General features: G+C 42.9%; 12 protein-coding genes and 1 long non-coding RNA gene across 29 annotated transcripts; 9 read left to right on the plus strand and 4 right to left on the minus strand.

Moving 5' to 3' along the window:
• The first annotated feature begins 232 nt into the window (after positions 1-232).
• On the plus strand, positions 233-42949 carry sh2d3ca (SH2 domain containing 3Ca). Of its 4 annotated transcripts, XM_018754223.2 has the most exons (13): positions 233-332; positions 3816-4719; positions 11598-11637; positions 33308-33436; positions 35622-36049; positions 36506-36583; positions 38238-38362; positions 38618-39105; positions 40030-40145; positions 40474-40645; positions 40764-40875; positions 42047-42259; positions 42531-42949. In XM_018754223.2, exons 1-13 carry the CDS (start codon positions 314-316, stop codon positions 42704-42706), a joined length of 3000 nt encoding a protein of 999 aa, XP_018609739.2. In that variant the 5' UTR covers positions 233-313; the 3' UTR covers positions 42707-42949. The 4 variants fall into 4 exon arrangements, with proteins under 4 accessions (XP_018609739.2, XP_018609747.2, XP_018609755.1 ...); XM_018754231.2 differs by lacking the exon at positions 36506-36583; XM_018754239.2 differs by lacking the exons at positions 233-332; positions 3816-4719; positions 11598-11637 and adding an exon at positions 16627-16924.
• LOC114910709 (uncharacterized) lies at positions 20673-32128 on the minus strand. Its single transcript, XR_003797757.1, has 3 exons — positions 32043-32128; positions 21858-21981; positions 20673-20706 (listed from the first exon to the last, which is right to left on the minus strand). It is a non-coding gene; the product is annotated as an uncharacterized LOC114910709 (long non-coding RNA).
• An 11969-nt stretch (positions 42950-54918) lies between the features above and the next one.
• Positions 54919-67040, plus strand: urm1 (ubiquitin related modifier 1). Of its 2 annotated transcripts, XM_018749386.2 has the most exons (5): positions 54919-54959; positions 59306-59376; positions 65662-65743; positions 66412-66460; positions 66700-67040. In XM_018749386.2, the coding sequence occupies exons 1-5, from the start codon at positions 54925-54927 to the stop codon at positions 66766-66768; spliced, it is 306 nt and encodes a 101-aa protein (XP_018604902.1). In that variant the 5' UTR covers positions 54919-54924; the 3' UTR covers positions 66769-67040. The 2 variants fall into 2 exon arrangements, with proteins under 2 accessions (XP_018604902.1, XP_018604893.1); XM_018749377.2 differs by lacking the exon at positions 66700-67040 and having other exon boundaries at positions 66412-66650.
• Positions 67041-89271: 22231 nt separating this feature from the next.
• cercam (cerebral endothelial cell adhesion molecule) lies at positions 89272-99575 on the plus strand. Of its 2 annotated transcripts, none has more exons than XM_018748420.2 (12): positions 89272-89806; positions 90729-90839; positions 91071-91188; positions 93339-93473; positions 93791-93995; positions 94319-94438; positions 94590-94666; positions 95047-95153; positions 95256-95388; positions 96166-96293; positions 96505-96708; positions 98489-99575. In XM_018748420.2, exons 1-12 carry the CDS (start codon positions 89604-89606, stop codon positions 98718-98720), a joined length of 1773 nt encoding a protein of 590 aa, XP_018603936.1. In that variant the 5' UTR covers positions 89272-89603; the 3' UTR covers positions 98721-99575. The 2 variants fall into 2 exon arrangements, with proteins under 2 accessions (XP_018603936.1, XP_018603944.1); XM_018748428.2 differs by lacking the exon at positions 89272-89806 and adding an exon at positions 89854-89888.
• A 6279-nt stretch (positions 99576-105854) lies between these two features.
• sardh (sarcosine dehydrogenase) lies at positions 105855-160360 on the plus strand. 3 transcript variants are annotated; one of them, XM_018748994.2, is made up of 21 exons: positions 105855-105918; positions 108746-109075; positions 109286-109464; positions 109786-109965; positions 112770-112893; positions 113422-113522; positions 115376-115480; positions 119897-120026; positions 123060-123146; positions 128233-128323; positions 130418-130559; positions 134439-134522; positions 134628-134741; positions 135253-135391; positions 135894-136007; positions 137885-138032; positions 147799-147892; positions 155690-155852; positions 156267-156435; positions 156536-156671; positions 159657-160360. In XM_018748994.2, the coding sequence occupies exons 2-21, from the start codon at positions 108760-108762 to the stop codon at positions 159780-159782; spliced, it is 2742 nt and encodes a 913-aa protein (XP_018604510.2). In that variant the 5' UTR covers positions 105855-105918; positions 108746-108759; the 3' UTR covers positions 159783-160360. The 3 variants fall into 3 exon arrangements, with proteins under 3 accessions (XP_018604510.2, XP_018604503.2, XP_018604493.2); XM_018748987.2 differs by lacking the exon at positions 105855-105918 and adding an exon at positions 106136-106346; XM_018748977.2 differs by lacking the exon at positions 105855-105918 and adding an exon at positions 106136-106241.
• Positions 160361-160883: 523 nt separating this feature from the next.
• On the minus strand, positions 160884-173908 carry dbh (dopamine beta-hydroxylase (dopamine beta-monooxygenase)). The gene is made up of 12 exons (XM_018751671.2): positions 173477-173908; positions 168900-169046; positions 167586-167843; positions 167189-167365; positions 165346-165448; positions 165065-165231; positions 164836-164979; positions 164362-164400; positions 164008-164067; positions 162633-162760; positions 162066-162225; positions 160884-161571 (listed from the first exon to the last, which is right to left on the minus strand). The coding sequence occupies exons 1-12, from the start codon at positions 173798-173800 to the stop codon at positions 161440-161442; spliced, it is 1839 nt and encodes a 612-aa protein (XP_018607187.2). The 5' UTR covers positions 173801-173908; the 3' UTR covers positions 160884-161439.
• A 4820-nt stretch (positions 173909-178728) lies between these two features.
• On the plus strand, positions 178729-198679 carry fam163ba (family with sequence similarity 163 member B, genome duplicate a). Of its 2 annotated transcripts, XM_018749593.2 has the most exons (3): positions 178729-180181; positions 194404-194519; positions 196048-198679. In XM_018749593.2, exons 2-3 carry the CDS (start codon positions 194427-194429, stop codon positions 196465-196467), a joined length of 513 nt encoding a protein of 170 aa, XP_018605109.2. In that variant the 5' UTR covers positions 178729-180181; positions 194404-194426; the 3' UTR covers positions 196468-198679. The 2 variants fall into 2 exon arrangements, with proteins under 2 accessions (XP_018605109.2, XP_029108487.1); XM_029252654.1 differs by lacking the exon at positions 178729-180181 and having other exon boundaries at positions 194135-194519.
• Positions 198680-199626: 947 nt separating this feature from the next.
• Positions 199627-212367, minus strand: LOC108936339 (ADAMTS-like protein 2). Of its 3 annotated transcripts, none has more exons than XM_018755678.2 (19): positions 212105-212367; positions 210100-210195; positions 209277-209419; positions 209054-209129; positions 208352-208454; positions 208090-208235; positions 207793-207916; positions 207546-207626; positions 206947-207122; positions 206117-206438; positions 205039-205222; positions 203182-203288; positions 202927-203053; positions 202393-202606; positions 202038-202193; positions 201590-201760; positions 200854-201030; positions 200609-200753; positions 199627-200513 (listed from the first exon to the last, which is right to left on the minus strand). In XM_018755678.2, the coding sequence occupies exons 2-19, from the start codon at positions 210157-210159 to the stop codon at positions 200392-200394; spliced, it is 2634 nt and encodes an 877-aa protein (XP_018611194.2). In that variant the 5' UTR covers positions 210160-210195; positions 212105-212367; the 3' UTR covers positions 199627-200391. The 3 variants fall into 3 exon arrangements, with proteins under 3 accessions (XP_018611194.2, XP_018611186.2, XP_018611204.2); XM_018755670.2 differs by having other exon boundaries at positions 210100-210202; XM_018755688.2 differs by lacking the exon at positions 207546-207626 and having other exon boundaries at positions 210100-210202.
• Positions 212368-218727: 6360 nt separating this feature from the next.
• swi5 (SWI5 homologous recombination repair protein) lies at positions 218728-222938 on the plus strand. Of its 2 annotated transcripts, none has more exons than XM_018751264.2 (5): positions 218728-219609; positions 220697-220745; positions 220858-220979; positions 221084-221178; positions 222299-222938. In XM_018751264.2, exons 1-5 carry the CDS (start codon positions 219542-219544, stop codon positions 222352-222354), a joined length of 390 nt encoding a protein of 129 aa, XP_018606780.2. In that variant the 5' UTR covers positions 218728-219541; the 3' UTR covers positions 222355-222938. The 2 variants fall into 2 exon arrangements, with proteins under 2 accessions (XP_018606780.2, XP_018606771.2); XM_018751255.2 differs by having other exon boundaries at positions 218732-219609; positions 222401-222938.
• A 1052-nt stretch (positions 222939-223990) lies between these two features.
• On the plus strand, positions 223991-238062 carry slc27a4 (solute carrier family 27 member 4). Its single transcript, XM_018755283.2, has 13 exons — positions 223991-224402; positions 226166-226327; positions 227016-227410; positions 230392-230550; positions 230678-230747; positions 230840-230931; positions 231663-231772; positions 231900-232109; positions 234759-234885; positions 234984-235121; positions 235202-235366; positions 237302-237448; positions 237622-238062. The coding sequence occupies exons 2-13, from the start codon at positions 226167-226169 to the stop codon at positions 237777-237779; spliced, it is 1932 nt and encodes a 643-aa protein (XP_018610799.1). The 5' UTR covers positions 223991-224402; position 226166; the 3' UTR covers positions 237780-238062.
• A 4760-nt stretch (positions 238063-242822) lies between these two features.
• On the plus strand, positions 242823-246613 carry ptgdsa (prostaglandin D2 synthase a). Of its 3 annotated transcripts, none has more exons than XM_018751060.1 (7): positions 242823-243026; positions 244450-244589; positions 244706-244782; positions 245186-245296; positions 245884-245985; positions 246089-246156; positions 246241-246613. In XM_018751060.1, exons 1-6 carry the CDS (start codon positions 242934-242936, stop codon positions 246109-246111), a joined length of 546 nt encoding a protein of 181 aa, XP_018606576.1. In that variant the 5' UTR covers positions 242823-242933; the 3' UTR covers positions 246112-246156; positions 246241-246613. The 3 variants fall into 3 exon arrangements, with proteins under 3 accessions (XP_018606576.1, XP_018606585.1, XP_018606594.1); XM_018751069.1 differs by having other exon boundaries at positions 246089-246117; XM_018751078.1 differs by having other exon boundaries at positions 246092-246117.
• Positions 246614-249590: 2977 nt separating this feature from the next.
• ambp (alpha-1-microglobulin/bikunin precursor) lies at positions 249591-267283 on the plus strand. Of its 3 annotated transcripts, none has more exons than XM_018748156.2 (19): positions 249591-249760; positions 250448-250590; positions 251706-251782; positions 252183-252299; positions 252607-252656; positions 258999-259050; positions 259140-259183; positions 259297-259348; positions 259472-259639; positions 259961-260137; positions 260556-260777; positions 261257-261430; positions 261588-261755; positions 262293-262466; positions 264055-264276; positions 264583-264756; positions 266257-266424; positions 266581-266748; positions 267124-267283. In XM_018748156.2, exons 1-19 carry the CDS (start codon positions 249650-249652, stop codon positions 267150-267152), a joined length of 2490 nt encoding a protein of 829 aa, XP_018603672.2. In that variant the 5' UTR covers positions 249591-249649; the 3' UTR covers positions 267153-267283. The 3 variants fall into 3 exon arrangements, with proteins under 3 accessions (XP_018603672.2, XP_018603678.2, XP_018603687.2); XM_018748162.2 differs by having other exon boundaries at positions 264058-264276; XM_018748171.2 differs by lacking the exons at positions 258999-259050; positions 259140-259183; positions 259297-259348; ... (9 more) ...; positions 266581-266748; positions 267124-267283 and adding exons at positions 252798-252841; positions 252932-253007; positions 253131-253298; positions 253714-253887; positions 254317-254455 and having other exon boundaries at positions 249595-249760; positions 252607-252708.
• Positions 267284-281925: 14642 nt separating this feature from the next.
• Positions 281926-284573, minus strand: nrarpa (NOTCH regulated ankyrin repeat protein a). 2 transcript variants are annotated; one of them, XM_018749312.2, is made up of 3 exons: positions 284497-284573; positions 284109-284359; positions 281926-283978 (listed from the first exon to the last, which is right to left on the minus strand). In XM_018749312.2, the coding sequence occupies exon 3, from the start codon at positions 283827-283829 to the stop codon at positions 283491-283493; it is 339 nt and encodes a 112-aa protein (XP_018604828.1). In that variant the 5' UTR covers positions 283830-283978; positions 284109-284359; positions 284497-284573; the 3' UTR covers positions 281926-283490. The 2 variants fall into 2 exon arrangements, with proteins under 2 accessions (XP_018604828.1, XP_018604820.1); XM_018749304.2 differs by having other exon boundaries at positions 281926-283983.
• Between the last annotated feature and the right edge of the window lie 1339 nt (positions 284574-285912).

Consider the following 285912-nt stretch of genomic DNA (forward strand, 5'->3'; position numbering starts at 1 on the left):
ATGTTTCTGAGGGATGTGCTTTTCAAGGTCTTCGGCATTTTGTCGTAGGTTTCATAAACGTGCAACGCGTTCTGTGGTGTCGTTCGTTTCCACAATTAGATTCAGTTTTTGGAGAAACACTTCTGCAGCAGTACATACTGCAGACCACACCTCCGCCCCCACCCTGCACAGGAAACAGGGTTGAGTGTGATGCTTTGATCGAGCACCCTTGTGTTTTTCATACATTGCTGTGGCAGAGCAGTTATTCAAGGAGTTGCATCAAGAACCAGAATCCGAAGCATACAGTGAGTTGTCCCACTCCCACCTTGGCGCCATGAACAAACGGAAGCTGAGTAAGTTTCTTTTGCTGACAGCATCCTGTTGTTAATTATCAGGTTTTGGGGTAACGGGTAGTGTGGTGATTCGAGCTACTGACTTGGCTTGACTCAGAGGTTGTTGATCTGAATCCCACCTCCTGCTATAACAACCTTGAGTAAAGTACTTGAGCTGAACTTCTCTAGGAAAATTGCTTAGCTCTATACAGGAGCCAACAATTGTAAGCTGCTCTGCACAAAAATGTCAGCTAAATGAATAAATGCAAGATGAAAGTTCTCGTCGGCCGGAGTGGGGTCTACGCCTGAGATTTTTGGCTTCTGCGCAAAAACAGCTTCTTACTGGATTATATCCTTGTCACTCATTCAAGCCGCCGTTGCTGGAGTAACACAAATGTACCAAGAAAACACGCTTATGGTTTTCACAGTGCTTTTGGTATGGGTACCTTCAGTAGTAATAATAATATGGGCTATATACACACATACAGTATGTACATAAATACATACATATAAAATATACAAAATAGTTTTCTGAAGCTGCAAGGTTGCTCTTCAGTGCTTAACATCAACACGAGTCAATAAAACACTTAGTTGTACATTTGTATGTCAGCATTAAATATCCTCTAGATGATCATACTGGCAGATTACACCATTTCACAAGATACAGTTTGAGAATCTATTGTGCGTGTATTTGGCACTCGGAGACCTGGCAGGAAAGAGCTTTCCGGATCTCAGTTTCTGCACCGTTAGGTTGAAGATGCACAGCTGGTCTCGGTTCTGCCGTTGCAGGGCTCACTTTTCATTGCCGCTTGAGAAACGAGCAGCTGCCACGGCTTTGAAGCGCCGAGGCCGTGAAAGCGTAAATCTCACGCAAAGTTACATCAAGCATAATGTGCTTTAGCACAGGAAGTGTAGCATGTCCTGTCATTAAACAAGGACTTGGCTCAGACATATGTGGGTCAGTGCATCAAGTACATTTAAAAATATGTCCAAGTTACAACACTAAACATACATCAGAAACTGAGTTTGGAATAATAAAATGAATATACTTAGTATTGCAGGAGTCAGATTACTACTAGTCAAATGTATTTAAAATATCCATCAACAGCCGCTTGTTCCAAGCGGGGTCGCGGCAAGTCAATGCCTTCCCTAGCAACACAGGGCACAAGGCCAAAGGGGGAGGGTACCTTTAAAATATAAATTTATACATTTTAATAGTTTATATGTAAACACAATGTGGCAATACAACTTAATTATGTAGTCAGATTTGATGGTCAGTTACAATGAGAAATATAACAAGTGCCATAATGTGGTTACTAGGGTACTGTGTAGGACAGCAGGGAATCATCTAATTTGTATGAGGCGGGCCCCAACAGAAATATTGTTAATGTTTCATGTTCCTATAGTTGGTCTCATGCTATTGAGAATGAAGAGTGATGTTCTGAAGGACCTTAGAAATCTAGGGGACTTTCTGTTGTACCCAAGTTCTAGTACTTAGGCCAGTAGGACTGATTGATTAACTCTTTATATACACATTAGTTCATTTTCATGAAATTATTATAATTCTTAAAATAAAACAATGTACATTTTATAAACAAAATATAATTCTGTACATTAGTGATATTGTTGTAAACCTCCAGAGCAGGAGATAGGACCCACATGCATGATCACTGGTTTGTTCAGCCTAAGGGCAAGGCAAAAGACATGTTTAGGGACAAATGTGAGTCAAAGAACTGAGAGGTATACCCTAGATTGTAGTCCAAAGCAGCAGGTGGAAGACAAGAGTGCAAAGACTTGGGAGCAAAGGGTTCAGAGCAGGGGCAGCAATGCAGGGAACCAAGGCAAAGGCTATCATCTACCCAGTTAAGCCATAGAGATGCCACAAGTAGGGAGTGGTGGAGTGGTGCTCTTTATACGTAGGTGCTCTGATTACTGTCAGGTGCTTCTCGTTGAGGTGCGAACGAGGTGACATCGTTGAGGTGCAGGCGTGGTCGTGACAGATATGTTTCCCAGTTTTTTATTTTCACAATTTTGTCACTCATATGTGATGTAATAGACTGCATCTGGCTAGGCCAAGAGACTGTTTTTTTTTCCCTTTGTTTCCCCTTTCTGTTGTTGAGTTACATAGTGCAGTAGCGTTATGGGGATTATATACTGCAGCTCACCCGCAAAATCAATAACTGGTTAATTACTATTATTATCCTCAATGAAAGATCTGTGTACAACCTGCTACTGAAGGGCTTTTTCACTATCTGCTTTAAAGACACTGGTCTTTGTGTTCAAACCAGAAAGGGCCAAATTTGAAATGTGAGGTGGTTTTTCAAGGAAATAACTCATCTCACATATTTTGCCCCTTGTCACAGATTCACGGGTTCAAAAGTAACGCTTTAAATATGAACAAAAAGCAAAGAACATCAAAGTCCACATTTCCACCAGAGGCATTGTACACATATTGCATGGTCCTGAATAAGTCTTTGCCCATGTGAACTGCCTGGTAGATGCTAATTGTCTTTTTTTTCTTGTATCAGAGAACCTATGGACTGCAGATGTGCGCATACAGAAGATAACTTTTTAATTTCCAGTATATAACTGAATTTTCATTTATAGAGAAGGGCTTACTTCCCAAGAAGACAGCCTCTGCTCAGTCCAAATAACAGATTCACTCTCTTTGCCAGAGAAACAGAGCTGGTACAATTGAGGACCTATTCAATTAAAAATTCCACTTAATGATTGTAGAATTGCCTGTGTCAATTATAACTGATAACTCATAGTTTATTTTATTTCATGGCTTTGCTTCTTGTAGTCTATCATCTTTACATTGTATTACATAATTGTCTATCAATTTTAAGATTATACAATATAGCTGTGACAAAACATACTGTGGCACACAGCACCATGGATTTGGATAGGGCAAAGAAGGACACAGAGACACCATTCATCTCAAATGTTTTATTGAACACTAGCACACTGAGAAATAATACACTCCTGCTTTCACCAGAATCTGAATCTCAAGGCAACCTTCCCAACTCTCCCCTAACACTCCCCTAGACACAGTCACCCCATCATTTCCTCCAGAAGTGCCCCCAGTGGTTGCACACCCACATTTTTCCCCATAATGCAACTATTTACATTGGCCAGGTTTCCCACCTAAAACAGTAACAGGTCATTACAATATGTATTCATCATACATACATAAATACAGTTTTTTCCTTTTATTTTATACAAAAATGCATAATGTTTCTCACAATTTTTTTCCAAGAAAATGGCTTGGATGCAATGTATCTTCTCTCAAAAAACATTGCATGGCTAATTTAACACAAATTGGGCAAATGCTGCCCACAAAAAACTTTTTATTATAAAATTTGTGCTAGTGTGATGGTGTAAAATTGTTCTTTGTGAAAAGAGAGAGAATTATGACCTTTTAATAATGTAATTAAATAAGAAAAAGCAGTATGACTGTTTTTGTTGTGATGCTGTTTAACTATGGCATGTTTCTTTCTCCAGGTTTTAAGTGGTTTGGCAGTTTTTCCAGCCTCTCCTTTCGTCGCTCAACTGAGAAATCGCAGTCCAAACTTGCTCCAAAGCACCATGGAAGTCTGCGTGAGACAGTCACCGAAGATAAGTCAATCGATGATATGGACATGTGCCCACGGAGCCCTGGCTATGCCCGCTCCAGCGACATGTACACCCATATTAGCACCATGCCTCGTTTCTCACTCAAGAAGAAGGACAAAAGCAGCAAGGGGTCCACAAAGAATAAAGGCAAGACAGAGCTGTGCAAAGGGCAGAGCCAGCAGCAAGCTGTGGACTACGTCTGCGAATCACCCCTACTGAGTGTCCTGTCAAGCCAGGGCTTTGCTGCTCTGGATCAACTCCCCCAAAAGCCGAACACCCACACACCGGAAAGGGCAGGTTCTACACAAGATGCCCCTGTGGTAGAAAACGCTCCCAACAGTAACAGCAACCCCAGTGTAAATAGCCATCCTGAAAGCGTGATGTCCGAACGCACACCACCAGTCAAGCAAGCTGCGGTGCCACCGGACCTACTTCTTAACCTTGAAGCCCTAAGTAAACCAGTACTTCCCAAGAAACCTGAAAGCAAGGCGCAGACCCTAGCACATCCAACCAACCCACAAGAGTCCAACCCAGACCCAGTTCACAGACCTTCTCCTCTGATGTTTGATGACAACAGAGTGATGATCACAGACGAAGACATCTGTCCTCAAGGGACACATGAAGGTTCACAAGCTGGCACTTGCTCAAACCTACCACCTAGAAAGGACTCATGTCCATCTGTCAAATATGCAGCAAGTTGGCCCACAAAGAAGGACCCGCAGAACCAGGAACTCTCTGGTTTCCTGAAAGAAGATCCTGTAGTGAAGACTCAGGAGATACATCCATTGGACGGGTGAGACAGAGCAGATATAGACCACATAGAACATCACATTTTTCAGTCATTTACGTCATGGGGCATCATGTGGTGAGCCGGACTTGTGTTTCGTCTTTGGCTCACGGAGAAATGAGGGGATGACAACAGCTGGTGTCTGCAAATTTTTTGGTTAACTCAAACTGAGAGAAAAACAGATTTTTCCCCAATTTCTACCCTGTTAAGCCACACCGACAGATCTTTTCGATCAAGAAAAAAAGCAGCACTTTAGATTCTAAAACCGCGACAGGCAATACGTTTACTTTGCATCTGTCATCCAGCAAAGAGGAGACGCAGATGATTAAATTTGAGAGAAACAGGAAGGTGATTCACTTTTGCTGGGCTGGTGTACACTCGACTTTAACTGTCAGCTACTGCAGCATCCTATCCTGCTGCCAAGGTTTGGGGGGATATCTCATTGTTTCTGGACATCTGGTAGGATGTTAGCCTCAGACCTACATGACACTCACTTCCTGGACATGGGACCAGGAGAAACACTCCAGCGCCAGTATGAAGGCTTGACCCTCCAAAAATAAGGAACCAAAGAGCTTGCATGTGCACTACATAGACGATTATGAACAATTCCATTATCTTAAATCGGTGAAAACGGATTCATTTATACATTCAGCATCAAAATAATATTAAAAGCGGAATTACTTAATTGAACTAATTTGAATAGCCAGGAGAGCCGGAAAAGCATAAACTAGTGTAGCTGATGTAGTGTGAGGTTGTCTTGTATTATAAAGGTTCTGGGTTCGAATCCTGCTCCCGCCCTAGTGGTCGTGACCAGGATGTCCAATGTTAACTTGTACAGTTACACACACACACACACACATTTTCAGAACCGCTTGTCCCATACGGGTCACGGGGAACCGGAGCCTACCCGGTAACACAGGGCGTAAGGCCGGAGGGGGAGAGGACACACCCAGGACGGGACGCCAGTCCGTCGCAAGGCACCCCAAGCGGGACTCGAACCCCAGACCAACCGGAGAACAGGACTGTGGTTCAACCCACTGCGCCACCGCACCCCCCATTTGTACAGTTACAGTAAAAAAGAAAAAAGTCCAAACATATAATGGGCACATTAAAAAGTTGATTATTTACGGCATAGGACAAAGGCATCACCTAAATAAATACAAGTGACGTCACTTTCTTGTCTTTATTTCGGTGATGCCTTTGTCCTATGCCGGTAAATAATCAGCTTTTTAATCGGATTAATTAGCGTGTTTGACCAGATATGGAAGGGCCAGGTGACGCAGGGTGTTCGGCTGTAATCGCTCCGGATGGGTGAAGCGCTACCCCCCCCCCCCCGAAACCTCCCCCCTTTCCCTGTTTGAGTTCAATGGGAACGAGCAACGGGTGGGACGGGACTCATTTTTGTACTGCCGCCGCGCGCCTCTGGTAGCGCGCGCTCCGGCTGCGTCAGAAGGGCGAAGGGAGGCTCGCGCCGCCGAGGACGGAGCCCGGGCGGGAAGCGGAGGTGTATGTGGACCGTGGCCGTGAGGTGCGGTACATATAACACGCGGAGTGTCGCGTGACCCCGTGTTGAGGCAAAAAGGTGGTTCTTTATAGTTTAAATACTTTTCAACATTTAACTTTAAGTAATATTATTATTATTATTATTCTAATTCTGTATGTGCTTCTATTTCATTAAGGCTTCGTGTGTGTGTATAGTAGAGCTAGGATAATTTTGCTTGCAGAATTCACATTTATTTTATTTTCTGTAATTCTTTTGTAATAGTAAAACTTAAGTTTCGAGTACTCTTTTTTTTTTTTTACTATGTCAGCACAAATTATCAGAACAAGTCAGTCGCGCACAGATACGAGTTTTACATAACTTTTTAGAAATACTCTGCTTTTCTCCGTCGGATAATGTATTATTCCGCATACGTCCGAATCCCGATACATGTCATGTGTGGATTAGAAACTCGATTTTACACGAACGTGATCCTGTCCCATCCATCCCTGAGCACCTGAGGAGGAGAAGGTCCTTTCGTGTGTGTGTGTGTGTGTGTGTGTGTGTGTGTGTGTTGTTCCAGCCACGGAACTCTGATTATCTTCCTTCTTCTCCAGAAGTATGGAAAACCTTCTTCTCCACACATGGCTACTGCAGGGATTTGATCCTGTCTAGTAGTGATGCAGAGAAGGGATCGGAGCTGGTGAACATCAGGGGGTAACCATCTCCTGGACTATACTGCGCTGTACTACACTACGGTTTGTGTTGCTGTGGCTTTACTCTCAGCGGAGACTGAAGCACTAGTGGGCGCAGGCATTGGGTCTAGACCCGCTCTTTACATGGAGTTTTCCTTTTTATCGTTTCCAGTGACATTTTTTTTGCTCTGGTTTTACTTGTGCTAGTCATATATTCAAAGGACGCTCCCAGTTTAAGAAGTTTTTCTGTCGGTTTGTAGGTCCACCGAAAACAGCGGCGATAACAGTTTGGGCTTTGTTGCTGTGGGAACCTGTTGGTTTGTGTGTTTGTGAGCGTGAGAGAGTGTGTGGATGGGAATTCATTCACCTTTATTGCAGAAAAGAAGGGAGGCGATGTAGAGGCTCGTGTTTTGCTCTACAGGTGCAGTTTTTTAGCTTCCATTTTCCCCGTTAAGCTATAATTCTTCTATGACTATTTAGCGCAGCAGAGTCTGAATGAGAAACTTCATTTGCAGCTGTTATATTTCGAAAGTCCATTAAAAACGGTTTGTGTTCGGAGAGGCTTGCTGACCGGCTTTGTCATGCCTTTTCCGCTGTTACTATAAAAGAACAAATAACCAAGATCTATTATTTTGTTTTCCTCCAGCTTCGTTACGAAGACAACGATAAAGTATGTTATTTCTGCCGGAAGTGTTCAGATCCACCCAAATCAAACTATCCATCTTTCTGAAGAAAATTTTAACTATTTGTGAAGCTTGTGGGAAACATGAACTGAAAAATTTCAGGTCTATATTTAATAGTGGGTCTATATTTACTACAAAAGGGAAATGCAAGGAGTGTGAACAGAGTGTGCAGTATGTAGATATCTTTTGCAGAGCTGCATTAGTGCTCCCACCCTGCCTCCCCCACCATGAAAACATTGTGCAACAGAAAGTGGCCGAGCCCTGGCGCTCTGCCCCGACCTCTGACATCTGGTGGCTTTGTTAGAGACAGCGAGTCACAGCAGGAAGTAAAAGAGTGATGGCTGAGATACAGGGAAAGGGACGTGACAGTGGTGAAAGTCCCTTTCTGAGCATGTTTTTGGGAGAGAAAGTGGGGTGCCCTAGGCATCTGGGCCAAGAGGGATGCACAGCTGGGTTCCCTCGCATGAAATAGTTCTCTCCAGGCGAACCTGTGGCACAGCTGAGGAGTGAAGCTGGTTTCCCCACTTAAATGGCACATTGTCTTCACTTCTGTTGCAGTTGCTTGGTGTCTGTCAGTGAATCCTACCCCCTTGCCATGAGACTTCTGGTCTTTCACATTAAGTTTTTCTGCAGGAAGAGTATTAGGATCCATCTTGCGGTGGGATCCAAGCACATAAAGCTTCTCTACTGTAAGTTTGTACAGTTTATTTCTCCATCAGGCCCCAGATGCTTGTATATATTTTTGTGAGCTTTTGAAGCTCATGTGTGTTCTCTGCTGAGAGTTGATACCCTCACTCAGTCACTCACTCAACAACTGCTTGTCCTATTGCACGGTCACAGTGGCCTGGACCCTGTCCGAGAAGCCTATTATAGTTCAGATTCTGCAAGTCTCAAACAAAACCTTTGTCCTGCACAAGTTTGTTTGCTTTACCTGCCCTTCAGTGGCCAAACAGTGTGCATTGCTTGTGCTAGTCCACTGTAAAAATTTTAAGGCTTTTGCTTCTTTTGTGGGAGTCTTTTAGTTTGTATGTCTTCTGCAATGTGTCATTCAAGTCAGTTCCAGGTACCAAGTGCTAGAGTACTGTTACTTTGTTCAGCTTCACTCAGGCTCATGGGTCCAAATGTCTTTCTGAGGGAGACGAGTAAGAGTGACCTACAGCAGCACTTTTGATGTGACTCTCCAGAAAAACACCAAGACTCTGGTGTGACAAGTCTGACTGATCTATGATCGCATACTAACATGGGATTTCACAGATGGATAAGTGAAAAGTATGAATGAAAGTGTGATATCCAAAGGCTCGGTGTTCTAGCAGGCAGCTCAGCCGTTCTGTGGGTCAAACGGAAACATACTGTGTTTTGTAAGATCTCATTAATATTGAATATTATGGCTTCCAGGATTAAATTATTTGACCTTGAATGTGAGTCTATTCTATACTGAAAGACTTCGTGCTTATTAAAAATTTGCATTAGCCTTTACCACAGCACTCTGTTCACCCAGTCCTCATTAGTGCTCCGCCTCTGAGATATGACCCAAATTTACGTTGTAGATATTCTTAATTCTTTCAAAGGGAAGCCCATTGACTTAGGGAATTTGTATGTATTTGTGCAGACATAGAGACAGACACAGGCTGTGGGAATGTATAAACTGCATGGAATGCTATGTGTATTCTTCATCTCAATGCATGCTGCACAGTTGAGCACCGGCTATGTGATGCTGGTGATATTAGACCTGAGTGTCAAATCCCACTGGGGAACTACAGCCTCATGCTGTGAAGCTCATTAGTTTTCTCAGTTGTAGGGTTTTATAGATCCTAGCATTCAGGTTTTAAAGTGTGTGTTTTGTTGAAAGTCAAACCTATACGACTCCCTTGCTGTTGGTAAAATGCATGTTCGAGTCAAGGTCCAAGTAGTCCAGAGGCTACCCCAAAAGTACACAGTGCAAGCCTGATCAGGGCACACCCTAGACAAGATGCCAGGCCATCCTAAGGTAGTCCCACACATACACAAAGTTATTTTCTATGGTCAATTTAGAGTCACCTGAAACACATCTTTGGATTATGGGAGCAATCGTAGCACCCTAAGGAAACGCGCATGAACACGGAAGACGATCCAAATTCCACACAGACTAAGCCAGAATCAAAAATATGCTGGAACAGCCAAGGTGAGGTAAGGCAGCAGCAGTACTCGCTCATCCTCTGTGCTGCCCAAACCTATGCCATGTGTAACTATTTGACAACATACTGTACATACATTTGCACACAACTGAATGCAAGAAATTAAAAAGCAAGTAGATAACAAAAGCAAAGTGCTATAAATTATCACTGTACATGGATAAAATTTTCAGCCGTATAATGCATGTCAAAGACTATAGTAGAGTATGATGAACATGCCACTGAATCAACCTCAACTCATAGCAACCACTTGTGCGGTTTGAGCAGCTGCGGAGCTGTGAGGCACCGGCTTAACCTGCTGTGCCACCACATCCTCCATGTAAAAGAAAATATAGAGTGGTGGGAAAAAATAACTGATTGTCAACCAGAACAGTGTGAATCCTTTATAGATTGCAGTCATAGCACTCCTGAAATGTATGTGGTGGAGTACTAGATTCTTCTCTCTGATTTAAAGTCTATTTATAAGGGATTAAGGAAGTAGAAATCTGCAGAACTTCACATTCAGGTTCGGTTTAGTTATTTATTTAGATATTTAGATATGGTGATTGTGTAGGCTGCAGAAGGAGTTTAGCTTCATGACACCACTTCCGAATCTATTTAACAGGGTGTGTGGCCGCATTATCATCTTGGCATCTGGGAAGATTGAGGAAAGATTCTTCAGAAAACAGTGCTGAGTCCAGCTTTTGTGCTCATCTTCCCAGGTTGTGTTTTTGCATTTAGGCCTGGGAGCATGGTGTCCACACAACAGCCCCCCCTTCTCTGATGTGCTGTTCTTTGACATATGCTTAGTGGCAAATTCGCTATATCAGCTTCAGCACCATGATCAGAAACTTTGGATACAAGTGGTTTCCTACTGCATCCTTACCGCAAATTTTACTATGAATTTAACATTGCGTGGCTTTTCTTGAAACTGGTTCGCTGTTATTAATTCAGTTCTGTGACAGATTATTGAGGGGCGCGGTGATGCAGCGGGTTTGGCCGGGTCCTGCTCTCTGGTGGGTCTGGGGTTGAGTCCTGCTTGGGATCCCTTGCAACGGACTGCCGTCTTGTCCTGGGTGTGTCCCCTCCCTCTCCAGCCTTGTGTGCTGTGTTAGGTTCCAGTTCTTTGCTATTTGCTGTCATGACTATTATCATTTTTCTCTTTGCAGCATTAAATAATGTTGCAGCTTTATCGATTGATGTGCCTAAAATCAGTACTTGATTTTTATCTCTCAAATTCTGTTCGCTGTTCCATGTTGCTTCAGATACTTATTTATCAAGGGGTAAGACATTTTATAGCTGACAAATATTCACAGCTGATCTTCAGTTCAAAAGTGAACTGAACCTGATGGACTGATGGGTCCCTGAACTGTGACTCATCTGTATAGTTGCCTTTAGCAATAAAAGGGGCAGCAGGTAGCATAGTGGTTAGAAGTCACAGGTTCAAGTCTTACCTCCAGCTGTAGAACTCTTGATCAAGGTACTTTGAATTGCTCCAGTAGAACCATCCAGCTGCATAAATAGGTAAATATTTGTAAGTTGCTTTGGAGAAAAGTGTCAGACAAATATAAAATGCTTCTCTCTCTATTATTTAAAGTCAGGTTACATAGTTATATTGTCTTATTTACATTATTTTGTCTACTCCGTGAATGCATTGGCTGAGTCCTGAACTGCAGGGTTTTTTGGGTAATCACACACACACACACATACACACGTACACGTACACGTACACGTACGTTAGCTGAAGCCACTTATCCCGAGCAGGGTCACAATGAGCCGGAGCCTAACCCGGCAACACGGGGCGTAAGGCCTGGGGGGGACACCCAAGACGGGTCTGGGTGATTATATTATTTTAATTATTTTCTTCTTTTAACAGCTGCTTGGATCCCATGGATGGCAAAGGTGACTATGTGAAGGTAAGTAAGACTCTCTGTTTCATTAGCAAAAATGGTAAGGGTATTGGTATTAAGATGGTTTAACTGAAGAGGAAACACCGAGAAAATAAACTCTGCAATGGATGTGGGGGTTTGTTTCAGACTGTGGCTGTCTCATTTGGTAAACCCAGGAGAGATGAGTCAATTTTTGGTTGCACTGTTCCTAAGCTGTAATTAAATTAAGATCAACAGCATAAAGCACTTTGGATTTTCTCTAAATCCCCTGGAATATTTGTGAGCCAGCAGGTTAACCACGGGAAACAGGTGCCAGCGTGTACCTAGTTACACTGTGCGGTGCGGTACAGTGCACTGCAGCGATGTGAAGGAGCAAGTTGTACGGCTGTAAGAGAGCTCCATTTTTTTATACCTATAGGTTACTATTGTTTGAAATGTATAGCAATTAATTATATACGATGCAGGATATCTCTCTAAATAGGAGAGTGTTATGCAACTTAATGTAGGTAAAAAAAATTCTCATCCTAACAAAAACTGTTTCACTAACAATGCAATGTCACTGTGCGTAAACTCTCTTATGATACTCCTGTCTGTGCTCTTCAGGAAAGTGTTTGTATTTCAGTGCTCTTTGAATTAGCATTAGATGCCAATCCTTGAGGGAGCCCATGTGGAGTCCCCGGCAGAGAAAAGTGGGGAATTCTGGGAAGGAGGTACTTTTGTCACTACAGTATTGGTGTCCTGCAGGCTGAGAACAAAGGAGGCGCACCGACCATGGGTTATTGGTCCTGTCTCTTTGTTCCACTCTGCTCTGAAACAGGAAACACTGGAGGTGGGGAGGAGGGGGGTCATTCAGTGTCTCGGTGGGAGGGACGGACGGGGAGGAATTGAGATGCTGGCCCTGACACTTGACTGATCGCTTCTTGGCTCGTGATCTGAAGCCACAGTATGAGAGAAGAGCGTTCCTATTGATGGACTCTGTGTGTCTGCCAGTGGGGGTCTCTCTACCAGTCCAGTAGGGATGTGTGATTCTCTCTGCTGGCCTGTGGGGGGTTTCTGTACCTCTACTGCAAAGCCTGTGTGATTCTGTATTTTTTTTTTTTCCCACTGAGCAGTTTTTTTTTTCCTACGAGTGTAATGACAGTTGTTATTCTGGCTGGTGCAGATTACCAACAGTATATTAGTCTAATAAGGAGTGCGTTTTTCTCTTCCATCAATGGTCTCTACATGCCAAATAAGTGATGCAATTTACTTCCCTGACCAGTAGGGACTATCTCTACTAGTCTAAAATGGGATGTCCGCTGGAAGTCTTCTCTGCCATTCTTGTAAGAGAAGTGATTCTCTCTTCTGGTCAGTCAGGGATGCCAGTCTAATAATGGGCTTGTCACCAGTGATGGATCGCTGTGTGAGTTTAGCGAGGCTTCAGTAAGTCTCTGTGTTCACTAACTGAGAGTATCACAATTGCTCAGACTTTTTAACCACCTTGTAAACAAGGGTACTACAGCCAGAGAGAAGATTTGAATCAGTGACCTTTGGAGCTGAAGGCTAAACACTATGCTACCAGCTGTTCCAGCTGTAATAGATCTCAATGGTACTGTATGTTTAAATCAGGAGAAGTATGTACTAGATTGTGACAATAAGGCAATATGTGTGCATGCCTACCTGCTTTCTTAATGAATCTTCATCAAAGTCACATGGTCCAGGTACAATAGCGAGACAATGATTTTTGGTGAAAAAACATTTTTTCCACCGAAAACGGTGGTGTGTTGAAGACTTTTTGCAATTACTTCTGTGGTGTTTAACACTATAATTGTTAATAATTCGAGATGAGTTTTTTTTTTTTCAAATGATCTGTTTGTGTATTTTCTGTAGAGTTTGCCTACTACTAATCAGAGCTTCTTCTTAATTTTCCTTATGGCAGTTCAAAGGCCCCTAAAGCATGTTAATCACCACAATAGTGACATTTTAATTTATTGATAATTCCCACAACAATTTTGCAAATATTTTCACTCTGTTTCTTCCAGTTTGTAGCTCACTTTAGTATAACTTCATTTCTTTCCGGTTGAATCCTAAGGAGAATCTGTGTGAATGTACAGATATGTCTAATGCACGTTAGTTCCACTAGATGGCGCTGCTGACCACTGACTTCCGGAGGGGTAGAGGGGTGTGGTGTTTGCCTGATATGACCCCACCATTCTCACACTTCGCAGTGTGTGAGAGAGAGAGCGAGCTCCCACTGAACATCAAACACAAGGTCTCTACATTTCTGGAGCAGCCTGCTTTCTGATCCCTGGTCAGATCTGGGCATGAGGTGAATAGAGGGGACTGGACACTGAGCCCTGGGCCTCTGCTTTCTGAGAAACCCCTAGCACTGGTGACAGTCCTCCCTGAACTCAGTGACCCCCTCCCCCAGGGCTCTTACACCTGACATTGGTGGCTACTCTTTTTTTCAGAATTACCACACTGATATTTTCTGAAGACGCTGGCTCAGTGTCTCATGGGAAAGCCTGAACCTTTCCACAAGAAAAAGTGTCTGTGGGGTAAGCAGCACACGTTTGGAGCCCAGAGCTAAGAGCTTGGAGGATGGAGTCAACCTGCATTCGTATTTCAGGGGCTGGTGCGCGGAAGGGGCCGGCAATGGGGGTACAATCTCTCTTGGAGATAATTAACATGTGTCCTGCGAGTGGCAAAAACTTGCTCATTCTCAGGGGACAGGGACATCGGGACCCAGCTGGTGATGGGGGGGAGGGGTGATTGCACACACACCCACACACAAGTTCCCCTTTAAACCATCGGCAGTCTGCAGAGGAAGTGCATTGTACATTTATGATTTGAAAATTGAATTTGTGCACAGGCTGCATTGATTGCAGCTAAAATTGACTGTGTTGGGGTTGGTAATATGCCTTATTTGCTTTAATGTTTCTTGATTAAATTGCCTCATAGTATTGGAATATCCATTTGCTGAGCCAGACAGCCCCTATCAGTGGTGATTTACTAATGTAGCCCATTCCTGAGGCTGGATTTTTTTTTTTTTTTTTTTTTTTGAGCATATTGCCAGCATGACGCTGAGCCCATCACCAGAATCATTACAGCACACAATCACCCATTACACCATGAGGAAAAAGAATATTGTACATAGCTGCTGGACAGATCTGGATTATGAGTTAATATGGAGCTTTCAGGGCAAAAAACATGAAGGGTGATGAAGGCAGTTATGACAAATGGCATCAGATTTGCCCCAAACACTAATTTACCCGCCATGCTGCTGCCCTACACTCATAGATGCTGTCATCTTACTCCATTGTGTTTTAAATCTGCCTCCAAGACAGTTTTGGTGTAATTAATTTTTAATTATAGCCAGACAGAGAGCAGAGGGATAGATAGTGAGTGTGCAAATGTGGAGGGGCATGAGGGTGGGGGGACTCACTGTGGGGGGCATGCTGAAAGAGGGGAGGAGTGAGGGTGGCGGGATAAATGAGTTCTTGGGGACAGGGTGAGCACAAGGAAAAATCCAAGGCAAAAAATAAGTAGGGCAAAGGAAAAAGAGAGGACATGCAGAGGGGCAGGAAGATAGGGAATCACTCTGTTCAAAAGGGTGTGTGTGTGTGTAAGGGAGAGAGCATGGAGCACTAGTGTGTGGGTAGGGTTTTAAGTGAAAGGGGGCGGTGTACTGGTTAGTGCTGCTACCTCCCCCTTGGAGGACCCAGGTTCAAATCTGGCTTCCTGCCATAGTGCCCTTGAGCAAGATACTTGCTCCAGTAAAAATTACCTTCCTTTATAAGGGGGTAAGGAGTTCAAAGTTGTTTTAAGGAAAAGCCTCCATTAAGTAAATAAAAATACGTAATGAATGCAGCTCGAAATGAGATTATTTAAAATCCAAGTGCATCTTTGAATCTTCTTGTTTTTCCTTCTTGGAAGGAATATGTTTGGAATGGTGGTGAGTCATGATTCTATGCATAAACATTACAGCAATATATTAAATATAGAATATATAATAGAATCTGGTGTCATCCTTAGATTGTGTCATGCTTGCTATGAAGAGAGGAGGAGAGAACACACATCCTATTGGAATTATTCCCACAAAGTGTAATCCACTGACGGATTAGTAAAACGTATGGAGGAAAGAGTCTTAGTGTTGATCGGTTTCTAGCATGTCTTTCTTTGTATCCGCTCTTAGATTCCTTCACGCATTCAAAGGCTGCCTGATTAACTCCCACCCTGTGTAGTCTAGACGAGGAATTGTCCTCAAACAAAAATGTGGGAATACCCACCCTTGTCTTGACTTCCGGGTTCTGCCTCGTCCCCTGAGCTCATTCGTGTACTGATGGGCCTGCTGGCGGTCTCACCGCTTCCACTGTGTTGCCATGGTGAAGTGCTGTTTAAAGGGGGGTGATGTCATTTGGTCCTGGGGAGATGAGGCCCCGCCCAGTGGTACCTTGCATGTGACAAATATGGTAGATGTGTATGACAGTATTACGACTACAACAGAATAGTACCAGCCCTTTTTGTTTTGTTATAACTTTTTGTTTTTTTTTTTTTGCACCCCCTGCAAACTCGCTGCAACGTTTACCCAAATGCTTGTGCATTCACACAGAGTGAAATGTTTTCATCCTCTCTCTCTCATACACTCAGACGTATACACACTCACTCTCTCCTCCATTCTTCACTGCTGTGTGTGGATTTCTCTCCCTGATTTTCTCTAACGTGCCCCCCTCCTGCATCCCCCAGCCCCCATGTTGGCCTTCTTTCAAGGCAGAATAAAAGACAGATTCCTTTGAGAAGGTGCTGAAACTATGTGGCACACCTCCTGCACGGACCCCCCTCCTTCCTTTCCCCTCTCTCTCTTTCTGCCTGTATTGTCTGTGGCTGGCAGTGCTGCCTGGGGGGTGGGTGGGGTCTGCCCGCATTCAGCGGTGTTCCACCAGTGCCTGCAAGCATATCTACTCCTCCTCCCCCCTGCTCCTTTCATCAGAAAGAGATGAGGTAATCTCAGCCAGCCTTGTGAGGCGTAGCGAGGGATTGAGAGAGAGAGAGAGGGAGAGGGAGAGAGGGCGAGGGAGGCGGGTGCGATGACAGCAGTGGCAGTCAGACTCTGAGCAGCAGCAGGAGCCGCAACCACACTCTCTTAGGGATGAGCGGGAAGCTTTAGGAGCGCCAGAGCCTTCAGAGAGGAGCAGAGCTGACCGCTGCCTCCCATCTGCCTCCCGTCAACTCCTCCCGTGGGCCGTGTGGAGCCATGACGGAGAGATGCAGCCTATGGAGCGCCCTGTCGGCCGCTGCCTGCTGTTTCTACAGAGGCTCCTTCATGCAGGTGCAGGTGAGAGGGGCTCTGCCCTCGGCACGCAGTGCGGGAGGGTTCAGGCTGTGGGGTTGCGGGTCGAAGGTTGCACACTGAGTGTGGAGGGCTTGTATGTGCACAGAGCAGACCGTTCCCGCTGGAGCAGTCCAGCCTGGCAGGATGACTCTGGCCAGAATGCAGTGTGATCAGCACTGTAACACTACACCTGGTGTGTTAGGATTACTTCCCTTTGTGGAGTTGTAAATGTAAATTGTACATTGTAACAGCTCAGGGGTGGTTAAACCACAAGTGACTGATCTGCAGGACCTTTATTCCTTAGACTGATAAGTGCTTGTTTTTGCTCCTTAAGTTCAACCGAAAGCCATGGGATAGGCATAAAATTTGGCTCGTATGCACCGGCATGACGGATGAGCCGACGAAACCTCCATTGACACGAGTTCTGCTTGAGGTAAAGAATGAATTTGCTTGGTCCAAGCAACTTGCAGCTGGATGATTACATTTATGTGCAGTTACTGTAGGTTCTGAGAAAAGTTACTGTTTAGCAGCAGTCATGACTCTGTGAGTGACCCTGAAATGCTCTACGCAGTGCTTTTCACCAGTGAAGCCTTACGCTGTTGTTGTCACTGCTGAAGGATTGGTTGTGTTGTGGCCTTAGCTAACACTTGCTGCCTGCCATGAGTTATGCAGGGCCCAAGGCATGTTGGTGTCCTGCGTATCACCATCAAGAAGTTGGGGGTTCCGCGTTCCACAGCTTATTAGCCAACATTGTTCTTAATAGTGAAAGAGAATGCCACTCTGGAGCATGCTCCACACTGCACGTTGTGAACTGACAGCTTAACGCGAAACCCCTGCCTCTAGACTACGGTTTCAGGATTACAGCTGAACCTTTGCTCCAAAGAATGATGTGAGAATTTCAAAATGCACTTTTTCTTTGTAGCACGAGGCAGCAGTTTAACACTGAAGCCTGGTTCCAGACAGCAACGAGCTTCAGCCAATGCACACTGCGGCCTGCCTGGCATTGTTCGTCCATTATGACCCAGGATTTCCCTGTCCGTCTCTAACCCGCCTATTGTCGCCCGCGTTGTTCAGGGCGATTTAACCCAAAATCCCCCATCTGCCCCTCTGCACTTTCACTTTGATAATTTGCAAATCTTAATCCCCTTCTTTCTCTGTCTGCCAGTGTCACACAATCCCCCTCCCTCACGTACCAGTAACATATGTGTATGTGCCAGCTACCCCTTTCACTACATAGCCCACATCCCCCGAGAACACCTACCTCCGCATCCCTGGAGCGGACCCATGCAGGGGGCACCCACATTGAGCCCCCACTGAAGATTAATCTCTTCTTCCCCCATGTTGGGCATCAGCCTGTCCTGTAACTCTTGAATGGCAAGCCATTGTTATGGCAACACAGTTATTTTCATGTTAACTGTATGAGGGGTTCTCGCATATTCACCATTTGAATGTGTGGGATGTAATCCTTTGCTCGAATGTTTCTCTCCTCTGTGAGCTCACTGCAAACTTTTTGTAGCAAATCCTCTTTGGGACTGTCACGTCCTCGGGGTTTCCACACTAAAGCAGCTGTTAACTGGATAAACTCAGCAGTTATCCTCGCCTAATTAGTTTCCCTTTAATACCGTTACAAAAAAACACAGCTGCTTTCATACAGTCGGGAGATCTTAACACTTACAGAGTACATTGCTTTGAGTTTGTTCCATGCCCTGCCCACTGATGAGTTTCCTAAGATTTGCTATCTGCTTCCAGTTTGCTTACAGGAATGGCCATCACTAGAAATGAATGCAATCTTCATCGTTGTACCAAACATGTTATTTACTATCATAGTTACTACAGCATTGCTGAACATGTAATATAACCCCATATATTTATGTTTTGAAGGACTTTAAATGAAGTAAACGTTGCAGCCAAGGTAAACATATTCATCCATGGTCCTGGAGAACTAAAATCAGGGACCCTTATTAGAGTAAAGAGAACTGTACGTTATGCTGGACTCTGCCCACCAGGACCAGATTTTAAAAGGCCTGTATTATACTTCTGAGTCTTAACCGAAGTGAGTAGTATTTTGACTGAAACTATCCATGTCTTCTATAATTTAAATTTTTAGCAAATAGAACAGTTGCCGCTTGCTAGCTCAGAGTCACACTGCTGCACTGTCAGTCATCTTTGCTGTATATGTGCACCAGGATAATTTTTCCTCAGCATCCCATGGTGTGTTATGTTCAGTGTCCTCATGTTTGTGCTTAAGCACATGGACAGATTGAAGGTAGCTGGCAGTGGTGACACAGGGGTACGGTACCATGGCTGGGTGTATTCTGTGTATGAGAGGGTGTAATCGCTGTCTGCCTGGGATTATAACTGGGTGTAGAAGGTGGATGCTGGGGTTCGATAGGTGCCTGGTGGAGTTCACGGTGCGATGTAATAGTTGTAGGAGGTGCGTGATGAGTTGTTGGTGTATGAAAGGGTGATGCCTCTACTTCAGTAAGAAATTCCCATTTGAAGCTTTTGTGCTCCCGTCTCTTTGAAGTTCCATTCCAGCCCTCTCAGGTCACAATGTCGGCCCCACCTGGGATATGAGCTCCACAGCCCTCCCCAGCATTCATAAGCAATTTGTAGCGCAGACCTTTTGAATGTGTGAATGGAAAATGGCATGGCGGTGCTGCGGTTTGCACTGCGGCCGCCCAGCGGGGACCTTGGTTTCATCCCAACTTTGGCATTCTTTCTCTCTTTGAGGACGGCACATATTTTCCCTGTGTGAATTCGCCTTGGTTGCACCTGTTTCCTCACCAGTTCGTTCATCTTCATCCATGCCTTGACTTTACAATATAAAATTTTCCTACTTTTTACCTGCTTGGAGTGGGTGCTCTGGCTGTTTTTGTGTTATACTTCCAGGTTAGTGTGTGATATTGACTGTAGATTTTGTATGAAGTTTGCAGTCTGCACTGGCTGTTTCAGGGTGTCATAAGGAGCGATGTCCTTCCACCTTGTTCCAGAATACTAATATAGTACACAAACCAATGGCTCTAGTGGCCATTGTTCCTCAGATGACAAATGGTTTTGTGTGAAGGTGCAGTATTGATAACCTCTGCTCTCTCCTTCAGTTTGATGGTATTGTGGAGGCTTTATTGAGATTTTATGGAGTTTAAGATTAGGACCAGCGCAGTGGTTCTCTAACAGCGCCCGTACTTAACCTCTGACCGTGCCTGACCATTTGGTGGAAACCTTTTACCTCTCGTCACCTCGTTGTGCCAGAGGACAGCTCCATGCTCAACACACAGTGCTGACATTGCCTGACCAGGGAGGTCGGGTACTAATTCCATGTTTTCTACACATGTCATTGACAGATAAGTGGATTTGAAAAGGCAGCTTAAGTTTTCAAGGCTGTTGTGACCCTACATGTTTATCATTCAGTTGTTAACCATGGAATTATAGGACAGAATGCAGCATCAAACATTACTGTGGGGGAAAAAAAAAAAATCAAAACATGTCAGAGAAATCATACATTACCAGTGAAATATCAAAATGCTTTAATGTGTAAGATACCAACAAAACATTGTCACGACAGGCTGAGAGAACCGGGATGGAAAGACCCAAGTGCGGAGTCGTTTGTCTGGAGTTAGAGGATCAGGCAAGTTCTCGGTATCCGGGACAGGCGGAGGGTCGGTCGATCGGCGGTCGGGGTCAGAGCGGGAATCCATGGGCGAGGTCAGGAGACGGAGCGAGGAGTCGGTCGAACGGCGATCGGCGTTGAAACGAAGATCCGTGGACGTGGTCGAGAAAAAAAGCTAGGGGTCAAAACCGGAGAACGTGAAATGAGAACTGGAGATGCGTATGAGCGAGGAGTCACAAGGAAGGGCGGTTGTCCCTGATGAGATTCCGCAAAGGTATGGGAGCTGAGGAGGGTCTTTTAAAGGGTGAGCGGTTAATCGGGTGCTGGAGCAGAGTCAGGTGTTGTCGATTGAGTTGTGGGCGTGGACGTGACAAACATTAACATTTTACAGTGTATAAAAATTAAATTAAATTAAACACCCCTTCTGAGGGGGTGCGGTGGCGCAGTGGGTTGGACCACAGTCCTGCTCTCCGGTGGGTCTGGGGTTCGAGTCCCGCTTGGGGTGCCTTGCGACGGACTGGCGTCCCGTCCTGGGTGTGTCCCCTCCCCCTCCAGCCTTGCGCCCTGAGTTGCCGGGTTAGGCTCCGGTTCCCCATGTCCCCGTATGGGACAAGCGGTTCTGAAAATGTGTGTGTGTGTGTGTGTAAACACCCCTTAAAATTACCAGTTAAAATAAGATAAGGCCAAATACAGATCCATACATTGACAGAATGATAAAGGTGAATTGCTAAACCTCTTAAAAAATTAATACTCTAATTTCTGCAGTAGTGGTAATTACAAGGGCATTTCCCTTCCCCATTTTAAAGCAAGCAAAATATTTGATCCTTATTATTATTTGTATTTCTTTAAAATTCAGTGAATGGTAATATGCCTTCACTGTAGGATTTCAGTCTGCAGACTCAGCAGAAAATAATGACATCATATCTTTTGGCTCAGATGACCTAAAAATGGAGAGATGCAAACTGGTTTTTGTTGAGCTTCTTGTGGAGCAAAGCGGCCAAACTGGGGCAACTGCTTGTCCAGGGTTATTTACTCAGCGATGCCTGCTGTCCACAGATGTGCTTCAGAGCTGAGGAGAAACTTTGGAGGCATATTTATATTAGTGCTGAAGATGGACTGATGGTCTTGGTTCATTGTGCTGCATTTGAAGGTGTGCTTCAGTATCTACGGGTGATCGTCCCCTTCCCCCCGTGCTCTCAGAAACTAGATAACAGGAGCTACCGCATGCATGCATCACCATAGCAACTGCTTCGTGTACAAGGGGACATCACCCATCCCCACTCCACCCCCAGCTTCCACAATAAGTGCTGTGTGTTCTCGTGTTACCTGGAGCCTCTGATCTTGCTACAAGTCCAGCCTGCATCTTCCAATCTTCAACTGGGGGGGGCTCTGTTCACTCCCTGGTACGTACTGCTGTACAGAGTGCACATCTGTACTCAGACCTATAGCACTGGCAAGAAAAGGAAAGTGATGGCTCGGGAAGTGCTTGTTTGCCATCAGGGCTATGCCTTTACAGGGATGCTGTCTGTCAGAGAGGACCCCGCCCTGTCAGGCATGATGGTACTCTGCCAGTGCCCCATCTGCACAATGCACAGCTCTGCATGAATGAAAGTGATATCTCAGCTCTCTGATGGCGTCTAGCTCAGGCACCCAATAGTAGCCATCCATTCCAGTCTCTCCCCCACCCATGATAGCAGTGACATCATCATCAGCCAATGGGATCTCACGCCATGGCTTGCTGCAGCCTTGGCCATAAGGTGGGGAGTGAGGGGAGGAGAGCTGGAAACAAGGTTGGCACAAGCAGGCGATGGGGACCAGACTTCCTCTGCTCCTGCTTTGGATGCACATTTTCCACGAGGTGGTGTTCGGTGGGCTGCTCTCTTTCTCCGGAACGTGTGATCTGTAACCTGCTCACTGGGATAACCTGACGTGAACTGGACCAGTCTCATCAGCATGTTACAGATGGGGAACAGCAGCATATGCCAGATCTGCACAAACGATTATTCTAAACATGTCGACACCAGCGTAATAATGCTAATGGTTTTATCACAGTTTTTCTTTTTCCCTCTCACATGGCAGTGTTCGTTCCTGTTGGTACAGTACAGACCCCTCCCTCCGAGTATTGATTAGGTATTGATGCGCGCTCTGCTGATGCTCTCTGCTAATGCAGCTTCCATCGCGGCAAATGAGTGCTGCACAAAGCCTCAAAGCAATACAAGAGACTCCTCAACTCTCCAAGTAAGCGTTGGTCAACAGACTCCATAACAGCAACAAAAATGCTGACATAGGTGTGGCGTGAGGCCTGTAACTGTCTAAAATATTTATTCAGAGAGCTATATGTACCAGAAGATGGACTAATCTCAGTGACATGGAGCACTCACACACACTGTCTGAAACTGCTTGTCCCAAGCGGGGTTGTGGTGAACTGGAGCCTTACCCAGCAACACAGGGCGCAAGGCCGGAGGGGGAGAGGACACACCCAGGGTGGGATGCTAGTCCTTCGCAAGGCATCCCAAGCTGGACTCAAACCCCAGACCCACCAGAGAGCAGGACTTGGCCAAGACTGCTGCGCCACTGCACCCCCCTTGTGGTGTGGAGATATTTTCATAAATTCACTTTTAGAGCTTCCTGAACAGCTGAAAGTCTGGCCATTTGGAAGTTCATGGTGTTTATGTGTTTGTTTTTTTTTTTTTTTTAGCTCCCAGGCATTGGGAGCTTGCATTCTCTACAGCATCACAGTAAGCTGGGCCTGTGAACCCATGTTTGATCTGTCAAGTGGTCCGAGCACAGGCACACCAAACCCTTATTCTCTTCAGCTGGAGGGGGGGCTCCAAAGCTCAGCGCTCAGTGGCTCTGCTCCCTCACCTCCCACTGACAATGCGAACAAGCATCCGCTGGCGTCACACAGCGTCAAAAGATAAATGGAAAAGAAAAAGGACAGAAAGAAAAACAGGAACACCTGCTCTCATTAAGCATTGCTTGCAGGGGCTTTAAATGTCACCTTGTGTCGCTCCATCAATCTGTCATGCGATGGTTGGGCACTTGTTTGACGCACGTGTGAGAGATGAGCGCAGCTGAGCTGATGTGAGCCTGCAGAGGGCTTTGGTGTCAGCGCCGGTATTGATGTTAACAACTCGCTCCACTTGCAGCGTGTGGGTGTGCATGTGGATAGTGTATCTTCTGGAAGGCCGCTTAGAGAGACATTGGCATGATGGAGAGCTGGTATATGCGATAGCCCCCCCCACCCCAAGATGGATTCCATCTCTCTGCTCTGTGCCTCTCTGCATGTTTAAATTTTTCTACATCTAATTTCTTCAGAAAGATTAGTCTTTTTCTACAGCTTCTTCTTTAATTTTTTGGCCTCCATAATTTGAGCCTATATATCTTTGAGAGAGCACAATTTATCTGCCGTTGACATTCATTGATTAATCAATTTGATGTGTCTCAAGGAAAAAAAAAGTCAGGGCTTCTTCAGGGATGATCTGTTCCAGCACCACTGGCCTTTGTGACGAAAAGAGGGATGCTCTCATCTGTTTTGCGTAGGCGGCGCAGAAAGGCATTCGAGGCATGCCGCACTCGCGTATCCGCTGCTGTCGCTGTGGAAACGGAGCGGACTTGTCCTCTGTTTCCTCCACGGTTGGCTGACCAGGCTGGCATGGATGCTTGCTGGAGAACCACAACCCATCAGTGTGATGACCTCCTGACCTCAAAAGCCAGCAAATTGGCCATTAATGGGGCAATTGGTCAGACAAAGGGGATGACATCAATGCTCATTTTCTTCACCTACAGTAGCTTTTGTGTTGTGCTTAGCCAGCCCACTCTTCCAGTGTTAAGTCCTGTCAGAGTTAAACTGGTTTTCCCTATATAGTTATTTTCTCACGTTATTGTAGTGATTCCCAACCAGTCTTTACAGCATTAACTAACAATTATGTGCAGTCCATATAGTTTTATTGCTAAGCATCAGCAGGTTTGTTTTACATTTACATTTATAATTTTTCATTTAGCAGACGTTTTGTCACTAGCAGGTTGGGTGTACTGTGAAACTGAATGTAGTGTTTGCTGAAAAGAATACCAGTTTGAACCTCATTTTGTCTTCATGAATAATAAACTGGCAGTCTAGCAGCTTCTAGGCCCACTGCCCCAAATCAGTCTTTGGAGCATTCAGAAGTGGTCTAGACGCTTGGCTTTCGGAGAAGCATGGCACATTCCAGTGAGACCGGCAAAAGGAAGTTCTACAGGGGCATTTGTTATTAAACTAACAGAAAAAATGTGCTGACTGTGTGCATCTGATTTCATTAGTTTTGACTGTAGCTCATGTTAGAGAGTTCCTGATCAGTTTCTGACCTTCCTGCAACTGTCCTCCTTCTCCACTTTGGCTTCCAGATGGCCCTCTTCTTACCCCAGCCCATTACTATTAATCTTTCATGTATTTGCAATACTTTCACCCTTATCCATGGTGACTCAGGCAACAGCAGAGTCCAGAGTGGAAGGCAAAATTCTATCTGCAAAGCACAGTATGGCAAAAGGCAACTGTGGAGCGGATGAGTAACGCCACGCCCACATCTGGTATAATCGCCCGCACCTGACTGATGTGCGTCCAGTATGATAATACTGTTTATACAGTACAGACAGTCAGAGGACTGGAGCATTTGTGGAACTTGTTTTGGTGTTGGGGTGCCTTGCAACGGACTGGCATCCCGTCCTGGGTGTGTCCCCTTATGCCCTGTGTTGCCGGGTTAGGCTCTTTCTCGCCGCAACCCTGCTCAGGACAGCCAGTTTCACTCTGTGTGTCTTGGTGTTGATGGAGATGCTTCCCACTGTTCCTGTTTTACAGTTGGATTATTTGATTTATTTTTTTTTTTTTTTTTGCATGCTTGTTTTATGTTGGGTGGGCATGGTGGCGCAGCGGGTTTGGCTCGGGCCCTCTATGTGGTGGGTCTGGGGTTTGTGTTCTGCTTGGGGTGCCTTGCAGTGGACTGGCATTGTGTGTGTGTGTGTGTGTGTGTGTGTGTGTGTGTGTGTGTGTGTGTGTTATGTATGCAAATAAAAACTTCTGCAAGTCCACCACGTATCACTTCATGCCTGGGCACTCCTCTGGACCGGACACGTGCCACAGTAGACATACCTACATAGGTACCCGATATACAGTTTAAAATGATTTCCTCAAAGAAGGCTAATACAGTGTTAACACAATTCGGGCCCGATATTTATGAGTTTTAGTCCTATGGACATGGAGTTCGTGGGTCTCAGAGGCAGCCTGCAGTGACTGGCTCTTTATCACAAGGAGTCAGTGCCTGATGCTGCGCTCAGGATGTTACCCAGGTGTCTAGGCTTCACGCAGTGTTTTGCCACACAGCGATGAACGCCTCAGTCAGCTGGGGGCGGGGTAGGTTTCCTTGGTGACAGGATCCCCAGGTGTGACTCGGCCAGGCTTAGAGAGAGGCAGCCCCCTTTGGGCTCCCTGATTCCACTTCCCACCCTCCACCCCCGATGGCTGCCTCTTCTCATCTATATTCATTGCATGTTTGTCCACTCTGGGCGGGTCAGATGGAAGTAAAGCACCCCCATAGTGCAGTTGCCAGGGCAGAGACTGATTGTCCCTGACAGAGGGGGTTTTGTGTTTGTGTTTATCAAAATGTAAACTGGCCTCCTTCACACGTAATTGGCATTTAACCATGATGGTCCACAGCTTTGGCTTAGTGACTCAGTATGACCTACTTCTTCACTCTGCTGTTTCTAGCAAAACATCACGTTCACCCACAGCATTTGTGTCCTCAAGTACAAAATTTCCTGTGTGACGTAGGTTAAGAGGGTGGACCATGTTTGCGGGGTGTATAATGAAGTGTATGCGGACTTAGAACAGCGGGCTTGCACTGTGTGCGCGCATGTGTGTTTTAGGTATTGTTCAGGGCGGAAGGCTTTGTAGTTGCGATTGTGTTTAAAACATTCTCATTGCATTACTTGCAGCAAATGGCTTGTTGTTTTTAAGGTAGTGCATCGAGTGTATTTTTAGCGGTCCGTCGTCTTTAGGGACCCTGTGTACCTGAGTGCAGTACAGTACAGCATCTGCACTGTTTCAGTAAGGAAACTTTATGCGTGTTTTTTCTGGCAGTTGAATGACAGGGACAGGCTGAATGACTGGTTAATGTGGAACTGGATTCATATAAACCTGTAACTGTAGAAAAAGCAAATTATTAACTATTCATGAATCCTTTTAGCGTAACATAGGATCGACTGTATGGCTAATTGTTCAGGTCTGATAGGTTCTGATTAGTGGGGCGTATATTGGCCTGCAGTGCATTAGGCCTGCGCTCATCTGATGCTGTCCTACTGACAGCAATTGCTCTCTGGATTGCCAGCTCATATTGCCAACCTGGCTGACGTGAGCCTCTGGAGACCATCGTGTTTAAGGTGGAGAGTGGGTTTGACGGGGATCAGACCCCTGGCGCGACAGCGCTGTCGGCAGTCCATCAGAGTGGTCCGACCGCCGGGCACCAGCCTGATCTGCGGTGGCATCGCTTTTAACCGCTCGCTTAGAACCGCCTGGTCTCTGTGACCCGCGAGGCCGAGGATCGGACGTCATGGGAACGGTGAAAGGGCTTGTAGACATAACCGTCAGAATTAATTAAGTCTGCGTATCTGTCTTTCTCTCAGAGGCACGTGTGTAATGTCTGGGGGGTGGGGCAGGGGAGGGGCAGACTGGTGTGCTGTGTTCTTTTTTTGGGGTTGTCTGATGTCTGTGATTTTCCCGAGTCCCCCTGATAATACTAAGACTCCCCTAAACAGATGGAGAGGTAAAAACCTTTCCCCCATCAGACATACAGAAACACGCGCACTTACACATACGCAGAAACATATACCTTTGCCGCATCTACAAATGCAGGCAACTGGATTTGTCTCTCTCAGAACTCTTGAAAAATTTCAAAAAAAGCTGCTAAATATCAAAAATCTCTTTGCTAAGCAAAGTGTAGCTTTCACAATCACAGATTATAACTGGTGGGATCCTGGCTCTGTTTTCTGTGATGCAAATGCTTTACACTCTGAATTGCACTTGTTTGTGTGTATGCATAAAAACTTGCAAAAATGTAGCAGTCCCACTTCTGATACTAAGGAGTGCATGCCAACCATTTTGTAATAAATTTAATATGCTAATATAAATTTGTCCTATACTTGTGTGCAAGTAGTTGTTTGAAAATTGCAAGTTTTTTCAGGTTTTTCCCACACAGTAGCCTAAATGTGGATATAAACTGTGGTTCTCGGTCTGTATAAAGGCCACCCACTGGCTCCTGCTCCATTATGCAAGTGGCCTTTGTTGCCCTCCTGCCCCCTCCCCCTCCTGGCTTGCCTTTTCTGCACTGGGCTCCTATTCAACGACAGGGACTCAAGCACCTTGTCCTGGTGCGCTGAAGTAATCCTGAACTGTCCTAATCCTTAAAGATCCCCATAACTACAGAACGCATCTTCGTAACACACATCTGTCCCTATTAATTCAGTGTTAAGTAAATGGAATCAACAGAGTTTTATATTGTCTGGAAGGAGGGGGGACGCGGGGGTGCCGTGGCGCAGCGGGTTTGGCCGGGTTCTGCTGCCTGGTGGGTCTGGGGTTCAAGTCCTGCTTTGGGTGCCTTGTGATGGACTGGTGTCCCGTCCTGGGTATGTGCCCCCCTCCTCCAGCCCCATGCCCTGTGTCGCTGGGTTAGACTCCGGCTCGCCGTAACCCCACTTGGGACAAGCAGCTTCAACCTGTGTGTGTGTGTGTGTGTGTGTGTCTGGAAACTTGTTACCATTTATAAATAGATCATTGCAAAACAGACATTTTAATTAAAGCAACACTGACAGTACAATTTTTTGCCTTATGTAATGTACAAAGTGCTTAGTTTTTGTATTGGAAAAAGCCGTGTTCTTAAATTAAATTGCACCTCTTGTGCTGGGAATGTGCTGAACACAGGCCACGGGAAGAGTGTGTGAGTCGCGAAAAATCCAAGTGTCAACAGTTCCAAGTAATTTTCCTCTCACTGAATTAACTCCAGCATCTAAATGGCGGAGAAGTTAATTTAGAGGTCTAATTAGGCGAATCGCTAATTAAGTGGCTTACATGCAAGTGGGTAGAAAGAACAGGAACAGATCAGGTCCCCATTAAGACTGTCTTCAGGTCTATGGACCAGCAGTGTGCCCATGGGGCTCTTCCATCGCTTGAGGAGACAAGTGATGACGCGGTCTTGTGTGATATCAATCAGCCCTAATAAGTGTGCTGGGCAGAGCTCCCAACTCTATTGCAGTGTGGACTCTGGTCCGGGGGTGTGCCGTGTTTCCACAGCAGTATCAGGCTTGTGTCGGGTTCCTTGTCTCTCATCGTGGGATGGTGCTTTTGACTGCCTGTGGTGTCATCAAACTCACAGTACAACCTTGGACTCAGAGTCATACGAAATGTCTCACATGGTACTATTGGATATCATCTAGGGTTATCCTTAAGGAATGCCATCTGCACTTATGAAGGCTGCACTGAACACCAGATTGACTGATTGCTGGACTCAGATGTCTCTTCTTATGATTGCTGGCAGAGGATCTTTTTAATGGAGGAAGCTGATTGTTCACTGATGCCAGAAAGTGAAGATCTGTGGGACTGACACATTTGTTGACAGGTTCACATCTTGGATTTTCATTAATTATACACCCACTAAAATATTCATCCACATCCTTCTAAACGCAGATCTCGAGGGCCCTTTTGATCATGCGCCCACCTCTATGGAAACCAGTGAGACGGGCAACTCTTTCCTGTGCTCCTGCAAACAAAGGGATCGATTCCCAGCCTGGGAGTCCTAGACGTGGCCTGTCGCTGCTGGCTGGCTGTGTGAGGGCAGACCGCTCATTCAGACCTTCGATGCCTGCACTCAAAAGTTAATATCACTCCCTCGCATCTGCTGCATTTTGTGTTGTCTGCGCTGGACCATGTTTGTAAAACAAATTGCCTGCTGGCACGTGGGTGAGCGAAACAGACGAGTCCTCCTTCTCCAGCAGGCCTGCAGGGGACAGACCAAGCCAGGCTTGTGCCGGGCCCAGCAAAGCTGCGAGGCGTCCTGGCCCGCTACTAGCACAGTGTTGCCATGGCGATCTCCTAGGGATGCATTCCTGAGGTTCAGGAATGGAGGTGTGTGAATGGCAACCACCCCCTCTCTCTGTAAACGCAAGCTCGAGGGTTTTAGGGGTTCATGCCGTGCTACAATTGTATGGATTCAGTCCAGAGTTCAGAAGGAGGGTCTGAGATTGGAGCCCAAGTTCTGGTACGATAAACCAGTAAAAATGGATTATGAGGACAAGGGCCACAGCTGCAGCGTTTGTGGCTATGCCTCACCTTCTAGTGTGTGTAATCAGAGGACACATTCTGAAAGACAGGCGCTGGACCCCAGAAGTGAATCTGCCCAGCCCCAATTCCCAGTGGGTAGCGCGACCCTCTTGGACACGGTCCACAGTACACACGCACAACACGAGGGAATGCCAGTCAGTGCAGAGGCTTCAAGTGCTGCAGTCTGTCTCATCATGCTAAAGTGTGCCGTGGGAAATATTCTGAACCTTTGTAGGATTAAGAATTGCCTCCTAAGGTCATAGATACAGCAGGTCAGAACAGTGATGACTTTCAGCATCTTTGGGCTCTTTTGGCTTTTATTAGTTTCATCTGTGGCTTTTAACGTACAGTGTTATTTTTAAATGGAACCAACCACCAGAAGCTGTTGTGGTGTGTTTACCAACTCAACTGAGGCATGTGCTTCTGTGCTGAGATGCATAAAAATGGGTATGAAACAAATTATGTGCACCAAAAGCTGTGAAACACAATTACAGCAGTATACAAAAGATTAATACCCTAAAAATTCCCCATGGGTGGGCTTCTCACAGGCAGAAAACCAATAACTTCACGCTTGACCCTGGCGTGGTTTTATTGCTTACTCTCTGTTTTCACGCCTGCCACACTGCACTCGTGGCATCGAATAAAATTGGAGTGGAAACTGCTGCAATTTCACTGGCCCTTTCCCCTGAGGGTGAGAGAAAGGCAAGGATCCAGCCAGTCTGTTTACTTTGGAGCAGAAAGGAGGAGGAAGCACTTGGTGACCCAGAGCAGAAGGTCCTGACCCGGGGTTTCGGCTGTCACCTGCATCTCTGCTTCACTCTGATATAGAAGCAGAGAACCTCAGTACTGAAGAGTGTGTTTTCCACTCTATCTACTGGTGACTGTGGTGTCACCATCCACCGTGGCCACTGGACTGTTTCGTCTTACTATGCAGTCATCTCACGTACTTACTGGAGACTCAGGTGTTACTATCCTCTCTATTTACTTGAAGACAGATTATTGCCATCCTCTGTATCTACTGAACTGTCTTGTGTTTTTCACCTTTTCTGGCATCATATACATATTCAGCACACAATGACTTACGAGTTGTGTCATAATGAGCAATGGCAGGTCTCATGTCCATGCATACCGAGGTGGTGCACCTCACTTGTAACTACTATAGCGAATGGATTTGTTGCCATCTCTTTTATCATAATTTGCAGCTGCCACTTTTGAAAAGATAAATGATCAAAGGTCACATTGTACCTCTTTCCCTGAAATGTGCTACATATCACAGAAAAGCTGACTGAATCAGCTCAGTGTTGGTGGCCTCAAAATGTCAGCATATTTTAACAGCACATATTGATACTGTATGTATTTTTATTTATTATGAATGATGCAACATATTAATAAGCATTATTTGATCTTACCCGTCCTCGGTGTGTCCCCTCCCCCTCCGGCCTTACGCCCTGTGTTACCGGGTAGGCTCCGGTTCCCCGCGACCCCGTATGGGACGAGCGGTTCTGAAAGTGTGTGTGTGTGTGTGTGTGTGTGTGTGTGTGTGTGTGTGTATTTGATCTTAACCCCTTCAGTTTCAGTTATGATATTTTCAGTATTCTCACTCAGTCACTCACTCACTCACTCACTCACTTTCATTAACAGCTTGTCCTTTTCCGGGTGGTGGTGGTCCAGAACCTATCCCAGAATCACTGGGCACGAGACAACGGGGCGGGAGTTTACGCCAGTCCATCACAGGGTAGCCACACACGCAGTCATACACTACAGGCAATTTAGAGTGTCCATTTCCGCCATACTGCACGTCTTTGGACTGTGGGAGAACACCGGACCACCAAAATGAAACCCACAGATATGGAGAGAACATGCACACTCCGCATAGACTGAGCTGACAACAGTCAGCATCCAAACAGCCCAGACACTGTGAGGAAGCAGCACTACCTGCTGTGCCACCATCCTTCCCTGATTTTAAGTATTGCTTGTTAATATCACCATGTTTGATGTATTAATACAGCGTTGATGGTTGTTAGCGTAAATCCTAAGCAGGGCCCCTTGTGCCACGCCATCCAGCCAACGCGGAACACCTGGGGCGCGACAGAGACCATCGCATTTAAGGCAGCGTCAGACCAGGAGCTGACGCGGAACCTTGTTCAGCCTTGCAATCTGCGACCTACCAGTATTGCCTTCACTCCTTCCCGATCCTGCCGTCCCTTCCTAGTCCCGTCTCCCTCCTCCTTAGTCTCAGCAGCTCCTTATGATTATCGACCCTTTGCCTGAAAATCGACCTTGTCTTTTGGATTATCCCCTGAACGACGTTTGCACCTCGGAGACCTCTTGCCTGTCCTTTGACCTCGTTTTCCGGATTTCCCTGAATAAAGCCCCTATTCCGCTCCGCACTTGGGTCCGCCACTTCCTTCCGGAACCGGCCATGACACCTTGTGCGCCCTTTGAAGTACTTGATATCAGTCACACTAGCAGCCTGATACGGTGGTAAGTTTTTACGGATGAAAGCGCTAAACAGATAAAATCAGGAGAAGAATGAAAGAAGTCTTCTCACTGTTAGCTGCGGGGTTGTGTTATAACCAGCCCTTCCTTCTGGGAGAGGGTTATTGCTTTTTGATCCTGTTGCTGTGCAGATAAATATAACTAAACAATGCTGGAGGGGTCAAAATGCCCGCAGCTGAATTTGCAGGGACCCCTTAGAGCATCTCTTCTTCCTGACTTGCTACCCTTAAGCTCAGGACACAGAGGCAGCTAGAGGAGGCACAGAGGGCTGAAGCCAATTAATAGAACATGCACCACTGATCTGTATAATGATGATGTGTGCATCCTGTCCCGTGTCCATAGTGCGAGGTACGTTTTTATTATCATCCAGCAAATGACCAAAGTATTTTAGAAGCCCTGTAATATAAGGATACTCATGTCTTTAAAAAGCAAAAACCCATCTTTTAATGCTTCCAAAATCTGTATTTTTTGGGGTTTTTTTTGGATTTGATGAGCTTGATCCCACTGACCAATCATTACCTTCTGCTCCTCTACACTGGACATTACACCTTTCTCTTTCCATCAGCCTTATTAGCTTATCTCTGGCCTCTAGTATGGTTAAGGCTGGCATTGAACTGACAACCAGAGATTTCCCACACTATCCAGCTCTCTGCGCCAGGTGTGAGCAATCCAGTGCTAAGGAGGTGTCGGCACACATCACTGCACACCGTGTCCTCTGTGCTGAAAACCACAGGCTCATTTGCAGGTTTTCTAACAGCTAAAGTAAAAGCATAGTCTAGGGTTCAGGCTCACTTGCAGATTTTGGCATTTGAATGATGCACGCGTGCTATGAGTGGACTCCTTTGGTGCTGGTTGCTGACAGCGTGTTACTGTTGATGTTGTGCGAGCTGTTGGCCATGGGTCTCACCTTTGTGTCTTTCCTCACTTACCACAGTTCTCCAAAGAGAAGTACCTGCTGGACTCTCCACCGGAGAAGCTGCGGAGAGAGCTAGAGGAAGAGCTGAAGCTGAGCAGCAGTGATCTGCGGAGTCATGGCTGGTACCATGGCCCCATCCCTCGGGAGGTGAGCTCTGACACTGCGTATAGTCCCACAGAGTCACACGTACACGCAAACAAACTTACATGTTGTGTACAGAGCAGTTTATGTATATAGAGACACCCACATCAGCATGCACTCTGTAGCTCTGCAATTAGTTGCAATGGCACACACACGTATGTTTGTTTTCCTGTCATAGTGTTGGTGTCACACTGATTTTTCATTCAGTGCACGGTACAATAAATGAGTCCTAACTTAGCAAAACATGTGAAACTTGACAGAAAAAGAAAAGGACCGGTTGATTCATGGGGACCTCCCAGAACATGTTTTTCGGGGTTACAAACACATACAAACACACACCAACACATATACAGTTCCATACATGCGGACTCATAGTCACATACATATGCAGATATGGCTTTCTAAAAAACCCCAAAGGATGCTTGGCTATACCAAATGTATCAGCAGTCATTCTGTAAAAAAAATTAACTAAACTGTAAACCGTGTGGCACGCTTATGAATCTGCAGTCGGCTCATAATTCATAGAAAGCAGGCAACACTTTCTGAAGTATGTATTTATGTAAGAGCACGCAAAGCTGACACTTTCCAAGAGCCTGTTTATCGTCCCCTTATCTTTTGAATATGCATGTCAAATACAGCAATTAGCTAAATAAATTAAAGTGGAGATTAATTAAATCTTCTAAGAAAGATGTTCATTTTATGGTGAATGAAATCTGTTAGACCTGTGACTGATTGCACGTTATGACACGTGTCAGTGTTGAAGTGATGTACAGCTGAATTGCGCCCTAATATTGCCAGATTCTCGCTGGCTCTTAAATGTACATGAGCTGTAAAGAGGCCCTTGAAGGCTCATCAGGGCAAATTGTTTTCATAGGACAAAACAAGTACATTGATGCTCAATTCAATGCCACAATAGGAATGCAAATAGCTAGCAGTGCAGTTTTTCAATGAGAGGTGCATTTGGACTGCGTCAATTGAGAGCGAGGCGTGAATCGTTTCAAGCAGCTCGGCGTTAAAGATGTCCGAAGGCCGCGCGGCGCGAGACGCCTGTGTGTCGAGGGACAGACACTTGGAGGAGCATCGCAGCACTGATGGTTCCACTGTGCATTTCACCGGTGCCTGTTTTCTCTTTGTAAGGCAGATTCAGAAAGTGCAAAAATAAGCAAATGGTTTTTTTTTTTTTTAAGATGTTCTTTATTATATTATTTCTTTTCATTTTGAGAAAGACTATTTTATACTGGCAGGTTTTAAGTGGCCAGCTTTGATGTTACATGCTGTGGAGTATTAGGCCAACAGATGAGTTCGTATCCATATTGTACTTTTTAACGTATGAAAATTATAATCTTGGTTTTTACTTGTCTCAGCAGTTCTTTAAGAGCTTCACTACAGAAAAACTCGGCTTAACTAAAATTAAACAGTATTTAGACTACCCAAAGAAGCTAAAATACACTTAAGTGCATGTATCTGTGTGCGTCTGTGTGTTCTTTTGGGTACCAATTGTGTCAGTAAAATTTTCAGGATGGAAATGCGATGTAACATCACACACACACACACACACACACACACACACACACACACACAAAGAGAATTACCGGAGACACACACACAGAGCGATTTGGGACAACAGCCAGTTTGCTTCACTGCTCCTTATTTGCATAATATATTCATACCCATATAAACAAGGAAAGCAGTGACTTCAACTCCCACCCCCACCTCTTTTTTAAAAAAAAAAATTGTTTCATTACCACGGTAAAACGCTCCCGCATGGGTCGAGTAGTTCCGCCGCGCTGTTGTTAGAGCGCCGTCTACTGGCCGAGCAGAATATCAGCGCATACTTCTCTCTCACACACACACACACACACACACACACACACACACACACACACACACACACACACACACACACAGGTATCCCCTGCATACTTTTCAGCTTCAGTAAAAACCAGTAGGTGGTTTAGAGAAAAGTCCAATGTTGTAAAGTACATGTTCTGCAGTAAAATTCTATCTTAATTTCAAAACGCGTGTTAAACAGTGGGAAACCAGGATCAATAAGCTGTCTTTGGAAGGCTTTGCTGTCACTGTAAATATGTCATCATACAGAAGTGCCTGGGCCTTTTCCTGAAGAATAGCTCATTAGACATGTGGTCATGTGCCGTTGACCTGCGCACTGACCCATGGCATTGACTGGCAGGTTTCCGAGACGCTGGTGCTGCGGAACGGAGACTTTCTGGTCCGAGACTCCCTGGCTAACCCAGGCGACTACGTGCTGACCAGCCGCTGGGACAATGAGGTGCTGCACTTCAGGATCAGCAAGGTGCTGGTCAAGTCCAGCGACTCTCGGGTCCAGTATGTGCTGGAGCGGGAGAGCTTCGATTCGGTGCCGGCCCTGGTGCGCTTCTATGTGAGCAGCCGGCGGCCCATCTCCCAGCAGAGCAGTGCCCAGATCTATTGCCCTATCAACCGCACCCTTCCCCTGCGCTACCTGGAGGCCAGCTTTGCCCTGGCAAACGGCAGGCATGGCTCCACCCACTCACCGTCCGGTCAGAGAGGAGCCTACATCAAGAGGCGAAGTGTCACCATGACGGATGGACTGACAACGGAGAAAATTATACCACACAGGTGAGCCAGAGCTGGTGTGGACAGTGGCTGTGAGTTTCAGGTGGAAGAGAACTGTAAATGTGTTGGAAGAGTATTCTGGACATCCGTGTTTCAAAAAATGCTGCAATCAAGACCGTTTCAGCATTTTATTTATTAGATGCGTGCAACTACGTTCACTTTTCGTTTACCTAGTTCCCTTGCCAACAGGGTTGGCTTTTAATGTATCTTCAAAGTTCTAGCATGCATCAAACATCTGGTATTGTAGCAGTTATCTTTGGACCCCAAGGCTGCAGGTTCAAATCCCCTCCAGCTGTAATGCCTTGAGCAAGGTACTTTTTCGAAATTGCTCCAGTAAAATTGCCCAGCTGTATAATTGGGTAAATAGTTGTAGGTAACTTAACGTTATCAGTCACTTTGGAGAAAAGCATAAACTAAATGAATAAATGTAAATGGTGCACATCCTTCTCGTCCACGTAGGGAATCTTGCTCCGAGGTGGCTAGCGGAAAGCCCAGCTCTTTTCCAGGAAGCGGGTCGGAGGTGAACTTGGGGAGCAGGTGGAGTGAGCTGAGCTTAGCACGACCCGCTTGGGTCAGGTCACCATTGTAGTGAAAATACTGATCCCCTCATCACCATATAGGGTAGATGTACACCGTCCCTAGCGTGTCACCTCACCTGGTCTGCTTTGCTCTGCATGTTTGTGTCTCACACTGTGACTTAATATACTGGTCCCTTGTGGTTACTGTAGTACTTGTTTTGGGGGTTGCAGAAAGAGGGAGTGAAATTGCTAAAACTGCTCTTCAAGTATCTTCAAACTCTCAGTAGTTACACTGCCAAAATTTCTTAATGGACTGAGAAACATTCTGAAAAACCAGCTTTGCTGTAAGAACTGTCTATTTTTAACATTTAGAGGACTAATATCAATAGATGATGGAAACCAATAGTGACTTAAGAGGACTGTATTATCAGTAGTATAGTGTATACAGCATGAGCCGCTTTACAAGAGTACACTGGCTCCTTCTGTTACGATTGTTTGTCAAAGAAGCAAACATTTTCCAAATTATGCATTCATTAGTAATTGCATAATTAATTGTAAATTGCAGTAATTAGTAATTCCCTTTTTTCTAAAAGTTCTGCTGCATTTCGGGATCTGACTTTAGGCTGGCAGTGAAACTCACACAAGCAGAATAAAAGACTGTCTTGATTCAACTCAATTCCATAATGTTTACAACTCATATCTAGTGTGCCTGAGTGGCGGTGATAAATAACAAGATGAAGAGTGTGGCGTATGTTTATGAGATGAATTGGTCCACATCAGCAATAGTTGGAGGAAAGATTTTTATTTTCAGTCATTTTAATGACACACTCTCATTCACATAATTGTTTTAATTAAAATTTAGCTTAAAGTTAAAAATGTTTTTAAAAGTTTGACATAGCGTTTGTCTTGTTGCTCTAGCCAATAATTTTACAATCTAACCTGTAGATAAACTGCAGGATGTCCGTATGAGTAAACTTTTTTTGACCGTGTACAAGGGGGATGCGGTGGCGCAGCGGGTTTGGCCGGGTCCTGCTCTCTGGTGGGTCTGGGGTTTGAGTCCTGCTTGGGGTGCCCTGTGATGCACCGCCCTCTCATTCTGAGTGTGTCCCCTCTCCCCCCCACACCCTGCATTACTGGGTTAGACTCTGGCTCACCATGGCCCCAGGGGCTTCAGCCAATGTGTGTGATTGTGTACGTAATAAAGTTCAGGATTGTTTTTGAAATTACAGGTTTTTTTTATTTTCAGCGATTTCACATTATTTTTAATTTTGATTGCTGTTTTAGGATAATGGGGAAAAAAAAATATTTTTATAGCTTTATCTGTAATTTTACAGCACTTACCAGGTAATAAACTGAGGCATATCTGTCTTATTAAAATTTTATTGATTGTTAGTTTGTGGTAAATCTAGGTTTACAAAAAAACCAAGTTCCACCCAGACTTCCTATCAAAATTGTGCTGGTATCGAGAGGAGCCAGTGTATAAATTCTCAAAACAGGAGGATGTGAAAGGCTTTCTGTTCATTTCTGAAATGTTGTTTTAGCAATTTCACTAAGTTAAATGATCATCATTGTCCTCTTTTCCAGATCTGAAAACACTGGGTTCTAAAATGTTTCCGAATGAGGAAGATCATATATCTACCTATGACTTTTTCTTGTGATGTTTTTCTTTGTAGCCCTTCCACTGTGCACCACAAGGATGCGATGAGAAACTGTGCACTAAGTATGGATCAGATCCAGGAGTTCCGCTGCCCTCTCTCTCCGGTTGGAGAGACCCCACTATCTCCAGCATACAGCTCTAGTGAGTCTCATGGGAAGGCAACTTGCAACCCTAAAAAGGCACCACACCAAACAGAACCTTAATTACTGCTAGTCCCTGTCTTTTTATGGAACTTCATTGACACAGTTTTGTAGCTAAGTAGCTCAGAAATTAGTTATGGGATTTATGCAGATGAGCCCTTCCATAAGTGATGAGAAATGCTGTTGGCTTGACTGTAAATTGTGTGTTATGTGTCTGTGTGTGTGTGTTATTGTGGCCCTCCCTTGTGCCCAATAGTTACCAAGCACAGGGTTCCGCTGGGGGGCACAGCACTGGGCGTGGTCCCCTCATCGCCCGTTCTGAGGCGTTCTAGTGAGCCCCAGCTCAGCCCCACCTCCATCAACAACATGCCCTGCCCCGAGCCAGCCGTCAGCACCCACTCTACCCCTGCCCATGGCTACCTCTCCGAGGGGGGCGGAGGAAGCTACTGCGAGCTCCGCCCAAGCCCTGCCCCCTCCCCAGCCCCACCGCCTAAGAGCTATGTGGAGCGCCTGCGAGTAGAGGAAGTCCGGGGCCCCCCGGCAAGCAGGGAGGAGGCCAGTGAACCCTTTGTGGTCCCTGTGTTGGAGACATCTTCCGCTTTCAAGCCTGGGCAGTACCACTCAGCGCTGATGCCCACTGAGAACAAGCCGTTGGAGATGAGCATCCTGAAACGGGTGAAGGAGTTGCTGGCTGAAGTCGACGCCAAGACTGCTGCAAAGCACATCACCAAGGCGGACTGCACGGTAGGAGCACAGCGCAGATCTCCTCACACCGAAAGGACGGGAACTATCGATGAGCCATTCAGCTCCTTCGAGAATTTATCATCATTTTAATAGCCAGGGCATCTCAAGTGTACTGTAACATTTCACCAATATATATATCTATATTAAAATATTTTTTGGTATGGTTTTATGTTGTCTTCCAGGATCATTAAATTTGGATAGCTTTCCATTAAAGGTATTAAACATTTTATAGTTTAGCTACATGGACATATAAATATTGTTAGTGTTGTGTGTTTTACAGTTATGTACTGCATAAGAACAGCTGAAATCAGCAGGAAAGTGCAGTTTATCACTCACGATGCTTGTAGGACAACGCAAAGGATTAAAACCTCAAATAGACTTGCTTCCATTGCTTTTGGATCGTTCAGCTGCAGCAGGTGCTAAGAAACTCACGTGGGGCACACCCCATCCTGCACAATCTGCGCGAGCCATGTCCTTATCCATCCTGCTGGGTTCATACAGTCCTAGTGTCGCTGATATACTGGGGGACTTTGCCCAGCACTTGCAAACGTTTTAATCTTTCATAATTTCAGTCCACTCCAGCACGCTTCAGCATTTAATTGAGACTCATAGACCGGTGTCCTCCCTTAGAAAGGTCACAAGAATGCAGTTTGCTGATGGATGGTGCCCTGTGATAGGGAGCGTAACTCGTTAATGTCACTGATCCAACACCATTGCCCAATGAGTCAGGATTAATAATCACCTGAACGGGTGAATGCCAGCAAACGGCACTCAGGGTCGTATGCAAAAAATTGACACGTGGCACCCAGTAGTATTTACTGTGAAAATTATTTGACAAAGAGCAAATTAAAAGCCAATTATCTGGTCACTGCAGTGCCTGGGAAGGAAGCACAGCTTAACAGTGTCGCCCTGTGTGGTCTCCAGGTTGCTAGGATACTGGGTGTTACCAAGGAGATGCAGAAGATGATGGGAGTGGCCTCAGGACTGGAGCTGCTGACTCTACCACATGGACACCAGCTCCGCCTAGACCTGCTGGAAAGGTGAGGGATCAAGAATGCCGGTATCGTATTGATCTCGCTGGGTACACCCCCAGTACTTTACCAACACGCTGCTTTGTAAACAACCCTACTGCAGTACTTCAAGTTTTGATACTGGGGTCTGATATCATGTCCTTCACCCCACTGGTGAAACTGATGCCAGCTGCTCTAGATCACTCACTCGCCTCGTTGGCCTTGGTAATGAGCATTTGTTTTTTCTCTCAGGGTTGCAGTAACTCTGATAATGTGGCACTTTTATGCACCAGGGGTAGAAGGGCAGTGAGCCTAATTTGGGCCCTTTCCCCACTTCCTGTCCTCTCCCCCACTCCAGGTTTTATACCATGTCCATCATGATGGCAGTAGACCTACTTGGCTGCACAGGCAGCACAGAGGAACGAGCTGCCCTCCTCCACAAGACCATCCAGCTGGCAGCTGAGCTGAAGAGCAGCCTGGGCAACATGTTCGGCTTTGGCGCCGTGATGCGGGCACTGGAGTTGCCTCAGGTGGGTGTGAGACCTCCGCTGGGTCATCCAGTTGCAGCACGTGGGAAAGTAATGGTGGTTAACAGTGACAGAATCGTACCTCAGACAGCTACTTTCCCCTGTTCTCACGCCCTCATAGATCTCGCGGCTGGAGCAGACTTGGATGGCACTGCGGCAGAGGCATACAGAAGGTGCCATACTCTATGAGAAGAAGCTGAAACCTTTTCTGAAGAACATAAATGATGGAAAAGGTACCACTGCTTGTTCTGACATCTCATGGTGTTGCTGAACTCTTAGTTCTGTTAATTGTTGTCACACGCAAGGTAGCCTGACAGCTGTGCAGCATCTGTGTTGCATTGGGACCAAATTATTCCTTTTGCATTTATTAATTTAGCTGATGCTTTTCTCCAAAGTGACTTAAAATATTAAGATTCCGAACTTACAATTACCTTGCGACGGACTGGCGTCCCGTCCTGGGTATGTCCCCTCCCCCTCCGGCCTTACGCCCTGTGTTGCCGGGTAGGCTCCGGTTCCCCGTGACCCCATATGGGACAAGCGGCTCTGAAGATGTGTGTGTGTGTGAACTTACAATTATTTACCCATTTATACAGCTGGCTAATTTTTTGCTGGAGCAATTTAGAGTAAGTACCTTGCTCAAGGGTAGTACAGCCAGAGGTGAGGCTCAAACCTGTAACCTTTGGATCCAAAGACAGCAGCTCTAACCATTATGCTACTATCTGTCCCCCAGGCCGTACTTTTAAAAACTGCCACTGGCTGAAATAAGAGTGAAAGTGGCTGGCTGCAAAATGGGCAAAAATGTAGTTTTACTGACTTAATAAGCCCTTTATATGAAGAAAGAGTATAATGTATATTTTCATAACACGATGTAGCAGTTTTCCATTGTACATGGACCCCATTATGCGGGGACTGAGTGCACTGTGTTCTGGGGAACTACAGCAGGTCCCCTCCTGGGCCTCACTTTAGCAAACTTGGTGATACTGCAATCCAAAGAAAAAGTCCTTAATTTCCCTTACTTTAAGTACCACAGGACCTGCTGTGGTGCTGTTCCAGTGAGAAAATTCCTGTCCCTGTTGTGTGAACCTCCAGACCAGTACTCCATCTAATTTCTAAATCTATGTGCATAGTAAAGACTTAGTCAAAGCTGGATGTCATATTTGCATCATGACAACCAGAAAAACTAAGCCTAGACCAGGAAGGTTAAATGACCCAAGACGATAATAGAACGTACTGGCCTGAAAGGAGCAGACATCCACGAGCAGTGTGAAAACTGGCTTTTATGTAAAATTTTTGATAATGAGAAGATGGATGCTTTCAGTTTATTCTGTGTTTTGCAATGTGGCCCAAGTACGCAGCGCAGAGGGAAGACTGTTCCTGATTCTGTGTTGCCTTGCCTCCTCGCAGAGAGCTGCGTGCTGTCCAACACATCCTTTCCGCACATTGTGCCCCTACTGTCCCTCCTGGAGAAAGGTGTCAGTGGGACAGTTGGGGAGGGGACGGAGCCATGGGAGAGCACAGAGACAGGAGTAGATGTGGTGATGAGCCACCTGGAGGCGGCACGCACCGTCGCTCACCATGGAGGGATCTACCACACCAATGCAGAGACCAAGCTGCACGGTAGGATCAATGTTTGTGTGTCTGTTTATAGATGCATCAATACAATTCGTGAATGACACCATTACTTTGTTTCTATTTTGCTGTGTGGCCAAGTATATTTTGAGCAACTGATATAAACAGTTAGCTGGAGGCCATAAAGCAGTTTAATTACATGAAACCTGCAGCCTCAAGGACTGAGAGGAACAGACCGGCTTCTCAAGCTTGTGTGGTATAGAGAAGCAGATTTGCATGACATGTTGGTCACAGTGAACACCTCTTTTTGTGTCCACAGGGTTCCATGAGAGACCGGAAGTGTCGGAGATCTTCTGCACCGAGTTTCAAATGCGGCTTCTCTGGGGGAGCCGGGGGGCAGAGGGGAGTCAGGCAGAGCGCTATGAGAAGTTTGACAAGGTTCTGACAGCCCTCTCCAACAAGCTGGAGCCACCGGTGAAGCACAGTGAACTATAGCAGATACCCTGAGTGCATGCAGTGCAACAAGCCCTGTCAACCTGTGCTGGCATACCCCTGGATGGGTCCAATGTGAGAGATGGGGGGAAAAACCCAAAGACAATGCACTGTCTACTGTAAGAAGATCTCTTTTGTATTTATTGCATTGAACAAAGGGGTCAAATTTCCACAGAGGTCATCTCTAGTGGTCCATCTAGCTGAAAGCTGGACAACACCAAAAGTAAAAAAAAAAAAAAAAAAAAAGAACAATCTGTGCAAAGAGACAGGTGTTCCTGTAAATACTTGGGTGTGTTCAATGTAACAGTCTGCCATACAAGAGAAAGGATCCAACTCCACAAATGTGCTACAGAGCTCTCACCATGTTGATGCCCCTTACACAATCCAATGCCACTGGCCCGTTTTCACCTGCTATGGACATTGAGCACAAGGTGGAAGATGGTTCATATACCATTGTTTCACGTGTCACTTAAAGGAAATGAGAGTCCGGTTATGAAGTTGCATGGGGTCTGTCAGTTGAGTTCTTCGTCTGCAGCAGCACTTCCAAAGGCCTGCTGCTCTCCCTTGCGCAGCGCTGCACCTCGCAAACACACAGCTCCGAGAGAATGTCTGAATGTATGTTGCCAAACTGCTGTAACTCGCCACAAAACTCTGCCAGCTCAGAAGTGCTTCAGCTCCTGGGCTGAGCTTTACTAGGACTTTGTTTTAAAAAAAAAAAAAACAAATAAGAAAAAATACTGTTCTTAGCAAATATCTGCACTCCCCTCTGTTCTCCTGCTTGTGTTTAGTCCAGCCTTGTTCCATTTTGTCACTTTGCCCGAGATGGAAACGGAGGAAATCGCACAAAATAATGCTCATGTCTCAGGATCCCCTTGAATGTCTTGTGAATCTTGTAAAACTGCTCCTCCTCCCAGTGTACACTGTAACAAGCATTTTGATATGCCTGTAAATAACAGTTTAACATATTTAATTTGGAATACAGGGATGACATGGTTTTCCATAGGCTGGGCCAATATCTACTACTCTGTTCTCACGCTGAGTCCCCCCAGCATTTGTTGGCGTGACTTTACGAGTTCTTGACCCTTGCCATCATTTCCAGGTTATGAACCAATGTGAATGTGATTCTTTGTAGGAGAGGACTAACATTAAGAGGACTGAAAAGAGTCCCCTGGGCTCCCTTTGTGAATTAACTTGCCTACAAATGGTTGGTTTCCTGATTTGCTTTTGCTTTTTTTTGCTTTCTGCTCCCGCTGCAACACGAGAGTCGTGGTCATCCTTGTCTCAGACGAGTGCTCAATGAAGGGCTACCTTTCATTTGGTGCCAATACCCACATGAAAGACGAATGTTACAGATTATAGCAGGGAGCAAGAGAGTGATTTTACAGGGAGAACTCTGTGGTTGGATGTCATCAGCATGAGCCCAACCAACCCCCTGCAGCACCGCACTGAGCTTCTTACACCGTTTCACTGTTCTCTCTCCCGTAAGGAGTCTGAGAGCCAGTTGGCCAGGACAGAATTCTGTTTCTTGTGTCGAGAAGTGTAACGCTACGCAAGTTTTTGCATGTCGTTTCTCACCTGTCTGGCATGCTTCAGCTGCAGGAGAGCCTGGATTTCAAGACCGATTCTCTCTAGTGATGCTGGATCTGTGGTGTGGCTCCCACCAAATTCAAATCGCTGATCTGTCATACAAACGCAACACCACCACTGATTTACTTCCAGTGCTCAGATCACGTTCTCTGCAGGGATGCCAGATCTTGACTCCTGACAGTCCTTTCCTCTTACATTTTGCTTCTCCTTTGACTGCGTGATTTGAGACGCTCAGCTAATGAATGTCTTTTATTGCTGATGGAGGTATTAGGGCATAAAAATGGAATTTAATTTTTTTTTACCCAGTATCATTGTTTGGTTACATGTGGAAATGCATCAGGCAACTGTGGTTTTGTGGTGTTTGTTGTTGTTTTTCTTTGGATTGCAGTAAGCTCGGGTGTAACTCTGCATACCATTCACTATGAAGATATGTTCATATCAGTGAACCCTTCAGGGGTTGTGTTCCACTGTGTTGCTGTGCATCATGGAACATGGATATATCAAGGGCCTGAGATGCTGGTCACGGGCCGCTCTTGTCATTAGTTAAAATGTGACACCAAAAAGCCCCATCCCCTCCCCCCAGTCACTTCATGCCTACATTTTTATATCGAGTAAAGTGACACACTATCAGAATCAGACTGATGGCAGGAAAGGAAAATCAAATAGGTGACACCTTCCCTTCCCTGACTGCCTTGGGTTTCTCTTCTGTGTACAGGCAAGATAATCAGGACTTCACCTTTGGGAGCATTTTAACATGAAGCCTACTGGTTTAGGAGGGTTATAGAAAATGTTCTTTGCCTCATTTTTTGTTGCACAGAATTCTAGGCATTTATTTCCTGTTGTAAATAGTCATTCGTAAATAATTTCTTACCTGTAAAATAACAGCACATGATCATATGATTTTCTTATGTATATATGTCATATTTTTTTCCAATTGTTTTTCCAAGAAATAAAATATTGTTTGCTGTTGTGTGTGAGTGGTTGTTGCGTTCCTGCTGCAGTTTATGTTGTCTTCTCACAAAATCTGCGTAATATGAATTGTGCCTACTTAGCAATGTTAGAAGTGCCTCGGGACTCTCGCACACCGCGTACTGCTGGAGCATTAGCAGTACAAGAGCGACACCGAAGCAGATTGCACACCAGCTGCATCCATCAACACACAATCTGATTTACGATCTGTGGGATAAATCAGTTTAAATAGGAGTTCCGGAATCATAGTTCACATCTAATTATTACTTTCTTCTGTCGGTGTTTTGCAAACATAAGCTTTTAATGTGTTACATAATAATTTTCACCATGATGAGGCACTGTCACTAAATATAAGTAGTGCCTGTAAAAACAAACTATTGAGAATTCTGGTAATTTTGTCATGTTATGGGGCTGTGTTTGGCTCCACATCACCACACTCTCATGCATTGTTTTCTAACAGCTGCACAGCCCTTACATAAAAGTTGTCACTCCTGACATAAAAAAGTCACTATTGACAGATGGCATAGGTATCAAAGCCATTCTACTGTTTTACATCATTCTCAGTCCAGTGACATCCTTGTAAAAGACCTTGATCACTAAGGGTGAAGACTTACTCCATTCCTGTTCTCAGTTCTGGGATGTTACTCTGCGATTTTTACTTATTCATCATCTTGACAGTCTTAATTTGTCGCAATATGCCATCCTAATGTATGTAGCTTACACTGCACTAATATAATTCACAAACTTTGGCATTTTGTACCAAAAAATGTAATTTTATAGCTTAATACAACGCTTACATTTACTTATTTAGCAGACGCTTTTCTCCAAAGCGACTTCCAGTGAACTCTACGTAATGTTACCAGCCCACACACCTTATTCACCGTGGTGACTTACACTGCTAGATACACCGCTTACACCGGGCCGCTCATCCATACATCAGAGGAACACACTCTGTCACTCACACACAGAGATTTTATGAAATCACTATGATTGTATTATTCAACTGATGGGAAATAGCCAGACTAGCAGCACTGATGGACATCAAGATTTTGAATTTGGGACACCAGGTGTTTATCTAACATCTGCTATAAGCCATTGTACAGAATAAAGCACCTGATGCGGAAATAAAATGATCACGTAACATGCAAAATTGTACTGAATAATAACCTTACTATATGACAAAAGGGCCTATATTTCCTTAAGTCATTGTAGAAGTTTTTAGTTGTATGGAACCCTGCTATATAAGTCAAAGTGTATAGATTTATAATCCTTAATAATCATCTCTGTGCTGTGATGAATGTTAAGAGCACCAACTGAACAAACTAAATGCATAATGGTAGTTCCCCTTTCACCCAAATAAAAACTCTCAATGTGTGATTATACGGACTTAAATGTGAATTCATGAATTTTTTTACAGATTTTTGCATGTTTTGCAAAGCATTTAAGAATTGAAATATGATTTGTCCCTATGTGTAAGCCATCCTAGAACACAAAAATCTCAACTGCGGTAACATAAAAACAATTTAATTCAAAACTAAAAATGTATTATTTGTTTTTGCTTTACTACATACGCTGTTCTTTGCTTCTTTTTGGAGGACACAAGTGAAATCAGAAATTCATGCTCTTAGTCGCATGGCCAGAAATGTCAAAATGTCAGCATGGTCTTTAAAACAGGATCCCAAAGTATAGGGAGAAGCCTACCACCTGTGCTGATGAGTTGTTCCATGGGAAGTGGTGCATCCTGGGAGAAGCCAAACTTGATACTGATGGTGAGTGGCGCACACTCTTTCTGCCACACACCCGCTATAAGTTTACAGTATTAAGTTACTTGCAATTGTTCACCCACTTATACAGATGGGCAACTTTACAGGGGCAATGTAGGGTAAGGACCTTGTTCAAGGGTACTAGAGCTGGAGGTGGGGATCAAACCTGTTACCTTTGGTTTCAAAGGCAGCAGTTCTAACCGGGACACTACCACCTGTACCATAGTTCATAAAAAGTGAAATAAGGCCATTGCTTCCCGGGGTGATAATGCAAGTGATCGAGGAGCCCACAACAGTGAGAGTCTCTTCATGCTGCCGTTCGTTTTGCGGCAGTGATTGCTGTTAATACCGTACCCGTATGAACGCATCGACAGCAGCGTTACGTTAGATATTTCACAAAATCTCAACAGACCGAGCAATCGGCTTCTAGCGAATTTAACACCCGCTCATTTCAAAGTAGCCGGGCTGCGCTGTGACAAAGGAGCCGTGCAAAGTCGAGAAGAGGCAGTAAAAACGGTGTTTGACAGCTGTGAGGGAAAGGAAATGAAGCTCAGACGTTTTAACTCCATTCGGTCTCAGGCAGCATCAGGAACCAACGACACAAGCGCTGAAACAGCCCACAAAACTAAAACCCAGCTCGGAGCTCCCACAGCCCCCACTTGTCCAGGGGCTGCGCATGATGCAGGGAAAAAGACCATTTTCACGTAGTGCGGGTGGGAGTGCTGCCCATGACCTGGGGGTCGTTAAGAGCTGAATATTCCTCACTCCCAGCTGTTAGAATTAGAAGCACAAAGCATTTCCAGCTGCCATGGAATATGCTGCCCAAAATCACAGTTTGTCTTTGGAAACGTCATCCAAGTAAAGTAGAACAATATTGCCTCTGCATCTAAAGGTGAAGCACAGCTGGACCATAAGATGGAATCTACTGGGAACCAGTGGGTTACAACTAGAGTCAAATCAATATTACAGGATCACTTGGACTCACAGAGTTCATTTAACTTAGCAAATTTTACCATGTATTGTATATAAAAACATCTTTGTCACAAAACATGATCTATAGTGGCTGTGGGTCCTACTGCAGTTTGGGTCACTAATATGTCTAGAGGACTAACAAAAGAGGTCTTACATCCATTGGAAATATGAGCCCAGGTCACTTTGAGCTCCACACAATGCAAGCAAACTAGTGAGAAGGAAAAAGAGCAAAGGTGATATGCAAATGCAATACTCAAACGTGTTATGTATGAGCAATTTTGAACATGTTGGGTTTAAGCCTGGATTTAAAGGCTACCAGAGCAATTCACAATCTTGAATTAGATTAAGCCAGGAATTTTTTGTGTTTGGGAAAAAAAATGGGTGGACCTTGTTGACTCAAGGATGATTTTTTTTTACTGTTCCCGTTTAAATTAATAGCAATTAGAAGTTCGTTTCATGAGGATTCACTTAAAGAGCAGGTTTCCAGATCGCACGGAGGCGCTTTGAGTGGTTGTAGTACTGCAGACATCCAGCAGGGGGCAGCAGAGCGCTAAACCAACCTCTCCTTATAGCGAAAGGCCTTAAGGACGGAGGGTAGCAACCAAAAGGAGGCGCTGTACCCCAAACACACACACACACAGTGCAGGCGTCTGTCTAGATGCACAGAGAATTGACCCTTTATTTAAATAGTAACTCACTGCTCTTTGCCCCTTTTCCCATGTGGATTATCACTCAGCAGCTGGCTGGCTACTGTTTACTCTTCCGCGAGTCCGACTTGGGGGTCGAACCCATGTTGGGAGGAACAGCCTGACTGTTCCTAACCAGGGCTATGGCACGGCAGCTATTCTGAACCATATCCAACACTGACTGTCAAATGTGCCCCAGCGGGATACATAACAAACTGATACCATGCACTGGAACTGATCACAGCGCCCAATCTTCTTCTTCTTCCCCGTCAGCCACCACATCTGATTCCAAATGAGCAGATGTTTGAGTTTTCAATGACAAAATGCCATTAATTTAAAAACTGCAGTTATTCATATTGATTCATTTTTTACTCTACCTTATTGGCAGGACCAAAACATTTTACAAAGCTTACAGAATGATCCATTTACCCAGCTTGATGTCGAAAGTCCAGATATCAATGAAACCTTTGACCCCCATGTTTAAAGAAATACCTACAAACTGTTGACATTCCCGAGAACGTCCTCTTCCTGCTGCATTTTTTTCTATTCCCTCTCTGTCGCTCTCCACCGCCCACAAAAGCTGGCCAACAGCTTGATCTCATTAGATTATTCATTCTCTTGGCAGATGCCCCGGTCCTGAGAGCTCCTCGGGCTGACCCATTTGTAGAGCACAATCTGGGTGCTTCTGTCAAGGGTACAACGGCAGCTTCCTGGCTGAGGATCTGAACAGCCACTCTTTAGTTCGCCACTTCCGGAGTTAATCGCTACACAGCTGAGCTTCCCTTCTGCGTGATCTTGTGATTCACTCAAAGCAGCTCCTCTGTGCACCCTGTGCAATAAAAAGCAGTATATTTCTAGGGTGCATTCTCAGTGCTTATCTGGCCCACTTTAGTACACTTGAAATGTACAGTACTCGCCCATTTTTCCATATACTTAGAAGAATACTGATGAAGTTTTATTCTTCAGCGTGGTAGCACAGCAAGTAGCACTGCTGTCTCACAGGGCTGGGGAGATGCAAGAGAACATGGGTTTGATCCCTGCCCAGTTTGTGTGGAGTTTGCATGTTCTCCCTGTGTCTGTGTGGGTTTCCGGTGGATGCTCTGGTTTCCTCCCACAGTCCAAAGACATACTGTTCAGGTTCACCCACAGTGTGTGAGTGACGGAGAGAGTGTGTTCCACTGATGTATGGATGAGTGACCCAGTGTAAGTAGTGTATCTAGCAGTGTAAGTCACCATGGTGAATAAGGTGTGTGGGCTGATAACACTACATAGAGTTCATTGGAAGTTGCTTTGGAAAAAAGCATCTGCCAAATAAATAAATGTAAGTACACACACAGAAAACAAAGCATAAAATATCTAGTGACAACTTGTGTAACACTAAAAATCTGCCTGATATCTTTGTTCTGTTCTTGTTGTTCCCAGCTGATCTGATCCAGTAGCTATGTCCAAACAGCATCAATATGCAGCTCATCCTCCCCACAATACAGGTTTAGAACCATTCCTGTTCCAAGTTCCTGATTTTTATGGTATTATTATATGAACCTGACCTGACCTTATAGCCGTAATGCCTAAGCGACCACTATTTTCTCCAGTCTTAAGTGGAATCCCAGAGAGGATGAAATCCGGAAAGAAAAAAGAGAGAAGTTATTGTTCAAATTAGTTTTATTTTCAGTTCAGTAGCCCTTTTCTGATCTTTTTATATTGCATCAATACAAACAAACCATGTTTACTCTGCAGAGCTTAATAACTTCAAGTTGGACTGCAAACAATTTTCTGATAAAAGAACTTTAAGTATATGAATCAAGTGTGCATTGAAAAGTATATTTCAGTGTTTTTTAAACTTTACACAAACTTTAAATAAATCATTAACTTTCAAATATTTTTACCACTCTATATGCAATATGTAGATTCCATATAGACAAAACAAATGTTTTTACTTTTCAGACACCGTCGTCTGTGAAATGTCTTTTGAAAATTATTTTTGATATAACTTTATATGTCAGAAATACCACATAAAGGATTCTGCGTAACAGAAGGTAATTCAAAGCAGAGGGCCAAAGACCTTTGAATAAACAAGGGTATAATTTTAATGATTTTCAGTTATAATATCTATATATTTTTGCCAAATATAAGATTAATATAATAGCATTGGGGGGCGCAGCTGCCTTGGCCGGGTCCTGCTCTCTAGCGGGTCTGGGGTTCGATTCCCGCTTGGGTTGGCTTGTGATGGACTGGCATCCCATCCTGGGTGTGTTCCCTCCCCCCTTACGCCCTGTGTTGCTGGGTAAGGCTCCAGTTCACCATGGCCTGAGCCATTGTGTGTCTGTGTGTATAATAGCATTCATCACATTTTTTTCAGTTCATTCTTTGTATCGTATCAGTCCTTTTTGTAGGGGGGTTAAAGGGGATGTTAAAAGTTTGTAAAAACATTTACATTTATTCATTTAGCAGATGCTTTTGTCCAAAGCGACGTACATCTCAGCAAAAGTACAATTTATGCATTACATTGAGAGAAGGAGACATAGCTGCACATAGTTCCAGCTACGCCTTAATTCATTGTTTACTGTCTGCAATGTCAGATTTATGCCTTATTAGCAATAAGAGGGCCTTCAGATTTGCGTGTCCCCCTTAATGACGTTCAAAAATGTCACGATGTGCCGCATATTTGCCACCAGGTGGCGGAAAAAGCACAGAAAAGAACAGGCTGCATCAGAGTCGGCCGGCGAATGCACACGTTGCACGTTTTGTAATTAACCTTCCGTTCTTGCAACTGATGGATGATTTCATTAAGTATAGTATATTGCTGTTTACTCTCATAAACTATGGTTGCCTCATAGGATTCAGCTTTCGCAGGAGCGGGCTCTGCAACACATCAGTAAACATTTGAATTAAAGTCGCATTAGGTGACGCTTTTCTCCAAAGCGAGTTACAAATAATGTTGATACCTACAATGATTTACCATATATAGCTGAGCTGCATACCATGCTCAAGGGTACTAAGCTGGAGGTAGTATTCGAACCTGTAACCTCCAGCAGCTCTCACTGCTGTGCTACCAGCTGTTCCCAAAAAATTTAAAAAATGTAAGAATTTAATTCTTAAAATTGAATTTTAAGAAGCTGCCATTTTTCAACTTTTACCGCAAGTCACAATGAAATGTAACTTGCTATTCGAATGCATCGCAGTTCGCGGAACGATGTCCATGACGTAGACTGTGATTTGTTTGCTTTTCCACGCAACCCACGTTCTACGCGGTACCTGTGCGGAAAGTACAGTGCGAATGCGGCGCACCGGCCCGTTTCCGCTCTCCTTCTCAGTGTCCGCGGCTCTCAGCCACTGAGCATGCTCAGTGCAGCGGCGCGCGCGCGAGACGAGGCTGCGCCAGCCTCGCGGGAAGGGAGGCGAACGAAAGGCAGGGTGCGGGATCAGGGCGGAGGGGAAGGAGCGGAGGGGGCGGGGCGCTGAGGAGCGGAGGGGGCGGGGCGCTGAGGGGCGGGGCGACGCAGCCAGCTGGTGAACCCACAACACGCAACAGCTCTAAGTCAGGAGTCCTTCCATGGACTTTTGGTGCGCCGTGACGTACGTCTTGTAGTGAGACCGCAGCCGTGTCCCCCTCACAGGTTAATAGCTGCATTTAGGAGACTTTCAGCAGAGAAAAGATGAGGGAGCACCTTCCTACCACACACAGACTGGGCCTGCTTTCTGCCTCTGGAATTACTGCTTTGCCCAACTCTTTGTAGAACTACTAGAAAATGACGTGAAGCCTTAAGAGCAAATGGCATCCAGTATATCTATTAAAATGTGAGGAAAGTTATTTCTTGCTCCAATGACAGCTTAGGGCATTTCATACCTCCCAGTGGCAGAACAGCTGGTAGTGTAGTGGTTAGGGTAACTACCTTTGGACCCAAAGGTTGGTGGATCAAGCCTCACTTCTGGCTGTAGTACCCTTGAGCAAGGTACTTACCCTGAATTGCTCCAGTAAAAATTACCCAGCTATAGAAATGGGGGTATAATTATAACCTTAACATTGTAAATTGCTTTAAAGCATCAGCTAAGGAATAAATGTAAATGAATTTCAGTGGGGTTATGGGTGAGATGTTTTTTTTTTTTTGTCAAGTTCTTTGCAAAAGTAACACATGGCAGCACGAGAGCAAATAAAGTGAAAATGGCACCTGAGAGCACAAATATGAAATTGCAGATGATCAAAACGACTAGACACTTTTAAAGTTATCAATTTCTCACCTGTTAATCTGTTACATTTTGAGCACATAAAAGTAACGCACTACGTCGATGTTTCTGTGAAAATCCAAGTTTGTATTTAAGTCTGAAGTGTTGCTTCTGTTATTTATATTTTGTATATGTTGTTCGACGGTGCTGGCTTGTTTCACTTTTCTCCACTTAAATAGAGAATTTATGCATTTTTTGCGAGAAGAATGAAAACAGTTTGAAACCAATTACATTTCTTCACTGCAATTAGCGCAGTGTTTTGCTTTCAGTTAATTCAAATTCCTCTCTCTGTGGTTATAAGGAGATTAGTATTCTTATGAACATGTGAACAGCAGTCATGTCAGAGAAGGGCAATATGTGTGGGGTCCTGATTGGGCTTTCATTTGTCACAGCAGTTTTGCATTTGTGCAAGTGCAGCTCTGGCCCGTGCATCGCGGCCCGTTCTGGAAAGTGGAGGATGGGCGCGTACCGTGTTTTGGCATAAGAGGGGATGACGGCGTAGCGTGATGGAGAGGGACAATGTGGCGTGTTTTTGGTGAGACGGAGGAGGAACACCGTGTCGCATTACAGCAAAGCTTAGCAAATGTGAAGTGACTGGGCGACATGTCCTGGTGGTTTAACACTTTGTTATCTAAATCCTGGGGGCTTACTGAACAGGGGCCAGCCTCAATCTCCATGTGATAAAAGCCCCCACCCCCCATCTCTCAGTGGCCCAGATTCACATTTTAATTTACTGTCTTGCTGCTGCTGCTCCGTGTCCTGCTTCATAGGGCCACCCAGCCACCCCAACTTGGTGCCTCTGGCAAGGTGTAGAAAAGAACACCTCCAGGCGGTGTCTGTAGACCGCATCTGCAAATGCAGAATGTGTGTTCCTCTCAGTTTCATGAACAGGAGGAATACACCATGCAAAACTGGCACCATGCCCATGCTGACAGTTGGTGATGTGTTTGCTTCGAAAGTTCGATCCGGTAAGAAAGTGCTGATGGAGGAGATGCTCGTTCTCCTTCACATTCTAGCGCAAGCTGACGGACGGCGGCGTCCCCTTGTCCCGCGGTGATCGGTCCGGTCACAGCCGAAAGCACTTGGGCGCCTCAAGAAGACGCAAGACACTCCCTATCACACCGTGAAACAAACAGGTGAGTGCATTGTTAGAGGTATAATTAAACAAGAATTTATTAAAAAAATGTGCTATACGTTTAAAATATCAGTGTCACGGCATTGAATGTGAAGCCATATGTCCTCATTTTACTGATACAATTAAGCTACTAAAATACTAATAGTAGAATTGTTTTTGGATGAAACTGCCAAATAAAGCAGTAATAATTATCAGTATGATAATAAAAATGACATAAAACTAGGCTACACTTTTGGAACTGAAATACAAGGAACTTCGGAAGAGGTTTGGAGTAATATGTCGTCCTGTTTACGATTCTTCTGATCGCGGTCCCGTGGTTCCCCCGCGGATCTTTTACCCCACCGTGTGCCTGCTGACCGTCAACCCTCTGCCCCCTGACTCCCCATTGCCCCGCACACCTCACCCTGACTCCACATTACCACATGAATGGACGCCTGCGAAGGAGCACTGCCGATGTGGAGACTGACAGAAGGCGCCACATTTGCAATTCAATCTCACCCCCAGTCAGGACAGGCCTGTCAGTGACATGACACAGGGGAAGAGGGCTTATTTTATGTGAAGGATGTGGGTCCGAATTGCTGTATTTGCCATGAAGTTTCATGCTGCCATTTACAGAGAACAGCAAACACGTAAAGGAACTTCCTAGGTAAAATGGAAGAGAAGGAAATTCTGTTTTGCATTTATGCAAACTGTTTATTTAGAATTTATACTCATACTGACTCTGCTGCTGGGCAAATCGAATGTAATTCTAAATGGAAAAAAATCCCACTATCAGCGAATGACTCGAAGTGTATGGAAGCGCTCGCTACGCAGGTTGTACGGAAAACCCTGACAGGGATACTTCCGGTGACGTCACGAACGAATTCCGGTAAAGTGGAAACCAACATGGCCGCCTCCATTGCGCTGCGCTTGGAGTTTGGGTGAGTAGAAATCGGACTTACTGCTTAAGCCGGTTACTTTAATTAACTATTTTTTAAGAAGAAAAAAATTGTGCGTCGATGACGTTCACAAAAAGTGTATGCAGTGATGCTGTAAAGGTGTCACAGCGATAGTCACTAACTTTTGGAAAACGCGTCAGAATAACTAAAATTTATTAATCATGATGATATCATGTTTCTTTTTTAAATTCCTGATTGTGAAATAATCTGAAATCAGTTGTGCTTGTGTTGAAACTATATCTGCTATTACTTACAGCCTGTGTTATGATTGAAGAGTATCTTTGTATCTCTAAGCACGCTCCCATAATAATACTAGAAATATATAAATTATTGTAAATACATTACTTGCACTGGGTGCTGGACATTAGATGCTTATAATGTAGAAAGGAGGAGACTCAGAGGGTTTAAGAAAAGATTAAGTAAACTGGTGTGATCAGGTTGACACACAGTGTTGATCATTCCCGTACTCACCAGATTCAGGTGGACTATAGTCCCACAGGTTAGATGGACACCATATACATTAGTAAAATATTTTGATAAGTTTGTACAGTATAGACTTTTTAGCAGGAGGAATTTAATTACTTAAATATTCTCAAACAAAAGTTTGGAGTTTCCTTATCATTATGTTCCGTGTCCTCGGTTCTTCTTGGTGGAAAATGTTGTTGAAGGATCAGGAGAGAAAGGTCACACCAGGAATGGCATCGGTGTCCAGTCCATTGTGGCTCTCATCTCCGGAGAGCCTTCGGGTTAAGGGTTTGGGTAAGCTTCTTTTTTCGATTCAGTTTGTGCTGTGCGCTCAGTGCTCAGTCCTTGAGTAAATATAGATGTAAAAAGGGAGCGTATTGGAGCTGCTTTTTCACTGTCCGGGGTTGTAACCAGTCAGTAGCTGAATAATCTGTGTACGTGGTGCTTTCTAGTCGAATAACAAGAAGCAGCAGTCTAAGGCACAGTTTTTTTTTTTGTCTGCAGTACAGTACCTCATCTATTACAGCATTCTTGCAGTGGAATACCTCATTCGTTCGTGAAAGTCAAGTGTGCATCCGTCGTTCTATATTTGCTATATTTTCACACATTGTATTTTCTATGAGATGCATGTTGCTTTGGAGAAAAGCGTCTGCTGAATGAATAAATGTACCGAAGTTAAGTTGGCAGCAGATTTTATCGAGTCTGCTGTTTCCTGTGCTGGTGTACTTAAGATAATTGTGCAGAACATTATGTGGTAGCACAGGTCCTTTGGCATGGGATTAATTAATGATTTTTGTAATTAAATCTATTTTGCCACTTGCAATCACTGAATTGGCTCTGTAGCCTATGATTGCTGTTGTAGAATAAATAATGTAGTTCAGTTAAGTCAGAGTTACTAAGTCAGATGCGTTACTCTTCTTTCCTCTTATTCTTCTTTTCCTTTTTTGTGTTAATTTTTTTTCTCTATCATTTTTCAGTTTGATTTTTAAATCTAAGTAGTGGGTGTAAATTCATATATAGGTACATTTCAAATTTTACTTAATTCTTATGCTACATAATTTTCTAAATCTGAGCAGTGGCAGATAGCTGCAAGGGAATTCAGGTTCATAAAGTATCTTTTGTCTTTAACGGTAAAGCCACATGAAGTTTCCTGAGCCCTGTTCTTTACATTTACTATGCACTTTTCAACAACGCAAATTCCAGTTGACACCATGTGTTAGTATTTAGCTGACAAATATTCACCCAATGTGAATTACTGTACTAGATACACTACAGACACTGAGTCTCATCTATGCACCGGTGAAACGCACTGTCTGATACAGACACACTGTAGGCCATTTAGAGTCAGCAGTTCACTGGAAAGCATGTCTTTAGACTGTGGGAGGATATCCACGCAAACACGGGGAGAGCATGCAAACTACAGACAGACTGAGCCGGGATTGGACCCACATCCTCTCGCATGACCTGGGTGCTGTGAGCATTTCCCGGATATTTACCTGCCACGTACTGTTTGTTCATCAAGCAAAGAATGCTGAAGTGCATTTCAGTGTTTTCTGATTTTTTTCCCCTCAGTAATTGCAGTCACCTGCAGTTTAATCCAAATTTGTTCTTTCATTTTTTGTACAGCATGTACATTAGTTCACCAGTATGGCCCCAATATTATACATTTACGTGATCAGCGCATAAAATTATTGCAAAATTAATCTACATTCATGTGTTCCTTCATCCTTTAGTGTCAGTTCACCTGAAACATGTCTTTGCACTTTGGGGGAAAATCATGTGGACACGGAGAGGACGTGCAAATTCTGCACAGAAAGCTAAATTCGAATGCACAGCCCAGGAGCTGCTAGGCACCCTTCCTATCTGCTGCACCACAATGCCATCCCCAAAATCATCTTTGGTCATAACAAACAATTGGCATCGTGTATTTTTACAATACTTTATTATTAACTGTCTTACCTTAATAATCTTTCTTCGCAATTAGTAGAAGTAACATGAAGAAATGTCTAAAATACCAATAAAGATCTCCCCCCCCCCCCCCCCCCCCCACATTGTAGCAATCCATTAAATGTGATGTCTGAGAGCGATGATATGTATGCATATGTAGTTGTGGGGTCTGTATGTTATCATTCCTGTATGCCACTTTTAATAGCGTGTTCTGTGTGACCTCACTGACCCCACAAACACCTGAACAGAAGATGGCACTCAGAGATGGCTTCCAAAGTGTGTGAGAATCGGTCTTCTTCGGCGATCTGCCCGTCCGTCCGGCGGCCGATCCCTGTGCCAGTAGAGCCTTATCTGGGAGACAACTGCACATTCTCCCCACGATGTGAGCCCCCTTTATAGGCCTTGCACCTGCTGCCGTGGCCTCACGCTCATGCTGTTCACCACGCAGAGACTAAGGCTTGTGTGACTGCGGCTGTCTGGCTGAATAGCGAGGGACTGTTCGCTGTGTGGAGGATGAACATCTGTGTAGTGCCAACCCCCCTTTACTCACCAAGTCCCTTTGCATTCCCTACCCCCAACACACAGCTGCAGGGGTTTTGGTGCTGACTGTGCCATGCGGTCTGGTGCCCTTGATGTATCAAGGAAGAGCTGAACAAGGTCTGTTGCTTGAGTTTGTAGAGGTGGCAGTTTGTTTTGCTCAAAGAAATCACATGCTGGCCTTTTAACTAGGCAACGATCACACTGTGTTTGTAGCAAAGGCTCAGGATTTGAACCCCCCACCTCCATCAGTGAAGTGGAGAACAGGCCTCACACCTTGGGCCTTCCCATGAGGTGGATCAATAGAGTAAGCTCTTCAAACTCATCTCGGAAGGAAATCCCGCAGGTCTATTTTCCTTTTTCTGTTTGTCCCTGCTTTCTCCTTCCCTAATCCAGACATCGTGCTCTTTGTAGCACAGTGGAGATTCTCACACTACTAGCTACTCTCTCTGATATACACACACACACACACACACACACACACACACACAGAGAGAGAGAGAGAACACACAGAGACTGATCTCCCAGCACACAGTGTCCAAAAGAGGATGTGAGTGACCATGAAAAACACTAAAACCATTTATCAGACTCGTATGAGCAATACTGGCCTATCAGCTACAAATTCTTAAGAGTTTTAGTTTGTTGTATCATAAAAGTCACAGGGACAGTAAAACAGACATATGCTCTTGAGCATGTATCCGGAAACTTGATGTGAGCCCGCTGTCTAATTGATCGCTGAGTACTTTATTTACAGGAGTGCCTTCTTTTATAGCTTTTGGGATTAACTCCTCAGTTATGATTTATTCTAAACACTTCTGCCTTGGCTTGCCTTGTTGTTATATAGATTAAGCATTAAAATGTTTAGCAGAATTAATAAATTGTATAAAATAACTTAATCAGTTTTTAAGAACTGATGTGGTATCTTCTAAGCTCTTCAAATACATACTCTCCAGAAGATAATGTAATAAAAGATGCAGTGAAAATGTAATTATGGAAAGGAAGAGCTTCTTCCAGATTGGAGAACGTGGAGATTATTTTGTTTTTTCAGTTTATGTATGTATGTAAAGGCACTAGAATTTTGGTAGCTCAGCATTTTAATGTGGAAGTTAAGGTCAAGCACCTTGCCTAAGGGTAGTATAGTAAGGATCCTCCCACGATGTGAACCAGCAAGTTACAGGTTACAAGTGCTTCTTGCTCTATGAGGTGTGATTTTCTTCTTGTTTTTTTTTTTTGTGGTGTTTAACGTGAACTGCTGCAATGTGCTGCTCTGTGATTCCCACCAGGGTTATCTGAATCAGATGAGTGTTTGAAAGAGGTTACTGGTTTCCGCAGCCTAACCCGTGCAGGTCACAGTTTTTAATTCTCTGTTTCCTTTGCAGGGGTGGGGCTGAGCTGCTCTTTGATGGAGTCCGGGAGCATCTGGTGACTCTGCCTGGTCAATCGGAGCCATGTAAGTACTGCCCTTCTGCCTGTATTTCATCATCCTCTTATAGTTGCTTAGTAGATGTTTTTATTAGAAGAAACTAAGATTATTTTTGCCCTTCTCTGCTGCAGGTTCATATTCATACAATTGGATGTTTTGCATTTTACCTTTTAGCTTCTCCCCGTGGAGTTGTGGCCAATTACCTGTTTGCCGTGTATCACTTCCACCAGCACAGAAACACAGAGCCTGTCCACATACCTCCGATGTGCATGGTGTGAGCCATCTGTCTTTAAGTCTGCAGGCTTCACGAGGTCATTAAGTGCTTGAAGCACAGCACTCTTGCCCCGTTTCTGCGCTCACCTCTGTAGGCACCTGATTTACCTTAGTCATTCCTCAAGAAGAGAGAAAATATCTCAACCATTTCACCCCGTCAAGGGTATACGTGCCAAATGATATTTGTATTTCCCCAGCCTCCTTGCTACAGATGGCTAGTGTGGCAGAAAGGGAATTTGAAATTTCCAGTTCCTTGCTGTAGGGTGTCCAGGAATATTTTGCTGAAGACACGTGAAGTACCTTTTTATTAAAATTCCCCAATTGTATATGGGTAAATAATTGTAACCTTCGCACTCTAAGTCTCTTTGGGGAAAAAGCATCAGCTAAATGTAATGTAGAGGATGGATGGAAAAGAAATTATGTATTCATGTTTCACTTTCAAAACTTTAAACAAATTCTGTTACAGAAGTGTATTTTTTCTTATGTATTACCTTCACTGTTGGGAAAATTAGTTGAACTGAAGGTCAGTACTGAATTTGTTGCCGCTTTAAATCCCCCCAAAAACTGTTGTTGTACCTTTTAGAAGGTTAAAGTGCTTCCACAAAAATCCAGCTGGTCAGATAAATACAAATGTAATAGAGTAAAAGTTCTGTAAATCACCTTTGATACAAGTGTCTACTTGATAGTTAATGTATTATCCAGCTGAGAGGTTGGGTGATTTTGTGAATCATGGCTACAATGATGGATAGGATGTTAGAGCTAAGATAGCTTATTGTGATTGTGTTAGCTCACTTACTAGTGATTTATTGAATTGGTAATGCAGAAAAAATAATAAAAACTATCTGAGGCAGTTGATAGTAGGTCTAGCTTGCTAAATATATCTACTAAGAGGCATGTTGGTAGATGGCCCTTCAAGATGCTATCGGTGAAATAATTGAAACACTTATACAAGGGCCAGAAATGTAGGAGGTGCTTTATTACTGCAGTATCTCATTCTTTTTGCTTGGCGTTGTGCATCCGAAGCAGTAGCATCTGATCAGATCGTGGGCTCTCCTTCCTGTTAGGTGTTGAGCATCAGGCCTTCTTCTGACCTTCTGGTGTAAAAGGAAGGATTTTCTATATTACAATTCCAGTCTCAAAAAGACACACAAATTATACAGGAGAGTCCTGCCCCCCTCTGTTCCTGCACACAGACAGTTGTGAACCCCACACACACCTCACCCCATCTAACCCAACCCCACACTTTCTGTCTGACCTCTCTGAGCCTGTGTTCACACGCTCCCTGGACAGCTGTTCAGCCGGTCAGCCTGCGCCCCTCTGTTTGGCTATCGCTGTTGCTCCATTGCAAATCGGGTTTAAAAAAGCACTGGACCCCCCCCTCCCTTTTACCCATCCACAACAATGGTCAGTTGCTGCCCCCCTCCCAACATCTGTGAGCTTCCCTCTGCTTTGCCATTGTCCCCCTAACTGCTCCATTATTGCCCCGCTTTCACTTGTAAATGCAGCCAGCGATACTGTTGATGGGTCTTTTATCCGTATCACCGGGGTCAGAGGAAAGGTAGGGGTGGGGGGCTCGGAAGGGTGGGTGGGGGGAGCGAGGACAATTGTGACAAAGAGTTAAGTCCTTTTTGTGTGCAATCATTTCGGACGCTTGGCAGGACAAACGACTTTCCCGCTTGCCCGCATTCCTTTAGCCCCCTGATGGGATGTTGGGGTGGAAGTGCAGCCGGACTCCTGGGTTCTTTCCACAGTCACACCCCTTGCTGATGCACGAACCGTGCCCTGCCCCTAGCGTACGAGCATGCTGGCATCTGCACCAGTCTGAGAAGAGTTCGTACTGTCCTGGTTCAGGCAAGTAGGCATGACATTACAGACATCATTTGACAGTTAAAGCTGAAAATGCAGATCTTTATGTTTTACATTTACATTTATTCATTTAGCAGATGCTTTTCTCCAAAGCAACGTACATCTCAGCAAAAATACAATTTATGCATTACATTAAGAGAAAGAGACGTGGCTGCAGACGTGATTCTTAAGTAAACCTAGTTTGTTACTTTCCACCTGATGCACTGATGTTCATCGCTCGAGTAGGTGCATAATGTCAACGTGCGCCTTAACAAGCCACAAAATACAATTTAACAAACAAATTAATGAAAATACCACCCAATTACTTTTAACTGTCTCCGCTCATAATGGTTCCTGCTTTACTGGTTGCAGTTAGTGGCAACATTGCGGTGGTTTTCATTTTTTAACTTATGTCTAAAGAGTGGATCTGTTGCTTACATACATGCAGGCAGGTTATACATATTTGTCTGCCTATATTTTTTCCGCATTCCTCCTCTCAAGAGAGAATTTTATGCCCTGAGATGGCAGTATGCGTGCTGTTTCATCGTTTCGTTTTTCATTGCTGATTTACATACAAGTGAATACGTCTTAAGTAGGTACTTTTCAAGTTTTAATGATCTACCACCAAATTTCTTGAAATTCCGCATTGAAGAGAGAATATGACCGTATCAATGAGATGGTTGGAGCACATGCTGCTGTTTAATACTGATTACTGTCCATGCTGGTGTATTCGTTCAGTGTCACCATCAGTGCAGCTTTCCAGTCACACTGCTATTCATACATCCTGGTGTTGACATTCTGGCCAGTGCTCTCCTTCTTGTGTTTAGCAGCCTACCTCATGTCTGGCACCCCAGTAGCTCAGTTGCCTTGGTCAGGAACCTTGGGTGATAGTGTGCCTGGTGGTCACCAGCTCAATCTGAGATGCCAAGATTTCAGAGAGCATATGGGCTTTTTTTTTTTATTTATAAACAGGTGCAATAAGAATGAAACAGAACAGGTCCTAGTGTCGAGATGGACGGACCACATGCTGAGCTGGGTTTCAAAATCCATTCCACCAACACCTTCTGCTTTAAATTGCATTGTTACAGAGACCCATTACGTCAGAGTTTTTACAAGTTTCATTCCACATTTTATTCTGGTCAGTCAGAGAGAGAGAAAAGCAGTAATGAATAGAGCAGTCTCGTCTGTGATTTTCCCCCCCACAGTGATATCCTGCTTTTCTTTATCATGGAAGTAAAAATTTTTTTTCCCCCATATTCCCTCATTTTAATACAATAGAATTTTAGCATATTTTCGTATCTCTGACAAGTTCTGCCCAGCGTCACTGTTTGAGTCAATTTCTGTCCATTTCATAGTCACAAGCTGCATGTGTGACTGTGTGACACTGAAGCCTCCTCCTTAGGTCCAGTGGCAAGAACATTGAGTGATATGTGTTATTTTAGCTTTTATCCTGACCTCAACAAAGCCGCTGCACACAACAAAAGGGTTGTCTCCGTGGCAATGGGGTTTCCACGACAACCCCAGCACAAAAGGTGACCAGTTGAGGGAATTTGAGGAGGGGGATGGAATGGGCGCAGCCGCCGACCTTGGTGGACCATCGAGCCGCCCAGGTCACTGATGAAGTTACTGGGGTGTGGGTGGGGGTTTGTACTGTGTGGCTTTAGACTGACATTGGAGTGTGCAAGTTTCAGTCCTTCTCTTCAGCCCCATCATGATTGATGACCTGCTGGGACCCCTGCTGCTGAAATTGTCCCTCCCCTTCTCACCACATCATAGAAACTTCCCTTCATGCAAACCCCAAAAAGAAAAATGATTTCACTCATACCCATCCACAAATAACATTTTTGCCAATGGAGGAAAGTCCTTTAGAGCTGTTCTGCAGATGCCCTCTTGATCCCATGCAGGATTATCCCAGCATGCACCTGGCTGCCATGAAGCAGTGTGATGTTTGGCCACCCCACATGACAGTGTGCTCATCAGGGACAAGGAGTCTGACAAAGGCAGGACAATGAAATCACAAAGGGTTAAGGAAAACCTCTTTGAACCTCCCCCATGTTTCAAAGGGAAATATGCGATTTGACTGGGAATTACTAAAAAAGGAAATGAAGAAGCCAGACTGATAGTGTCTGTTTTTAGCTTTGTCATTCTGTAAGTCAATATTAATTGCTTTGTGCTGCAAAGAGGTGCACATCATTCTTTTTTATAGGTTTGCAGAGTAAAGGCTCGGCCGTTGGAAAAGAGGCATTCATTACGGAACAGCAGGGTTTGACAATGATCCAATTAACCCGAAACTGCTTTCCAGACTTTGTCATAGGAATAAACAGAAATAGGCATTCTGAAGAACAAGTACATCAAAATCTGTATCTTTCTAGTGTATTTTATAAATGCAGTATTAAATGAATTAATTAAGAATATTTCTTTATATTTAAAGTATATATGTATTGATTGTGAAATTTTCATTGGCAACAGAGATAGTTATGGACTCTCATGCCTGCTTCCTCTACATTATAGTCAGTTACTTTTAAAGGTGCAAGTGTGAAGGCAAAGATTCATTATTTCTGAGCCAGATGATGTAAACTAACATTAAGGTAGGTACACATACAGTACACATATATTGTAAGTTTCCAAGAGCCTCATTGCTCCTTTTCTGGTGTTGGTTGAATTGATTACATCGTTCTTATTATTTAGCCATATGTAGAGAATTAGCAGTGGCTGTGGTGGAGTTGTGAGCGAGCTGCTGTACTATTGGCTATCGCCCTCAACAAAGACTAGTTCCTGTCTTGTTCGGGATCTGTATGACTGGTGGTTGGTGTCACAGTTTCTATTGTCACAATGTCATAGCCACAATGCTCCGCTTTCGCTATTGCCGTTTCGTTTGAATCGGGTCTGTGTTTCGACGATTGGTTTGCGTTGGGCCGGCCATTTTCCAACGCTTGGTCTCGCTGTCTTCCAATGATGGTTCTCAGACTTTGATGTAGGGTATGAGGCGTCAAGATGCTTCGGCTCACAAGCACACATGTGCTTGCTATTTTCTTATATTTGGAGTGGTTAGCAGGTACCCTTGGTTTCACCCCCCCCCCCCCTTCTTCGTCTTTCTGTCTTACTCTCAAACATACACTTAGGAACAAACTGGTTGGATCCGGCAGCCGAGGCTGGTGATGGTAGGATGGGGGCGGGGGTGGTGTATGGGCAGCCGCAGTCCCCATTTCACTCTCGTCTGCCATCGCAGGGCGCTGTGTCCGAATCCCACAAGCGCGTGCGCACGCGCACACACACACAAGCGCGTGCGCTCACACACGGCTATACTTAGACTAACAAGCAACACATACATACACAGTAGCAGTTATGGACAAAAAAACCAGCTCATTAGGAAATGCATAATGGTGGTGGTTTTGGAAGGGGAGATTGTTCTCTGCATCTAAATGTGGGAGGAGCTTCAGGAATCCTTTCCCTTCATTCTTCATGGATAATTTAGCTATATATCAGCCATTATTGAGGTTGAATTATGGGTTCTTAGAGTAAATGTACAGTGTTTTAAATGTAAATATTTAAAACATTAGGTTAAATTACTATATGTGCCTGTGTGTATATATAGTCCAAAATACTTCTCTCACACTTTGTTTGTATGAGCTTTTCATGTGTTTCTCCGAGCTCAGTTTTCAAAATGCTTGTCTGCTGAGAAGTCAAAAATAAAAGTTTGTATTTCATTGGTCACGGTTTTTTTTTTCCCCCCCTTCGGAACATTTGTCATTTGCACTGTCAAGGATGTAAAAATTCTTTTGTGTGTAATTTTCCTGACCTATGACCCCAGATGTGTGGCTATCTGATTTTCCCATTACTGCTAGATATTGAAAGAAGTTTTAGGGATTAAATAGTTACCAAAACATTTTTTGTCATTTTATACTGTTTTGTTTTTTAAATATTTGGATGCGTGATGGCCTTTATTGTTAATATGTTGCAAGCTTCTTATACTGATGCATACTCTGTCCCAAAAGCCTCTACTGTGGGCAGAACGGTCTCATGGCAGTCGGACAAAGCATAATGGCTACTCTGAGGTGTCAGCGGTGCTCTGCTCTGCCCTGTTAATCTCTGTGAAGTACATATCCTCCATGCTTCCTATTGCGGTGACAGGCAGCAATGTCGCAAGCCAGCTGGGCCAAGGTGGAACCCTAACCACACATCCATTGTTTCCAGGGGACATGAAGCAGCTACTAGCATGGATCAGAGGAAACCTGTTGAAGGAGCGCCCTGAGCTCTTTGTGCAAGGAGATACAGTGTAAGTTCAGAGCAAAATGTAAGTGGGTGACATTTTTCACATGGGTGTAGTTTCTGGTGTCTTGGCTCATTGTGTCACTGTCAAAGGTGTTACCAGCATGCTTGTGGTCAGAGATGCCTCTGACCCCACTGTAACTGTTGCTGTCAATTTTCACCACATCTAGGTATGCATGTGGGCAGAGTTTGAATTAGGAAAAATGGACAATACAAGAAATTAAGCCCCTACTTTCTGCAGTAGAATTAGGCATGTTCTGATCATATTTCTCTTAAGTTTAATGATGGGTTGTTCCCTTACATCACCTGACTGACTTTGGCACAGGAACCTTGAAATAACATCTGTACTTTTATATTTATAACAAATTCTTCATGGCAACACATCATTCTCCCAAATCAACATCAAGCAAACATAAAACTTTAGGGATTAGATTTGTGGTGCCCTTAATAGAAGGATTAACTTTTCACCACTGTCAAGTTTTATCTGAAGTCACAGAAAGACAGAGTTTTAGTTTGTTGATTTATGAAAATTAAGTATGTTGCATAACCTCAGAGTAATGTCTGGAGTAACATTATGTGAAGGTGCACTGTATTCTGGCATTTTGACAATGTTACTGATGGTATCATTAGTGGCAGTATTGTAATTGTCCACTCTTTTGAATGCATGTGTTGTAGGAGGCCAGGGATTCTGGTCTTGATCAATGATGCTGACTGGGAGTTAATGGTGAGTGTCATCCCTGGTACAGGTTTGTTTAATCTGGCAAACCATGTAGTGCTCATTCCCACACACCCTTCTGTCCCATAGAAATGTTGTTGTCTAGGTGATGTCAAGATGTAATAGTTGGTTACTGAGGACTTGATCTGTTGTTACCTAAAATATTACGAGAAGTAATATTCCAAGCCATCAGGTATGATGTAACTTTTTTTTTTTTTTTAAAATATGATTCTTTTTTTCTTTTTAAGGGTGAGCTCACATACCAGCTACAGGATCAGGACAATGTGGTCTTCATTTCAACACTGCATGGAGGGTAGAACTGGGAAGCTAAACATATTCTGAATAGACTATTCTCCTTCTGGTTCATATGTGATTTTTTTTTTTTTTTGCCACATGAAAATGAACTGGCCTTCACCTCCAAAACCTCCAGGATGGCTAACCAGACCTATTAGCAGAGGGTGGTATCAGACTGAAAAGTGTGTTCAGAGATTAACAAAGGTTCCATAAAGACTATGCCAGTTTTCATGGACATTATGATTGTCTACATTTATTTTTTTCTAAAACTTTTTTGCACAAAACTGTATGATGATTTTTTTTTCTTCAGTACCTTAAAAAAAACACCATTAAAAAAAAATTTCCTATGAGCATGTGACATGTTTTTGTTTCAAACCTTGTAGTTGTTAAATTTGAGCCTCTTAATGGATTTGCACATTATGAATCTATGTCATACTTAACACAATATGTGATAGTCTTCGCTGTCTGCTGTCTAAAAAAAAAAAAAAAAAAGAAATCCACTTTTTTTCCTTTTATTGTGAAGGATGTTCAGTCTCTCTAGTCTGTACCTTATGAACAGGTATTTTTATGCGAGTGACTTACATATACAAAGAAACGAAGAAGCGTGGCGCTTTGCTCCGAGGAATCTCTGAGGATGCCTTGCTGGCTGGTGTCTGCGGCCCACCTAGAATATTCATTAGAGGATGGGACAAGGCCTCTGCGGGGGGTCGCCGTTCTGCCTCAGGGTCTCCCCTCGGCCTCCGCAGACACCTTCCTCGGAAGTGGGTTCGATTCGCAACGGGAAGGCCTCCCATAATACCTACAATAACCCCAATGTACACAATGGGCCTAAAGGAAGAAATGTGGTGTCAGTATTTCAGCGTGAAGCTGAATGTGCCGTGTGTGGCGTGAAGGGGAAGCGCTTTGAAAGTGAGCCAGAGAAAGGCCCTCAGGCACCAGGCCCATTGAGCTGGCTGGTGGGCAGCAGTGCCCTTTATTTCTGCTAAACATGCCCATTGTTACACTAAGACAATTGGAACGTGGTTTTAAACAAGCATAATACACAACATCCTCTATCTTGTAATTTACTGGCAGTTTTTTTGCCCTATTTGCCGATAATTTTGTGCCAGGAGCTAGCACGTCGGTCTTTCATCCAGCCTAGGTGTAAGGGTTACTGGAGATTACGATTTCACACATAACGATTTTATTTTTTTCCCGCGCAAAAAAAAGTGAGGGAATAAATTTAATTATCCGAAATTTAAGTATTCTCAATTTGTTTTTCACAGTACACTAACGTTGCCTGCCGTGTTAGGAAGCGGGAAAACGTATCAATTTTTTTTTTTTTTTTTGACGCTGCAGTAATGTTAATTAATCCATACAACTGTTAGCTTAGCCATTAGCGCTAAGTATTAGCAGGAGAACACATAAAAACTGTATATGGGGTGTATAAAGCGTTTCTGGTACGGGATATTGAGCCCTGGGGAGCGTAAGTGTTAAATGTAAAAAGAGAACACTAGTGACAAGGTAATAAAGATGATTTTGGACGGTTTTATTCAGAAAGAGAAATAACCGATAGCGCAGTAGCCGTACCGGAGCGTTGCTGTTCCAAGACGTCAGTGAAAACAGATGTATACTGGAGAAAAAAAAAAAAAAAAAATACAATTTTTTAACGTAAAGATACGAAAGGCGGATGGTTACAAACAGGCCTAATTCGAAATGTTTAATTTAATATGGCGTAGAAAATATCAGAAGCCTAACTGAATATTAAAAACAGCACATCGGTGTAAAAATATTTCAGATGTGTACATTCTGTGTACATTCTTAAAATGGTTTAATTTTCTAAAACCTAAATGCACATCTGAATCGGTGAGAATGCCATTAAAACTACCTCTTTCCCACCCATTTACTGAGATAAAATTACCATAAACAATAGTTATTTAGAAGATATAAAACCGACAGGCTTTAGCAAAATTTCAAGCGACGCAATATGGCTGAAATACACTTAAAAAAAAAAAAACTAAACTGTACAAGTGATCAAAAAGTGGTTTTCTGCACATCCTTCAGTGTTGATGACGAGATGAGCCAAACAGTCCGGGTCCATGAACCAGGGAGGGAACGTCTCGCACCTGCAGCTCCCGTCTCCACCACACACACACACACACACACACACACACACACACACAGCCCGTGTACTGCCTGCATTCATAATCGCACTGTTACGAGCTAGAGCACAAAAATCCACGGATAAAATGATCATTTTTGCTGTTACTCGTAAAGAAAAAAAAAAAAAAAAACCTAACACATCCAGACCTGGAAAAAAATCGCACACTGCACTCCAGCGTCCTACAAACTGTCAGCTGAAATTGACGGGTTTGTTTAAACAGCGTCAGCAAACTGATCTCTCGCAGAAGCTGCTACTGGAGGTGAAATTTCAAACGTCTTCGCAACACTTCAAAGGCAACAGCAAACGCTATTCTTTTTCCACAAATTACACTAATAGTTGATTTAGATACAAACTAAATAGCGGTTGCACATATTTCGACTAACAGTATCAATCGAAAGGGGGGGAGAGAAGAAAAAAAAAAAAAAAAAAAAAAAAAACTGGCCCGTAAAAACAATTCCACAATCAAACGCACTGAAACACTGCAGCAGGACTTGGTTTAAAAAAATGCACCAAAATCACGGGCCCCTTTAGAGACGAATCACTACAGCTGTTCTATATACTGGCGTCCCTGCCGTGCCCTTCACTGCGCTCCGCATCGATGTTAATAAAGACATTGTAAATGATGCTTTTTTCGTAATTTCATTAGTGGGATTAACTGCAGGTGGTAGATCGGGCAGCAGAACCCTGTTGACACTGTTCACCTGTCAATACAGCGACACGAGGCCTACTCCGGGTCTACTCATGGTCTACTCATGGTCTACTCAAAGTCTACCCAGGGTACGGACCCTCATCTGGCCTTCCCAGCAAGGTGTTACCCTGAAATAACCATGTTCGAATGCATTCACACGATTATAATTTCGCATTTTAAGCGACATATATTTCTTACAGCTCTCTTTTCCCGTCTCTAACCGTTTCTAGATAATAAGAATGTGAGGGTGGACAGCTGTAACTGCAATATCTTGTACTCATTTACTGGACACTATTGTTCGTTAGAGAACTGACGCCTTAAAGTATATAGGAAGCTAGGAAACATCGCTTTAAGATTAAAACATCTTCATTATTTTATATAAATATCTGTGGAATATTCAGAAAAAGACACGACACTCATAAATCCTTAGCACCAATACATTTAAATATTTAACACAAATAGTCTATAATATTACTTATAGCCTACTTTAATCATAAAATTCCACAGTCCCTTTTTGTCCCAAACGGATCCAGTATCTAAAGTTTCCAGAGACAGTCCGTCCTCCTATGCTGCCAATTCACTGATGACTGAGATTAACATATAAACGAGAATATAATATCAAGATCTAACTCTTAGGAAAAAATATTTCAGCTCGCAACAAACATTTTGTAGAGTATAATATAGCATATAACGCTTCTTAATATTATTTAACGCAGTCATCACATTCACCTGCTGAAGCGACATCTGTACGTATCCGCTTCCTATACCATTTATTGTAAATTTCTTGTAAAACATACAGATGCTGAGTGACTGCAAAGCATAAACACATTTTTTTTTGCCCACAACTGACAACTATCATCATGAATGAAACGAAACATTCAATTTTAGATCGGCAGAATGATTAAAGCGTACATGATGTAAACAACACAAGGCTCACGTGGTCGGGGTGGCAACAAATTAATTGAAATGTGTCAAAAGCAGTAAACGTAATTGGGCCCTTTATTTTTTTATTTTTTTTTTTATGTTGCGTAATTTACATCCAGGCCAATATTCGTGGAATTACATTTTTCACACTTCTGAAATGTATACGTGCGTGGGCCAGTGATGAAATGATTTCTCTTCTCATACACATTTGACTGAAAATCCACCCAAAACTGCAGCGAAACAACAAGCACAGTCCGCACAATCGACGATATCAAGGCTGTAAAAATCAACACTTCAAGATTTTATAAGTAGCCTGTTTTAGGATTTTAACATCATTCGGAGGAAAATCCTGTCCCTTAAGTTAAATATAATAAACAGAAAGAGAGAGGGGAAAAAATAAAACGGGAAACAATTATGATATGGCGCATGACGGCCTATTTTATTACATTATTATAATATAAAGGGAGTATTAAAAGGCCGCAAAACAGTGCGTCACGACACAGGGCTCTCAATTCCAAAAATGCAAAGAAATAATGGACTTATAAGCAAAACTCCAATGCAGAGGTTTTATGTGAGGGTTTTCATCAGTGGAAGGTCTTACCTTCAAGGTAACTGTGTGCCACCCAGCTAGTGGGTGTCCAGAGCGGCCATTTGGCTGGACGCTGCGTGGGGGACAGTCCACACTGTGGGGCTCTTTGGAAATGACCCTAAAATATTAGTGTACACATCTACCGTTAGTCACCTCTAGCGAGACAACGACATCACAATCTTTGCCAGATTTCACTATAATCTCTGAGCAAACTTACACAAGCACCACCTATTTAAAGGCAGTTTTGTGGGGTTTTATCCCCTTTATCTGGCTGGATGTGTGAATGAACACAGAGCCTCATCTCACTATGCATCATTTTCACATAAAGCGGTTTCCTAAAAATTGCCATAAATACAAACACTGGTCGAAACAGTTGGCAAAAAGAATACATTCCTGAACACAGAATTTTTTGTATACATAAGTGTTTTAAACTCGAGGGGGCTTCATTAAATAAGCATCTTGATGTGCCTTTGACTTTTATTTATCATAAGGGTAAATACTTTGACGTAAGTGTTGGTGTGTGTGAATGTATGTGTGTTTACATGCATTCATGTCTTCCAAAACTGTGATAAGTGCAGATTCTATGCATGTATTAAACAGATCTGTGCGTCTCTCTTTTAATTTTCCCAGTTCTACAGCACACGACAAACATCTTGCAATAAGTTTAGCTTCTAAAATCGGAACAACACTAACATTTCGACTGCTTACCTGTACCCTACAAATATTAATTTTATTCTATAAGTTACATCTGTCATGCATCAATTTGGATCGACACGAAGAAGAATGGGAACCCCCAGCAACAGATGTCCAGGCACAATTCTTGGGTTTTCTCTGTAATTTCGCAAGAATTGCGTTTGGACAATCAGCTGCTAGGACTCTACAGAGATCCTCCTGAATTCTTTCATGAATTTTCACAGATTCCACACAAACAATTAAAGCACCAGCTTTAAAGTAAGGCTGGGTTCCTGTATATTCAAATGAATTTCTATTTCAGTCTTTTCTGGGGAAAAAAAAAAAAAAAGAAAATTTAACTGGCAAATTGATTCTTCAGCATGCAGCTTTTTTTCCCCCCTTTTTCTTTTTGTCTACGGGTACATTGTACGTCTCCGAATAGATGTTCTTCAAAAATGGTGAAAGGAAATAAACTTGCCTTCCTGGAAACACTGAAAACAACACATTTTGCCACCCACATATCTGCTAAAGCAAGACGACGGCAAATTTACACACTTGAGCTCAGACTTAGAACTTCCAAACACGTTCTTTACTCGGCGTATGCCTTAAGCCTTGCATACTCGATATAATAGAGCCAAAAGTTATTGACAGTTATTTCCAATCTCGACTGAAAAACGTGCATTCATTTTTCTAAGTGCTAGGCCCGTGCATCGTTTCAAATTTACATCACCCTATACAGCTGATGGTAAAAGGCAGAAGTATAAAGTGGGCATCTTTTAAGTTGTTTCGGCCGGGTATGAAATTTCCATCATGTTGCCAAAGCATGTTATGTTTCCAGAAAAGACGGAACAGAAGCAAACATCCCTGGCGAGATCATCATGCATTTTCTCTTCATCATCATCCTCTCTCTCTGAGTGGGTTTGTTCGCCGCTTCTCCTCTCTTCAATCACTTCGAGAGTCTCAGTTTCAAAACATCAGAAGAGAAACACGAAGCGGGGAAGTGGATGTCCGTCAAAGTGCCGACTTGTTCTGTCCGCATCATTTCGCCATTTCTGCACCTGTGTGTGAGGCGCGCATTCGTTCGCGTAGTCCACACACCAGAGGCAGAGCAGCACCACAGCGCCGCGACATGATCGCGCCGGATCCACGCGCGCTCCGCTCCCCGTAACAGCGCTAAATAACGCGGCTCTTCCGCGGCGCACAATGACACGGGCTTTTATTTGAAAAGCGCCGGAGATGGCTAAAATCATGATGATCATCATCATCATCATCATCATCATCGTGTGCTCGACTGCCATTAGAGGAACACTGCTGGAAACTGCATGATCTCCTCCAGCTCCCCTCGCTGTGCTCCGTATCCTCCGTGCAGGAAAATGGTAACACGCTTGAGGAAAAAAAAGAGGGACATGATGAGGAGCAGGTCGTGAAAACTGCGGACCCCCGGTGCCGACCTAACGGGACGGCTGCTGAGGAATGGCACTGGGCTCAGCTCTCTCCTCCGATGGCTTTTTCTCTGGCTTCGTTAACAATAACCGTGTTGCCGAGGAAGACGGCGAGAGGGAATGGGGATGATCTTCGCTTGGTACTGAATTTGAATAACACCACGGGGTGATAAATGTCCATTGTGCTGCTCGAGTAATGAATCTCCACTGTCTCCTATGGCACACAAGCCAGCAGCTGCGAACGAAGGACCAGCAGCCTCTTAAAGACACAACGGCCCCATTTTCTCAGCGCGATCGTCACAATTCTTACACTGTTTATTCAGCGCCAAGCCCTGCTGTCAACACTACATGACGTTTGTTTTCTTTGCGCTTGTTGTGTGCCGGAAAAAAAAAAAGAAAAAGTTGTACAACGCCGTAACAAGGCACCAGAGAACAAGGCGTTTTTAAACGTTCTTGACGAGTTCCGAGATTTCCCCTGCCACAGAGAAATAATGTTGCTTATCGAAAGATGAGTGCCATAACATTTTGAAGTCATTCGTTGTCTTGATGTTGCTTTTGGCATTGTTGCTATGAGTATTTACTCTGGACTTGCTTTCGTTGGCAAACGGCTGCGCAAGATGGTACATGATTCTCATGTACAAAACTGATTGATATTGTCAATAATAAGTAAAACTGCTTGACTTTACTCCAGTACGCAAAAAAAAAAAAAAAATGCATCGCTTCAGCAGCAAAACACCCGAATAACGTGCATATATTTATGGATATATAGTTGGAACATGTCTGTTCATGCCAATCTTTTTGTACCTTACTCTGTAAGCACCGGCATTTATATTTGTAGCACACATCACATGCTTTACTGGTCAAAAGTGCATTTCAGATATCAATCTTAAAGCTCTGACTGCTCGCCATCTATTATTTATACCGTGGATTTATTTAAATGACAGGTTGGTTGCAAGTAACAACACAGTTTTCCCAAACTGGTTTTCTTCATGAATACACTTAAAATGCCAACCCTTTGCCTAAATCAAATCACAGCAGTAGCCTAGTATGACATCATGTTGCAATTGCAACTAAAGTGCAGCGCTCAATAACTAAACTCTGGTCAAAAGCACGTGAAAGCAGAGCTACACGAGTCGAACACCTATTTCCTCATTCTTTAATTTCTCGAAATGCACGACACGGACCTTCATAAGAGAAGAAGGGCAACTGTCCGCCACTTAAGCATCTTATGACGTGATCACATTGATACACACGTAGCACTTGTTCCTTGCATGGTACACGACTAAAGGGAAATGACTTCTTGGGGACATTGGATACACCCTGGCTTCTTTTAAAACAGGATCATAACCGCACATCTGGGTGGGCTACTCTACTGTGCGTTTCACGAGACCAGATCCCTCATTCACGCCTGGAGAAGAGGCGAAGTGGACGCGTTTGATGATGCGGACTCTCACGATTTTGAGGACATGGCAGCAGCGCGTTTGCAGGGCTGCTGCGGGGAAAGCTGCGTGTCGTTTGCGTGCCATCGTCCGCTCTTCTCTTTGTAACAGGATCCCCGTCAGGTCCTGCATGAGGAATACATGCTGATCCGTGGAATTAAAAAAAACACGCATCCGTGGCTTTCCCCCTCCTTGCTTTGCGGAGAGACGTTAGCCTCAGTCTTGGAGGCAGAGCTCTAATAAATCATGTGGCTGCGACCGCCCTCGCTTTCTAGGCCCTCCCTCTTAAAGCACAGCTCTCTCCTTCTCTTTCATCCCGCTCTCTCTCAAGGAGGCGAGTTAACCTTTCCTTTACTGAGGGATAACTCCCCATTGCTCACTTTCATTGCTCATTTGCTTCTTAAAAAAAAGCAGCTCGCTTTCACCTTTTCACGGCTGTGTCACAATAATTTAAAGCGGGGGGGGGGGGCCGGAGCGCCGGAGATTATGGCCGAGTGCACCTCAGAACACGCTAATTATCCCCCCCCCCCCCCATCGGAAAAGGGGAGCTGCGGACAGGTTTCGTTACAAATGGCTCAACACATTCTTAATTTCGAAAATAAAACATTTTGTGCACGGCGAGCAACTCTCTCGCATGAAAGGGTATGAAAAGCAAGTTGTCTGTAACAGTTCCGACGGAAGCACTCGAAAACTCCCGGCAGCTCTGACCCAAATTCCCCAGATACGCATTCGCGGCCTCTCGCTCTTCTCCGCTTCATTATGATTACGCCATATGGCAGTCTCACGGTAATAAATATGAAATTGGACCGGAATTAACATATTTCTCTCTAACATACTTTTTTTTAAAAAAAGAAAAAACATTATTTCGTAAATGCCCGCAAAATACACGATATATTTTAAGCCCAATTAGGGTTACAAGCGTCGCGGGTGGTGCCGTAGTTGCGGGCTCCACTTTGCGGCCTCTTTCTGATTGGTACACGTCATAATTGTGCCGTCAACTCATTGGTCAGTTTATATTCCGTTTATACTGCGTACAGCAGAAGAGTGAGAGTCCAGTTCATCCGCAAGTCACTGATCTGGAAGCGGTGAAATGAGATCGTTCGTCTTCATGCAACTTTCTCCTCCTCCTCCTCCTGTATCAGTCCGTTTGCTGCTGTATTTGTTCTTCATTTCTATTACTATAACCTTGTATTCAGCAGACACATTTACTGGAGGGCACGTAATTTACTGGTAAATTATCTTTGCAATGATTTTCCCATATATACCCTGTTTGCACCGGTGTATTTTTATCGTATCAATTCAGGGTGAGCACCTAGGTGAAGGGTAGGAGTGAGATTAAAACGAGGAACTTTCAGACTGTAATGTTACAGTCCTAATCACTTTGGTACCTGCCCCAATTAAAAAGGTAATTAAAATTTCAGAAAACATTATTTCCACAAATCCCAGGTGAAATGTATCTTAATCAATGGTTACAGTCACTAGTCACAGTTTTTTTTCAGTAAAGTGTAACTGTTAAAAGGGAAAACTGCTTGATACCATCCCCATATGTGAGGCCTGCTGTGTTTTATATTGTACTAGGCCTGCTTGTAGGGGAATAGAATTAGGCAACTTTAATTTCAGTTTTTATTCAGCAGAAATTGCTAAATGTACTGTTAATATAAATATACAGTTTTATTTCTTACATTTATTTACATAGCCGGTATTAAATGATCAAGTCTGTTGAAAATATAAGTAACACAACAAATCAGGAAAGACATTCAAATAATAAATAAATAATAAAAACAGACAGGAGGAGGTGAGATGCTGCCTGCATCAGGCCAGTTCCTGCATCTTCACACCAGTTCTCATATTTTAAGATTTAACCAAAATATAGAAAATTTGATCATGGTAATTGTAATGTTGGTTTCTATATAACTGCCCTTTTGTTTTGTCTTATACCAAGGGTAGTGCAGCCGGTACTTAGAGGTCTGCTACGCAACTCAATCGAAGTTACAGATATGGCCTGCAAGAAAACCTGTACTGCATTACTGAGTAGTGTTGCACTACATGTTGTAAATATAATTCATTCCAATATCTTTGGGACATCCTTCTAAGTACCTTCATCTGGCAGCCACAGCACCTCCTTCTTAACCTCTTTAAATGTACCTGGTTCTTGCAGTGATGCCAAAAGGAGTCCAATTTTGGTCCTGATTCCCATACAGTAATTACTAAGAACAAAACACAATTTACGCTTAACTTTTCAAAAGATACGACTGTTGAAACAAAGGCCAGTAGGTAGACTAGGACTTTTTGTTCAATGAGTTCTTGGTTTCTCCAGAAATCGCTCCAAACTTTTCGGAACCATTTTAACAATTGGCTCGTGCAGAGAGGCTAACTTTAAATGCTTTACCCCAAATAGATATTCTTCAGTGGAATATGATAGTATGGAAACGTGTCTCGTCTCCACAACTCTCCGGGAGACTGTGGGACCAAAGAACCGTGTTACAATCTCAATAAAGTCAAGGTCACACAAAAATGATTAAGACGTTAGGTTGTCTGACTTTTCGTACTTCACATATTTCTTGTATTTATTACTTTTTCAAGCGGGAGATGTTGGTCTGACTATTGCAAACCGGCGATAAAATGTCCTGTGTTCTTTGTACCGAAACAGTTTTAATTTCTGTTTTTATGCCCCAGTCATTACCAGTCGCCCCCCCCCCCCCCCCGGGTAAATGTTGCGCATGCGCTCTGCTGTCACTTTGCTCCACTTCCGAGCACCTACTTAGGGAGGGAGCGTCTCTTCACGATCGCGCAGGTAACCTCGAGCTCCTCTCGGGGTGCGCTGTGTAATAGAATTTTACTTGAATGGGAGTCTTAATTTCAAAGTATTTTTCTGTGGTGGCCTATTTTAAGGAATGCTATTTTATGGTAATTGTAGTCTTTTTCTTCGGTCGTAATTTCGTCCAAAGTTAAATCAGTGTAACGTATTTTCCGTATATATTCATTCATGATCTACTTTCACCGTTCACGGTTCTCAGTGAGGGCTTTAGTTTGATGTGCTGTACAGCTTTCCTGCAGCACATCTTCAAGATATATGAAAAAGAAATTGAACATTAGGCCTAGATGGGCCTGAATTATGTCAAAAAAAAAACATCAAAGTTTTCAGGCTCTACGTTCTTGCACGTATGCTGCCTCTTTAATTTGCACGTATCACGCAAAATCATACGTAACTGTCGTATCACGTGACCTGTGTGCTTAAAGTTGACCCACGAGGCGCGTCCTCGAGACTCGTGTGGTTTGTCCACACTTGTCTGAGCGTAACTGGTTCGCGAGGGCAGCATATTAAACCGGTATCATAAACGTACACTTCGTATATAAAGCGTTGGCAGTTAGAAACCCATCAGTTTTCTTTCTTTTGTTTGTTGCCAACGAGCAGCATGTGTTACTTGAAAGACCAAATACAATACTCCAGTGTAATAAATTCAGTTAACAAACGCGGAGCATCATAAATTGCCCATGCACAAATTGTTGAATGTTTCGTTTTTTCATTATATTTCCCCGCTTCTGCTTTTCATGTTTAAAAATAACACAGATTCATTCCGCACTATATTGTTTCTAGAAGCAATAGTTATTCTTTGGTGAAAAGATATCTTCCTCATATTTTTATTTTTAGGCTGTCAGTCATTTTTTTTTCTTTTTATAATCTATAAAATCTGCGTAATTAGATTTTCTTACATCTAAGATTATGTTGAATTTAACCAAGTAATTTGGTTTACAAATGCATTTATTTTAATATTTAACCTGTACTAAATTACTGTAATGGAAACGCCTAAAAACAGTAACATTTACGGGTCTCACAGATCGCTTGATTATTGACTGAAAATGGATTTTGGTAATCTGTTGGTGGGGCCGTGTTTTGTAATCACTCGATCACTTTTTCAAAAATACGTTTTGGGTGTTTTGAGAAAACACTCATTATGCTTTTCCCCGCGCTCCAAACTTTCATTGTAAAAGCGGTAATTTCAAACAATAATTCATTCTGAAAAATACAACACTGATTAATCGCGAATTTAGACTGGGCCTAATCAAGGTAAGTATTGTCACACTTAATCAGTTTCACTGTGCATGAAAAAATACATAAATAAAATTTTAATTGCACTCTAATCCAAGGTAGCATGTAGTCCGCTGTTACAGTCTGTAGTCTTTGTAACCTGAATGTTCTCGGTTCGAAACCCCCTTGTTAACGTTTTTATTCTGCAATAATACAGAAATCCCACTCTGCTGAATTAAATAAGTGAATAATTGTAAAACTCATTATCTAACAGTGTTAGCCTATTATTGGACAACGGCTTTAGATAAATCAAGGCAAATAGTAATAGAACAGCTCTTAAATTCGTTTAACTGGAGTGAGAAATTCTCGTCAAATCGGATCCTCATACGCCTTCGGTTTAACCTGAACTGAATCGTGATATTGCTGAAGTGACAGCTCAGACAGACATAGTCATTATGATTATGTGAAACAAAAACCAGACTGGAGTCGCTGGCCGATTCGTGCTTAAATACTTCTGGAATATACATTGTAAGTCGCCTTGGAGAAAAGCGTCAGATAAATGAATAAATGTAAATTATGTTCAAACTCTGATCCGTTTACCACTGCTTAGTCCATTGGGACTGGTCAACAACCTCCTGACTCTCCGTGATTTATCAAACCGGTTAATTAATTAATTAATTCAGCAGTGGCTGCTTTTCCAAACATTATAACACTGCAATGATCGTAATACGAGCTTTTAACGTCGTTTACATGGGCTATCCAGTAATTTTTCCCAGTTAAGCTGTTTGAATGTCCCGTGGGCAATTTATTCCTGTTTCAGATAGTGCTGACCATATATCAGTCAGGACACTGTTAAGCAGCAGAATATTAAAACTATACACAAAGTCAAGGTCTTTAAACCATGAATTAATCATGAAATCCCTCACTTATAGAAGAAAAGGTTCCAATAAGACTCCATTTAATGCAGATGAAACAGACACGAAATATTTCTTTGCTTTGGGGACCCTAACCAATCTGCTCTCAGCCAGGACTAGATAATTAACTAATGCGCAAAAGGCTTCTGTGTAATTAGTCGTTGTTTGTCTCACGCTTTTATCAGAGCAATTTAGAGCACCTGACCCATTTCCACATCAGGGTAATTTTTACTGAAGAATTTCGCAGAGTAAGTATTTCATTCAAAGGTACTGGACCAGTGAGGGTCTAACCCTGTAACTTTCAGATTACAAGTCAAGGTCCTTAACCACTACAGCACGTGCTGCCTCCACCTAAAGTTTGATAGTTTAAAACATGCCTATATATCTCCCAAAAAAAATGTTCTTTCAACGTGGCATCAGTGGTCACCCTAGGTTCACAACAGTTTTAACAAACTGAACTATGATTATAATGTTTTTTAAACTATTTGAAAGCAGCAGTTATCCCGGTTTAACCCGTTGCATTCAGCAATCTTACGGTTCCTTGTTCACCCGCCTGCTGGGTCCTTAACCTGAAATGATGCAATAACTTGTATACCCGGCTGGAGAGCTGTAAATCCTTGTAAAGTTGTTTAACAACTGAAATCTCCCTCGACAATCCCTCCAACTAAATGAAGGTGGTTAACAAAAGTATAACATGTAACACACACAACCTTGAAATAAGTTCATTACAGCCCATCATTAACAGACAAATTATTCACTACTGCACCGTCGCAGCGAAACACAACGATATCTATATTTGCGTATTTATTGTGAAGCAGCAATTCATATAGGAGGAGTGTAACAACTTATCAGTCACAGGGCGTTCAAACACAGTAACGATAGTACTCAGTCGAGTTACACACCAGTACTGCCTTGAGCAGACACGTGTGGGGGGGGGGCGAGGAATGAGCCCCTACATGTAGACGGTAACTTCCGTCTGCGCTCCGTGCCGCTACCTGTGTTGCTGGAAGCGTTTGCCGCTGTCCACGATGAACAGACATATATATTTTTTTTAATTGAACTGAAGCAACTGGCTATTGCAGGTGAATGTTGAATGCAAACCAGATCAGATGCGCCACTTTGTTACCGATTACTGACTCACTGCATTTAACTTTCCTTCAGCGAAATAATATTATACATAGTAAGGGAAATTCTTGGGGCAATGAATCAATGATCATAATCATCATGCATCTTTATTTTTCCGCGTTAAAAACTGTACGTACTTCGGTAAAGAGGGTATCCTTTTGATAATAACTGTCTCCGATGCTTGGCGCTTCACAGGAGCTCGAGTCGTGTCGCACTACTGTACGTGTCGCTGCCGGAGCCTCCGCTGAGAATAAGCGCTCAGCAGCCGCACGTTTACGCCGCCGGTGCCGCTGCCCGTTCGCTGTCTGCTGCCGTGTGCTGAGCGCGGTGCTCTTGCTAAATCGGTCCTGTCCGTTTCTGCGTCAGTTCTTCAACAAATATTCTCATTTGATGACAATAATAAAACGTATCATGCTTTCAAAATACATTCTCGGATGAATTATATGTACATCCTTAATAATAATAATCTGAACTACCCAATTCAGGTTGTTTTTTCTGTCACCGAACTGAATAAAAATAAGAATTTTTTGACTTCGTTTGGCAAATGTTTCTATATAAATTTATTTTCAGAAAATTATTATACATATGTGACTAATAAGTTTTCAGTAGTGTTCATCATATCATCAAAAAATTAATACGGGACTTTGAAAATTGCTTCATCGTCGTCAATCATTTGTTATCGCAACCCCCGGTCCTAGTACTGGGTCACAAAGCTCTTTTTTCATAATTTCAAAAATTTATGTTGGGCTGTATTGTTATATGGTGCTTAATTTTTGTTGTAGATTCTTTCTTGAAGTGTCTTCAGCGTCACCAGTTGAAACATGAACAACTTTTTATGTTTACTGTATTATAGATTCATATGAAATATGTTGCGGGCACAAAAACTTCTCCATGTGTTAATGAACATATGAAATCAGGTCATATGAAACCCTTTGCTACTTTGACAGGTAAGTCAGAAGAATCTTGTCAGTGTAAAACTTTTATTGGAGAAGTGACAACTGACAAAGTATTTCCTGAACTTCACATCTGATGGTGTCAAACTGATACAGTACTTCAGCAGTATATAAAGTTTTTGTGTATTTTATATTCAGTACAATTGGAATTTGTAGCCGAATGGTTTGAACTACAAAACACAACTAGTCCTTATTTTTCAGTATCCATACTATCAAGATACATAAATGACAATTGTCATACAGTATATAGATACTGTAATTTTGTCCCAGAGATTACATTTGTTACCCCTTTGTCGCCCCCTGTTTTGTACTAAACCCTTGCTTTTCCCTATTATGTAGGTGTTTATGTTTTATTTTGTGGTAACTCTGGATGGTTGAAATTTCTGAACTGAGTGAAAGAGCTTACTCTAATGCTCATAGCGCAGAAACAAAAAGTAAAAGTGAGTGGTATCCTACAAATAAAGCAAAAACAGTTTCTACATTTTTTTTCTGGTGTTTTATGTTGAAGGACACTGAAATGTTTGGATGATATAATGGAAATGTGTAGTAGTTCTTTATTCCATATGCAGACAAAATTGAAATCTTGCAAATTAAGTTTTTATCAAGTATCAGTAGGGTGAAATGTATACTGCAAACATAGCATTTACTTGTATACTGCCACGCATTCATTAAGTGCTGTTGCCTTCAATTTTACTAGTAAGACCTTCTATTTTGCACAGTGTGCAAGCAGGGGACAATTATGTCGTGTACTTCATGTCCACAAAACAATGTTTAACTAAATGGATGTAAGGAGCCCCAGAGAGAAGAATGCAAAGGCACAGAGTGAGCAAAGAAAACATTCTACTGAGGGATGAGTAGGTGGAGGCAACAATAGACACATCCTCAAATAAGCATCCATAAAAAAGGCCATTACAGCCTTGCTTTTGCATGATGGGGGTTGTAGTGTCTCTGGGGATTGTAGGAGAGGTTATCTGCCAAGTTTTCTTTTAGCTGTCGTCTAAACTAAACATCAGTACTGTCTTTGTTTCAGACCCTAGCCAGCAATGCATTGTTCTGATCATTGAAATCTTCTGTATATAATAATGTTGGGTGTCTCAGAAACACAGATGCTGAGGTTTTGATTATTATTATTTTTTTAAATGTGTTGAAAAATGACCATAAAATGCAAAAATATGATTATGGACATTTAAGAGTTCTTCGTCATTATTTTGGAAGAAGCCAGTAATGAGCTTTCCATTCTAAATGAATTTTAAAGTAGATAGCAGGTTGCATCTTTAAACAATGCCTCAATGTTTTTTTTTGAAACCGTATTTTGTATCTACACCCTGTTAACAAAAGACAAGTCATATCATGTTAGATAAACAGACACTGTGCTTTCAAAGCAAGTTGCTCTGTAAGTGCTATTTGTTGATTATTTCTCATCATTCAAAGTGAATCTTGCAACATAATAAAAATATATTTTTCAAAGACAGTGTGCAAGACAGCCAATAAACTTTGCCTGCAGTTACAAAAAAGTTTTTTTTTTTATATTTATTATCACTTTGATTTCAAGAAGTATTTTGTTCGTAATTACAAAAGCAAAAAATGAAGTCTATGCTGAGATATAGAACTGAACAGAATTCATAATATGTGAACATTGCGATTTTCCAAATTGAGATACTCAGTCCGAAAACTTATTTCCACCCTTAAAATGAACATCTCCGGGTGTTCATCCACATGATTAATTTATTCCACATAATTTAAGATTATAAAATGGTTTTCTCCCATTCCATTTAACATTCATCATGATCAACACTTGCTATCATGATGAAACAGAATGTTCAGCAATGGAAGCATGGAAAGTAGGTTAACCTTTGTTTTTTCAGTGACATGATTTTGAATATTTTATTTAGATCAGTCATATCTTTTTAGACTTTGAAAGAAGATTTTTATAAAATGGTAAGTGCTAATCTTTTAAATATAATTAATGTCCTCATATTAAATATTTAAGTCACTAGAGCAAATACTGAACTATCATTTTGTTTTGAAAGCTGTTGCTTGTCATAAGTATTTTTTAAATATAAAAATGTGTTTCAGTTAAAAATTTGTTGAAAAAATGTGTTCACTACAAAATGATGTGATGTGCATTAAAGGTAATTTCAGAGATAACTAACATAATGTACTGTATATTGCAGTGTTGTATATATTTTCAGACAAACATTCTGTTGAAATTGGAGCAAAATATACATTAGAAGAAAATGTAAACAAAATGTAGCCAAAATAATATGTAGCTGAATGTCCTCTAAGAAGTTATGTTCGGGTCCTGTTTTTCTGGTGTAATTTTAAATTTGATTTGTCAGAATTTTGATTTGTTAGAATTGACAATTGTTTGAGGTATAATAGGATGTCAGCTCACAAATAATTAATTTAAATATTTTTAAGCTCCAGTAGTCAACCATATCAAAGTTTTTTTTTTAAATTTTTTTTTTATTTATTTATTTTTTTTTTTATAAAAATAACCCTTGCAATATAAGGATATTTTACATGCCCTTCTGAATGATAATTTCTGATAATACTGTTCTAGTTAACTGAGAATTTTTCTCCATATATGGGTACAATTGTGAAATGTTTGTCCTTAATGACTTTTTATTAATCAATTTGAATAAGTTGAGGTCTGGCAAGAATCATTGTGAAATGCAGTTTTTTTCAGTGAAATGCAGCAAGAAGGATATTACTTTGTTATTGGAAGGTTCTGGGTACGAATTCTTTGCCCACTGAACTGTTCTAGTAAGAATACTCTGCTGTGTAAATAGGCAATTCAATGTGAGTTGCTTTGACAAAAGTACATAATGATATATTTAATTCAAAAAGCACTTTTAAAAACATTTTTGTTCCTGAAAATTTTGTTCCAGTAGAGTTCCTTCTCTGTCTTCTAGAAAAAAGACAAATATTGAAAAGGTCATATTTTAAGAAAGCATAATTAACATTTATGGTTTTATGTTTTAGTGTAGTTCCAGCGGTGAGTGTTGAAACTGGGGTAAAAACTGGTACTTACAGTCAATATTATCAGTGTGGTAAAAGCTGGTGAGTGTTTAAGATGTGGTACAAAGAAGCAAATGTTTGCATATTTGGTCTTTGTCAGAGGTGTTCTAGAAAACTGGACTGTATTTCACACAGATTGTTGGGTATTGAGAAACACCCTATATATTAGCAATAGTATTCCATGGAGTTATACTCAAATGCTGGACATATTAGTTTCATTGTCACATTAAAGGGAACACAACCTTCTGTCCGTACCCTTGCTGCACGTGTTGTGCTCGAGATGTAATAAACCTGAACAGAACCTGGTCAAGACCTGGGCCTTGACAGAAGTTAGGCAGTGTCTGAAAATCTAGATTATTCTTTAAGGTAATATTTCATTGTTACATGTCATTGTTATATCCATCCATCCATCCATCCATCCATCCATAATGCAGTGTTGTGGTGGTCCAGAGTCTATTCCATAAACATAGGGTATAAAACAAAATTCATTCTTGATGAAGACATTTTGATAATTCTGCTCAGGGGTTTTATGATGCATAGAAATACATTTCATATGATCACTGCCTTTGTCTTTCACATTACTTCATTTAGCTGACACTTTTCTTCAAAACAACATACAGGGTTAAACTACTTATAATTATTTACCCATTTATACAGCTGGGCAATTTTATTATGGATTAATTTTAGGGTAAGTACCTTGCTCAGGGGTATTACAGCTGGAGAGGAGATGAAAACCTGCAATTATTGGGTCCAAAGGTTGCAGCTCTAACTACTACCAGGTGGATGCAGATACTATGGCATGAGACGATTATTTACAATAGTGCAAGGGTATTCATGCTGTAAGAGCTCTTCAGAATGAGGCAACTCTTAGTTCTATAGTTAAGAATGACGCATGGACTCCAGGTCAGGTAGAGTCATGAGTTTTTTGATGGTTTGGTGCTGTATAGGAATGTCCATCATTTCAGGCATTGGGGTTGCTCATGCAAATGGACCAGAGTAGGTTGTTTTTCATGTCTTTATGCTGAGTGCTAGGTGTATTATTATTATTATTATTATTATTTTTATAGTGAAGGTACTATTTCAGTTCTGGTTAGATTTACATTAACTAACAGATGCAACTGGATGACCTTGTCAGTATAAAAGGAAGGAAGAAGTGGTTCTCTTGTGTTGCCAAGATTCTGTTCAAAGTTAATTCACTGTGTTCTGAAATGCAGGGTTGACTGCATACATGTGGTTGTACCGTCATTTGCATCTATGTAAAGGCTGCATAAAGGGCATGTATGGAAACAGAATTAAAATGGGTAGAATTTGAAGTAGTTCAAGTACGTTGTATGAAAAAGGGTACATATATATTTAGAGAAGCTGCTGTAGTATATTTTGCTTTGTTTGGCACAGAACTCCTTTATACGGGGGCTGAATGCAGTTCTTATTTGCACTGTCTGCAATTGTGTTACATTTTGCCAAATTTGCTTTTTTCTACCGAGATAAAAATTCTCGTCAAATAACTTTTTATCATTACTATAAATGATAAAACAAAAGTTGTCCTGGAAGAAATCTTTGAAATAAGCCTTTCACTGTTTTGTTACATAAAAATATAAACTCACATCTCACTAAGTCCACATTGCTCCAACATGAAGTCAGTTACTGTGAGCCTGTGGCCAGATTTGTATATATGGGATAATTAGGATCCCTATGTATTTATGGGCAATCCCATAACATATGAAAAAAGTATTTTTTCAGCTTGAAATTTATTTGATAAGGGTAGTTAGGTGGTGCACAAGGTAGCTGTGGTGCATCGCTGCTCTGGATTGTTTTTTTTTTTTTTTTAACTTAGATTCGAATCTGGCTCAACCTGTGTCCATTTTGCATCCTAATTATATTTGTAACAGCTAAGAGGAGAACTAACAAATTAAATCCAGCAAACACAAGCAGTACAGCAAGAATTCCAAAGTCAGAGATTTGTTTTTGAAATGTACTCTGTGGCACAACTTCAGACAATCAAGTGGTCATAAATGAAATATAACAGTCCAAATGTTGACCCTGTGTGGGTTTCAAAGTTCTTACCCATCCCAATTCTAGACTCACTGTGCCAGTGTTGGCCTTGTGCGTGTTCTACAGTGACTGCAGCTGCCCACCTTGCCCACACATTGCTGGTGTAGACCGATGCAAATTTTTTTCCGAGCGATTGTTTTGGCAGGTGAAATTCCTTTGTTCTGCCTCACTGTGTCATTTGATGTGCATGGAATGGTTATAGGGTGGCATATACTCCTTCTTTCAAAAAGACATAATTTTCTCTCCTACCTCTACAGACACATGCACAATCTTCTTAAAATGATGAGAGCTCAGTGATGTTCAATTAAGAAGCTGGACAGCTGAGTCTAGCAGGTTTCCCAGCTTTTCTTACACCATTAGCTGAATAACCCTGCTCTATGATATGCGTCCCCCCGGCTTTGATATGAGACCCACTCCGCTGCTCAGACCAATAGATTTCTTGTTTCCATAATTGAATCAGTACTTCTAAACAGGGCCAACACTCCGATGCATCTGAAGCTTTTACCGCAGGCTCATCCTCTCGTTTTTAATGCCACTTCTACCTTCCCTGTATTTTGCAAGAAGTGATGCTCCCACACACATTGCTGGAGAAAAGTAATCAGTGTAAGTGTTTTTTTTTTCTTTTCTTTTTTTTTTTTTTTTAAAAAAAAAATAGGGCTATATCAGGTTAATCCAGTAAAGGGCAGCAGATACTGAGGTAGAATGTGAGCAGTTTTTTGTTGTGGGACTAGGAGATGCCCCACTGCTGCAATCACGAAAGAGCTGAAAAGTTATTGCAAAAAGTAATAAGCTGCACAAATAAAACTGTAAAACTGTAGGCTATCTATGAAGGTTTGGATAAGAATTTCTACAAACTATAGAATAAAACATTGCATGAACAGCTAGTAAAAATATTTTTTAAAAGTTAAACTAACGTTATTGGCCACCTTGCTTGTACACTCTTCTTTTTAACACAGCGTGAATCCAAAGAATTTAACTTGGGAAGATGGAAGGAACTTGGGAAGAAAATACGTTTATTATATAAATAACAGATCTCGTGTGTTCTTGAGACAAGCATGTTAATGCGAATGTATTTCGCTTCTGGAATGCTGAGTAAGTCGAAATAAATATACTTAGGAACTGTGAGTGACAGTTATTGACTTAATGAGGCGTGAGACGTTTGTGTGGGAATGCAGTTATTGATTATCGTTCCAGCTAAGGGTGTGAAGTTTTCCCAGAGTGTTGCAGCTGGCATCCCAAAGGTTCAGACTTTCCAAAGAAAAAGAGTGAAGAGTGGGATTCCTGTGTGTTCGGGTGGGTGGTGCTGGTCTGTGGGGAGGGGGTATAGAGGCGTGTCCTTTTCTTTTTGTATCACATTTAGTCGGGCACATCTGTAGGCCTGGGCAGACCCCCCACCAGGCCTGGGATAGGGCAGCTCAATCTGGTTGTCCACAGAACATCACTCCTGAACAAATGTTTGGACTCTCTCCCTCCGCCGGCCCCCTCGGCCTCGGGCCCACCCTGTCGCCCTGCGCCGGTGACCTCTGACCGAGCAGTGAAAAGTTATTGGGGCGGCGGGTGAACTCTCTCAGGATGGCAATGTGACGAGGCTGGGAAAGTGCCCTTGCGGGGTGAGAAAAGTCACCAGGGTTGGGGCGGGGGGTGAGGTCACGGCGAGAGGAGTCCGGCCTGCTTTGGGGTATGGGGGTTCTTCGGGCTTTATTATTAATAGAGATCCTTTGAGCAAAGTCTCCTGTCCAAGTGGCACTGATTCTATTGTCGCCGCGAGCGTTAACTAAAGACGCAGCCCCCGACCTTCGAACAATCGGCAAGGCCTTCTCCCTTTCCTGCGTCCTTCCAGAACTCTGCCCCTTCCCCGCTGCCAGCGCTCTCGTCTTTGTTTCCTTACGTTCCCTACTTTGTGTTCTAACCTCAGCATTTTGTAGCACGTATGTGGGCAATCACGCTTTTTCATACTGCTGGCCAGCTACCTGGAGGACAGCAAGCTACATAGTGGTTAGAGCTGTTGACTTACAGCTGCGGGACTTTGACTCAATTCGCCACACCGCCTGTAGTACCCTTGAGCGAGGTACTTTCTCCAGCGCAAGTTGCCCACCTACATGAATGGGTAAATAATCCTAAGCCCCTTAGTACACAAACCAAGCATTACAAGACATCTTTGACAAAGATTGCAGTTAATAAATCAAAACGCTGTCGCCAGTATTGTTTTATATAATTGCAGCTTGTGCCTTCACTCTGCGAATTGGGAAAACTTTAGCCGTTGTTGCTGTGAGGGGTGCAGCAGTGAAAAATTCTTCCAGAAATTTTTTTCCTCAGCCCAGCTAGAAACTTCCAGAAGCCTGATTTGTACTTGTGGTTGTAGGACTGCGGCTAAGATTCACGTCAGACGGTGTTGTGTGTACTTGTTTTATGTAACAGTATCGCCTTAGCCTTAGGAATGGTCTTTCCGTCCCGTATACAGGAAAAGCACAATTACACTTTTCTCTGTCTTTCTGTGGTTAATACGTGCCCCACACAAGTGTCTGACGAAGAAAATGGACGCGGACACGTTCAACCAAAACTTTATTTAAAAATAGTTCGCACAAGTGAGGGGGGGGGGCAGCAGTTCGGTAAATCCGAAGTCTGAGTTACGGAAGTTGTAGTTTGTAATTTAAAACCGGTCGGAGGGAACACGTCGGCTCCTGGAAAGCGGGGAGCTGGAGAAGCGCCGGAGGAGGGAGCGCAGAGGGGGGAGACGAGACGGCAGGAGACCCCGCGCTCCGGAGTGCTGACGCGTCCAGCTGCTCGTCCAGCTGCCCGCCCGGGAAGGACACTGTTCGGCAGGCGAGCCGACCGAGTCGTGCGGATTTCGCTCAGGGGAACCACGATGCTGCTGTGGCTCCTCGTTTTCGCGGCCCACGCGGCGAGGGTCGACTCCTATTTTTCGGAAGAGAAACAGCCCGAGGAGTCGAAGATGCAGGCGCCCACGGTCGTGGTGGCCATTATCGCCCGGAACGCGGCGCACTCGCTGCCCTACTACTTGGGAGCGCTGGAGAGGCTCGACTATCCGAAAGAGCGCATCTCCATATGGTGGGTGGCTCCTCGCTCTCAGGCCTCCATGGCATGATGATGCTTCCCCCTTTATCTTACGTGATGATGCAGGGGAACAAAGGTCAGTCCTATTTAGATTTATACCCCCAACCGGCAACCCCCGCCCAGAAGGCTTCTTGTTCTTCTCCAGTTTTGTTGAGCGATTTAGTGTTTTGGGTTCCGGTCTGAAATCAGAAGATGATGGAGTTGCAGTTTTGCCGCTTCTGCTATTTTCCCACTGATAATAATAATAATAATAATAATAATAATAATAATAATGACGACGACGATGATGATGATAACATGATCATGTGACTGGTTTAGCTCTGTTTATCATCATCCATAGATCTGACTTAAACTGGATGCTATACTGTATGGGTCCATAGGTGGCATAATGATTAAAGTTATTGTCTGAAATCCCTGCTCTGACTTCAGTATCCTTGAGGTTATACTTACATTTACTCATTTAGCTGATACTTTTCTCCAAAACAACTTACAATGTTAAGATACTTACAGTTATTTACCCATTTATACAGCTGGGTAATTTTGCTGGAGCGGTTTAGGGTAAGTACCTTGCTCAAGGGTACTACTGGAGGTGGGATTCGAACCTGCAACCTTCGGGTGCAAAGGCAGCTGCCCCTTATTCTGAAATGCACAGGCGAAATATTTCCCGGCTGTATAAGCGAGTAAACGGTTGTCAGTCAGTTAGTACGCAATGTAAGCGGTTGCTTTGGACAATGGTGTCAGCTACATGCGTAAAAGTAAATGTGAGTGCTCCAGATTCCAGAAAAGTGAATTTCTCTACTCTCCATCCAACAAGAGGTGGTTGCCTGTAGCTATTTTCTCATAGCCACAGGACAGTCACATTGGGTTGGGACCAGAAGGCTTGTAAAAGTGGATCGTATATATGTTTTGCTTCCAGGGCGGCGACGGATCACAACTCGGACAACACCACGGCCATCCTGCGGGAGTGGTTGACCGTCATGCAGAAGTTCTATCACTATGTGGAGTGGAGGCCTATGGACAAGCCCGTGTGAGTCAGTCAGCACATACCTGTGCTTAACAGCAGGTCTCGGGTTGTGGGCGCACACCTTCCAGGTTTAAATGCTATGGTGGTTCTTATATGACCTTAAAATTGCAGGAATCGGTCTGACGGGCTCGTGCTCGCCTCCTGGCTTTGTACAGGGTCAGATGCGAATTAGTCATTGATGTGATGTATGCTTTATGGCCTGTGGCTCTCTGATGAACAAGCTCTGCTCTGCAGCTCATACCCGGGGGAGATGGGGCCCAAGCACTGGACCAATGGTAGGTATGAATACATCATGAAGCTCAAACAGGCTGCGCTCAACTTTGCCAGGAAACGTTGGGCGGACTACATCCTGGTAAGAGCTCCGTCAGGCTCGGATGATGGCGCATTCTTACTTGCCATTTACACCAGGGATCGGTAACTTTGTCCCTAGATCTGCTTTTGATGATTTCTTTAAAATAAGTCTTCAGGTTTACTGTTTTCACTCTAAATCTGATGCTAAGTAAAATATGTTTCAAAACTTATAGGGCTCAAATACCCCAATTCTATAAATGACGGTAATTTTTTGATGTTGAGATAAATGAAACCCAGCTCGTGTTTCCCTCGCATAACGAGTGTAAAATCTGCTTGTAAAGTGAATTCTTAATTACCATCAATTTAAAGGGGAAAAATTATCCCTGAGCCACAAAAGTGTGACCCATTGTATGTGGTGTATCTAGCAGTGTAAGTCACCTTGGTGAATAAGGTATGTGGGCTGGTAACACTACATAGTATCCATTGTAAGTCGCTTTGGAGAAAAGCGTCTGCTAAATAAATAAATGTAAAAGCTTTACCCATCTTTTTTCTCCAACGATTTTAAATTCCTGCTTTTTTAAAAATCTGTCGGATCAGTTCTGAGATATCAGAATTGCTCTGGATACCTTTAAATTTAGGGTTAATATCACACACACACACACACACATTTTCAGAACCGCTCGTCCCATATGGGGTCACGGGGCACCGGAGCCTACCCGGCAACTCAGGGCGTAAGGCTAGAGGGGGAGGGGACACACCCAGGACGGGACGCCAGTCCATCGCAAGGCACCCCCAGCGGGACTCGAACCCCAGACCCACCGGAGAGCAGGACTGTGGTCCAACCCACTGCGCCACCGCACCCCCCTCTGGGTTAATATCAGTATGTGCAAAATCACTTATACAGAGAAACACATTTTCTCTGTACTGTTTTCTTTTTATTTTTGGTTGCTTTATTCTGTTGTTTTTGGGCAGCATAAGGGTACAGTGGGTACCTGACAGCTCCTAAGGTGGATTTGAATATAGGTTCGCATCCAGCTCAGTCTGTGTAGAGTTTGCATGCTCTCTTGTGTTCACATGGGTTTCTTCTGGATCCTCCAGTTTCCTTCCGCAGTCCAAAGACATGGGTTACAGGTGAAACTGTGACTCAAAAATGCCATTTGTATGTTTACATATAAGTGAATGATTGTGTCTTATTACCTTGTAATGGACTGGTGTCCCTTTCTTGATGTACGCTGCCTCACACCTTATGCTTCTGGAATAGTCTCTGGAAACCCCATGCACGTGCACTACACAAGTGGGTTGTCCTTATTTTTTTATGTGCTTTTTTTATAACCCATATACCTATTTTAAATGTTCTATAAAAATGAAAAAATATATGCTGTATATAAAATAAAATTGTTACTATAATGTTAACAATTCTTGTGACTGCTGTAATCATTTGTAAGACTTATAATGCCTCTCCGGTGAGTCCTTGGTGAAGAATATTTTTGTTAAATCACAGTCATCTGTGATTATACTGTATTGCCTTTTAAGGCAAATCGATGTGTTTCATCAGTTCGAGTTTTAAAATTATGGCTCTTTTGTCTTTACAACTTTTAGCACTGTCTTTAAAAGTTTTTTTTTTTTTTTTGCTTCAGAGCTTATTATTATTACAGATGATAAAAAGTCCACAGATTTCTGAGAGATGATTGCAAGCAGGCACTTGACTATGAGACAACTGAGACAAGGCACAGGACAAGCCACATCCCATGTCTGGACAAGCAGCTTGATTTTTTTTTTTTTGGCTTTGCTTGATGGAACAAAAACTTGTATTTTTTATTGACATTTTGTTCTCATTAGGCATCTCTGTGAGTTAGTGTATTGTGTGAGTTATAGTGTATTAAGATTTTTTTTTTTTTTTATAACCATGATTATAATTCCTTTCAGATTTTTGGAGTACTTTGAGTCATTCTGAGAGAAACTGAATCATAAAAGCAAAAAAAAAAAAACTCATGAGTACATGTGAGGGATGCGTACTCTTGACTTATTCTTGACTGAATATTAAGCAGTATGAAAGTGATATGATTTCATGCAATAGTGGTGCTGGTGAGAGTTCAGACATTGGAGTTTTTTGTGAGGTCAGAACTTTATGCAGAGTCATATTGGTCCAAGGCCTCAGTGCTCTGTGTGTGTGTGTGTGTGTGTGTGTGTGTGTGTTTCTCTCTCTCGCAGTACGCTGACACAGACAACATTCTGACCAACCCGGATACACTCAAGCTCATGGTGGCAGAGAACAAGTCTGTCATTGCACCCATGCTGGACTCCCAGACTGCTTACTCAAACTACTGGTGTGGAATTACTCCCCAGGTAAGAGACAGATTATTCACATCCTGGTCACATCACAAAGGGCCTGTTTTAGTAATGTTTTAAAACTAATGTACTGGATGGGGGGTGTTTGGATTATAATACACAAGTCAAAATGTTTAGCTTATATTTGCAAAAATACTTGCAAATTATTTACTTCATGTATTACTCACCTATTTATACCACTTGGAGAAGAATAGACAACGCAATACAGATTTGATTTCTGCCTATTTTCCGAAAAGTGATCATTGTTAATATAATGGCAATCAACGTTGATTGCAAGACACACCCTAAGCAGCAACCTTCTCCTCCGTGTTTAGGGCTACTACCGGCGTACTGCTGAGTACTTTCCCACCAAGCGCAGGCACCGAAAGGGCTGTTTCCCCGTCCCCATGGTGCACTCGACCATGCTGCTTGATCTGCGGAAGGAGGGCATGAAGAAACTGGCTTTTCACCCCCCTCACCGGGACTATTCATGGCCCTTTGATGACATCATTGTTTTTGCTTTCTCCTGTCGTGCAGCCGGTAATCCTCGTACATCAAACCAGGGATATCCAACTCTTGTCCCTAAGAGCCGATGTTCTGCTGGTTGTGAAGTCGTGCAATACAGGATCTTATCAGTTGATGTCACTTACTGTCCTATTAACTACGTACAGCAGTTCGGGCTTGAGGTTTGGTGAAAACCTGTACAGACTCCAGCCCTTGAGGATCAAAGCTGGGCAGTTCTTCTTCACGCATATTGATTTTAAATAAGTGCTCAAACTAAAACGATACACCTTACAAGTGCATGCCTGCATGTGACTGCGCGTGTCTTCATGTGATACCTGTATCGTTATTATTGAATCCAGAGGTTCAGATGTATTTGTGCAACAAGGAGCGTTATGGGTACATCAACGTCCCGGTGAAGCCGCACCAGACCATCGAAGATGACCGCATCAACTTTGTCCATCTCCTACTTGAGTCGATAAGTGAGTGTTTACTTGGGTTTTTTTAGTGTACAAGCGGGAGTGGACTGTTTTGAACAGCACTGTTTTATTAGTGTGTTCTTTTGAACCCAAAAGAAAAAAAAACAAAAGGCTATTTGTAGAGCTGTTGTTCAAAACCTTCTTTTTCTTTCAGTTGATGGGCCGCCAATGTACTCCTCTCAGTATATACAAGTGCCCCCGAAACAGGCAGATCTCATGGGCTTTGATGAGGTGAGTGACTTGGACCTCGTGAGCTGGTCTGTGTTTGATGATGGTGATGATGATGAAGAAACCGGCTTACTAGAAGAGTGGCAAAATTACACTCAAGAAAACATACTCTTAAATATACAAAGCCTTACAGAACCAACACATATTTGACTACATTTGTTGTCCTTGTAATATAGCATTTCACCTTCTATCTTGGAATATGTTGATATCAATAATGTTACTGAAAGTATATAACTTCATTGAAGCAGGGACATGAGAATATGATACCTATATATAGAGGAATATAATACTGAACCATGAAACAACAGGGCACGGTAAGTGGAGTAAGTTTGGAGAATTGCCATTATATGTCTGATTCACATGTAGTTTTGTCTCCTCCATAGGTGTATCTCATAAACCTACACCGCCGCCCCGACCGGCGGGAAAGGATGCTATGGTCACTGTATGAACTAGAAATTGACGTGAAGGTGGTGGATGCTGTTGATGGAGGGTAACACAGATGTGTCGCATTCCACATTGCACAAGATTTAGCATTAGAGAAAACAGACCACAAAGTGATTATACACGTGTGTGCATTCTCTCCTACTTGTAGGGCTCTCAACAGCAGCGATATCAAACTCCTGGGTGTTGACCTGCTTCCAGGCTACTATGACCCGTTCTCTGGACGCACTCTGACCAAGGGGGAGGTGGGATGCTTCCTCAGCCACTACTACATCTGGAAAGAGGTGAGGCAGCAGGGGCAGGTGCTGGACAGGTGCTGGACAGGTGCTGGACAGGTGCTGGACAGGTGCTGGGAAGGTGCTGGGAAGGTGCTGGACAGGTGCTGGGAAGGTGCTGGGAAGGTGATGAGCACCTATAATACACACATGTGCATTCCTGGTATTGTAAGTGTGAATCAGGTGTTTACTGTTAAGTATTTATTAAATCTGCTGGAATCCAATCCTGAACAATAAACTATGGACAACAGCTGTGCATTTCACTTGGGCTTGGGTTTAAAATAGTGCGTAACTGAAACAGGCATAAGTTAAAATGTTTACAATCAATAATTATTAGTTGGAAAGAGGTAAAAATGGAAAAATTTTATTTGACTAAATTGGCAGTCTTAATTCATGCAAGGCATCCTGTTTGTTTCATAGAACAAACCTGGATAAATCATAACATAGAGGATATGCCTCATAGTAGTGGACCTTGGTGTAGCATAGGGCTGACAACTGTGTTATTAAATGCTATTAACAGGTGACTGCAGAAATGTATAAAATGCTATTATATTTAATTTTTAAAATACAATAATCAGACATGTGCAGTTTAGGACAATTATACAAAACACCAAATGTACTGGTGTTGGAGAAACTGACTTGCGCGGTACAGAATGCAGTGTCCGCAGTTGAGAGTACAGGCCATTTTGTAGAGATCGGCCTAAACTCATTTAGCGCGAGGCTTCCTGCGGTACTATATAATGGCTTCCAGCATCCTTTCTGCAAGATGTCTGCTTCTCTTCTCAGATTGTGGACATGCAGCTGGACAAGGCGCTGATCTTTGAGGATGACGTTCGTTTCCAGGGCAACTTTAAGCGGCGGCTGCTCCGCCTAATGGAGGAGGTACAGCAGGTGGAGCTGGATTGGGACATCATGTGAGTAGGGTAGGGTGGGCTTGTTGGGGAGGAGGTGGCTGTGTGATATTGCTGTATCCATGGAGATTGTGCAGCCCTTTATCTGTGTTTATTTGTGTGTGCACACTGCACTTCCATGATGCTGGGAAGGGGACAGTCATGTGACTGGTGTCGCAACTTTGCCTACATTGTGGCGCCTCCCTGTGGCTGACCCTCTTGTGATCCCCCTTAGATATCTGGGCCGGAAGCAGGTGAAGCCAGGCGACGAGCATCCCGTGGAGAACGTGAGGAACCTGGTGGCGGCAGACTACTCCTACTGGACGCTGTCCTATGCCATCTCCCAGCAGGGGGCCCAGAAGCTCATTAACGCGGAGCCGCTCTCCAAGATGCTGCCCGTGGATGAGTTCCTGCCCATCATGTATGACAAGCACCCAAAGTAAGTTCCAGCTTGTCCACTGCTCAGTTGCCACCGCTCATGAACTTCCATTTATAATCAGATCTCAGTCGCTCTGTAAGCGTTCCTCAGATCTTTCTCAGCGCGCGCTGTATTCCCTTTGTGTATTTTGTCATCGTCAGTTCCATACGTAGTGACTCAATGCAGTATTCCGTGTGATTACCAGTGACTTCACTATTGTCAGACATCCCGCTGAGTTAAAATCTAATGGGTTCGCTGTGGCTGTGCTGGCATGTGGAGCACTAAAATTAAGTCCAGATCAACCAGCACTGTGTGCCGTATGTTATATTTATAGTTTTGGGACAAGCCTGAAGGGGAAGGAATCTTGGCTATTGTGGTTGTAGATGCACTCTTGGTCTGGACTGCTTCTTCCCAGAGGCCTGGGGTTTCTGCCTTGCAAGACATCTGTTTCAGCTTTCCTGGTCAGATATAGTGGTCTGTAAAATGGCCCTCTCTACATTCCCATACTGTTGGTTCATGTCTCTTCAGTACAGTTCAGTTGTGTTTTTGGCTTTGATCATGTGCATAAAGATGTGTCAGGTGACAGTTTGCTGCCTCAAGTGTTTGTGCTTATGAACCAGCTACAGAGAAGGACAAACTCATGCTGTGAGAGGGTGAGAGATGAGCACTGCAGGCTAGTGCCTAGAACGTCATATGTGTAAACCCAGCCAGCTTCTCCAGTCCCGCTGTAGCTGTAATGTGTCCCTCGCTGTCCAAAACAAAAAAAATTCCACAATAAAAATAGGAAGTGTGGAACTCCGCAAGCAGGAAAGTTTAACTAACAGTTGGTTTAGGCTCAAGTGAGTGTTTGTTACGTCAAAACTATTTCTGGAAGGCCTTCCCTTTTTGGGAATTATTTTATTTACACGTAGATTAAAGAAATATATTGTTAATATGCGTAATATATGTGTATGTGTGCATATATATAAAACGTATAGTATGTATGTTATATTTGAAATATGCTGTGAATTACAGAATCAGCTGAAAATCTTAAATACGACCAAATGAATAAATGGGGTTACGTTCCACGAAACCCATTGTAAGTCGAAAATGCATTTAATACACCTAATACACACCTCTGCATGACGGAGTGGGAGATGTGGATCACTGTGGCTGCCCAGCATCGCGAGAGAGTATCGCGCCGCATATCGCTTGCCTGGGAAAAAATTCAAAATTAGAAGTACGGTTTCTGCTGAATGTCTAGCGCCAGCTCACCATCGTAAAGTCGAAAAAATCGTAATTTCATCCATCATAAATCGGGGACCACTTGTACCGTAAAATTTTCATTGTTTATGCAAATTGAATGTGAGCTTAGTGGGAAAAAATACATTGGTGTCTCTTATATTGACTGATTAGTCCTTTTTAACAGAAATTGAATGAAATTGTTCAGACCTAATAATTCTGTACCTCAGTGTGCGGCTGTTGCATATCTTTGGTGTTTGGGAGGTCCAATTCAACTGACAAAAGGAAATCAAACTGATTCACCCACACAGCTAGACCTTCAGATGCCAGTTCCCTCTCTTTGTGTTAGTGTTGTCTCAGTATGTTTGTGTTTCTTTAAAATGAGAATGTTTACAAAATGAAACCCCCCCCTCATCTCCCAGTCTTTGGAGATGGGCAGAGGTCTACTTTCATTCATGCTTTTATCCAGTGCTTTATGTTTTAGTGTACATGAAGAAACTGTTTTACATCTACTTTACTGTGATTCTTAAAGTTTTGAGTACCAGAGTTAACGCTCGGTGTCTTTTCTGTTCCTGCCCAGTGAGAAGTACAAGGTTCACTTTCCGAATCGAAATCTACAGGCATACTCCACACACCCCTTGCTGGTGGAGCCCTGCCACTATGCAGGGGACCCCGAGTGGGTGAGCGACACGGAGACTTCGACTCTGTGGGACAACGATTCCGTGCGGACGGATTGGAGCGGCTCCTACAAGACCCTGAAGGGTTCACCTCCCCCTACTGGGCTTCAGAGTGCCTACCGGGATGAGCTATAGCGTGATCATTGACCGGGGGGCCCTTAGATATCAGGCCTCCTTGGCAACAACCTGGCAGTATGCCAGCAGACAGGAGCATTCAGGTCCCCTGTCTTGGTTAACATGGAAGCTGGCAAACCTTGATAATGAAGAGACTCCATGTTTTCTGGACCGTTTACAGGTGCCAACAGTCAGGCAAAACACTAGTCTGGAACCAAGCATGTGTGTGCGTGTTTCACCATGTCTTGGAATATTATAAATAGTGCAGTCATGTATTCATTTCCTTAGCTTATGTGATTACTATTTCGAGGCAATGTATCATTGCCCATGATGCCCCCTGTGCTCATCTCACTGTTACCTGTATTTGTGTTGCTCTCCGTTTCTGTTCACTGATTTCTGAGATTGGAGGCACTTGACCGAGGGACAATGTTAACAAGAATTCACCAGCTAAAGATGTTGCTGTGCTTGGTGACATACTCCATGGACATTTGACTAAGTGAGTATCCTCTCACTGTAATGAAAATCTAGTAACTTGGTGATCAGGTGGAACCGAATTGTCGGTTTCCTGTCAGGAATGCTTTCAGTACTGCCTCCAGTCTGTGCAGGGGAGTTTTTGTTATTGCTGTTTTTTGCCTATTATTGCTGTGGCTGGCATTATTATTTTTATCATTTTTTCTTTTGATGCATTGTGAAATCATGTAATCAAATTTTGTGAAGCATTATTTTGTATCTCTAAAGGTCATTTTTGATGGTATAATTAAAAATTAATATATTTACAATATACAGTAGGATTATTGTTGATTTACTGCCATTACTTGAACAATGTTAATTTAAAGCATGTTTTCAGCAAATTGCCTTTTTTTAAGAAGATGGAGACCTGCCCTTTCATTTATTGTAACTAGACTATAAATCAATACATCCTTAATAAATTAACCTGTGTTCAGTATCTGTCTTAAATGGCTTATTCATAGATGAACATCTTCATGCTAGTGTATTGAACTATTGGGAAATATGCAGCAATACTGTTTTTAAAGTAATGTTGCCAAAGATAGTATGTTTAATTTCCATCTGTAGATGGACGAAATGGCAAGTTAAAAAAAAAAAAAAAAAAAGAAAAACATGTACCATGAAGATTACACCATATACTGTAATTTGTAATTGTATATCTTTATGTTTGGATGTTAGTATTTCTGTTTATCACCTCTGAGTATTATTGTTAACCATTTTTTGCACCCCTCGATGTCTGAAATTTTTTACACTCATGGTTTAAATAATTTTACATCTACAGCTATAGTCAGGCTGAAATAAATAATAATGTAAAGTTGTAGGAAGCACAAAAATGACACTAGCTTTAAAGTTTTGTCACATATGAATAATGAATACAGTGAAATTCTTGTACTAAAGTTCTCTCTTCCTCTTGTGTTACCAGCATTCAAGTACAATTTTTTGATGATAGGAAAGTCTTCCAGGCTTTTTAAAACTGCCATTTCTTCACTTACCTATTCCCTAAAATTTCTGTCTGTTGTGCATCAGAAGTGACCTCCATATCTGCACTCAGCTGTAAAAACACAGTAAAATCCTGTCTAGATTGTATCTTGACTATTGCCCCATGCCTCTGTGATAGGATTCATACCACCATGACCCTGCACTGGACAAGTGGTTATCGATAATGGGTGGACAGGAGTGTTACGGTGTATTATTTTATTAGACATGCCACTGAAGTTTCGGAGAACCTAAAATGTGAATACACTGAGGGAGATCTGTAGCTTTTACCAATGGCATCTTAGTACTCAAAAGTGGTGCTGTGAACAAATCAAGTTGATTTGTCTTACGGTTCCAGTTGTGTTCATCAGTTAACTGTAATTGTCTGTATACTTAATGTCCCAGTCAGATGGAAAAAGTGATGTCCGAAAGACAAGGAATCTCAAGTCTGAAGAGACTTGCTTTGCCATCACTGCTATCCATCCATTTTACGCCAAAAGATTCAAGATTCAAGAGTTTGTCATGTGAACAGTAAACAGTTTGTTACACCGTACAATGAGATTCTTACTCTGTGAATCCTCTCAGCAGCCTATGACATAAATTATAAGGACATAAGGAAAGAAAAACACAAGGAGAACAGAGGGCATAAATCACAAATTTCCAAAAATTACTAAAATTTCTGTGCACTTGAAGCTCCTGCCCACAGAGTGAGGTTGGAGAATCCAAGCTCTCAACAGAGCCTTCACAGCTGTCACCTGCCTCCTTATTTGCTGGGGAGAGAAACACTTCCACCTCTGTACATATGCGCTGCTGCAGCTTGGACCTTTTAAACACGAAAGCCAAATGATTGGTTCGAATCCCACCTATTGCTGCAGTATTCTACAGCAAGGTACTTTCATTGAAGTGCTCCCATAGAAAAAAAGTTACCCAGCTGTTTAGGATAAAAGTGTCAGATACGTATACAGGACATTTTAGGTGCGTTATATCAACAGAATGAGAGCTTCGAGTGCAGAGACGTGATTCCAGAGTCCAGTTCAATCTGTCACATTCCAACATACGTCACATGAGCGTCACACGAGTAGCTGCATAAAGTCTTTTCCATTATTAAATCATTAAAATCATTAAACATAAACACGCGTTCATCATGCACTTATGAGATTTTAACTGGTTCATTTTATGTTTTTACCCGATGGAACACAAATTACTTGGCGTTGCAAGACGTAATAGCTGGTGATACGGACACGACAGGGTTAATCAACAAACCGTATAGTTTCCTAACTCTACTGTGTGCGTGTAATGCAGCGCCCCCCAGTGGACAAGCTGCAAAACTACAATACAGTACGGTGGCGCTGGTCACTGGGCGGAGAAAGAAACGCTTTTACATCGAAACTGCAGGTAGAGAGACTCATTTTCCCATGAAACCGTCATTAACGTGGACAAGCGTCCTTGTAAGTGGTTCCAGAAAATGGCATATTTGAAACAAAAAATGCCAGCATTATTTTAAGTCTAGATGATTTTTACGGACAAAAATATGTGTAAGATGCTGTACGTGCATTATCACGGTAACACGGTGAATAAAGCAGCAGTAGGAGAGAACAAGACTGCTTCAGAAAGCATACAGTACTGTACCGTACTGCAAAATATAGTGTATCATGTCACATGTGCCGCACAATAGTAGTAGTCTTCAAAAAATACCCTTTAGAACACAATTTTCAGATAAATTATAAAAGCACTGTATAAAGTGAACATTTTACTTTGCCCTAACGGTCGTTTCTGAGAAAAAAATGTAGTTTGCTGTGAGAAATCTTCTTCCTCTGCGGGTCCAGCAGTACACCAGCAGGGTGGGAAAAGTCTCTTGGTCACAAATAAGCAGCGACATTTTTTTGCGACACGACGTAAAGCGGGTTATCTTACAGCCGAGTCCCTGTGTATTCGTGTGGTGATCCTGTTCTGTTGCGTTTTTTTGAAAAATTCCAAAATATGTCTGAACAAAAGAAATTTCTGGTATGATATACTTTTAAGATAACACCCAAATCCAGCAGTCAGTGATATGAAAGCGATGGGAAGGTATTTATCGAGAAATACGAAACATTTTGCTACATGCTGTTAGTGACCTATCGCCGGTGTTCTGCCCCCTCAAATAGTCTAAAATAAGTTAAGAGCTTGCCGCAAAATACATGCAAGGTGGCTACACAGTATACACAGCCCATTGGTCAGCTCCGAGGGGGCGTTGCTCCAGCGCCCGCTCTCATTGGCTGAGAGAGATAGCTGGATCTTTTCACTTCCGCTAAACCAAGGGTGTCCAGCCTTTTTTGGCCAGGAGCGGACGTGTAGAAGTGGTAGTAAGTGGCCTATTGAATCTTAAATTTCTACACTGATTCTTATAAATTTATTTTATAGTATTTTATGTAGGTGCTTTGTGTCTAACTGTGTGTATGTCCACATTATCTTGTGAGTCTACAAACTGTATAGTTATGATAAATATAGTTTAATAATTTTATATTCTGTATTAATAACATGTCATGAATACTTTTAATAATGTTCTTGCTGGTTGCAATATGTGAAGCAGCGGGCTGCATGCAGGAACTTCCTTTTGCTAAACAAAAAAACACAAATACTGTAAACTTGTTATTCAAGTTTTGATGTGATAAAAAAACTACAGGATTACAAACAAGCATAGAGCCAACCAAAAATGGAGAAAACTGCAATCTTGTGTCTTTCATTTAAGCAGCTGAGCACATCCATCCATCGTCAACAAACGCTTGTCCCAAGCGGGGTCGCGGCAAGCCGGGGCCAACCCAGCAGCACAGAGCGTAAGGCCGAAGGGGACGCACATTTACATTTATTTATTTAGCAGACACTTTTCTCCAAAGTGACTTCCAATGAATTCCCAGGGCGGGACGCCAGTCCATTGCAAGGCACCCCAAGCGGGGCTCGAACCCCAGACCCCCCTCACAGTGGGCACCAGCTGAACCCACCGCACCCCCAAGTGAGTACTGTAATACTCTAGTTGTTGCTCATTCTACATGTATCATATGAAATGTACATTACATAGTTATACAGTACATATGTTGCAGTTGCAAAGATGTATTTAAGTAGAAGATAAAACGTGCAAAGTGAAGTAACACATACTGTAAAAATCACTCCTTTGTGGGACTGCCTCTTCAGTCCGTTTTTAACACTGTATTCAATTCTTGACGGATGCTAATGTGACAGTTCTTCCCTTTTTGTATTTGCTCTGTTTTCTTCCGTGAAATGCAAGTTTCTCTGACTTTGCTGGATTATGTAAAGCACGTGCCTCGGTCACAAGACTTCGGCCGAGAAAAGAGGCACTTGATCCCGGCAGAGAGGTTTGCGTGGTCTTCGGAAACGCACGGAAGTGCCAAAAACCCTCCCTAAAATCACCTCACAGTGCACACCATGGCGGTAGCCAAAAGGGACCAGTGCAAAAATGACTGGGAGTCAAAGGTTTCCCAAAACACTGCAAAAGTTAGGACATCAAAACAGTATTTTGAATCCTAGTTACACATGTGTTTCAGAGCAGAAGTTCTCCCCTTTCTCAGGCCTTCATGAAGATGGGGTTATAGTGGTTTAAGAACACTGCCGGTTCTCTCAGCTCCATCCAGCGGTTCGAGGAAACCCCTCTCTTTATCAGTTATATCACTGACACGCTAAGGGTAGCTAAAAGACTGCCGGAGGAGGTCCACACCTCATTACCCACTGCCCATCTCTGGCTAAGTTCGCATCCTCCATTCCATTTCACGTAAGTGTACGTTTCTATTAAAATAAGCTGGAAACATTCACAAAACAGAATCACAGATGCTGCATTTCTGCTCCATTTCTCCTCATTTGCCGACACTGCAGCTGCAGCATTAACCCTTTGCTTGCCTTTCAAAGCGGCCTTCTACTGGATGTACATATGCATCTGTCACAGACTGCAAACTACAGATCCATGTGTGCACAGGTTAATCAGGTTATTACTATCTGAAATAACCAACTAACGTGCCATTGTTTTGCATCTTGAGTTTATCTTATTGTTGTGGAACTATGTAAGTGTCATGCATAATTTGCTTCTAACTGTACACTTCAATATATGTGGTACAATAAAAATATGATGTACTGCATCTCCTTGGTTTTATTTCAGTATTCTGCACATTTTGAATATTAAAAACTACGTATACTACCTCAACAGGCATGAGGTGTTCTGCGTTAATGGCTAAATGAGTAAAACATTTCATATATGTAAATAACATCTCAAGGACACACACACATCGTCTGAACTGCTTGTCCCGTACAGGGTCGCAGGGAGCCGGAGCCTAACCCGGCACCACAGGGCATAATTCTGGAGGGGGAGGGGACACACCCAGGACAGGAAACCAGTCCATCGCAAGGCACCCCAAGTGGGATTTGAACCCCAGACCCACCGGAGAGCAGGATCTGGTCCAACCCACTGCACCACTGCACCCCTGTCTCATGAACACTTCAAGTCAAATTTGCATTCAGAGGATTGGCTATATTTATCACTGAGCTCTGGACAAATACCATGGCATTTAATGCAGGCCTTGCTTGTCAGACTCAGTATTTGTGTATAACTCCAGTGTAATATATTGCTAATGTTTTTTTAGTTTCCAATGCCTGGCAAGTTTTTTCACTCCTGCTACTAGGACTTATTATTTCACATAAAATGAAATAATAATATGTCAATAAATATGTCTACAATTAAACTGAGCTTGTGCAATAACAAATAACTAGTAGGTCAAATTAGTATTATAATAAAATTAACCACTTCAAAATTATTACTGTTTTCCATTTGTTGTGTATTGTATTTTATCATATTTACAATTGTTAAGTGGCAGAATATTAAATTTTATTGTGATTTTCTCATTTATGCAGACCTTCCTCATCATTAGATCTCTCTGAAACACGCTGTTTGATTACCTGGTAGTTTTTCATGCATGAGTGTTTTCTGGAATAAGGGGGCGCGGTGGGTTGGACCTGGTCCTGCTCTCCGGTGGGTCTGGGGTTCAAGTCCTGCTTGGGGTGCCTTGTGATGGACTGGCATCCTGTCCTGGGTGTGTCCCTCCCCCTCTGGCCTTACGCCCTGTGTTACTAGGTAGGCTCTGGTTCCCTGCAACCCCGTATGGGACAGGTGGTTCTGACAATGTGCGTGTGTTTTGTGGAGGCAGTGTGACTCTTAAAATCTGCTGATCTTGGTGGTGTGGGGCGGTTGCACAAGAGAGGAACAGGGTACCATGGACGTCAGGAGAAGAAGCCTTGCCACAACCGTGTTTGTTCAGTGCTTCCAGCTGGAAGGGTTATTATTTGAACAAGTCCCAGCTCAGCAGCTGGGCTCTTTCTCAATGCTGGGGTTCAAACCCGAGTTTACGTGAACATCTCTCAGGAGAAGCCATTGGACCAAAGAAAAGTCACAGCGCATACAGCATAATGTATGGTCGAGTGCCCTGATCTCAGTAAAGTCAAGCTCATGCTATTTTTCAGTAATAATTAACAACCGTATCAAATTGTCATGATGTGTATCGGCCTTTGTCTGGTAATTATTTGTAGCTTGACGTGTTTAAACGCACAAGCATCCGCGGGTTTTTTTTTTTTTAAATATAAAACCTTCTCGTCATCATCATGTGCTGGTTTCACGTACGAAAATCACCTGTCTACAGAAACACCCAGCATCCCTGACAAAATCTGCTTAAATGGCGAAGTGGAAAATCTTTAGAGCAGCGTAAGTTTTGTTCGCATCATTTGCGAAATTAAAAGTTAGTATGAAAACTAATACTGCCAACGATCTATTCCAGCGTTAGAGGCGCCGCGCGAGCTCAGCTTCAGCCATCTTTGCTCAGCTCAACTGCTTCGTTAAACTGTAATTATTCTGAAAATGTGTGTGTATTCCTACTGAGCTGTTTATCCATAGAAAAAAAAAAAAAAGCCAACGCTAAAGTGTGTTATGTGAGCGAGACAGAAATGAGGTGACGTCGCCGCGCACACTTGGCAGCGCTTGTGTGTGTTTGGTGACCACGAGCTCCAACTGGCCTTGTTGTTTGGACGGTAGGTCTGACACACGGTGTTCGTTTATTGATCTTTATTAATATATATTAACGCGTAAAGCAGTGAGTACACACTCGCTATCTCTGACGCGGAAATAAATCTAAGGTAAGTCAGTGGAGGCGGTCGAGTCCGTTAACGGTGAGATTACACTGTAAAAGTGTTTGCAGTCAGTGCTAAGAGTTTGCCTCCTTCTTTCAAGGTGCAAGGCTGAAACGTGCAGTTTTTCTTCACTGCTCGAGACAAAACGTGCTTTAAAAAAGCTGCAAAGAAGCTGCCCAAGTGCGGTGGGAAGGAGTGTCGGTTTACAACACGCGCCTTAAAGTGCAGGACGCTCGTGTTTCCGCTTTCGTTGCGTTTGTCTCGTGAAGCGTTTTTATTTTTTAAAAATAATATAAAAAAAAAAAACACACACACACAGTTGTGACGCGTTTTAAAAATTCCACGTAGGTTTTCTGTCAGTTTAAAGTAACGCTTGGGTACTATTGGTGCTACTTGAAGCAGGCTATTTTCGTGCAAGAAGACTACAGTTACCGGACGGGACAACGCGCCTGAGAAGCTGCTGGGCGAGGATTGAAGGAGCCGAACAACACTAAACGTCAGAATTACACGTGTAGCGTGTGCTCGACAACGCAGTGCATGGTGTGTAACAAAAAGAATTAATCATAAACCACTATGGCGAGATTCATCCATTTCAGAGGATGTACCAAAATAGAACTACTCTGGTGAACTGAAATACATACCACAGCACAAATAATAGAATTGTTATAAAAAGTGAGGACGCGCTCCATGCTCTGACGCAAACATGTACGTATGCCTTGCTTGTTGTGTAGTGATGTTATGGTGGGCGGCACTGTGGCACAGCGGGTAGCGCTGCTGTCTCACAGCACCTGCGAGAGGACATGAGTTTGATCCCCGCTCAGTTTGTTTGGAGTTTGCATGTTCTCCCCGTGTCCGTGTGGGCTTTCTCTGGGTGCTCCGGTTTCCTCCCACAGTCCAAAGACATGCTGTTCAGGTTCCCCCATAGTGTGTGAGTGACAGAGAGAGAGTGTGTGTTCCACTGATGTATGGATGAGTGACCCAGTGTAAGTAGTGTATCTAGCAGTGTAAGTTACCACGGTGAATAAGGTGTGTGGGCTGATAACACTACATAGTATCCATTGTAAGTCGCTTTGGAGAAAAGTGTCTGCTAAGTGAATAAATGTAAGTTGTGAATCCTTTTGTATTGACACGTTTATCCAAAGTGATAAACAGTATTTGAAAATTCACTCTACAATGATTTACCAATTTCCACATGTGGGTATTGTTATTGTGTCAATCCATGATGAATACCATGAAAGCAATGGGATTTGACACCAGGCCCTTGAGTGTAAGCTGACAGGCCTAACCTTTTGGCCACAGGACTCTTCTTCCTGATTGGCTGATACATTGACGGGTGTGTCGCGCGGTTCGGAAAACGCGTGCGCTGGCGGTGTCTCCGGCTTGCTCGCCGTCGCCAGCGTCTTGTCAAAGACCCGAGCGTGCACTTGCTTCAGTTCAAGGTAACAGCAGTGCGGGGCAGATACAGTGCGTAATTGCGGAAAGGTAGAAGAAGTAAGGAAAATAAGAGTGCGAGACAGACATTTAATGCATTAAAACTTCAAAATGGCTTTTCAGAAACAGAATTCCAGAATTTCTAGGCATTTCCTGTGAAAGTCTCTTTCCCCTGGCTTATCCCATCAGACACATTTATTCATTCACATGGGCATTAGAATGTGGTGCATCACGTCAGTGAACGCAGTTCAGTTGGTGTCCTCCCCTCTCTTTGTGCTTGTTGGACCGAAAGTGCACAAGGCCTGCAAACACCAAAATCTGGCTCTGTGGTAATTTACCTACTCTGGCTCTTTCCCCATCAACAGATATAACTAAACGTACAGAGAAGTACAAAAATGTTAAATCTCACACCGTAAAGTAATATTTTTTTATAAGTTTAACGTAAGGAAGCCCAGAGTCATTTTTATTCACATCCGTGTAGTTCTTACGTGGCACAGTCAGTAAGTTCTCAGACTGGCTGCACCACATCTGCCAGTGACTTGCAACCACAGCACCACCACATAGTGGCCTGTCTTAGAACATAACAACTATCCCACATGTTTGGAAAAACATAAGAGTTTTGGTTGTCCTCACCTCAGGCCGAATTGCTGTAGGCCCTTCAGCCCCTTTTGACCTTTCTGTCTCAGTCTTAAGTGCTCATTTATGTTTTCTTCTTGAACATAAGTTACGAATGTTCTCACATGAACAGATGCCATTAAGTATGCGTATCTGAAGATATGCTTTTGACCTCTTTCATGCTTTTCAGGACCATTTTGAATGTTTTGTTGAAGATCATGTTTCCCCTTATCGAAAGCTTTCACATTCTTTCATACTTATTGTGGTTACTGAAGGGGACATCGGTGTTGATGCTGTGGGATCAAGGATGATCTTCACGATACTGATATTCTGCTCACTCTTTATGCTTTGGGGTCCAGGTTGACCAGGGGCCATGGCCTTTGCGGGAGTAGCCGTGTGGAGACTGGCGAGGTCGGCCCTCTCATCGCTCCGTCGTTCACCTCCTTGCCGCCGTTATAGCACCCCGGAGCACACCACTAGGAAGAGTGTCCCGTATGAGACCACTTTGAAGCAGGAGGGGGGAAGCAGCAGCCCCACCAAGGCTCTGCCCAAGACTGCAGATGTGGTGGTGATTGGCGGTGGCAGTTTGGGCTGCCAAACCCTGTATCACCTGGCTAAGATGGGCATGACTAATGTGGTGCTGCTAGAGAGAGACAGACTGACGGCTGGAACTACCTGGCACACAGCCGGTACAAAGACGGTGACTGTGTTTGTGTGTGTGTGAGAGAGCAAGAGCAGTATGGTCAACATTTCTGTGCTTGTGATTTGTAAATGGTTCTCCGAGCTGTGTGTTTGTGTGCTGTTACCAGATCTGTTTGGGTTTGTTGTCTGTGGTTCTGTACTGTGTCAGCAGTTGTCTGTTGTGAATGGGTTGTAAGTCCCCCCTCATCCGTCACCAGGCTTGCTGTGGCAGCTGCGTCCCAGCGATGTGGAGGTGGAGCTGCTGGCCCACACCCGGCAGGTGGTGAGCGCTGACCTGGAGCAGGAGACGGGCCTGCATACAGGCTGGATCCAGAACGGAGGCCTCTTCATTGCTTCGAACAAGCAACGCCTGGATGAGTACAAGCGCCTCATGTCGGTGCGAGTTCAATTGCAGTAGGCCGGTAAATGGGGAAAGAACATGAATCCAGGATCACTGAGAGTAGAAGGGTTCAGCAGAGGCACAGGTGATGCATTATGATATTACTTGGAAACATTTAGAGATAGGCTTACTCTAACCACTAGACAATGTCTGGGTTAGTAATGTTGTCTGGACTGTTTTCATCAGTAAACAGTAGCATTTAATATCACTGGTGCTGGAGGAAGGTTTTGTTATGTTTTCTCAAACGTAATTATTTATGGCATATCAATTACTTTATATATTAATTTATTATATTATAATTTTGTCTATCTTCATCAGCTAGGGAAGGTGTATGGCATTGAGTCTTACGTTCTGTCACCTGCTGAGACTAAGGACTTATACCCCCTGATGAACGTTGATGACCTCTATGGCACTCTTTACGTGCCAAAGGATGGCACCATGGATCCTGCTGGCACCTGCACCACCCTGGCCAGGGCTTCCACTGCCCGGGGTGCTATGGTAAACCTTCTTTACACCACACATTTCATCGCCTTGCAAAAGCTTATGGATTATATTTCACTTGTGCATCTCAAACAGGAAGGACCATTTTGACTTAGGGAAGAATCTGCCATAACCAAGAATGCTATAAAAATGAGACCTCATTTACTTTCTTGGACGGATTTTTACTGTCAATTTATTTAAGGCTCTTAATTGGACATTAATGAGGTGCCCAGTGCAGCCCAATATTACATTGTAGTAGTTTGTAAAGTGGTCATATATGACATGGGCCAAAGTATAGATTTACAAGTTATCACCTGTACAAATAAGTACGTAATAACCCTAAAGCTGTATGCATTTTGCACGCTAGTAGAAGTTCTGACTAATCCAAAACATTACTAAATGCTGTATATACACTAAAAGGTTTAGTGATTTTACTTATTGAAAATAGTGAAATATCTCTAAGGATAAAGAGGTATAAAATCCTAGTATATAAAGCATTCAGTGCAAATCATCATACTAGTCACGCTTTTACTTAATTTTTTGGCCACATTTCCCACTTGTGAAATATGATTTTTTTGTGATTATTGAGTGAATATTATGTTCTAAATTCTGCCCTTAATGACAGGTTTTCTGTTAGAGCCCCAACACAAATCAGTTAATCTTATTGTTAAGGGAATAAAAAGAAAACATTCAAGATATTTTTGAAGAATGCAGTAAGATTTAATTCCACTGTGTATTTCCCCAACCTCAGCAAAAATCATTTTGCCAACAAGCTGTACCTTTTATTTAAAAAAATGTTTTTTCTTTAAATTCGTCTTCTCATTTATGTTGTAAAATGATTTTCATAGTGTGACTAAATTCTTTAAATTTTTTTTTTATAACAAGTTTGTCTTTCAGCTTTGGTTGTCTCTTAAAGCAGGTTACATTATTTATGCATAACATGCTTTCCAGAACTAACTCATGAAATGCAATATGATGTTACAGTGTAAAGGGTATTTGAAAAAGCACACTAAACATGAAACTATGTATTTTAGGTGATTATGTATGTGTTATTTAGAATAAATTGAACAGAAACATATCATGCTATTAACAGATTAAGTGCCTAGGAATATGGTGTGATCTTGGATACTTCTGTAGCTGTTGCTGCTCTTGCATAGGTGCCATAGTACTTATTAGACATACTTATTAAACCTTTTTTAATATTAGGTTTGGATAGTTTATTAGAGCTACATTTGTTACAGGTAGGTGGCGAAAATTCATTTGTGCTGATTGGAGTTGAAAGTTTTTTAACTATATTACAACATTACAAATCACAGGATAATCAATATTGTACTGTGAGTAAAAGCTTCAACACTCAGGTCTTGGTGTAAAAATTAAAGTAGGTTTTTTTTCTTGTACTTGCATAGTGCATCTAATTTTGGGGGCATATTGTCTGCTGCCTTTTGTATTTTCAGTTTTTTTTCTTTTCTTAGTGTTAAGACCTGAATTTCTGCAAAGGGGTGGTGAAAAATTATACTTTACTATGCTTTGTGGGCTTTGAAATAACAGAAATCAGAATCATGTGATGTCATTAATCTGAGTAGAAGTCTGGTCTGTAGCTCCATAACAATCTGCAAGTAGCTTTAGATCAAAGGCAGAACAGGTCAAGAAGGTGTAGAAGCATTTGTATAGCAGACCGCAGGTACATAGGGTACTGTGAGAGGATTATTGTGTATTATTAACTACTCATTAGGCTTTAACCTGGACAAAAGCAGGCTGAATTCACTCCAGTTTTTATCTCACACTTCCCAACTTGTCAGGTAACATAGAACTGAGATTTTTTATAGTATACTGTTAATATCTAAATATCTTCCATACTTCAGGTATAAAAAAAAAAAAAAATCCTTGTTTAATTACTATATGATCCAAAGCTGCATTTTTGGATTCTTGAGCACAGTTTGTGTACCAAGATCTTAAATGAGTGTTGTACAAATGTTGATGAGAAAATGTTTAGTTTCTGTGTGTTGGATTGCTTATTAGCATTTGTTTAGATGCTGAATACAGTAAGCACTGACAGCAAATCGTTGATGACCATTTTCAGAGGGTCAATGACACTCTAGTCAACATTTACTGAAATTGTCAAGATGTTTTGAATTAAGGATAGCTGCAAAGCCCTTGCATGGCATGAACTACAAGTTAAAGCCATGTTTGTCGGTGTTCAAATAGTGGCATCCTCTGTGAAGCTGTGAGTGTTGAGTCCTCCAGGAGTTGCTCGCAGACTGCTGCTTGTCCGTGCTCAGTTTTAGCAGTGATTACTTCACTTTGGATGAGCCCCTGGAATGGTAGTACCTAAGGACTTAGCTATAGGCAGATGCTGAACAGCTGTGGAGCTGAGCACATACCCTGTCACCACCTGCAGTTTACAGAGGGATTAGTATGTGCCACACCTGCCAGATACCTACAGTTCTTGTTGGTTTTGCTTGTAGTGGTCTACTGCAGGAACTGTGTCTTTGTGGCAGCATGACTACCTGGGTGTGTATGTTCTGGGTCTTTGTCAGAAGGTCTGGGTCACACCTGGTGCTATGTATGAGATCATTAACCCAAACCGTTTTCTGCAGCAGAGTGCATGCTTAATAGAGAACATTTTAAAATGTTATGATCATTTCTATAACCCAGAGTTAGATTTAGAGAAATGAAACCCTAACTAGGATGGAGACTATTCCTCTTTTAGTGAATAAGCTGTTTCCAAAATCATCCCAGTTGTTTTAGATGCACTCTGCCTCTCTGACTGGCAGTAGGTTACGTACCCTCTACATTCTGTTGTCTCCTTTGCGGCTCCACAGGTGATTGAGAACTGTCCGGTGACAGGTATACAAGTACGGACTGACGACATGAGCATAAAGAGGGTGAAGGCAGTGGAGACGCCATATGGGACTATTGAGACACCTTGTGTTGTCAATTGTACTGGTAAGATTCACTTCATCCTGCCCACCTTTCTGCTTCAACTAAACATAGAGCTAGTTGGAAACGCTAGGGGGCAATAAAAGATGGCATGTCTGCGACTGGAAAATCCAGATTTATTTTTTCTTTTTAAAGCAGTTCATGAGATTTCCACATAATGCTTCTCACCTGTTTACACGGCTGGGTACTTTTACTGAAGCTATTCAAGCATGTTCATGTGTCCTGCTCAGTGACTTTAGAAGATTCTCTTAGAAATGGAGCATTTTTTTTCTTCAAGTTTTAGTTTGAATCATTATGCTTAACTGATGCCTTATACTTGTATATGGCCCAGTATGTCAAAAATATGTTTTGTAATTAAAAGTCAACATATAAGTTTGAAATTTCTCATTATGTGTTTATTAATATACAGAAAGTTTTGTTATTAGCACTGCACCACATGTTGCTCTTCATCTGCAGATTTGTGAAAGAGGGAAAAGTCTTGCTCTGCATGTACAGGTCAGCATTCATTTTCCAGGTGCTTTTGTGTCTCTAAAGGTGTGTGGGCAGAAAAGCTTGGCCAGATGGCAGGAGTCAACGTGCCTCTCGTTGCCATGCATCATGCCTATGTGGTGACAGAGAGAATTGAAGGCATCCAGGTAGAGTGCCCCCTTTTATACCTTTCCTACTGTTACCCTCGCCTTCCTCATCTGTCACACTTATTAGCATTTGGGATGCCTTCTGAATCATTGCATGTTGCATCATTTAGATGTAAGTGTAAACCTTTTAAATTTCCATTGTATTTGAAGTTGTGAAGAACAAGTAGTGTTTGTAAAACACATCGTTCCAAGTCCTCTCACCATTGTTTTGCTGCCATAAGACATTTGCCTTATATCAATGCTGTAATAAATCCCACAATGTTTTACCTCTTATATTCACCAACTAATAACTTGTTTTGTTTTTCAAAAGCAGTTTTTGTTGGGAGATTATTAATTAGGCTGACAGATTGCTGAGTAAACAGTCCTCTGACTGGGTCAAATTGACTATTGGATTTAAAGGTGTGTGTAGCTGAGTGTGGGGAGTAGTCAGAAATGACGAATGCAACAAAAGCAATGTACAGAGCAGAAAGGGAACCAGCTGTTTGAGGAACCTGTTTTTTCTCCTCTTCATCACTTGTTATCTTTGCTCTGAAAGGTCAGCATGGCTGGCCCTTTTTTCTGAGCATGAACTTAGTTATATGAAGTGCCCCCCACAATCGATATTTAAGCTGGCATCCTCTCGTATCAGCAAAAAGCCAATAAAAAAATTAGTCGCGTTAGAAAGCATTTGATCAAATCTGGTCTTCAAATCATCAGGGTGTTTAATTATGCTGTCATTCTGCTTGAGATACGGTGTGATGACCAGGATTGTTAGGCCCTGTGAACGATGCAGCAAAAGGAACCAGCAGGAGGCACTGTGTGACAGCACTGCATGAGCTGGGGGGAGGGGGTGAATAAGGTGGATGCTATGGATATGCAGAGGGTTGGCAGAGAGTAATGTCTGTCTATACATTAACCCCAGTCGGACCTCTGCCTGCAGCCCCCTGGATCCTCTGAACTGTGGTCACAGTCAAGGCCCTTGGCCCTGTATGCAAAGAGACAGATCGTTCAAAGTGCTGTGGAAAAACACAATAACACCCTTAAACTGTTCTTAGAGCTTGGGGGCACATGAAGTTATGCAGCCTGCGAGGTTGGAACCTTCAGTGATGCCATTTTTCCACACTGCTCTTTCAGTGATAGTGCTGAGTACTTGTGGGATGGACAGTCTTGTCTCACTGCAGCTGTCCCATCAGAATCACTCCTGTCACTGTGGCTTTAGCAAAGGGACTGGGCTGGGGTATGTAAACATGTAGCTGGATAATAATAATATACAATAATATTGGCCGAATTATATGTGTTCTGGGAGTTTTAGTCCTGTATGATTCTTTTGAATGAAATGACTTCTCTGAGAGTTGATATACATCTCAGCCAGATTTACTGTGTAAAATTGTAAAAGAAGGGTTGTGCTGGAATGGTCCTACTTAAACTGTGCTGTTTGATAAATGAACAGAAACTGCACACTTTGGATATGTAACAAAGGCACATCCTCAAAGCCTCCTGTGTTTCTGTTGTCTTCAGCGTAGTACCTCAGTACGGTGTCAGTAACGGATTGGGACTGTTTTATCAAGGCTAAACACTGTTCTGGGAAATGCTGCTACGTGAGGACCAGGGTTTTATATACAGCAGTACCTTAAAGTCTTGATCTGCTTTATTGTGATCATTAACCACATGAACACGATAGTCGTGAATCCTATTACACGTGTTTGAAATCTCAGTTGTTAAAGATTCCATCATAAGTGTTGAAATCCTTTTAATGTTTGGGCTTCTAATACTTCGGTGAAGTCTTGTGCGACAGCCAAAGTTGTAAGTGCTGTGTTCAGTAGCTCATGCTGTGCAGCTGTGGTGTTGACAGTGTGTTTCCATCTCCTCATTAGAACATGCCCAATGTACGGGACCACGATGCATCCGTTTACCTGCGTCTCCAAGGAGATGCCTTGTCAGTCGGCGGCTACGAGCCGAATCCTATTTTCTGGGATGAGGTAAGATCTCTGTGGTTGAGTTTGAGTGACATACATGGTTATGCTTTTCTTCTTCTGTGTCCTTGGCAATTTGTATCACGATTCTGAGTGTGTTCTTCTGACTTCAGTGTCATCTTTACATATTAGAAGTGAGTTTAGTAAATTGGTGTAATTCCATTTTTGCACTGAATGTTTTCACGGTTCAGTGTACGCATGACAGATGTAACACAATAACAAGTGAAGATAATAAAATGAAACTAAACTAGACAATTCTAAAGCACATTGTCATTAAAGTTTTTTTTTTTTTTTTTTTTTTAGTCATATCAAGACTACACACATCAATCTACTTTTCTTGATTCAGCATTACTGTCCTGTATGCTTCATTTTAATCTCTTTACATTTTACAGTATTTAAATTATGAGTCAGTATGAACTGTTAACTTTTTTAAAATTTTTTTTAAGAATGGAGCAGTACACTCACCCCCCACTATTCAGTCTCCAGATGTCAGGTTTTTGATTTAGCTGATTCAAAAATAATACCATTTATCGTTAGTTGGTGCGGAATGTCATTTATCCAGTCTGCGATGTTTGGTCCTGCAACATGTGGTTAACTGAGACCAAATTTGAAAATTGTGCCAGGTGGCTGTTTGAGAGAGACCCTAAGATGGATTGCATTGTGGGAACCACATACCCATGCTTTCATTTGCAATCTGCTAGTCTGTGGTCTTTGTTGTACACTCACGTTTTTGTTTGCGTCATCTTGTTTGCAGCACTCTGCTTAAATGAATATTTAATAAAATAATTTAAATGTGACATATAGCCTTAGTCTTCAATCCAGTCCATCCACACTATCACAGTTTTACTTTACATGATCAGTATTTTTTCAGAATTTATTTCATATATGTGACAAGCGGCTTCAGCCTGTGTGTGTGTGTGTGTGTGTGTGTGTGTGTGTGTGTGTGTGTGTGTGTATTTTATATATGTAAACTAAACCCTTTATGGAAGGAATAGCTCACCATTATGCTAGACCTAGAAAATATTGAAAAAAGCGTTAGTGAAGTAATACATCTATAAAATTTTTGTATTCTTTAGCAAAAGAAAAAGGAAGTTAAAAATACAATTAAATGAAATTCATTGTTCTTACCTCTATCCCCAGTGCTGAAAAATGGTTGAATTACTATTGTAGAATCACACACATACACACATCTTCAGAACCGCTTGTCCCATACAGGGTCGCGGGGAACCAGAGCCTAACCGGCAACATAGGGCGTAAGGCCGGAGGGGGAAGGGGACACACCCAGGACGGGACGCCAGTCCGCCGCAAGACACCCCAAGTGGGACTTGAACCCCAGACCCACCGCAGAGGAAGACTGTGGTCCAACCCACTGCGCCACCGCACCCCCTATTGTAGAATCATGAGGAAGAATTTTTTTATATAATGGCTCATGTTTGCTACTACAACTGTGTGTGTGAAATTCTGAAAAGCTTTGTGGCATCTGCACAATTTATAAGAATAAAAAAGTAAAAAATATGCACAGACGGACATCAAGGGCTGTTTTTTTTTTTTTTTTTTTTTTTCTTTTTTTTTTCGAGGTTTGCACTGTTTTCAGGTACAAATCAAGACTGGTTAATGGGGGGGAAGCGTAATGTTTTTTTTCCTCTGTATTTTAAAAAAAAAATTGTTACATCAGTGTTTTAAATAGCATCTGTCATGGCCACAGCAGTATAGATTTGTTCTGAAATTAATATGCAAAGTACCCTTTGTTGTTATGTATTTACATTTATCTGACACTTTTCTTCAAAGCGAGTTACAGTGTTAATCTGCTTACAACTATTTGGTCATTAATATAGCTGGGTAATTTTTTACTGGAGCACTTTACGGTACATGCCTTGCTCAAGGGTACTACAGCTAGAAGTGGGATTCAAACCTGCAACCTCTAGGTCCAAAGGCAGTAGCTCTAACTACTATGCTACCACCCGTATAAATGTGTCGGCAGTTTGACGTGTTAAGTGTTGAATATTATGGAAGCACGTTTTTGTATAGTGACCTTCCGAGCAGGTTGCCTCAGAGCAGAGAACAAAGAATAATGCTGAAAAGTTTGCAAAAAATCCATCTGGACTCCCTCTGGTCATGTTCAGTGGGTCAGACAGCATAAACCTGATCTAGTAAAGTTTTCCATGGGCTTACTGGCACCTACGGGACACACTATACATAATGATAGTTCAATGGCGGTGTAGATAGCCGGACAAACAAGTAGACAGATGAACAGCGGTATGGACAGTGGGACCCGCTGTTTTAGCGAGCGCAGATGAGTAGAGGATCATCGTGAGCTGAAAGGAACTATTTTTATGCAACTAATATGCAGAGGATGAATGAAGCGACAAGAGTAAACATTGTTTTTGTACTGATTCATCAGTGAAACATTGAAAAACCTGAATCTGTCTCTCTGTGTTATTTGTATCTTTTGTAAATCTAGCTTGACATTATGGACTGTTTGTTTATTTGGTATTTGTGTATCTGTATGGCAGTGTTGTCCAGTGTCGGTATGGCATCTCTTTGTTTGTATCGCACCACTATCTGTATAACACCTGTGCATATTCAGAAAATGGTAACACAGTTTTTGTTTTTATGGCATCTGTGTGTTTGTGCAGCAGTTCTGCCTGTACACCTCCTGGTCTCTTAATAGATGAGCACACGGTCACATCATCAACTAAATGCCGCATGACAGATAATTATAGCATTTCCTTTTGGCTGCAGATTGCTCTGCATTTTCTCCCCTACTTTAAAAAAAATTGTCCACAACATCATTATGTCGTTCCAGCTGTGCCTCACAAGCCAAAACATGAGCAAGGCTCTCTGCAGGGAGTTCGATACAGTGTTGTCTGAGCGGGTGGATGTGTCATTACGTCTGTGTGCCCGTGTGTTTGTGTGGGAGTGTGCCGATCTGTACTGTATCTGCCAACCCCTATGGTGAGATGGCTGGAGTTTTGCTGTCCCCCCCTCATGCCCGTGTCATCTTCTGGGCCTGTTGTGAACAGCCCGCTCTCTGACAATGTTTCTGGAGCACTGTCAAAACACGCTCCCCACTGGGCAGCAGGTTGCACGCCATTGTCATGGCGAAAGGGTTCTCATCTGCATTAAAACCAAAAATGATCCTATTCTTTGTCAATATAGCATCTTTTATTTTCTTGGTGTCCTGCTACGTAATGCTGGGGGTGCATGGGTTCACCAGGTGAGGGAATAACTCAACCAGTGCAGTTAACTATTCAGTCTAATATGTTTAATAATGAGTAGAGTTTGAAACGGCAATGCCACTTCAAATATTCTGCGACTGTTTAAGTTGCAAGACCATAAAACAAATAAATGCAGTAATGTATACATTCTGGTCTGTAAATGCTGCATGATGCAACATAGGATTAATCTTGTCATGCCAACTAAGCATTTTGAGTTGTAAATTTAATACAGGATACCTGAGAAGACTCTGACAATGCATGCTTCTTCACAGGAATAACATTTCCCCTTGTGGGCAAATGGCAGAGCAATTAATGAGCTGCTGATTTGTCACCAAAGAGAAGGTCACAAATACTTGCAGTCTCCACTGTTTTTATTTTTAACATGACCCCTGGATTCATAAAATCCATACTGGCAAATTTTTTGACTTGTCTGCATTCAGCATTTTCCTGGCAGGACTGTCAGCATCCATACGGTATCTAGCTGAGTAACTGGCCCTGCCTCACGTCTCTGGGTTCTGTTTCACCTGCCCGCGGTCAAACACGGGCGTAGAGCGAGATGGTCACAGGAAGGTGCCACCGTCAGGGCCGGCAGTGGAAATCCATAGAGAAGGAAATGGCTCACGGGTGGGTAGCCCTGGTCCCCTGGAGGGTCACAGTCAAACAGGTTATGCATTATACCTTTTTCGGGGTGAATTTTAATGTCTCATTACAACTAAAACAGCAGGTGTGGGGACTATGACTAATAAACCAGTGAAGAGCAAAGATTCTGGACAACCTCATGTCCTCCAGCACTCCAGGATAGAGGTTTTCTGCAGCTGAAAGAGCCTCAAGCCTGGCATCTAAACTAGATCAATACTTCAAGGAATGTCATAATATTGTGCTACAAAGGATGTGCCGTCCCTGACATCCCATTAAATATTCTAGTAAAACAGATAGAACATTAACAGTACCAAAAGTAGCTGATGGACTGGTTTTGAGACACCTTCCTTGACATGTTTTACTTGTAAATAGGTTGAATATGTTAAATGTCTATGTTAAAATGTTCCATTATGTAATATTGTAGGCCCATGGTTGCAAAAGAGATTTGGAGCTTGTTTTTTTTTTTTTTTTTAAAGATTTGTATGGATAACACTGTGATTTATGTACTTGCTGTTGTCAGTGTGATTCTGTCTTTGGTCACGCAGAGGTTTCCTTGGTCTTCTAGGTTTCTGACAAGTTCGCCTTCAGCCTCTTTGACCTGGATTGGGATGTCTTCATGCAGCACATTGAGGGAGCTGTTAACCGTGTTCCAGCTTTGGAGCGGACGGGCATCAAGTCTACAGTCTGTGGGCCTGGTACCGTATTTCTTCACTGCAATTGCAAATCCTGACGCAACCTCAATGTGTGTGCTTTGTTACTGTGCACTCATTTTGTGTTTTTAATTCTGCAAATGAGCAGTTATAGAAGCAGCACAGTTGCAAAGTCAGTGAGAAGTAGTTCCACAACAATACATATCTTATAGTACTGGAGAAGGATACAGTAATTCTCTGAATAAGCCCAGAGTCTGTTGTTGTTATTCTTCTTACTTGAGAATGATGCATTTTAAAGTACGGTTTTAATAACTTGATAATTGGATACTGTCATAAATAGTTAAAGAAACAAACTGGAACTTAATGGATGGGATGGCTTTTCACGTTGTACTCAAACAGTTGGAAATAAAGCAAATGAGTGGTTATTTATTTATATATATTTTATAAATAATATAGCAGAAAGTGGAGTGGGAGTGGCTGTCAGTACAAGGCAGGATGCATGTAAAATAAGACATTTTATTGGTCAATTAAATGAAACCGTACTGTAGTAGATCATTAAACTCAGTTTTTGTTTCCTTCATAAATTATCTGGAGAAGTCATTACTGGCCAGACCAATTAAAATAGCTAATGCTGTAAACCTCTTTTGGTAGAAACCTGAGGCAGCAGTGTTGTTGCTGCATCACTATGCTGCCCAAAATAATAAACATTTTTATGAAGAACATATTTGTGATTGCTCATCAAAATAAATGAGACTATTAAATATCTCAATATCTAAAGTTAGGTATGTATAAAATGCATTTGCAGGATATGAATTAAATAGCAGCTGGGTCAGGAGCACAAACAGCTCAGCCATATTCCCTTTTTTCTTGCTGTTATTTCACACACACACACACACACACACACATTTTCAGAACCGCTCATCCCATACGGGGTCACGGGGGAACCGGAGCCTACCCGGTAACACAGGGCGTAAGGCCAGAGGGGCAGGGGACACACCCGGGACGGGACGCCAGTCCGTCGCAAGGCACCCCAAGCGGGACTCGAACCCCAGACCCACCGGAGAGCAGGACTGCGGTCCAACCCACTGCGCCACTGCACCCCCTCGCTGTTATTTCATTTTAATATTATTCTGTAAACAGCCGGTTAGTCGGTCCCGCTTCCAGTCATTTGGAAGTAGTGTTAAAGTCATGCATTAACAGAAGAAGGAATGTACTTGAGGAACCTGAGGAATTTAAACTTGGAAGTAAAAAAGTACAGAAATGAAAGTGAAGAGTAGTCTGAATGTATAATTGTGAGAACACATGTAATTCAACAATACTGATGAAATCTTTTGACCTGCCTTATGCTTAAAAATGCAAAAAGAATAACAAATAAAATCTTCATTTTGGATAAGATTTACAAGATCAGTATTACTGATGCACTATAACAGGCTTTTCTAAAGCATTCCATGAGTGGACATGCAGAATTCTTGCATTCTCTGTGTCATCTTTGTTAAACAACAGTACGACAAACTGATTTAATTTTTAGGACCTAAAAATCTCTCTCAGATATAAGACAGCCCTTTCGTTCCTGGTTTGAAAATTTGATGCCACTAGTACTTCAGCTATTTTAAATTCTATTTTGTGCAAACTGTAGATTTAACTAGAGTGTGTGCATCATGTTGAAGACACTTTGACCATCCAGTTTTTTTAATTTTCACATGATCTCTGCTTTTAAAATTGTGAAAAGTCCTAAATGGTAATACTGCATTGGGGAGCATAAATAAGTAGTAACTTGATTAAAATTTTACATGCAATTCAACAAAACCATTTCCAGTCTTAAAAAATGAAAAGTCATTCTGATGTTAGTTATGTACAATTAATGAAATCTGAATTAACTGACACATTTCAATATCACTCAACAGCAATTCATTAATGTATTTTGCAAAATTTGTAAAAACATTCTTGTTTCTGTGGTAAATTGAAGTAGTTGCAATGAATTAGAGTTTGGCTCTTCAGATCCATTCACTTTTTTATGTTAGTTGTTTATTACATGGTAATTGGGATAGATTGAAGCATAGAGACCAAGACGTGTGGAGAGTCAATGATAAATAAATTTATGTTCATCAGTGGCCCATTAATCTTGTAATGAATCCTGTTTGTGTGGTGTTTGCCTCTGTCGAAGACAAGCAGTTCTTCAAGAGGATTAATTCTGGGAACGTAATCTCTGTGTGTGGCATTTTAAATTTCTCACTGCTGCAGCTGCTTGCAGAACAAATGGGCTTACATTGTTCCTACCTGTTTACCATATTTTATTTCAAACAAATTCTTTGCAGTACCTTAGTGCTGTGTTTATTGAACAGCATGTTGGTTAAGAAAGAGAATAATTGAAGTTTTGCAATCAGGTGTTTTTTAAATCAATGTTTTCAGTAACTAATGTAGAATCAGATCAGAACACTTTCTTTTTAGTCTCCTGAGTGTAATTTAACTTTTTCTGTTTTTTAACCTTAAAAGTTTCCTAGAAATGTTTAGTGAAAAGCCAGTTAACATTTGTGATGCTTTAGAACTATCTGAGATGACCATGTTTACGTAAATAAACTGCATAGAAGTAAAATTTTGTATTTTTATTGCTTTATAACGTTTTGGAACTCTGGTTTTGAATCCCTTTGCTGAACATTTTTATTTGGAGGGGCTTAGTGTGACCTGCAGTGCATTCCATGGGTCACTGTGTCATGTGGCTTTCGAAGTGTCTGGTCCTTAAGGGCAAATGAATAAATTATACCACCTTCATTGTGTGATTCCGTTTGCAAATGAGAGACAATATTCATAGTAATTGTCCCACATGTGGAATAATGGCAAAGGTATGTTCAGTATCCTTCTGACACCTCCTTCTTCATCGATGGCATCAGTGGTTTGGCTTTACAGTTACTCTTATCTTGAATTCAAAGGACAGGTTGCCAAGACTGAAAGTTTGATAGGATGTGAAGGTCTTTCCATGTAATTTTTTTTGTCAAGACATCTGTTTCCTCCAGTAGATATAGAATTTCATGCTGAGGTTATACTTCTTTCTGGAGCACTAATTATTTGCTTTTCTCCTAGAATCTTTCACGGCAGACCATAAGCCCCTGATGGGGGAAGCTCCTGAAGTGAGGGGCTTCTTTTTGGGCTGTGGCTTCAACAGTGCAGGTGAGTAAAAGAGGAAGAGGGTAGGTGTATCAGGAATAGGGCTATACTAGAGAGGTATTATAGTGAATATGCTCCTTAGATTATTTGGTGAAAGTTGAAAAAGGGTACAAAAAGTGTGCTTTGGAGCAGAGGGTACAGATACTAGAGAGAAGCAGTGTCCTTGGCAAGGATAAGAGAGGTGTTGCAGGGCTATCACTGTGTGGTGGTTACTACCTTGATCCTGGTGCTAGGAACCCTTTCCTGCCCCAATTTCTGCAAGGACAAACATTAAGAGGATTCCTATCAATAATGAAGAGTCCTGCTCTCCTGTGAGTGTCACTTGCTTGTGCAGGAGCACAAGGTTTGTCTGACACAAGTGAATAATCCCTTCTGTTGGCCTCACAGATCAACCACCTATGTGTTATTTGCACTTGAACTCCCAGCTGCAATTATTACATATCAGTGGGTTGCACAGTTTTTGTCTTGAATAGAGTTGTAGGGTAATGTGAGAGGTGTTTATGTTCAGTGCTTTGAATTATTTATGTTTTTATTAGACACCCTTACTCAGAATGATAGGTTTTAAATTTATGTAGTTCATTAAAAAAAGCATTGCTGATAAGAGAAGTCAGTTAAGCAATATTTCACTTTTTAATATTTGTCTGAAACATTTAAAAATAATACTTGTGCTACTTTTTTCACTCACTCAGTGTTCTTTATTAGCATTAGCTTGGGATAAAATGTTGTATTTAAGCTGAAATTCTAGAAAATGATGGCATTTTAACTTTTGAAACTTACCTAGGGCTGTTAAAGGATTTAAAATTTAACTTCAGCATTTATAGCAAATATTTGCAAGAGCTGCCAAAAGAGAGGAAAAAAATCTTTTTTCTCCTAGTGTTAGGAAAGCCTCTGTAAATATTAGAAAATAACTTATTTTTTTAAAAAAAAAAAACAATGTTTAGCGATGATCTCACTCAGCAATGCCAGTAAAGATGCTTGATAAAATAAAAGCAGAAATATAACTTTTTTACAATTATATGTTGCAATTATCATCTTTTAATTATCTGCTTCCAGTGTAAGGTGTAAATGAGACTGGCGTACTATGTGCGCTACTTGGGTTGTATTCAGGCCAGTTAAATTCAAGCTACACATGAACCATCATCCCCCAAGAATATTGGATTTCAGTTTTGGTCTTGACAAACCCTTTAGTAAGCTGAATTTTGTTCCAGATGAACTCTTGATTAATTTGATTGGCTTTAACCATTGATTGAATTTAAAACCATGCTGAATTAAATACTAGCCTGTTGGCATTGAACCATATTTTGGTAAATCCATCTGTTACTTAACACCTGAAATAAGAGAAATGTTATGCAGTGCACACAGGACAATCAAGAGAGAAGTGGGTCTGAGAGAGATGTTTTGAGGTTCTTCTTGCATGTTGAGAGAAATTCAGCAGTTCTGAGTGAGAAAGGGAAGTCATTTCACCAGACTGGAGCCAGGACCAAAACTTTTGTGCTTTCATTTTTTGATCTTTGTGTGTGCGACCACCATGTGGCCTGAGGTGGAGCAGCATAGCACTCTGGTAAGAATATAGTGAGCTATCAGGTCTTGTAGGCATGAGGAACCAGATCAGTTAATGGTCCATTAAGACTATAACCAGAGCTTTGAAGTTGATGGGGGCATCTACAGTAAGCCAATAGAGTGAGACAAGGAGGAGATGCATGGGAACACTTAGGCAAGTCAAGCATAACCCAAACTGTGGCATTCTGTGTCAGCTGGAAAGGTTTAATGGCAGAGGCTAAAAGATTAGACTGAAGAGAGTCTGTAGACTGAAGAGAGTCTGTAGTAGTCCAGACAGGATATCATCACAGCTTAGACCAGAAATTGGGTAGAGTTTATTCTGAAATAAATGTGAATCCTGCAAAAGTTATGCAGCATATACTGTATCTGCAGAATGGGGTTTATGGCTTTGATGTTGTCACAACACACAGGGACAATACCCCTATGGGCCACAGGAGGCGCCACTCAGTGCCGCTAGCCCAGACCCATGCACCTGTTCACAGTCTGGTAGTTGCTGAGGTATAAAAGGCGCAAGCGGCGGAGGATAGATTGCGGATTCTTAATCAGCATTTCTGTTGTGCTCTCTTAGCGATCATTAGTTACCCGTTTCCTCCGTTTTGTTCCATAGGTGTTTATGTTCCAGTCCCGAGTGCCCGTCCTGTCTACTCCTGCCTCTTTTTTTTCCAGTCCTGGTCCAGTGTCCCAGTCCGGTATTTCATCACACCTCCATGTTCAAGTCTTACGCACAGATTTGTGTTTCACTTTTCACCTCTATGAGAATACACTGTCTCCTTGTCCTGCGTTCATTGTTTCACCTCTACCCGGTACTTTACAGTTTACACTGTGCATTTACTAATACACTCTGCACGTGGGATCATTTTACTTCTTGTTCGTGTTCGGACGTCTTTAATATTTGCTTTAACACAATTCAGAACTCATCAGTCAGCTGATCGTCTCCATTTTTTTAGAGCTCAGTTTGAACAACGAAAAAATACACAAAGTTGAAACAACATAGCTTTTGAAAACCAGTGCTGTAGAAGAAATGAGTGAGCTAACTACATGCCAATGTCATGAAAAATGATGGAAGAGAACCAGTGTCTGCAATGCACAACAGATTGTTTTCAATCACTTCAACACAGTCACAAAACACTGGGTCTAGCTGCAGAATTCCATCATTACAGCTCACGTCTGAAGCTGATCTAAGTATTCAAATCAAAGCATACATAGATGACATTATTCACATTATTCATATATGATTAACATCAAAAATTTTTCAAGTTGACCTATCAACCTTTATTGCTCTGGCTGTGGCTTTTTTACAATGTTAGAGAGTATCCTGTTTCTCAGTGGAAAGTTACAGGAAAAAGCAGTTCAAATTACTGTACTGTTTACATTTTTACTGCAAAGTTTGGAAAAATAATAGTGAGGAACCACAACAGTATCAGGCCACCTGGGACCTGACTCTTTATGCAGAATGCTTGATTTTGTTAGTGGTGTCTCATCCATTTTTGTAACAAATGTCTAGAACACAACACAACATAGGAGACAATCAGAACACAGCATCTCTCCTGACTTGAGCCCTCAGTAAGGATTTATTTCTCAGGCTCCTCCCACATTCTGCTAGCACCTGACTGTTGGAGATTGATACTGTTTGTTACCTGAAACGGAGCACCTTCCCCAAGGACAGGGTACACTCAGGTGAGCCTCAGAATGCTGCCTTCTTGAGTTGCGCTGATGCAGCCAGGAAGGGCTATTCCGGAGGCTGAGCACACTTCGTGGTCACCTTCTATCCTTTGTCCACAGGTTGGTGCACACTGAGTGATAGGTCTGTTAGGCACCATTCTTTGTACATTTGTTAGTAAACTTAATTGGGCATTGAATTTCCACATCACTGGTTAATCAAGGCAGCTCTAGCTTGTAAATACAGTATGCCCAACATTTTTCACAGGGGTGCTCATGGGAGATTGTGTCTACCAAGCAACACCATTTGTTGCCTTTGTCCAGTGTAATTTCCAAAGATTCCCTGAAGGCTTCCTTGCCTCTGTTGTCCTCTCATCAACCCTAGAGGCAGTTCTGTACACAGGATACCATTGACGTTCACTGGCATTTCATCTCTGGTTGGCACCACAGTGCTCTGACTACTTGCTTCCTGTTATCGCTCCACTTTGGCTGTGGCTCAAGGGCTACAATGTGTGCAAAGAGCTGTAATTTCCAGTAGTAAAGATTGAGTGGGCAGCTATCAAAGTCTGCTTTCAGGCACTCTGTGTCCATTCTAGGGTTCAGAGATTGTTTTAAGACTATGTCATACAGCCGAAATTTGCCTTATTTTTTGATTTGCACAAATATATTGTTATACAATGAATTCAGTTCTTATTGTGCAATGAAAAAGGATATTTCATTCACAAGGACTAGTAAAATCCTACTAAAGAAGGGGTGATCCCACCTAAAGGGATTGTGTAGCCACTCGATTTGACCCTTTGGAGAAGAAGACATCACCTGAGTGCACATGACCAAGGGGGGTATCCAGCACAGGTCCACTATCAACTCTTTCTTATCCTCCCAACACCCCTCATGTTTATCACCCAGAAGTACTGGCAGTGACTCAGATGCTTCTTTTGAAGAGGGTACTTAGGCAGAGGCGGGCAGTGGCAGCCCTCTCCCGCAGGGCTCTGTGGGGGCGGATGGGTGGCAGAGGGCATGTTGAAAGACCATACGCCTGCATGCTTCTGTACCACTGATCGTGCTGTGGGCACATTGCTTGTCAGCTCCTTGACCAAGACGGACAAGGTCAAGCTGCAGGCTTGCACTGCTTTGACTTTTCGCTCAGCGGTCCTTTGTTGTTCTGAAAAACCTCAGCAGACTCGAACGGGAGGCTGTGCACGCTGTACGAATCATTCTGTTCTCAGGCTCCTTTGAAGACACTGTATGTCCCGCACTATAAGTGGTAGTTACAGCATTCTTCTTTCTGAAGGAGCACCAGACCCAGGATGACTTGGGTCTGGGCCTAGAGTGTTCATGTGTCCTTCTAATCACAGGACAGGACCATGGACTGAGACAATTACCATATAGAATTGCATAATTAAGCAAATTTTAATAATTCTTTCAGTAACTGATCTCAAACATTTCATTGTGCATGATCGCTATATGAAGATATTTCCCTTTGGAAAAGGCAGCACTTCCATTTAAATGGCACCCCCCACAGAGTTCATCAGGTTTTCTAGCTCCGGTTATAGTGTTAAGGGTTTAGTTTAGAAAAGGCCTGAAATGGGTTCACTCAAGTTAATATTCAGAACAAGTGGTTCACTGCCAGGTTGGAACAAGGGTCTTCTGGACTTTTCCTTATAGGGCTGGGTTTGTATAGCCCTGGCCTACTTTGTCATATGTAGTGTGCCCCTGCCCTCTTTTTTCCCTCTCCTTTCTTTCGTCCTCTCCCGCTTCCCGTTTAAGGGTTTCCCCTTAGTCCATAGATCCCTCTGTCACAACTACCATTGACCAATTTGTCGGTGACCCATGGTGTGTAACTAATGGCCCCTTTCCGTACTACCCACAGGGATGATGCTTGGTGGTGGCTGCGGCAAGGAGCTTGCACACTGGGTCATCCATGGCCGCCCGGAGAAGGACATGTATGGGTATGACATCAGGTGGGCTGTGCTGCATGCGTCTCTTTGTTACGATCAGCTGGCTGAGGCATCATGTGCACCTCATTAACAGTCCAGAAAGGTACAGCTGTGACTGGGAAATGTTTGATTTGTTCAATTTTAGTATTCATCAGTGAGTCATGAAAAAATCAGATATACTGAAGGAAGGTTAGGAATGGAGGGTTAGTTAGGCCAATCCAGTTTTGACATCTAGCCTCGGCATGGTACCCAGTGCCTCATTGCCTGCTGGCACCATTAACGTCTCACAATGGAGATGTTCAATAAGATTGTAAGGCTGTCTGCACCATCCCCACCCCTTATCCCAACTGGCTTCCCTGGTTCTGCTGGCACCAGCTCAGTCCAGCTCACCAAGTCTGCCGGGAGATGGCTCCTGATTGATGGTGGGCAAATGGAGGGGGACAGCGCTCAGATGGGAGGAGGTTGTGGATTCATGTGTCTGTCTGCGGACGCACCGACCTCCATGGCCTCCGCAGGCGGAATGGTAATAAAGCGTGTGCAAATGAACAGCTTCCTTTCTGTCCTCCCTGAGTTTCAGAAGAAGCCTTATGGCTGCATTTCTGGGTATCTTATTTTCAAAAAAAAAAAAAAATCTTGCTGAAATTTAAGCAGATGTATGAAAACAGAAATTCTCTGTAATGTGTTGTTTTCCTTGCGATGTGTAAAATGCAGATTTAGGGGGCAAAATGTAAGGTTTTGATCATTTTATTTGTGTGAAATATTTGATAGACACATGTTGAATTGGTGAGAAGTGTGGCTGCCTCATCACAAGCTGTACTTCAGATGGCCCCCGCCCTCAGCTTGTTTGAGAATAATGTGTGTGTGCTGCATCCAAATGCTGAACCTCTGACTAAGCAGATATTGGCATTAGTAGACTTTGTTATTCCCAGAAGAAATTGTACAAGGCTACTCTATCAAACATACTAAAATGTAATTATAGAAGATGGGTAGTTTAGTAGTTAGCGCTGCTGCCTTTGCACCTTAAGTACCAAGGTTCGATACCCTGCTGTTTAAATGAGTGAATCATTATGAGTAGCTTAACATTGCAAATCGCTTTGGAGAAAAGTGTGAATTAAATGAATAAATATAAATGGGAGGCTGCAATGACGGAGTAAATAAATGGAATAAATTATGTTTAGATAAACCAAAGAGTGTAAAACAGATTGGTAGAACATGCAGTAACCTGCATGCTCCAGAAGACCTGGGCTTCCTCAGACAATAAAGGTACCTGTGACCATTTTTTGTACAGTCTGTGTTGTAGGTCCACTCCACCCTGTTGTTCCAGTGCACTGCCCCAGGTACTTTTATATAGACAGATGAGGATGCTGTTAAATGCCTTTCACCTCCAGAAAGATCGAGGCTCAGCTGACATTTTTTGTAGATCTGCAGAGTGGGGCGGGATTTCTGGGCCCTGTCCACTGTTCTCTGTACCTCTGAGACAAATACCTTTCAGCGAACAGGATATGTGTGCAGTAAGTGGTGTAGGTCATGGCAAGGCAGGCATAGAAACAGCTGTCTTGGTATTTATTAAAAATGTATAATCTTGCTCTTATGAGTGCTTTTGTATTCTGGGACCACAGCTGCTTCAGGCAGTCTTTCGTGTTGCATGCTTGTAGTTTGATAACTAATGGACACAAACACACAGACAGACAAGCACAATGCAAAAACTTGACTCGCCCATTAAACACATAAACACAATTTCAATTAACCAGTTCTCAGTTTTGATGGTGTTGTGGTCATTCTGGTCAACGTTGTGGTAATTCTGGTCAAAGTAAACAGTCATCCTACTCTTCTCCTTACTTTTAACCAGGTTATCTTGTCAGAATTCACATTCTTTGTGCGTGTTCCTGTGCTGTATGTGAATGTAACTCGCCAGAACGTCCATGCCTTTGCGCATGCATGCTTGTGACTGTACTGGCTTTTGTGATGTTTGTAGAATAATGTGTGTATGTGTTTATATGGGCTATCCTAATAATGCAGTGGGTGTTTTTTCGCTGCATAAATGTGGATTCTATCAATAAAGCAGTGTAGCATTTGTGTGTGTGCTTGTGCTCACCTTTGCGGTCACTGTGTTTACAGGAGATTCCATCGCTCACTAACTAGCAACAACCGCTGGATCCGTGAGCGCAGCCATGAGTCATATGCAAAGAATTACTCTCTTGTCTTCCCTTTCGATGAACCGTTGGCCAGCCGTAACATGAGGAAGGACCCTTTACATAAGGTACATCTTGCTCCTCTTGTAGCCTCTCCTTTTCCTTTAGTCAGCTAACCCTCGTCAATGCAAGCCAAGTGTCCTTTGAGCCTACTGGATATAATTGTGAATATATTTTACTTGTGAGTCTTCCGCTGTCGGTCACTGTGTTCAACATTATGGTTTTTGTTCCAGCTGAGATGTTAAGTGGTTTTGGCTCAGCATTTTGTTAAATGCCATTTATAATTCAAGTTTAGAAGTTTTCAGTCATACTTAATTGCTGTTATAGTGAAGATATTAGGTGCATACTTATGTGCTTTTAAAATGTGCCATTTATTAGATCATTTTTTAAACTTGGAATGAATTAGTACTGAACTTAAAGGACTGATTAATCAAAGCCTAAGATTATTGTAATTATTGATTAATTTAAATTACACACTTTGCATTACACACTTAACTGCATTTTATGAGATAAAAATGCAATACAAATGTACATCTCTTTTAAAAATTCAATTAATACAAATTATCGAAGGTCTTCAACTATTGCTTTTAGCTTATCACAGTTTGAATCATGGCACAAATTTAATGAGCAATTCATTACAACACCAGTTTAACAAAAATGGCATACTCATGGGAACCCCAGATGCAGGAATTAAAACTGCAGGTGAAGGGTCGCATACACACGAAGTATGATATACCGTATACTGATTGAATGGGCACATCCCATGGCTTCCTTCCAATGTGAAAATCTTCGGTACTGAAGTGCTCTAATGTATTAGCAAAGTATAGTAAGACAGTAGAGTATTATGGTGCTTTGGGTATTCTTTATCCTGGTAGCTGCTTACAACTAAAATAAGTGATTTTGTTGTTCAAAGAAAAATGGTGGAAAATGATTAATGGGAGTATTAAATAACTGTGGGTATTTTTCTACAGCTTGATATGCAGAAACTGCATTGTTCATTAGTGTAAATAGTAAATCCAAAAAAGACAGTAACATAACCAAACATTTTACAAATTCGTCTTAGTTTGGGCATTCTTTATACTACGTTAGGGTGGTGTCATTAATACCATGGTGGTGAAGATGTTTTTTGGGTGTGGGGTTAAATTTTTCTGTCATCATTTCCATCATCAGACCTTGCATATCTTGACCCTTCATTAACCTCTTTTTGGTCTGAGTGTGTTCAGTCCAATGAATGACACCTCAACTCCTGGCTCTGCATTGGTCATCTAACTGCATATACAATTAGGAAGTTTAAACTGTATCAAGTAAGTAAAATTTTGATTTAGGAAGAAATAGGATCACTCTTCTTTCCAGAGCAACTCTATGCATCTCTTGCTATGTAACACATGAACTTATATATAGAAACTTGCTATTTAAAGTATAGAAATGTGGGTGTATTGGCATACTCTTTTTCAGATTCAGTGCTATAATGTTTTTTCCTGGAAGTTCTAAAACACCTATAAATACCACAGATAATTCTGTTTCCAGACATAGCTACCATAGCAACTAGGTTTTCACTCCCTTTTACTGTATGTACAAGTATATATTTTATTGATGCCTATCAGTTCTGTTAACAGCACATACTTTAAATTCATAAACAAATAGTGCCTTTAATTTTTATTCTAAATGACAGCATTTGCATAGATACTGTTCTGTAATTTCTAGCAGAATTAATCTCATCCTCTTCACAACTTGATATGTTTAGCAGTTTTCATGGAAATATCAGCATCTGATTTTTGGTGTAACCTCTCCTCAATATCCACTAAATTCTTTTGAATTAGTAGGACAGTTTTTGAACTGATACTCTATTTGTTGGGCACCATCTGTCCATGTCTTATTTGTCTTCAGTTTATTTCATTAGCTGGAATAAACAGGTTTATTAGGCCCACTAAAGTAAACAGACTTTTTAAACATAGCTTTAAAACAGACTTTTTAAAACATTAAAAATTATATCTTATAGTTTCAGCTTTCAGGGAACAGGGCATAGAGCAAGTGGTTTTCCCAGGGTTCATGTGGGGTTTTTTTTCCCCCCACAGTCTAAAGGTGTGTTTAAGGTTCATTTGCAACCCTGAATTACCCATATCTTGTGTCTGTGAGTCATTGCCCTGAGCGCTAATGGACTACTGTGGACCACTGTGACCCTGCTGGATGGATTGGGTGGCTAGGGCTGCAATGATGGCAACTTTTTGTTAACATGTGTCAGTAGAGCTGCAAATAGGAAAAACTGAAAAATGTTTATATTTCACAGAAAGTATTAATAAAATACACATTTAAACTTAATGTAACCTTAAAATGCCATTTCTGTCGCTGTCTAGGTTAGTCAATACTTGCCATGTATACAGTTGCCAGCTAGAATGTCAAAGCAGTGTCGTTAAAGTGCAGTCTGAGGAGGCGGTTCTTGACTTTGAACCTGCAGAACAGCAGGGAAGGTGCGATTCTTGTGTTTGCAGCCGGGTTCTTCAACTGTTTGGGAGTCAGTGATGGAAAAGGAGCATGGGCATATGGCATGGGTATGGAAGGGGAGGGGGTTGACACAAGACAAGCAGTTGAGTAGTAAAGGGCACAGGGGCAATGGGGAAAACTAACAATACAGAAGAACAGTGAGGTGCAGGTGAAGAGGAGTAAGGTTAGCTCACCTAAATTCTGCTGTGGGGTGTGAGTACAAGCAACGGTAGGGCCAGTGTATGTGTAGAAAGGGCCATAACACACAGAATGAGCATTATATTCCCAGTGAGAGATTGTCACTTTTACTTCGGATGCATTTAATATTTTTTTAAAAAAAGGACTTCCACTTCACTCCAAGAAGCAACATAATTACATAAACACAGTGTAAAGGTTTTATTTAAGGGTTTCCCCAAAACTATATTGAATAGATTCGGTACTTTTGTCTTTGGCTTGCACTAATTGTCTCAGGGGAAAATATTATAGAAGATAAAGAGTTCTTGAATTAAAGATTGCCTGTAATGGAGGCATTAGCTTCAACTGAGCCACATTTATGACTGCAGTTTCAGCTGAGCGTACTCTAAATTAGACACTTGCCCTGAATATTTTATCCCCGTCTACTACGCCTGATGAATGCAGCTGTCTAAGCCTTGGCTCCGAGCTTCAAGCAGGAGATACCTGCTTGGTTTTCTATAAATCTCCAACATACTGCAGTAACCAGGGTTGTACCACAGTTTGTATGATGTTTCCTCCTCTGCACATAACATATCCTTATTGTAACAGATGTCTTGAGTAAAAGTGTTAGCCAGTAATGCATAGCTCACCTTCTTAGTGTAGTCTTTTTATGTTTGTCTGTTACAGTAGTTGAAAGTTGAAGTGGTGCTGTGTCAGGTTGTATAAAAAACTGACCTTTGAAAGAATGTGGCTGTCCACAATATCTACAGATACATGAGTAAAAAATTAACTGGAGGACATTTTATTGTGAAAAGACTTGCTTATGATGTACATCTGGCATCTCATAAAAAACATTTTAATTGTAGATGTTATTTATAATTTGAATATCCCAGTGGCTATGAGAGGAATATCATTACATTCCTGTTTCTAGTAATGATGGGAAAATATGTACTTTTTAATCACTCCTTTTTCAAAAGTTTCTATCCAAATTTTAAAAATATACATTTCTATTTTCAAAAATTCTATTAGTGCAAAATTTGTATAGCATTAATCAATTTTTTGGGGCTTAATGATATTATTACACTTGAAGTTTTATAGTATTGCATATATTTACTTACCTAGTTAACACTGGTTGCCTGGACAGTTGCTATATATGACAGTATTGTGACAGGAATTTATGGAATTTTTTGGTGTCTGTGCACCTATGCATTCACAGTTGCAGTCTATAGAACATGAGTATGTGTAAGACACAGTGCTGCACGCTGTTGTAAACATGTGTAATTGTGTTGCAGGTGCTACAGGACCAAGGCTGTGTCTTCCAGGAGAGACATGGATGGGAGCGTCCAGGATGGTTCAGCCGGGATGGCTCAGCCCCCGTGAGAGTCCTCTCTTTCACTATTGTGTTAGAGCCAAAGAAAAAACCTCTTCTCACCACAAAGCTGCTTCTCTACCTTGCTAACTGTAGCATTTTATTGTTGAAGGTTCTGGACTATGACTATTATGGAGCATATGGTATCTCCAAAAACCACAACTACAAATACAGCAACCTGCTGAGCAAGGAGTATACTTTTGACTTTCCTCTACATCATGATGTGGTGAGGTTCTCCTCTGTTTGTGCTACCCCTTTGAGACCCTGCCATTTGTCACCATTATGAGAATGAAGGTGGTCTTCTCGTGTAAGAGTGAGTATACCTGTGTCTGTCTGAGTGAGCAAGCAAGCATGCACACACGTGTGTGTGTGTGTGTGTGTGTGTGTGTGTGTGTGTGTGTGTGTGTGAGTCAGAGAGAGAGAGAGTGTGAATACACGCCTTAATGTTTATGTCAGGGATTGTGAATAAAAGTACCTATGTATGTATGTGGTAGTTAGCAAGTCTAAGTAAGAGAATGTGCACAAGTGTGAGATCATGAATATGGAGCTGAAAATAATAACTATATTGAATGCACTTGGGTCATGAGTGAATAAGAGTCTATGGGAGTGATTCGGTCAATGATTTAGTAAATGAAGATAATGTAATTGTGAGGACGTTCATTCCTCTGAGTGACTACCTGGCTAGGTGCATTAATGACTGTCTGACTGTGTGCAATAATGTCTCCGTGTACTTCTAGATCAAAGATGAGTGTCTAACCTGCAGGAATGCTGTGGCTGTGTTTAACATGTCCTACTTTGGCAAGTTCTACCTCACTGGTCCTGATGCCAGGAAAGCAGCAGATTGGCTTTTCTCCGCTGATGTTAACAAGCCCGTTGGTGAGTCCTAGTGGCTTCTCCTGTGCTTACAGGTACAGACATGCACATATGCATAAATATGCCAAGTGAACACACAAAAACAGGCATAGAGAGATTGAGCACGAAGAGTGAGTGGCTGATTACTGCACTATGAATTATATGTATCATTCAGTGCTCTATGTAACCTTGCTAAGATTGCTATGAAAAAATAAACTGAATATTTACAGACGGTTATGTTTAAAGTGCACACACGGTGTGTTCTGTTATACAGTGAATCTCATAAATGTGTACAAGTGACTGTCACTTGAACTGCAATGATTTATTATTTGTAAGGCATTCATATTAAGGATTTCTGAGTACCCAGTATTAGATTAGGAGAGCTACACAGGCATGCTGCTGTACATTGTTATGTAACTTCGCCAAAAAATATTTTCCCAAGGCTGCACACTCACTTTGTGATGACATTGCCTTCATCCTGAGAACTCAAGTTAAAAGCTGATTCCCCATCTTCTTTGTATTTCAGGCTCCACAGTTTACACATGCATGCTGAACAAGAGAGGTGGCACTGAGAGTGACCTCACAGTCAGTTGCATTAAGCCAGGCTCTGTCCACTCTTCTTTGGCACCTGCTTTTGAAGGTTTGTTTCAGCCTACCTGCAACCATGGGCTATCATGTAGTAGGGTAGTGATTATGGAACTGGACTGGTGATTCGGAGGTTAGCAGTTTGCTTCTGTAGAATTTACAGCTATATAAATATGTAAGGTATGGGTTTTCAAGATATAATTTTGGATGAATTTGTATCCTGAAGGATTTAATTATCAAAGGTCCAACTTGATCATCCAGGAGCCCAAAGTGTTGACCTGCACAGTTATATAAAGTTGTGTCTGATATATTTATTGGGCAGAAGAATTTACCTCAGAAACAGATCTCACACCGTCCTAGTTTTCTTTTCTTATCTGTTATCATCCCCACCCCGACCACTGGATGTAAATGTTATTGCATACACTACAGAGGAGATATGTAGTCTTAGGCAATATTTCATACAAATGAAAAGTACAAGAAAATAATGTCTCTCTTTAGATCTCAATTTATAAGATGTGAATGATGGTTTATAATGCTTAATGGCTTCAGCTCTGTATGAATGTTTTGACAGCTGACTAGATAAAATAGTGGCTCAACTACACCATCGCAATAATTCCACTCGACACACATAATGAGTATTTTTTAATTAATGAGGATGATTCAACTTTTTTAAATATGTGTAAAATCAGTATAACTAATTGAGATTCAAAATAACATTCATTATCAGGTTTTGTGAAATAAAAACACCTTTGACTGTAAAGGCTCAAGCATAAAATCAGTTTAGATAAGGTTAACATTGTGGATAAGGATATTGACTTCTTACCTGAACAGTTTAGTTTCAAGCTCCACACTGTTGTAATTCCCTTTAGTGTGGTGCTTAAAGTTTCTTGGATTAAAAACTCCCATCTCTATAAATTGGGGAAAGACTATAAAGCCAGTTTGCTTACAAGTGTCAACTAAGCAACAAATTAATAATCATAAATTTGCTTACTGGTGGATTCAGTTGAACTCCTTCAGCTCTTAGTAGTGCTTATTCTTGCCTTGTACACCAATGTGAATCTCCCTCGTGAAGTAGTAGCTTGTTTAAAATGCAGAGCTGTCAAACAGCAGCAGCAACAGCCCCTTGAAGGGGTTGTTATGGTAACTAGTGCCGATCAGGTGGAGGAGAAAGTGGACTCCAGCAGAGGCGGAATGCTGTGGGTGCATAGTTTTATTTTTTTTTCTGTTCTCCTCTCTCTCCCCTCCTTTATGCTAGGAAGTTGGAGTTGGGGTCTCTAATAGTTGATTTTATGGGGGTTGTGTGAAGGTGGGGCTCTGATGTAAGAACATGCAGACTGATTCTTGCACAATGTCATTTTGAAACTGGGTGGTGTTTGGGAGCTTCCTGCTGCTCCACCTTGCCTGTTTAACCCCATGGCATCTGCACAGGGACACAGTGGAGGGAATCTTTTTCTCTCTGACTGACTGCTGCCCACACAGACCAATATTTGATGACTGCCTATGTGAGGGTGTGTGTTAGTTATCAATGTACCTAAGCATCTGGGAGGATGTCTTGAAATTAAGAACTGATTGGTTTAGTGGAAGGTGAAGCAGGTATGTAATTTTGTGGGAACTGGTATCACCTCAGTAAAAGGTTCCCCATAGAGAATTCTCTGACTAATGGTTTCTTTATTGTTCTGAAATATTTACTTATAACTGTGTGAGTAATATAAACATTTTAACCTTTTTTACATCAGCATATTTTGCTGAAGTTGAAGTTACTTTGGTCTAGGATGCTATAGCAAGTGCCCTCCTGTGACTCCTGAATTACCAGCCTTCGGACTACAAATTTGCAGCATTAGATTCAACCTTTAAATTACAATCCTGTGTCATTTGTGACTATGCTGCTTGCTACCCCCTCTCTCTTCATCTGGTGTTTCTTCCCTTCCCTAGGGGATGGGTACTACCTGGCCATCGGTGGGGCAGTGGCACAGCACAACTGGAGCCACATCCAGACTGTTTTGCAGGATTCAGGCTTCAGATGCACTCTTCTGGATTGCTCTGAGGACATGGGCATGATCAGCATCCAGGGTCCCAAGAGGTGTGGCCATACAACAGTTTTCTGTCCCCCTCCAAGAAGTGTTGAGAATTTAGAGATAACTTAGTGCCACATTTTTCACTGCAGATGCTAAAATTCATAGCTGCTGGTAACACTGAGGAGACACCCTACCACAGTTAATTTTGTTCACCAGTGGAAAATTTTGGAAATCATGGCTGTTTGGATCTAAATGTGTTTTGATATGCAAAGCCATGTTTAGCGATTTCAGCTCTGCTTAGACATCTTGGTGAAGAGCCTAAGTACACTTAGCAACTGTGCTCACAGTTTGCTGTGCTGATTTTGGCCAGCCATGTCAAATCCATGTGATGTAATTATCTCGTTACGTTTGGATGTCACTTTGGGTCTTATGCCATATGGAATGTCTCAAAATGCTGGCATTCCCCTGGGTTTTCATATGCATTTTAACCAAGGAGCAAAGCCATTTTGTAAGTTGACTGGCTTGGCAGTGCCACTCGTCGTTAGAAGAAGTCCCGCCCTGCCGTCTTTCCTGGCTGTTTGTTCTCCAGCCCTATTTCTCCATTGGCACGTGTGATGAATTCCACCTCCGCCATTGTCTCCGCAGTTTCTAAAACCTTGTTCTATCCAGCTGCTCCCTCTAAGGCATGATTCATTGCTCTCTCAACACTGTCGCCAGCTTCAGTTTTTTTTTTTTTTTTAAAAAAAGAAAAAAGGGCTAATCTAATGCACATTAATGAGGTGATGGGCAGCACAAAATGCAGGCAAGGCACACAGTGATTTGAGTTGCACAGTGATGTAAAAGTCATGATCCGAGAAGTTTTCAGTGAGGTTTTAGTAAAAACTATGGTGAAAACCAAGGAAGTGAACGAGTCATAAATGACATCTTACTGTGCAAACTGGCTGGTGCCGTCAGATTAACTGATGCCTAAAGGAGGGAATTACGTGGCAACAGTGTCTGCTGCCACCATTGGAGTGTGCTTTAATTTGTGGCATTCAGCTCAGTGGCATGCAACACATTGACCAGAAACAGCAGCCTTAATTTGTGCATCATGTAAGGATTTCACTGCAGACTGCTTATTTCGCTGACATGACACCCTCTAAAGAAATTCACAGTGTTAGATTAGTGTACTTATAATTATTTACAACTAGTAACTTCTACTGGAATAATTTAGGGTTAACACCTTGCAGGAATGGGGATTTGATCCTGGGTCCTCTGACTGGAAGGCAACAACTGTAACCATTATTCTACCTGCTGCTGCTACAGGATTAGAATCAGAATCAGAATGAGTTTTATTGGTCAGTGTGCTAATGCACACAAGGAATTTGCTGTGGTTCTAGGTGCCTCCAGTATTTACAGAGAAACAAACAGTTGACACAGAATTACAGAATAAATAAATAACATATTTACAGAGTATATAAACATGAGAGTATAAATAGTATAAATACAAAACAAAAAATAAATAAGAATTAAATTACAAAAAGTCGTTGGATAATGTTGCACTGACAGGAGCCCTGTAGAGGAGGTGTTAACTGTTCATGAGAGTGATGGCCAGAGAGGAAAAACTGTTCTTGTATCTGGCCATTCTGGTGGACAGTGCTCTGTAACGCCTGCCAGAGGGGAGAAATGTAAAGAGTTTGTGCTCGGGGTGTGTGTGGGATCGGTGACCATTTTGATCGCCTGCTTCCTCATTCTGGACTTGTGCAAGACCTGAAGGATAGGCAGGGATGCACCAGTGATCCTCTCAGCTGTCTTGACTGTCCTTTGTAGCCTATTTTGGTCCAATTTGCTAGCCGAGTCAAACCAGACAGTTATAGCAGCACACAGGACAGACTCTGACAGCTGAGTAGAACCAGATCAGCAGTTCCTGTGGTAGGTTGAACTTCTTCAGTTGGCGAAGGAAGTACATCTGCTGTTGGGGCCTTTTTCACAATGGAGTCAATATAGGTGTCCCACTTCAGGTCCTGGAAGATTGTAGGACCCTGGAACCTGAAGGAGTACATGGCTGACACGATGCTGTTGAGAATAGTGAGGGGGGAGGCAAGGGGTTTTCTCCTGAAGTCCACAATCATCTCCACTGTTTTGAGCATGTTCAGCTCCAGGTTGTTTTGACTGCACCAGCCACCCAGCTGTTCAGCCTCTCTCCTGTATGTAGACTTGTTACCGTCCTGGATGTGGCTGATAGTGTAGTGTCTGCAAACTTTAGGAGCTTCACAGAGGGGTCTTTGGAGGTACAGTCATTTGTGTACAGGGAGAAGAGTAGTGGGGAGAGCGCATCTCCCTGGGTAGCACCAGTGCTGACTGTGCAGGTGCTGGAAGTGAATTTCCCCAGCCTCACCAGTTGCTGTCTGTCTGTCAGGAAGTTGTTGATCCACTGACAAATGGTAGTGGGCACAGAAATCTCCATCAGTTTGATCTGAAGGAGGTCTGAGATGATGGTGTTAAACGCTGAGCTGAAGTCCACAAATAGGACCGTTGCATAAGTCCATGGTTTGTCGAGGTGTTGCAAGATGAAATGCAGTCCCATGTTGACTGCATCATCCACTGACCTGTTTGCTCTGTAGGCAAACTGGAGGGGATCCAGCAGGGATCCAGCAGGGGTCCAGTGATGTCCTTCAGGTAGGCCAACTCCAGCCTCTTGAATGACTTCATGACTACAGATGTCAAGGTAACGGGTCTGTAGTCATTCAGCCCTGTGATCCTGGGTTTTTTTGGGACTGGGATGACGGTGTAGCATTTGAAGCAGGAGGGGACTTCACACTGCTCCAGTGATCTGTTGAAGATCTGGGTGAAGATGGGTGACAGCTGGTCAGCACAGACTTTCAGACAGACAGGTCAGACGCCATCAGAGCCTGGTGCTTTCATTGTCTTCTGTTTCCGGAAGACCCGGCACACATCCTCTCCACGGATTCTCAGAGTAGTTTGAATAACACAAGGGGGGGGGCAGGAGGTGTTGATGGTCGTGTGGAGAGAAGACTGGAGTGGGTGTGGGGTGTGAGACCGACCTTTTCAAACCTGCGGTAAAACACATACAGATCATCAGTCAGTTGTTGATTACCCACAGAGTGGGGGGATGGAGTCATATAGCTGGTGATCTCTTTCAGGCCTTTCCATACTGATGTGTGGTTGTTTGCTGAGAACTTGTTTTTCAGTTTATCAGAGTAGCTTTTCTTAACCTCCTGGTTCCTTTTCCAGGGTGTTTTGGGCCTGATTGTATAAGACTCTGTCCCCCTTCTGTAGGCCTCCTCCTTTGCCTGACGGAGCTGTCTTTTTGCCGTTAACCATGGTTTGTCATTATTGTATGTTAAGCGAGTCCTGGTGGGAACACAGATATCTTCACAGAAACTGATGTAAGATGTCACAGTATCAGTGAGCTCATCCAAGTTGCTGGCTGAAACTTCAAAGACACTCCAATCAGTACAGCTGAAACAAGCCTGTAGTTCCAACTTTGCTTCCTTGGTCCATCTCTTTACAGTTCTTACTACAGGCTTAGCTTGTTTATGTGCCGACGTGTATGTTGGGATGAGATGAACCAGATAGTGATCAGAGATTAGAAAACTGTTCACCTCCTGAGGATCTGAAGCAGAGTCTCAGTCAGTAGAATGATAGAGCTTAAGATCACTGAATACCTGACTTGATCCTTCAAGATTTTATTGGGAGGAATTGTCTTGGAGTCTTTGTGGAGTGTTCTGGGTTTTCTCCTAGTGGGTTTCCTCTGGGTACTCTAGTTTCCTTCCTTCCAAATGTTTGAGATTAATTAGCGACTCTAAATTACGGTTAGTGTGTGACTGAGTGCAGGTGTCAGTACCCTGTGATAGACTGGTGTCCTGTCCAGGGTGTTCCCTTCTTAGCAATGTGCCCTGTACTTCCAGGACAAGCTCTGGACCACCACGACCCTGACTTGGCCAGGCTGTAAATGATAGTGAGTGAAGTAGTCTGAAAAATTAGCTTTTTTTTCCTAAATGTTTTGAAAGCCGTATTCATTTTGGATTGGAACACTTAAATAGCGGAAATGACCCTTAATACCTAATTATTTGACCATATATTTATTACATTTCTTATTCAATAGGGGCAGCTGGTAGCATAGTGGTTAGAGCTGCTACCTTTGGATCCAAAGGTTGCAGGTTTGATTACTGAGTACTTGATTATTGAGTACTACAGCTAGAGGTTGAAACATCTGGCTGTAGTACCCTTGAGCAAGGTTCTTACCCTAATTTGCGCCAGTAAAACTACCCGGCTGTATAAATGGGTGAATAATTCTAAGATTGTAATATTGTAACCTTAACATTGTAAGTTGCTTTGGAGAAAAGTGTCGGCTGAATGAATGTATAAAGATGTTATTTCACTGTCAATAAATGTTTGCATCTGCATATAAAGTATATATATAAAATACATTGCTCTTTAAAATAACATATAAAAACATTGAACTTAAACTGAAAAGTTATGAAATTACATGATTACAGTGGAAGTAACATAATTACAGTAACTTTTGAACAAAGAGAATTCACCAAAGGAAGTGAACTTGCCTCTGAATAAGGCTTTAAATGGAGTAAAGTATTCTGCTGGCATTTTAGCCTTGCAAACTACACACACACACACACACACACACACACATTTTCAGAACCGCTTGTCCCATACGGGGTCACGGGGGAACCGGAGCCTACCCGGTAACACAGGGCGTAAGGCCGGAGGGGGAGGAGACACACCCAGGACGGGACGCCAGTCCGTCGCAAGGCACCCCAAGCGGGACTCGAACCCCAGACCCACCGGACAGCAGGACCGTGGTCCAACCCACTGCGCCACCGCACCCCCCTTGCAAACTAGTGACAGGTAATTGAAGTCATATGTTTGTATAAGGTTTCTGTAAGAACTGGAATTTATTGCAGGAGATTTTGAATGTTTTTCTGTATTTAAAAAAAAAAAAATCATTTTGAGTTTGAATGAGGGATGGAAATAATACTGTGCAAAATTCAGTCCATTTTTTTTTGGAGGTTTTATGGGTTAGATGTGTTTTATTTTTATGGTTTTAAATTTACATTTATTCATTTAGCAGATGCTCTTCTCCCAAGCGATGCAGAACTTGTCATGGGCACATTGTGTTGGGCAGTGAACTATATGATTTGATATGTGGCACAATGTGCCAAAGAATATTCTTATATTGCACCTACTAGATGAGCATTTCAAAAATTCTTTTTAAATATTATTTATTCCTGGATTCACAACAGACTGTTTTCTCACCAGTGGAGCTCAGAGGGAGTCTATCCACAGTCTGTTGTCAGCCTGCCTGGAAAATCACTTCCAGCTGTAAAAAATTAGTTTGTAAAAATCCAAACTAATCACTAAAATCCAGATAATCTGAAATATGCATGTTCCTTATTTTATGGCTGACCCATTGTTTGTGTGTTACAAATGAAAACTGCTGCTCTTCCTCTAAAATCTTCCAATGTGTCCTCACCTCATCTCTGTAATAAGTAATCTACATCGTTATATGACAAATTTTCCTATAACCAGAAGATGCTGTCTGTGCAGTTTGCATGTTTTTCTCGTGTTCACATGGGTTTCCTCTGTTCAAGTTCAAGTTGTTTTTATTGTCATTCCTCTATATAGTTTGTATACAGTTGAACGAAATGTCGTTTCTCCGGAGACCATGGTGCAACACAGAACAGGAGTACAAGACAGTAATAAATACACAGGACAGGACGGGACATGGACGCGGACATGGGCTGTGAACTGTAGGCAGTTTGTAATGTATGGAGTCATGCTGGGTTAGCTGTTTGACTGTGTTGAGTGATCTGACTGCCTCAGGGAAGAAACTGTTGTGGAGTCTGCTGGTGGTGGCACAGATGCTCCTGTACCTTCTGCCAGCTGGCAACAGGGCGAAGAGTCCATGAGAGGGGTGAGTGGGGTCGTTCACAATGCTGGTGGCTTTGCGGATGCAGCGGATTTTGTATAAGGTGTTGATATGAGGTGGGTAGAAGGACTCTGATGATCGTTTCAGCTGTTCTTACAACTTGCCGTAGGAACTTGCAGTCAGAGACTGTGCAGTTTCCGTACCACACGGTGAGACAGCTGGTCAGGACGCTCTCTATCGTCCCTCTGTAGAAAGTAGTGAGGATGGGAGTGGGGGAGTTTGGCTCTCTTCAGCTGCCGTAAGAAGTGAAGACGCTGCTGGGCCTTCTTGGCTAGGCAGGTGGTGTTGAGAGTCCAGGAGATGTCGTCCTCCATGTGCACACCAAGAAACTTGGTGCTTTTGACTCTCTCCACAGTTATTCCGTTGATGTGCGGTGGTGAGTGGGCTACTCGGTTCCTCCTGAAGTCAACAATCATCTCTTTAGTCTTATCAACATTAAGAGATAGATTGTTGTCGTTACACCATTCTGCAAGCTGGTTCACCTCCTTTCTGTATGCTGACTCATCATTGTTGCTGATGAGGCCCACAACTGTAGTGTTGTCAGCAAACTTGATGATACGATTTGAACTGTATTTTGCAGCACAGTCATGAGTCAGTAGGGTAAACAGCAGTGAACTGCGTACACAGCCCTGGGGAGCGCCGATGTTCAGTGTGGTAGTGCTGGAGGTGGAGTTGCCAATCCTGGCGGACTGGGGACTCCCAGTCCAAAAGTCCTGGATCCAGTTGCAGAGGGAGTTGGTCAGACCCAGTAGGCTTAGCTTAGTTATCAGTCTCTGAGGGGTAATTGTGTTGAATGCTGAGCTGAAGTCAATGAACAGCATCCTTACATAGTTGTCCTTTTTGTCCAGGTGGGTCAGAGAAAGGTGGATGGTAGCAGATATGGCATCTTCTGTTGAACGGCTGGGTTGGTAGACATACTGGAATGGGTCCAGTGTGGTGGGAAGATTGCTCTGTATGTGTTTCATGACTAGCCGCTCAAAGCACTTCATGATGATAGGTGTGAGTGCAACCGGTCAGTAGTCATTCAGACAGGACACAGATGATTCCTTCGGCACAGGGATGATGGTGGTCGTCTTGAAGCACACAGGGACAACTGCCTGGCTCAGGGAAATGTTGAATATGCCCGTGAAGACATCCGCAAACTGAACAGCACATTCCCTGAGTACCCGGCCAGGTATGTTGTCAGGACCTTCAGCTTTCTGTGGGTTACCTCTGGGCAGGGTCTTCCTGACGTCTACTGCAGACAAAGTACCTGGTCGGTGGGAGTAGGGATGGTCTTACCTGCTGGCATGTTGTCCTGTGCTTCGAACCGTGCATAGAAATCATTCAGCACATCTGGGAGCAAGGCATCACCATCATAGACAAGTGATTTAGCTTTGTACTCTGTGATGGCCTGAATGCCTTGCCACATGCGCTTCGTGTCCTTGGAATTTAGAAAATGACAGTGGATTCTTCCTGCGTAGCTGCGCTTCGCCTCTTTGATAGCCCGGGACAGATTGGCCCTTGCTGTGTGGAAGGCTGCCTTGTCACGAGACCTGAAGGCAGTGCCTCGGGTTTTCAGCAGTGAGCGCACCTCAGCAGTCATCCACAGTTTCTGGTTTGGATGTGTGATGATGGTCTTGATGGAAGTCACATCATCTATGCACTTGCTGATGTATCCAGTCACTGATTCTGTGTATTTCTCCAAGTCTGTGGTGTTATAGTATGTAACAACCTCTCTGAACATATTCCAGTCTATGTGTTCAAAGCAGGCCTGAAGTGCTGAGATGGCTCCCTCAGACCAAGTTCTCACCTGTTTCGGGACTGATCTGTATGGTGGGATTAGCATAACGTTGATGTGGTCCAAGTAATAGAGGTGGGGCAGGGTGCAGCATTGTAAGCACCAGGAATGTTTGTGTAAACAAGGTCTAAAGTGTTTGTACCATGGGTTGTGAGATCAACATGCTGGTGGAATGCTGCTGGGTGCTTCTCTTTCCTCAATCACCTCTAAGACGTATTGCTTGTGAAGTGGTGACTTGCTGTTAGTGTGGGTATGCTTGACCTGCAATGGTCTGATGTCCTATCCAGGATGTACCCTGCTGCATACTCTATGCTTCCAGGGCAGGCTCTGGACTTCCACAGCCATGCAATAGGACAGGCAGTTATTGATAATTTATGGGGGATTTAGGTCCTAGTGGTTTTTTTGTGTGTGTGTGTGCGCACGCACGCGTATATGTTGTATGTAAATATAAATAGCAGAACAATGTGTGCTACATTGACATTTTGTGTTTTTAGCTAACCCTGGTAAATCCATTATCTCACATAATACACTGCATGCTGACACATCCTGTCTGTCATTTTCTGTGGCTTGTCCTTCAGTCTGATTTCATTTTGGCATAATGGGGCTTTTTTAAACTGTAAGCTAATTTCTACAGTACAGTGTTACAAATCACTATTTGCTCCATAGTTCTCATATGCTGCATTTCCTGCATCTGTAGAAATTTAGCAGCGTATCTTTTCTTTAAAATTGTTCTATATTTTTTGTTGCCGTACAGTATTACTCTATATCTTTGACATACACCTTGTTAAATGAGACATCTGGACTAACTGTGATTTATGTGTGAATTATTTGGAGAAGACTGAGAGAAGACAGAGACACACACGTATCACCAATCACATTAATGGCATGGTGTCACTCCGTCAGATGTACAGCTCTTTAAGCCTAGGTCTTGAGGTCCTCAGGCTGGAGGAATGCAGCATCTGCAGGTTTTCATTCCACCGGAGTACTTGATCGGTGTAGATATGAAGGTAATTTCTTCAGTTCAGTTCACTTAATACTGACTTTGTCTGATGTGTGAAGAGCGCTGGTTACCTACTCACTCAGCGGCTCTCTTGGACGTGGTGTTCTGTGGTGTTCTGTAGCCAGCAGCCTTACCTCTCCCTCTCTGTTCTCCCCTATGCAGCAGTTACAGCATTTTGTTTTACCCCAACAGCTCTGTTAGCTCTTGGACAATTATGGCATAAAGACAAACTTTGAAAATGCCACATTTCTGTCTGCGACATTGCATCTGTCAGTGCTGCGATATTTACAGACATTTGTCTGAGTGCATCCGTTCCTTAGTGTGTTTACTCCAAGGCAGTGCGCACTGAGCAATTTGCAAATGCAAAGTGCATAAGCTGCGTCTGTCAAGCCAAATAAAGGAGAAGCGCTGCCTCAACTAGCCCCATGCCCCTTGCAGAGATGTGCATGTCGTCGTTCATCTTGAGATGGGGATGGAGGGAGGAGTGAGGCGGTTGCAAAGGGGGAGAATGTTGTGGTACTGAAAGATGTGTTGTTGTCAGTGTTCAAGGAAACTCTGAAGGAAGTACTTTATCGATGGCTCCCGAGTAACCCCTCTGTGGTCTCTGTGTACGGAGCTCACTGCGGAGTCCTGGTATCCGAACGCTTCAGTTTCACCATTCATGTTTTAAAACTGTCAGTGACAACCTGTGCATGGCACCACAGTGAATCAAAGTAATTTCAGCAACAGGCTGGTCTAGTTGCTGTTTTCCAAGGAGAGCTACTGGAGTGCAATTCGACCGGTAGTCATCAGCCTCTAGGATGAGTTCTCGGTCCCACTACTGCAAGGGTGGTGACCTCTTAATGACCAAGTGGCACTGAGATTTCTCTGCAACCCGCCGCACCCTGCATCACCTCACTACGCTCCACCGTCTCTTCTTTTTAAATGTATTTGCTTGTTTAGTCCCTTAGCTAAATTATCTGTTTGGTCAGTTTATGTATGTACACGTATGCTGTATCTGTGTATGTATGTTGTATAGTGTATTCTGGTTTCATTTGTTTTTACAGTATTTAATAATTTGAAATTCTTGTTTATGAAGATGTGTTCTTTCTCCCTTCATAGCCGTGCCCTGCTGCAAGAAGTTCTGGACACTGATCTGAGTAATGAAGCTTTTCCTTTCTCCACTCACAAGGTGGTTCAGGCTGCAGGACACCAGGTAAACCTTTGGCAGACACAGGTGCACATAAGTATGTGTTTGCACTTATCGGTCACAGCACCACACACACACATGCACTCCCAGACATGTACACAGAAACAACCAGCTCTGAACACTCGTGGCACATATGCTGCATGCGTTGGATGACCCCAAACAAAACACACACTTCGGGAAAGACATTTATTTACTTCGTTTTGCTAATTTATAAATTAAGTTGCTAGGGCTTACAATGAACAGGCCAAGGATAAACAGTTTTAATTCATTGACTGAATTTGTTTGTCTGAGGTATAGATATAGTTTTTCTTATACAAGTACTACATTATCAGTGTTATTGAGCTTTTGTTCTAATACATGCTGCTCATTACACAGGCTTCCAACAATGGCAATAAAGCAGACACAATTGGTACTAATGTAAATTAGCTGGGTTTGTTCAATACTCTGTCTCCAAGACAGAACTCTATTTTTTTAAATAGATAAAATGAGTGAGGTGTCGCAGGGGAATTAGGAATGCAGTTGTATGATGAAGTGGGCTGCAAAGAGGAGTGATGGTTTAAGCATTAATTGTCATGGGTTACAATCTGGAGCTTTTGTGTCCATGAGCAGGGCAGGTTACCTCAATTGCCTTGTGAATAAGTGGACCTTACCCAGCGATCGAAGTGCATTTCAGACTGTGCAAGATAAAAAGCACAGGAATCCCTCTTATGTATGATGGTATAGCTACTGAAATAGCTTCTGTTTGCCTTCTTATTTAGTGCAGATCTCATGAGGGCGTGTATACCATTGGACTGACTGGTGTAAGCCGAACGTATCACAGTATAGCATCAGTGTTAACATAAATACCAGAAAGCACTCGTCAGACGAATGATGTAGTGTGTCTTTTTTTTTTTTTTTTAATATCTGTCTTTGTATCAATAATTGGTAGCCTAGATTGTGATATACAGGTTTCCTTCATATGATGAATTGTCACATTGTAAACTTTAGATTGAACAACTGTAATTGTACCTTTAAACACTGCATAATAACCAACTCAATTTTAAAAGAAATCCCTTACATGAACAGAAATTTCTATTATGAGCCTGGGTGACATTGAACTACACGCAAAGTGAGAAGCCTCCTCACCCCACATCTGGCATGGCTTTTCATTTGTACACCCATCTGCCTGCAAGAATTTCTTTTAGAATCCTCTTGAAAGGAAATGTCATTATGAATGATTTTCAACTGCTTGTTGGGGGGGAAGTTGTGTGTAAATGCCTAAATTTGAAGTGTGGTATAAATTCTTTTTGGGTAACGTCAAGGGTTTTTTTTTTTTTTTTTTTTGTTTTGTTTTGCCTGTGTGAATCATGGTGGTGCCGTCACTCCCTGGAATCAAGGCGGGAGTTCAGTTAATTCAGTTAGGAGGACAGCTGGTAGCATAGTAGTTAGAGCTACTGCCTTTGGATCCAAAGGTCACAGATTTGATTCCCACCTCTGGCTGTAGTACCCTTGAGCAAGATACTTACCCTAAATTGCTCTAGTAAAATTACCCAGCTGTATCAATGGGTAAATAATTGTAAGCTTGTAATAACTGTGACCTTAATATTGTAAGTTGCTTTGCAGAAAAGCATCAGCTAAATGAGTAAATGTAATTCAATGTAAATTCCCTCAGGTGGGAATGTGGATTAAATAGTCTGTCTGAAGATCCTAAGTACCTGACTGCTTTCTCTTCCTGAGAGGTTGTGATTGTTTGACAAAGACTCACAGCATATTGGGCTAAGCCTATTACTTGTATATACTTTCTGATGCAATATATTGTGTGTTTTAATTGGTGTTTAGCTAAATTGTATATTCTTCCTTTTGGAAATAATATTTATCATGTTATTTAAACCTGTATTTCACCTGAGGCAAAAATTCTTTATAGAGTAAATGGCTATTGGTTAACAACTTAAATTAGTGATATCCCAGTACGGGTGTAGGTCCCTGTAATGTTTACCATGTTTGAAAGGTAATGATAAAATAATAGGTATTGTGTTTTATTGAATTAAACTTGTTATTGTATTAAAATAAGACACATTTAACATCTATGTAGCACATTGTGCACGGTGCTGCTTGGGTGAATTCCGGACACTATGAAGATGGGACCACGCAGCCATGTGGCTCTGATCCACTTCAGGCACAAGCATGTGAGCTGTGGCCCAGTGGAACCAAGAGGCATCCCGCCACAGGCACAGGGCCCTGCCGGAGTCTGTGCTGGACAGATGGTCCCCTTGACAGGGTTTCCTCCAGGCCACCAGAGGCTGTCCGAACCATCGGGTCTGCACTAAATGCTGCACTCCGTCTCTTTTCTTTTCTCTATCTTTTAATTGTCAACATTTGGCACAGACATGGAAATTACACATTTATGTTTTATAGCTCTGTTTCAATTTTTTCCTTCACATCAGTCAAACTTTTTTCCTCAGTTTTGCCCTTCAACACATTGTATATGCTTTTCTGCCATATACAGTTGAAAATTTCGGGGCAATTGATGACTCATTTCAAGGCAGTCTTGGTATATGTGATTATGGCCATTTCAGTGTGAGCCTTAAAGTGGAGGTAGAAATAATTGTACTTGCACTGACTTCAAATTAGGATGAACGGAAAAGCAGTTTAAAATAAATCGTACCAATAATTTTCTGTCTCATCACCAAAGAATTGAAGAAAATCTCGGGCTTTTATTCAGATATATTTATCTAAAACAAATATTTAGCAAGGAACATTGTTTTCTGCTGAATCCTAGGTTTCAGAATAAGTGTATTTAGTATGTTCACATATTCACTTTCAATAACCGTTGCAGTGGTCTGGAGCATATCCTGGAGTCCCGGGGCACTATGCTAACAGGGGTATGCCCTGGACAAGGTGCCAGTGTATTGCTGGGTTGCCAGAAACACACAGACACACACGAAAAAGAACGCAACAATTTAGTGTGTCCAGTTCATGTGAATGTCTTTGGACAGAGAGAGGAAATCCACAAAGACATGCAAACTCCATGCAAGTTTGACTGGGTTTAAACCTAAGCCCAAAGCTTAGGTGGCGGCGCTACCTGCTGGGTCACCATGCCATCCTTCCCTAGTGTTATTTCTCTTATTGTTTGTCTCAGAAAGTAAAATTAAATCTCTAATGGAATTCAGATTGCACAACTTCTCTGGGCTGCATGGATTGTAGTGATGGCTGGTAATTTTGGAGGTCCTTGTAACTTATTTATTATGCAGGTGAAATTTCAGTTGTTGCTTACCATATTTCCACTACATTTTTCATGCGCAAATCGGTCTAATCAGCCATCTGTGTACGCACAACGCACCCCCGCCCCAACCCCAGTCTGACTAGATGGTCTTCGTCGATAACGACAGACAAACAAACAAACAAAAAAACACATTTACAGGAAAATGTTTAAGACTGGGGTCCCCAATATTTACTTTAAAGACCTTATAAAGCTTTATTCCAGCATATTAATAACTTACAATAATGTGGTAACTGGAAAATAATATGAAGGTTATAAAGTGCCCTGATGTAAATGAATTTCTGGACATCCTTGCTAAATAAATTTTGTGCTACTAAAGGACAGCTAATTTATTTTGAACAGAGCTTTTACAGGCTTGGTTTTCTTAATCACTCAACAAAAGACTTTCCCTTGATGAGAAGAGAACGATTATGCTCGAGGCGAATTTGCTGTCCCTATCAAAATAAAATAGAAACATTCTGAAAGGCATATACTTAAGCATAGTTGATTAATTTACTAAAAAAAAAAAAAGGAACCTTGACATTGTTTAACATACATGTGGAGCTTTTTCAGTAGAGAAATGTTAAAATACTGTCCACTTACATGTTTTTTCATTTATTTATCTAGCTGGCACTTTTCTCTAAAGCAGCTTACAATTATATACCAATTTATACAGCTGGGTAATTTTACTGGAGCAATTTTATTGTAAGTACCTTGCTTAAGGATACTACAACTAGAAGTGGGCATCGACCCTACAACCGTTGGATCCAAAGGCAGCAAGTCTAACCACTACACTAGCAGCTGAATGTCAATTCCCTGTTTGAGCTGGTCTTGATTGAAGGGTTAAGGAAAAAAAAACTGTCTGGTATTATAATTGTATTAGTATTAGAAATACAAGTGTTTTGTTTTTTTTTTACTGCTGTGGCCAAAGTCTGCCTGTGTTGCTTCTCTGGTGGCAAAATTTGTTGTACTCTGTACTGTATGTTCATCAGAACTGCAGGCTGGAACAAGCTTCTTACAGGTACTGTTTTGTTAAAGCAAGTACACTGAAATTTGTGTTTATTGTTTGAAGTCCTTATTGCATTTAGGGAAAAAAGAATGTTTTTCTTAGTTATCTGGACACAGCAAAGTTGACCTGACATTTAGTTTTTCCAAGTAAATTTGATGATGCTTACCTGTAGTGCTACACTGTGTCTTGGTTTTCTTCACACAAACACTTTGAGTTGTTGGGGCTGACTTTGCCTTGACACAAGATTGGGGTTATTTATCCTTCATTTGAGTTGTCAGGAAAGTGGACTGCCCTCGGCACTAGATTAAATCTTTTCATCTCTGGCTCCTGCTCTTTATGGCTGCTCTATTTAAGTGTTGGAACCATAAGATTCAGTGGACATCAGAATGCACCTCTTCTCAAGATCTTCCTGTATCATCCAGTTGGCAGTGGTTTTTCATTTCTTCATTACAGTTTAGTTTTATCCCTTTAGTGTTGAAGAGTTTTTCTTTCCCATACATCATACTTTTTATTAGTAGTTTAATATTTTCTTTTAAATGTAGCCCATCAGTTTTTCTGCTGAAGTATATTATTTTCGGTGGGGGGTGCGGTGGCGCAGTGGGTTGGACCACAGTCCTGCTCTCCGGTGGGTCTGGGGTTCGAGTCCCGCTTGGGGTGCCTTGCGACGGACTGGTGTCCCGTCCTGGGTGTGTCCCCTCCCCCTCCGGCCTTACGCCCTGTGTTGCCGGGTTGGCTCCGGTTCCCTGCGACCCCGTATGGGACAAGCGGTTCTGAAAATGTGTGTGTGTATATTATTTTCAACAATTGCTGTAGATTACTTTTGCAGATGTCAACCTTCTAGAGCAGGTTTAAAATGAATACTTTAGGTTTGTTGTTTTGTTTTCTTGAGTTTAATTTTCAGTTTTCTCCTGTATTACCTGACATTTTTGTCAGTTCTGGTCTTGCTGTCTTGTGGTTTATTCTTGGGTGGATAATGAGTTGCCTAGTTGTGAGGAACACCATACCATCCTGCTGTATGCAAGGGCACTGTGTGTGTGTGTGTGTGTGTGTGTGTGTGTGTGTGTGTGCCAACCACTGCAGAAGTAAATAAGGGACACTTTTGGGTTCTTCAAAGGAAAATAAGGGACAATATGGGGACGTGGTGGCACAGCAGGTTTAGCCGGATCCTGCTCTCTGGTGGGTCTAGGGTTCCAGTCCTGCTTGGGGTGCCTTGTGACGGGCTGGCGTCCCGTCCTGAATGAGTCCCCTCCAACCTTGCGCCCTGTGTTGCCGGGTTAGGCTCTGGTTCGCCGCGACCCCGCTTGGGACAAGCGGTTTCAGACAATGTGTGTGTGTGGGACAGTGTAAGGGACACTTGGAATTTCTTTGTGGCATATGTATATGTTAAAAAGAAGTCCTCTTGACTGAATTAAGTGCTGAAATGAATCTGAGACGCATTTAATTTGCTTTTAGCTCACTGACATACATGTCAGTTGTAAAAGATAAATTAATTTTAATGTCATGCTAAAGTCTCATACACCATTACACACATATAACTGTAGCATCTCCCTAGGCGATTTATAACACTTGTTGCACAACTGATGAGGAACAGACTCACAGCAGCAAGAATTTCTTTGTCCTTAAGTACAGTTTTGTAAAATTTACTACATGGTTTATTAAAGTTCATGATCACAAGCAACTCACTTATCATGAGTTCAACAGAGCATCTGTTCCTAAAGGCACTTGTTTTTCATTATAAAAACCTTGCCCCCCCCGCCGTCAAATGTAGTGTCCAGGTAACGTAGTAACGCCCAATGACAGTCGGACTCACACACAGCTGTTTCACATACATTTTTGCGATTTGTTTTCCTAATCTTTTAACACTTCTATGCGAGCTGCGAAGTTCGTGTATGTATGCAATAAATATATGTAATAAATACTTTTAAATGTCTCTGGGTGTGAAAGGTTAAAATACGGGACAAACCGTGTTCCACGTGGTTTTCATACGGAACGCAACTCTTAAACCCTTAAATATGGAACGATTCCGTATTATACGGAACAGTTGGCAACCCTTTGTGTGTGTGTGTGCGCGCACGTTGAACAGACAGCCTGGCTGACGGCAGTTTCTCTAAGGCCAGCTCAGCCGTCACATTCCCTGTGCCTTACAGACTGCAGGAGGAGAAAAGGGTCGGGAGAGTCACGGAATAGGACTGTGAAATCGATAGATGCTGGATTTACACTGGTTGGTTTCCAGTAGCAAGTTGTAAAACATGCAGGACCTGTCAGCCTGTCCTGAGACCTGGAACCCGACTCAGTTTTGCTGCATTCTTTTGAGAGTCCCTGTGTGTGTCTGGTCTTTTCCTCTCCTACTGTAAGTGCAGGGCTTATTCTTGGGCCCATGGGAGCTGCCATTCATAGGTCTGGCAAGCAAACCAAAAGGCACAACTGGAAGCAATTCTGCTGTGTGTTGGTACCTCCAGTGTTGTACTCTAGGTAAAATGGGCTTTTAAAAAAAGTTTCAGCCATTGTGTGTGTGTGTGTGTGTGAGAGCTTCAGCCCACTTGCCACTTTGTCTCAGACCCTTTAGTTCAGCAGTTCAGTTTTGTTACTGGTTGTTGCTTGTGGGTGATTATTTTTTCAAGCTGACTTTGTGAGTAGTTTTAATTAACATGTTAAATGGAAGAATCACACACACATTTTCAGAACCGCTCGTCCCATACGGGGTCGCAGGGAACTGGAGCCTACCCGGTAACACAGGGCATAAGGCCAGGGGGACACACCCAGGACAGGACGCCAGTCCGCCGCAAGGCACCCCAAGTGGGACTCGAACCCCAGACCCACCGGAGAGCAGGACCCCGTCCAACCCACTGCGCCACTGCGCCACCGCACCCCCTTGGAAGAATCTCAGATTTCAAATAAAGTTGAAGTAAAATCTGACATTTAGCATTCCCTGCAGTTTTTGTGAGAGAATACCTGTACTGCTGACAAATGAGCAAACCTCTATTTCTTTTTTTTGGCATGAAATAGTGTCTTTAACCTTAGTTTTATTATCAGTAAATAGTGGGTCTGTTCTTTCTTGTTTGACTTTCATGAAGTACATTGTTTAGATTAATATTTGTTTTGATTTAGAAAGTGATCAAATAAAGCAAGTATTCTTTTACCACAACAGCGTTTTTACATGTTAACTTTGTCAGATTTTCCTCATCATCAATTCCATTTAAAACGAGGGGAAACTTCTGAAATAGTCCTTATCATTTGCTTCCACAAATGACTAAGGGAACAGAATAATTTAATAATGCTCTAATAACGTGTTCTATTTAATGTGATTTGAGTTGTGTGATTTATTCATTGCCCAATCAAGATGCCTCAATCTAGACACCTTAATTAACAGCTCATCTGGAACAATAACCAGCGTAATATACGCAGGGGGCTTCCAGGCTTTGAACTGATGAATATGCAGTGAAAATGAATCTTATGCCTGATTTCATGCAGTTGATCCCAGTCCGGCTTTGACATTTCCTGTCTTGTTTTCTAGTGTATGTCTCTGTTTGCTCTGATCACGGTGCTCCTGTTGCAGGTGCGTGCCATGCGCCTGTCCTTCGTCGGCGAAATGGGCTGGGAGCTTCACGTGCCACGGGACTCCTGTGTGCCAGTGTACCAGGCCGTCGTGGCCGCTGGCGCCAAACACGGTGTCTGTAATGCAGGCTACCGAGCCATTGATTCCCTCAGCATTGAGAAAGGTTGGTCAACTTCTGAAACTCTGCACCTGGAGATATCTATGTTTCAGCCTAATCGTCTCACCTTCAATTATTTTAAATTAACATAAACTAAAGCCTGTGGTTTTGTCTTCAGTGATGGTGCTTCATCTGAAGGGCTCTATGTAACAGGGACTCTGGGAGAGGTGATGCAGTTGTTGGTCTCTGCAGTAGGTCTGGGGGGAAAAAAAAACACAAAAAGGTCAAATGACCGCAGCTTCATGCATCAGCAGCTTTCAGCCCTCTGACTTTGTGTCCAAACATAGCTCTTGGAGTCATTGCTCAGTTACTACCTCTGTTTACTGACTCTGTGTGCCCAGTTTCAGAGGTCATGCTGTTGTTTTGTATGTGTGTTTTGTCCCTTGCTCATGCAAGCATGTCACTGTCTTTACTCCCCAGGCTACAGACATTGGCATGCAGACCTGCGGCCTGATGACACGCCTCTGGAGGCGGGGCTGGCTTTCACCTGCAAGATGAAGAGCTCGATCCCGTTCCTGGGCCGAGAAGCACTGCAGGCTCAACGGGCGCAGGGGCTCCGCCGTCGCCTTGTGTGCTTTACCATTGATGAGTGAGTGTTGACGCCAGACGCCATTCTGGCTCTGACAGACCTGACAGGCTGAGCAGAGTGTTTCACAGAGTGACAGTACTCGTGCCCTTGTGTTTTCCAGGAAGGTGCCGATGTTTGGCCTGGAGGCAATATTCAGGAACGGGCAGCCGGTGGGCCACCTGCGCCGGGCGGAATACGGCTTTGCCATCAATAAAACCATTGGCTACGGCTACATCCGCAGCCCCGACGGGGGAGTTGTGAGTACAGTGAGACCAGTTATAGATCCTGAAAACTGGTTTCAACCAGTTGAGCCTCATTTACAGATGTGCCCTTATTTTGCGTTGCAGAAGTGTCAGAACAGCGGCAATAGTACATCTGGGACAAGTATCATTTGACAGAATGTAGCCAAACCATTTTCTTCCTGTTTATTTCCGTAATGGAACAATGACTTCTGTCTACAAATGTTGATAAAATGAAGTCATTTTAACTTACATTTCTGCGTTATCCCTATTCTTTTCTCTTAAACTATAGTTTGAGTCTTTAGTTTAAATGATAAGAGTATTCGTTCTTGAGCACCAAAATTGCCTCATTTATGCTAAAATATCACCAAAACCATTAAAATGGACACAACTTCTTCAGAAGTTACCCTTAGTTATCACAACAGCCCACAACACGTTCAAGTTTCCCTTCGTTAATAACTCTGTAATACAGTACATTCAGTACACTAACAAAATGTGTGCTTTCTCTAGATGGCCCAAGCCCCCCTCCCCCAAACAGTGCAAAGACACAATTTTCTTTTGACTGGTGACTAACTTGCCTGTTTGTGTGTGTGTGTGTGTGTGTGTGTGTGTGTGTGTGTGTGTGTGTGTGTGTGTGTGTGTGTGTGTTACCACCACACTTAAAGCCAAAAACTGCCTCTAACCCTGCGAAAACACAAACCTTCTGGGATACGCTGCAATAAAGTTTACAGAAAAATGAATTATTAATAATATATATATTATATAATAATATAACTATTTATCACATCATATCTCTTACTCACACTCCCTTGTATTTGTATCTAGTGACTATTTTTGTATATTCGGTACTTTATATTTTTATATATTTTTTATCCCTTATTCACATACTCTATCTTTTCATCTGTCTTGTCATTGACATTCTGTCTGTGCTGTGGAAGTTTCTGTCACCAAGACAAATTCCTTGTATGTGTGAACATACTTGGCAATAAAGCTCATTCTGATTCTGATAATGATAATAATAATAATGCTGAACATCCTTATGCGAATATTTTGTAATTACTTATAGAAAGAAACCGGAAAAACACCACTATATACAGAATAAACGTACATGTAAATGCCACCCCCATAAATAACTTTCCCCCACGACTCTCTGTGTTAGCGTAGGTTTCCTCCTACACTCAGAGACATGTGTTTCAGATAGTTTATAATCATTGTACATCGCTTTGGAGAAAAGTGTCTGCTAAATGAAAAAAGTCTCACGCTGCCCTGATGTCGGGAGGTGCACGAGATTCTAAATGAGGTCCTCTTAAATGTGAAGAAATGCCTTGTAAGTCAAAGTAGGGGTATTTAGTGAAGTTTTTATTTTTCTTTCTTGTGAAGATGAATTTTTGTAAATTGATTGGTCATATGACGAATGACTTCATTCACCCTGACTCGGCCCACTGAGACCCATGTTCCACGAGGCACAAGTTCAGTTTGTCAGAGTTCTTGCTGCGTGTTTTGGTTAATGGAGGTGAGTCTCCTGGGATGCCGTTGCCACTGCAGTAGGACAAGATGTAAAGGGATACATGTTTCATGAGAACTGACAGAAGAGAAGATGCTCTGAGACAGGGATGACAAAGAGATATAGCATCTTACACCGGCCCAGTGTCTCTGTTAAGGGGCCTTATCTGATTGTGTTGCGTTTCTTCCTCACTCACTTGCTCTCTGAAATCAGAGTTACTAGAAAAACAAAACTGGTGCTTGACTTTCTCTGTGCCTCTTTTCTGTCTCTTTTTCTCAGATACTAAGAGAAAATGAAAGGCCAGTGTTTCTACTTTTCAAATCCATTTTAAATTCCTGTTTTGTATGACTTTCGAGCTTCTCACTGTGTCCCTGAGCAGTTGGAATGCACCTTTTAGCAACTGATTTATTCAGCACATTAATTAGTTGATAAGGACCCATTTTATGCAGTCCTCAGTGTAACAGCTGTAAACAGTCAGAATTGGTGTGTAAGCCAGCAGTGAAGAAAGAAGGATGTGTGATCCGTCTGCTGCCATAATCTGTCTAGTGCAGTGCAGTGCAGTGCAGTGCAGTGCAGTGATCTCATCACCAACGTTCATGCATCACGGAGCAGAGAGAGAGAGTAAAGGAGGCTGGAACCAGCAGCCAGGAGAGGTGTTCAGTGTTGACTCATTGCTTCTCTCTCTCTCTCTCTCTCTCTCTCTCTCTCTCTCTCTCTCTCTCTCTCTCTCTCTCTGTCTCTCTCTCTATCTCTCTATCTCTCTGTCAGATACACAAACACAAATTTACAATCTATGTGGCCTGAAGCTAAGCATTGTGCTTCTTGGTGTGGTGTTACCACTGTGCTGAGTGGATGAGAGGGTAAGAGGTAGTATCATCCCAGGCAAGAGCCAGTTCCATTCTATTCCCCCCCTTCCCGTTCTGTCCTTCCTCTTAATTCCAGCCGTATCTCTAAACTCTTTACATGAATCCATTAGAGCCACATCCGGTCCCGGGGTTATTCAGACGATTCGCACTTCCCCTAACTTGCTGCCGGCCCGAGGCCTGCTTACCAAGATTTAATTAGACAAACCGGAGCCAGGAGCCGCAAGCGGGGGGACTCATTTCATTTGATTTGTTTGACATTGAGACGGGAATGAACTGGTTTAAATGTTTCACAACCGCAAGGGGAAGGGAGCTGTGCCTCCAAAGCCATGGGCCCACGTCTTTAATGGCCAGTCATTTCTGTGGTGATATGTGAAAGGGAGCAATTAGTCACAACATAATTGCAGGAAGACAAAAAATTATAGAGGGGAAAAAGGTACTGTTCCCCTCAAAAAATGAATTCCGCCTACAGTAAGTTATTTTTTTCTGCAGAGGACCCGTCTGACATGATCACCATTGTCTTAGAGGCTCTGCTGTGCAGTTAGATACACAAGGCACAATGAATGCTGTAGCTGTCTGAGAAATGGAGGAAGGGGTAGAACTCATGGTAAAACTAAGTGTTCTTTTGTCCTCCAGGTAAGCCCTGAGTTCATCAAAACTGGAAAGTTTACCTTGGAGAGGATGGGAATGACCTATAAGGCAAAAGCCCACCTGAAATCGCCCTTCGATCCTGAAAACAAGCGGGTGAAGGGAATCTATTGATTCTTCACCAAGTTGAGGGTGGAATCAACAGCACAACCACTTCCAACCACTTTTCATTATAATCAGGTATATAGGGACTTAGCAAGGTGCAGAAGCTGGATGTGTCTGTTTTGGTAATGTCAGTAATTGCATATCTGTGAGATATTATACAGAACCTTAATTCTCGGATATTTTTGAATTAACACTTGTTACAAGACACGCTCTTCAAAAAGAACAATAATATTCAAGTTTCTGGTACTTAAGATTCTCCCAGGCCTATGTACAACTTATTTCATGTCATAAATATCAGTCAGTAATAATATTAAATATCTTAATTTTAAAATTAATGGATAAGGTCACATACTACATCACCTTTTCCCAGTTAAAGCCCAATTTAATGGATTCATAATGTAAACAGTATTTGTTAGAGAATTGTTCATATTAATGTTCTACTAATATGTATTACTTAATTACATAGATCAACAGTGGAGAAACCTGTTCACAGCGTCTTGGGAAGACTTCCTTGTTTACAGTGGAATATGGAATCATATTTTATATACTAACTACACTGCAACTTTTTTTTTTTTTTTTTTTTTTAAACTTTTCCTTATATTTTAAAAATGTGTAACTGGTGTATAAAAGCCTTCCTTGACACAGTAAAAATATATAGTAAAGCCATAATTTTGTAAACTGCATGAATTGGACCCTATGTATTAATACCAAACAGTTTGATTAAATTAATTATTGATTATATTTAATTTTCTCCCTCTTCAGAAATCATGCTGCAGCTCAGTGACTTACAAAGGTATTATCTATTGTAAGTAACCTTAAGCATTATGAAGCTAAAATGTGATTCTGTTTTTTCAACTTTTTTATTTTGGTGTAAAATAATGAAAATAGATGTGATTATGAATAAACCACATTTTGAAACAGTACAGTATTTCATGTTTTGACATTTTTTTGCTAGCTCTGCAATTGAGGTGTGTACATACGTTTTCTTTAAAATGTACCATTTATAAAAATGACAGTTTAAGTAGTCTTTATTCATCAAAATTAATTTAAAATGGTATGCACCTTTAGGATTAACAGTATTTACTAAACACATCAAATCAAAGTCAACTTTGTCATTCTGCCCACCCGTAGGTGAGTTGCGCCAAGTGGAACGAAACTCCCTTTCTCTTTGGACCTCCGTGCCGCATAAAACATACAGAGCAGTTTGTAAAAAAGAAAAATACAACAGACGAGTGCAGAAACAAGACAAGACAGTGCAGTACACAGGCCAGAGTCTGGCAACAGCGTTCACCATATATAATATTTGACAGAGTATTTCTACAGTCACATTTCACATGTGATAAACATGACTTTAATGTGTTTTAAAATCAAGTTTTGTTCCGCTGTAAAATGCCTAATTTACTCCCACTGCAAACATACTTCAAAACCACAGCTCAGATGTGATCGATAGTGTTGTGAAATTAATTGCAATTATATGCTGAAAGATAATGGATGATAGAGGTCCTAGAGTGAGCACTTTTCACATTTTGAAGTTTTTAATTGTTGTTTCTAATGTTTTGGAAAGTGAATCTACATTGATATGATCAGCTGGAGGTGGAGTTACCGAAGGCACTGGATATGTGGCCATGTGGTCCACCTTGCAGAAGGATGACGTAGCATTGAGGCCTTAGTTTCCATGTTGCTGGACAACAGTGGGAGAGCCGGAGCGGCCGTTGGTGCGTGGGCAGCTTTCGCATGGGTACTGGGGCCTTGTGAGGAAGCTGGTTACTTGGGGCAGCTCCTGTTTCTCCCAGTCTCCCTGCCAGAGAAAGGTGGTCAGAGGTGGCTGTGTTCTCACAGCCATGCATGTGTCTCCTGTGACTCCCCATCCATGAACCACAGGCTTGGCTGTAAGCGGGAAAGTTGCTGAAGGATATCATAGCGCTGTGTGAAACATAACAGATACCCTCCGTTTTCATGTTTCTCTACCCAAGCGGGAGTTAAATTCCAATTAATGAGATTAATCATTTCAAGCGTTGGTCAGGGACAAATTCAGGAGGAGTGGAATTGTGTTTAAATTCCAGTTGGGATTAAACAGTCGCTCAAAGAAACTGACATTCAGTCAAAGAATTAGTGCTAGTAAGTAAAAAGCAGATCCACGGTCTGCTGAGCCAAAGCCCTCCTGGGAGCTATACATATTGTATAGTATAAACAGCATGGTAAAACTCCATCAGAATCTTGTGAATGCACCTCTATGTGCTCTGTTATAAATAAGGTTTATTGGGTGCAGGGAAGCCTGGCTCTGGTACTCACAGGGAAGAGCTCCGCTGTGGACTGATTGCAGTGCATGGAGATGGGAGCGGTGCTGTATAGGGAGCCGAGCACCTGGCTGCTGAAGCTGTCCCAGGACATCGACACATACTGTTCCGTCACGCTGGGCTGTCCACAGCTGCAAGAGTCCCTACCTTGAAATCTGAGAGAGCCAGAGGGAGACAGGCATTTCTCTAAGCTTTCTGCTGAAAACCAGGTAGTATGTCTACCACTGGATCCTGTAGCTTAACTGTTCACTTTATTGTATTTGCAAGAGAGCCAAGTGCAGATTTGCTTGCAGGTATATTTTGGGGTGGTGTGGTGACACAGTGGGTATTGATAAGAGGTTACTAATAATAAGATAGACATGGACATATCTGGGAAATGACAGATGTTCTTATGTTAAAGTGTCCTATGTTTGAAACATGTCTGTTAGGTGCAGGCCAAGGCGTTCATACAGGTTTGCCTGTTAATGAGAGTAGATGTGGCTCCAACAGGACCCTGGTTTCTTGGTAGGTAATACCTGGTACAGGCTTACATTCAGATGAAATTGAAGGCATATAGCTTTACCTGTTGATGAAAGTGAAGTATTTCTGCAGATACCCTGTGTCAACATGGCTCTTACAAAGCTCTAGCTGGGTGCGGGGGTAGTAGTGCACATAATTGACACACATCTCCTCCATGATCCCAAAGCCTCCCTGTGGACCAGGAGCAGAAGATGCCTAAGCCTCAGAAAAGGTGTTTCGGACCACATGTACCACAATGCGTTTGGCAGCTCTCCCCCTGGTTTCTGAACGGAAGCAACTCTAGAACAACTCCAGCATTCTTGCCGTTGCTTCCCACTCTCTGAGCTCTGAATTTCAGCCCAGTAAGACCTACATTATTGTGATTTGTTAGACTGGTGCCCTCTGTGTCGTCCTGTTCAATAAGCATCTGCTCTGTAAATAACCCTGCAGGCCAAGGGCTCAGAACAGCCCAGGCCTATCGCCACCCAACTCAGTTTGATTTCATTTAATTTGAGTGGACTTATTAGCGTAATAAATATCCATTTGGCACACGTTGTGTGACGTTCAATAAAAATGGACAATAACAACAGCAGAAGAAGGTGAAATGTGTTTACGCAGTGAGACACAGCAATGTGATGACTTTAGACACTTTTTCCAGGTAAAGGTTGGAGCACACATAATCCTACGTGATACCAGTAATGAACAGCTTCTGTTCTTTTACTACGATTAATAGTTTATCCAAAATTTCTTAAGCAAGGAATTACAAGTAGTTCTGCATTAATTTACCGCCATTCTTCATGTATTCATATTTCTTCAACACTTTTCTCCTTTCAGCTATGTTAGCTTTGCCTGCTTCACCTGAATGACCAGGGTAACCTATGAAATTTGGCTTTTGTCATTTTTCAGTGCTCGGTTAACCATTTTCTTCCGTCCTTGTCTGATTTCTCTGTTTCATCCTTCCAGTCTCACTGTAGTTGCCACAGTAAGACTCCTGATGTGGTAGTGTCGTTATGCTTTGAATCCCTTTCTCAAGGTCAAGATATCTGATATGTTTTACCCTTTTTTGCTTGCCGTTCATTATCATGCAATAATTTTATTTCCATTATTAGTAACAGGCAATATAGAGATTTTCTACTGTCAAGCTACTGTATAAGCAAGCTATAAGGTCCAACTCCTGTCAGTGTTCTGAGCGGTTGGTTGTACCCCACTGTAAAAACTCCTGGAAACTGTCGGGGTCCTGCAGCGCTTTCTCAACCCTCTTATAAATGTGTTTTGGTTCGCGATGAAAATGTCAGCCTGCTCTTTCGTGACAGCCTACAGATCCACGCCTTTCAGACTGCCGGCACATGGAAGTCATGGACCTATGCACAGCTTTCCCTACTGTGCCACACCAGGTGAGTATGTGCGTGTCTGTACGTGTGTTTGTTGAAGGAGCTCACCACCGTAGCCACTTTCCTGTCTTCAGTGTTGTACACACACTGCGTCAACAGCGCATCTCCCTTTGTTGGATAGACATAACAGACAAATCAGTGATAAGTAACAGGTTCGATGCAATCCTTGAAGATATTAGAGTGTGTCACAGGCCCCTGCCAATGGCAGAACTGTGTAACATTGATGTACGGCTCTCAAACAGGCAGCACGGCTGTTTTACCTGCTCTTTAAAATTGACATCGTGAATGCAGAGCTGCATCTCTTTGTTTGAGGCTTAATTGTACACCTGTCTTTGTGACTTTGTGTAGGCAGGTATTTATCATCTCTCTGCAAATTGAATTGCTTGTGGAACAGATACTCACCGGTAGCACTTTTACCATCTTCTTTAACATCCTGATTATCTAGGGGATGAAAGCACAAAAAGGCTTCAGAAGCTCATCAGGGATTTGTTTATGACTACAATGGGGACCCAATGTTTACTAAGACCATAGCTGATTCTTTTCAAGATGGAATTAGCTTTTAAAGTCCAAGTAAGCGCCTAATTAATGAATGGAAGGGACGGCTGTATAATGAGGACTTTTGTATAGTCCCTTTGCCTTAGAGAGAAGCCAAGCAAACACAATTTGCTTTCATTTAGCTCTTTGGTAGTCCAGCTGGGGTCCTCCTGTTTGGTAGGACTTCATCAGGGGTAACAATAAGAGTGCATAAATAAAACAGAACATTTTGATGTGTGCTTGTGAAAGTTTTTACTTGGTAGCTGGACAGTTTTTGCATGATGACAGTATGTAGCAAGGCACTGATGTTTTTACCTGACATGAAGACTCCTCTGTGTTTACCTGGTAATGGGTACTATAGTGCTTGTCCTCCTGCACAATCTCCACCTCCTTGCCTCCTCTCACCAGCACGGTCCTCACTCCATGACCAGCCAGGTGGGTGTGCAGTTGGGAGGCAAAGATGTTGATTCCTCCTGGGGGCAGTGCCTGAGGGTTGGACACAAGCATTCAGACTCCCAGAATGCACTGCTCAACTGTCTCCGGCAGCATCCTGTCAGTAGTGCTTACTTACTGTCTGGGTGCACTTGGAGGTACAGTATCCAACGAGGAGGAAGTCCCGCTCTCCAGGGGGAATAGCCATCACAGGGGTGTAGACCAGGCCAAGCTCCATGATGCCAGCATCATATTTTCTCAAGGTCGGTGTGTAGTAGAGGCGGATCCCAGAAGAGTCCTGGCGACCTGGAAACCCCGCAGCACAGGGCAACGAGGGAAGCAGAGAAAAGGTCATGGATTAGTGGAAGAAAACCAGGAATGTGTGTGTGTGCGCCTGTCTGTCTCAGGGGGGCTTCATACCTGAGATAAGGAGAGGGTTGTGATAGTGCACCTCTAAGCGAAGGAATCGAGACGAACCTGGTCCCCCCATAGAAAGCCCAGCATCAGGGGGGTAGTAGAATGCCTGTAATATGAGGGGTCTTCTAAGAAACGAACATTGGTGCAAACATTGGTCACATGAAGGCATGAGTCAACCACAGCAATTCAGAGGAGTTTCAGCTAATGCAGAAATTAGACATATGAAACAAGAACCCAATGTTTATCCAAGTCTTCTTTGTGAAATTGTCAGTCGTAATCTCATGCTGCTTGCCTCCTTACCTTTTGTGCACAAAGTAATCAACAATCTGTCTGCAGCAGAGGGCACTATGCTTTCCACTATTAGTAATTCTTTCGTAAATCAGGGCGGCAGCTAGCACGTTGGTAAACAGCATGGCCTTTATAACCTATGTTCTGTTCAGGTTTCGAGAGGAACTGTGCTTTCGTCACTCACCACAATGTTTGAAATGCTCCGGTAAAAAAAAGAATACCCAGTGTGTAAGCAATCAAAACTATTAGTCTTATGGGATAAAATTTTATCCCAAGTAATCTAATAATAATGTTCAAATCCCTCTATTAAGATATTGTGGGTTTGTTAGAGGTCAGTTTTTGCAGGTCATTTCTGAAATATACCTAAGATTAATAGATAACAGCTTTAAATTAATGAATCATATAAACTTCTGGGTTTAATACTTAATGCTGGTTGAGAACCAGTCAGAGAAACTGGTGTTCTCACATGATTAGGACTGGTTTACATAACTGTTCTTCTTCCACCTCCATACTCGCCACAGTTTTAGAAACACCAGCAATTCTTGACAAATATAAACACAAAAAAAAAAAAAAAAAGACTGAAAAGGGCCTCAGTATTTTCTGCTTAATCTCATCTCTCCAGCTCTGTTTACCACCCAGCAAAACACGATTTGCATTTATTTAGCTGCTTGATAATCCAATTGGAGTTGTCCTGTTCGGTACCAGTTCTTGGCTGTGATCCTTATCCATCAAGACGCCTCTGCCTGGTACAGGCTGGCATCACCCCTGTTAAAAATAGGCTGCTTTCAGACATGAAATTTGCGCATGATAGGTCTTATCTTCATGTCTTCAGATGCTTCATGCTTTTCACCCTGTTTTTTGTTTTATTGCCATACAGGATTTAAATGATATATTTATCACCTTATATCTGTGGCTCTTTTTTGTGTGTTTTCGTTCTCCAAGGCTGTAGCAGGCGATGCTTTGAATATGTGCGGTCTCTGGCTGGCAGTCAGACTGGCTTTTCTCTGGGGTTACTCCCTATCCTTGGATTCATTCATTCATTCATTCACTCACTCACTCACTCACTCACTAAACATTTACCAGCTCTGCTTTTTGGTTACATTTGATGTTTCCCATGATGTTTCATACAGGTATTTCAAGTACTAATTTTCTCACTGGCCTTCAAGAGCTCACTATCAGCATGCAGCCCTTGTAACTCAAAGAAACTGGTAATGGAGAAAACTGCAAAGAAATGAATTCCTTAGCCTAGTAACATCTCACTTGCTGCTGATTCATGCCTCATGAGTCTTTGAACTTTAAAATGACACAGAACATCAAGACATATTTTTGTGGATGGGATTTAGCTTAAATATCATCATTATAACTGTCATTATTGTTGTTGCTAAGATTTTATCTAAAGCAACTTATTATTTATACATTTTGAATCCTTTTGCTGTAGTACTTCTAGTTAAGTACCTTGCTGGTGTCCATCTCATAGGATTTATACCCACACTATCTGGGTTGCATGTCTGTGACCCTGACACCTACACCTCTTGTGGGAATTATACATTGTTCCTACCTCTGCCCCCATTGCCCAGGCTGCTAGCACGTGTCGGCAGTAGTTGAGCTTCTTGGGCTTCATCTTGGAGTCGCAGGATCCGCTGTACTGAGGTACATTGTCCAGCTGGGGGGCACACTCAAAGACCTCTATGTGGTGGACAATGGCCTCATTTCCAGGGGTTATCACTGACTCGTACTGAGAAACACAGTTCACTTGTTAATACTTCAACACTTTTCTCACCCCAACAGTTCACACCAGGTGTTACAGCTCTCCAGGAGGAGCAGATGATCCCATGTCAGTATAGGGAATCACAACAGCAGAAGTGGTATTAGACTGAAGTGGAGATAGCATGAAGATCCCGAAATGTGAAATACAGGCTAGATGGCTCAAATACTTTAATGCCAGAGGTGGTTACCATAACAATGTGGTTCTTGGGCATGTCAGGGGGCAGCTGGTACATGTGGCACCAGTACGTGGTCTCCTGGTCAGGGATGGTGATATCAGGTGCAACCACATCCAATGTGCGGACATCATGGGGAAGTGGCGGGGTAGGGCTTTCCGGCCGGAGCAGGAGCACGCGTTGTACACCGGGATCGAGCAGGGACAGGTTCAGCTGCTGGATGGAGAGGAGTGGCTCCTCCAACATGCCATAAATGAAATGAACAGTGCCTTCCTGCATAACAGAAGATTGGGTGGAAGCTAAACACTCCCGTGCTTCGGTGCAATACATCAAGCTAAATACGTTTAATGTTACGTAGTATATAAGATGCTTTCACAGATGCAGTATATAAGAAGGGATGAAGCAGGCTGTAATTTCATAGAAGGCTTGAGTTGTTTAATGTGTGTAGCAGAATTCTTCACATGTTCTACCAAATTGTAGATCCACAGACTCAAGAGCTTGAAAAGGGTGTGAACCCCACGGGTCCAAACCTCAGCTATGCGGAGGCAGTAGCAGAGGTCAGGATGAGAAGGAGGTTAGTATCTGTTCACGTTCAAGTAGTTTTTATTGTCATTCCTCTATACAGCTTGTGTATAGTGGAATGAAATGTCGTTTCTTCGGAGACCATGGTGCGACACAGAACATAGCATAAGATGCTAAATAAACATAGAGGACAAAGGAATGTGTCAGAAGTGGGATTTGAACCCACGCCTCCATTCAGAGACGAGAACACTCGTGCTGCAAGCAAAGGTTGTTAATCTTGAGTCTGGCGCCTTAGACCACTCAGCCATCCTGACACCCTGTCGTAGGTAATGGCTCACATCCCCTCAATGAAATGATCACCATGAGCTCCTGAAACCATCCGATTGTTCAGCTATGGCATCCAGCAAAGTCCTTTGGGGTCCTTCTTACCAACGGTCCTCCCTACCTCCATTATGCCATTCAAGGGCCTGTTGGCTCGTCAGTGGAGAGAAGCAAGGAAGCGTCTTGTGACCTTACAGTCATTGAACTTTGTTTTATTGTGTAGTTATTGATTTGTAATCGTCTCTTTGGGTATAACTGCATTACCTCAAGTGATACTGGCATTTTGTTGTTATGTGTTTAGCTATTGTGTGTGTGAATTTCCCTGTGGGCATTAATAAAGGAATCTTTTATTATCTCATGTTTATATAAAAGTCAAGTAAGCTTTGGTCTCGTGCTTCAACTAAACAGTGTAGTGGTAATAATGTACAAGAGAAAAGAAATGCTTGCGTGTGCTGTCCAAGTGTGTGGTTGTGAATGCCGACGTACCTCAATGAGGTAATCTCTGGAGTCACAGGTGCTGAAGGGCCTTTTGAACAGTAAACAGAATCCGTCCGACGTGTGCCGTGCCTCTATGAGCTTGTAGTCCTGCTGGCTGTCTAGAGTCACATGACCATTGCTGTCACTCCATGCATCCTTAAAAGACATAGAGACAGATGTGCTAAATACATGAGAGCCACTTCCTGGAGAGATATCACTCTCAAAACATAGTAAGTTACCCCCACTCGCAAAAAGTTAAAAATCAAAAGCTCATAAATTATCAGACTTGGCCCAAAAGTGGTGGAACTAAATCTCTCTGACTCTCAAAACTGCTGAATCCCTTCCAGCATTCAAGAAGTGTCTTAAAAGTCAACTCTTTTGCATTGTGATAGTTTGTAAGTTAGTCCTTCACCCTCCATTACTTTTTCTTTACATATGTTGCTATTTGTATGTTGCTCCTATAGGCAGCTACTTAAACATGTACGGTATGCTACCATAATTTTGTGTTTGTATGTACATCCTCTCTCTGCTAAATGCACATTGAAACATTTCAACTCATTCTGACAGTGTGCTTTAGTTCAGGAAATGCCAGTTATGTTTACAAACAGCTCCCCTGGGAATTACACTGCAGCGCTTTATGTGTGGAAGACCTGTAGCCGGCAGCCAGTCACGCAAGCTGTTTGACTGTGATACTATAGGGTTTTAGTTTCAAGCTCACAGAACATACACACACACACTGCCTGAAACCACTTGTCCCATACGTGGGGGGGGGGATCACAGAGAGCCAGAGCCAAACCTGGCAACACAGTGAGCGTAAGGCCGGAGGGGGAGGGGACACACCCAGGACGGGACGCCAGTTCGTCACAAGGCACCCCAAGCGGGACTCAAACCCCAGACCCACTGGAGAGCAGGACCTGGTCCAACCCACTGCACCACCACACCCTCCTGCTCACAGGCCAATGAACTGCATATTGGGTACTTGAAGCTGATAGGATGCCTATTCCCAGGGGAGCAGTCTGGGGAGTCAGTGCAGCAGCTGAGCCTGTCTCATCTAATCACCAGGCCCTTGTACACCATATCATAAATGTAATTAGACATTATTCTCTAGCTTCTTGTAGTGACTGTTTGGGGCAAAGTGTTAAAGCTATCAAGCCACACGCCTCACACTGCGAGGCTATCCAGGGCAACCGTTTGTCTAGATGAATTTGCATCAGGCTCTTTTATCGGAATTGCGGTAAAAAATTTTTTTTTACTGAGTGATGTCGGGTTTTTAAAGGCATTCCTCCCTTCACCCACAAAATTTTTGCATGGTGCGGCAAGCTGTTAGTGGTCAGTTTTTATTATTAAATAATCAAAATTAATTACAGGTGGTCCCCGATTTACGATGGTTCGACTTACGATTTTGTTGACTTTACGATGGTAAGCTGGCGATTGACATTCAATAGAAGCCGTACTTTGAATTTTGATTTTTTTCTCGGGCAAGTGATACGCGGTGCGATACTCTCTCATGATGCTGGGCAGCAGCAGCGATCCGCATCTCCCAGTCTGTCGTGCAGAGGTGTGTATTAGGTGTATTAAATGCATTTTTGATTTACAATATTTTCGACTTTCGATGGGTTTCGCGGAATGTAAACCCATCGTAAATCGGGGACCACCTGTAGATACAAACTGAAAGATACAAGAAGTTACAAAGGGCACAAGTGCTAACCTCTTCAGTTTCCCGGAAGGGTTCTGTTGCTATACTGTTTAGCAAGGTACATAAACTTATGAATGAATGCATTGATTAAGTGATGAAATACTACAATACCAAGAGTTTCACCAAAACAGAAAGTTGTTAAAATTAGTTTATTTTGGTATACTGTTCTTCTCTGCCACAGAACTGGCGAAGGTTTGTGAGTGTGGAGAAAAGCCGTTTCCACGCTTTGCACGGCTCGTCTCCTTGTTCGACCACATGCAGCGAACCCGGTGTGCTCGGCGGAATGTACTGTATATCATGTGTCACGTCAGTCTGGACAGGATAATAATATATCAGTTTTAAAAAAAACACAAAGCATTTCAAGTGCAAAAGAACCATTTGTGAGCACGGTGACAGAATCCCAAGTGTCTGTCTCAAGGGGTGACTCAGTTTTCTGTTATGTCTGTAGTTTTGGCTCTTAAATTAGTTTTGTGTACTAATTCATATTGGTTATAATATTTCACTCGCTTGTAAAAATGAATTCCCATAAACTGAGGTCTTGTAAATGAGGGTAAGGATCTATTTTGATTTTTTTCCCCAGTATTAGTTATTTCTAAGAGGGGTGCGGTGGCACGGCAGGTTTGGCCAGGGCCTACTCTCCGGTGGGTCTGAGGTTCAAGTCCTGCTTGGGGTACCTTGTGTGGGACTAGTGTCCTGTCCTGGGTGTGTCCCCTCTCCCTCCAGCCTTGCACCTTGTGTTGCTGGGTTAAGCTCTGATTTGCCGCAACCCTGCTTGGGATAAGCGGTTTCAGACAATGTGTGTGATGTGTAGTTATTTCTACTCATTTACCTTAACTGTGATTTCACCTGAACCCAGAGAAACTGGCAATGACTTATTTTCAATAAAGAAGATGTTTAATATTCAAAAGATGTTTAATGTTAATGAATGGGTAATTTTTAATATGTGTTAAAGAATCAAAATGAATAATTAGTGAACCCTTGCCAGTTTTTCTGATCTTATGTTTACTGGAATTCATTTTTAAATACAAAAGATTTTCAAAATCTTTAATGCGTTGATGTGAACCATTTTTCTAGTAATCTTTTTGAAGCCTTCAGAGACTGCAACCTCAGAATCCCTAATAAGAAGCAATTCTCATGTTTTCCTTTAGATGGTTATAACTTTTTTTATAATCTCTATAAAACGGATATTATAGATATGTGGGAAGTATTTTTTATAGCCTACAAAATGCATTTTAAACAATTATACACTGCTGTTCAATACTGATGATATGTGTATAACTGGTTACCTTGTATGCCTTCCAAAAACAAAACCATTATGAAAAGAGAATGATATCAGCCTTTAGAGAAAGAATGAAAACAACAGAGTATCTTACATGATGCCTGTCATGCCTTTTTAAATATTTCCTCTTCATTGAATTTCATGACACTTCCAAGAATGACCTAACCGGTTTAGATCATTTTAAATTTGGGGTGAAGAAAGTGAGATACAATTGTAAGAAATTTGCCTTGAAGTCGGGCATTGAGGAAGCTATTCAACATTTGTCTTCCGAAAAAGAAAATGAAAGGGTCTTTTTTTGCATTGTATAATCTGACAAAAAAGAAATTTATCAACCTTTAAATATTCTGGGAATATGCTGAATTTGTATCTGCCCCGACAGTTAATAAGTGAATTTTATTCTAATGTAGCATGACTTGTCAATTTTCTAAATTTTCTAATTTTCTGAACATTTTTAATCATAGTCCTGTCTGATCCTGAAGGGATAGAAAGATATGTTCTACAAACCTTTCTTTTTCAAAATAGTGTCAAGTGTGGAAAACTATGGGCTCATTACTGTGAACCATGTTGGCAAATTTCTTCCATCATTTTCCATGTGACGGGCTGAGAAGCCATTATATAACGGAGGGTAGAGAAAACATAAATATTACTGGGTTACGAGTGACTGCACCGGATCGCGCCATTACTTTGCAAATCCAGGGTTTCAAATCCGACCCCAGTGCTTACTGTATATGTTCTCACCTTGCTCAAATGATGGTTTTTTTTTCTTTAATTTTGTTTTGCCCCCTCCCACCACACACACACACACACACACCAAACATATGATGTGTGTGTGAGTTTAGGACTCAAATCATGGCTCTGTGTGAAAGAGCGTGATGTGATATACTGCCTGGGGTGTGTCCTGCCTGACACCCAGTGCTTTGCAAAACTGCATATGTAATTCCATAAGCTATTATTGAAAGCTGATAGATGTTTGCATCAACTGGTAACATTTGATTACTTTTCAGGTGTTTACTGTGAATGCGAAAGTTTATCGAAACATTTTGGAAAAGGTCATGTTTTTTGCCTGCGTTATTTTTTTATTTCTAAAATAATTTATTGAACGTCCTCATCAGGTGGTGCTGTGTTACAAGTATTTCTAGTTTTTTGAGTTGTAAATTGTAGCTATGTCAAACAATTTGTCATTTTGTTTCCGCTTCTCGGTCTTCAAAATTGTACGATTAAATGGGGAAGCCTTGCGAGCAGTTAAAATCCAGACAAACCTCGAAATTCCACAAGATTATTTGCAGCGAGAACCTCAGTCATTAATTGGTAGCAATTAACCGTTACGACAGAACAAATGCCTACAGCATATTGTAATCTAAAAAAGCATTGTTCCATTTGGTATATAGCGTGAAAAAGTGCAGCAAATTTTACTTTGTAGAATTATCAGCTAGCACTGTTTTACTCGATTAATGTCCTTTGATCTCATCAGCTTTTTTGAGAGAGAAACTTTGTAATGGGGAAATGGGAAGCAGACATCGATGTACGATGACATGAACAGTGAGCTAAAGTTTGTCAGCATTTCAAGTGCGCTTCTCAAGTGGGATGAGCACGGATGAGATTAGCCCTTACCCCAAAGTAAGACTTCTGTCCATCGTTCCAGAGGACAACCAGGTCGGCATTGAAGATCTCTCCCCGGTCTGACATCCCGAGGACCACTCCGTAGCGGAGCTGCCTTACCCTCAGCTCCAGGAAGAGCTCCTGCTTTGGGTAGCTCACATTCCACGAGAGCATCAGGTCTCCCCTGGGGTCCAGTGGCATGCGGTAGGGCAGGCGGTAACCTGGGGTGCTACCTGCTTGGTAAGACGCCACGAGGATCACCACCAAGGTGGCCAACATGGTCAGGTACATCAGCGTCATGTCCTGGAGGCTGAAGCTTCTACTGAGGAATCTCATCTCCTTGCTACGGTCTGCGTCTTCTTCGCTAGGTCCAGGTGGTCCTCTGCCCCTCTCTACTTGGCTGTGTTTTCTTGTGGTCTGCGCTCTCAGAGCCGCTCGTCGTCGTCTCAGTTCTTTCCCTTGTTCTGGTTGTCCCCCCTCGCTGCCGGACTTTAAGAGCCATGGCTTGTGGCAACAAGTTCTCTGCCTGCCCTAATTGCGTTATTTTGGATGAAATTTGAAATCTGATTGTTTTTTTTTAGCCCTCTGGTAAGGCAGTTTTTCGACATCTGCCAGTCTCTAATTGATCCTAATTGACCATGGACATTATCAATGCCAATACAACTGGACTAAGTGAGGTTTATTGCCTATTTAATCTTTGCTAGATTTGGAGTGGCTAGACCAGGAGGACACTGTGACTAGATGAGACAAAGCATTTTGCGCGTAACATTTCACTCTTAAAGTGTCTGTTCTCGGCTCACAAGTCACACGGCAACTGGTAGCCACATTAGTGGTATAAAGACCAGTCTTTCTTGATGTGCTTTAGGCAATGTGAGCATGGCTTGGGTAAGAACATGGGGCATCCAGATTTAAGACTGTAGAAATGGTAACGGGAAGCAAGCACGAGATTACTACACGAGGGGTCCGACAGTGACTCAGATCGCTCTTTCCACAGGGGTACGGAGGGTAGCCTAACTTGCCGGTTCCATTCCCAGAACGAAACTAACTCGATCCCTCAAGAGCAGACATGGAGACTTGCGGGTATTGTGTTCAGATATTTTTTTTTTAAAAGATAACAGCGAGCAGCTAACTTAGAGTAGTCAGTTATCGTTATTATGTTGTCGGCAAGAATGTCACGGACAGTGTCCGTGATCTGAAAAAAGTAGCAAAAAAGTAGAATTGAAACTCTTCGATCAAAAAATTTATTTTGGGGGAAAACTTTAATTTCCTGGGTGAGGGTTTGAAAATATATTGTTCCTAGCCGATCTTATGGCCATGGCTTACGGTTGACTGATATTTTTAATTGAATCTTGTACAGAATATTTGAAGGAATGTTAAAAGCTTAAAAATATACAGCTTATTAAGAAAGATAAGCTGTGGTACGTCGCAAACCGAAGATGCCGTCTTAGGGTTAGTCCCATGCGAACCAAAACTGCGCTGCCACCCACTTCTGTTCCTGCTGGCTGCATACACAGGTTTGTGTGGGTGTGCGTCTGCGTGCATTCTATTCTTGTGTGCCTTCGATAAAAGACAAGCGCTCTACAACATGGTCACTGTTTTTCCACAACAGTAGCTTGATTATAGCGTATGGCGCATACATAATGTAAATGCTATATACTTATTTACAGCCAAGGCCTTGCCTTCACATATGATTTCAGCTGCGCACCGAAGGCTGAGGTTTGACAGATAAATACCGCTGCCGTTGCTTTTAAAGTACTGGCTTCTTTGCTAAAGAAATAAAAGAAAAAAGCCCCCTGTGCGGCAACCTGAAGAAAGGAAGGCAAGCATTTCCCGACGGTCTGAAAGGTTTGCTCAAGCCTCGTAGACATGAGGGTGAAACTTTTATGGTCGGAGGGAGGGATGCGCAGATGACGGCCAGGTTAACGAAGGTCCAGCTGCCGATTTAGACAGGCAAGCAGGACCCTTAATGAAATGATGGAGCTCCCTGGGGGCAGGCGATAGGATTTATACCTCATCCGACGTGACAATGCACCGGGTTGCACCGCATGCCCTCGGGCTTTTGACACAGCACTCCCACAGCGACCGCACTAATGCACCAGAAACACAAAGGGATCGGAATAAAGGAGTCGGCGAGGAAGAAAGGCGCAACCGCATGAGCTGGAAGATGAGGGATGGCGGCGGCGAAGCATAAGAAAAGAAGGAGCTACGGCGAAAGGCGGGTCTTTTGCGAATGGTGCCGTGGAGAGGTGTGTGTCCTGCAAGCGAGGGAACACACACACGCACACACAGAGAGAGTCAGATTGGGAGAAACCTGTAATAGGGACAAATAGGCAGGGCGCAGGCACACAGGCCACACCGCCTTGGGCCTACACTGACATTCTGCAGCGCGGAACGTTCGGTCGTGCTTAATGTCTTGCCTTCCCATCATGCACGGCTCTGCCAGTAAAGAGGTTGTAAATGAGAGGCAACGAGAAAGTAACACTTCCTCCCTCCTCCTCTCTCGGCTCCATCTGTTTTTCCATCTGACTCATTCTCCCTGCCCTCCTCCTATCTTTTCTCTTTAGCTCAGTAAACACAAAGATAAATATAGCTATTAAAGACATGAAGAGCTCTAACGTGTTGTATTTTTTAGTACCTTTGCGATGCTGCTCGTTCGCCAGATTTTTGTGCGTTTTTTTTTTCCCCCGCCGTCAGTGTTTTACATTTGAATGTTCTGGTGTTTTTGTTTTGTGACTGCAGACTTGAGATATGGATGTCCTGGTGGTATTTGTGTGTTTCCTCTACTCTCCCCGGCTTCCCCCGTAACCTCCACGTAGCGTACCTCCGGTGGCTGTGATGATATGCGAGACAATGGTTATTAGATGGAAGTTACTCCCCTGATGTCATTGGAGAGATCCCGTTTATTCCTTTATGGCTCTGGCCTCTGATTGATTGTCATGTGTGTGTGTGTGTGTGTGTGTGTGTGTGTGTACATGTGCGTGCTGCTTATCCCCTCTCTGTGTTTTAGATGGTGGTTATGGTGTTTTGGGAGGGTGAGATTTTGACAGTCCTTTGAATTGTGCGTTTCTCATCGGACTAGTTGTGTCCTTCCTGTGATCCGGGTGATGGACAGCCCTTGCCTGAGGTGCCTTCCAGAACACAGTAATCAGGCTTATTTTGCATCTTGTGTTTTGAGTGAAAAATGTGCTGAACCAGGGAATTACCTAGCCGATCAGCCGTCTTCTGCCTTTGCTGTTTTTGCCGTTTTCCCTGTTCTAAATGCTTGTGAATCCCAAAAAAGAGTCAATGTCTACACACTTAGCTAAGAGTGGAAGGGACACAGATGTACGGGAGCAGAGAAAAAAATAACCTCACCCCTTTTTCCAGGTATGTATATTTCACGATCCCATCGCCGCAATATACTGGAGGCGCACTACCCTTCATTATTTGCTGATTTAATAATTCATAAAATAAAAATATGGTTTTTGCTTGTCTTTTCTACACTGCACTCTCTTGGCTAGAGTGAGCACAGAGGCAGCAGGGAGTGATGCAACAGCAGAGTGTTCTTTCAAACTCAACACGGGCAACAGACGAAAAGGGTGTGTGAAGAAAAATGTATATGGCCATTTACAGTATATTATAAACCCTTAATGCATGAGAATAGATTTACGTTTATCCATTTAGCTGATGCTTTTCTCCAAAGTGACCTGCAGTGTTCAGGTACCTATAATTATTTACCCATTTCTACAGCTGGATAATTTTTCTGGAGTAGTATAGGATAAGTATCTTGGTCAAGGGTACTAGAGCTGGAAGGAGGATTTGAACCTGTGGATTTAAAGGCAGCAGCTCTAACCACTATACTATCAGCTGCTGTTTTTTAGCCTCTACATTTACTAGCACATACATTTCATTCTATTTTGCATTTTGCATACGTTAAATTATTACTCATGGGCATTACTAAAGATCTATGTGTTGCGCCAGGGCGTGGCGGGTTTGGCCAGTGCCCGCTGTGTGGCCGGTCTGGGGTTCGAGTCCTGCTTGGGTGCCTTGCAACAGACTGACATCCCGTCCTGGATGTATCCCCTCCCCCTCCAGCCTCGCACCCTGTGTTGCTGGGTTGGGCTCTGGTTCGCCGTGACCCCACTCAGGACAAGTGGTTGTAGATGTTGGTTGGTTGGTTTTCTGCCAGCACTTGCGAAGAGCTTTATACACATGTAAATCTACACATCTGATTTACCAGTGTGAGCTGCGATATAAAAATAGGTGCAACATTGAGATACAAATATTATAGTTGTATAGTATACAAATATTTCTTGCAGATAACTTGGGGCATAGCAACTTGTCAGCTATTGGCGGGGATATTAGCAATAGTTCTCAATGGAGTAATTCACTAATACTAGGGGACAAACTCGGCATGCTTTTATACTGAGGGAACGCACCTTTTTTTACCTATGACTTTTGACCATTTTATTCATTTTTAGTTTTGTGCACAGGTGACCTGTTCATTCCAGTATGACAATTTGGCGTACTGGGAAATGATCAAAAGCTGATTGTAAGGGTGCGTGTGGGTTTCTTCAGCTCTCGGTGCTTCACTGAGCCATTGGGAAAGAAGACGAGGGGGATGAGCGGTGGAAAGTCCTGATGACACTGCTCTTAGGGCTGAGGCCCTCCAAACCTCTTATTGTGCCTTTCATTTTTTTAAGCTTTCTGAAGCATAGTGCTCCTTGGGGTGGTCAAGCTTTTGAACGCAGCCCATCTCACACACGTACGTTTAATATAAAGCAGCTTTTAATAATGCGCTTCATTATAACTACATCAGTGCATGTAATATATAGTCTGTCTGTACTGCATGGTGGTGATACTGAGGTCTAATGAGAAGTGAATTTGAGAAAATACTATACATTTCCAGTTATGAATGTTGTATTTTCTTAGATAAGAAATAATTATACCTGTTGAGCGCAGGCCACACACAGCACGTGCCTGGGATGTACTTACACGTGTGTTCATGTGTAGGTGTGTGAGCCTCAGTAATTGAACAAATGCAGATTTACCGTCCGTCCGTGTGTGTGTGTGTGTGTGTGTGTGTGTGTGTGGGTCTTCAGAACGCAGTTACATAGAATGTGGTTGTAAAACGGTACAAAAGGAAATGATTGCTTCCTCCACACTCGAACCATTGTCTGCACTATAATGAGCATGATCTCGCGCTCGTGATCGCCTGCGAGCATCTGCATGTGCATATGTGCATATCCATGTGTGTATGTGTTAGTGTATCGGTCGTGATGACAGCACCGCGGGCTGGGAAAGGCCACGCGTGGTGATCGTGTGTGGAAAAGAAAGATGTCATGTTTTTGCGCTCCTCCCGTTTACCCTTTGGCTTTGTTCACTGCCGCGAGCAGGCAGCTTGGATGGCCATGACCGTGGCGTGGTCGGTCGGCGTGTCTCTCAACGACGTGCTCCGCCGCAGATGGACCGTCGTCGTCGGTGCTCGTGAGGAGGAACCGATGAGCTGGTGATGAACATCATCTCACACACGGGCACGAGCAGAGCGTCGCTCCATCGCATCGGCAGCAGCAGCCCCGCGCTCTCCGGACCCACCCGGGCGCCGCTTCGCGCACGCAACTAACAGCAGCGATCGCGCGGTTTTGCGGCTGCTGCTGCTGCTGGGTGGTACTTTGACTTTCTCCACCAGGCTGGGCGCCCTCGCCGCGGGAGGCCAGCGTGGACTCGCGGTGAGCGAAGCGCTCCGATTTCGCTCCCGTTTGCTCTCGGGGTCGGACGCGAGTGGATGCGCGGCGGCGGCGGCGGCGGCGAAGCGCACTTGCTTTGTGTCCTCGTGCTCTCAGCGCCCACAGCGCTCCTCCTTTTGTCCTTCAGTCCTCTCTCAGTCGGCGCAGCCTCCGGAGGATGTGTCAAACTCTGCCTAACTAGATTCTCAACATGACAGCCTTGCAGTTGCTAGTCGGGGTTGATTGTCTGCATCGATCGAGCATCTCGCGGCTTTTCACACAATTCCATTCAATTCCGGAGATGCTTCGTTCGTGTTCCTTATAATCAGCACTTTTCACTTTCATCATAATCCATATTCAATATTCATAACCTCAGGCGGGACACTTTTCTTTTTTTTTTTCCCGAGCGAAACGATCGGAAAGTCTGATTCCAGCGCAACTTTTGCATCTTTTCTGCCTTCTTCTTCTTGTTCTTCTGCACGCCTCCCTCGGCTCGGATTTGACTGGAATAAACCCGAAGAATAATTTTCATAATTTTGCACAACAAGTACGTGAAAGAAAATAAGCGGAGAATGGTTGCGTGCGGTGAGCCGTTATATAATGTCTAATTTGTGGGAGTGTTTTTTTTTTTTGTAACTTATATTTTAAAAACCCGATATCGAGATATAGCAGTATGTTGCACAGCCTATTGTGTATAATAAATGTACAAGTACTTCTAGCCTAGAGCGTCTATAATAATAATAATAATAATAGATGCGCATGATAAAGAGAGGAAATAGTTGTAGGAAGCGCTTGCATGATCGGAGAAAAAGCCAAGTGAGAAAACAAAGAGGCTGAAGAGAAGAAGAGCTGCTCGTGCTGCTGTCCAGCGGTGCTGGTCCAGTGGTCCAGGTCCAGCGCGTCTGTCCACCTTCCGGGTTTTCCCTCCCAGCAGCCCGATGTCGAAAGGGACTTGCACCATCTGTCTCCAGCCCCGCGGACACGATCCTGTACATTTCTAATATTTATTAAGGTAAGAGTTCTGCCTGCACTGCTCTGCGACATCATCATGCTACTACTTTTTTTTTTTTTTTTTTTTTTTTTACAAGTGTAAATGTCTCCACTATAGTATAGAGTATCGACAGTCAGCATTTCTTTTGTTACCCTTTCAGCTGAGAAGAAAAATACCACTTTTGTTGCTGCACACCGAGACAGGTTGTCCAGGACCAGGACCGCAGATGGGACCTTTAAGAAATGATGTCAGGAAAAAAAAAATATTCTCTGACATATATTTTGCTGCACTTGCTCCATAGGAATTTAAAGTTTTATATGTAGGATACCCTTGGTGTCCAGCTACTCATGGTGCACCATGCAGTGAGACCCGTAATTAACTAGGTTCATTGTTGGGTGTGTGAAGATCTGTCAGGTTTCGGTTCTCACCCCCAATGCTTTGTGTGGTTTATATGTTTAACTTGTATGTTCCAAGGGCTTCGGCTGGACACACGCTGGACAGGCACTGGACAGTGGTCTGAGGGGTTTGTGTTACTGATAGATAGTGGGGCTTTGGTGCTGAGTTGTCACAACTGTTGGTATGTGAAAAATAAGGGAAAGGGTGCAAGTATGTAGGTGACCCTCACAAAGGGTGATGTAATGGGACCGATGGGTCTACCCCTTCCATTAGCAGAGAATCCCTAGTGGAATGGATGAATGAACTGGTCATCAGACTGGAAGAAAGGAAGGGGCACGGTGTTACTCGGTCCCTCATCACCCCTGCACCTTCACAGTCCCTTAGCTTCCCACGGCTATCCTGAGTGACCCATCTTCTTACACTCTTTCCAGCTCAGCTTCCTTCCTTCTCCAGCTTTCTTCTCAGGGTTCCTCAGTTAATCTCATGACCTTCCCATGACTTTTAGCTGTCTGAACCCCGGTTTGTGAAACCCGGTTATTGCTCCTCAAGAAAGTGCCTTTATTGGTTGTGTATTAGTGGTCCTTTTTCGGTCCTTATGTAAGGGCTGCTTTAATGGCCACCAGGCTGAAGTTGACATACTAACTGCTACCTCAAGGTACTCTGTGAAAATACAGTAGCTGTTCTTGTCTTTGACCATTTCCGTGCCGTAATCCTTTATTTGCAACGGAAAAGCTGATAGGGTATACATGGGCAATTACTGCTACGGTCTTACACGTTTCAGAGGCGTCTCTCAATTAGAGGCTCACGTGTGAAACACCCCTTGGGTGACATCGATAAGATCCGTGAGCGCTGCACTTAAAGAAAACTGCGTGTCTTGTGGCCCTCGGTGATTAGAATTCCCCACTCTTGGGTTTGAGTCTTTGTAGCTCACTAAGTGGTAGTTTATGTGGATTTTACTAATATGACACAGCTCTGACAACTGGTCCAAAAAAGAGAATAACCACAGTCCACAGAACAGAGGATTTAGTACCGTTTTTAAAGTGATTAGTGAGGCATGCATTTCAACTATCTGCTGTCAGGTGGAACAGCCAGAGGCAGCAGGCAGGTTTTGGGTCTTAAAAATAGGATGTATAATTGCACAAAAGCCCAAATGACTAATTTGAGATGAATAAATGTACTGCTTGGGACCGTTCTAATTATGCTTTTACAGCTGGCATTTGGTTTGGATCCAAACCCAAATGAACCCCCACCATCAGAGAAATGTGCAGTATGCTGTAAACAGGTCCTCCTAGGCTACCATTAATTCTGCTCCTCTGCTTTCACCACCCCCCACGCAGTGCTCCAACCACCGTCCCTTGATCAGTCAGTCACCGTGTCAACAGAGCAGCAGCACTCTGTAGACACCCCTCGCCATTTCCCTCTCGTTCACTTTCCACTCATCCCCATTCATCTTTTGCCAGTCCCCTGTGATATGCAATCGTCTAGTGACCAAGTCTTAGTAGCCAAGCTTTTTCATTAACGTCCAATTCCCCCAGCATGGCTCACAGTTAGAGAAAACCCCGCTGACCAGCGTGAGACAACAGGCACCGGTGAAATCAATTCCACTGGGAAATTATATGCAGGTAGTTACTTATCAGTCATGTCACTTGAAACAAACATGACCCATCAAGTCTGTATGATGCACAGTGAAAAACACTACAGTACATATAAACACATAGCATGTGTAATTTTGATTTCAAAACATCATAAACACAAGTTAGAGGAATTTATTTTGCAGGTATTTGCAAAGAAAACTGCGCTGTGAGGGTTGGTGAAATGATGGATCCTAGTTAAAACTGCGAAAAGCAATACCTGATGTGTTGTTTTCAAGTGAGCCTGATTCAAGTGAATCCACCTGCCTTCAACGTGGTGTAATGACAGGGGTGTAATGTCGTAGCATCCAGGCTGAACGTGTTCCGCAGCTGTTTCAATAATCCTTGTGTGTCTTAAACTGACACAAGTTTTAAGAGACCAGTGGCAGCCAAACAGCAGTAGACTGTAGTCTTGGTCCACTTTCAGTGGAATTGACACGATCCAGTGCTGATAGCACTTGCTGAGACATTTTTAGCTGGACAGCATTATGTAGACTGTGAATGGAGTTGAAAGAAGCAGTTTAAGGAACAGGGACAGTTGAAGGCACTTGTCCTCTTCCCAGGTGTAGAAATGGGTTTTGCATTTATCAAGTCAGTCCTGTGTCCGGTGAAGGCAAGTGTAGACTCTTAAGACCACCTTGGTGCACGACCTTGTGAAAGTGTTTTTTTTTTTTTTCCCCTCTTCCATAATGTCTTCTTCTAGTCACGTCCAGCACTCCTGTGATTGATGGCGCTCAAAGAGATGAGGCCACTGGGAACACAGTGGGTCCTGCAGGTTCCTCTGCTGCATCTGGATGACTGAGTACCCTCTGCCTCTTGTCTTGGAGCAGATACTTGTGTGGAAGATGTCATGGTCAGAGGCATGTTTTTCAGCGCCAGTGTGAAGAAGTAGTCTGATTCTGATTCTGTATATAAGAGATGAACCACTTTGGGTGTTCAGCTTGGGCAAGTAAATAGCCTTTCTCTGCTATCTGACCTTTCTTTGTTTCTGATTTAGGTCTCTGTCCTTCTGTTGTGCCTTTAAGCACTAAAAAGTCAGCGATGCTTTTACATGGCTTTGAAATCTTTCATGGTGGTGATTCTCTTCTCAGCCTGGAATTGTACACCACAGCTCAGAGGTATTGCTGTGAATTCCCTAAATGGCTGTATGTCAGGCACAAGTATCTTCAGACTCTGTGGACCGCATGGTCTGCTGTTCTTCATGGTCTCGACAAGAACCACTCTTATCTGGTATTCTAAGAATAAACCGCTTCCTAACAGACTTTGCACTGGAATCTGGTGAAGCCGGATGCCCGAACGACTAATTGCACAGCTGTGATTTAAACAATTTTTGACTTTGCCATTTGCGGGTTGCTCTGGCATTTTACTTGGTGGTAAATCATAGAAGACTGGAGAGTGTGGGTGTAAATGGCTGTCTACCAGAAAAAAAGATGCCCATTTGCTGTTGCTGTGGAAGCTATGTATAAATTTGCATGTTGTGGTTGAATTTTATGTGATATTGTAAAGGAGTAGCTGTACCTGCAGACAAAATGCTATAAGTGCAATGAATGCTATACATTTTGTATGGACAAAAAAGTCCTTGCTCTAAAATTGAAGCATTTGATTAATTAGATCCTTAATATGAATATAAAAAAGTTTGAAGGTACATGCAACTGCTTTTTCCTCTAAAAGTTTTTGAGTAGAAATGTAAAGGAAATTACCATAAAAGCCATGCCTTAATGTATTATTATTCTTTACCTTTTGTATTTCACACCACTATAGCGCCACAATGCAAAATTGTTATAATGATTTGTGAAAATGTATACCCTTTCTCATACAACACCGTTTTTGACTCTTTCATGGTCGTTCTACTTCCATAAATGTGCTTTGTATGATCCTGAAAATGATGCTACAGACAATACATTAACACATGCAATTTATTGAACCCCACATAACTGATTCAACACAACTGTCTGCCCTAGTTAATTAGTTCAGAGCAGTCATTCAATACAGCAACAAAGTAAACATGGAATAAACACTCAGTGGCGCATTCAAGAATATTACAGAGCACAAGAAATTAATTTAACTATGTTCTGAAACTTAATTATTCTTAGTTGTAAGCAATATGAACAATACAACAGAATCCTGTCATGTTGACATTCTCAACAATCACATCCATTAACTAATCTTAATCAAATATTAAAACTGAAACTGCATATTCTTTTTTATTATTGTTCATTGTTACTGTTGCTGATCTTATTAATTAATGTATCTGATACTTTCTTCCAAAATGATTTGGAGTGTAAAGCTTCTTGCCTAATTGCAATGATTCTTGCAATGATTTACCTGTTTGTACAGTTATGTAATTTTTGCTGGGGTAATGTGAGTAAGTATGTCGATCAAGGGTACTCCAGCAGGTGATGGGACTGGGATCTTCGAGTTCTTATAGAAACAAACTATAGAAATACTATTATTTTTTATTATGCAACTTAAATCATTCACTTACTTAAAAACAAGTTAAATAATTAAATTGTGAGAGCGTGAGCTGCTTCGGTGAGCAGGGTTGAAGAGCCATTCAAGGTGTGTGTGAAACTTGTGCTTATATTTTAGGCTGGCACTGTTGTCTTGTACCACCAAGACTGTGTAACTGCAAATGAGTTTGGTCCCTATGAGAGGTATCAGAGGCAGATCCTCTCTCTCTCAGGGTCCCATTGTGTTGACGCACCCATGTGCATCACAATCAAATAAAGAGATTGAATAATGTGAATAACCTTACATCTAGGGTAAATGAAGGCTTCATCCCTGATTAAATGAAGATCATCTAGAATCAAACACTTGCCGCACAGCTCCTCTAACAACGTAGTGTCCGCATGCTTACCAGAGTGACATAGAAAGTGTTCTTGGGAACTTTATTTCTTTATATCATGCACATTTCTGAGCCAAATGATCAAAATGTCTCTGTTAAGTGTTCTGTGTGCCTTGTGTCACACCCTGAATTTGTGAGGCAGACGCTGGACTGCCGTGACCCTGCATTGGAAGAGCAGCTGCTGGTAATGAAGGAATTGAAAGATAACATAAAAGATAAGCTAGAAATAATAATTTAGTTACAGATATCATTAAATGAGTTGGTGTTGTCATTGACATGCATGAAGGTACTTTTTTTCTTTGGCTTTTAAATAAATTTTAAATTACAATTTTTTTTTCCAGGAACTGATCATTTTTTCCGGAAGAAATAATCTTATTTTCATCCCCTCGCAACTGGAATTCTTCCAAAGGGGTGATCTCACATAATTAATTATCCTTTTCAGGTGAGGGATGGGTGTACTTTTATTTCCTACTTATACAGTTCTTAATTTAAATGCTGCAGCAAATTCTCCTTCCAAAGGAGGGACTAAAACAAACACACACACACACACACACACACACACAGTCTGAAAGCGCTTGTCCCAAGTGGGGTCGCGGTGAGCCGGAGCCTAACCCGGCAACACAGGGCATAAGGCTGGAGTGGGAGGGGACACAGCCAGGACGGGACGCCAGTCCATCACAAGGCACCCCAAGTGGGACTCGAACCTCAGGCCCACTGGAGAGCAGGACCCGGTCCAACCCACTGTGCCACTGTACCCCCGGGACTAAAATATAAAGCCACAAAATTCTATAACATTTTATTAAATGTGGTTAAAAAAAAAGTGAAAATGAAGGACAAAAAGGAAGAAAAATTGTCATTGCAGTACAGTTAATAAATTGGCCCTACACTGGTTTATTTAAAATATGTTGTCATGTTTCTAAAACTCTATGAACACCTTGAGCATATGGAATGTAAAGGACAACAGTGGCTTTTTTGCAGTTTTGTACCATAGTACTTCAGTACATACTACCTTAGCACACTTATTACTGCACATATAGCGAACAGGCTGATGCAGCAAATAAGGTGGAATCCTGCAGCATTTTGCATTTATTCCTTAACCTAGTTGTTGTCAGTGCCATTCAGCAGACATAAAAAAAACATGTATGCCAATGTATTCTATCAAATTATGCACAAAAAAATAAAAAGCTTAATTTGTTGTGGCGTACCGTGCAACATAAATGCAATCTAACAGGAGAGAGCTTGCACATTCATTTGCATGAATACAAATGTAAGCCTGTCATTTACATTTATCAGTGCTTGGAGGTAAACATCTTTTCATGCATATCTGGTTCAGCTTCAGGAGGAGTTAGCTCTCAGGATTTTAGACCTTGTCTCTATGATGTCATGATTTTCCAGTCTTCCCCCGAATTTAGTAAAATGATGATATGGTGATAATGCGGTATCTGCAATGCTGTACGACAGTGCTAATAATGTAGTAAGGTACTTGTGTTCCTAATTATCAAGGGGACATAAAATCAACATGGGGGGGCATGGTGGTGCAGTGGGTTGGACCAGGTCCTGCTCTCCGGTGGGTCTGGGGTTCGAGTCCTGCTTGAGGTGCCTTGAGATGGACTGGCGTCCCGTCCTGGGTGTGTCCCCTCTCCCTCCAGCCTTACGCCCTTTGTTACCGGGTTAGGCTCCGGCTCCCCGCGACCCCGTAGGAGACAAGCGGTTCAGACATAAAATCGCCTATTGTAAACTTGTTTTTTCGTGTATGAAAGAGAACTTAGGGATCCCGCCGTCTAGTGGATTTCTTGGAAACATTTAGGCAACTGTAAAATGACTGAAACCTTCACAGTATGTATTTCCATGCAAGACGTCACTCGTACGAATCCAGTATCTCGCTGTATCTGATCGTCCCCTATGGCTGTCAGGGTTTTCCATGCTCTTTGCACAGGGTGAGCAGCAAAAATAGACAGAAAGAAAGAAAGAAAGAAAAAAAGAAAGAAAGAAAACCTTGCCCATTAATTACTACGGAACGCTCAATGCTCAACTGTATCTGCAGATCCTAAACAATCCTAACTGGGGAACTTTCCTCCCGCTGGATGAAAAGCAAAAAATATACCTGATCTTACTGTATTATATCTGTTATGTAGGCAGGACACTTTGCTTGTTTTTTTTGTGTGTGTTGAATATGCCGAATACTAAGGAAGTGTGCTGACACACTGAAAAGACTACACACTGAAAGCGGAACATTTTCCACGAACACGGCTATCGTGGACTTTATTGCTCTGCTGATCTCGGGCTGATGATGGGGATGACGGAGTACCCAGGTGCCTGCCTGCCATAATAAAGTGTGTTAAAGATCTGGGATGTATAATGTGTATATATATGGATGTATAATACAGTTATTACTGTGTTATAGTATCTCTTTGAGTTTAAACAAAACCTTGTGGCAGTTTGGGGATTAAGAACAGCTATCAAACAGTCGTCACGGGAAGAGCATTACTTTGAAGGTGGGAGGTTGCAACTTCACATGTGTCCGAATTCATTTTTTTGAACAGTCTGGTGTATTTATCATGACTTGCCTATACCTTTGGCGGGACTGGAAGTGAAAGGAGTTAGGAGTCCATTGCGAAAACCTTGCCTCTCAGCATGATGGATAATTACCTAATTGGAATTCATGGAGATACTTGCACTCCGCAATAGACTACATACTATTTTTGGCATGGATTCCCGCAGAGCAACATTTCCCTGAATGTCCTTGCAAAATCTCTCTCTGCTTCCACAGTACAGCACTGGCAAAGACGGTACATAAACTTGCATGTCCTGAGGGGATGCGCACTCATTTTGTGTTGGGACGCTCAGCGGGTTTTCATAATTTAACACGGAAGCTGTTAATGGGGCAGCCTGCGGGACTTTGTCTGCCTAAAAATGTATTGATAAGGGCCGATTGACACTCGTTTCACAGCGGAGGCCCCGCGGATCCGAGAGCAAACCTTCCCAGCAGCCTTGATGATGCGGTGTGGCACGTGCTTCAGAGTCACTTCGATTTTACCGCACGAGGATTAGACAGGACTTGGAGATCACGCTGAGGAGACGGATGGTGAATCACCTTGAGTCACTACAGGATAATTAGTGTTAATGCTGGAAAAATGTCATCTCATATATCTAATTCATAAAAACCAGAATAATTTAAGGCTCTCAATTGTACGTTTCATCAGCCAGTTAACGTGAGCGCTGACACAGGCAAGTTCTTAATAAATGTTAAGATAAAATACAGTATCTTGTACAAGTTTATTCTTGTTCTCTTTTTGTAGAAAAAGATTAATGTCGGTAATTTGAGCACTGTGCTGAATTTCAGCTCATGAGAACTGTATAAAACTTTCAGATGCAATGATGAACCTTGGCGACAGCTCAGAGCGATCTGAACCAGATGGATTCTAATAATCCTTCAAATTTTTTCCACGAACTGACTGTAAGGATCGCAAAATATCATAGGAAAATTACTTCCGAAGGCTCATTTTTAGTATTGTGGTCTCCTTAATGTGAACAGTATCTTTTGGTTTTAATCAGTGTCAGCATGTTTAGAATGGGCTGCATAATGTCCTGGCAATATTCCCTTACTTGGATGTCCTTTGTAGGAGGTCAGTTTGCTTTTATAGGTGGTGACCTTTTTTTTTTTTTTATAATAAGATCATGTAGTGAGGAGATCATTTCACTTGCTCATTGCGATTTATTTTTGCCCTGAACGAAACGCAACTATGTTAATGGCTAAACAAGGGAATGATGGAATGGTTGGCTGGCTATTCAGCCAATACAATGAAACTGAGTTTTATATGACCACGGGGAGGATGGATAATGCCACTTTTCCAGAAAACTCTGTGTGCTGACCTACATTCGCTTTCCCTCTTAAATATATCATTGTATCGCAATGCTTTTAAGCTTTGGATTGTACAGTTCAGTGTTCATGTCATTTTTCCATCCAACCTACTCTTAATTTGTTAGGGTTGGTTTGGTAGTTACAAAATTCTGGTTTTTGTACTTCACACCAGTACATGGGCTCAAGGTCTTTATAGGAAATTGTTACAGCTGCATTTTTTCTATAAAATAATCTTTCCTAATGTAATTTATTTTTGTTATTTGTATATCATAAACAGGAGTGAAAGTATTCAATGAAATAGAATAATAAGATTAGTCAGGCCTAATTATATTTCAGGGGCTAAGAGTGAATAATTGTGGTTGTTTAATTGACATATATGCACTTGTCATGAAAGTCTCACTGGAAAAAAACCTAGTGAGATCTCTTTCTCATGAGTTCTGTTTACGTTGGTTTGAACCATGCGATTAATTCGGTATAAATAATCAATCAGTTCAGATCAGTCAAGACTAATGAATTATGAGCAGTGCTGGAGTCACACCCAGTTACATGATGTGACTTCAGGACTTGCACTGAGACGCTGATCCTACCTGTTAATGTCACATATGGGCATAACCTGAGTTTTGAAGAGCTTTCTTGTCTTGAAGCTGGTCACATTTCACACTGTAGGCTCATTCTGAACAGTGAACTGGTGGTCAGAACAGAAATGTGGTATGGTGGCACAGTGAGTAGCGCTGTTGTCTCAGCACCAGAGCAGTGTAGGAGGATGTGGGTTTGATCCCCCCTCGGTCTATGCGAAGTTTGTATACTCTCCCCGTGTCTGTATGGGTTTCCTCCCACAGTCCAAAGACATGCTGTTCAGGTTCCCCCATAGTGTGTGAGTGACAGAGCGTGTGTGTGTGTTCCACTGATGTATGGATGAGTGACCCAGTGTAAGTAGTGTATCTAGCAGTGTAAGTCACCGCGGTGAATAAGGTGTGTGGGCTGATAACACTACATACAATTCATTGGAAGTTGCTTTGGAGAAAAGTGTCTGCTAAATAAATAAATGTAAATGCTCTATGCTGTAAAATTGAGACCATAACAGAAACAAACCCTCACTGATTCACATGTCTATTCAAACTAGGTTGCAGTGCTAATGATAGTATTCCATATGTATTTTCAAGGGGGTATTAGGAATTCCAACTGTCAGAAAATTTTTCAATGAGAGGTGTAGCTGTTGCGAGTTATGTTTTTTTTTATGTCTTGTCTTTGTGTGTTTTCCTCATTCATATCTTCGCATAAGTCTTAGTAGAGAAGAAATGTGCTTTTTTCTATAGTTCCTTTGTACAGGCTCTAGGTTTCCTACAGAATTTATGTCTGCAGAGCAAGACCAGCCCAAGGTGTCAGAGAATAAGCCATCTGAAAACGGAGGGAATTTCTTTTGCCTCATGTATTCATTTACTAATTTTGATGACATTGCTCCTCTGATGCATCCCACAGTGTTAAGGTATCCACAATATTTTACCCATTTATACAGCTGACTGGTTTTTCCTGGAGGGGGTGCGGTGGCGCAGTGGGTTGGGCCGCAGTCCTGCTGTCCGGTGGGTCTGGGGTTCGAGTCCCGCTTGGGGTACCTTGCGACGGACTGGCGTCCCGTCCTGGGTGTGTCCCCTCCCCCTCCGGCCTTACGCCCTGTGTTGCCGGGTAGGCTCCGGTTCCCCGTGACCCCGTATGGGACGAGCGGTTCAGAAAATGTGTGTGTGTGTGTGTGGTTTTTCCTGGAGTATTTTGATGTAGGTACCTTGCTCTAGGGTGCTACAGCAGAAGGTTGAATTGGAACCTATGACCTCTAAGTCCAAAAGTGGCAGTTTATGTTACCAGCTGCCCATGATGTGAGTAGGTTTGAATGTTTGTATGAAAAAAAATCAATGTTCAACATATAATTTTCCCATTTGATAATAAGCACATATTTATTGCTGAATGAATATTTGTAAGTAGATTTTTCATGGAAAGCTACTGCTGAGCATAAGCAAGTGAGAACTGTCCTTATTCGGCAAGAAGTAATCCGTTCCTTCCTACACATGAGAAGATCATTCTTTTTTTGCCATCCTACAACTGTAGGTCCTACAAGAACCTTTCTAAGAAAGCAATGCACTGAATAAGATGTTCTTGGCTTTGAGGGGGGGGATTAAAAATAATAAACACTGTAGAATTCTAATCCAAACCCTCATTCACTTCTGCTTAAAAGAATTAGCTGAAAAATACTGAACAGAAGGAAGGCATTCATCAAAAGCTGTGCTATATAAAATTCAATTTTCCTCAAAACTGGAGTAAATTAAGGCTAAATTATGTCCTGTTCTCTGTCTAGAAAATTGTGTTTAAGCTGTATTCTGTATTAGAACAGCATTCCCAGACACTGACATGGCAGCAATAGTCTGCAGTGAAAGAAATTCTCATCTTAGATGCACTGTTCTACATAAACTTGCTGTCCAAGTTGTACAGTGGGAGTTAAGACAGTGTTTTCTGAACAGTAGCAGCATATTTCATGATGACATGAATGGAGTGATGTGGGGTGCGGTGGTGCAGTGGGTTGGACCGGGTCCTGCTCTCCGGTGGGTCTGGGGTTCAAGTCCTGCTTGGGGTGCCTTGCGATGGACTGGCATCCCATCCTGGGTGTGTCCCCTCCCCCTCCAGCCTTCCACCCTGTGTTGCCGGGTTAGGCTCTGGCTTCCCGCGACCCGCATATGGGACAAGCGGTTCAGATGGTGTGTGTGTGTGTGTGTGTGTGTGTGTGTGTGTGATGAATGGAGTGTATGTTGCTCTTGCTTGAAAGTACCGATGGCCCATGGAGGGTCAGATATTTTGCAGATTTCCACGTGTATAACAGAAAGCTGTGGCGGTTACACAGAGGACCCGAGAAACATTTTTTGTTGTGTTCACGGCTATTTATTTTCATAAACCTATAAACAGAGCAGAGGTCAATAACTTTTTTCAGCGTTGCTGACTAGGATTAAACTGTCGTTAGACTCTGGATTTGAAGTGCTTATCTGAATACAATGACAGCTGAGTTACTGTGCGTGCCGTTTATTTCTGAGGTCCTAGCGCAGAATGGACACAGTGCATTAAAGATGCCCATTGATCTCCATTGTTTTGTCCTGGGAAGAGATTGCTCTGTTAAACACTTTTGATATTTTGGTTACTATCTCTTAAATATACTTTATGTTCCACTGGGTTAAACAAAACAAAAGTCACATAATTTATTTTAAGGGAGTCAATTCTTTTTATGTGCTTGTAAATCCATTTTAAAAAGCATGTTGACAATCCTTACTGTCATAACAATATCTGTAGTACCTGTAACTGAAGGATTATCTAATTCTTTCTGACTACTGTCCGATTACTGCTCGTAATATTTAACATTATTTTTCCTCGGTAGGCTTTTGTAGTTCCCTGTTCTCTCAAACTATCGGTAGATTTTACAGGTGACCTCTAGGAATGTGTAACATTTTTATTAATTTAGCTGAGACTCTTCTCCACAGCAACTTAAAATGATCTTACTCATTTGTGTAATTTTGTAGCTTTCACTGGAGTAATTCAGAGTAGATACCATGCTCAAGGGTACTACAGCAGGAGGTAAGATTCAAACCTGCGACATCTGAATCCACAGATAACAGCTGTTACTACCACCCTACCTGCTGAAAGCCCAAGGATTGGCCTAAAGTCACAAAGGTTAGAGGGTTAGGGGTTTGGTGTCCACCCATGTGTTATGTACAAGGTGAGTTTCAGTGACACGAATCTCTGTGGTAGTCAGTTCTGTAGACTGCGTACAGTCAACATGCTTTTTCCGTTTTTGTGCAAAAGTCTTTTTGTCTGTATCATGAAGAGCAGACTTATTTGCCCACGGATGTCCCCGTCCCTGCATCTGCAGTGATTAATTAATACAACACAACTTGTTACATCATCACATTTCTTTCTCAAGCGATCTAATTAAGACGTCTCCATGGGGGACGCGGGAGATGCAAAATATGTCACCTTGAAGAACACCAATGAATGACCTGCTCTTGTTTACGCGTTGTGGGTGCGTAAAAGTGCGATGCAAGGTTTCCAGTGTCCCTCCCGGTTAGCTGGACCCTGTCCACTGCACGCAGGTGTACTGGAACTGATATTAGCGGGTTTGTTGTTTGTTGAAGCGCAGAGCACCTCACCAAGTTCCCACAGGCAGCACTTCAGCATCGTGGATTACCGTGTTACTCATCTTTCAGTGAATGGAAACGTTGTTTACAGTCAGTAAATTAGATTGCAAAGTGCGTAGAAATGATTGAACGGAAAAGAATTGTATTTAGTATTTATTGAACAAGGATCTTCTTGGTGATTAGATTCTCCTTTGTGATGCAGACCTGCTGGAAAATACAAAGTCCTGCTTTAAACAGTAATTAATAATGGAAGTAAAAAGATTTATGGTGTCCTTTTGTCTTGAGCTGAATGTATATAGGCTCAAATCCAGCTGAAACAGTAGTATTCTAATATACTGTATTTGATTTACTAGAAACTGCTACAAGGTTTTTGCTCTTATGTTCTCTCCTATTTAGTTCAATTTTTTATTGTTTCTCAAGAAAAATATACATTGGACATTTACAGCTGGAATACTGTATAGCCAGGGAATATCTATAGTGGTTCACTAATTTATTAACATTTCATTCGACCTGTAAAGCCATGGGGTTGTGTGGGATGGATCGGACTGAAAAAAAATAGTGAAACAGCCTTTAAGGACCTGAATTTCATGGATTTGATTTATAGTGTTATCCATAAGATCTGTGACACCCAGTGAAGTAAGAAAAAGTTTTGTTTCATACTCTGTTATGGATATCTTTGTCCTGTGATTGTAATGGTATTTTCATAAAAATTGTGATCATGAGGTTTAATCAAACGTATAATATTATTTTCTTTCTTGCACTGTGTTTTAACCTCTGCGAAGCAGTTGTGTGTAGGTGTGTGCTTGTGTCACCTCTATAGGAGAACGCAGCGATGTGTGACAGACCATGCATTGATTATTAACTGGACCACATGCTATTTACTGCACTCCAGCAGAGTGGAGAGACACACTTTGGTGTGACTCTAGACTGGGCTGAAAGGGGAACCTTGACAGCGCGTGAACACGGTGTGATCTTAAAAGCTGTGAGTGGGTTCTGCGTCCTCGTGATGCTGACAGTGACGGAGTGACCGTCATCCACACGAGACTGCTAAGTTGTTGATATGCTGAACACAGGTTTTCTGCCAGACCTTCATCTTTCCTTTTATACATTCATCATTCCATCTGCTGAGTTTTTATTAACGTTTCAAAGCGCTTTTGGCATAACTGAAGAATTTCCATCGAAGCAGTTCTCAGTTATGTCAATCTGTCACTATAGTAGCTGCCGACTTGATAGTTTTGCGATGTGCACTTTATGATGTTATAAAATGAATGTTCGTGCACTATATTGCATGGGGACTGTAAATGTGTGCACCTGCCTTCTCTCTCTTGCTCTCTCTGTAGGGTGTTGATGGAGAGGATTTCGAATGACAGCCGGTACAGTGGTCATCACAGGTGGAATTTTAGCTACAGTAATTTTACTGTGCATCATCGCAGTACTTTGTTACTGTAGGCTGCAGGTAAGCTTTTTAAAGGCATTTTAAATTATTACCAGAAAAGAGTAGATCATATTTAGTGTATTTACAGTACTGGAAATGTGATATTTGAAATGTCAAGAAAAAATTCCTGACTTATGTAATTGTTTCATGATTGCCTAAAGGTCTGGCTGTCATGAAAAATGTTAGTGCTCTTCATATTGTCTGGTTCAGCACAATAATTAATACACAATGAAAGCTGTCTTTGATTCATTTCTGTTTCTTTGCTAGCATTCCTTCGCAGGTGACCCCGAAGACAAAGTTAGAGGAGAATAAATCTTAGTTACACAGACACCTGTGGCATACCTTAATTTACCGAGCACCTACCGTATATCTTCTTCTGCTCTTGTAGAATCTTGGCACTTGTGGGTATTAAATATCAAATAAATGCAGAAGCGTTCCTCTGATGCTGCTTTTTCTATCTCAGTTTGATTTTACTTACTAGCCTGTTGTCAGAACATAAAGAAAATTGCAAGCATAAAAACATCAACAACCCTGAGAGCCGTTCTCTGTATAAGGATGCAATATGCAATTTGTTGTATATCACTGTGGACACTGCGTTCTCTTGTCCACAGGACCCCAGTAATTATTCACTAGTCACTATTGTCTCTGCCGCTCCAAAATACAAAACTGTGAATAAAGTACTAGTCTAATGTCTGGAATGTACCTAGTTGAAAGCAGACTTGCCTGAGCCAAGAAACGCAGGAACTGGACATTCAAGGAGTGGAAGTCAGTCTTACAGACCAGTGACTAAAATGTGAAATATTTGGCTCCAACTGCAAACTATTTGTGAGATACAGAGCAGGTGAGCGCATGACTTGTGCCTGTGTGGTTCCCTCTGACCAACGTGGGGTGGCAGTGTCATAGTCTGGGGTTGCTTTGCTGGTGACACAGTTGATGACCTTTCCCAAGTTCATGGCATGTCAACCAGCCTGGCTATCATAGCAAGCTTCAGAGGTATGCTGCTACATCAGGATTAGAGCTAGCTGGACAGTCCACCATTCTTGAACAAGATAAAAAAAAAAAAAAAAAAAAACTGTGAAAAACTAGCAAGTGTATTACATCTTTTGACTTCTACTGTATATTTCACTGCTTACAGGGTTGTTGGATGCATTTTTGTACTGTCTGCTTCGACAAAACAAAGACAAATACTAATTTGTTGTATGCATAGGTGGAGGGTTGAGGTTTGATGGGCAAACTTCTGGAGCAGTTACAAATGCAAACTGTACCTGCTGATCCCAGAGTAAAGTGTGTGCTGAGAGACATGAGAGCAATACACTTTTGGACATTCTCTGTCAACTAAATCTTAGCTTTTTATCAAGTTTGGGTGGCAACAGCTAATAGTAATATCTGAAATTTAACTTGACTAGTTACATTATGGATTCTGTAATGATCTATGTAGAAATATAAAGCAAAGAAGTGAACTTGAATGTTGTAAACTGATTGATTGTTCGCTTCTGTGGTTTGGGGTATCTAAGTAATTCTTTCGCTCTCTTTCCCACGTCGCTCTCAGTATTATTGCTGTAAGAAGGAGGAGTCCGAGTCGGAGGAGGAGGAGCCTGACTTTGCGGTCACTTCCCACATTCCGCCCGTGCACTCCAACCACAACATCGTCGCGGCGACGGCGTCCACCACAGCCAACGGCCCCGCCCTCTTCACACCGCCGCCGGTCCGCAAGCTGACACGCTCGCAGACGTTCTGCCCCTCCTGCACACACTACGAGCTGCCCTTCTACCTGCAACACCCAGAGGGCCTGCGCAACGGGGGCGAGCGCATCGGCTACCGGGGTCCCCCACAGCATCTGCAGCATCGGCAGCTGCGGGACCTGGAGCTGCCTGTGGACCTGCCCAACTACCATAAGCTCAACCTGACTCGGTCCGTCACCATGCGCGAGATGTTCACACGTAGCTGCAGCATCAGCACCGATGTGTAGCACCACCCGGCTGCAAAGAGGATCGCTGCGGTAGGAATGGGGACCCCTTTCTTTCTCAGACTCATGCAGATACGTAAACCTGCAGTCGCCTGTGTCCCCGCAGAGCCGCCCTCCCCGGCCCGTGTTTTCGACAACATTTCATCCGCCGGCTAATTCGGGACATGCCCGCGGATGGCCATCCTTCAATGGAGCCTAACTGGCAGCTCCTTGATTGCCCCTGTCCACCATTTACTGCAGAAAGGGCCCGGGGGAAGTGGGGACAGAGAGAGATGGTGTTTTCATTTGGCTCAAGCCAGTGCCCCATCCCCCAGCCAGGCTCCTCCCCTTTTGCAGGATGCACACCTCTGCTCAAACATTCGTTACCATAGCAGCACAACCTGTATTTAGTAGTAAGTCCTGATCAGAAGGGAGCCGAGCCAAGACATGTTTGTCAGTGCCGTGGTCCGATGTCATGTATAAAACGAAGAGTGGCGTTGCGGAGGTGCTGCGAATTAGACACCTCGTACGTAGGGGAGCACTAGAGCCATAGTGAAATTTATTGTGTTTTATCTCACTGTACAGGTGCCAGTTCTGTCAGAACATCCAATATTTTACATTAGGGCTAAAGTACTGAGATGAGGCTTTCAGGATGACCGTTGAGGACAAGGATGCAGCTGCTTCAGAAGTGCGAGGAACATTCCCTGCACTGGAAAGAATGTCCTGCACTTGCCCTGTTTTTTCACCTTTTTGCGTATCGACGGCACACACCGGTAAGCTGCTGTACACATACATACCAATGACATAAGGCATCACACCAAGGTTACAGAAATGTTCTGTTTAATTTCAGTTTTGTGTGAAAAATAGTTTGACTTTGCCAAATACAAGTTTCAAGTAGAGTGAATCTGTGGCCGAAAAAACTACGTAAGCTGACTTACTATTTTACCTGTTTTAAATTATATAAAAGCTGTATGGTGTATCCTCTTTTTTTAACAAACTGTATGAAAACTACAAAAAGTTGTTTTTTTTACTACTTATGTGCTTTTCAAATTTGCAAGTTTTGTCTGCTCACTACACTTGCCCTTTGCTCCACCATTGTGCTGGAATGGATAATCCAGGCTACCTCTCTGAATCCATTCTGCTTGGCGTGACGCGGCCGGAGGAATTTGTCGCGCGCCCAACTCTGTCGGCTGAGAGCGTTTCTTCTTTACTTGAATAACGGATCCAGGATCGCTTTCCTAAAACTCGTGTCACAGGGCTAGGTCTAGTTTCGTTTTGCTGGACTTGAAGGAGTGGTTCCGTGTTTTGGTTTGTTGTCCGGCGTTAGAGGAGATACTTGAAGCGGCTGTGTCGGGAACGCATAAATGTGGCTTCTTGTCACATTTCATCTCTTTGGAGACACGCCGAAGACTCAGACTGTGGTTCTTCTGCCTCTTCTCAGCCCGGAGATTCTTAACGTCATCACCGTATGTCACCTTGAAAGCAGTTATTTTGTCAAAGTTTATTTTAGTGACGTACGGATGGTTTTTAGAAATGAACGTTGCCAGTTGTCAGAGGTCCTTGAAGATCCATTTTAATTCTGCTTCTTTCTTCTTACGAAATACTTTTGCAGCAGTAATGTTTAATTCTGGTGGGAAAGGAAATATAAATCTTAAGGCTCTGGGTTTTTCTCCTACCCTGTGCCCCTCCATTCTCCCTCCATCAGACAGTGGAACATGTGACCAGGACACCGGGCGGTAAGGGCAATGGCTTCGGTTTGGGCCCTGTGTGTCTTCCCATCTGTCTCGGAGGTCTCTGTGAAATCGAGTGGCTTTTCGAGAAGGTTTAGCTGCGTGCTGCATCGACACCTGTTCACTCGCTCACACGCGCTCCCGTTCACCTAGACCAAGCACCGCACTTCTTATACACACGCACACAAGCATACACACAAGACAGACACGCAGCGCCATTCCTCTGCAGAGTGCTGCTCTTTGACAATGTTGAGGTGATTTACTTTCGTTACATCACACTGGATATTTTCTGGCAGCGACTGCAGGACCAGCACAAGGATTGTATGAGATACACAATTACCATTGTTATTATTATTGACATTTTTCCGATCGGTTCTAATTATTATTATTTGATGTTATCGGTTTTTGCCGGGGTGTTGCTTTATCTCAGTATTTGTGTTTTCGGGTCATTGTGCTGAATTTACGTTTCCAGTATTAATGGTTTTCAGTAATACTGACATGGTACAGATGTGGTTAATAATGTAAGGCTAACACATGGTTGTTAATAAAATTCAGTTGAAATCTTTTGTGCGGCTCTTCATTTCTTCATTTCTTCGCTACCGAGCGCTTCCGTGTGAGCGCCCGAATCCTCGGCAGCCTCCGGTTTATAGTTCCGTAGCGCTAATGGGAAATATTGAACTAATAAACGTGCCTGTGTTGTTTTTTTTTTTTAAATGAAAACATTTGCTTGTACATTAACAGTTTAAAATCTGGAATGAGTGGTTTTAATACATTGATTCAGTTTGCAACTACTGTTGAAAATAGACTAATCAGGTATGACTAACACAAATTATTTCTGTTGTGTATTTGTTTTTCCACCACAGCCTGGAATTCCACTGAATTTTATGATAAATACACAGTGAGAGTAATACATATAAATGACATTATGACAAAGCAAATCTTCTGGACTCTGCTGTAAATTCTGGACATTTGTTGTCATGGAGACCTGTTCCATTGTTTCTGATTGTCCTCAGTTTTATCTTAGGCCATGTGATTTCAACAGTACCAGCTTCCATTTCATGAATAATTCAAGGACAACGTACGATTCCGTCCTCTTCTGTATCATCTTCGCGATTTAAGCAAAAGCTTTAATTTTATAGTAAGTAAAGGTGACTCTAGTTGGTTGTTTCAAACAGTTACAGTTCATCATTTTATCTTTCGGTGCTTGCGGCGCTTTTATGTTCTGTCAGGGGGTTGAAATGTCTGCGGTCTGCAAACTCTCTGTGTTTTTGGTGATGATTAAATAAGCACAACCCCAATAACCAGCTGACCTAAAGCAGTTCACACAATAAATAAATATTTTCATTGGGAGATTAACTTGTTCACTGCACATTTAGTCCAGGGAAAACCAACAGTTAAACATCAGAAATAAATGCAATAAATGAAAAAATGCAAATGTTAAATAAGTGCGGGTAACACTGAATATTAAATTTTTTACTGCTGATTTGTGTAAAATTAAACAATAATATGCAATACAACAGAGCAATTGTAATTATAAGGTAACATTACATTATGATGATATGCAGTCAGTAATCAGTAATATTTACCATAATGCTTCATTGCACTTGAGAGGGGCATTAATGTACAGAATACTTTGTCTGAAAAGCAGTACATTCTGTAGAACAGTAATTTACCATGTCCTTCTAAAGCACTTTGTCTGGAAATGCTGTTCAAACCGACATCGTAAATGGTTTTATCATAGAGTTGTACGTGTCGGGAATCCTGACATTGTTGTAAGAAACTATTTCTCAGTGGTACAAACCGACAAAGATTTAAGTCGTAGGGGATCCTCCAATTTTTCTGACCTTTCAAAAAGACGAAAAGGGTAGGCAGTGGTGCGTGTTGAGGAGGGTGCGGATGTAATTTTGGACATTGGCGTGAAGCCAGGCCCTGCTTTCCCATAACAGTTATGCTTTCCAAAGATATATGATTAGCATAAGCACTTAAAGTCAGTAATTCATCTAACCTTTCTTTGAACTTCAAATGACAAATAAAGTGGATATTCACTGCTGGACTGGAAACATAACGCAGACGACACACAAGGTCCGACTGAGAATCCCGCCGAGAAGCTGGGAATCTGGTCCGCAGACCCCCTGTGAGACGTGAACGTTATTTCAGTCCCCTCCTGGCACCTGCTGCATTATTGCTGGAGACAGTAGGAACCGGTGTGCGTCTCAGATCAGGGAGGGTGCGAAGCCCTGCAGGAGTGGCAGCACGCCTTGCTGTAGTACCAATGGCTGCACAGGTTCACCTTCAGGGCCAGGGAGCAGTTGGTATTCGGTTCATCCTTGCAGTTCTCATCTGGAACGAAAAGCAGCCGAACACGAATTTGTTTCTTTCTGCTCCCGCGAGGCTGGCGCCACAATGGGCGGCGCAACGGCCGAGCTGGCTCGTACCTGGAGGCTCCGTTGGACAGGGATCCAGCGGACATGCCTGTTTGGCAGCAGGCTTAGTCAGGGGATCGCAACCCTTCACTATCTCCCTGTCTTGGTAACACTTCACATCTCTCGAGCGAGTGCCTACCCCACAGGTCTTGGTGCACTGTTGGACAAGAAGTAGGCATAGGAATATGCAGCTGGCTCAGGAATGAGAGGGCAGGTCCCATTATCAGCAGAACCACGGCGAAAGGTGGTTGACTCACCTCAGACCAAGGAGTGGTGTACCATTTGAAGCACGGCCTCTCGAAGCAGGTGCTCTCATCCGCCGGCCGCTCCTGTGGGATGCAGTCGCTGTCCTCGCGGGTTCGAAATTTCCCTCCAGTGATGCCAGCGCACAAGACGACTCTGTGCCTCACACCACGCCCGCATGTAGTGTTGCACTACGGGGGAAAGGCAAACATTTTTTCCTTACCCCTCCGTGTCCTCGGTGCCACAGCATTTTTTTAGCAACTTCAGCCCCTGCATTGTGTGCCCATAAGCGAATAGAGCTTTTCATCCAGCCAGATCTTCTAAGTTACATTTTATACATCTATATTTTTGCATAATTGCCCTTTTCCCTTGTTTCTGCCTCTCATGTGAACATGACAGTTCATGCAAAATGCTGTACAGTTAAATCAACGGATCAGACAAAGGATCATTAAAACACAGCTCTCGGTGTCGATCATTTGTCTTCAGGAGCAGAACAGTCTGAAAGGCAACCCAAGTGACAATGTGACTCAGAGCTTGAAAGGGCTCATTTGTATTAACAACACCCATAATATGCTTGACACGCCTAGGCTCTTGTCCTCTCAGTCAATTGTCTTGGTCAATGGCAGTGTCAGCACCCCATCCACCCCTCCATTTCTCATCTCTCTCACCTCTTCTCTGCCCATCCCCCACAGCAACCATCCTCACTTGCTTTCTCATTGCTTGTCCCACCGTCACGTCACCCGCTCTCACCCTGTCCCAGTCCTGCACCAGCCAGTGTGGGAGGCACTCCATTGCACCGCAGGACTGGATGGCAAGCGGCCTGCTCTCCGCTGGGCACTGGGACTCAGGCACCACGTGACCCTCCAGGGCCTTACAGTACACGTGCCGTACCATCATGCCTTGTCCACATGATCCGGAGCACTGTATGAGGAAGGCAGCATTTAATCTCTCAACAATGAGGCAGAAATAAAAAGTAACAATACATATTAACTTCGAACACACGTATAATTGTGGAAACTCACTAAAAAATAGACAAGCTTTACACTTCAGAGTCATTGCAGAGGTTATTATTAATATACACAATGTTTTGTGCATCTTGTAATTTAAGCAGATTCTTCTACTTTAAAATCTGTTATAAAAAAACTTTGGGGAAAATTTACAAGTGTACAAGTGTACAGTTTACAACTGTAATACTCACCGGCCCCCACTCAGACATGGCCCACTGCCTCTCACAAGGTGGGCCCGTGCAGTTCTTGGTAGATGGAGGGCGGGTGGATGGATCACATGATTCCTCTTCCTCTGAACACCTGACATCCCTTGTAACTTGACTGCTTTGACCACACTCTGCTGAACACTGAACAAAGAGTTAGTCTGATGTCCCTCCAGTGTTACTTTAAACTATTACGCTGTTATCTAGATCATTAAAGGGCAAGACAAATATTGTCTCAGATCTAGTCCAGTTATATGATCAGTATGAGTCTGTGTCTGATCTGCATCTCTTCTGGATGCATTTTGGACTGGTGTATCACCACCACGCGCACTAGCACACCCACCTCAGACCACTGGGCCACTTCCCACTGGGGGCCACACGGAGGACCCTTGCAGGTACGCTGCTCCAGTGGACGCTCCAAATTCTCCAGGGCACAGAGGTCACTGTAGACAGAGCTATCCAGCCCTGGGGACAGCATTTTCCAACAGCGCACCTGGCGGAACTGGAAACCATCTCCACAGGTGCGAGAGCATTCACTCCAGCTGTTAGCCTCCCATCTACAAGGAACACCGTCCAAGCCATCAGTTCCACTTATATCTCACCATGAACCAAAACAAACTCGTCCTACCGTCATGAAACGCCATGTGATCAACTCATCGCACACACTCATCCCATCAACACCCCACCTTTATTCAGTCTATATGAATCAGAGCATTGCATCAACCCCATGTTTTCAAAGCAACCCCTTCAAAGATGCCAATCTGCCAGTTTTACTGTATAGAGTAAACTACCATGTGAAAAAAAGGAAGCCTGCTTTATTAGAAACATAGAGCTTCTGAGGGCATATAGGTGTTCTGGGTGCATTACTGGAGTATACCTGGGTTGACATTCTCTTCCAATGCAGAAGTCATGTATGGGCTCTGGACGGACCAAGCCATCACAGTAACCGTCATCCACCTCTGATCCATCATAGCGCACACATATCACAAAGGATCTTGCCACACCTGTCACCCAAATAGAACCAGAAGAATGACATACATGAATACTTAGGTATTATATAGCTTTGAAATGAAAAGGAAAGAATTTTACTGCCTACAAAGAAATACGCATGTCAGTGTGTTTTGGGTATGACCTGTGGAGCAGGAAATGCTGCATGGTTCCTTAGAGGACAGCTTCCACCGGTACATGTCTGCTGCACTCAGCCCGAAGTTCTTCTGCAGGAAATTGTCATGATTTGTGCTGAAAGAGTGAAGTTGTTGCAAAAACCCATTTAGTGTACAAAGAAGAGCAAGCGCAAAGAACCAGGCGACCACACCAAAACCAATGACACTACATTAACTGGTGAACACATCAAACTCAGTGAAAGTACATTAAGTGATGACTAGATAAAACCCAGCAAATGTGCAGTGCTAAGAGAACACACCAACTCGGGTGAACAACAGCGCCAAGTGACCATACCCGTGGACGATTGCAACTTAATTTCCTACCGCCTAATGTTCAGTAAATTTTAAATCGTAATTAGAGCCATCTTTCCTTGGAGAAGGATCTTAAATTACAGAAATTCAACCGTTGTTAAAAACTGAGAATTCAAATTGAAAATCTGTTCATGGTAAATGTGGTCTTAGTCACAAGAGTCTTGCAGTGTTATTATTTTTAGAATTTCTTGACTGAGAAGATTCTTTATGCTTTCAGCTTTTTTAAAGAGGTTGAATCAAATGTATGCTGCCAGCAGTGCAGCGGAAAAAAGAAGAAAACATCGAGAGAAAAGAAATCTAGAGCACTATGTAACTGTCATACAGCCCACCTATAGACTGTCAGATAAAGTAAGTTTTTTGTGCTTGAGAGAGACGAGCCAGATGAGCTCAGTGCGTGTCCATGAGAATACAACAGAAACATACTGAAGTCAATATTCCATCTTTAGGTGTTTTATTATTTCTGTGATTAGGGGACTTCTTTATCCAAAAGTAGCTTAAACTTTTTACCCATTTACATAACTGGATATTCTTTTGTAAGAATTAAGCACCTCATGGGACTAGAACGAGTAATCTTTAGGTTACAAATGGTCACCCACTCATTCGCTCACTGTCAATAACCACTTGATCAATGGGTCATGGTGGTCCAGAGCCTATCCTAGCTGTACAGGGTGCTTGGCTAGGTCAGATACTCACAGAACAAGACACAAGTTCATTGGAGGGGTGTCATTATATTTCTTAGTTCCTTATTAAACAGATTTAGGGGAAGTTGAATCGGTCAAGGAATTCAGTTCAGAAGCTTTGATACATAAAATGTGCTGATCCTGAGGCTTTAAAGATGTTTTCACTAGACTTGAACATATCCAAAGCCAAAATTATTTACAAGTTGCAAAACATTCTTTTCTACTGGTTACACATTTTTCTACAAATATTTGTGTAAGTAAATATTTATTGTCATTTTCAGACAAAAATTGCAGTAATTTCTTTCAAACGTCTTTTGTGCCTCACTTTCATTAACCATTTAACCTTTTCAGGGTTGCAGTGGTCCAGAGCGTATCCAAGAATCAGTGGACACTTGGCTAGGAGGGGTACACCCTGGATGGGACGCCAATCCAGTGCCGACCTTTTCTTCCCTTTTATTTTAAATCTCTGTTTCAGTTCTCTTTGGGAAAAAATGGAAGCTATAGCCTGGCCTACACTTATCAGTTCTGAGTAGTAATACCTCTTATGTTGGGTTTGAGGTGCACAGAAAAGATAATATGAATTATAAATATGATGTCAGGAGAACTGCTCTGCAGCTTAGCTACATTCTTGACTACTGTAATCTCCGGATCTCTTCCAGAAAGCAGAAAAGTGCCCTAGTTTTGGAGAGCTGTCCAGCCTCTGCACAGGCACTTTACAGCCACTTTCCACTTGTACACAATGTGAACCTGGACCCAGATCCAGCACCAGCAAAAATCTCCATGTGACTTCACTCTGTGATTACAAGTACTGGAATGTGAACAAGTTTTCTGTACCTTGTATGGTTGGTTTGGTTGCTGCTCCAAAAGTCAGGAACCAGGCTCATGTTGAGAGGTGTTTCGGTTCTACTCTCGTTACTGTGGAGAGTCCCATTGCTTTCCGGCAGGGAGCTGTTGACAAGGCTGAAGGGGACACCAGGGTCTGGATCCACCTCACGTGACTCCAGAAGACCTGCCTGCACTGGGTACAACCCGGTCCTTTAAGTAGGTCATTTATTTGGGGTAAGAAGTAGGAGTACAAATCTGATAAGGAGAGGACCTTGGTGGGATGCAGTTTATCCGAAGGCCATGTAAAAACACGTTGTAGGGAGGGTGGCTGCCGTCCCCACAGGCACTGGAGGGCTGCACACCCACCTTCTGCATAAACACAGTGGTGTTGAAGCCCGAGAGCCTGCTGTGTGGCCATTACCTCATATGTTTGAGACCCGGCAATTACTGAAGGACAAAATGCTATTCCCCTTTGAATATTTCATCATTTTTCATCTCCGTGTTTCGCTTTGTAAAGCCATGTATGAATAAAGCATTGCTCCAGGGGGCCAGTAGAGTGGGTTCTTTCCACAAAAAACAGCCTCTGAATTCTGACTGGTGAACCATGGTCAAATAGTGTTCTTCTCCCAAGGTGCCTGAAAACTGCAGCGTCCAACTGTGTAATGATTACAGCAAATGTTCAAGCATCAAATCGAACGTGGGCTGCTGGTTAGCGCTTTGGAATGCTGACCAATACCAGGTGTGGCAGAACTATTTTAGCCTAAGCTGGGTTCCGTACTTTCATTAGAAACCATATTTCACCACCATTGTTCCTATTCAGCTGCTAGGAAGGTAGAGTTTACGGTAAAGCTTGTGTAGGTGAACCTATTCAAGTGAATAAATGTATTGGGCTGCGGTGGGTGTGGTGACCTTTGGTAGAGGTGGTCAGATCTGAATTAGTGTTGAGCTCTGTGCATCAGTAGCTCACTTTCGGTGGTGTTCTAAATCTACTAGAAACTATGTTCTACGACAGACTGAGATACACTTAGAAGTCGGGCAGGAGGACAGGTATGAGAAGGAGGAGAAGTAGGAGGAGGAGGAGGATCACCTGCATTGTAAGGTGAAGTCATAGCCTTCTGTTTGGAGTGGACTGCCACCATCTCTTCATACACCTCATTGGTTACCTGGCCCTTCAGTTTCCCTATTGCTTCTGCACTAGGTTCCTGCTCCAGGACATGATTCTGCTCAGTCTGCTTTGGAATCTTTTCTCTTGCATGTCCATCGTGAGACAGTGGGCCCTCTTCAGAAACACGACCAGCCCCACCGTCTACCACAGGATACGGGAAGGACTGGGGGACGTGCGGGAGGCTGCGTCGCAACATTGTGTACTCATAGGTGATGTAAGGGTTTCCAGTATTCTGGTTCCACACCTAGAGGGCACGGCAGAATAGGACAACGCTCAGGGCTACAGAACACTGGGCACTAAAGGTCTAAAATGTTTCTATCTATGAAATTAGCTATTGATTTACAACTGAAACAATAGATCAGGATAGTTTCTATCCACATAAAGGCTGAAATTAAGAAATTAAAAGCTGAGATAGAACAACACCCATCTGATTCTTCTGCTGTCAACAGGCAATGACTGGCTCCCTAACCTCTGTTAAACACTAAATATTCTACATTCACACACCTCTGACATATCAGAGAGACTTTCAGAAATTTTAAAAAGGAACTAGGACAACGGAGTGGGTTTGGTATGCATGGGGTCAAAAAAGCTCAGCATAAGGCTACAGGCTTTCCAATATGGCTGGGATATTACACCGAGTTGTTTATCGGACAGTATTATTACTGATTCAAAGCTGCTTCAGTCACTTGAGACGGCAGAAAGCAAAACTTCAAGCAACAGTGTGAAGGCAAATGGTGCTTCAATTCCAGTACCAGAATATTCACGGGCTGGTCAATGGGTCCTTTGGCCACAATGTACTCAATCCCAGTTTCGCGCACATCCATGGGACGTCGATACTTGAAGACTGTACCGGCAGCACGGAAGTTCTGTGGGGTGTCTATCTTGTAGGCTCCATTGAAGAAGAAATTCCCAGCCCGGTCAGTAACAGCTACGTGACAGGCACACACAATCAGTATGGCAACTTCCAGAGAAACAGATAGGGTGACACATGTACAGTATACTCACAGCGATTAACTGTAAAACTAAAGAGAGAAGATTTCCTTTCTGTTATTCTTCTTGCCCTGGACATTGGATTCCTACGCAATAGATGCCCACTCAAATCTTTGTTTAAATAGAGATTTACAAGGAAATGTCTGAATTTTATCATCATGTACTTCCACACTGAAAAAAATAGCTTGCAAAACAAGTATGCACAGTATTTCTGTATCGAAGGACATGAGAGAAAAAGAACAAAGAAAAGGTAACTCTGGAAAGTTCTGGCAAATTTCCTGTTGATATGAGTCTGTGGTGAAAACTGAGCTCCACCTTTCCTCTCCCCATTTCTGAAACCATGAAAGCAGGAAGCACCAACCCAAAATATTTGCCGACTTCTTCCTCTCGATGACCTGGATATCCCAGGAGCCCTCTGGGATCTGAGTGATGAAGGCATAGCCTTGGGGGCAAGAACACTCACATTTATGGCTCCTCAGCTCCAGATGTACAATTCATCTCCTACACACCAGACCAACCTCTACCCCTCCAAGACTGTGGTTCTCACACCCCTTTCCCCTATATAACAAAGTTGTGCATGATGTCTATATAGAGACACAAACTCATACCAGGACTGGTGGCTCTGTGGCGGAAGCTTCCGGTGATTTTTTTGCAGCTGCTTCCATCTCCCTGGCAGACACCACATTTATCCAATGTGTGGGACGAGAAGAGCACCCCATCACATCCGACTGGCTGCAACGATCGCACAGTTGGCTCAGGCCTCCTCTTTCCTCACATAAGTCCTCCATTTCAATTGTTTTTCGGGGATTCTTTGCAGTTATTGCATTCAGCATTGAATTCAGTTTCAACATAAGTTCTTAAATGGAAAATGAGCATTTACACCTATTTCCTCTCCGGACACCAACCTCACACCTGCCATTGACACAGACACCTCGGTAGTCGTTGTACTTGCACGAAGTTCCATCACGAGCAGACACCATGATCTGCCTCTGTCCATCAAGTGTGGTACAGTGCAGGTCACACGGATTGCTGGAAATATGTGTGTAGTCATCTATGGGACAACATGGGATTCAGGAGTCAGATTCCATTGTTTAAAATGAAAAAATGCTGAATATGTGCTGGTATACCAGTACACATACTACATGGCTTTGGCAACAGGCTGGTTACCAGGATAAAGGGGTTTCCAACGGTAGCTCCTGCCATTGTAGACCTGGGAGTTGAAGGACCAGCACTGCTCCTCTCTAAAGCTCCGTCCATGGGAGGGGCACTCCTGCACACATAGCCCAGACAGTCAGGCAGCCTGGACATGTATAGGACATGTTTAAGTGACGTCATTTTCGAGTCAGTTATTTCATCCTGAGAGCACTACCAAGAATGCAAATTCTACACTGCATGAACAAATCTTTTTTTATTATTACATCTACTCTTTTATTTGACTCTTTTCTCCAAAACTACTAGGAATATTAAGTTGCCTGCACTGGGTAGTTTTTACTGAAGCAATTCAAGGTAAGTATGTTGCTCAAGGTAACTACAGCAGGAGGAAAAATTTAAACCTGTGACCTCCATCTCTGAAGGTGGCAGCTCTGACCACTACACTACCAGCTGGCCAATTTATTATTATTATTATTATTATTATTATTATTATTATAAGCACAACCTTTTCACAACATATTAGTGAAATATAGGCAGATTTAAAGCATCATTAACTCAAACAAAGCTGAAAGCTGAAGACTGAGCAACTTATGGATGTGCACGTATACAAAAACAATTACACAGCAAACCTTCTTATGCCTGAATAAAGATAATGAAGTTGCGTCTTTAGAAATATTGGATTTACGTGGTTTTGCTCAGATGGTACATCAGGTTTACCTCCAGGTTGCAGAGACGATATTGCTTAGCGTTTCCTATACAGGTCATATTTCCTTTTGCAGTTGTTGCTTTTTTCCTTTGAATCAAGATTGGATAAAACAAACCAGCAATTTTTAGCTGAGATTGCATTCGTAAATATGGTTGATATGACTCAGACTCATTTTATAATCTTGTGAACAGATTGCATACACAATCTTAATAACAATAAAAAAGACCCTCTGACCCCTGTTTCAAACAGTGCCTCTCTTGGGACATGACCCCCCCACCGCAGGTGCGAGTGCAGGCTGTCCATTTGGTCCACTCCCCCCACCAGTGTGTCGTCACCTCAAAGTCCTCCTCCACAGTGTTGGAAGCCACACCCTGTTCCTAGAACACAAATACATACTTTATGTGCTTATACATGACATACTGTAAGTGGTACGGTGAATAGCGCTGCTGTCTCAGAGTGCCTGGGTGGTGCGAGAGGACGTGGGTTCGATCCCTGCTCAGTCTGTGTGGAGATTGCATGTTCTCCCCGTGTCTGTGTGGGCTTCCTCCGGGTGCTCTGGTTTCCTCCCACAGTCCAAAGACATGCTCTTCAGGTTCCCCATAGTGTGTGAGCGACAGAGAGAGTGTGTTCCACTGATGTATGGATGAGTGACCCAGTGTAAGTAAAGTATCTAGCAGTGTAAAAGTCACCGCAGTGAATAAGGTGTGTGGGCTGATAACGCTACACAGAGTTCATCGGAAGTCACTTTGGAGAAAAGTGTCCGATAAATGTAATGTAAACATGAGTACAAAACACTGTGTTCTACTGTCTCTCAGTTATTTAAATTGCAGAATGTTGTGCAAAATTTGTTAGCAACAAGTACACTTTTTGCAGATCTTCTTATAATATAACAAACAATTCCCAAAAATTTGTGCATGTTACTGCATAATTTAAATGTTGTAGTTTACAGGGGAGAAGAGAGCAGGTCTGCGATACAAAGGAGAGTGGCCAGTGGCACTGAAAGCTAAATTATATAGTAGAATTGACCATTCTTGTCTCATAAGTGCACACCCCATACCTGTCGACTTGTGGTAAGACTCCCCAGGCAGAGCGAGAGGGTCAGGATGACCAGCAGCATCAGGCTGACCTCCCCGCACTGTGCCCACGGTACGACCTGCATCCTTGGGAAAGCAAACAGACAGCACGGGGCACAGAAGTAGACTTAGTCACCTGGGCAATCTCCTGTGAGGTAATCCCAGCAGACAGCGCTTATCTGCAGTGAGAATCAATGGTTCGGGTTTGGAGGGAGCTGTTTAAAAGCAGGGGGGTGCGGTGGTGCAGTGGGTTGGACCGGGTCCTGCTCTCAGGTGGGTCTGGGGTTCGAGTCCCACTGGGGGTGCCTGGGTGTGTCCCCTCCAGCCTTCCGCTCTGTGTTGCTGGGTTGGGCTCTGGCTCCCGACAAGCGGTTCAGACTGTGTGTGTGTGTGTGTGTGTGTGTGTGTGTGTGTGTGTGTGTGTGTGTGTGTTTAAAAGCACCACATCCTCCTGTGACTCTGGTTCAGTGTGTGTCCCTAGAATGAAGAGCCCTCCTGTCTGCTATAAAGCCCCGGTGGTCAGTGAAGTGAAGAGCTCTCAGCAGTTTGTTGTAGCTTTCAGTCTGAATTTGTGGTATCTGGTGGGTCAGTCCGAATTAGGCGATTCATTTACGAACCACATTACATAAGGGCATCGCTTCCTTTGACATGACCAATAGCTTCTGTCCGAGTTCAGATTCCGTCGGAAAAAAAACCTAATATTTTGACAGCAATGCTGCTGTGAATACGTCAAAGAAATTTACAGAACCTTTAATTTTGTAATAGGACGTTTAAATATCTTGCTTTTCATTCCCACTGACAATTTAATAAGAATGAACGGAATTGGGGGGGCATGGTGGTGCAGCGGTTGGACCGGGTCCTGCTCTCCGGTGGGTCTGGGGTTTGAGTCTTGCTTGGGGTGCCTTGTGATTGACTGGCGTCCCGTCCTGGGTGTGTCCCCTCCCCCTCCGGCCTTACGCCCTGTGTTACCAGGTAGGCTCCGGTTCCCTGCGACCCCATATGGGACAAGCGGTTCTGAAAATGTGTGTGAACGGAATTGTTTTTAACATTTGATGGTATCTAGTTAAAACTTGTTTTACTGATGTTTTCCATCATTGTTTGAGATTTCAGCAACTAGGCCGTATCCTTTCATTACAGTTTCACATTCTCTGTTTGTATCTGAGGGTCGAATGCTCAGTTAACTCTGAAGCAAGGCTTCATACTCTTGCCTTATCTGTGTCCAGTTCTCTTAGTGATTTACAGATTCACTGAAAGGGCTAAATTTGTTCATATTCGAATCTGTGAGCCAAGGTGTTGAGTTGCAGTGAAAACAGTAGGACATGAGCTGCCATGCAAGTCTGTATATAGACTGATAGCAACATATTAACATGAAGCAGCAAGAAAATTTTATTAAGAATTAGAATTTAAAACATATAAAGTAACAATATTAATTCAGTACTGAGGAAAACTGAAAACATGCTTTAAAAATTATTTTAAATAATTGCTTACAAGTATAAAACATTTTTTTTTCTCAGTAAAGTCAAAACATGTGGGGTTAATGTCAGCTCCCTAAATATATAAAACATTCCTTTGAAGTATTTAAAGTATATATAATGTCTGGCTTTATACGCTAAATTTGCATTTTGTATTATTTATTATTCATGAATTTGTGTTGACTACATTAAATTTTGCTTTGATTCCTACCACCGCATAAATAACAAAGTTTTTTTTTTTTTTTTTTTTAAATGTTTTAGTTCCTAAATAGCTGTCTACATAACATCTTGCACACGTTACCCTCCAAACTCCAGCGCAGGTCTTTGCGCCAGCCCTGCGCCTGGGACGATTGCTGTTGTTTTTGTTCTGTCTAATTCCATTTGCTTTGTTTTGGTTTTCTTGCGCTCCAGGACGCGAAGTCCCGGCGGCTGACGTCTCCGCACAGTTCAGAGAACGCCGCCGTCCTCAAAAACATTCTGTGAACCAGCAGCGCGGCGCAAATGCTGCAGCACTCACCCGGCTCCGGTCCTGCCCATCGGGGGGTCACTCGACTTGGTGCTGGCGGGTCTCGGCAACGGCGCGGTGCTTTCCGTGTGAGCGCGAGGTGCGTGCCCGCATCACCGTTCCGCTCCTTCCCCGGTGCCCCTATTGTGAGCAGGAAGAGATTGGCAAGAGGAGGGGCGGGCGGCCCTGACAGCACGTGTCCCCAGCAGCCCGTCCCAAGTGCTGGGCTCCAGCCGTCGAACTGTTTGTGTCTCAGCCAAGCTGGCGGCATTCACACAGACAGGGAGGAAGTGATTGTTTTCTAACAAGCAGCTCCAGAGTACATCAGACACACAGTCTCCCCCCCCTCAAACACACACACACACACACACATCCCAAGGTCCATACCCCCATCTCAACAGCCTTGCCATCCTTCTGGGTGAGCGCTTACATGTTGACACCAATCCATGTTCATGCCGACATACAACCTACTGCAGGTTGGTCTCATGAAGTGTCACAGAGCATCCGTGAAAAACACGTCAAAGGCAAACAAATTTGCATTTCGCATGGGTGTAAACAGTGCGAACCCTTCCACACACATACAAAAACAGATCCAGGCGAGGAGAAATAAGTTCAATTGTGAGAGGCATGTGGAAAGCAGACCCGGGGCTATGGACCACCCTGACTGTTTGTTCCCTTGTGCAGTAAACAGCAACTGTTCTGCTGCTCTGCGTCCGCCCGGCCTTCCAGCCTCAGCCAGGAGTCCCCCTCCTTCCCACAAACCCCTGATCCTCCTTCCGAGTAAACAGCACACACTGTCACCTCCGCAGCAGAATTCGGACGTGTCTCTCATCAAAACCAGAAAACGTGGAAAGGCGCGTTTGTGCGTACAGCGACGAAGCAAATACCTTAACGCAGGGTTTAGTCCCAAAGAAGTGTCACCTGATGGTTATGAAATGAAAATAGAGTAATGAACAATGACAGAAAGAAAACTCTGTGTCAAACATTGTATCAATCTGTTATATACTCTGTTAATGACAGTAAAAATGTCCATCCATCCATCCATCCATCCATCGTCAATAACCACTTGTTGTTGTAGCAGGCTAACCCGGCAACACAGGATGCAAGGCTGGAGGGGGAGGGGACACACCCTAGACAGGACACCAGTCCATCACAAGGCACCCCAAGCAGGACTCGAACCCCAGACCCCCCACATAGCAGTACCCAGCCAAACCCTCTGCACCACCGCACCCCCACCTTCAAAGCTGTTTAAAACAAAAATTTCCAAAAACATTTATTGTTTTTTTCCTCATATCAGAAACATGGCTTCTCTCTTTTAAAGAGACTTATTTGTTTGGCAAAGAGGCGATTTAGGTTTTATAACACACAGAAGCAAAGCTCAATGAATATGGATTGTAGATACTTCAAGTGACCCATGAAAGCAGAAAGTATGAATATGCTTTTGCATTTTCCCATAACAAGAAATTGTTTATGCATCTGTTGTGATGGAGGGCCATGGAGAAACACAACCAATAGCACATTTGAAGGGTTTGGGATAACCCAGCAGGACATTTGAACCCACAACCTTCTAGCAGTGGGACAGATGCCCAAACCACAGTACTGCAAAGTGCTCTCACCCACACACGAGCGGCAGAGGCACCCGGGATGTGTGTTTCATGTTCACGGAGTACGAAGGGTCTGTCTCCATACCACTTCTCAGCTGCAGGACATGAGATACCAAAGACTCCTCACCTTCAGCTGTGGAGAAGCTGCAAGAGTCGGCAGCACCCAAGAGTCCATGGTGAATCTCTGTCAAAGATGCATTAGAGGAGTGTAGGAAGAAAGCATTTTTCTTCCCACAGTCTGTAAAAATACATCTGATCCAAGCTACAATCACGTGTTTGAACGGCTGCAATAGATAGCCCTCTGTTTGACCGTTTTAGCTCAAAGAGAGATTTGAGGTTCTTAAACTGAAGGACCGAAGCTGGGTTTAGATACGGCTTCAGTGGCACGTTCTGCTCTCGCTCACGATTTATTGTACGCATGTGTTTTTCCAGCTATTCTTAATAGTTCTTGAAAGATACTTTCGGTGCCAGTTTGGAGCAGATAATGTTGAGAATGAAGCTGAAAGTGTTTTTATTTTTTTATTTTATTTGGCCTGAAGGCCGAAGTAAGCTTTGTGTTCGTATGTGTGAATGCGGGTGTGGCTGAGACCGTAGAACCCCACCTTCCTCTCATTCAAAATTCCTGAAGATTGCATTTGTAGGACACTAGCTGTCTACTCAAATTTCCGTAAAAAATTTATGGTACAGTCTGTAGTTACTGTACAGTTTTAATACCGTTACATTTAACACGCAACCACAGCAACATGCAGTATGCACGTACAGATCCATGTGATGGTGTTTAAAGCAACTGTCACATGTGCCATCCTCCATGACCTCTCCTCATGTCAAATGTTGCCCATACATATGTAGAAATATTTATTTTTCTAATATTTTACTGGGAGCACACAATTCAAGGGGTGCAGCATCCTTGGCCGGGTCCTGCTCTCTGGCGAGTCTGGGGTTCGAATCCCGCTTGGGGTGCCTTCTGACGAACTGGCGTCCTGTCCTAGATGCGTCCCCTCCCCCCAGCCTTGTGCCCTCTGTTGCTGGGTTAGGCTCCGGTTCGCCGCGACCCCACTCGGGTCAAGCGGTTTCAGCCAGCGTGTGTGTGTGCGCACGATTCAGCTTTGATCATACATGTTATGGAGAAACTCTGAGAGCTATCCAAGGGTGCCGATCCCAGCACAGCACTTTCACAAACAATCACGCGTGGAAAGAATTTTAGGCGTTCATTTGAGAGACACAGAAATTTCAGCCCTCTCTGTGGCTCCGAGTGACGTGAGCTGGACAATAACAAGGTACTAAAACACAGCTGGAAAAGGAATTTCATGGGAAGGTCATAAACGAAACAGCCAGTAAAACCAAGATGGACATGGAAGTCTTTACTTGTCTGAAAAATAAATTATTGTGACGTAGATTAAGAGAACAATTCAGACAGCTGCTACTGAAAATATGCAAAACCAACATTCTGTTTCGGGTGGGAGACAAGAAAAGGCACACAACATGAGTGATTTCCCCCCAATCCCATTATTTTCCCAAGTATTTCACAAGACGGTTACAACCTATAAACTGGTACAGTAATCGAATGATACAGACGACAGTTCAGAACCATGCAAATCTGTGGGTTATACACCTAATACAGACAGTTAATTTAATATCACAGCATGACTGCAACAGTAATTTAACAAACTGTATTGTCTAAGTTTAAGGCATGGTGGGATAGCAAACACCACCCCACATATGCTACTTTATAAACATTATTACTTTCGTGGTGGTGCAGTGGGTTGGCCGGGGTCCTGCTTTCTAGTGAGTCTGGGGTTCAAGTCCCGCTTGGGGTACCTTGTGACGGACTGGCGTCCTGTCCTGGGTGTGTCCCCTCCGGCCCTGTGTTGCCGGGTAGGCTCCGGTTCCCCGCAACCCTGTATGGGACAGGCGGTTCAGAAAGTGTGTGTGTATGTATTACTTTTACTTAAAGAATTATACATATTAGACATCACATTATGCTGTTAAATGCAGCTTTATACACCACTTTAAAATGTTTTTTAAAAATAAATCTCAGAGTGCCAAGCATATTGCTTAAAACATTAGAGCCTTATTTGTAATACTGTAGTGAATGAAAGGGGGTGAGGAGCGCAGCGGGATTGGCCAGGGCCTGTTTTCCAGTAGGTCTGGGGTTCAAGTCCCTCTTGGGGTGCCTTGCAACAAACTGGTGTCCTGTCCTGGGTGTGTCACCTCCCCTTCCAGCCCTGCGCCCTGGGTTAGGCTCCGGCTCACGTCGACCCCACTTGGGATAAGTAGTTTCAGACTGTGCGTGTGTGTATTGAATGAACTCCAGTCACAGTAAGTGGGAGTCAATGAGTTCTGCTTCTCTACAGCATGCAGGTACTAAACAAAGAAACAACAAGATGTCACTCATCAGGCTGCAGTGTACCGCCACGCCAGCACGAGAATGTGCGCTGGAGTCACATTCAAAACAGGAACCGGACGCTGCTCGTCCAGAAGCACTCCTCCATTTCACACACCAGCTTCAGACAAACACTGATGTTATATTTAACAACTGTCTTCTTTTCCATGCACCCACATGAGCTCCGATGCTGATCTGGAGAACCACGGAAGAACAGCAATCGTGTCCTTCGACAATTTGTGCCAGTGTTAACCACAGCAGTGGTTTTAAAGGGTTTTTCAGGAGCACCTGGAGGAAAGTCACGTGAACACAAGGAGAACATGCAAACCTCCCACACACTGAGCTGCATTCAAAGCTGTGCCCAAACCTGCCGCCCGGGTGCCTATATGCTACCATTCCACCTGCATCCATGTAGTGTTACTGAAAATACCATTACTCGCACCATTATAACCTTTATTCTTGTGCATGGCACACTTAAGGACCTTTTCCACATGTTTCGTTGCAGGTTCTAACAAGTGGTAATCTTTGGCATATTTAGATTTACATTTATCCATTTAGCAGATGCTTTTCTCCATGGTGACTTACAGTGAATCCTACGCAGTATTTGTCTGACACCTTTCAATCCAAAGTCACTTGTGATGCATTTCTCATGACTGCCAGTTCCCTAAATGCTGACCTTTGATTCCAAGAGGCAAAAATTGTCAACTATTTCTTTGTCTGTTTCATAAATACTAGTATGCTGCAATTCCAGTTGTCATGACTTACTTCTCTTCTGATTTAATGTTAGTCCCACGGTTTCAATCTGTGTTGACATTTTGAATAGGATTTTAAAGCCTCTGATGTTAGCAGGGAATTTTCAACGTATCAAAAATGATTGATGTTTCTTCTATCAGTATTGGATCCACATTTCTATTTTCATCCAGCTTCTGTCATACTGTGTTTACATTTACGTTCATTCATTTAGCTGACACTCCCTAAAGCAACTTATACTGTTATGCAACCTACAGTTATTTACATTTATTCATTTAGCAGATGCTTTTCTCCAAAGCAACTTCCAATGAACTCTATGTAGCGTTATCAGCCCACACACTTTATTCACCGTGGTGACTCACACTGCTAGATACACTACTTACACTGGGTCACTCATCCATACATCAGTGAAACACACTCTCTCTCTGTCACTCACACACTATGGGCGAACCTGACCAGCATCTATATGGACTGTGGGAGGAAACCAGAGCACCCAGAAGAAACCCACACAGACACAGGGAGAACATGCAAACTCCACACAAACTGAGTGGGGATTGAACCCATGTCCTCTCGCACCACCCAGGCACTGTGAGACACCAGCGTTACCCACTGTGCCACCATGCCACCCTACCCATTCATACAGCTGGGTAATTTTTACTGCAGCAGTTGAGGACACACACCATGCTCAGGGGGTACTACAGCAGGAGGTGGCATTCAAAGCTCGCAAGCCCTGAACCCAAAGGTGCTGAGGTAGCGTTAACCACAACGGTGCCTGCTGCACCCCCGGTCTGAAACTAAATAGGTAAGGGGGCAGACACAGCAAGGCTCTCGTTCTTCCCTGGACAGGAAAGTCGCAGTCGACTCGAGTCGTCCAAATGGCACTTGTGAGGGTCTCCCGCCACTCGACGGCTTGACCTTTCTTAGCAGCGCTGCTGCAGCCGTAGCCTCCGGAACCCGACCCTCATCACCCGCTCCTCAGCGAAAACACTTTGCGATCAACCAGCACACCGCCCACGAGTTACCGGAAAAAGATCAGCTGCTTCAGTTGTGTCTCAAAGCGGTCGAAGGCAGTTTTCTCAAAATGCAGGTAAGGAGGGGCCCATTTTTGACAAACCTGGGGGACTAATGGGGGCTGAGGGGCCAGTCAGCAGTGGGAGGAGTCACTGATTGAAGCACCAACAGCACCACATTTACTGACTTCTGTGCAGCAAGGCAGGCCTATGGGCTTCCATGGAGACATTATAACACGTCGCAGCTCATGTCAGCCATGCGCGTCATATAACGTGTGAGGTACACAATGTATTTATGGTACGTTCGGCCAGCAGCTCCTCCGTCTGCCGACTAGTGGTTTCCGTGCGTGTGATTATAGTGCCTCCTACTGGTACGTCGTGGACACGCATCCGGAAGCGGAAACCGCTTCATCACGTCCTCGAGCTTAAAAATTGCTTCGTCTTGTCGTGGCAAGTCTTTGTTGTGACACTGACAGCAAGTTAAATCCGCTACGAAAATCAGACTGATTTTAGTGGCGTTTTACTGGAAGTTGAGCTGTTCTGAAAGTGTTCTGTGTGTAGGGATAAACTATATTGTATTGTATCAAGTTGCCATTCCAAGTCAAGAGCCAAAAACTGAAGTGAATGTCAGCACTGATAATGTCTGCCGGAATTTCTCTGAGACTTTTCAGTGGTTTTCGCTTCATTTCACTACGAACGTCCCTTAAAATAAGTGTGTTTCATTTACACCAGTGTGTTTCGGCTATTTATACTCCCGACAACAGGTGGCAGTATTCCTTGAAGTAACTTCTCAACATACCAAAACCGGCGTTTTAGAAAATAAGGTCGCCCATAGCAGACGCACTGAACACTGTCCAAAATGAACCGCGGAAACTTGTACCTCGAACAAACCACTGACAGCAATGGAACCGCCAGCAAGCCTTCACCGCAAATCTCGGCTCTCGCGTTGACAGCGTACGGCTGTACAAAAGGTTACACTTCCTGTGCAGTCGCGAGGAGAGGCTCTTTCCAAATAAAAGCTCAACTTCATGGCATTTGTTTATTTCTTTGAAATAATTTCATATCGCTTCTAATGCGTTGTGTAATTTTTTTCCCCCCAGATACAATTTAAGCAGTAGTCCAGCCCCCTGTGTAAATGTGGCTTGTTTTTTTTTAGATGTGGTTGATTATATGGTCGCTGCGATGATAAACGACGCCGGGTGACGATTCCTGCCACGTTGTACTGCATTGGACTGTACTGTACTTTCTCAAAACATGTGCCATAAAGTTTATCTAATTTCAGTGTCATTGCATATTGCATTACACAGACTAACAGACAAATTAGTTACTGCAAATGATTAGCTCAACATTTTTCTGTGCTGCAATCAAGGTATACGTATAGTTTCAAGTGTATTCTACCAACCAAGCACGTTATCTAACACGAATATAAAAATATATAAGAGCACTGGCATGGACACAAGTAGAATAATAAAAGTTTTACAAAATAAGAACAGTTTTACATGTCGGATTATTTAATTATAGCAGCCCGTCTCTACTCCGGTCATTTCTTCTCGTCTGTTTTGAGGGAAGCGGAACTTCGTGTTTCTCGTTTTCGGCGGGCTATTTGTACAAGTTGTATTGTCCGAAGCACCGACGAGGACGTATTTTCTTTCTTTCGCGTCACCTTCCATCCGTCATCAAGAAAGAGGACGCGTCCTTTGCAATGGAATCGGAAGAAAAGCATACGTTTGAGACGAAGCTCTCAGAATCGAGGACCCCGCGGAGAAGCAGGTACTCGCGCTTTACTTTCTTTTATTATTGCTGCGCAAAATCGATCGTACAGTACTGTTTCGCTCACACAAAAATGATTTGAATTGTTGGGACAAGTGCCTCACTTGGAGAACCAGAAAGAAAAACGCGTCCACGAATTGGCGTGTGTTTTGCTCATGTCCGTTTTTACTACGGTAAGGGCAGGCTGGTTCTGTACGTCTGGGCTACAGACACATGACATGACACGTCGTGACGTGTAGCCCTACGGTTTACTCACATGAAAAATATATGTACAATCATCATACATACAGGGTGGCGATAAGGAGAAAGATTAACAACAGTTGTAACCTTTAAGTGATCCTCTGGCCGAGGTGGTGGACTGGCATCATGATCATCTCCACAAAATCATGCCCACACAGGTTGAATGACATTATGGTTCCATTTTCATTTTCTTAGCCGAAGGTTTTCCCCCAGAGTGTCTTAAATGTTCATATACTAACATTGATTTACTCATTTGTACAGCAGGGTTGTTGTTTTTTTTTTTTTTTTTAAACAGCATTTTTTTCTATTTGATCACAGGAGAGGGTGTGGAGACAGTTGGCCTTCACCCTGCTCTTCCTTGAGTTGCGAATGCAAGTGTATACAGCATGATGGGAACATAACTGGTTTTCAGCTTTATGAAAGTCACACGTTTACCTAAATTTAAAAAAAAAGAAAAACCTTCATGTTTACATGTGGTATATTTGTGATTTATTACTGTGATTTAAATACCAAGCCATTTCAAGTGATGTTTTGACTAGTGGTTCGCACTCCGGCCAGAGTGAGTTATATAATCCTGTGTAATCTGTGCATACAATTTCAATAAAATGTGCTTCATTAAGCCTCTGTACAAAATACAGTTTGTAAAGTCTGCATTAAATGACATGTCTTTTACGAGTGATGTGCTGCAATAAGGGATATAACTGATGATTCTGAAATGCTGTAAAATAAAAAATTTTACAGGAACATTTTCTGTAGCATAACTGAGCCTACTTACTGCAAAACATTAGCCTCTTGGTGTATACTGTCTTTATTTTCACTGCATATTAGGGGTTTTCATTTTTTCTAGGACACCTCATTCACAATTTAAAAGTGTCAACTCCAGATTCAAGTCTCCGGTAAGTCTTAACTTGACACCACGATGCATTCAAATGGATATGGTTTTTCTAAGTTTAGGTATTTTTACCTTGTAAATTAATACATTACTGTGGTTTGGTGTCCTTGTCTCAGATCCAGTCCCCCAGGACCTCGAACTGCACTGGAACAGTCAAGCCAAGCCTTGAAGAGCAGATAGAGGAACTGAAGAGGAGACAGAAGGAACTGGACTCTGAGATTGCCCTTCTGAAGAGCGAGTGAGCACTACTTACCTGAGCTTTTTTAATTCCACTAGTTTCATTATGGTAATATGTTCTGTATGTGCAGTCAAGTCCTGTGGAAAATGTTTGTGTATCCCCAGGGGTGTGACTGTACAGGAACTGGAGCAGCATATTGATCTGCTGCATGAATACAACGACATCAAAGACGTCGGGCAGACATTACTTGGCAGGCTTGGTAAGCCTTACACAATTCTTCTGTCTTTTTCAAAATTTGTCATCATCAGGGTAACACTGTTCTGTAGTGTGTGGATAAATAAAAATATTGTGCCTTGGAAAATCATTCAAACCCTTGAGCAATTCTGTAATCACAAACGTACTATTTTTCACAAATAGTATGTTAAAATTTTGTTCTCTGTGATATTTTATTTCAAAACCGTGAGACTCTTAATTATTTTTGGGTGAGATTTTAAAATTCTTTTTATGCTGTAAAATATTTTTTAAGACTGAAACATGCTTTTATGCATAGGTATACTCAGCCCTAATACAATGAAAAACAATGGTTTAAGAAAATATATACCCTTTCTTCATACTTCAGGGTCATTTTATTCAATGCACAGGCATATTTGCCTGTTATGTAGTCATTTCACTTGTTCAAGAGCTTGTGTAAGATAGTTGGATCAGAGGATATGCACAGAGATGAACACTTGGTGTCTCAGACTCAAAAGGGTTTTGTCCCTCTGTGGTGTAAATCTGGTCTGTCTTCTGGTTCATTCAGTTTGTATACTTATGCAGATGGCAGAATTGTCTTTTTTTTTTTTTTTTTTTTTTTTTTTTTTTTTTTTTCTCAAAAAACATAAAAACAATGGCACTTTTAGTTTTGATTTTAATTATTTTGAAATAAAATATTACAGAGAACAGCATATCAGTGTAACCATTTGCGATCAGTAAAATAAGTGGATTGGTCAAGAGTCAGATTCTGATAAAATACTTGAGAGGTACACTTACGTTGTATAGACCGGCTCTCTGTGTTCACTAGTGCAACTCAATGAGAAGTAAACATAAGACATTTCTTAGTTATATGATTGCTGTGTAGTATTTTGTCACAGTGAGACATAATTTACACTTCGGTATTATAGTGTGCAAATTTTATCTCTGCATTTCAGTCTTATTCCCTTCTTCACACTGATCTTGCCTGAATGTATCTATCTTTCTGTACATATGCTTAACTACAGTGGTGTTGGCTACAAGGTCTGGTGAATTGTTGTACATATGTAAATGATTATATGAGTGAAGCGATCAAGGGTTGAGGAAGAGCAGAAACCAATATACTTTTAAAGCTCTCTCTTGGACTGCAGCTGCCGACCTGTGGACTAATGAATATAAAACTCTGGTACAGCCGGAGTCAGCATGATCACTCATGGAGTCAAGTGTAAATGAGTGCGCTTGTCTCTCGGCAGCAACGTTACGAGGTGTGACCACAAGGGACTTGTACAGCCAATTTGGACTTCAGCTTGATGACTGAGCTGGAGAAGCAATGAGCCCAACGCAGTACAAAGACTTGACATGCAACAAACTTCTTGTGGTGGCCACACATGGGGTCTCTGTCACAGAAATCATTATGCTGTTGAATTGCTGATCTATATCTGGAAGGCTTCGATCTAAATTTCTCTGCCTGTGTGAGTTAAGAGATGGAAGAGTTGAGGTACCTGTACCATGTATAGCGTAAAGTCCATGTCTGAGTGTAGGAATGAATATATTTCTCTTAAGTGTGTGGCTTAAGAGGGACCTCCAGCCTCAGAAGTTAGCATACATGGTTGTGGATTCAATGCGATGGTTTGTGTTCTGTAACTGATGTTTTATCTGTTATATCTAATTAAAATACTTTGGTTTTACTAGGATCCAACTATGATTAAACTTATTGTATCTGACTATATAATGTCAATTGTTTTTGGCCTTAACGTTGAGTTATTCTGACCATATAAATAAAAATGTTATACCATGTATAGTTGCAGACAGTTATTCTTTTTGTGACACAAAGGTCATAAAAGTGGAAATACTCAGACTTGGAAAATGATTAAGAAAAGTGTTTGTAGTTGTGAATTGCTCATATTTTTCTTGATAATGAGTTGGTTATCAGGCACTATCTCACTTGTGGGGTGTGTAAAAGTGTATTGTCCTTTTTTTAATCTTCCCTTCTCTGCAGAGGACATCAAGCAGATATAATCAGTAATGATCCTATGCTGTTTTGCACAAGAACTTTGTTCTCACTGTGTCAGTTCCATCTAGAGTACTTTTACCCTGGCCTCGCCACGCTCTGGACGCACTCCGAACCTAGAGATCCATTTCAGAGCTTTTCTGGGGCATATTAGTAACTTATTAGCAAGCTCCAGATATTTCAAAAACGGCTTTAGAAGGGGCTAAATGAAAACACAATTAAATATTTAGCAGATGCTTCCATCCGCAGGGGCTTATGACTGTACCTTACAAACTCACAAAGTTGATTATTTTAACTCGTTGACTGCAATCTGTATTGTTTTATCCATGAATCCATCTGAAGTAGGTGTGAGATGAGCTAATTTCCCAGGTTGTGTTATTTGTTAATAAGTTAAATAGCTGGGGCAGTAGGGTTTGGGTTACTATGGTGGAGTTTCCTCATTAAAAATACCATTTTTGCTTAACAGACATTGTTACCAGGTCTTAAATTAAACAGACAAAGCAGCAATGTAAAGAGTATTTAGTAACTGACCGAAAACACAGGTAAACATACAACTAAGTGCTGAAGAGAGGGCAGAATTTAATTAAAAGCAACAATTGTCCTGAGGCTAACAAAGCAGTGCCATTTTGAGCCCTCCTTCCGCCCTTCCCGCGCGCCCGCCTCGGTCTTTTCCCGGTTTCCGTAGTACCGCAGCAGGCCGCGCGGAAACCGCCGCTCATTCGACAGCTCCCTTAGTCCGTAGGGCCGCGTTTCTTCGACAGCGGGATTCCGCATCTCGAAGCCCCGCCTATATCGCATGAAATAAGTGACGTTTTCGTGTCGCAAGCGTCTCTTATTGGTCGAGTCTGTCCATCAACGTCCGAAACAGAATGCCGGCGAACGCGAGGGGGCGGGAGGAAGCAGGAAAATTATAAGGTCATTTGAATTAACTCTAGCTTGTAAGAGACCCACGGGTGAAAACGGGGACCTGGTGACATGAAGGCAGCGATAAGGACCACTGGATGAATTAAATGGGCCAGTGCGGGGGGTGTGATCGTATCGCGGTGGAGGAACGGCACATAAGTAATCGTGTATGTCAGTGAACGCTGGCGGTGTGTGACAGACTGAGCGCATGCAGGAGCTCAGTAGCTAACAGGACAGAAGACGGTTCAGATAAGCCGATCAGGGGGTAACTACGTGACGGGGTCTCTATCTGCTGCCAACTACAACACGACGTAAAGGGGACTCCACGCTATTTCAACAAGGTATGTATTGAAATTACATCGTTTGGCTAGGTTGTTAGTAGATGAACCTATCTGGTCCGTTTCCGGCCCTCCATTATTATTACATGAAGAACAGTGCACACACTCGAGCTTCCCTGGCTGTCCTTTAACAACCTTGCAGGTTTTGTTCTGATGATGCGCGCGATGGGAAAGGGCTCGGCTATTACGATAATATCTCACTTCTGTCACGGCCTGGAAACTGAATGGGGCGCAGGACAGACATCCATCCAGCCCGTCCACTGAGACAATGGACCATGGCATGATGATCCTCGCTGTGTGTGAGCACATGGCTAACAGTGATCAGTCAACACTGCGCTAGCCGGTCATCCACCCTTCCGTGCCATGGGCCGTGGCGTGGCATCACACCGGGCTTCTTCATAATATATATTATATATCCCGTTATAACTGAATAAAATACTACAAACTAAACATAACATCTGGGTAAACAGGCTCGCTGCGCGGCATAGCGCACATTGCGGTAATCATGCGATTTTTATTATCCACATTCAGCCTGCCGTTCTCGTGTAGCTACTGCCCGAGTTTGATTTTTAAATTAAATATTTACATTGCTTGCTTGCTTTGTGTTTATATTAGAAGTGTGTGTGTGTGTGTGCGCGCATTCATTTTCACGTGAATCTTTTTCGACCTTGATAGACATTCCCACGGCGTCCCTCGTCCGTCTCGCATCTCCGTCTCTGTTTGCCGTCCCGAACGGGATCGCGCCTCTGCAGCTCGCGCACCTGCCGCGCGGTGTGTGTGTGTGTGTGTGTGTGCGCGCGCGGGCGCGCGCCAGCTCAGCAGCAGGACTCGGTGGGAGTCGTCGTCGTCCCCCCCTCTTCCTCAGAGCCGAACGTAAGGGCCTTGCGAAGGGTGTCCTGCCGCTGACAGTCTGCGCTTCGCTCCTCAGCTGCACCGTAATTCTGTGGCACACAAGGCCTGAGTGTCCGGCTCAAATGAAGCAAGACGGGAGTGTGTTTGATTTCTGATGTATCTCGGCTACGGACGCCGGGGCAGCTTCCGCGGAATTAAGTCTTTTTCTTTCAAAATATTGTCAACGTTCATTCATTTTCGCTCACGCTGCTCCCCAAGCCTAACTTGCAGTGTTGGGCTGGGATATTAAATTATTTATAAAGATGTATACACATTAGGGTATTGTTACAGTATATGAGTTCAGGACGAGTATTGAGTACCTTGACTACTGCAACAGGAGTGGGATTCGAACTCGAATACTTTGTAAAGAGGCGCTCTGACTGCTGCACTGCCTACTCCCCTCACAACAATCACATTCTCTGTGAAATATTTGCAAGGATACAAAATGTAGCGCAAGGCCCAGTTGCGGCTCAGCGCCTGGCCGTACGAAAACGGCATGCAAATATACCGGGCAGTTTCACAAGTGGCGTATGTGGAAACGTGGGTTTTTTTCACCGAAACGCTTATGGAGCAGCAAAACCCGTTGGCTCCGCGTAACCGATGGTCACACTGCACCGTGTCATCTATTAAGTATCGTAAGTAGGCAAATAAATGGCCTTCATATGAAATGCGTGTTTGAAATGGAAATTTATAGAGTCCAAAGGTAAAGGCAGCACATCTAGGTCTTGTTGTTTTTTCCCCCCCGCCAGTTGCACAACTCATCTGATAAGCGTTCCGAAACGCTGGGGCTGAAGCCAGCGCGTCTGCCTCGACTTCTTTGATTGTGAAACGGCGTGGCCTTCATCTTCTTCATCCTCCTTTTCCCCGACTTCCAGGATGTTGCGACTGGCCTCCTGCGCCGCCTTGCTCTTCCTGCTCAGGCTGGTCGCGGGCCTGCCGTGGCTCCAGGTGATCCCCGGCCTCCTCGTCTTCTACCTGGGCTCCGGCGGCTGGAGGTTCGCTCGCGTCGTCGCGAAGACCCTGGGAAGAGATCTGCAGTGAGTAGCGGAGGGGACGGCCCAGGGAGCCTGACCGAGTTCGAATGTCAAGTCGGGCTGATGTTCAAGAATGGGCTCCGTGCGCTTCTCTGGCTTCCGGGGGTCGTTGGAATGTGGTTGTATGTGTAACGCACCCTTCAAGACCAGAAATTCTGCCCTGTCCTGTAATACAAGCTTGAGGGATGTTTCCTGCTGGCCTTATTGGAGAACTCTTTACCACGTGTGAGGGGTTAGTGATTCGAGTGCCTTGTGAGGAAGGTGGAAATGGAATCATCCATAGAAAAACTGAATTCTTGTGCCACCCGTGTTCAGTTTTTTTTTTTTTTTTTTAAATTGTGGAAGGTTTATTGTGAAACAGGAAGCGGGTGGGGCTGCGCGCAGTGTAACGTACAGTGGATATGTGGTTTCTGACATTTGTATGATTAAGGTTTAGCCAAAAGTGTGAAAAGTTGGGTTTTTTTTCCCCCCCTCTGATCCATGGTTAATAATATGATGATCCCACTTGCATTATTTTGCTTTGCTGACATCTTATTCCTGTATGTAATAAAAAGTTTGTTTTCAGGCCTCCTAGTTGCCTTCATTGTCTGCTTTTCTGAAGGTTCAGCTACTACTAGTGTTGCGCCTGTGCCGTAACGGTGTGGGGTAAATGTGGATTGGGTACGTTCCAACCTGCTCTATGTCCCCACAGCGCTGCTGGTGTGCTGCTGACTGTGAAGCTGAACGTGAGGAGGCATCTCCGAGAACGCAATACCATCCCCAAGATCTTTGCCGAGACCCTGCGGCGGCACCCCGACAAGACTGCGCTCATCTTTGAGGGCACCGGAGAAGCGTGGACATTTCGGCAGCTGGACACCTACTCCAACCGTGTAGCCAACCTGCTGTTGCAGATGGGCTACCGTGAGGGCGATGTGGTGGCGCTCTTCATGGAGAACCGCTCGCAGTATGTGGGGCTCTGGCTGGGCATGGCCAAGATCGGCATGGAGGCTGCCCTCATCAACTTCAACTTGCGCCTGGACGCCCTGGTGCACTGCATCACCATTTCCAACGCCAAGGCCATCATATTCGGCAGTGAACTCACAGAGGGTAAGTTGACATCGGAGCGTCTCGGTGGCAAGGATTTTCGAGGCAGGTGGATAAATCTGAACCGCAGTTCCAAGGTCCCTGTCATACCTGTGCTTGTAGTACAAATCTATAAAATAAATGTTTTCATCGAAGTTCAGGACTTCCTTAACCATTGAATAAACATATCAGCGTTGCTGTTTTTATTGCGATCTCAATCCTAGTACGAAATCTGTTTCCAAAAAATACTCAATTTTTTTTCCTATAGCATTGGATCTCAAAAAAAAAAAAAAGCAGTTCTTTATTTTTAATTTGGCCGAGTGACTTAATTGTGTAATTAAATGTGATTTAGCGTTTTCATATTTTCAAAAGACTAAAGATAATATAGTATTTTTTTTTTCCCATTTGCCTTGTGTTTCTGTAAACTGACTATTGCAGCTGTAAATGTACCATTTATCATTTGCTGATAAAATTCTTATGGCTTCTATCTTGCCAACTTTTTATGATGGTCTAAATTGTCTTTTTGTCCAAATGACTTCATTAAGTCTGTTCTGTGCTGTTCTGCTGTAACATCCCTCATGTGCCATTTCTGGCCAATCTGCGATAATAGATGTTCAGAGGTTGTTGAGTGGTTGAACTTGATGAAATCAGATTCAGCATTTATTGAATTTCTTATAGTTTGCAGCCATTTATACAGAGCAGCTTGGTTTGCTGCAAAATGCTACGCAGATTCAGAATGACAGTGGGGGTGGGAATGCAGGCACTCATTCACTTTTCCTTAATCATTTTGTCCAAATCGCGGCTGAAATGGGCTGGAGCCTGTCCAGGGAGCACAGGTCGCAAGACTAAGTAGGGTACACCCTGATGAGACACCAGTCTATTGGAGAGGCACCAGTGCTGTTACACTTAATCCAATAATGCCCATACATGATGGTGAAAAGCAGTTAAATCATTAAGAACTCTTAACAGGTCGTGCTCCTAGGTGACTCTCATGATAATGTTGAAAGTTCCACTTGTGTGTCAACATGTTTTTTTAAGATTTATATAAATCTATGAATAGATTTAGCTTAGGGGGGTGCCGTGGCGCAGTGGGTTGGACCGGGTCCTGCTCTCCAGTGGGTCTGGGGTTCGAGTCCCGCTTGGGGTGCCTTGCGACGGACTGGAGTCCCATCCTGGGTTTGTCCCCTCCTCCTCTAGCCTTACACCCTGTGTTGCTGGGTTAGGCTTTGGCTCCCCGCGACCCTGTATGGGACAAGCGCTTCAGACTGTGTGTGTGTGTGGATTTAGCTTCAATTTCAAGACCTTGTCAATGACATAAAAATCATAACGGTAAGAATTTTGTTAGGCTTGTCTGAGTGGTTCAGTGAATAACCAGCACAATTTCAGTAATTTTTATATAAAACCTTAGTTCAATGCTTGATATCTGTTGCAAAATTCCTATAATGTTAACATTTCTTTTCATGCATACATTAATCTACCTTCTTCGATCCATCATCTCTAACTGCTTGTCCAGTACTGGGTCACTGTGGCTAAGAGACTATCGCACGCATAAGGTTTGAAGCAGGGTACACCCTAGGCAGGGCGCCAGTGCATCGCAGGGCAAACGCAGTCATTCGCTCAAATGTAGTCACATATATACACACACACACACACACACAATGTCTACAACTGCTTGTCCCGAGTGGGGTCGTGGTGAACCAGAGTCTAACCCGGCACCACAGGGCACAAGGCTGGAGGAGACACACCTCGAACAGGACGCCAGTCCGTCGCAAGGCACCCCAAGCAGGAGTCGAACCCCAGACCCGCCACTACAGGCCTCGGCCAAACCCGCTGCGCCACCGTGCCCCCACAAATGTAGTCACATTAAGGCAATTTAGAGTCACTGGTTATCAGAAACACATGTCTGCACCATGTGTATGGAAACCAGAGCACCTGTAGGGAATCTCTGGGAACATGAGAACATACGAATTCCTCACCCACTGAGCTGGATTGAAACTCATGTTCAAACTCACATGTCGGGAGTTGTGAGGCACCTGCGCTACCCACTGTGCTGCCCCTCCATCTTTGTTGTGTAATAACATGTGGAAAATGATGCTGATGATTTTCTGGTAATTAGCGAACGTACCTTTTAGCGAACATACCTTTCAATTTTGTATTAGTCTTTTAAGATTAGTTCAAATTCATTCTGTTTTTTGGTTTCTCAACAGCTCAAAAAGATAAATTTGTTATAAAATACAATTATAAAAAAATTAACTGCAGCAGTGTTTTTAGTATGTTCCTTTTAATCTGCATGCCGTTATATTAACACTTAACTTTAACATTTGAACATGATTTGAAGCTATAAACACTTATATTAGTAATATTTGAAATTATTACATTTGGAGGCATATTTTTGGAAATTTCTTTCCATTTTCGTAATTCCAGCTATTTGCAGGTGCATTTTCTGTTATGTTTTTGTTGAAAAGTATTGTCTTATTAACTCAAATCCACTTTAATGTGCCTTATTAAAATGTTTTTACTTTTCATCTGTTTTGAAAATATTGATGGCTCAGGAAATTTTGGCATGTTCCAAGAGTGGAGGGATCAGATGTACTTCCTGACAAGTGGTAGCCTCAACGCACATTCAAACATTATCTTCAGCTGGCAGACTGAAAAGTGACTGCTGTTCACTGAAGGCAAATCTCACATTGAGACTAATGTGCAGTACATGCATAATTTAAAGAAAAAAAAAAAATAGAACCTGTAGAGCCATGGTGCCTTGCATGCCTGATGTGCATTGGTATGTCTTGAAATATTGTTTTCAATGAGTCTTTTTTATTCTTAGTTTTATTGTTGGTGAAATCTGATGAGGGCTATTTGAACTTACTGCACCTTTTTAGCTTCAGCTGTGTGTTTTTCTTGGCGAGGCTCAGTGCTGTGAGGTTCATGCTGCCCTGCTCCTTGAACATCGGCCTTCCTTGGACACGTCTGCTCAGTGCGCTGTTCTCCTCCTTCCTGTTGTCCAGCGGTGTGCGAAGTTCACAGCTCCATGGGGAAATCTGTGAAGATGGTCTGTAGCGGCGACTGGGATCCTCGGCGCGTTCCTCCAGGGACCGAATGTCTGGAGCCACTGCTGGAGGCTGCGCCCACACACTTGCCCAGTCAGCCACAGCGCTGCTTCACAGGTCTGCCAGCCAGTCACTAGTAGTCCAACCTAAATGTGTAGGTGCATCACTAGCCTGAAGGGTTTAACTATACACCGATCTTGGAGAAGGAGTACCTAAATGTTCTCCCCCATACTGCTTTCCTCAGATAGACTCTTCTACATCTACACATCAGGGACCACTGGCATGCCCAAAGCTGCAATTGTTGTTCACAGCAGGTGAGCACCCTCAGGCTCCATGTTGGTGGATGTGATAGCAGAGCTGTGTGTGTCTGTTTCTAAAATAGTGGTTTACGTGCTTTATCTCTCAGGTACTACCGAATGGCTGCCCTCGTCTACTATGGATTTAGGATGACCTCTGACGATGTTCTGTATGATTGTCTGCCGCTCTACCACTCTGCAGGTATTTCAGCTGGTTCTTTAGGGTTTTCCCTTGCTCACGGTCTCATGTGTGGAGTTCTCCCTGTTTGTTTGGACACAGCGATAGAACCCCCCCCCCCCCCCCCCCCCCCCCCACCATCCCCATCCCCACAAACCTTTTGTGAGGCCTTTGTTTTAAAGAAGGATTCAGGAGTCCCTCAGGTTTACAGCTACTGTTTGATTACAGGTGGTCCTCGACTTGCGATGGTTCAACTTGCGATTTCTTTGACTTTATGATGGTGAGCTGGCAATAGACATTCAGTAGAAACCGTACTTAGAATTTTAAATTTTTCCCGGGCAAGCGATACGCGGTGCAATACTCTCTGCCGATGCTGGGCAGCGACAGGGATCCGCATCTCCCAGTCTGTTGCGCAAAGGTGTGTATTAGGTGCATTAAATTCATTTTTGACTTATGATATTTTCGACTTATGATGAGTTTTGGGCATCGTAGCCCCATCGTAAATCGGGAACCACCTGTAATTCATTCATAATTTAGGTGTTCATTTAGTTTCATTCAAGTGGCCTGCACAGCTTATAGTTTTACACTTTATCTATTTGTACAGCTGGATATTCTTCTGAAGCAAGTTTTACTTGAGTACCTTACTGAAAGATATCAAAGTAGAGCACCTTATGGGACATGACCCAAGAACCTTCACCTCACAAGTCCAAGTGTGTAACCACTCTGCTTGTGGTTGGATTCTTCTTCTCTCACAGGGAACATTGTAGGGGTGGGACAGTGCCTCATCCACGGCATGACAGTAGTCATCAGGCGCAAATTTTCTGCCTCGAGGTTCTGGGAAGACTGCATCAAGTACAATTGCACGGTGAGAAGGAAAAGAAGAGGGGAAATTTTCACCAGCTTAAGGGCAAGCAAGAAGTGGAGTTGAGCACAGTCTGTGAGTAGCGAGGAGGCGAACTTCGCTGACAGCCCAGTTGTGTTCCCGGTTGCAGATTATCCAGTACATTGGAGAAATCTGCCGGTACTTGCTGAACCAGCCGCCACGGGAGGCAGAGCAACAGCATTGTGTGCGCATGGCCCTGGGTAATGGCTTGCGACAGTCCATCTGGGAGGAGTTCACCTCACGCTTCCACGTGCCACAGATCGCCGAGTTCTACGGCGCCACAGAGTGCAACTGCAGCCTGGGCAACTTTGACAACAAGGTGAGTGATGCAAGCTGAGTCAATGTGCTGTTCTACACCCTTGTGGTGATGAATATCACTGGCCAACTGAAGAGTGATGCTCATAATGGTGGCTCTCACCGCTGTCTGTGACGCTGAAAAACAACCATCTGAAAGATCATGTTATGCTTGTATGTTTTGTGCAGTGGTGTGCTGAGAATGATGTTTTGGGGATTTTCTAATGCTCTCTGAACATGTATACTGACCACAGTGGTTTTTGGAATTGTTAGGCACAAGTGATGCATGCCATGATAACTTTGATTACAAATATTCAATATGCATGAGTAATGATTGACTGACTCATACAAACAGTGGTTACTATTTCCTATGAGCAGGTGTAAACTTTTAAATACGGCCTTCTCTTGTTACAAACGGTTGTTACAGATTTTTTGAAGATGCAATTAAAATACACCGGAAATTGTTTGCATGTCCTTTACTGATCGGTCTTGTAATGTTTGTTGCTTCCCGTTTCTACCCAGCCAGCTGATGTGCGTTAGTAAAAACGCAACAAGAATGTCGGATTGCATTAAGTGAACTGCCTTCCACAGCGTTTACAACTCATGTCTGGTGTTGCTGGGTGCTGGTGATCAGTAATTATTGAGCAGCACCACAGAAGTTTGTTGGAAAATTCATCCCATAATTGCAACTGAATAAGTGTTTGTGGGAGGAGTGTATTTTTTTCTTCATTAATTCATTATCAATAACCATTTATCCAGTACAGATCCTAGTCGCCCAGAGCTATAGAGCAGGAGGCAGTGTACACCTTGGATACCAATCCAGCAGAGGGCAATGACACACACACTCTCATGTACTGACACATACACATGCTCCAAGAGCAACTTATAGGTGGCAGTTAACTGGAAGTGCATCTTTGGACTGTGGGAGGAAAGCCGCACAGACACAGGGAGAACATGCAAACTCCACATAGACTCAGGCAGATTTGAACCAACAAGCTTTGTGCCCTAATCCCTACTGTCTGAGTCGGCTTGCCCTACCATTTTATTTTCAGTCTTTTTAAATTAGTTTTAAAGTGGTTTGAAGTTTCTTCAATAAAGTCTTTTTACCTAGTTTTTTAAAATTTATTATAGCGATTGCACATCCATTTAGCTGATGCTAAAAGCATCCAAAGCAACTTGCACTGTTAAGCTACTTACAATCATTTACCCATTCGTAAAGCTGGGTAATTTTACTGGAGCAATTTAGGATAAGTACTTTGCTTAAGGGAACTACAGCCGGAGGTGGGATTCAAAACTGCATCATTTGGGTCCAAAGGCAGTAGTTCTAACCATGTCGCTTCATGTTGTCCCGATATTGCAGACTTTACAGAACCTAAGCCTTAAGTAAATAAACAGAAACTTATGTATTACACTCTTATTGATTGTGGTAACAGTGACTTTGGACTTACAAACAAGTTGAATTTCAAACAGACTTCAGGTTGTGTTTGTAAGCTGAGCGGCCAGCGTGTGTCCGTTTATGTAATTTATTTTCAATCCCTGCTCTAACGTGACTTCAGGTTGACAGCTGCGCGTTGTGGCGATTGTGTTGATGATGAATTTTCAATCAACAACTATCAATAGTGCTTTCTAGTTTTAAATATTAACAGTATATGTCTCTGAGCACTAAAAATGCCATTTAAGCATGCTGATTCTGTGAGTGCCAAAAACATATATTGTCTGTTCTCGAAACTATATGTGATGTAAAGCCTTATTCTGGTATCATTCTTAAAGACAAAATAGCAATTAAATCACAAGGTGACAGAATTCCCCAAGGCTCAAACCTCTTACTCCTTTTTCATAGTGTTTGAGGTACATTTTATTTATGGTAATCATTATGTTGGAAAGAAGGTCTGTAAAGGAATAAAAGGCATGCACAAACTTCACTTTAGTTATCCATGAGGTAATGACAAACCTAGGTAAGCCATTAACAACAGATTTTATATTGCACATTCTTTTATGTTCTGATCCTGCCTTTTCCATTAATTAACAAAAGGTTTCTGTTTAGACTCCATATGTGCTTGAGCAAATCATTTTATTCCCAGAACTTAGCATGTAGGTAGTTTTTGGTTTATAGACATTTCAGCTATTTCAGGAGGAAAACCTTGTCCATACATTGTCTGCAAGAAGTCAAATAAATACCCTTTAGTTTTTATCAAAGAAAGACATGGCTCAGCAGAACAGTAATACTGTAGTCGTTTGTTCATCAATTCACTATATTAGTGATCTGTAATACATTGCAGCACATGCTGTCTCACCCTAAAACGTTGGTTGGGATCGGCACCTTTTTAGACATGATGAAGTTGGATTTTTATGCCTTGACTGGCGTGTGAATCTTTCTTGGTGACATCAGAAAATGATGATTTGAATTGTCTGACCTTAATGTACTTTTTAGCGTTCCTTCCCCTTATAAGTGTTGGAAGTTAATGTTTTTCAGAATCATGCCAAGTTTGGAAATTTGTTTATACTTGTGGATGATTCAATGTAAATTTACCTTACATGTCACTAGCAATTCACTGATTTTTGTCATGGAACAAATAAATTACTGGAACCACAGTGGAACGTGTTTACTTGTGAGTTTTTGAGTCCGTTGTGTTTGACAAAAGCTACATTTCCTTATGTTCTGTGCTGTTGGCAGGTGGGTGCGTGTGGCTTCAACAGTCGGATACTCCCCTTCTTCTACCCCATCCGACTCGTGAGGGTGGATGAGGAAACCATGGAACTGGTCCGTGGTCCTGATGGTGTCTGCATCCCCTGCAAGCCAGGTTAGACCCTTAGCAAATGTGTGCTATAACTGTTTCCCATGCAGTTTGTACTGGTCTCTGGAAGTTAGTACCTCTTGTTAATCATGTTCTCCTACCAGGTGAGTCGGGACAGCTGGTTGGCCGAATCGTCCAGAGCGATCCCTTGCGCAGGTTTGATGGCTACGTAAACCAGACAGCTACCAACAAGAAGATTTCTCACGATGTCTTCAAGAAGGGAGACAGCGCCTATCTATCAGGTAAGTGGTACCCTTGAAACATCGGTTAATACATCTGGGATCTACGATATTGTTGAGGAGTTGCAACCCTGTTTCCTCAGGTGACGTGCTTGTCATGGACCAGTACGGGTACATGTACTTCAAAGACCGCACCGGTGACACTTTCCGCTGGAAGGGCGAAAACGTGTCAACCACCGAGGTCGAGGGGACCCTTAGCCGCCTCCTGGACATGAAGGACGTGGTGGTGTACGGAGTTGAAGTGCCAGGTAATACAAAGTGGAAATAGACCTGGCCACACTGTCCTGGAACAGCAAAATAGACCCTGGGGTCTCTCACTCTTCATTCTTATTTACTGTAGTAACTGTAAGAGCTATGGTATGTTTCATTTTAAATACCATGACATCCAGTCATCCATATGATAGGTACTTTATGGGCGACATTTGTACTTTTGTTGTTTGGACTGGGAATTATGTGGTAAATGAATGCTAATTCACAAGTCTAATATTCTTCGTCAGTAGTTATGATCTTGATTTGCACTTGAGTGTTAGAAATGGGTGAGATGATAGGCAGCCCCAGAGGGTTAGTAAATGCTGTGGAAAATGGCATCGTGCTTCATACTAAAACGTCCATGGAGAAAACACTCAGCCCTGCGTGCACCTAGCAATCAATTGAAATAACTTGATTTGCAATCAAGTGGGCGGCACGGTGGCACAGTGAGTAGCGCTGCTGTCTCACAGTGCCTGGGTGGTGCGAGAGAACATGGGTTCGATCCCTGCTCAGTCTGTGTGGAGTTTGCATGTTTTCCCCGTGTCTGTGTGGGTTTCCTCTGAGTTCTCTGGTTTCCTCTCACAGTCCAAAGACATGCTGTTCAGGTTCCCCATAGTGTGTGAGTGACACAGAGAGAGTGTGTTTCACTGGTGTATGTATGAGTGACCCAGTGCAAGTAGTATATCTAGCAGTGTAAGTCACCACGGTGAATAAGGTGTGTGGGCTGATAACACTACATTATAGTATCCGTCTGTAAGTCACTTTGGAGAAAAGCATTTGCTAAGTGAATAAATGTAAATGTAAGTGCAGGGGGTGCAGTGGCGCAGCGGGTTTGGCCAAGTCCTGCTCTCTGGTGGGTCTCGGGTTCGGGTCCCGCTTGGGGTGCCTTGGGCCGGACTGGTGTCCCGTCCTGGGTGTGTCCCCTCCCCCTCCAGCCCTACACCCTGTATGGCTGGGTTAGGCTCCAGCTCACCGTGACCCCACTTGGGACAAGCAGCTTGTGTGTGTGTGTGTGTGTGTGTGTGTGTGTGTGTGTGTGCGCGCGCGTGCGCGTGCAATCAAGTGCTCCACAGATTTTTTTGGAAGCTAGCTGTGTGAGTATGGGGAAAATTACACAAATGTATGCAATGGATAAAGCGTAAAATTGTGAGCTGTGCAAGTCACTTGAATGAAACTAAATGAACACCTAAATTGTTGAAAGTAATTTACTTCAGGGTTAGTATCTGCTAGATTTGACTCATGCTGTAACAAGTGTTAAAAGTACCTAAAGCGATAACTATTGATTTAAGAAATTTTTTCAAAAGTTTGTTTCGGCAGTTTATGCAAAACTGTGGAGTGTCCATACATACAGTATATATACACTGCTATCGAGAAATGAAAGCAAATAAATTGCACTGAAGTAAATCCTAGGTGTCAGTTCAACATTGCAGGATAGACTTGATGCAAAGTGACTTCAGAAATTGTGCATATAAAGGACTCATTTACTTTTTAGTCATTCTTGGATCTATGTAAATATCTGTCATAAACAGATGTCAGTAACATCCTGTATAACGTTTTGCTTTATTTTTGTAATCACAATAAGGGTTACATTTGTTAAAAATAAGGAAATATTCATGTCTGCATATCTTTAATTTGTTTATAAATAATCATGCAAAAAAAATGTAATTGTAAAATTGCGTTGTTTCTGCCTTGTGTTGCAGCAGTGTTTTGTTCACATGGTCAATTACTCAACGCTGTCTCCAGCCAACCCACAGCCTGAAAACACCCTAGGAAAATCTCTGTATAGTGTACACCTACTCTTAAAACATTGGGGGGGGGGGAACTGCATCATATCCAAGAATATTTTTTGTACGTTAACTCCTTGTAATCCTAGCAGATGAGGCCACAGCCTAGATGCTGTCTAACATGGTACCGCTGACTCTGTTCCTTCCTAGGAGCCGAGGGGAAGGCTGGGATGGCTGCCATAGCGGATCCCATGAATGAGACGGATCTGCAGAAGTTTGCCGGGGACATGGAGAAAGCCCTGCCACCCTATGCCCGGCCGGTGTTCCTGCGCTTCCTGCCAGAGGTCGACAAGACAGGTGAGTCATGGGAGCAAAATGAAAATCTGCCTCACATCAGGACTCTCGGCTGGTTTTTAGCGCAGCATTATTTTTGTAATAATGACTACTTTTGTGGTATGTCCAAGTATATTGAGAAGTTTTTTCAGACTTAAGAGTCTTCCCATGTTTCTAAACTCCTCTTTCCTTCCTAGGGACATACAAGTTCCAGAAGTCTGACATGCGGAGAGAGGGCTTCGACCCCAGAGTAGTGTCTGACAGACTGTACTTAATGGACTCTGCCCGAGGGCAGTATGTGGAGCTCAGCGAAGAAATCCACCGCTCCATCCTTTCGGGGAAACAGAAACTGTGACATCCCCTTGCTTCTTCCTCCCTGCCGCGCACAGCCCTCCCCCCAGCCCACACTACAGCTACGACCACAAACACCAATCCCCTTTCCTCCCTTGACCCTGTTAGGCTCCGCCTTTTGTTTACCTCATTGACTCCACCCCACCCCCGGTGAGGAAGAGTGGGGACCTGTGGGTCGTGTTCTTATCCAAAATATATCCCCATAAACAGGGCCCACCACAGGGACAGGTTTTACAGGAGTGCATGGTGCCCTGGCAGCAAAAAAAAAAAAAGAAAAAAAAAAAAAAGAAAAACGGCTGCTGAATCTCCTGTCTGGCACACAATGAAACCCTTTCTGCCCAACCTGCAAAATAACCTGGACTTCACAGGTCACACCCATGTGTCAGAGCATATAAACCATGCCTCTGTCTTTATCCAACTTTGGCCTGCACATTGCAGAGGTTCTTCTGTGCAGAGTTTCAGAGGAATCGCGAAAAATGTGCTTTAACGTGCAATACGAGGCCAGTACTTACTGTGCAATAACAGTTGTCTCCTCTACCTGATGAATGGGTGCATTATCTTTGAAGTAGGATTTAGGAAAGTCGATATTGGATGTAGATATTGTAGCTTTCCAATATATAGGTGTGGTTAAAAAAAAAAAAAAAAAAAAAAAAAAAAATTACATCTACACAATTATATATTATCACAAATACTGTGTGCTTGAATATATGCACCTCAGCATCACATGGAAGTTTGCTCTTTTTTTCCTGCAGGTTTGTAAACACGAGCTTGAATTCAGATATCCTGGGCAGGTGAAATGTGCAGATCACTTTGCCCACAAAAGCGGGCCTGCAGTTTTGAGCTTTGGGGCGGAGCCATGCGCGCTGCACCACATGCAGGTTTGGCCGAAAGGGCTCAAACGCTTCGAAATCAAGAGGAAAGCACAGGCCCCCCAATTCCGACCCTTTTCTGAGGGCTGCGCCTGTCGCGAGTGCGCAGTATTCTGGTGCTACCTGATCATTGCTCCCTCGCCTCTGAGCCGCAAGGAGCCGTCCCCCACAGACCAGCATGCGGGGAGTGTGCCGGAATGCAGGAGAAGAAGGGAAAGGCTTTTGCACTATGTTTTTCTTTCTTTTTTTTTTTCCCCCCCCCCATTGTTCGGCGGCATGAATGATCAGCACAAACGGAGCACTGTGCCTTACTGTGTGTCTGGTGTCCCCCCCCACAAGCCCACATCTACACGCCCACCCTCACTTTCCATTCATCTTTAAGACCCCATGTCTTGCTGTCAGCATCCTGTGTCCTTTCTTGTTATTTAGTCTATCATCTCATCAACTTCAGCTGCACCCCTAGACAGCTTTTGCATTCCCCTGTTTGTTTTAGAATTTTACACCTCATCTTTAGTGGTTTTATCCAGGCTGCATCCAAACATTACTTCCGTAGTTGCAGGTATCCTCCACAAATTCTATGGTTGTTGGTGGTCTTGTCTCTTTTCCAAATATGTTGGCTATTTTTATCAACCAAATAAGTATGAAGTTCTCTTTGGAATGGGTATGTAAAAATCCCATTGCTAATAACAGCTCTCAGGTCCTTAGTTGGGATTCCTGTCAGGACTCCTGTTTATTTATTCTGGTTCTGTTGAAGGTTAATAGAAAGCCTTGTCTTTTAATCTATGATTCTCCTTTTTCTGTTCAAGTTCTGTTGAGCAGCAAGGGAAAGTATAAGGAGTAAGGGAAGCTAGTGTAAAATGTAAAGGGGGGAGAGAAATGGAAGAGGGAGATTTTAACGGTCTTGTTGGTCAGTGTTTACGTCCTGGCACATTTTACTCAGGACTTCCTGCTCCAGCTTGTAGTCCGTGTCTTCCCTCCTACCTGTTCCTGTTGGTGTTACTGATCAAACTCGCTTTATTTTGTGTGTTAAATTATTGGTAATTTTAAAGGATTGTTTGGTTGTGCATTGACTCAAAAATGTCTCTCTCCCCCCCCCCCCCCCATATGTAAAGGGAAGGGTGTTGTTTCATCTGCTCTGGTCTGCTAGCATGAGGTGGTTGTCAAGGACCACTGGTGATCCTCAATTTGAGGAAGAAGTAGACTAGACTCATCCTAATGTTTCCAAAGTCTTTTGTGGGTACCTGCAACACTACTACAGGGGGCATACTCTACTGGCCTCCTCACCTGCTATGCTCTTGTTCCATGTTGCTTTGTTTTGGTGACATTATGGCCCAAAACATAATGGAAGCATATTTACGTTCTTCCATAAAAAAAACTGAATGGCTTATGTCATTTGTCCCAGGCTAAAATTATACAATTTTTTAATGCTAACTGATCTTTAAATGTATCAAAATAGCATTCCGTCTATGTTCATATTAATATCGTGTATATGTTTTTAATTTGGGTGTTTACTTCAACAAACACATACACCAGCTCAATCTAGAGCCAGAATGTCTAATGGAACTACCTTATTTTGTATGTAATTGTATGTTGGCAGACATGAGTGTCAGTGTTGCCGGTCCTCTCAGGTTGCCGGTGTGTGGATCTGGACGCCAATATCTGATTCTTCTGTCTGTCCTGAAGGTGATGTTTCCTTTCTGGCATCTACAATCTCTTGTGATTGTTAGGTAGCTGCTGGAGCTTCAAACCATTTAGATTTTTTTTTTTTCTTGTCTTTTTTTGTACAAATTTGGCTCAAATTTAAATGTCATTGTAATGTGTTGAACAAGTACAATGTGTAAACAGAGAGCCTTTGTATATTATTGTGGCGATATGATGTTATAGCTTTACTGAATACAAGCATTCAGTACTGGAAAGAGTTGACGCTGATTCTTTGTGATAAGGCGAGTTGGCTTCTTCCCCACACAGCGTAGTTGGTCACGACTGGCTTAGACGTGCCCCATAAGCTCTTTCTTTGCCAGTATCTGTGCTTGGAAGAACAAGGACTCTCATCACTAGAAATCTGTGAGATGCTTCTGTCTGACGGAAATGGCCTGCTGTGTGGCAGCTTGTCTCAACTCCCCCCTCCCAATCCCTGCTCCATTGCCATTGTTATTCACAATTGCACTTTTTTCTGTTTTGGTACTCAGGAACAACTTATGCAGTGAGAAGGGTTGGTGTGTGTGTTGATGAGGGTGAAGCTGTTGTGCTGTCGCTGTTACAGATGGTGTAAGGGAGGTGGGTGAGGTGTGGTGAACCCATGCTGACATCCTCTCATCAAAGGCTAGCTGTAAATCCTGCTCTAGAATTAACGTCATGGCATCTGAGAATCAGTACAATAAAATGTTTTGTGATGTCTTGAAATATAACTGCAAAGTGTGTGCCTTTTGTGTGGGGAAAACAAGAATGGGAACCAGTTAAACGCTGCGCTGAAGACATGAACTTGCTGTGTCTTCAGGGACGGAAACATCAGTTAAGCAAGAGAATAGGACAGCGTTGGCAAGTTATTCCTTCCCTCCCCCCCAAAAAAAGCTTTTTCTTATTGATGTTACCTTTGTGGAGTTGCAGCCAAATGAAACTGAAGTCAAACCAGACAGATGTCCTTTTCTGAAGCCACAATTTGTGTCGGCATCTACACCCCAAGTCAATTCCATCAGCAGCCATCCATCTAGGGAGACACTTCCCAGGTTGTCGCAGAGTCAACCAAACTAACGTGAAACTAATTTTACACTGACCAGTACAGTAGCACTTTACTGAACACACACATTCAGTCTGGGAAGGTGCTCGATCTCAACAAAGACTGAATAAGGCTCGTTTGTAATCTTTACCCATTGAAGTTGCTTTGAGTGAAATACCATAAAACAGATTGAATTTGCATATTCTCAGATCGGTGGTTACTTGTAATCAGGACATTGCCAATCACATATTTACTTATGCTGGTTAGGTCTTGGCCAACACTTACACAAGCAATGTATGAGACTGCTGTTAGAGTGATTGAAGACACACCTACTCACACTGCTCCTGGTTTCCGGAAAGACCTGATGGCATCCAGCTGAGTCTGGTACTTGTCATCCTATTTTGTGGGCAGGAAAGAGTCAGCCGCTGCTTGTCAGTCATTTGAACAACATATGATTTGTAAATATAAAATTGATGCAGATGATTTTGCAAACATGAATCACCGAGGGGAAAAAAATGTAGTTTGAATTTTGCTGTGACATTGTGTTTTGCATAAGCATATATTATGCAAACCTGTCAAAATAGAAATAAATGAATAAATAGCTCAAAAATCAAAATAAATGAAAAATGTATGTTTATGTGTAGCGACAGATTTTATTTTTTTTAACTTTATTTAGTCATGCATTTTATTTATTTGTACATTTTACTTTATCAGGTAGCATAGTGGTTAGAACTGTTACCTTCCTATGGTAGGACCAGGGTTCAAATCCCACTCCTGTTGTTGCAACCTAGAACAACATACTTACCCTAAATTACTCCAGTTAAATGTATGAAATGAAATGTATCTCAGCCATATAAATGCGTAAATAATTTTAAATTACAAAAAATGTAAATTGCTTAGAATATAAACCTGATACTATAAGTTGCTTAGGACAAAGTCTCAGCCAGATCAGTGAATAAAGAAGTGATGTTTAGAACTGGTAATGTGTTCATTGGGACTGTATTTCAGAAGAAAAAAATGTACCCTTGACATACTTATTAATTTTTGTTTGCTGGGCAAATGTCTAAGTGAAGATCAATTTTTTGGGTGTTCAGTTTCAAACTAACAAGCTGTAGGGAATCTCTTCCACTGCAAAGCAGTGTTTATGATCTGCGGTTGGGCAAATGATAAACCAGTGTAGAGAAGTTACTAAAGAGCTTTGGACTTTTTGGGACCTACATGAATTAATTCAATTATCGCTATAATTTACTGTTGAGATTTTGGTGGTACAGCTGATTTGTTTTAAATTTGGTCAACTCGCAAATTATTCTTTCCTAAGATAAGATGTTTTCACAGGATTCATGGAAGGCTAGTTCAACTGCAGCCTCTGCCCTATTGCCTCAAGAAGACGATAGGTAGGGAATGGGGGCGTCTCTTTGCTAGGGGAACATGATGTAAGCACTGTATAAGGGGGGGTGGTTGGTGCTATCAAATTCAGTGTTACAGACAGTCTGTTTCAGCTACTTGCCGTACACTCTGTTCTCTCACGTGTGGTTGAAGATTGTTGCTTCATCTCTTATACTTGCCTGGGACCATGAGGACTGCTGTGTTGACCTTCACTGTGATGCTCCTTGCTCTCAGCATCCACGCTGATGTCCAGCCCCAGAAAGACTTCGACCTGCGGAGGGTGAGATCCACGCAACACATCATCTTCCCGCAAGAAGGGCGGGAGAAGGGCTTGCAGCACTAAATACCATAGTCAAAAGTCTTCTTGCTATGACTCATTTGTTATACAACTCTGGAAAATATATGGAAATATATGTGTTACCACTGCATAATTTTTGAATGTTTTGTAGGAAAAGGAAGACTGGGACAAACTTTGTCCTCAGGAGATTGTGTACTATATTAAAAAAAACCCTCCTCACAGTTGTACTTCTTGTTACTCTACGCTCACATCGTTTTGTGTTTTCGCTCATTCAAAGCAGTGCGTTTTTCTTCTACAAAACATGTCAGTCTGAAGTATGGAGCTTTGTGCTAGGCTTCTCAGTGCGCAATCTGACAAATGTTAGCACATCTGAAAGCAAACAAGAGAGTTCGAAGATCAGCCAGATTCCAAGGGTTGAAGCGCGGGGCCGGTAGCACAGACACGAAAGGACAGGAAAACATGAATCAACAGGGTTCTCCACCACTTCTGGTTGTCTTGGCAGTGAAAAGCAGTCAGTAGGAAATAAGAGTAGTGTGTTACTTTTAGTGTAAGTGCCTTTCTGCTGGCCAAGTGTCTTGGCATGGAGCTGTACTGTATCGCACCATCCAGGATGTCCACCCTACGGCTGCTTCTTCACAGGGTGCTCAACCCTGGTAAACAAGGCTGTCAGGCTGTGCCTCTTGTTCTTCAGATTTTGATCCCTTTATAGAAACTTGTGTAGCACACACGTGATCTTGCATTCTATGTGTCAGTCAAGCGATAATTAAAATGTCTCATCAAAATCATGTAGGAAATCCTTGTTTGTTTAGTCATCTTCAGATTTGCACTGACTCCTTCATTCATATTTAGCTTATATTCAGTATTTTACCTTTTTTATACTTTATTCATCTCCCATTTGTCTTGTTTACACACCACTTGCTTTACACTTTCTTGGGTTTCCATATGTATTTTTGTATAGGCTTATGTACATGCATGCCCTTGTGTGTTTATGCAATAATAATCTTTCTTCATTCTTCTATGTTCGTTGAATTGCCTGTGATTTTCTTTGTGTCTGTTTAAAGAGGCATAACTCAGTGTTTATTGATACAAATTTGTCATAATCTGTGTATGTTTTACTGTGATTTAGGTCTTTGACACTACTTGATTGCTAATTTTTATGCATTTTATTATTTGCTTCCAGGGCAGGGTCCAGACCACCTCTGGATTGTCAGTTAAAGATAATGAAGGAATGAATGAATACGTGCAACTAAATGCTCAAATAAAGAATGCAATCAACTGCTGTGTAGACCTCAGCCCCCTTCAGAGCCATTGCTGTGTGTGTTTCTCTGTGTGTTGCTTCCGTCTTTCCTGTGTGTCTGCGTGAAGGGTCTGTAGCGTTTCACACAATGCTCCTCTGTACGTTCAGTTCGCAGGGAAATGGTACCGCGTGGGCCTGGCTTACGACTCCCCAGGTTTTGTGCGCTACAGAAGCAAGATGCGCATCTCCATGGGCATCCTGACACCACAGTTAAATGGCGATGCAAACCTCACCATGTGGGAAATGAGGTGCGTGACCCTTCTATTGCTCATGTTTCAACACACAGCACACACAAGCACCTTGTATAAACCACAGGATGAGGAAGCTCAAAGAAGGCCCCTCTCTTCTGTGCTGTCACCTGAAGCCCTCTGGGTTGTCACCCCCTCTCCTATGTGTATGAGAAGACCTCTGTGCCTGGCCAGTTCAAGTACTTCAGCACGCGTAAGTTGAGTTCCATTTTCTGTTTCCCACCAGACAGGAGTAACGCAGTGAGTCTGAACCTAGATAGGAGAAAACTATTCACACAAGATACGCTCTTCCCGAGTGCCAAAGAATCCAGTGGGACAGAAGAATTTCAGTGGGACAGGATGCACATGTACAATGGTGTGCTTGACATTGTGTGGAGTGAGGTTCAGCATTGTTGTGATGCCAGAATAAAAATTCTTGTCTGGCATGAAAGTATATTTACACCTCGGAGAGGTGATAGTTGGAGGAAGAAAACAAAAGCCTCATGGCTCTCACAGTTTACTTATGGAAACCGTAGACATCTATCAAGTCAAGTGATATATTCATATTTCACTGAATTAAATTGCAAGCTCAGAATGGTTTTCTCTCTATTTCTTAGGGCACAATAGGACAAAGGACATCATGGTGGTGGAGACCAACTACAATGAATATGCCCTAGTTCTGAAACACAAGAAGATGGACAAGGAATTCACACAGGTGGCTCTATATGGTGAGGACCTGATTGAATTTGTATACTCATTAAGATTCATTTTCTTTTACGTGTTTTGCAGATACTGTGATGTACAGTTCAGAAAAGTGCATCTCACTATAGACAGAGGGCTTACATACACAGATACGATTACCAAAACACACCTTATTTTCTTGATACTGCAGTTTTCACTGCCCACATTGTGGCACACTTGGGGAAGGACAGCGGTATAAGCAGCAGAAGAAAGCTGGGAAATACTTAAACATGTGCAGCTGAAACCCAGGAATAGTTTTCTGAAGTTGCAGAACATATAAATATGTTGTAACTAGCAAGAGAGTGTTGCAGCAGGTAGCATTGCTGTCTTATAGCACCTGGACTGTTTGGACGCAGGTCCAAATGCCACTTAGTCTATGTGAAGTTTGCATGTTCTCCCCATGTCCGCTGTGGGTTTCCTCTCAGGAGTCCAAAGATGTGTGCTGAAGAAGGCAATGGTAAACCACTTCCCTTCCTCCCTTACCTTGAAATCTTAGCACTCTGCTCCCAGTATGTACCGCGAATACTGATGCATAATTGTTCTGTATACCACAGCTTTGCACTTGTCTTTGTAGGTCGTTCACAGAAGCTGAGGACAGAGCTGCTGGATAAGTTCAGAGAATTTGCCCTGTCTCGTGGTTTTTCCAGGGAATCCATTCTGACACCGCCAGCTGCAGGTATGAGAGGTTGGAACACTTCCTTTATCGGTGTATTGCAGGGCTGAAGACTGCTGATGTGACTTTGAGGACTGTTAGCGATTATCTTTCTTCTGCCTCTCAGCAGATGATTGTCCTCCAGCCTAATGCTAGGTGAGTCGAGATGTGCACATCAACAGAATCAAGTTGCAGGTATGCAAATTCTAAGCATCCTGATAATGATGAAATACACACAATATTTCAGATCCCATTGCATCTAATTTATTTTTTTCCTAGAGAGCCTTCTTTTCCAGATCTCTGCTCTGCTGCAGAACCCAACAGGATGTACACCTACTGTGCGACCCTCAGACGGACCATCATACTATAATGCTCCATTCACTGGTCTCCTGGCTTAACATTACTGAACTAATGATATCATAAAGACCTTTTAAATCAGTAAAACCATAGTGTATAGTCATGCATTTACCACATTTCAGCAGCCCTCTGTGAGTGATATATCAGGTGAAGGTTGTTGACACACTGTGAAAAGGAAGGGCATAAAGGCATTGTAGAGTACCAGCATCTAAGAGTCAACATGATGAATATGGGATAATGCTATAGCACCATTGTGACTGATTAAATGCTCAATCCCATTCCTTTAATGAAAAAATGAAGTGTGGCCTCTTTATTTCTCAAACTGTCACATTACACGACCAATCCTAAAAATCCTACACTTGGCTTAGTTAGTTTGGTTGCTGATGTGGGTATAATCAGCGGCTATAATTTAATCCAGAGTAATGGCCATTGTTACATGCTGAACAGTTAGACCAAATTTAAGAACGTTAGAGCATGTCTAACTCTCTAGATTTCTTTTAATACTCTTGACGGGATATAATATTATTATAGAAGGTACAAACCCCTGCTGGGTTATCATAATCAGTGACATACTCAAGATTCCACATTGAAAGTTTTTATATATGTAAATAAATTTGTATTGATGATAGAGACTATGATTCCAAAACGTTAATCAAAATTAATTTTGAAAAAATGCAATCTCATTATTAAAAAGTACAAATCAACGCACAATCAAGCCATTTCCTGCTGGCGTTTTCATCATTTGTAAGGTGGGATAAGAGGGGAAGCTGAATACTGCAAGGGTTCTCAATCTTTGTTATAAGTGAGTGTAAGTAGCACTAGAAAGTATTACCACATTCTGCCAGAAGTTAGTGCTGCTGTTCATGTTGCAGTCTTTCCAACCATCCATGGATCTGTTTACTCTGCAGGCGTCATGTTGTAATCATATTTATCTTTCACCCATCCAGATTTTATTGGTTTGAGGTCAAAACGTCTACCCATTGCACTGCCAGATGCATTAAATATCACCTTATGACTGGAGGTGGACACTTGATCATTCTAGAAACGCTAATTTTTTTTTTCTTTAACTACACAGTGCTACTGTGGAAGAGCAATAATTTTACCTTGTAAGTTTTTTTCTCCTTTAACCAATTAAGAATTTTGTTTCCCGCCCACCAGTGCCTTCTGGCTTTTCATTGCTACTAGTTTTCAAATCTGAGTCTTGATGGATATTATTAATATTAATTGTTGAAAGTTTCTCCGCCTTTGTATATTTCCATTCTTTTTTAAGCACCTTGAAATAAACTTGTATACTGAGACTGTGACAGCTGACATACCCGCATTAATTTAACCTATTACCTGACGATGATAAATTTTTAAATAAATGTTTTAAAAAATCCATAATGTTTGTTTTACTGAAGGCAAACTTTGAATGGCTAGCAGGCTCTCGAGGTGTGAGTTGCAAATGCAGTGGCTTTTGCACTTTTGCAGTTAAGAAGCCAAGTTTTTTCTATTAATTCACGTCAACATTAAACAAAATAAAACTCAGCACTTAAACTTCCCTCATCACTCTCGTATTAACACCTTGTATGTAAACAGTCATCGGTTGAGAGAAGCTTAGCAAACAAAGCAGCTCAAGGGGGAAAACATGAGTGTTTAGGGGGTTTAGGATTCCTGTTGATGTAATGCAAAAACTGTATTTTCCATGAGATGTACGTTGCTTTGGAGAAAAGTGTCTGCTAAATGAATAAATGTAAATGAAACCTTTAATTATTCAACTACTGTCAAGGATTCAGCCCCAAAACAAGACTGAAGTTTCTCCCAAAGACACCGATCCTCTACAAAAACACACATTCAGCCAGTTACAGATCAGAACACTAATACTGTTACTCCTTCTGGCTTATAGGACTAACATACTATCAGAGGCATTCTATTTATACTGCTCTTTCACTGACATTAGCATGCCTTTTTTGCATTTTCCCAGTGAGGTGGACATTACCTCCATATCACCATTCAAATGATCTCAATAGATCGCTTTACCACTGAATAGTTTCAAAAGTTATACTTAAAGACTTGCATAAGTTGTTCCAAGCAACATAGTAGGTGTATGAGATCACCAGGTAAAATAGAATGTTTATTTCTCTTAATATTACATTTATTTACTTAGCAGACACTTTTCTCCAAAGTAACTTCCAATGAATTCTATGTAGTGTTTTCAGCCCACACACCTTATTCACCATGGTGACTTACACTACTTACAAGGGGTTACTCATCCATGCATCAGTGGAACACATTCTCTCTGTCACTCACACACTATGGGTGAACTTAAACAGCATGTCTTTGGACTGTGGGAGGAAACCAGAGCACCCAGAGGAAACACAGAGACATGGGGAGAATATGCAGACTCCACACAGACTGAGCGGGGATCAAACCCACATCGTCGTGCACCCTCCAGGTGCTGTGAGACAGCAGCGTTACTCGCTGTGCCACCATGACACCCACAAGTTATATTACACTATAAGTTGGGAAAGTTTGCCAAAATCTCTTAAAATCCTCCAGTTATTGATTTACACCGGAAATTCTTTGGTATGAACTAACTAGACACAATGCATGCAAAAATAATGAGGGAAATAAGAATTAAAGCTCATGAATAACTAAGAAAGCACAGTGAAAAAATCCAGGATGCATGTAATGTGTCCACCACCAACTCAGTGGGCCAGTAATGAAAAACAAACAGATCAATAGTTTTGACCTTTCTTTGCACAAAACAGCTTATTTGAGCCAAACTGAAGTTCCAGCCTTTTCCAGCTGCTTCCCCTATGTAGAGGCTATAGTGCTTAACACACGCACATCAGCCCTCATCGACACCGCTGTATGCGTATCCGTCAAATCTACCCTCACTGAGCATTGCTCTAATCTGATTTATCATAATTCACACCTACGGAGATGAAAGATGTCAGGTTGGAAAAACAATAAGTGATCCCCAAAAATCGCTGGTCGACAGTGAGACATCAAATCATCAAGAAAGGATGCCAGATAAGTTTTCTTTCACAATTAAATCATGAAGTAAATTGTCACATTTCATCGGGTGAAATATTTAGCTAAAATTGAGAATCGGGTGTACAGATTTTCACAGAAGGAAAACACAGACATTGATAAGCGAGCCTTTGGTATAGTTGCAATGTTTGTATTTGAGGGGGACTGGGGGAACAAAGTTCAGAAATCCTGACGGTCAGTGTCCCATAGTCCAGTGATTTTGAAATGTGGGAGGTTGGGGTGGGGGGGGTTTAAATTTTTTTTTTGTTGCCCAGAACCGTTGCTTGAGTTGTCAGTCCGATCGGACACAATCGTGATGCAGCGCACGGTGCTCCTTCTGCTACTGGCTATTGGGGCCCCAGCCCTTGGGGGGCCACTGCCCTCAGAGCCCTTCTTCTCCATACAGGAAAACTTTGACCTGAACCAGGTAAGAGCCACGTCCCCTTTACATACTGCTGCTCCGCTGCTTTGATTTTCCGCGCGCGTTAATGCGTTTCCTCACCTCAATGCTGACACTACCAGTTTGAGTCTCCTGAGAAGAGGAGGATGTTCTCATTTGTAACATTTTAGGGCTTTTGTGACTATTGTTAATAATCAGTATTTGCATATATGGTGTCTTATAATTTGCACATTTGGATATTCAGATGCTAAAAAAATACAACTTGGATTAATTACACAAATCTTCTTGATTTAATCATCTTGACATACCCGGAGGTTAGACGAGGCCCACCGGCTACTGATGGTTACAGAAAAATTCATGCGAAAAGCGTACGGGAAAGGTAGAAAATACTTGTTTGCTTAATACTCGATATGCATAACATCTGTATAGGTGTCAGACAATAAATGAATCTGAGTTATATTAATTGATATTTCACCAGTTAAAACCCAGTGATCACAAAAATAAACCTGACATTGATTTATTTCATATTTGTACGACACTCGGTCTTACCAGCAACATTCATAATACGGCATTTCTGTCCTACAGATACTTTCCGAATGTTGAAGGACTTTTCCTCACTCTTTCACTCGCAATACCACATCCAAAAGCGCTCCTCTTCATTCTCCTTTCCCTTGCTCCTCTCACACTATCATACATATTCTTTCTGGCTTGCAGTTTATGGGGAAGTGGTATGATGTCGCTGCAGCCTCCAACTGCCCCTGGCTGAAAAGCTACAAGGGTCATATAACAGCAGGAACCTTGGAGGTGAAGCCCGGTGAGAGCAGTGACACAATCAGCATGACGAGGACCGCCATCAGGTGACATCCCGCTGCCAGAAGTCATTCTGCTGTCCCATCTTCTGACGTCAGCTATTTGTTCCACTTTCAGAACTGTTAGCCACCCCTTTGTCATCTACAGTAGTGGCATGACAATATGAGTTTATTGATTTGTTCAGTTTTCAAATTAAGATTAACTGCTCAGCAAGGTCTCCAACCAAGAATCACAAACACTGGAAAAATGCAGAATTTATGACAACTGAGTGAGGTTCAAACATATTTTATGAATTTTTTGATAGGGTGTTTTCAGTTTTGGGGGACGCGGTGGTGCAGCGGGTTTGGCCAGAGCTCGCTGTGTGGCGGCTCCGGGGATCGAGCCCTCAGCGGGGTGCCCTGTGATGGACTGGCGTTCTGTCCGGGGTGTGTCCCCTCCCCCCTCAGCCTTGCGCCCTGTGCTGCCGGGTTAGGCTCCAGTTCGCCGTGACCCCGCTCGGAACAAGTGGTTGTCAACTTTGCGTGTTTTCAATTTTTAGTGTCTTTGTGTTCAATTGTTAGTGTTTCTTTAGCAACAATTTGGGGGCTTTTAAGACACTTTCTTTAATCAATTTTTCTGTTTACCGAGTTATTGAGTTGAAGCTACTTGCTCTGTTCAAATGTTGACATTGTCTAAGATTATCTACTTTTTATTTTATTAATCTGTGGAATATGTACAAATGTATAGTTTTAACACAGTAACACTGCAGTTTCTGCTTTGTGCGCATCCCAGTGCTCGCTCACACACACACACACACACACACACACACACACACACACACACACACACACACACACACACACTTGTCCCAAGTGGGGTTGCAGCAAGCCGGAACCCAACCCAGCAACTCAGGGCGTAGGGCTGGAGGGGGAGGGGACACACCCAGGACAGGTCCGTCTCAAAGTACCCCAAGTGGGACTCAAACCCCAGACCCACCAGAGAGCAGGAACTGGCCAAGCCTGCTGTGCCACCGCACCCCATCTTGCCAGTGCTCAACTCTGCTAAGTAAATTTAAATGTAAATAAATGTAAATGTAGATGTAAATGCTCACGCCTATATCAAGTATAGTGCCCTAAACTAGAGGAAATATGATGAGAAGATGTTCCTCTATGCCTATGTGTAGACATGGGACCTGCAAGCAAATGTCAATGATTTATAAGCTCACAGAGACCCCTGGGAGGCTCTTCTACCACAATGACAGTGAGTCACCACCTGTGAAGAAAATCAACTGCTTATTTCGTCTCTAAGTATTTTTCTGAAAACTGTATTAAAAGTAAAGATTTAGTTTTTTTCTGTTTGGATAAAAAAAACAGCTGAAATGCAATAGCTCTTCTCTCTGAGTGCTAACCAGAGTTCCGGAACCATCTGGGAAAACACTAGGAAGGTAACTGATGTCGGTACCCACAACTTACTTGCTTTGAGGATGGGTGTGTATAAACGAATAACACAATAATCTGAATAAAAGCGGTAGATATTTTCAAAATAGCTACCGAAACTATTCATTGTCGCACAACGGCAAAGCAGCACGGTATTTTTCAACATTATAAGAGCAAATATTGCGTAATGCTTTTGTAACTTTGTGTGTGATCGTTTATAACAGAGTGGGCCGCTGACATTGATACCTACGTAGTCCACACTAATTATGATGAGTACGCCATTGTGGCAATGACAAAGCAGAAGAAGGGACAGAACAAAACCACCACATTCAAGCTCTATGGTAAGGCATGAGTGTATTGTATCGGGTAGCATAGAGGTTGGAAGTACTGCTTCTTGTTCAAGAGCTTATGGGTTTGAAACTTACCTCCTGCTCTAGTACCCTTGAGCAAGGTACTTACTCTGAATGGCTTCAGGAAAACTGTCTTGCTGTATAATTGGTAAATCATTGTAATTCATGGTGGAGGAAAGCATCAGATAACTGAGTGCATTACTAAAGCATCGTGGAGCGATGGTTAAAACTGAAAACTCTGGAGTGTTGTGAAGATATCAGAGGTACATTCATTTTGTTTGCAATTATGACCGAGCAGATCGCAGCGCGGAATTACGCCCCACTCTGATGGATGAATTCACCCAGCTGGTGAAGGAACAAGGCATGAGTGACGATGACATCGTGACCCTCAAGAACGCAGGTTACACACCACTCAGCATTATGAATACACGAGCAGAAAGAGAGAAGTATAAGCGAACGACCATTGGGTGCTTTTCTCTCTTTACACAGGAGAGTGTGTTCCAGGGGAACCTGCCCCAGAGCCAGAGATCCAGGTACATTATGTTTCACCTTTGACTCTTGTCTTTGCTTACCTCCATTTCTGTCACTCTTTGTTACTGACCCCGAATGCTGTATATGTACAGAGAACAAGAAGGAATGTTCTGCTGCTCCAGGACGAGGAAGGCTCCGGAAGCGAAATGCCCAACTTTCTAAATGCAGGTGCTTCACTGGTGCTTTAAGAAAGATGGAAATCACTGATGTTTTTTCAGCCGCTTGAGGTTGAAGTGCTGCACAGAACTGAGGCTAGCCTTTCCCGATGGATGTGTATGAATCTTTTCTTAGACTCCTGTCTGAGTCCTCCAGACATCGGCCACTGTTACGGCACGAAAAAACGTTTCTACTACAACTCCACCCTGATGGCCTGCCTGGAGTTCAACTACGGTGGTTGCCTAGGCAATAAAAACAACTTTGCAACAGAGAAGGCGTGTCTGCAGCACTGTCGCACTGAGGGTGAGCATCTGTAGTAGGGAGCCCTGGGAGATGATAGCTGGCTTTGGAAGGATAGGGAGGCCCAAAGAGAACATGGCACAAAGGCAGTCTCACAGACTAATAGTGCCTCACAAAGATTACTCACATCAAGACATAAATGTTACCTACACTGTGCTTGCATTTAAAATCAGTTAGATGTGATTTTATGCAGTGAAACAAATTGCCAAAGGGTGGTATTAAAAAAAAAACTGGTACCGTTCTGTTGTACTGCTATAAATTAAAATGCCAACCACATATATCAATACTTAAGGGAAGATGCAAATTCCATGTGGGAATAAACAGGTAGAATACAAAAATGATGACCATATTGGACAACCTAAGAAACTGTCATATAGTGGATGTATGTAAGTACTATTTTGAACTCTGATCTCTCCAGCGGCCTGCAGGCTGCCAATGGACCCTGGGCCTTGTAAAACTTACGAAGACCTCTGGGCCTTTGACTCTGTGATCGGAAAGTGCGTGCCCTTCAAGTATGGCGGTTGCCAGGGAAACGGCAACAAGTTCTACAGTCAGAATGAGTGTGAAGAGTATTGCGGGGTTGCAAAGACCGGTAAGATAATATGAACGCAAGAACAAAACATTTTCGAGAAGGCTAATACACCGAGACAAAATAGTGATTTGTAAAAAATGTTCCAAAATAGAAGTAAGCAGCAGGAACTGTAGCAGCTAAGTAGTCGAGGACGTTTCTCAGTATCCCATGAGAGAAATTGCTACTGTATCCATGTTAATCCAAACTGCATCATAACTGCAGATTTCCAGCCACATAAATAAGTAAAAATTTATGAATCTAACACTGTCTACCTTCAGTAAATGCTTGTATTAAACAATTTTCATGTTGTCAAAACACTAATTCCAACACAAAATACTACTAAGCCGATACATCTTTCTCAATTTTATTGTTGTATCTTTAGCGGCAGTATTTGTAACTTTCTAGTCATATTGGCTATAATGAGTTTATGTGAATGTCTCTTCTTCACAGACAATGAGGAATTGCTGAAGGTCAAATAATGAGGGTACCAAGAGAGAAGATCTGTCAGATGAAGTTCCCTACAAGTCAACAACCTTGGATTTCATTGTAAACATCCTGAAAAATATTAAAATTCTTGATGAAAGGGGAATGTTTTCTTCTTTTGCATTTTTTGTGGGATTTTGAATTTCTCCTTAATATATCAATTGGCTTAGTATAAGGACAGAAATTTGATTAATATTTTATTAGTCCACTTCCCTTTGCAACAGACACAAAGCAAAGATTGACCATCTGAAGAGAGAAAAAGTGACTCATTTGCTGAATACATGCGAATGTTGATCCAGAGTACACCCATTCCTTAAATAACAGGTTTAATGCATTGATTAAATTACCCCATCCGGTAAAATCCTATTGAGGGGGTAAAGTTACATTTATTTCTAATGGAAAAAAATGGTTCTTGGTTATAGTTATGGCTCCTGTGGGGAAAAATATTTAATATTTTGAGAATATTCCATACGGATTTGGACATTGAGGCACTTTATTAATTGGAGGGCATTTACAAGTATATAAGGTGATCCATGTTGGACCTCCCATTTTAAGGGACCAAAAGTAATTGGAAGAATTAACATAATCGTAAAATTGTCATGTTTAGTAACTGATTGCAAATCCTCTGCATCTGATGACTTTCTGAAGTCTTCATCTCGTAGACATAACCAGACATTCGGTATCACCTGTGATTTTTTTCTGCCAAAAGCAAGTACCACATCTAGAATTGACTCTAAACCTTTTTTCCGTCTGTTGTGCATGAACTATTGATGCACACACAACTGCCTAATTACTTTTGGTCCCTTAAAATTTGTATAAAAAGTGCTGTAATGCTGTGCATAGTTCACTCCATATAGGTGTAAATGGTCTCAAATTAATGTAGTCTGCACTTTAACCTCATACTCTTTGTTTCATTGCGTAGGAGTATAGTGCTGAAACAACACAAATTGTGTCACTGCCCAAATGCTTACAGAATGCACCATATATTAACATTGCATTTATTTTTGGTGTGATTCTTGAAAGTGACTTTATCCATTTACCCATTTACACACTGTTTTTGTACTCAAGCACAATCAGGTGAAGTATCTTGTTCAGGGCCACTATAGCAGGACCCCTCCTCTGAAGTGACATTCTGACAATGCCTACCTGGGGTAGAAAAGGCACAAGGGGTTAAACTATGAATCCTGTATCTGACCTTAAACTGTTTGCTGACTTTCACAACTTGTGGGGTACAACAGGCCAATCAAAAGTGAGATTCTTCCTATATGCTGAGCCTGTATGACCCTGAAAAGGACATTTCCAGAGTGGAATTTTAATTTACAAAGACAAGAACTTGATGATATACTAGATTCTAACTGTCACCATTTACATTTATTTACTTAGCAGACACTTTTCTCCAAAGTAACTTCCAGTGAACTCTAGTATGTAGTGTTACTATCAGCCCACACACCTTATTCACCATGGTAACTTACACTGCTAGATATACTACTTACACTGGGTCACTCATCCATACATCAGCAGAACACACTCTCTCCATCACTCACAAACTGTGGGTGAACCTGAACAGTATGTCTTTGGACTGTGGGAGGAAACCCACAGAGACACGGGGAGAACATGCAGACTTCACACAGACTGAGCAGGGATCAAACCCACATCCTCTCACACCACCCAGGTGTGGAGAGACAGCAATGCTACTTGCTGTGCCACCATGCGGCCACCAAGCAGGAATACACAACTTGTCATAAATATTGTAGTTGTTGCTTTAAGGAATAAGGAATTAATTAAGGAATAATTAAGGAATAAACTGAGCAATTGAAAAGAGCTCTTTGAAAGCAAAGAAAAAAAAAAACAATTACATACATACCTTCATCTTTCTTTTTTCGGGCTAATTTGTTGGTTTTTCACAGAAAATAATACAATGCATCCATGAAATGCACAATGAAGATAAAAGACACCTATAGAGAAAACAGCCTAAATTTGAATAACAGTAAAATCTGATCAGTCCACTGCTAAATCAGTTAAGGAAGGATTATAAAGAGCCCTACAATTTTTTGCAAATCACTAGAATGTAGTAAATCACAGTGATCCCCAAAAACTACAGTAAATTAGACAGATGTCAGGAAATGTTAAGATGGATTTATAACTGTGTTGTTGCAGTATTTGTATTTCTCCAAGTCTATTGGACAAAACACACATACCCCGAGGGTCAATGTCCTGCGGCAGCAGTGGGTGGGAGACAGTAGTTCTTATAAGCCGACCAGAACCATGAGTTGGTTTATTAATCCAATTAGTCACTGTCATGATGCAGAGTGTTGTTCTCCTTCTTTTCCTGGCTGCTGGGTCCCAGGCCCATAGTGGGCCACCACCCCCCGAACCCCCTTTACCCACACAGGAAAACTTTGATCAGCATCGGGTAAGGACACAATTGTTTTGTCTGTTCAAGTCCTGCTGTCACATATTTGCTTCTTCTCTCAAATTTCACTCATCCTCTCTTGCCCTCTTCCCCGCCCTTCTTTGCTCTGCCTTTCTTTCAGTTTATGGGGAAGTGGTACGATGTTGCCATAGCATCCACGTGCCCCTGGCTGAAGAGTCACAAGGGTCGTATAACAGCAGAAACCTTGGAACTGAAGCCTGGTCACAGCAGTGACACAATCAGCCTGACAAGGACTGCCATCAGGTGATACTCATGCTGTCAATGGTCACCTGTCTCTCTGACCTATACTGTGGGCTATTTCTTTCCTTTTCCATATGGTCATCCTTCCTTCAGCTGTAACATCAGTCAGTTTTCCCTGCTCACTCATGACACATCAACCCAACGGACTGATCATTTTAAAAGATGATAAAGGTCTTGCTGGCACTGTTTTGATGGTCAGTTGCTCTTCCAATTCATCACTAAAATTCAATATCCCACTGCAAGATTCACATTCAAATGACAATGTTTGAGGAAAACAGAAATTATCGCAATGTAACATGTGTTTCAATAAGTGACTTATTAGACTGCACAGTTCACCAGTGTCAGCCCAAAGGTAAACCATGTTCCTGTGTACATATGCAGGGATGGCTCATGCAAGCAGGAGTCAGCGGTTTATGAGCTGAGTAAGGTGCCCGGGAGGCTGATCTACCACAGCACTAGTGAGTCTCCGTGGTACTTTGGTTATACACACCTGAACTGCCAATATCCAGAGCTAGAGCACAGCAGGCAGCTAAACTGTGAAGACTTTCAAACTGTCCCTCTGTTAAGGCTAAAAGTTTGAACAAACACTGCACTAGTCCACACACGCAACATCTACAACCCCTTGTCCCGAACGGGGTCGCAGCAAACCGGAGCCTAACCCGGCAACACAGGGGGGCAAGGCTGAAGGGGACACACGCAGGACACAAGTCCACCACAAGGCACCCCAAGCTGGACTCGAACCCCAGACCCACCAGAGAGTGGGACTCATCCAAACCCTGCTGCACCCTAGTTCATGTTCAGTTCAAATCATTTTTCTTTTTAGAGTTCTGCTCTTTTCTTGGGGGGTGTGGTGGTGGAGTGGGTTTGACCGGGTCCTGCTCTCCGGTCAGTCTGGGGTTCGAGTCCTGCTTGTGGTGCCTTGCGACGGCCTGGTGTCCTGTCTTGGGTGTGTCCCTTTACGCTCTGTGTTGCCGGGTTAGGCTCCGGCTCCCCGTGACCCCGTATGGGACAAGCGGCTTCAGATCTTGTGTGCATGCCCTTCTCTTTTTCTATTTGTGAATGATTTTTTTTAAAGAATACAGAATGGCATGTAACAAATTAGGTTGGTCACATTAGCTGTGTACAGTCAAAAGCAAGTGTGAAAAATAACACCAGAAGTCAATGAAAAATAATAAAAATTTATAATGCTGGTAGATAGTAAACGTCTACAAAATACACTTCTTTCTGACTGGCATAAGAACAAAATCTTCCCTGGATAACTGAATTAAGCTGCCCATTGACAAGAAGAACTATGAAAATAAAACTGTTTTTGAAGCAAGAAACTTGATGGGGCCCAAAATAAATCCATCAGTACTTTACCTAATTTCAAAAAGTTGTCTGACGTTATGTATAATTTCAACCGCGTAGGTCAAAATCTAGCAACATAAATGGACGAAAAGGAAGCTGTAGATAACACGAGTCAAGATGTCGTATATTGTCTGAATGACTGTTCAAAATCTTAAAAATAACAAGGTGTCTGCAATGTTGTAATGGGATAACCTGTAACCTTTGTGTGTGATCATCTATAAAAGAGTGGGCCACTAATGTGGAGACCTACGTTGTCCGTACTAATTATGATGAGTACGCCATCGTGGCAATAACAAACAAGGATGGACAGAAGAGGACCACCACATTCAAGCTCTATGGTGAGAAACAGTCATAACTGGTCTGGACTCGGCCCGAAAAGACCTGAAAAGACACACTTTGATATCGTACAGATAATCATCGCATTGAACTGCTTCACGCAAATATCGAAAAGCAGCATGGACAGAATTGAGAAATTAAACTTTGCAGCAGAGTTAAATATATTTATAAATTTTAGACATTTCAAAGTCATTGCCTATGAGACATAAATTGCTTTGTTTTTCGCAATTATGACCGAGCAGGTCGCAGTGTAGAACCACGCCCCACTCTGATAGATGAATTCACCCAGTTGGTGAAGGAACAAGGCATGAGTGACGATGACATCGTGACCCTCAAGAATGCAGGTTATACACCACTCAGCATTATGAATACACGAGCAGAAAGATTGAAGTATAAGCGAACGACCATTGGGTGCTTTTCTCTCTTTACACAGGAGAGTGTGTTCCAGGGGAACCTGCCCCAGAGCCAGAGATCCAGGTACATTATGTTTCACCTTTAACTCTTGTCTTTGCTTACCTCTATTTCTGTCACTCTTTGTTCCCTCGAACCCTGACTGCTCTTTTCATTGCCCCTCAATGCTGTGCACACAGAGAAGAAGAAGAGATGCAGAAAGCGTTACCAGTAACACAACACCTGTAAATGGTACGTGGAGCAGAATGGAGAGACTGCTTTCAAGTAATGAGGATCAATGAGTAATGAGTATCTCCAAAACCTGGAGAAGATGCTGCTGCAGCTCCTGATTGATAGATACCTTACTTTCCTCAGACTCCTGTCTAAGTCTGCCAGATGCTGGGCACTGTCTAGCCTGGTTCCCTCGCTTTTTCTACAACTCCACTGTTAAAGCCTGCCAGTCGTTCATCTATGGTGGATGTGAAGGCAACCACAACAACTTTTTGACAGAGAAGGCTTGCCTGCAGACCTGCCGCACTAAAGGTCAGCACCTTGAGTGAGGAGCCATGGCTAGAAACATTGGCTCTTTAGAGAGTACTTAAGCAGGGAGAAAACAGGACACACAGTCTCACAAATTTCCTTACAAAAGTACATTGTATTGTACAGGACAATAAATTACATGGATGACAATATAGTGCCACACCTTACTGCACTCAGTTAGACATTTAAACCATAGACATAGGTCTTCAAGGTATGGCCAACAAACCTGTTTGTTAACTGAATTCAACATATCATTTAATGACATCATTGACTTGACTGTCTGTGATGACCTGTCTCATGGTTCACACCTTTTGACCCCTCCAGATGCCTGCAGACAACCCATTGTCAGCGGACCCTGCAAGGCCTACCTTCCTCGTTGGGGTTTTGACTCTGAGAGCAACGAATGTGTTTTCTTTCTATATGGCGGCTGCCATGGAAACAGCAACAACTTTCACAGCCTTCAGGAGTGTGAAGAGTACTGCGGCAGTGCAAAAAAGAATGGTGAGACACACAACCATAAAACAAGTAGAAAATTCATGAAAACAAAAAACACATAATTCCTTTTAATATGCCCTGAATTGAAAGGCACAAGTCCATGCTTAACGAGTAACAGCGAAAACATTGTCACCTTCCACCACCTTCACGTTCTTCGTTTCTTGACTCTGAAACTTTCGTCTTTAACTGGAATGTGTGCTTTACCTGCGTTACACGATTTCTGCCAATAAAACACAATCATTTCTTAAGTGAGTGGAAAGTATGACCAGAACTGATATGAACAAACTCAACAGTGCTTGGACTGAGGTTTTTTGGCCTGAACAGTGAAACCATCTCACTAAATGCCTAGGGGTGAATGAGTGGATTGCTGTTTTTCCAGCAATGAGCTGTTGTTCACTGATAACATAAATTTTCTGGGTTTCAGAGCTAAGAGCCATACCCTGCACTCCTGGAGAGATCTGCACCCAACCCTCTTCAAATTACTGCCATGAGGCACCAGAGAGAGGTCCCTGCAATGCTTCATTTCCCCACTTCTACTACAACGCATCTCTCATGGCTTGCCAGAGATTCACGTATGGCGGGTGCCAAGGCAATAAGAACAACTTTAAGACCGAGAATGCTTGTCTGCAGAGCTGTCAAACTAAAGGTGAGTGTCCCGGACAGAGAGCAAAAGGAAGTGACAGGATTTTCAGATGTGCGGGGACCACAAGACGACAGTGCTTCACAAATCCCACATAATACACACAAACACACAAATACGTACAGTCCGAAACCGCTTGTCCCGAGCGGGGTTGCAGCAAACCGGAGCCTAACCCAGCAGCATAGGGCGCAAGGCTGGAGGGGAAGGGGACACACCCAGGGCGGGACGCCAGTCCATCGCAAGGCGCCCTAAGCAGCACTTGAACCCCAGACCTGCCAGCGAGCAGGACCCGGCCAAACCCGCTACGTCACTGCCCTCCCCCCACATAATGCAACACCTTGCAAATACATTGTATGCAAAAAATGAATAGTACTAGTAAATTCCTTTGCAGTGCATTAAACTACATTTCGAAGTATGTTCCCATCAAGATCTCAGGACCAGCCTTCCTGGAACTGCTCATCTCATTGCGTGTTCTTTGTCTCCAGCGGCCTGCACACTGCCCATTGTCGTTGGGCCCTGTAAGGCCTTCGCTCCACGTTGGGCCTTCGACTCTCAAAGCGGAAAATGTGTGTTCTTTGTATATGGCGGCTGCCAAGGAAACAGCAACAACTTCTACAGCCAGAGTGAATGTCAGGAGTTCTGTGAGGCGACAAAGGGTGGTAAGATAACATTCACAGCCTCAGGATATTCTGAAAAGCCATAATGCATGTAGGTAGTATGGTGGTTAGGAACTTGGAAATTCTAACTAAAGATGACCCTGCTGTTAAACCATATAGTAAGTATACGCCTGACAGGTAGGTACCTCTCTTTCCTCAGACCCCTGCCTGAGTCCACCAGATGAGGGACCCTGCAATGCTTTCTTCCCACGCTACTACTACAACTCTACCCTCATGACCTGCACGACATTCACCTATGGTGGTTGCCAGGCCAACCAAAACAACTTTCCGACCGAGCGGGCATGTCAGGAGAGCTGCCGCACTGCAGGTAAGCATCCCAGGTGGGCAGCGGAGAGTGCTTGTTAAGGTGTACACAAGATTACAGGAGCAAATTTACATTCTCAAGATAGCACAACAAATCTTTTACATAAAGCGGTGCAATTTACAAAGTACATACATGTTGGCTGAAGCAACTTGTCCCAAGCAGGGTCACAGCAAACAGGAGCCCAACCCGGCAACACAGGGCATAAGGCCGGAGGGGGAGGGGACACACCCTGGACGGGGCACTAGTCCGTCGCAAGGCACCCCAAGCGGGACTCGAACCCCAGACCCACCAGAAAGCAGGACCCAGCCAATCCCACTGCGCCACTGCGCCACTGCACCCTCTTTTACGAAGACTTTCAATCTTTTTACTGCGCTATGCTAAAACTATATTTTGGTTTTATATAGGGTGATGTGGCAGAATTGTGTGGCCCTGCATATACAGTAGAGTACATTATTGATTATCTCGATTGTCTCAGAGTAATGTCAGTGGACCTCTAGGGACAGCGCACATCTCATTGTTTGTACTTTCTGACCTCTCCAGCTGCCTGCAGATTGCCCACGGTCATTGGGCCCTGTAAGGCTGCCTTCCGACGTTGGACCTTCGACTCTGTCAAAGGAGAGTGTGTGCCCTTCATTTACGGCGGCTGTGAGGGAAATGGCAACAACTTCTACACCAAGAAGGAATGTGAAAAGTTCTGCGGAAACATGCCGATGGGTAAGGCACACATATAAGCAAACTGCACCCTGCTCAGAAAGCCATAGGAGTATTTTAAAGGCTCATCACAATTTAAATGGGAAATGTGAACTAGATATGTAAAGAACAATCACACATATTTCATAATTTCACAGAATGAATGTGATTTTTCATACTTTTTAAACACATTTCACATGTTGCCCTTTTAGCAGACTCTGTGACATAGCAACGCAACAATAATTCTGAATGCGTACCAGATGCTATGCAAAAGCATATCTCAAACCAGATTAGAGACACAATAGAAAATAAAAGCCCATATAATCATGAAATAGTCCTGGAATTCAAAAATGGGTAACAGGGCGAGGTTGAAACTGTCTTAAAATGTAACTTGTAAAACATAAACGGTTTTGCTCTGCATGTGTACATTTTGTCCTGATGCAGGAGTCAGTGGCCTTCACATGTTTGCAGCCAACAGGTAGTGTACAAGTTGAGAACAGCATTTATTTGTCAGAATCCATAAAAGAAACTGTACTTTGCCAATAATTCAATTCAATTTATTTTTATAGAACGCTCTTCTATGCAGTGACATCAGTAATAATTGCTTCATAACTGATACAGCAAATATCTACAATATTCAGCCATATGCAATGCAGAAATGTACACTCTGAATATGCGTTATACACCACATCTTATTTGAAATATTGCACTGATTCCGATTTTTGTTAGGGCTATTTAGCTGTCAGCAACAGCACTTATTGTTTGGTCACTTCTGCAGTGATGATGGGTTTATGACCTAGTGGGATCCTAGGGATGCACGACACGAAGATCATCTAAAGGTCGTGTCAGGACAGAAAGTTGCTTAGAGCGTGTCAGACCCCTCATAAGTAAACGGTCTTGGCTTTCACTGCTTACATTTGTAAAAAACAGGAAATTTGACATTTTGCATTTACATTTACATGTATTCATTTAGCAGACGCTTTTCTCCAAAGCAACATACATCTCAGAGAAAAATACAGTGAGTGCATTACATCAACAGCAAGAGAGATTTAGATTCTAAAGCATGGTTAATCTGATACATTCCACCATGTGAACCAATGTACATCACACTGTGTAAAGGTTCATCCATTAATTGATTATTAATTATTATAAATTGATTTATTTCTAATCACAAAATTGTTACAAATATTCACATCACACAAGTAGCTGCATAAAGGTTTATCTGTTATTCGACACCTATGATCACAAAGTTATTGAGCATGAACATTTACATATTAACCTGCACTTAAAAGATCAGGGGAGAAGTGAGTCCGGAGGAGGTGATTTTATCGTGTTCTACCCACGTTTTTTGCATAGATCTTAGGTCAGTGTTTTCAAACACTTGCTAAGGAAGGGACTGCACTTAATGAGAATTAAAACCACAAATTATGCAATTTTAATACAATTCTTACTAACACCTGCGCTGAGATATGTCTCCTTACAGTATTTGCAGCGCTCTTTGAACAGTGAGCCCATCTCTAAATGCAAATGGATGCATGGAGTTTATTTCGGGGGGATGAAGGCAAACGGCCTTATTGTTTCCCGCTGATGACAGACGACTCTTGGCTTTCAGCAGCAAGAGCCGAGCCCTGCCTTCCCGGAGAGGCATGTGCCCCAGCTTCCTCAGACGACTGCCTCGGCGCACCAGAGACAGGCCTCTGCGACTCCTCGTTTCAGCGCTTCTACTACAACTCCTCCACCATGACTTGCGAGCCCTTCACCTACGGCGGCTGTCCGGGCAACAAGAACAACTTCGAGACCGAGAAGGAATGCCTGCAGAACTGTCACAGCGAAGGTGACTCTGCCGCGCTTACGTTGTGCGTGTTCCAGGTAGACGGCTATGGGAGCGGATGTTGAGGTTTGCTCTGGGACAAGACACATTTGTTCCTTTACACGTTTTAATTGTGCTGTGGAGAACCACTTTTTCACCAGATATTTCAGGTCATCCTGAGAGTCAGAGACACACTCATATACGTATATACAGTGAGACGTCAGAGTTAAGTAAGTGATGCATATGTGAGACATGTCAGAGAACTAGTCAGTTACCACTGAGAACCAGGGTGGTCCTCATGTCATGGTTTTTGACTTCTGATCTCTCCAGTTGCCTGCAGACAGCCCATAGTGCCTGGGCCGTGCATGGCCAGATTTCCACGCTGGGCCTTTGACGCTGTGAAAGGGAAATGTATGCCTTTCATATATGGTGGCTGCAAGGGAAATGGAAACAATTTCCACAGCAAGAAATCATGTGAGGAGCTCTGCGGGGATATGGAAGGAGGTAAGACATCACGGAAACCGAACCCACTCAGAAATCCACAGACCAATAAAGGCAGAAATAATGATTTTACACAAGTCCTTTAACATAACTGAGGCTTAGCACACACACACACACACACACACACACACACATTTTCAGAACCGCTTGTCCCTTACGGGGTCACGGGGAACCGGAGCCTACCCGGCAACACAGGGCGTAAGGCCGGAGGGGGAAGGGGACACACCCAGGACGGGACGCCAGTCCGCCGCAAGGCACCCCAAGCAGGACTTGAACCCCAGACCCACCGGAGAGCAGGACTGCGGTCCAACCCACTGCGCCACCGCACCCCCTCCTGAGGCTTAGCAAATAGTGATAAAAAACAGAATTTGGGACCTTGAGTAGAAGGAAAAGAAAAACTCTTGAAAAGACACACACAACAACTCCGCAGTTTCCCGTCTCGACAGAAAATTCGGACTCGCTTGTCTGAACATCGGTGTAGCGATGTTTGGATTTATGAACAAATCAAGTCACAGACAACTATGTTTGTAAGATCAGGAGCCAGCGTATACAGCTTTTCCCACAATTTTTAGAAATTTACCTGACCGAGTGAGAAGTGAGTTCTAGCATAAAAACCCAGAACATTTCTAATGCACAGCTATGAAAGTAGCAGTATAGTGGAGAACTGTTTCTTTTCACCGAATGAGGGGTCTTCCGAGGTCCTCTTATAATCCATGTTCAAATAAGATAGACAAGGCCAGAGTATGATACTGTCAGCCTTTGCAGATTTTTCACTGACAAATGCAACCCCTTGCAGAACTATTCAGACCCTTGACCGGTTGTCTCGTTTGCTGAATCACACAGAAGGTTCATTTTCTTTTATATTTTATTTCAGAAGAATGAAAGTCAAAATTGCTTTGATAAAATGAATTATTATAAGGTCACGTCATTTTTATTTTAGAAAGCATGTTGTTTGCATAAGTATTGAAACCCCAAACCTTAATACTTGGTAGAGCTACCTTTAGCTGCAGCTTTAAGTCTGCTGGGGTAACTATGAGCCTGCTCTACAATTTGTTGAGGGTGATACTGGCCAATTCTGTGAGGCAGATGTGCTTTAAGTTGTTCAGGTTTTCTGGATGACACTTGATAGGCTAAGCGATGTATCGGCTGTATAGCATTGTGAACAAAAGCCATGACCAAGCCAGAAAGGGGTATAAGTAGAGAAGAGTAAATGGCCAAGCACCAAGCCCGGTTGAAAGATCTGTTGAGAAAAATTGATGAGCAGAGTAGGAGCCACTCAGATCTATCCAGCCACATCCACTCTGCAGGTACGATTGACACCATATCAGTGATAGACCTTTGATACTAAACTATCCCAGCAAGGTAAGGAAGATGGGGTGGCTGACTTTGTCAAATGCAACAGAAAAGTCTAGAAGAATGAGAACAGTAGAACTCCACCTAAAAAATATGTATGCGGAAAAATGCGAAGTGAATCCTTACTGAAGTGCAGCTCACTTTCCTCAGACCCTTGTCTAAGTCCACCAGATGCAGGACCCTGTGATGGCGCATTCGTACATTTCTACTACAACTCCACCCTCATGGCCTGTGAGAACTTCACCTATGGTGGTTGCCAAGGCAACCAGAACAACTTTTTAACTGAAAGCAAGTGCCTGCAGAGTTGCCGCACTCCAGGTAAGTGTCTCAGGTATCTCAGGCTGCTCTGAAAAAGCATTTTGATTATATATAGATCTTCATGCAAGGCCTCCAGACAGACTTGACCATGTCAGTAAGCACTGGTGTTGCAGAGACTTTGCTCATCTCGCTGTATGGATCTGCTGCTCTCACCAGCTGCCTGCAGACTGCCCGTAGTCACTGGGCCTTGTAAGGCTGCCTTTCCACGATGGGCCTTTCAGAGAGACAACTGTGTGCCCTTTACATACGGCGGCTGTGATGGAAATAGCAACAATTTCGACAGCAAGACGGAGTGTGAGAAGTACTGTGGGGTGTCAGAAGATGGTAAGACAGCACACATATTCAAAAGAGCCTTGGAAAATAGATATGTGACATGAGGTTGAGTAAGAAGAAGCAGGCAGCTTTACAGCAGTGGAGCTGAATTTCTGACCCAGCATCTCTGGAGATGACTAATATCTTAGTACAATGAATAGTAATTACTTCACAGGTGTTCATATCCAAATATCCAGAAAAGGCAGTGATGTCCAAAAATCACTGGTCAGGGTTGTGGCAATCCCAACCCTCACCCAGAATCACTGGGAATGAGGCTGGGGGTACACCCTGGATGGAACGCCACTTCATCGCAGGGCTCTAAACATTCTGATGTTCATCACGGTTTTATGAAAAAGTCGTGCAACATTGTTTCTTTTCCCATCACAGGTGACGAAGAAGTGATGGAAGTCAGTTAAAGGTGCTGATGGGACAACATGCAGCTGAGTTCTTTCCAACCAGAAAATCTAATCAGACAACCTGTCAGCTAACAGCCTTGGTTTTCACTGGTCTAACAACTGTTCGATGAATTAAACATTTGGAAAAAGCACATATACTCATTTGCAACAGATATTTTTATTGGCCACTTATTTATGTGTGTACTTTGTGTCAGCGGTCCTCCAGCACCTCAGAAGAATGGGCCAAGGAGCCCTTTCTATACTGGAGCGGGAAGCTAAAGTGGCATGGTGGCACAGCGAGTAGCGTCTGGGTGGTGCGAGAGGTCATTAGTTTGATCCCCTGCTTAGTCTATGTGAAGTCTCCATGTGTCTGCATGGGTTTTCTCTGGGTGCTCTGGTTTCCTCCCACAGTCCAAAGACATGCTGTTAAGGTTCCTCCATAGTGTATGAGTGACAGAGAGAGTATGTTCTGATGTATGGATGAGTAACCCAGTGTAAGTAGTGTATCTAGCAGTGTAAGTCACCACGGTGAATAAGGTGTGCGGGCTGATAACACTACAGAGAGTTCATTGGCAGTCGCTTTGGGGAAAAGTGTCTGCTAAAGAAATAAATGTAAAGTGAGATCACATCTCATGTGGTCTAGCATGTTGAAAGTTGTCCCTCATTCCTTTCTTCCTCACTGCTCTTCTGAAACGCAAATACCAGGGATCTGCCACTTACGTTGCTCTTTGAACAGTTCCCAGAAGGTGGCACTGTAGTTTTACCTATGGCTCACACCTTCCTGTCTCCAGCCCACCAGCAAGGAGCTCCGTTTCCTGCTTAGTTTGCAGCGTTCCCGCTTTTGCAGAGTTGAGCCAGAGAATTCTGGGAATATCCGGAGAGGAAAAGGGAACTGAGGACCGTTCTGGTGACCTTCCGTTTGGAGGCGTATCACCTGGTCCAAGAGGGATGGGGGATGTGATGCATTTCCAAATTAATTTACTGCCCTGAAATCTTTGTACCTACAAAACAATCACATTCAGCACCAATCTTTAACTACAATTGCCTCCCAGCGGACTGCAGTGGAGCAGTGCATAATAACAGGAAAGTGAAATAATACTCATACGTCTATATATACTGGTGAGTACCGTAGGCATAAGGGAGCAGTGTGTATTTTCAAGAGTTTCCTTCCTTGAGCACTGATGGTAAGAGAAGAATACCTGAAAGGTAGGTATACTAGTAATCTACCACTGATCCTTGCCTTCAAAATAATTTTTAAAAAAAATGCATTTTGGTTATGTTTACGTTAAAAATTGATTTTGGTGCTTTAGAGAACTTTGATTAAAATAAAAATCCTGCTGAATACTAATTACACTGATATGATGAAATAATGGATGGTACTGTATGTTTCTGTGTGGTGGTGCGGCGGGTTCCGCCGATCCCTGCTGCGTGGCGGGTCTGGGGTTCGAGCCCTGCTTGGAGTGCCTTATGACAGACTGGCATCCCATCCTGGGTGTGTCCTCTCTCCTTGTGGACATGCACCCTGTGTTGCTGGACAAGGCTCTGGCTTGCTGTGACCCCACTTGGGACAAGCGGTCATTGCTGATAGATGCTTCTGTGTGTAATATATACATATATATAGTCACTAAGTTCTAGTGCTGTTGCAGTTGTGATAAAGCTATTATGTCAGAACATGCAACCCCACAGCAGTGTCACACATGCCAGCCAGTGTTAGAACTTACTGACTGTAACATGCGTAGCTGATCACACTACAGAGAAGACAAATCTATGAACAGTGCAGATTACACTGAACACTACATCCAGAAGGCCACACTCTGGATAAAGATGCAAATATGGATAAATAAGTTGACCAGTGCATGGAGGCATAATTGTAAGAACTGTTAGAAGTGGTGGTGGGGGGGGGGACTTGGGTCCCTGTTTTCTCCCACAGTCCAAAAGCATGTGGCTCAGATGAACTGGTGGCACTAAATTGCCCGCAATGTGTGAATTAATGAATGAATGAATGAATGAATGAATGAATGTGCTTGTGTATGAGTGTGGCTACCCTGCGATGGAGTGGCATTATGTGCAGGGTGTACCCCTGTCAGTCTTGTGCCGCCCAAAGCTTCCAGGATAGGCTCCTGTTCCCCATGACCCTACTCAGGATAACCAATTATTGAAATTGTAGGGATGGATGGATGGACGGATGGATTATATATACCTTTTTTCATTTGGCAGGCACTTGTCAGAAAGGTAACATTACATTCAGAGGGGACATTGTGTGTTAAAGAACAGACATGGGCTCCAAACAGAGGCACACAGCTGTCAACGTTAACTAACTGCACGTTACTTATGTACACTTTTTGCTACTCGCTACGCTGGCAATTATTACTAATGTATTAGCTCATAAAAAGAATTAAGCGAACAGAAAAATACGAGCAACAGCATCGCAAACGCATTGAAGCGCATTTATAAGAAGCTGCTTTTAAGATCCTTCTTGAGATTTTCTGTACTCTGAAGAGGGGAAGTTCGTCCCAGCACCATGAGGCCAAAACCTGACGTACGTACAATTTCTGACATCTTACAAGAGGGCTAGTCTGACGGCCTGAGCTAAAGCAGAACTGCAGTTCAGGGCAGGGAAACACCCCAAAAAATGAGAGAGTAGGAAGTTTAAACATTAGAAGAGCAATAGGTATAGTATGATAATTTGTAAAAATAAATCACTGCCTTTCCTATCCCATATGGGGACAATAAGAAGCATGCGGGCCTCTTGGGAGCAACTGCCAAAGCCAGCAGCAGAGTGTGTGAACATGTGACAGCCTTGAGGAGAGTGCACACCAGATGATGAATGGCTAAATGGAGGTTCACGCTATATCCTTTGTATCTTGTTGTCACTGTTATTGTTTATGTCAATAAGAAGAATAACAAATGATGCCAGTACCATTATTCTTACTATTATTGTGCCTGTACATTACAGTTATATTGTTGACATTATATGGTAAATTCATTCCTGTCTGGGGATTCCTCTGGTAAGCACTAACAATTCTGTTTATGCTAATGAGCCCCTCTGGGTCCTCCCTCTCTGTGACCTGCCACTCATTCATAAGCAAAACATTCCAGAAGATTCTACTTGATTTACGCCATTGTGTTGCCCTAGACCAATGATACGTCCGTTTTCAAACTCCCAAGCAAACAGACACAATCGAAAAACATTCTCTGTAAAACCAGAATAGCTGTATTTTTTTCAGTGTTTTAGTATTATAACTGTTATTATAAGGTCCACTGATCAACTGTTTAAAATGTGGAAACTTATACACTTTGACAGCTAAGAAAAGGCAGCAGTGTCAAAGATACCAAAGAGTCATAAAACTTTTTTTGAAAGGACCAACTTAATGAATAGCAATGAAAATGTGAGTGAATCTTAAATTGGAGGTAATCATTTATTATGTAAAGATAAATTGTCATGATTTCATGTTGTATGCTTCAAAATTATTTTCCAGTGTATGTTCTCAACATAAATGCGATGTGGATTATTAATGCTATTAGGAGACAACAGTCTTTTGTGCATGTTATATATACACCTACACAGATTTGGTTTTATATAAATACATGTAGCTCCAAAACTTTAATTTGCATATTTAGGTCACAGTTGTTTGATAAGGCTACGCTGTAATGCAAACCTGATATAAAGTCACACTGTACAAAAATATGTTTCACTGAGTTTCACACAAACTCGTGTATTAAAGCAGTGTAAGTGAACTAATCAAAGAAACTTTACTGAGGGTTAGAAAATCTGAAGTGCAGTTCATATGACCGAAAAGGAAAGGATGTGTTTATGAGATGGTATAACAAAGGTATGATTGTGTATAAGACGGGTAAAAATAGTGAACCACTTCTGAACCATAAAACGTGTGAAATAAAGACTGAATTAATACCTTGAATGCATGTGCTCAAAACAAAACGAGCGTGAGTCAGCAGCAGTTTGTGCATATGATTATTTATTTGTTCATGCATTTACTTTCGGTTTAGGATCAGTTACTACAAACTGCATACCACATTGTATACTTTACATTTACATATATTCATTTAGCTGACGCTTTTCACCAAAGCCACTCCCAATGGATACTATAGTGTTACCAGGTCACACACCTCTCTGTAATTACTCTCTGTAATTAACAATGGTATCATTACCAAACATTGTTCATTAAATCAGCCGAGCTGCTCTACAAACACAGAGACGCAAATTAGATTATTAAAGGACGACCCAGGTTAGGCTTGGTTATCACCCATCTTAAAGATGAGAATCACAAAATGAGGCAAAGACGAGGAGATCACCAACTCCAAGGACACCCTTGCACAGGTTAAAGTATTAATAAGCATGATAGATGCAGCAGCCTATGACATCAGCATATGAATAGAATTGCTACACAAGTAAACTGCTGGTTTCCAAGAAAGGCACACCACATGGCTTCTCAGATTTATTCAACAGGGACTCTCAAGCTGTGACCAGTTTTATACGTGCAGAAGGACATAGTGCAGTGCACTGTCTCGATAGTGTGAAACATTTTGGAAATGGGAGATGGTCACTGTACAGCAGTAACCCAAGGCCAAGCTTCAGCAACTGACCCAGTGCCAGGGTGTTTCTATCCCGACCTGGGCAAGCACAACAAAAGCTTATGCTTTCTCCATGCATAAGTTAAAAATAGCGACAGGTGAAAGAGTGGTTCACCTTTCCAGTCAGTGGACCATGACTTACAGAGCCTGATAAAACAGGCCAGTTAATCAGAATAAGATTCTCACGCCAGTGTTGTATCAATGGAGAAGCTGTAAAAGAACTACTCAGTACACAAATGCACAATGCATCGTATTAGACAATGCTCTGAATAAGAAATACCTACCTGTTTAAAAAGCTAGAACTTTCACCAAAATCACCAGGGGTCCTTTGTGTCATGGAGACAACAAACCTTTTCGTGTCTTTGCTGAAGAATCGCTCATCCTGGAAATAACGGCTGAAACGATTCAGACTCATTGATCCAGGTTCAAATCCTGTGGAGTGACATGATGCATGAAAGACCACTGTTGGGGCTGAATGGTAGTGAGGAACTCAGAATTATGCCTTGAGCTGCATGCTTATCTAAAATGTATCATAGCCAGGGATATGAGTTGGACAAGAAGCTTTTCAAACTGGAGCACGCTCCTTAAAAGTATAGGGCAGTCCAGCCAAGAGGTTCAGAAAGACCCAGAAATTAACAAAATGTTAAGATGAAACACACACACACACACACACACATTTTCAGAACCGCTTGTCCCGTACGGGGTCACGGGGAACCGGAGCCTACCCGGCAACACAGGGCGTGAGGCCAGAGGGGAAGGGGACACACCCAGGACGGGACGCCAGTCCGTCACAAGGCACCCCAAGCGGGACTCGAACCCCAGACCCACTGGAGAGCAGGACTGCAGCCCAACCCACTGCGCCACCGCACCCCTCCTAAGATGAAACAGGGAAATAAAATAGGAAAACACCTTGAAAACACTGGGTATGCCGATAAATTCCACAGGTGTGAATCGTCTGGCTTTCTATCTGTTGGCTGTTGTGCATCCTCTTTGCTATGGAAAACCCACTAAAAGGCTTTGTGGAGAAATGGCCCAAAAGGAAGGCTGAAATGTCCATGATTGTATCAGAAATCGATATCTGAGATTGAGAGATAAGCACCATCTCAGGATTATGGAAGACCTTTCCTTCTCAAACCAGAGTCCTTGCACAGATTTTTGCTAAAGGAGGGAAACCATGGTAAACAAAGTTCTGCTGGGAGATTAAAAGTACAATGCGAGCTTCAAGCCATCCTAAAGCACCTTTCTGGAAAATGACAAGACATGTAGAACTTTAAAAATTCTGAAAAGAGCTGAAGATCTTTAAAAGAGTTAAAGACAGGAGTATAACACACCTCTGCAATATTCTAGAAAGTAGTAGTATTTATAATTAGTATGCTGGTTGTACTGTACCTGTAACGTCTCTTCTTTAGTCACACTGTAATAAACGACGATGCACTTTCCCTCTAGGAATGATATTTGACATGTCAACTCATGATCTCAACTGAAGTAGTTAAACAAGAAGGCATAAAGCTGCAGGCTTTTTCAAAGAGTAATTTTTCAGGTATGCTTCTGTCTAAAGTATTTATACTACCACACGGATCCTTAAGTTCTCATTAAAGTTGCGATATTGTGGTTTTCCTAATTGTCCTTATTATCGTTACCAATATCACTAAGGAGAGCAAAGCTTAACTATACGCAGACAACTGTTATTTAATTTAACTCATAAATTCATAAATTGCTACATTCAATGCTGTAAAATAGCATTAACCAACCAATCAATTAAACAGTGGAGTATAATAGTGATGTTGATTTTGAAATTGATAATAATACTGTCTATGCATTTGGAAATGGGCTTGAGTCTGGCTCAGTCTGTGTGCTCGACTGGGCTTCCTCTGAGGACTCAGGTTTCCTCCCACAGTCTAAAGACATGTTTCGGGTGAACTGGTGACTATAAATTGCAAGCAGTGTGTGAATTTGCGTTTGCATTACATTGCTCTGTTGAATAAACGATTGCAGGGAGTTTTCTGCAGTATATCTATCATTGTATTTCACCTTGGCCAAAGGTGTATACTACATACAATTTAATAATCAGTGCGTGTTGCTTTGGGAAAAAGCATCTGCCAACTGAGTGACAGTAAATGTTAATTTCCCATCAAAATTTTTTGCTGTTAAAAATTCGCTAGGAAGTCTTAAATCTGGTCATTTGAAATGTTTATTTTGTCTCATAATAGAATTCTCACTTCAGAATCACCTGTTTTTGTTTTTTTTTTTGTCACGCTTAAGAAACCTTTGTTGTCGGTGTGCGGTCAACAGCGGATTCAAATGTTTAGGTGAATATAAGCACTCCAGTACTTCATTACTTATCCCTTTAGTTGATTTTTCATACTGACTACAGGGGAGTCTCGAGACTAAAAGAAGACAGCTCTCTTCATGGTTGGTTTGCGCTCTCTGTCTGAGTCCTGGATGATGTGCTGAAGATAAGCTGAACCGTGTAATCTCCGCCATTGTACTAAGTTAACATGTCCTACTATCCCCTTGTACTCCTCATAAGTGCCAAGGTCCCAAAAATTTTTTCCTAAAAAAAATGTGTTGAGCTGGATTCGTTTCCCTTGCTGTCCTTATCACCTTTTGTGCATCCCTCCCCCAACAGCTCCCCAGCGCTCCCCTCGCCGCCCACCTCCCACTTCTCCCCCAGTCTCCTCCTGCCCGGACTTCGAGCCTGTACCCCTCTCCAGAACCCCACCCACAGCTCCTCCTCAACTCCCAGCAAACTGCAGCGGAGAGAGGGGCGAGGGGGACAGGAGGAGGGAATCGGGAGGGGGGATGACAATAGGGGAATGAAAGCATGCGGTGAGAGGCTGCTGAATAGAGCCATTCAGTGTGCCCAGCCAAACAGAAAAGCAGCCCCGCTCTCTCTTTAAACCCAGAGTTTCACAACCGTGTCTTTATTCTCCACAAATGCTCTTCACCGCATACACACATATAAAGGGAAAGCACAGTAATGTACACACACACACACACACACACACACACACACACACGCACGCACACGCATTAAAGCAAAAAAGGAAAATAAGTGGCAGGAAAGTGCACCAGCAAGTCCTTCATGTCTGGACTGGTCATGAAGCAATGTCCTCAATAATAAACATGTTGGGTGGTTAAAATTCATTCAAGGTGTAGTTATAAATTATATTGATGTTAAAACAGGTACGACATTTACAGAGGTCAAAGGAATAGTCGCGAACACACAACAAGGTGGTATGTTTGTGAAAAGTTAAATGTCAAGATATAGGGACAGCTGGTAGTGTAGTAGTTACAGCTACTGCCGTTGAACCCAAAGGTCAGAGGTTTGAGACTCATCTCTGGCTATAGTACCTTGAGCAAGATACTTATGCTAAAACTGCTCCAGCAAAAATTACCCAGCTGTATAAATGGGTAAATAATTGTAACCTCAACACTCTAAGTTGCTTTGGAGAAAAGCGTCAGCTAAATGAATAAATATAGGCGTTACCGAGGCTATCCTGCTTACTGCGTGTCTGAGGTGGAGCGAAACGACCAGGGCCTGTTCCCGGTCCAAACAGACATTTGTTTCCATTTTATTTCCGGTACGCAGCGGAATGAAATATCAGCCGTTAAAGCATATTCCTGATGATGCTGAAAAACTGGACAAGTCCAGCTTACAGACAACCGATCGGTACAAACAAGTGAATCATGCACAGAATGTACGAGTCGCCAGATCAGCGGCTTTACGAGGCATCTACAGTATTACCTTTCCCTTATGTACCAACAGGTTACTTACAAATCTCCGGCTTTGCGAAGCTAAGAAATAACCTAAAACGCACTGACGAAATCAATCTGCAGTAAATACCCTGTTTTCTGACATCTCCCCTCCGCAGTTTTGCTCTTCCTACAGAAACTGAAGCGATGATAGCACTCGTACGATACAGTTCCGCAGTTCCTGTATAGTTAGTTCCGATTCATAAGTGTTATTACATGACAAAACACAAAAGTGTCTGAAATGATTTATCCAGAAACCGTAATTCAAAACCTGATTTTTATCACTTTTAATTCCAAGCCTAAACTCTAATTGAGAATTATGATGGGACTGACAGTGTGACACCTGTCAATAATATTCCACCACTGACTTAGAATCAAATCGTCTTTGCTCAAATTGTCTTTTGTGGTGAGCAGGAGCACTGTGGACACGGTTCAAGGGTTTTGTTCCGACATCTGAGAACTACAACATTTGGAACATCCCTTATGCAGCATCCTTCCCGGAGCTCACCATCAACACTCCGTAATAGGCAAGAGCAAGAGACAATCCGACACTAAGGCTACCGGTACAGCCTCATAAATGGCAAGTTGTTGCGCTGGCCAGTCTCATTTCTTCGCAGTTAAACTTTCTCTGTCCGCAGTTGTGCGGAAATAGAGTTGTAAAATCCCACCCAGTGCTTAGACAGGAGTTCCGTGAACCAGGCTGAGAAACATGGATCTAGAGAAAAGTTCTAACAAGAGCGTGGAGGTACGGACAAAGGGGTTCTGACCCTGATCCGTGTGTGCCACAGTGTGTCCTTTTCTGTCTCGCACACACAATTGGCTCTCAGCAGGAGAACCTAGTGTCTGATGTCACGACCCTGCGGCTCATCGCAGGGCTGCGCCTCGCACGCGGGGATACCCACCCACACCTCCCACTCTCAAACCCCGCTGCAGCCTGTGCAGGAATGAGCTCAAAGAGAAAGGCACACAACTGTGGGACAAAGACGAAGGCGAAGGCAGCAGGAGAGTGCAGCGATGTGGCAGTTTGGGGTTTGGGAGAGGGGGCTCAGAGGGGGCTCCATATGGGCGCTCCCTCGACCCCTCTGCACAGGCAGGCAGATGTCACATGGGCCACCCTGCCCCGTGGGCCACCGGGTCACACAGCACAGAGACGCAGGGTAAATAGCTGAGCAGGAGAGACCAGGCACCACCCCCCACTCCAGCTGCCAACCAACACAAACTGCTTGCAATCCCACAAGCGGGCACTTTGCCTGTTCAAGCCCGTTTGTTTATGCTTTTTCATATTACGCAATTTTAGTATGTTTGTGCCCCTCTGTCTCACCCCTTCATTTTTTCTCTCTTGTCCTTTCCGTTGAAGAAAATGCCTTTAAGGTCTATATGTCACAGCAACACATATCAGTGAATTAAAGCTGAGAAAAAAAGGAAACAAGCATGGTTTGAGAGTTTGGCATTTGGGTGGGAGAAGGGACTCACCATGTATGTATGGGGAGGGGGGCTGTGCTTGACAGGTGTTCAGGTTGACAGGCTGAACAGTAAGAAAATGCTTGTCCCTTCCAACGGAGGGGACTGATCCAAAAAATATGCAGACGCGCACGGAAAACAAGTGGCCAGTCTGTACGGCACTAGGACTTTGGGGCAGGAACGGAGGGGTGTTTTACACACTGCGGCGACTGCTTTCCCCCTAAACTTTGGGCGTAAAACAGATTTGAATGAGAAAAGGAAGGGACGGGGAGGGGTGTGGGGCAGGCATGAGCCTCTTCGTCTTTTTTGTGACGAGATCTCTGCTTACAGCCTCCATCTCTCCGTTGAGTTGGAGGTGCGGAATCTCCCTCCCCCACTTTCTTGCAGCGCTGCCTTTCTCGCACTCCCGTTTCTCCCCGTCCTGGACTCCCTTGCTCATTAGCATAGCAGCTGCTGGGTGCGGGGGCAGGGACAGGGTGGAATGGGAGCTGGAGGGGCAGGGGAGGGTGCTGGGGCGTGGGGGGCTCCAGTCAATGGCACGGCCGTCTGGGATGTGAATAGAGCAGAACGGGGCTCTGTGGCCCAAACAAAAGGGGAGAGGGGTGAAGAATGAGGGGTGAATGGGCTGGCTTGTCACTGCGCGCCGGAGAGCGCAGAATGGAGTGAAAGAATGAAAGAAAGTTAAAAGGGGCGAAGGGCACGTAAGGAACAGCTCGGCCACCTGTCTCTCTCTCCATCTCTGAGCAGACTGTGTGGATGAACGGACACCGGTCAGAGGCACAGTTAATTAAGAAGGAAAAAGCTAGAGGAGGTCATGGTGTTTTAAACGCAGTGCAGAGTGGCTGGAAAAAAGTTTCAGTTTCTTTTTTACCTGCGCCATGTGTTATGTGGTATAATAGGTTTCTCCCCTTTCACTGAAAGTGCCAGAAACTGGAAGAAAAAATTCATATTGTTAAATTCACCCTAAAGCACAATCTTTTTTTGTAGATCCCACTCAAACGTAACACTCCTATGAGCAGACTTCTATCAAAACAATCACACAACTAAACGCAGACTGTAGAATTGTATAGTGCTTTTCCATCGTTACAAGATGTATTGATAAGTCTTATGGTGTAATTGCCCAAGTACACACTACCATACATATCATGTCACAATAAGATTACCATGCCTAAAACCAGTTCGAAAGGCAAATCAACAGATGTGTAAGCCATAGCTGCAACTACAACCTATGGTAAATTGGAATCTGCAGAACTCAGCCGCCGTGCAAGGCTTTAATGAGGCCAAATTTAAAACAGCTCTTTAAAATTTGAATATCATAGCACACACACACACATACACACACACACTTTCTGAACTGCTTGTCCCATTCGGGGTCACGGGGAACCAGAGCCTACCCAGCAACACAGGGCGTAAGGCTGGAGGGGGAGGGGACACACCCAGGACGGGACGCCAGTCTGTCGCAAGGCACCCCAAGCGGGACTCAAACCCCAGACTCACCGGAGAGCAGGACCCAGTCCAATCCACTGCGCCACCGCACCCCCTAATATCATAACATTAAGATATATTTACAAAAATGAATTTGTTCTAGTCTGAAATGACACTCAACTTTGATGCAACTTTCAAGTAGCCAATAGAAATAATGGCATTTTGAAAATGGCACCCACTGAAATTTTCACAACACATTTCATTCAGAAAACAAAATGAACAAAAATGATTACATTCGAATTATGCTGTATAGCTTTAAGATATAAACTGCCTTGCAAAAGTTTTCAGACCCTTGGCCAATTCGGGGCACATAGGAATCTTGTTCTCTGATATGTCATTTCAAAATACTTGAACTGAAAATTGTTTTATTGTCACATTCATAAAATGTTTGTCACTGATTTTGGCCCATTCTTCCAAGCAGATTTGTTCCAGGTTGTTTGGGTTGGTTTAATGTGGCATGTGGACAGCAGTTTTCAAATAGTGCTATACATTCTCAATGGAATTGACAAAAGGACTATGACAGGGCCACAGTGGGACATTCACCGTTTTGTTCTTGAGCCATTCCAGTGTCACCTTATCCTAGTTCTTCGGATTATTCTTCTGACGAAAGGTAAACTTTCCCTTATGCTTCAGTTCTTCAGCAGACTGAAGCAGGTTCTATTGCAATATTTCACAATGGAGGTATTAGGTCCGCATAAGACTGGGGGGAAATAAAAGAAGCCATTACTCAAAAAGATCATCTTAAAGCACATCTGAAGTTTTCCAGAAAGCATGAGAGTGATTCTCTTGCAATATGTGTAAAGATTTTGTGACTATATAAGCTCATAATCTTGAGCTTTTTAGTCAAAATTCAAAGCACTTTACATGGCACAACCCTAATATTGCTGAGGCGTCAAGAAACATCATTGTTACAGTAAGGTATGGTGGTGGCAGCATCATGCTGTGGGGATGCTTTTCATCAGCAGGGCCTAATCATCTTCTTTAAATTTAAGGAAGAATGGATGGAGCAAAATACATTGATGGAGAATCCACTTTATATTACCCAACTTGTAATTCACATGCTTAAAATTGGTTAGCAAACTTTTTCAGAAGAAGAGCAACATAAAATAATTAAGGGAACCCTTGCTCTTTCTTCGCGAAAACCTCTGCTATTCTTATTTCTGTAGTACTGCTACCCTCAAAGCTGCAGTCTCAGCCCATCTCCCACCCCACGTCTCACTTAGAAAGCAGGATAGTTCTAACTAGAGGCATTGCTGTATTTCCGAAGACCCAGGTAAAGCAGATTCTCTAATACACATCTGTGAATCGGGCAAATTTCTCCAGTTTCACCCTCAGCTGTCTTTTTCTCTTTGGCTTGGGCTTTCTGTGAAAATCATTTCCAAATTCCTGTGCTAATCTGCTGCAGGCACATGAAGAATCTATTAGGGGCCTCTCTGTTGCAGCCCTGGGAGTTTTGCCAACTTTGGCACCGGACAATGGAAATCCAACTCAACAAACACATCCTGCAGGACCGGGAGATTGATGATTAAGAGAGCGAGCAAGCAAGAGAGCAATGTGGAGGTGTCATTTAACATGCCGTTTACATGTATAAACATTTGCCACCTTCAGTTTTTTTCCCCTTTCTGACATCTAAACTTTAACACTTGTGTATTGTTTACAAAAGGAGACTAACAACTTTCCATAGCTACAAGAAGACAACACTGTGCAGAGCAAAAGAATTATGGTAAACGACCGCAGTGATTTTCAAAGATTCATTCTGTTCTTTTACAACACATATAAAACTTCAGCTGTTTTGTTGAAACAATTGTTATATACGTGTGTAATAATTAAAATCAGTAAGCACAGAATATGCAATGCTTTATCATTTTACAATTTATACTTCTCTATGACTCACAACCACAGGTTAATCCACTCTGTACCAAAATGTCAGAAACAAATTTAACAGGTGTTTGTTATGAGAACTTGAGAGGGACCCAGAGATGTGTGGATAAGGATGGGCAATGTGAAAAAAACTGCTCTGTTTATGATAAGAGCACAGGGAAGACAGTCTGAAAAGCAGGAAAAGGGAATCCTTAGGCTAAACAATCTACTCATTGTTCAGTGTCTGCCATTATTCTACATGTGAAAAGGACAGAACACTTACATGAGAAGAGACTAAATGGACAGCTGAGCCAATAGTTCAGTCCAAAGAACACAACAAGTTGCAGAGACAAAAAACAAAAAAAAAAAAAACTCAAGTTAACACAGTACAGAAAGTTTAATGATTTCTTTACTGGCTTGTACACAAACGTACAAAATTACAGCACAAAGTTGTTTTTCACACAATATCACAGTGTTACAACATTCAAAAATAAAAATAATAATAAAAAAACATCATGGAACATCCACCTCACAAGACTCAATGTTTTGTTTGCAGAAAAAGCAAAACAAACACATCTTGGTCCTAAAACAATTACAGCACTTTCATTCATTAAAACCTATTTAGTTATTTTACACGTGTCATAAATGTTATGACACTGCTGAGCAAAATAACCATGCATCGTGCAATTGTTACAATGATCTTACCATCAAATGTATTGTTCCCCTTTCATAACAACAGGAGGAGAGCACTTCAGAAAAGAAAGTGCTCCAAAATTTATTTCAGCTTTTACATATATGTGTATGTATATATATATATACACATATATATATTTATACACACACACATACACCCAATCACAGAAATAAACAGCTTTGCAAACATTACGTTTTACAAAGCAATGCACAAAGACAATATAACCTGGAATTTTTATACAATAGTATTTTGTTGTTCCTTTTTTCTATTTAGAAAAAATAAAATGTTGGCATGAAACCAACAATTAACAACAGTTATCAGTGCAATACTTAAAAGAAATAAAACGATCAAGTTTAAGTCAAGCGATGCATATTTTGTCTGTGTATATATAAATGTGGTCCTCAATTATGTCTTATCGCTTTAGTTTTGTTTCCAGGTACACAGAGAGTCCATCATCCCTGGGGTCACGCTCTGCAATACCCAGCTATAAAGAGCTTCTTTGGGAGCACAGGTGACAGGAGGGACATCTAACATACGACAACAGCAAACGCATGCAACAAACATACAAACAAAACAAACACACATCTGCACTGGATTTTTTAAATGACAGTGATCAGATTTTTGCCCCAAGGTCTGTTGGCCTTGAATTAAAAACAAAATAAAGTTATAAGCAGCATTGATACAAACAGGGTGCCATGACTTCGAAATGCAACAGGCAGTCTGTATTATCTGTCGATTTTCCTGCTATAGTTGTGCAGTAGTAGTAATAATAATATAATAACACAGTCATAATGAAGATAACCGTCTGTATAGTATTGTCCATAGCCCTGCTCAGTAGTAACTATTCGTTTGCCCCAGCAGTTACCCAAACAGTCCTTAAGGGGGCGCGACAGGCTTCGCTTTTGTGCAACAAAACTCCCTGCATTTTTAGTCATGCATTTTTTCTTTTTTTTTTTTTTCCTCTCGTTGCTGTATCATCATTCAACACGAAATGACAGAAGAAGCTGAAAGGCAACATATGCGTTTAGCTGCAAAAATAGCATTTGCAATCAATTCGCCGTGAAGTTGGAGATAAAAACGGAGCTGCACATATGAGGGATGATGAGGTGTCAGGTGAAGAGCAGCTCGGTTGACTCTGCAGTGTTTCAGGCCGGGGGGGGGTGTTTTCAGGAACCCTTACTTAACATTTTAGCTGAATAACATTGGACTGGCCGACTAAAGTTCAGTTTATCATATTACTACCAGCTGAAAGGTATTTGCCCTACCTACCAATACAATTGGATTTTATTTCCATACTGGAGAATGTCGTCCGTATCTATCAAAAATATTTAACACACTTTTTCTCTGAATAGTTGTCTCGTGTGAAATAATGAGGTAAATCCACGGTTTACTTCACTGCTTCACAAAAGAAGACTGAGGTTCGAGGTAGCTGGCAAAAAAAAAACAAAAAAAAAAAAAAAAAGAAAAACAAAACCGGAGGCCTGCATGTCTGGAAGTGTTCAGGGTTCGAAAGTTGTCCGTGGTGGATGTCCACACTTAAAACGCGGTATTTTAGTGTCGAAAGCAGCTTTTATATTATCTGAGACCAACAGACTCGAAATAAGAAGCACAAACAAATCCCCAAAAGCCAACTGTTTTCTCAATGTACCTTCATAAATAGAAACCCACCCGGTGTGCGCTGGCAGGGGGCGACCGGGCTGCGCGGAAAATACTGAAATAAGTTGTTTAAAACAAACCAAGAAATGCCAAAACGCCGCATTCTCCTGACGTGCTGACACAAAGCAAAAAAAAAAAAAAAAAAAAAAAACATTAACCGTGGACCGCGGTCTTACTGGCCGGAAGCTGGAGCCACAAGTCTGCCCGAACACAGAGCTACTGGGATGAAGACAAAAAACAGAGATAAAGCTATTTTGTACAGTACTTAGACACGTGTGAAACCGATACAATGGCGAAACCTTAACAAATGCCAATAGGGTGCCGTCAGGCCGCTAGTTTTTCAGGTAAATTGCAGCTGCTGCGAAACGGCGTGTTTAGTCAGATGTGAGCAGGACTCGTTCGGGATCCGCGTTCCCTCCTCTTCCCGTTCAGAGTCCAGCGTGCAGCGTAGCGTCAAGTGCCACCTTTCTTCAGAATGAGAGCTCATGATGTTGGGGGGAAAAGGGGGGGGGGGGGCCAAAGCGAAGCCCTGTAAACGCGCTTTTCGTTTCACGACATGATTTTCTGTGTGTGTGTGTGTGTGTGTGTGTGTGTCAGCCCGTTTCCAACACCCACATTCAGGAAAACGCTCACAAGTACCAACGCAGGGAAGTGGAGCACAAACCGCAGGGGCTGTGTGTGTGTGTGTGTGTGTGTGTGTGTACTTTCAAGAGCGGGACACAGTTTTCATAATATCATTTCAGCTTTGCACCAGCCGCAGAGGAACGCTGCCCGTCTATTTTGACACGTGAGTAACACAGGTAAGCGCGACGCTACGCGAGCCCGGCGGCGGTGTCCGCGAGCGCGCAGCGGGGTCACCGCGCACTGGACGCGTACTTGGCCTTGGTGATGAGGTACAGCACGATGTCCTGGTGGCCCCCGAACGCGGCGATGTGCAAGGCGCTCCAGCCCTCTCTGTTGGCCAGGCGAATGTCGGCCCCGAATTTCACCAGCAGCTTCACCAGTTCGAGGTTCCCGTCGATGACGGACTGGTGCAGCGCCGTCTGTCCCTCGGGTCCGAACGAGTTCACGTTGAACTCGCAGTTGGTCATGTTCTGCAGGAGCGAGTGCAGCTCCTTCGTGTTGCCCTTCTTCACCGCCTCCTGGAAGACCCTCTGCGGAGCGGAGCAGGGGGAGATCTCCGCCTGGCTCATGGTTCGAGCGGGACAGGGGTGCCGCGCCACGGGCGATCCGGCTGCTGCAATTTAGGGTGATGAGCGCCAGTCACCCGATGCTTCCGATTGCGGTGTCCGAGTGGGTCAGAAGCCGAATTGCTGGATCGACGGCAGTCTGTCAACGCCAGCTGAACTTTCGATGAGGGATTGATATTATGAGAAATTATAACGACTTATATCCAAAAAAGGACAGAAACACATGATTAACACACGCAGTGTGCAAGAAGAAGTCAATGGCTGAGAAATCCAAATCCTTACCAGATGTTTCAGCTTCGTCTTTTTTAAGCGATCCAAGCAAAACGGACGATGATCAGATGTAGTTTCCCTTCTTCGTGTTGGCAGCAGCACGGTTTATTATTGCAAATACGAATGAACGGGAGAGTCAGTTAAGCGTCTCAAAGACAGTATCTCCGCAAACCCGTCGGTTATTTAAGTCAGGATCTTCTTGATATTTAATTACCTCCTGACTCCCACGTTCGCTTCCCTTATTCCTGCCTGACAAGGGTTGACTATGGACAAAAAAGAATGGAAAATCAAAAAGGGCAATCATCAGTCAACCGCTGTGTGTAACACTGACATCGCAGTTTCATAGTAAATCTTTTCACGCTCATGCTGAATGAAAGCGTCCTGATCGAATTCCCTTTACCTGTCGAGGTCCTGGACGGGTCGTGGCCACGATGCAGAAATCTCGCCCTCTCTCTTTACAGTCCCGGTCCGTCTCTGTCCCAGAGCGCTCAAGGGGTCTGTTTTACGCGTCCTCGTATTTGCATAACAATGAACTCAATAGACGAAATTCGTGCTCTGCGGAGGAGGGCAGACGCCTGCGATTGGCTGCTGAAGACGTTCTGGGCGTGGCCAATGGCTCAGAGTACTCAGAAGGGGCGTGTTTTGCATGCGCAGTTCTTACGGAGAAAGAAAACGAGAAATCAATTACCGGTTCAGACGCGCTCGGATCCCAGAGTGGAAAAGAAGGAGAAAATGCAATATCGGAGATACACTTTTAACAACGAATAGATATATATATATATATGATAAGTTATTTACAACGGCAATGAATGTAATGTTTTTCTTGATTAGCTTCAGTAAGGACAAGGTAACCTTGAAGGTTTATTGCATCCGCTATCAACATCAAAGCGCCATCAGGTTTCGATTTAAAACATGATCACGTAAGAAGAGTTAAATCTGAGGCGACCTAACACGATCTCATGCTACGGGTAATAACGACGGTGTGACTCACAGCAGCCGGGGGCTAACCGGGGAAGTTATTTTTACATGAATTGCGTTCTCAATAAATAAAAAATCGGAGCTTTACAAAAACTGACAGCATGATGTGGCAGGATAATCGCATATATCATGTAGAATGAAACGGGAAATCACTTACCGTAAAGCTTGTTCAAGATGTGTCAATGTGGCACTCTTCTTTAATTATGGGATGCTCTGTTGAAATTACGTAGCATGTATGTGCCGTCCTTCGTACACAATCCTTCCAGAAGCTCCAGCTGGGTACCACAGTTATATTAAAGTTATTCGCAACATAATAACGTTTAAAATAAACTTACTACAGCCTGCTTCATTAAAAACAACACTTTTAGTGTGTCGTCTCTTGAGTGTGGGGTTACAATAATTTCTATGGATAAAACATTTTTTTCTTTAGATCTATCTGCGATGTGGAAAACTGAAACGGGAGCTGAACTGATGTGGAACTGATCGCTAATTATATGCAATTCTGGTAACAACGGAGCAAATGAAATATCAGTCGTGTTCTCATATATAACAACAGAGAATGCGCACTACCTCCATAGCGTCCTTACGATGCGGTGTAAGTACATATATAGCGGGCAGCCCACGTTATGGAAGTGACGGGCAGTGGTGCTTGAGGCCCGCATGACCTCCTGCGCGAGCTGCGACCGAGGCGACACGCGGCAGTGGGAGCCGTGCCGGCTGCGTGGGAACTGGGACGGTCGCTGCACACTGCAGGCTCCACGCCGCGTGGAGAGTCGCGCAGCTTTACGCGGTGGCTGCCTTGCAGCAATTCCCGCTTCGAAAGCGACGTCCTGCTGCA

This window comes from Scleropages formosus, chromosome 6 (genome assembly GCF_900964775.1).
Source record: "Scleropages formosus chromosome 6, fSclFor1.1, whole genome shotgun sequence".
NCBI lineage: Eukaryota > Metazoa > Chordata > Actinopteri > Osteoglossiformes > Osteoglossidae > Scleropages > Scleropages formosus.

Bases quoted from the DNA above. Each gene is read 5' to 3' on its own strand.
- slc27a4 (XM_018755283.2), top strand. From the start codon at position 226,167: ATGTTGCGACTGGCCTCCTGCGCCGCCTTGCTCTTCCTGCTCAGGCTG. The intron at 230,748-230,839 runs GTGAGCACCCTC...TTTATCTCTCAG, and splicing joins GCAATTGTTGTTCACAGCAG to GTACTACCGAATGGCTGCCC. The intron at 237,449-237,621 runs GTGAGTCATGGG...TTTCCTTCCTAG, and splicing joins GCCAGAGGTCGACAAGACAG to GGACATACAAGTTCCAGAAG.
- cercam (XM_018748420.2), top strand. From the start codon at position 89,604: ATGCTGCTGTGGCTCCTCGTTTTCGCGGCCCACGCGGCGAGGGTCGAC. The intron at 95,389-96,165 runs GTGAGGCAGCAG...TTCTCTTCTCAG, and splicing joins ACTACTACATCTGGAAAGAG to ATTGTGGACATGCAGCTGGA. The intron at 96,294-96,504 runs GTGAGTAGGGTA...GATCCCCCTTAG, and splicing joins GAGCTGGATTGGGACATCAT to ATATCTGGGCCGGAAGCAGG.
- ambp (XM_018748156.2), top strand. From the start codon at position 249,650: ATGCAGCGCACGGTGCTCCTTCTGCTACTGGCTATTGGGGCCCCAGCC. The intron at 252,300-252,606 runs GTAAGGCATGAG...ATGACCGAGCAG, and splicing joins CACCACATTCAAGCTCTATG to ATCGCAGCGCGGAATTACGC. The intron at 260,778-261,256 runs GTGAGTGTCCCG...CTTTGTCTCCAG, and splicing joins GCAGAGCTGTCAAACTAAAG to CGGCCTGCACACTGCCCATT.
- dbh (XM_018751671.2), bottom strand. From the start codon at position 173,800: ATGAGATTCCTCAGTAGAAGCTTCAGCCTCCAGGACATGACGCTGATG. The intron at 165,232-165,345 runs GTATGAAGCCCC...CGGGGTTTCCAG, and splicing joins CAACCCTCTCCTTATCTCAG to GTCGCCAGGACTCTTCTGGG. The intron at 161,572-162,065 runs GTGAGTACCAGA...TTTCTCTGGCAG, and splicing joins CCACAGCGGAGCTCTTCCCT to GGAGACTGGGAGAAACAGGA.
- ptgdsa (XM_018751060.1), top strand. From the start codon at position 242,934: ATGAGGACTGCTGTGTTGACCTTCACTGTGATGCTCCTTGCTCTCAGC. The intron at 244,590-244,705 runs GTGCGTGACCCT...TGTCACCTGAAG, and splicing joins CTCACCATGTGGGAAATGAG to CCCTCTGGGTTGTCACCCCC. The intron at 244,783-245,185 runs GTAAGTTGAGTT...TCTATTTCTTAG, and splicing joins GTTCAAGTACTTCAGCACGC to GGCACAATAGGACAAAGGAC.
- swi5 (XM_018751255.2), top strand. From the start codon at position 219,542: ATGGAATCGGAAGAAAAGCATACGTTTGAGACGAAGCTCTCAGAATCG. The intron at 219,610-220,696 runs GTACTCGCGCTT...CATTTTTTCTAG, and splicing joins AGGACCCCGCGGAGAAGCAG to GACACCTCATTCACAATTTA. The intron at 220,746-220,857 runs GTAAGTCTTAAC...TCCTTGTCTCAG, and splicing joins ACTCCAGATTCAAGTCTCCG to ATCCAGTCCCCCAGGACCTC.
- urm1 (XM_018749377.2), top strand. From the start codon at position 54,925: ATGGCCGCCTCCATTGCGCTGCGCTTGGAGTTTGG. The intron at 54,960-59,305 runs GTGAGTAGAAAT...TTTCCTTTGCAG, and splicing joins GCGCTGCGCTTGGAGTTTGG to GGGTGGGGCTGAGCTGCTCT. The intron at 59,377-65,661 runs GTAAGTACTGCC...CATTGTTTCCAG, and splicing joins GCCTGGTCAATCGGAGCCAT to GGGACATGAAGCAGCTACTA.
- sardh (XM_018748994.2), top strand. From the start codon at position 108,760: ATGGCCTTTGCGGGAGTAGCCGTGTGGAGACTGGCGAGGTCGGCCCTC. The intron at 109,465-109,785 runs GTGCGAGTTCAA...TATCTTCATCAG, and splicing joins AGTACAAGCGCCTCATGTCG to CTAGGGAAGGTGTATGGCAT. The intron at 115,481-119,896 runs GTAAGATCTCTG...TTGGTCTTCTAG, and splicing joins ATCCTATTTTCTGGGATGAG to GTTTCTGACAAGTTCGCCTT.
- nrarpa (XM_018749312.2), bottom strand. From the start codon at position 283,829: ATGAGCCAGGCGGAGATCTCCCCCTGCTCCGCTCCGCAGAGGGTCTTC.
- sh2d3ca (XM_018754223.2), top strand. The intron at 36,050-36,505 runs GTGAGCCAGAGC...TCGTCCACGTAG, and splicing joins GAGAAAATTATACCACACAG to GGAATCTTGCTCCGAGGTGG. The intron at 38,363-38,617 runs GTGAGTCTCATG...TGTGCCCAATAG, and splicing joins ATCTCCAGCATACAGCTCTA to TTACCAAGCACAGGGTTCCG.
- fam163ba (XM_018749593.2), top strand. From the start codon at position 194,427: ATGACAGCCGGTACAGTGGTCATCACAGGTGGAATTTTAGCTACAGTA. The intron at 194,520-196,047 runs GTAAGCTTTTTA...CGTCGCTCTCAG, and splicing joins TTTGTTACTGTAGGCTGCAG to TATTATTGCTGTAAGAAGGA.
- LOC108936339 (XM_018755670.2), bottom strand. From the start codon at position 212,124: ATGGGCAGGACCGGAGCCGG. The intron at 209,420-210,099 runs GTATGGGGTGTG...TTTGTGTTCTAG, and splicing joins GTCTTACCACAAGTCGACAG to GAACAGGGTGTGGCTTCCAA. The intron at 200,754-200,853 runs GTGAGTCAACCA...CTTGTCCAACAG, and splicing joins ACACCACTCCTTGGTCTGAG to TGCACCAAGACCTGTGGGGT.